The sequence below is a fragment of the Chaetodon auriga genome, chromosome 19 (genome assembly GCF_051107435.1).
Source record: "Chaetodon auriga isolate fChaAug3 chromosome 19, fChaAug3.hap1, whole genome shotgun sequence".
Taxonomy (NCBI): domain Eukaryota; kingdom Metazoa; phylum Chordata; class Actinopteri; order Chaetodontiformes; family Chaetodontidae; genus Chaetodon; species Chaetodon auriga.
The window spans coordinates 3,215,333-3,498,853 of NC_135092.1; the positions used below are offsets into that span (position 1 = coordinate 3,215,333).

The 283,521-nt window shown below is 40.4% G+C and overlaps 8 protein-coding genes across 14 annotated transcripts; 3 read left to right on the forward strand and 5 right to left on the reverse strand.

Moving 5' to 3' along the window:
• Positions 1 to 300: 300 nt before the first annotated feature.
• On the reverse strand, positions 301 to 19,533 carry mvb12ba (multivesicular body subunit 12Ba). The gene is made up of 10 exons (XM_076757983.1): positions 19,106 to 19,533; positions 12,062 to 12,184; positions 11,412 to 11,519; positions 11,136 to 11,232; positions 10,183 to 10,312; positions 9,691 to 9,834; positions 6,005 to 6,099; positions 3,721 to 3,776; positions 3,326 to 3,385; positions 301 to 2,951 (listed from the first exon to the last, which is right to left on the reverse strand). The coding sequence occupies exons 2-10, from the start codon at positions 12,170 to 12,172 to the stop codon at positions 2,865 to 2,867; spliced, it is 888 nt and encodes a 295-aa protein (XP_076614098.1). The 5' UTR covers positions 12,173 to 12,184; positions 19,106 to 19,533; the 3' UTR covers positions 301 to 2,864.
• Positions 19,534 to 40,956: 21,423 nt separating this feature from the next.
• On the reverse strand, positions 40,957 to 78,748 carry LOC143338460 (pre-B-cell leukemia transcription factor 1-like). 4 transcript variants are annotated; one of them, XM_076758853.1, is made up of 10 exons: positions 77,987 to 78,748; positions 76,270 to 76,343; positions 54,736 to 54,977; positions 53,166 to 53,356; positions 52,063 to 52,198; positions 50,538 to 50,567; positions 46,712 to 46,874; positions 46,241 to 46,318; positions 45,704 to 45,757; positions 40,957 to 43,564 (listed from the first exon to the last, which is right to left on the reverse strand). In XM_076758853.1, exons 1-9 carry the CDS (start codon positions 78,181 to 78,183, stop codon positions 45,714 to 45,716), a joined length of 1,155 nt encoding a protein of 384 aa, XP_076614968.1. In that variant the 5' UTR covers positions 78,184 to 78,748; the 3' UTR covers positions 40,957 to 43,564; positions 45,704 to 45,713. The 4 variants fall into 4 exon arrangements, with proteins under 4 accessions (XP_076614968.1, XP_076614969.1, XP_076614965.1 ...); XM_076758854.1 differs by lacking the exon at positions 50,538 to 50,567 and having other exon boundaries at positions 43,426 to 43,564; XM_076758850.1 differs by lacking the exons at positions 40,957 to 43,564; positions 45,704 to 45,757 and having other exon boundaries at positions 46,051 to 46,318.
• A 2,774-nt stretch (positions 78,749 to 81,522) lies between these two features.
• mapkap1 (MAPK associated protein 1) lies at positions 81,523 to 103,173 on the forward strand. Of its 2 annotated transcripts, XM_076758366.1 has the most exons (13): positions 81,542 to 81,697; positions 83,580 to 84,077; positions 87,193 to 87,231; positions 87,540 to 87,629; positions 88,284 to 88,432; positions 89,254 to 89,426; positions 89,529 to 89,705; positions 91,484 to 91,593; positions 96,136 to 96,243; positions 96,679 to 96,819; positions 99,339 to 99,476; positions 101,541 to 101,638; positions 102,533 to 103,173. In XM_076758366.1, the coding sequence occupies exons 2-13, from the start codon at positions 83,795 to 83,797 to the stop codon at positions 102,653 to 102,655; spliced, it is 1,629 nt and encodes a 542-aa protein (XP_076614481.1). In that variant the 5' UTR covers positions 81,542 to 81,697; positions 83,580 to 83,794; the 3' UTR covers positions 102,656 to 103,173. The 2 variants fall into 2 exon arrangements, with proteins under 2 accessions (XP_076614482.1, XP_076614481.1); XM_076758367.1 differs by lacking the exon at positions 87,193 to 87,231 and having other exon boundaries at positions 81,523 to 81,697.
• A 10,553-nt stretch (positions 103,174 to 113,726) lies between these two features.
• On the reverse strand, positions 113,727 to 136,344 carry ajm1 (apical junction component 1 homolog). 2 transcript variants are annotated; one of them, XM_076758479.1, is made up of 2 exons: positions 136,113 to 136,344; positions 113,727 to 119,127 (listed from the first exon to the last, which is right to left on the reverse strand). In XM_076758479.1, the coding sequence occupies exon 2, from the start codon at positions 119,071 to 119,073 to the stop codon at positions 115,795 to 115,797; it is 3,279 nt and encodes a 1,092-aa protein (XP_076614594.1). In that variant the 5' UTR covers positions 119,074 to 119,127; positions 136,113 to 136,344; the 3' UTR covers positions 113,727 to 115,794. The 2 variants fall into 2 exon arrangements, with proteins under 2 accessions (XP_076614594.1, XP_076614595.1); XM_076758480.1 differs by lacking the exon at positions 136,113 to 136,344 and adding an exon at positions 129,624 to 132,953.
• A 1,579-nt stretch (positions 136,345 to 137,923) lies between these two features.
• On the forward strand, positions 137,924 to 141,441 carry minar2 (membrane integral NOTCH2 associated receptor 2). Its single transcript, XM_076758481.1, has 3 exons — positions 137,924 to 138,067; positions 139,468 to 139,710; positions 141,250 to 141,441. Exons 1-3 carry the CDS (start codon positions 137,924 to 137,926, stop codon positions 141,439 to 141,441), a joined length of 579 nt encoding a protein of 192 aa, XP_076614596.1.
• A 1,051-nt stretch (positions 141,442 to 142,492) lies between these two features.
• On the reverse strand, positions 142,493 to 211,393 carry slc12a2 (solute carrier family 12 member 2). 2 transcript variants are annotated; one of them, XM_076757253.1, is made up of 27 exons: positions 210,321 to 211,393; positions 187,794 to 187,913; positions 186,034 to 186,109; positions 184,533 to 184,628; positions 180,040 to 180,179; positions 179,144 to 179,254; positions 178,898 to 179,006; positions 178,658 to 178,782; positions 178,256 to 178,340; positions 177,994 to 178,154; positions 177,763 to 177,870; positions 177,501 to 177,624; positions 176,908 to 177,009; positions 173,606 to 173,761; positions 172,869 to 172,968; positions 171,677 to 171,788; positions 168,453 to 168,593; positions 166,705 to 166,811; positions 164,913 to 164,992; positions 162,076 to 162,219; positions 158,233 to 158,280; positions 157,015 to 157,137; positions 155,828 to 155,939; positions 152,382 to 152,468; positions 150,383 to 150,518; positions 150,004 to 150,071; positions 142,493 to 147,515 (listed from the first exon to the last, which is right to left on the reverse strand). In XM_076757253.1, the coding sequence occupies exons 1-27, from the start codon at positions 210,903 to 210,905 to the stop codon at positions 147,380 to 147,382; spliced, it is 3,492 nt and encodes a 1,163-aa protein (XP_076613368.1). In that variant the 5' UTR covers positions 210,906 to 211,393; the 3' UTR covers positions 142,493 to 147,379. The 2 variants fall into 2 exon arrangements, with proteins under 2 accessions (XP_076613368.1, XP_076613369.1); XM_076757254.1 differs by lacking the exon at positions 158,233 to 158,280.
• Positions 211,394 to 233,671: 22,278 nt separating this feature from the next.
• slc27a6 (solute carrier family 27 member 6) lies at positions 233,672 to 259,763 on the reverse strand. Its single transcript, XM_076757837.1, has 10 exons — positions 259,183 to 259,763; positions 254,850 to 255,059; positions 253,446 to 253,604; positions 250,252 to 250,376; positions 248,367 to 248,561; positions 245,232 to 245,322; positions 244,906 to 245,104; positions 241,618 to 241,715; positions 241,286 to 241,416; positions 233,672 to 236,427 (listed from the first exon to the last, which is right to left on the reverse strand). Exons 1-10 carry the CDS (start codon positions 259,667 to 259,669, stop codon positions 236,251 to 236,253), a joined length of 1,872 nt encoding a protein of 623 aa, XP_076613952.1. The 5' UTR covers positions 259,670 to 259,763; the 3' UTR covers positions 233,672 to 236,250.
• A 16,377-nt stretch (positions 259,764 to 276,140) lies between these two features.
• Positions 276,141 to 280,510, forward strand: LOC143337594 (E3 ubiquitin-protein ligase MARCHF3-like). The gene is made up of 5 exons (XM_076757225.1): positions 276,141 to 276,291; positions 277,351 to 277,657; positions 277,949 to 278,153; positions 278,264 to 278,473; positions 279,609 to 280,510. Exons 2-5 carry the CDS (start codon positions 277,407 to 277,409, stop codon positions 279,765 to 279,767), a joined length of 825 nt encoding a protein of 274 aa, XP_076613340.1. The 5' UTR covers positions 276,141 to 276,291; positions 277,351 to 277,406; the 3' UTR covers positions 279,768 to 280,510.
• Positions 280,511 to 283,521: the final 3,011 nt, after the last annotated feature.

A 283,521-nucleotide genomic window follows, 5' to 3' on the forward strand; every position in this document is an offset into this window, starting at 1 on the left:
AGGCGATTACCCAGAAACTCCTCCTGGAGATTCATGTGAAAACAGCCTTCCACCATTAAACGCTGCAGAGTGAGGGTCAAACATCTACGTCAAGTTATAATAGACAAAACACATTTTTGACTGGAGGGGGGATTTAAGAACCATATCTAAGAGGTCTTTATCAAAAACATGTGTTTTAAAAATCTATGACAATATATGGATTTGTTAAATATCTTCATTTGCCTCAAACATCCAGTACTGATGAGGCTCAAATTTGAGTGACACCACCACCCTTACCAAAATAAAATCCACCTTTAGAACTTGAGTTCATCGCAGTTTAATGAAACTTCCTTATAATACAAATTCAACTGATGCCATTCTGTTCATTCTTTAGTGGATAAAATCTATTCATGAGACAAAATCTGTGACTTTTGATCAATAACAAACTACAAAAATAACTGTCCTATTGAAACCTCTGACGTCTCATGTCACCACGCATGCAAACTAACAGACATGTCAAAGCAGGATTGTTATTTGTTGTTAATGCAGACACCATATTATTTAGCTATTAAATGTTTCAGCAAAACTGTCTGGAAGTGAACACCACAGCTGAGAAATGATACATGTGTAGCTTATCACAGAGCAGGCTGATCCACTCAAATACACACAGCTTCACATGGAAATGAGCCATTTATCTTTTCACCCTCATCAAACATGTCAGCAGTGCAATTGACGATTCTATGTTACATTTCTGAAAACAACAGAGTCTTTAGAACAACAGGGTCACAATACTGAAACGAATAACAAATAAATTAGACAAACAAAAATAGAAAATGAAAGGAGTTAATCCATGCATTTATGAATTGGTAATATTGCAGACACTTGCAGGAAAAGATCCATCTTATGAAACAAATGGAGTGAAATAAGCAAAATAAAACAGGATCATTGTTCCTCATCAAGAGCTTTGGTGCTTTTTGAGACAATACTGATTTCGCAAAGGAAAAGTTGTATTGAGACGTCTTGCTGGACTGAACTTGAGAATAACATCTCCGTCAATGCAGGACTGGATTTCACAAGAGTCCTTCTACCAGGTATGGAACACATTATGCCCCCTGACTGCTCAAAAGGCATAATGTAGTTTTAATTTGAAACATTTGCAGCAAGTGTTGAATTTAATTGTCCGTAACTGTAAAGCAGAAGTGAGTGGAAATAAGTGAAAACATTATTTCTGTGAGAGGAGAGCAGCAGAGTGGTGAATGCAAATACACATGGAGGAAGTTTTGATTTTGCATGAACAGCAAATTAAAATAGGAGCAGATCTGAAAACAAGAATGATAAAATCTATTTCTAAAACAGAGGAAATGGGGCCCTGCATAGTATTTAAGAAATTCTGGTATATCTGTATCGAAATATATGCTTGTCCATAAGTAACAAGAAACATCACAGAAATGTCAACAAACTGTTTACTACACTGAAAAATGTCCCACTCACTACATATCTTGGACACAGTTCATTAAAAAACACATTTAAGTGATATTGTTTGATTGTGTCATGTGTTTCTGTTAAAAAAAAACAACAATGAGCCACTGTGGAACTGAACTGAGCTGAAGCTCTCTGAGTCGAGAGTGATCTTCACATGTCAAATAGGTAAAAAATAAAACAGCTACATGTTATTAGACGATGAAAATGGATTCAAGCTAAAAGAGGACAGATTTTAAGGGGAAAAAGCTGAATGAAACACCTACTTCAAATATGCACTGTAGGCACAAAGCTGTTTCACATGTAACTGCACCATCTGTCTGTGTCACCATTGTGCTTAGAAAAGTAACTTCAAGAGGGGGGTGCAACATACTGTACTGCACCATAGATCTTAAGAACATTTCTGAACATGTAATGGAGCATAAGCTAAGATGAGAGTTCCTCTTTTCATGAAGAACATTTTTAAAGAAAGATCATTATATCCATAGTTATTAAAAGTAAGGTATTGTTTTAGTACTGGTATCAAAACTCACCAACATGGAAAAATAATACTCAGCCCCCCAAAAAAAAGCAATGCACTGACATCACATTAACTATGGCTGACAAACATCCTAACAGTGATATGTGCAGTCCAGCAGTAACCTGTTGCCACGGTTTAGCAACCTGTCTACTGTAACAGTGGTTCCATAAGTAAGCAGAGCTGTTGGCTCACATATATAGACAGTAAAGGAGTGGTTAACAGGAAACATAATGAAATTCCCAAACACAAAGTGAACTCACTGTCACATCAGTACATTACAGAAACATTGAAAGAACAATGACAATCATCCCCCTTAAAGAAGACCAGTATAAGCTTGCAAACATAATCCCAAGACATGACTTTTTCCTTTTGCATTTCCAAGACAATAACTGGGATGATGTGCCCTCCCGGTGCCTTGATTCAGGCCAATGTCAGAGCAGCAGGTGTGTCATGAACGACAAAGGCAAATACAATGGCTGCTCTCAGACCCTCATTCTATTTCAGAGAGCAAAGGCCTAACAGGTACCCTCCTTCAGAGTAAAGTATCCTTTTAATCCTTTTATCTTGTTTGTAACAAGTCCTTCAGATGGGGAGTGGTTATTTCAATTACAGGGAACAACACTCACAACTGTTTGGGAAAAGAAATTCATTTTGAAATTTCCTTGAGCAAGAAAGGTCTGTTTTGTCCAACAATAGGCAATTCCCTCTCAAAGGTCAGCTCATCAATGTTGTACATAGTGGTTTCAGTCAGACCCACAGAGTCCTTGTTGGGGTTTTTTCTTCTCAGCACAGGTGTTTGGGACTGTTGTGGGGAAGTCCTCAGTAGTTGTGTACAGGCCTCTCCTTCTGGTGTCCACACAGGAGAGTGTTGTTAGGGAGGGGACGCTCAGGCCTCAGAGCTCAGGGAGGTCCGCGTTGGACTGGGAGGGAGGCGAGCTGCTGCACTGTGCTCCGTCCGGAAACTGTAATCATACTGACAGAGAGAGGGGGGGGGAGTCAGAAATGATACTCTGCCATGTGGTCTGACAGAAATCAGCCCATTCATTCATCTAATCAGCTGCAAAACATCTGGGACGTCCAATGATATAGTTCAAACTTAGGACCACACTGACCTCTGGTGGACACAGAGTGTAATTACAGGAACATTTCAATTTGTTGGGATCATAAATGGCAACATGGATTCAAGATAACCCCAGCTCTCATATTTCAAGTTTCTTCATTTGGTGAGTACGGTGTTATCGTAGCTGACAGCGATTGAAAGGCTACGAAAATAAGAATTTATTTGTAACAAACTGGAATTCACCTTCAACTATAAAAGTGTAGTAACTTGATTACATGTCTACTCACCTCTTTCTCGATCTCAGCCAGTGACTTGATTGTAATTCCCATCAGATCCACCTGCTGCAGCTGAACATGGAGAGTAGTGACATTAGTTTGTTATCCAGTGATGTAAACATGTTCAGCTTCAACAACTCTAGTGCTTCCTGTACACTTCTTTGCCTTCAACCTATTACTACTAGTCATATTTCAAATCCGTAGTACTTTTACAGAATATCTTCCAGTCAAACAGAAATATTCTGTTTCTAACAATGGTCATATTATACATGCAGTAAATGCTGAACTTGAGCAGAGGTATTAAAAGCACAAGACTGTACACCTCTGCTGGAGGAGGATAAAACCTATGACCCTCTGTCAGGTCAACCTGCCCCCAGCACTCTCTAGACTCAACTCAGGCAACTTACATCAGACGAGGCACAGGCAAACTTCTCAGAGATCATGAAAGGCACTCCATCCATTGCTGAAAGAGACAGTTCAAACAGATGCTATATACATGTGTCCTTTACAGTAGCAGTAAAGAAGTAACAGAAAAAAAAAAAAATTATTTGGGAAATTCACAAAAAAATAAAACACTAAGGCGGCCTGTTTAATCCACAAAAGTGTAACTACTGCAGTAAAGGGTACTGTGCACTGACTGTGTGACTTCTATTTTGGTTCATACAAGTACACCAGCACAAATTACAAAAGGGCTGAATGATGTGGAATATAGACTGATCAGATGGTGTGCTGGCAAATAATAATACTCCCAGCCACTCACATCAAAGGTTTCATCGCTCTGAGACATTCGAGCCAATCACAGTGAAGTACGACAACACGTGATTCTATTAACTCGAAATGGAAATCATATTGTTGTCCGGATGGAGCAGAGCGTTGTGACGTAAACACAAGGCACCACAGATCTGCAGCAAGAAGCAGATGGTGTTTTTTAACAGAAATCATTTTTAACTAGAAATAATACAAAAAGCCATTTATATGGTTAGATCAATCCAACTCCATTTCAGTCACAATCCACTTTTCAAATTGCAAACAGTGAAATTTGCCCTGTAAAGTATTTCAAGAATAAAACACAAATCACCATTTTTGCTGAGAAGAAAGATGAAAAGGAGGCAATGATGAACAGTGTAGCAGCCTGGTGTCATTAGCAGGTAATTCAAGGTAAATTCAGAGAACAGTGTGTGTAACAGCACAGTGGCCTGCTGCAGCACTTCTCCCATCAGAGGCGCCAGATTTATCAACATAGGCTTCCTGCTGCCTTCAAGACTAAACATACCCATATACCCAATATGATATATTTTAACAGTTTACAACCAAATTTGCATGTTCAAAGCCTTTCTTTATTCAGTGGGTATAGGTGATTCAATTTTGAGGTCTAATTTAGCAGTGTACCTACTAAAGCAGAGAGACATGGGTACTGTATAGGTAATATGCACACTTCAGTACTTGTTTGTATATCACAAGTCATATTGTTGTGGTAATATAACGTAGCAGATTTTCCTCATGTTGTGAAGGCCTAATCCAAACCCTTAACAGTCCTCTGAGGACATGAGCACTGACCACACTGACCTCACTTCATAAAAATGTCCTCACTGTAAGCTCTAACACTTGTCATTTTGACAACTGCATGTAATGTGTTCTGATGATGAGGCTACAGTTACAAACAGGCTACAAACTATAAATAATCCAAGTCTCAAAAAATAGAATCATCTGCTGCAGGAAAAACTCTAAGCAGCTACATTAGAACTTTGTGAGGCAGTGAGGTACAGCGGTGCTAATGATAAAACGCTCACAATCAAACAGTGTGCTGATGTTTACCAGGTAATATTTACCATGGTTTAGTCTGTTGGCACAGCAACATTTTGCCATAAAACAAAGTACTGAACAAACTCCAATTGTGATGTGGCCTGTGGAAAATCCAAAATTATTAGGATTCATCCTGAGGGAACATGAATGTCTGTACAAAAAGTTCCACTGCTCAATAACTATTTATGGGGCAGTTAAACCTCTTCCTAGCAAATGATAACATGAATGATAATGTGAGTTCAGTTTCAGGTTGGATCTGTTCAAATTTTGCTAGCACTGAACTGACCGCCCATGTTTGCTTACCAAATAACAAATGCACATAAAAGACCTGCATGAGAACAAAGAGGTAAATACTGTATCTGTGGTAAGTAGACACATACTTGTTAGCGTTTTAACACAAAAGATGAAAACAGTCACTTCAGGAAACTGGTTTCGGAAGTGATTTTCACAAAGCTGGTGGCTCCCCTGTGCACAAAAAAGAAGCTGTACTATTTTGTGCACAGAGACGTTAATGGTTATCATAACATGGGCGCAGAATACTGCGTTCTGAATGGCTGCACCGGGCTGCATTATATTCAGACTACTGCACAGCTCTGACATAATGTTATCATCAACACACTAATTACAGCTTGTAACAGGAAGGCTGTTGGTCTCACACTTTGTCTTTTGCTGGATGTGCTTATACTTTTTTATCTCCTGCTGTTCCCAGTTTATCTTGTTCAGCCTATGATTACATTGAAGCCAATGAGGGAAATTGTAGCTTCTGAAGTACATTTTTACACACACTAATGACACCATGAGCAGCATGACTTTGACTGGTACATTTCAAAAAGGCATTTGTGATGTTGTGAAGAGATGCTGAGAAGACCATCACAAAATGTTGCTGACCTGAGATAGCATACAGGTTGGAGTTCTGGTGTTCATAATCTGGCCTGGTAGTGTTCTTCCCTCTGAAGCTGGCCGGAAGAGTCATAGAAATATGCCTTGGGAGAAAAAGAAAAAGAAATACAGCATCTGGTTAGTTGAATGGAAATAAAACACTGAATCAATGCATGTACTGCTTGCAGCATGCCCATACTGTCCTAATGTTCAATGATGTGTCTGTCTCTGAAAGCCTTAGTTTTTCTGCTCCAATATAATTAACAATTAAATAAATAATTAGGAGTTAAGTCTTTACTGCTAATATCCACTCTGAGCTCTAAACCTGGAGGAGCAGGAGCAGAGTATTACATGAATTTGTCACCAACTGTGCTGTTACGTGGATTCAAGGATCACATAAAACCTACACCGTTCACCCACACTGGTGATTAACGTCACAAATCATTACTACTTTATAATACTACATTAAATACTCCTTCTCATAGTCCAAAGACATCATTATCTCTGGTGTCCATTGCAAATGGGTGGCACGGTGGCACGGTGGCAACACTGTCGCCTCACAGCAAGAAGGTCCCGGGTTCGAATCTCGCTGCGGGCACTGGGTGTGTCCTCCACCATGCCTTCGGTGCCTGCTGCTCGAGGAGGGCCTTTCTGTGTGGAGTTTGCATATACCCCCACTAAAAACATGCAAGAAGATCACCACCTGACCAATGGTGACGAAGATGGGTCCCCGGGCACCGGTCTGGCTGTCCACCGCTCCTGGTCTGCCGTGGAGGAAGGACGACCAGGATGGGTTAAAGGCGGAAGTTAAATTTCACCTCGTGTGCCGTGTGCCGTCGTGCTCGCATGTGTGTGACAAATAAAGGGGAATGTCTCCCCCCGATTCTTCTTCTTCTTCTAAATAACTGTCTATAAATCCATACAGAGTTAATAGGAAAAAAGGCAGAGTTGTCACAGTTTTGTCTGAGGGGGCCCCATGGAGTCAGACCTTGAAAACCAACGACACAAATGAGCAAATGAGCCAATGCTGCAGATCTGGAATGAAGTCATTTTAGGGGAGGTCTACTTTGGCCTTTGATTAAAACAAATATATTGGGGCATCATGGGCAAAATATAGGGCACCAAGTCCAAAACTAACAGTGTAGTAACAATTAGTGATAATTACACCCTGAATACAAAACCGTATACGATCTACAATTAGGAGTCAATGTTTTGAAAAACTGCTGAGTTTATTTAAGCTGTGACCTTAGTTTTTGACTACAAAATGCTGTTCGATTGAGTTTTTGTTAAATAACGTCTGGAAATGGGCTAAGGGTGATCAAAATGTATCTGTTTCAAAACCCATGCAAGTATTAGCATTTTACTCTGAGAACACAAGGGCAGTCACAAGAATAGCCGCCTCACCGTTATATACATCTGGCAACCAGTCAAGTTGCAATTCACATTCAAGCTTGTTCAGTCTAATATATGTAGTGAATTTAACAAAAGATATTAAGGCAATGACAATGTAGAGCTTTCAAATTTCATCAGCAGTCAGCAATAACACCATAAAACATATCATGTTACACGTATACAAAGCATAACCATTTGCTGCATTCTGCCATTACTGCCAACCCAGTACAATTAGCTGATAATTAGCCTGATCAGCCACCATCAGTAATTAATACAAACACACATTACTAAACTGTAAACCATTAATCAAACTAAGAACTAACCACAGTCAATGAACATCAACCTTATCATGCTTTACTAGTTAACTGTGAAGGAATGTTCTATCACAGGCCGTCTGTACAGTTAGGAGCCCAAAGGTCTCAAGGTTGGACAACACAGAGACCTCAGACAGAGACACATTAACATAATATTTAGCGACCATTCTAGCAGACAGCAGATAGAAAGTCTCTCTCTGTACTGTGGAGGTAGCATAGGTCTTATAGATAAAATGTACAGGCATAGACCGGACCAATTCAAGGAGGATTGCTCGAGTTCACATTTCAATAAGAAATTAGGTCAAAGTAGTAGAGGGTTGGAGGTCAGGGAATACACAAGTATGGTAGGAGCTATTGTTTGCTTTTGACTATCCAATAGAGTCCCACAAATGTAGAAGGTAGGTATAGAATATCCATAATAGGGAATAGTTCAAGGAGTAGAAAGGAGAAACATGTGACATTGGGGGTATTATTGGGGGGTATTAATACACCCCATTGGAAGGGACGTCTTCAGGATTTGGTGCGGCACTACCTTGGTTCACTTGTGGACATTGTGTTGCTCATCAACATCTCCTTGATGTGTCAAGCCTGCAATAAATACTTCTGCCTAAGACATCTGAAGTCTCCAGGTGAACTCCTTCCTTCAGCTCACAAGAATTTCCACCACATTAACTAGTGTTTCTGTGGTGCTGACAAAATGTTAAAAAACTATTCTTTTCATTCTTTACACGTCCCCAAAAACACATTAGAAACACAAGATTAAAAGCCATCTTATGTCAATAGTCTTCTCTTCAATTCGCCATCAATAGAAACCATAAAGATAAACTGTCTTTCCGTACAAACTTTGTGGAAACTTCGACTCAGTGGAAGAAGACTGTGGGAATGAGAGGCAAACCATTTCAAAAATTCTTCAGTAAAATAAACTAAAAATGCAGGTTGGTGGATCAGATACACACTAAATTAACACTGTTAATTCACTGTGTAGCATCAGGAAAAAATACAGACTGGGCTCACCCAACCTAGTGAAAAAGGCCACAACTTAACCACATTTACTCATAATTTTGTCTCTCTATTAAGTCTCTGTTCGTTCTTAGTTAGCTAACACTATGCAGTGACATACTTGCTAACTTTAAAACGTGTATTAATACTTACAAAGTACATGGTTTAGCTGCCTGTGCTTATCTCATAACGTTAATTTTTAGCTAGTGGGTTAGCTGTTAATCTTTATGGACTGGGAGAAATCATGCACTCTTGTACATGATCATGGCAGTACAAAGTTTGCGAGCAGTACAGTCACATTAATACTACTGCAACTCGCAGAACACCAGCACCTCCTGTCAGCTCAGGCAGGGGACCAAAACAAGACTGATGGACCTCTTTTCCCGTCTCAAGTCAACAATTTGCTCAGGTAAGTGATTTATTTGACACTTATAAGATACCCAACATTAGTTAAAGTCATCTGCATTTGATAATGGGCTAGAGATAGCCCCCAATCAACAAGGAAAGTTGTGTTAACAGTCTGAAACCTAGCATTAGCACTATCAACTTTCAAACAAATATTTTGGGGAACCAATGTTATGGGCCTAACATAGTTCAGTTTTTTGTGCCAGACTGGATGTAATTCAGTGGTTTATCAGTGAAGTGTATGAGTACTGCAGAGTGGTGTCTCTGCTGACAGTGATAAACCTGCCTTTGTTTTTCTAGTTATGTTATCAGTGGCCCATCAGAGCAGTAACATTTCTGTCTTACTTGCCTAGAGTGTGTGTGTGCGTGCGTGCGTGCGTGTTTTTTCCTACTGTAATCTAAAGATAGATCTGTTTCCCTGTCCTTGACAAAAGGATGTTCAAGGACAGTGTACATCCTCTTTCTTTGATTCAGGACTGAACAAAGAATTTCAGCCATGCGTTCATGTGCGCCAGCTAGATAAGCAAGGATAAATCAAACACATGCAACGACACATGTACCAACACATCACTGGGGTGTACATACTTGGGCAAAGGAGCTGCAGGGACTGGGGCTGAGCTGGAGGATGAGTTCACATTCTGGATGTTGTTGGTGGTTGGTGTGTGTGTGGAGTCCTGGGCCCGAGGTACGTTCCCCATGCGATACCAGATTCCCATGTTGTTGAGCTCTCTATTAAACAAGTTAAAAAGCATTAATGGGCAGAAAGAGCTGAAAAGACCTCAGATAATGCAGAAAAGCTTAATATAAAGTAAGTCCACTGACCCATTTAAAACATGAGCAAACGTTACATCTGTTTTTTCTGTTCTCACGAATGCTTTCTCTGATTTATTGAGGATGGAAATGCTTCTCTGGGATCCATTTAAAAAAACAAGGGCAGTTTTTAATGCCCCAGCAAACAGTAATTTGATTTCAACTACAGTATAAACAATTTCAGTCCAAACACCTGGATAATTGACAACCGTTTGTCATGTTTACAACCAAAATGAACGTCCCATCATGTGATCCAAAGCTGCTCACCCTATAAAGGTGTACTGAGGAGGGGCCTGCTTGGAGCGTCCCAAGATGCGGATGTCACAAATGGCTGCCTCTGTGGAGTCCCGTGGAATAAACTTGATGCAGAGTCGCCTCTTCCTGAAGGCCTGCTCTTCTGTGGGAGGCACAAGAGACAGACAGACAGTCACTCCACTGCAGACAGTCTGCTCATTTACTACACATTAATGTCAGAGAGGCTTTCTGAACATTAACATGGTGTTCACATTATTTGGGCCCAACATTTTTGTGGACAAGTTATCTGCATATGTTATCTGCACTACACTATTCACCATTAGTTTTATATTATGTTATTCAATTTTTCATCACTCATTCAGTAAGAATCACACTTTGCGTATTTCCCTTTCGGAATTTCACACAGAAACATCTATACAGCTGTTTGTAGGGCTGCCCCCCAAACGTTTTTCCTAGTTGACTAGTTGTTGTTAGTTCAAGCCATTACTCGACTAGTTTATGATATTAATTTCATTATTTAAATATATATTTTTGGTTAACAGCTAATATTGCCTGCAAATCTGAGAAAAGCTGAGACAGAATGGCATAACATTTTTAACACTGTGGTACATTACAGAGAAATACAAAACTGTAATAATGAGCCTCTAAAATCTAAATTCTAAATCTAAAATCTAAAAGCATATGCAGGGAGACAGCCTACTGTTAATGACGATGGTAAAGATTCTCAAAGTGTAGGAACAACCAGTATATTTACTTCAACACAGTATAACATCACAAAAGTCTCAAACATGGAATAAATAACTTCCAATTTCCCAAAAACAGATACTCACAGACTTTTCAACAGATCAACAACAGATCAAATTTAACATTTTAAGACATTTTTGTTTGACCTTGAAGATCAAAAACTAAATTAAAGATGTTTTAAGTCTTCTTAAGGACCCTTTCTACTTGACTTGGAAACTTACGAGTGTCGACAGTCTCCTGGATTGGAATGAAACCCACAGGCAGAGTGTCCTTTATATCAATCAGCTTCATGTCCACAAGAACATTGCCTAAATGGCTCTATCCAGAAAAGGATAGAGGACACGGAAGAGGGCAGAAAAATAATGGGAAGGAGAGAGAATATGGGTAAAAATATGCAAATGATGGAAAAAAAAGAAGAAAAACAGTTCATTCAAATGCTGTATGTGTGACATAAGATTGCAACATGCAGCCCTGGTTGGTGAGGTGAGTTGACTCACATTTTCTTTCGAGAAGACCCTGGTGAAGCAGAGGTAGCGGGTCACCTTGGATTTGAAAAGGCCATCTTTCCACAGGTCAGCATCCAGGCCGTCCGTTGTTGTAGAGACCTGGATACAGACAAGTCAAGGGTGGAGGGGTCATCAAACAACAGACAAAAATTATAATACACGGGTGTCACATGATCCTTTTAACCTGTCTTAGACCCTTGTCATCAAGCTTCCAAAGAACAATAACATGCTGATGACATCTGGCTCTTTCACATGCTCTCAGTGCCTGGCAAATATCACTACTACTTCACAATAGTTTTTAATTATGTTTGCAGTAAAGCATGATTATGGAAATACCAATAATATATAATAATAGTAATTAAAAGACATCCACGAGCAAGCGAACCAGCAGGATGACGTGGATATACATCTGGTAACATTACCGAATCAGCGGCAAAGTGTTAAAAATGAAAAAATCCTCCAAACGTATGATTTTGGCCTATCCTAAATGAAAAAGAAACTTCTGATTGTTCATCTACAACAGTGATTGTAGTACTCACTGTAAGACATGCCTATGACAATGATCTAACACGTCAGTGAACCATCAAATCATAATACAACAAGCAATTACCCACATTAAACGACTGAAATTGTTGACTTACCACATCATATCCGGTGGGAGCCCTGTTCCTGGAGGCTACTACTCCGACTCCAGTGATTGGGTCCATGGGCATCTCTGGCAAAGCTTCAGAAAGCTCCCGAACCTCAGGCATCTTTGTAATGTTCTGCAACCAAAAGCAGTATGACAGATGAACGTCTTGGAAACTGGTCTAAAGAAGCAGGAGGGTGGGATTTGCTTTAGCTGGTCAGTTTACCTGAAATAAAAGTGAGCAGAGGGAATTACCATGCAGGTAACGTAAAGATTTTTTGACAGTCTCTCAACAGATCAGTATGACAGGTGCAGGGCTTAAAGTTAAAAAAAATCCTGAGCCTGAACTTTTTTCTGGGGAGTGGGGGTGCAGTGGACCCGGCGCATACACACCATAGGCAATTTGGCAAACAACTTTTTGGCATTGTGTTTGGCAGGGTACAAGATGACCTACAGTTTGAATGTGAATTTTAGAAAGTAAAGGTAATAATGTTATAAGGACATGTGAAACAGTCCGGCTAATTAATTTTAATTATTCATTTAGCAACCATTTCATTCAGTAAGGGGAAACTTATAGAAAAAATGTATAAACAGTTACAGAGCAACAGTGAACTGTGGAGGTGAGGGTTTTCTTTCCTCGCTTGTGCCTCAAGTCCACCCTTCTTCCCTCTCATGACAGCACAATTGTCCAACAGAATACTGATTACTTGTTTCCACTCAAGATCATAGCACTGCAGGACATCTTTAAGTTCCATCATAAGTGATGAAGCATTGCTAATGTTAACTTTCCTGCTTGCAAGATGTTGTGTTATTACTCTAGCCGCATCATCATCAAAAAAGCGAACCATTACATTCAGTATTTTTTCCATGTTTTGGGTGGTTGCTTCATCAACATTCAGAGAAAACATACATCCTTTGAGCTTATCAGACAGACGTTTCTTGAACTCTGGTGCTATGCCATGCGTGTTCATATAACTGGCATGCTGATTGGAAACGGACAGTTTCGTCAAAGCATTTTTATCAAACGCTACTTTTTTACACAGATCTTCGAGCGGTTGTGCGATTGTAAATGATAAATCATGTTCCGCAATGAACGAGCACACACGTATTTTCAAGTCACAAATACGATCAGTCATCGGGGCCGCTACGTCAGCTGTGGCTGTTGCTCCCGGCAAACGACTTGTATGTTGGAGAGCGCGAACTGCTGCTTTATGGCCGGGGTCTCCTTCGTGGCGTCGTAGAACTTTTTTTTCCACTAGTTGCATACACTAGCTTCTTCGAGCACAGCACACAGAAACAAGTACCTGGCTCTCTTAGTTTCTGGCACCAGCTCCCAAAAGGCTTGCCGTCTCCACCCCTTTCTTCTACCCATGCCCAGCCCCATTTGTTCTTAAGGCCGTTGTCAATTAGCACGTCTTCCCCTGGCTTCATGAATTTACCTTCCATTTTCTGATCTGACTTCTTCGGTGAAACAATTGTCGGCTTGGATGCTGCGTTCAAGACCACTCGGAGATAACGGTCAGGCTACAGGTTAACTTGGCGGACAAAAACGAAGTGTGGCATATTGTCACTATTTGCTGAACACTGAAAACATATGAAGCAGCAATTTATGCTTATTTTCGAAGATGAATATATGTGTAATTTCCGACTTTGACGCTAATTGTAATTAATTGTTCAATTCATTTTCTACAATTCAGAGCCCGTTTTTTCCCCCCGAGTTATCTTGAACGCAGCATCAACTGTGGCTGGATCTCAACCACTATGTGTACCCATAGTTACCGTTGCTAACGTAGGATTGGACAGTAGCAGTTTGAGGGGCCTGGAAAGTTTTTTTTTTTTTGTCGGTTTTTTTTTTGTTTGTTTGTTTGTTTGTTTTTCTGAATCATAGTCAAACGCCGGAGATCCGGCACGGTGCCGGAATACTTAAAGCCCTGCAGGTGTTGAGTTCATCCACTTGACAGTGTCACAACAATTAAGTGTAGCAGGTCAGTATAGAAGCAGTATTAGGTTTCACTTTACATAAGAAATGTTGACTCTGTGGAACCAAAGTCTGTCTTATTTTGCGGGAAAGGGGATCTTCCAGGATAATGTGTGTGTGTGTGTGTGTGTGTGTGTGTGTGTGTGTGTGTGTGTGTGGGTGTGTGTGTGTGTGTGTGTGTGTTTGTGTGTGCGTGCGCACCTGTGCTTGCTATGCTCAATTTAGACTTTGGAATATATTTGCAGGACAAACTGTTAATTCAAAATTTAACTCACAGAAAACAAGTAACGATCCCAATTTCTTCTGGATCAATTCCTCTCCATTGTCACCCTCTGCCATATGTAAACTAAAGCTTGCATGTCTGTATCCCCCTGCAGCAGAGATGTTGTAGGCCTGAGCCCACGGACTGGTACATGATGTCAACGTCATATGGAAGTGCTTCTGCTGGCCACACATACACGTCTGTGTATAGCGGTGGCGTCATGTACTGATCCTCAGCTTTATTTCAGACTGCAGCAGAAAGCTCTGCTGCATTTAAGCTTCAGAAATGTTAGGGAAAATGTAGTTTGTGTGGATGTTACCACACTATTTCAGTCCAAGAGTTAAGATACTGAAAAGCTATTTGATTCAGAAAACAGCCACTCAGAAAAGTAGTTTTTAGTTCCATTGCAGACAGACACACATACAGACATACTATATTTTGGCAGAAAACCCAAGGTACATTACATAACTACAGCAGTCAGTGTACCACTGAGCATGCCTATGAAGTACATTTACATATGGCAGCAACAGACACACATACTGACACAACACACAGCAGAGGAAGTTTCCTGTAACAACAAAACCAGATGAGCCTGTGTTGCAATATGAAGCGTGGAGATGACGTTAGGTCTGGTTATGTGAGACGACACAAAAAGCAACGTGAAAAAAACTGTTTCCCATAACCAACCTACTCCTCTGATTATTTATATGGCTTCAGATGAGGCCTAATGTTCACACAGTTTCTCTTGACTGTTCCTCAGTATTAAATACTGCAACACTGATCCAGTGTGAGTCTACAATAGATGCTACAAGCTACATTTGCTGTGGAATGTACTAAAGCCAAATTCAACAGACTAACCAGCAAAATAAAGAGTAAAGCAACATAAAATTGGCAAAACTTCCAACTCCTAAATTTGAAGTCAGTATCTATCCATGCTTGAACTTCAGGTCTGAAGTGAATCCTGCTTTGTATAGGCCCTCAAAGCAGTCCAAACTAAAAATAGCGCACACACATGGCGAGAGACTGTTGTGTTGCTGTTGTTGGGACATTTCTATAAAGTTAATCCACTGGGTCTCGTTTTCTCATCTCCTGTGTCCCCTGCCGGCTGTCACTGAGCAGTGCGGGGACATGACAACGATGCAGAATGTGACTAGTCCTGTTGTCTGCATCCAAACTGCTCACAAAGTGAACCTGGTAGAACCAAGTTAGAATTTGACTTTAAAGAAAGAACTTTTTTGTTTTCGTAACAAAGAATAAGAATGTGAATACCTCAGTTTTAACAAATATGTCAGATAGAACCTTATAATTCCAAAGCGATAAAATACCAGGCAGCACAATTCTCAAACTAACAAAAATCAATATCAGCTCTCTCCTAGTTTTACGTCATCCCATGTAGCCAACAAACCCTCAACGGTTAGCATTCCCTTTGTATGACATCACATTAAAGAACAGCACTTCATGGCAACACCCCACGAACTAATACAACATATTACCACACCCACAACGACACACTCTCACATGTTTGACTGACAGGCCAACTACCCAGCCTTGTGGTACACTGCAACACAGCAGCATACTGACAAGACGTAGAGAAGTGTGGGATTTGCACAGAGCAGGAAGCCCTCTAAAAGCTGCCTGGACAACAGAGGCCTCCTGCATAGCATCTCCTTGACTACCACAGTCCTCTGGTTAGAGCTGTGACACAAAGAGAAAGAACTCTGTAGAAAAGGCCGACTGACTCAACAGTGATGTATCTCAGGTTAAAGAACAAAACTCATCCCTGGACCAACAGACCAACAATCTGACACACTGAACTCCTGATATAACTTCAATATCCAGACAACACATGTAAGCATCTATAGTTGAGAACATATTCACTTGCACATCAGTTATCTACTCTGATCAATCCCCACTTTTCTGCATTTAACATTTAGAAACATCTGTGTAACCAATAAACCTGGTTTCATTTGTCAGGCTGAAGGATTAATAACAGGATTCCTTTTCTTGGACACTGAGCTTATGCCTTTTTCAGGTCTCCTGTATGATCAAGACTGAGCAGAACAATAGAGGCAGTAATGTAGTGGCATGAAAGGAGAGACTAAGGCCTCAATGTTGCTGAATGAATTAATGTTGCGTCGTTATGGAATGTGTCAGTCGAAAGAACAAATCTTTTGGGTGAATGAACTGAACTGAATCACTTCCTGAAATGATCCATTCATCTGTCAGCTCAGCTGTGCTCTCAGTCAGTTGTGAGCGAACATGCAAGGATACACTCGCTCAGTGAGAGTGATTCATGTCATTCGATCGCAGGAGGAATGGAGCGTGTTCAAGACCGCAAACACACAGCTGATTCAGGTTGCTAACATTTAGCTGCAATGATCCAACAACGTTGGTCTGGGACTGCAATCCCGATATATGACAACATTTAATGTCATCGAGCAGGACTTACATGCGCATCACCAGTTGTAAAGGATTTTTTAACCAGCTAAGAGTCTTTAAGTTCTTGTTTGGAGGATTTTCACTCATTCTTTCTTGCAAAGGGCTTCTAGTTCTGTGAGATTCTTGGGCTGTCTGCACTCCTCTGAGATCTATCCACTGATTTTCAATGATTTTTAGCTCAGGGACTCTGTGAGGGCCATTGCAAAACCTTCAGCTTGGTCCTCCTGAGGCAGTCCACTGTGGATTTTGAGGTGTGTTTAGAATCACCATCCTGTTGTAGAAGCCATCCTCTCTTCATCTTCAGCTTTTTTACAAATTGTGTGATGTTGCTTCCAGAATTTGCTGGTATTTAACTGAATTGCATTCTTTCCTCTACCAGTGAAGTGTTCCCCGTGTCACTGGCTGCTACACAAGCTCAAAGCATGATCGATCCGCCCCAGTGCTTAACAGTTGGAGAGGTGTTCTTTGCATCAAATTCTGCAGCCTTTTTTCTCCAAAGTTCTATTTTAACTTCATCAGTCGACAGGACTTGTTTCCAAAATGCATCATGCTTTTTTAAATGTTCCTTTGCAAACTTTTAATGCTCATATTTGTGGTGAGGAAAGAAAAAAAACAGTGTGATTATTTTTTCATGAAGGTCAAATTTGTGATTAACTAATCACAGTAACAGATTTTGACCAGGGGTGTCCAAAATTTTCATGCTACTGTACCTCATCAACTTACAACATTTATATTTGTAAATATTTGCTTATTCTGAATTTGATGCAGCAACATATTTCAAACAAGTTGGGACAGGAGCAACTAAAGACTGGGAAAGTTGTGGAATGCTCCAAAAACACCTGTTTGGAACATTCCACAGGTAAACAGGTTGATTGGTAACAGGTGATTATCATGATTGGGTATGAAAGGGGCATCCTGGAAAGGCTCAGTCGTTCACAAGCAAGGATGGAGCGAGGTTCACCACTTTGTGAACACATGATTGTGTAAAGGATATTACCACATGGACTCACGAACACCTCGCAAAACCATCAGTAAACAGTCTGTTTGCAAATGTTTACATTCTGTTTTCATTTACGCTTTAAACAACATCCAAACTGTTTTGCAATCAGAATTGTAAAGACATTGAACATGTTTTGATGGATCTTTTTTATTGCTAATATGGAGGAAATAGTACCAGATTAACTATATTTGCACTAGTAGGTAGGTGAAAGTATCTGCAGCAAATTACACTTTATTTACACGTGTATGTTAAATCCTGTCTTTTGTTGTTGTTTTTTGTCATTTACAAGTTATTGAAACTGAAGTGGAGCATATGTATGTAAACCTATAAGGAATTAGTGATATGCATGATAAGACAGAACCTGGCTGTCACTGTATTTGACATTAATTGAAAATGATTCGTTTATGTTTCTATTTTGTTCGTAAATTTCTTAGTACAAATTACAGTTTGTACTGTGTGTGTTAGGAGTTGTATATTTTGTGTTTTATTTCGTCAAAGCCTAATCAAGGACAAGGTCTACAAATTAGCTATGGCTAGAAGTCCTACACATATCGCATTAGTTACATTTTATTTAAATGTAACAAAGCCTACTTGGATTGTCCCTGTTGAATCAATAAATGACTGATTTAAGGTATACTCATACTGCTGCACTTTGAATACAAAGGAATGAAGAGTACCATTTCACAAACAATTTGACTAAAACCATTGCTCTGTGTATTAACCAGCTACATACCGAATTCACCACAACACCATTTATATTAATGTCACATTATTTTGTATCAAGTATGCAAAGCATCTCTGTTGAACAGAAAAGTATCAGTAACTGAGCCAAGATCAACTGAATTCGGCATGCCCTCTTCACACTGAGCAAGATACCAAGGTGGTTTAGTGGTTTAACAGAACTGGCTAACCGTGTAGGTTAGATAGATAACCTCTTTAACACAAATGTTCATCCCTCTCCGTGTCATTAAAGGACAACCAGCTTGCGTTTGTCACTCACTCTAAATACGGACCGTGGTTTGTGAACTGTAACGCTAGTTGGAAGGTAACGTAGCTTATCTGTGACACAAATAACAAGCTAGTCAGCTAGCACGCTAGAAGCAACCAAACACCAGCTGCGACAAACGGGCAAGGCTGTCAGACGTTAATGTTGGCTAGGGTGTTCCCGGTTAGCTCAGTTGGCAAACGTTATCCGCCCGGTGATTAAACAGCTTACCACACTAATACCAATTTAGACAAACCACACTAAGTCACTGGAGTATTCCACTGTCCAAGACAAAGCAACGTTACACGCCTAGGTGTCTCTTGAACACATAGAATCTGCAGTAACATGAGCTGCTAATGTTAGCTAACTAGCTGAGTAGCACAGCCCACTTACCCAGCGAGGTTAACAGTCGTATCCGCTCGTCGTCGTGTATTTTCTTCTTCTCTCTTCTTCTCCTCTCTCACACCTTTTCACAGCTTTGCGGAAACTCGCATCTTTACGAAACTGGGAAACATAGAATCAATATAAAACATGAGCTGTTTTGCAAATGTTTGCATGGTGGCTCTGCAGCTAGCGGTTTCAGGAGGGAGCCATCAGTGGAGCCGTTCGAGGGGACTGGGGACGGGGGAGTAATCAGCGAGCCAACTGGAGGAGCCTTCCCCCCCACTCCCTCCCAGGTGCCCACATACTTAATACACATGTAAACACTAACATGTAAATACTAGCATTTTCTATAGATGCAGTATCTTCTGTGTTTGGACGCTTTCTCTGAAGTGCTTGAGAAGACTCCAATCTCTGTTCAATTCTCCAGTAAAACCTATGAATGTGGAGTTGCTGTAGCATGTTAAGCATGAAATGTTTTTTCTCCACCCTTTTGATGCACAAAACTGGTTTACCAAACTGCCCCGGGGCCCCACACTCTCAACGGGGCCAAAGACTCCAGGTTCACCACATTGCAATTCGTTTGTAATAATTGAATTGCTCGTAAAGTTGCTTGTTTGTACATTTTAATTAAATATTAATTTGATTTCCAATCGTAAAGTTGCTGCATGCAGATCTGAATCGCATTATAAACTGAAATATTAGAAGTGAGACAAAACTTGCATCATTACCTGATTGGATGATCTTATTGAGGGGCCCTATGTTAAAATCTAGTTTTATGGCCTCTGTTGTTTGAGTATGTATATATTGTTATTACATGGTGTATTTTATTAAATACAGTTGTGGTCAGTCCTATTACCACAAGTTTGTTGTTGATCACGAACACATACACAATACAAAAAGAGTGGTAGAAATGGGAGGGTAAGTAGGGCCCACAGGCCTTCAATCTGTCCCCAGGCCTCCAAGCTGGTTAAGATGCACATATCAAAGGTCAATTTTCTGTTAGATCTAACTGGCTTTTTCTCTTTTTCAGAGAAGTTGAGTGGGGCAGTGCGACTGGTATGTAAAACCCATGAGGAAGAATGAATCCATTGTCTGACTGCATCCAGAATGTATCTGTTTATGCACCAATTTCACTTAGAAATGCTTTTGTCCCAGGGCCAACACCTGAAATTATAGGGGCACCTGTCCTCTCACCTAGCATTGAAGCAATCAATTCTTCAAACAATATGATTAAAATAAATAATTACAATATATATATGTATATATATGTGTGTGTGTGTGTGTGTGTGTGTGTGTGTGTGTGTATGTATACACACACACACACACATATATATACACACACATATATACATATATATATAAATTGAATCTTCGAAGTGTTAGAAAAAAACTGATATTCAACAATTTTGACATCTAACCAAAACAAATGTTTGAAAATACCAGACAGATGTCATCTTCATTGAGTGAAATTAATGAATTTGATGGGCTAGTATGGTTCTAGGTCTCTACAGATCTGAAGTCTGTGTTTAAGAGTCAAAGGGAGTCTAGATATATCTAATAACCAGAAGACCAGTGTTATAAAATGTACCTTGATCTCCCATTACATTCATATAGGGAGAACGCAATATGTTTAGTGAATAACACTGCACATCTAGTTATTAGATACAATCAGTTACCACCATTGCACATAGTGTAGTTCATGCATGCAAATGAATAGTGTCACTTAAACATACAACTGCACCAGCTGTGGGTGATGATAGAACTGCAGCAAATGTTTGTTTTTAGTCAAGATGTAAGTTTTGGAGGAATCCTCGTTTAATGTGGTTTGATTATGTGTATTTTTTAGAGTGCTTATATTTAATTTTATTTTTACAATTTAAAATCTGACCTGGTGACCAAGTGAAATAATATATATTTCTTTTTCATCCATAATTACAATAATATGAATACACTTATAATAAAAATATATACTACAGTTATGTTAAGACCTGAACTCCTCCGTGTGCGCATAGACTGTATGCCTATGTTATGTCTGTTCAGAGTTTATCTAGTGAATACAGTGTTATGGTCAAATATGGACAGGTGTAGCAGGTCACAGTTAGTTGCATACAGTGAGGCAGTGCCCCTCACAGCCACAAGATGCTGCAGATGTGCTGTATACATTTTACAAGAGGCCTGCTCTCTGGTCACAAGAGGGTCGTGTTGATGCAAAACTACAAAGCCAAACACAAATTAAATGACATATGCCTGACTTTAACAGCCTCTAGGCTTTTCCAGTGTTAAATTCCTTTAAATTTCTTTGAAATAACCTTACACTTTATGCACAGCTTAGAGAAAATAAACTGAAGTTGTCATTTACTTGTAATGTGACATTAGCATACTTGGAGAATTCACTAGGAATTATCCATTTAAATATATACCAAAGTTTGGCCCTTAGATGCTCAGATATGTTAATCTGGAATGAAGTATAGCCCCCGACCTGCCAGAGGCCCCCCAAGTCCCAGGGTCACTGTGTGCCAACCAGTGTGTGCTAATTTGAGCAATGTGATTGTTGTTTGGATTATGCATCACTAAAACACAATTACCTGGCATGATAAGGCATACAGTTAGGTTCTTTTTATTACCTGATCTTGAAGCACTTCGTCAAAATCTGCTTTTAATTAATATTTCATTGTCGTGTTTACACGTTGCATGTTCCCAGATTAATTTGTTTCTAATCAATTTTCCAGACAGCAAATCTGCAAGGGACAATGTTCTATTCCAGTGTAGGAACATCATAGACAATGCTCAGAGATAGAGTGAGCCCATAATTTGGCGCCAAGCAGCTCATTTTTGACCTGGGGTCCCATATCAGGCTATTCTGGCCATGACTGACATATACATCCTAATGTTATGTTTCACTTACAAAATACACTGATCCTCGCAACAGTCCTTGTTCGTGATAGCTGATAACTAACTGGGTTTAGAGCAGGAGGGCAATAAGAAAAACAGAATTTGAGTGCAATTAAAATTTCTGAAGTTTGTTGGTGTTCACAGAAATAACATCACAGGAGAAGAGAAAATTTACCTCAGACTGATAAAATCTCATTCAAAAACATTTTCCAGAGTGGTGAGTCTGCTGGGAGGGGTGTTGATTTTTTGCCACCCATGTAACCTTGGCTGAACCTAACATTCACCACCCACAAATGTATTCCAGCTAGAGAAAATTGCTGTGTCGCAAAGAGAGATCCAATCTCTCAGTGCATGACACAGGACAAGAAAGGCTTCTTTCTGTCATTATGATGTGTCAGCTCATATTAAGAGCACAGGGAACTCGTTAGCCATTGGGGGAAAAGCGGGGGGGGGGGGGCTATGAGAAGCAGAAATGACCCTCAGTTACATCTGCTGCAACCACAACCATCCTCCTTCCCCTGTATTGGTATGATTACTGAGGGTTTTGACTGAGATAGAGCAGCTGGGGATGGAGATACGCACCAAGGGAGGGGCTTGGAGATATGAATGGGGAAGGGGGAGAGATGGGTTTAGATTCTAGTTGACATACTTGAAAAAAAAAAAAAAGAAAAAGAAAAAAAAAGGGCTAATACTCTTATCAGCCCACCAGGTCTTCTCTAGAATTGAGGATGTTAATATAATTTGCCATCATTATATATTGTGTCTCTAAATGTTCATGGTCACAATTTTTTATTTATTTTTTATTTTTTAACAATGTATGCAAGCATGATTCAATAATCTACCCAATTTCAAAATCTTGCAGTGCTTTGAAGAGGCCATGGGCTGATAGCTAGCAGAGAATGTGTGTGAGGTTGCCAGAGGGCATCTGAGAAGAAAGTCATGTGAACACATATTGCCATAAGACATTTGGTGACCTTTCAGTAAATGTTAAGAACAAAACTCCAAAGCTCTAATAATCAGATCGAGCTCAATGCTCTGTCCAATATTCCATATCCCCTCACCACTGATGAGACTAAGTCATGTAAAACCTAGCTACTCACTAGAACCTGTGGGTTGAGGGTTTTGTTACTGACAGCTGTCTCTGAAAATTGTGTCAAGGCATTACATATTGTCTTCCTAACCCCAAAGGAACTCTGACTTCACAAAGCTCCTGTACTAAATAGGTCTTTGTGCACATTTGTCATCTCAGCCATCATACTAGGAGTTGGAAAGGGTAGGGTGTGGAGGTTAGGTTGGTGGACAGACCATGGTGGCCATTTTCCTCTGATGTCATGCTTAGAGTAGGAATCTCAAATGCTGTACTCAAAAGTATAACATTTCTCTACTGTGTTCTGGCTTGTAAATGGTATAAATATAAGGAATCTGACAAAACATTATCATTTCACCACTTTCTGATTGATCAGCAACTAAAAAGACAATGGATAGTGAAAATCCAGAGGGACAATCAGCCATATTTCAAGGTAAAACAACATATTTGAATACTCATTAGCTACTATTAGACAATAGCTTACGTTACTATTCAGTAACTTCTTAATTGTTAAAAGTTAAAAGCAAATTAATCAGGTTACCATTTTATAGTGTTGCAAGATACAATAAGAAAAGCATAAATTAATTCTGATGTATCAACCTACATCTGAACTGTATATGAACAAAGATATATAGTATGTGATGCAGTGACCATGGTGTCACATAATGCTATTGACCTAACTAGAACGACAGCAGGTAAACAGCTTGGAAAATATGCTAATTTGATTTTTTTACCGGGAGTTAAATGACAAGGTTGATAGCATTCTCATATCTGTCAGTTGAGGGTGAGGCTAGAGTCAGGAAACCTTCAATTTAGATTAGTATACATTCTGGAGGGACTGGACTGGAAGAAGGGGAAAACAGCTAGCCTGGTTCCTTTAAGTGAGAGAAATCCTAGATCACTTCTAAAGCTCACTTATATAAATCTGTTTAATCTGTACACAAATAGAAATGCAGATTTCACTTTCAGTGCATCAGGTGCATTGACTGTGTGCACCTTCCAGGAGTCTTGGGAGGGTTCCTCCTCATTTGGTACCATAATGCCTTTATTAAACCCATACCAAAACTTATGCTCACTGACCACATCTAGCAACTGTAGCCATAGCCATTATAGCCATTTCTCATCCAGAGGGGTCTGAGGAATTTGTCCGAATTGAAGGAAAGATTGATGGAGCCAAATATAACTGAGGAGGTCTGCCAAAAGACTGAAAATGGGTCAGAAATTCATATTCCAACAGGACAATGACCCAAAGCACAAAGCTGAAGCTATTGTTGGCCAACAAACCTCTCTCAGCTTGAACAATTCAGCAAAGAGAAGTGGAGCAAGAAAAGGAGAAAGGAGTGGGAGAAAATAGGAAATTTCAGTTTTGTTCAGTTGCATTCTTTTTCAGATTAAAATGATTTCACTACATTCAAATGGTATGCTGTATACTTTAGGTCAAAGCAAAACAAGTCCTCCTTTAATATATGAAATTTACAGACCAACACATAAAGATGTAAAAGCCCTGAAGGGGAGTGTATTCATTTTCTATCCACTGTACATGTGCTTTGGTTTGTTTGACTATGTTTGTTTTTCTTTCTCGTTGCTGTACTAAGATCTCTCTTACAAAAGATCTCAATGAGATTATGTGATTAAATAAAGATAAAGTGGTGCAGGAGACTAATACTGATATTTTTTCTCTGGAAATATTGAACAGCTTCTTTAAACAGTTTGGTGAAGCATCAGATTGAGGGAACAGCAAAATATACACAATGCAAATAATTCATTATTTTAAATTGAAATATTTCATCATGTACACTATATTGTTTACAGTGCACAGAGGTTTGGAGTTTTGGTGCACCATCTCTTCATACATCTGGAGACAATTAATGTCTGGTAAATCAAATAGAAGTAAGGCCAACATAAAGGTCAATAATTATTAGCCCATTTTAATGGTAAACAGATTTACTAAATGCCATGACCTCAGGCATTATCTCCATGGAAACTACCCATGGTATGAACCTCCTTGAAAAAGGATCACAAACAAGAATCCTTGCATGCAAGATTTCAAGGAATTTGAAATAGAAATAGAAATGTAACACTTGTTTTCTCTCTCCCATTTTTCATGAGTCGAAATAAAACTATTATGCCTGCCTACACCCTAATCCAACTGCCACCATGCCACTCTGTTCACCAGGCTGACATTAGCAAACCCCTGTACAGCCTGGTACAGTGAATACTGGGACTCTGTGAAGAGAACATTTCTGCCAAGAGCCAGACACCATCACAGGTGAGCATTTGCCCACTTACGGTGACAAACTGCAGTGTGGTCAGTTTGTGAAGAATATCTTTAGTTGTGTAAACCAATTGTCGTCTGGATGGTTGATCTCAAATGACCTTACAGGTGAAGAAGCCAGATGTGGAGGTCCTGGTGTGGTTACATGCAGACTGCTGTTGTGAGGCCAGAATCTCAGAAAGGACATCAAAGATGACTTCTGATAGTGAAATCAACATTCAAATCATGAACAACAGCCCTGGTGGATATTCCTGCAGTCAGCATGCCAAGTGGCGTGCACTTGGCATGCTGACTGTAGGAGACTTAAGACATTTACAGCATTGTGTTATCGTGATAAAATGCACATTTTAGAGTGGCCTTTTATTGTGACAAGCCCATGGGACAGCTTTGTAGTGATCATGCTGTTTAATCAGCATCTTGATATGCCACATATGTCAGGTAGATGGATTATCTTGGCCAAGGAGAAGTACTTCCCTCAAATTTTGTGTGCACAGAAAAAGTCTTAAACTACTACTGAAAAATGGAACAAAAAACTCTTTATATTTGTTACAGGTGTTTATACTTCTCTTCAGCATAAAAACAAGCCTGTGTAATTGTAAGTTTCATATATTGTGAATGCTATGTGGCATCAATAAAATGGATAGAGTGTAGGGTTTAAGGTCAGTATACCATTCATTCAAAAATGTACATTTCTTCATTAAGATGGTGTCATGCTGCAGAGCAGCAATGGCTTGTAGAGAAGCAGGAGCATGAACCTTAAGAATTATATTTGTAGTAGCAGTTTCAGTCGTATGATGTTTTATTGCTCTCAATCTGAGGTGGCCAGATTTTTAGGGACTGTGTTGCACAAACAACCGTATATGTGTATGAGGCAGCCACAGCTCAGCATTGTTGACATGCCATTGAGGAGGTTATGGTGGATACATCTAGTTTGTTTATCTCCATTCAACCCCCTCACCACAAAACTATCATGCAAACACTGAACAGGGTGGAGGAGTTATCCACTTCCAGGAGAGACTACCTTTTAGCATGACAGAGAGCTAAATAACAGCCATGTGTTGCTCTTCTACAGTGGAAGAGCAATAAGACCTGACCTCTGATTGATATTGACGGTTTACCTCCCCAGAGAAAGCTACATCAAAAAGAACTGGAAGTATCACTATGGTGTGACCTCTTTCTCTCACCTAAGCACTCAAGCAGTTACAGCACAACATACACTTATAGCTAGAAGGACTCGGTAAATAGAAAAGACCAGAAATCTGCTTGCGTGCCAACAGTCAAAGATGCGTTAATTGTTTTATTCCTCTGCAACCAAGGTAATAATATCCAGCCAAGGATCCCATTAAAGAGAAATGATTCTCATCTTTATTACAAATACTAAGCCTGATTTGTAAACCTTTCTTTTATTGTGTCATCCTACCATATGACCATACTGCCATCTACATTCCTGTATAGTTAGTCCTTTGCAATACCAGCATATGTTAGTGACTATTTACAATGGTATTTTACCAGTACTAAAAAAAAAAAAATAACTGGGTAATTTCATTTAGTAATGCTAGAAGCATTCATTCCTTTTTGGTTAAGTAATTGTGTGTATTGTGCTGAAAGTTTTGAATAATGTACTGCCGTGTATTGTGTCTTTTTCTTTTATTAATAGTGGAACTAGTTTCATATAATTTTAGTATTTTAATGGGTCATGGCAGAGGACTGATATACAACTTTTGCACAGAAATTTCAGATTAAACTATTAAAACTTATCATTATATAATGACAAGTTTTATAAGAAAAAAAAATTCTCATTTTCCATTTGAGACAAAGAGAGGGGAGAGACAAACTCTTATGGGCTGTAACAACTATTACCCCACCCACGACACATCATACAACAGCTGACAGTTTCTCTTGATTACTCTTTTTCCTTAGTTCCGCTCTTTTTCCACATCTTGGGACAACAATGCCTTTGTTCTTTTTCTGTTGGCATGTGCTCCAGGGTAACTTTGCCTGTAACGTGCAAGTTTTGCTTTCTTTACTTTTACAAGCTAAGTAAGTTCAAGAGTGAACTAGAAGAGCACATTACAAGTACATTAGAACATCATTATAACATGTTGAATTTATTTTCATTTGCAGTTTTGCTTGAAGACTTTTGAAGGTTTTGTGTTGACTGACTAACGGCAAGTCTTTCAAAAGTTATCTTATCCAATCCATGCTGGCTGTATGTCTGCTTGTGACTGCCTACATGAACAACCAAGATGTCCATCTTCTGAAAAAGCCTGTTGTCAGACTTCACTACTTGATCAACTGAGAAGGAGAACAATGCGAGAGCCCATCACCAACACAGAAACCATATGTCACTCCAGGGAAGGATACCCCAGAGTCTGTTGTGAAGAGGTTCCTTGGTGCAGTCAAAAAGGTCTCCAGAATGAAGACAATTTCCCTACATTTACTGTTATGTTTGTCAAGTTTTGACAGTCCTTGTTCAATGAATTTCACTTCTTGCTAACTTAAAAAAGGCATGTGCCAATGTAATGGAAACATGTTCGGACCTCTTATTTAAAATTTGTAATGGGTACCAGAAAGACCCAAGTGCAGTCCCGACTGACAGGGACAGGTAACCAGAGGACCAAGACAACTTCTTCTTCTGGTACTTCAGCAGTATGATAACCACTCCCAGAGCTCAGAATGTAGCTTTGTGGTGTTGTGATGCACAACAACATCAACAGTTGTACAGTCTGACAGCTGTTGGAATTAAGGACCTGCAGTACCTTCCCCACTGTCCCATGTAGGTGGTGAGAGGGGCTGTCCTTGATTGATGTCAGCTTGGCTAACATCCTCCTCTCATCCATCTCCAGGTGTCCAGAGGGCAGTCCAGGACAAAACCAACCCTCATGAACAGTTCAGTCTTTTTTTTGTCCCTGTCAGAGCTCCCACAGTCCCAACAGACCACTGCATAGAAAATTGTAGATGCCACTGAAGTGTCATAAAATGTTCTTAACAGTGTCCTGCACACTCTGAAGGACGTCAGTCTTCTCAGCAAATGGAGATGACTTTGGCCCTTCTTGTACAGGACATCTGTGTTGTTAGTCCAGTTTGTTTTTGAGGTGAGCACCCAGGTATTGTCCAAACCCTGGATGTTCACCACTATCCAGGGGGAACCTGCGACTCCAGGGAAAAAGCTGTTAGTAACATGCTTTGGTGGGACATGTGTTATGCCCCGATTTAGGGGAACCCTTGACATAAGAGATGCGCTCCCTCCAGGCTTCCCACTCCAAAGATGGCCAGCAACTGGATAAACCGAATTCAAACAATGTGCAGTTTTATTTAGCTCCAGGGGAAGAACAGGCCAACATAACAAACAGAACAAACTAAAATCACCCTACACTTTCCTAATAAACAAAAGGAAAATAAATGACAAAGTTGTAACCTAAGCTCCTGACATAAAACACAGGAGAAAACGGGTGTAAAACAAAAGGCTTCTTCCCCCTACTTCACTGCCCTAACTATTTATACCTATTTACAATATTTACAAAAGTTCAGAACTTGATTTTAATACAAAAGTTCACGCTGGATTTTCACACTCTCAGAAGCTGCTAATTCAAACAATCCACACATCCTGCTGGTGTCCTTGTGGTGGAAATGCTGGAGAGAGGGGGGGGGAGTGCACGCTGCCGGTTCAAATAGACCGGGGATCCGCCCCCTGACCAATCGCGCTGCAGCAGCCATCATCATGCTCCATTCCTGCTGGAGAGAGAGAGAGAAAAGAGACACACACACACACAAACACCGGAGGAGGAGACACTGCAGCAAAGAGGAGGGTCATAACACATGAAAGCATGCAGGTGGACAGGGAGAGAAGAACAGAGAAGCTTGGTGTACCATTGGAAGTCCCCCAATAATCTAATCCTATAGCAGCACATTAAGGGCTAGTCCAAAGCAAGCCTGAGCCAGCCTTAATTATAAGCTTTATCAAAAAGGAAAGTTTTAAGCTTACTCTTAAATGTAAAGACCTTAAGAACCATTTTCAAGCCTGCATTTTGGAAACACAGTTTTCTAGTGGGGTAGTAAGGTACTCTAAGCTCTTTAAGATAAGATGGTGCCTGACCATTTAGGGTATTGTAAGTAAGGAGAAGGATTATAAATTCTATTCTGGATTTTACAGGGAGCCAGTGCAGAGTTGCTAATATTGAAGAAATATGATCTCTCCTTCTTGTTTTACTCAGAACACATGCTGCAGTGTTCTGGATCAACTAGATAGTGTTTAGCAATGAATTTGGGCAGCCTAATCCTACCTGGAAGTAACAAATGCATGGACTAGTTTTTCTGGATCGTTTTGAGACAGGTTGGATTGTGCCCAAGCTTGGAGTCTAGTTAACTGACTGGGTTGTTCTGGCTTCATTGTTAAATATAGCTGGGTATCATCTGCATAGCAATGAAAATGTTTGTGTTAATTTAAAACCAGGAAAGGACATAACATGGACTAATGTTCAAGTAAAGGTACTAATTGACAGACAGTATTAATATTACACAGCCCAAAAGCTGAATGAAGCTGACTAAAGTTGGAATTTAAAATAATAAAATATCATAAAAGATTATAATTTAAAAATCTGTCCTCTTATGGGAGCTAATGGATGTCAGACTATGGGACATCAAAGTGTTCCACCCTAACAGGAGCAACAGAGCTCACATCTCATGAGGGAGACATATGACTTTACATCTTGTTGGGGTTTTTTTTCCTGCTACATCAACATGCAAAAGTGAAGTTATTAACACAGCAGTGAGACTCACCAAACTCCACAAGGAATAGCCTCTGCCCCTGAAGTCCTGAGAGTGACGCTAATAAAATATATAAGTATTAACTCAGATATTAATATGTGCTCCAAAATTATCCATTATTAAATAAATTAGCATTTTTATAATGTAATTGGCATAATAATAATCCATATCGCTGATTAGAGACAAAACAGCTAAGAAAAAACTCCACCTCCAAAAATTCTGCATTAAAAAGTCTTTAATTAATTCATACATAGTTTCCATGACACAACAGTCTGACACAACGGCAAAACACAAAATGACCAAATGGAAGTTACCTGACATTACTTTTGAAGAAAATCACTTACTTTTAACAATTCAATTTTGACACCAGAAATGGTGAAAAAATAGTTGAAGCAATAAAAGGGTCTTGAGCGCTTTGTTGAATAAAATGTATGAATTGCAGGGTTAATAGTTTTTGGACAGCATCTATGTCACAGATAGACACAAAATATACATCATGAGCCTTTGATTAGACAAACACTACCTCTTAGTACGATACATTAATTTATGTGTTTTATGGGACAAAGCAGTCACATGGTTATGTTCGGATTTATTTTAGAGATGCTTTGGTGTTAGGGCCGGCTAGGATTTTCTTGTTGTATAAGGATGAGGAATTTGAAAACAGCCTGAGAAGCAGAGTTGCCTGAAAAGTTAATATCAGGGCAAAAATGTTACAGTTTTCACCCTGCCCATCCAAGCACAAGCTGAGCCCAACAGGCAGCCAGTAATGAGATTCATAGGGCAGCTCCACTGCACTGTGACTGATAGGCCCTTCACTTGGGGCCTTGCTGGTCACTCCTCTCAGACCCCCTCCCCTCAGTTACAACATCCTCACCACCACCCCTGGGACCTGGGCCAGGAATGCTGATCGAGTACAAATGATGCTGTGAAGAGGCCAGAGAGAGAAGACAGAGTGGAGAGCTGGTGATCACTGGGGCAAGAGCAGGAGGTAAAAGCTCAAAGTTACCATCTCACAAGGGTTGACAATCTCTTTTACTGAACAGCTGAACATCATGCATATTTGTACTGATATATCCCCGAGTTAACCTGTTGCCTTTGTATGAATTGTATTCAATCTCATATGAATTGTATTCATATGCAGCAATTTTGCATTTGTAATCCACATTTAGTGATTCAATGCCAAGGTTGCCTTGAACCCTCCCTCAACATTACCAAAAACACCCTTTTCTGGCCAAGGTCATATCTCATAAACATTTCATCAACATCTACAACTGCACCTCCTCCACCATTCCTCTGTCCCAAGGTATCCCCCAGGGTTCAGTGCTTGGTCCTTTACATGCTCCCTGTTGGTAACATCATATGTCTTTATGGTCTCCCCTTCCACTGCTATGCTGACAACATCCAGCATCTTCATCCTCCAGCATCCTGGACTCCGCAGGAACCTACGCCAGGATCCTGTTTGTGGATTTCAGCTCTGCCTTCAACACCATCGTCCCAACTCTGCTTCAGGAGAAGCTCTCCCAGCTGAGCGTGCCTGACTCCACCTGCAGGTGGATCACAGACTTCCTGTCTGACAGGAAACAGTGCGTGAAGCTGGGGAAACACTTCTCCGACGCTAAGACCATCAGCACCGGATCCCCCCAGGGCTGTGTTCTTTCTCCTCTGCTCTTCTCCCTGTACACGAACAGCTGCACCTCCAGTCACCAGTCTGTCAAGCTCCTGAAGTTTGCGGACGACACCACCCTCATCGGACTCATCTCTGATGGCGACGAGTCCGCCTACAGGTGGGAGGTTGACCATCTGGTGACCTGGTGCAATCAGAACAACCTGGAGCTCAATGCTCTAAAGACAGTGGAGATGGTTGTGGACTACAGGAAGAACTCAGCCTCACCAGCCCCCATCACCCTCTGTGACTCCACTATTGACACTATGGAGTCTTTCCGCTTCCTGGGAACTATCATCTCCCAGGACCTCAAGTGGGAGCCGAACATCAGCTCCCTCATCAGGAAAGCACAGCAGAGGATGTACTTCCTACGGCAGCTGAAGAAATTCAGCCTGCCAAAGACAATGATGGTGCACTTCTACACAGCCATCATTGAGTCCATCCTCACCTCCTCCATCACTGTCTGGTACGCTGCTGCCACCGCCAAGGACAAGGGCAGACTGCAGCGTGTCATTCGGTCTGCAGAGAAGGTGATTGGCTGCAATCTCCCATCTCTTCAGGACCTGTATGCCTCTAGGACCCTGAGGCGTGCAGAAAAGATTGTGGCTGATCCCTCTCACCCCGGACACAAACTCTTTGAGCCACTCCCCTCTGGCAGGTGGCTGCGGTCCATCAGGACCAAAACCTCACGCCACAAGAACAGTTTTTTCCCGTCTGCTGTCAGCCTTACCAACAAGGCCCGGAACCCCCCCTGACAATCTTCACATTCCACCTCGGACTCATTCTGTCACATTGACTGATATAAATATAACTCTATGCGTTACATTAACGCTCAACTTGGACTTCTTTCTGAAAAACAGAACTGTGTTTCCGGTAATAGCAACAACAAAAACAGACTTGTGTATATATATTTAAATTGTTATATTCTTATGCTCTTACTTTGATAGATGTGTCATGCACCAATTTCACCAGAAAAAATTCCTAGTATGTGTAAAAGCGTACATGGCAATAAAGCTTTTTCTGATTCTGATTCTGATTCTGATCCTGATTCTCTACATTTCCACTGAATCCATCACCACTACAAGTCACTCCACTCTGACCAACTGCCTCATTGAAATTAAATCATGGATGTCAACCAGTTTCCTCAAACTAAGTAACTGTGATAAATCAGACATGATCACCGTCACTCCCAAATCCCTCACCAAAACCACTCAGGACTTCTGCCACATCATCGACAACCCCACTCTGTCTCCCTCCCCACATATCCACAACCTATGAGTTATTTTAGACATAAACCTCTCCCTCAAACGCCACAACAATCAAATCACCAGAACTGCCTTTTACCACCTAAAAACATAGGTTGTCTCTGCCCATCACTCTCCTTCTCTGCTGCTGAAATATTTGATCCATGCCTTCATCACACCCAGAATTGGTTAGTGGAACAGCATTCTTTATGGCATATCATCCAAACTCCTAAATAAACTCCAATACATCCAGACATTTGCTGGTCATCTGCTCACCCACTTCTGCTCCCATGAACACATCACTGCTGTCCTCCAGAACTTCCACTGGCTCCTTGTCTCACAGAGCATCCAATTCAAAGTGCTTCTCTTCTCTCACAAAGCCCTTCATAACCAGGCTGCCTCCTACCTTACCAACCTGCTCCACAACCACTCTCCTTCTCATAGCCTCTGCTCCTCTATCACCAACCTAATGTCTCCACCAGTCAGGACCAAGAACCGGACCTGGGGTGACAGGTAGATACAATCTAAGGGTTGTACAGTGCAGTAAAAAGACTGTGAAGGATATGTGTACAGTGACTTGCCACCATGTTAACACCTCATCTAGAAATCAGTAGTGATATTATTTTTTATATTGTAATTATTTTTATTATTTATAAGAGTTCTCCATTAATGTAGTATCACAGTCCTTTAACATTAACATTGATTAAAGGATCAAAATATAGCAGCAGAACCATGGATGTTATCTTTTTTTATTCCATGCATTCTTTTTCCTTCTTGGTGCCTACACATTATCCTCAATGCAGCTCAACCACCAACAGTTCAGTTGGAGATGCAGGTGTGATATGATACCAGCTAATGTGGCTTGGAGCCTCCAACCTTAAGCAGAGATGAGGAGCAGGTTACAGAGGTCTATAAGCTTGCCTTTTTCCAACTAACAGGTAGTATTGCACATTGAACACAGGAGGTACTCATGGGTTAAGAGGGGCCCATCAGCTTATTTTTGCCCCAAGGCATCCTAGCTGTTATTTCAATAATTGCAACTGCCGTTGTCTTTAACTCCAAAGTCAAGAGCAAAACATGGATGTCTGTCATATACTCCATAACTGTCATGTATAAAATAATCAAAAAATAATAAAAATAAAAAAAAATCATCATTATTGACTTTGGACAATATACAATGTAAAGGCCTGGTTGGATTTTCAGATGGTTCTGATTCGGGATGGGAATATGTTTGACTTTGGGAAAATCTAAAATGTAAAAAATTACATGAACCAAACAGACAATTTATACTCATGGTGTGCTGTTATGCATGTGTATATATTGCAATTAAAAATTTAGCTACATTTTATAACAGGTATGCCATAGGAATTTAAAATTAAATTATTAAATTACATACAGAAAACCTGAAAAGATTTACTCCTCACTAATGTATTCACCACACTTGTTCAGATCTAAAACCATTTCCAAAATCTTCAGCAAATAGGTTTAATTTGTTTAGTAAGGCTTTTAAAATGTGAAAAACTCTCTACTTCCAATGCTGTGACAGCTGATATTAGGTATTGAAATTCCACACAAAAGCAGTAAGATATAGAAAATAGTTCAACATTTCATCAAAACAGACTTTTCTTTTAATAATAAAATAAATGAGACATCAGTATCACAAACAAAAACAAATCTTCATGTCAGTGACCCTTTCTTTCACTCTCCCTCGTTCAAACTCCAAAAACCTACTGATTTACTCATTTAGAAGAGTTTCATAAGATAAGAGAAGATAGACTTTATTTATCCCACAATGGGGGGAAATTCACAAATGGGGGGAAATTCACATTGCAAGTGTGAAATTCAAAGAAAAAAAGAGTACACAGACTTAGAATTTTGATGAATCAACACAAATGTCATCTAGCCTGACAATCCTGACATGGACATTTGAAATATTACTAATATCCCAGATTTATGGAGGCATTTCAGGTCCATGGAGATCCGTGGCAGATTTACCATCCTGCAGCTGGTATTATTAATGACTGTGCTTGTTCATGTGTTGTGGAGTCAGCAGTGGTATATGTGGCTTGAAGCTTAATCCGCAATTACTCCCTATAAATGTGATTTCTCATTTTTCCTGGTCACTATACAGACTCAGGTTCACATTCATTGTGAGATGATCGCAATACTTGTGTTTTTGGTTAAAATTTTCCTCCACAATGTGAGCGCTTCATTAACTGCACACCTTTAAGAAAATCCCTTAAAATGGAGATACAAGATTTTAATTTAATGATAATCCACTGTACTACAATTTGAGCCTTATTTTTGTAGGTTTACCCATCATTCCTGTCAGTAATTATAACGTTGTTCTTACAAAGTTAAATGCTGAGATCTGAGAGTATGGTGACATTGCTTACAAGATAAACAAGACTATGACACACGCAGTCGGACTATCAGTCTGGAAACAGGTTGGAAACAAACCTTTGGGTTGTCAGATTTGTTTGGAAGTGAGGGTGAATAGTTAAAATTACTAACGTTATTACACTGTTGTAACATCACAGTTTACAGACTCACTTCCTGCTTCTTTGACCTGCTGGACTCACTCTAGCTGTGTGCAGACAGCTGTGCTGTGTATGTATATCCAAAATCACACACCCACAGAAAATAAACCATAATTAGCAAAAACAGATTTCAGGGACATTGTAGTGGTGACTCTCACATACGGCTTATAATTGTTGAATCTTGACAAACATCTAATCCTCCTGCACCCTGACCATGGTCTCGTGTGTCCTCCCCTGGGACACAGTACCAAGCAACTCTGAAAATGAAACATGGGCTTCTTCACTTACATCAGCATAACCTGAGGCAGCTGGGGGTTTGTGACAGGTCAGCACTGCAATCCACTCTCTCCCTCTCAGCTCCTGCTGGTTGGAGGGCTGACTCACTGGAGAATTTACTTGACATGAAAGATCTTAGACAAATTGTTTACTGCTGGGCTCAGACAGACATGAACAGAGGTGGCACTTTGCCAGTTTGCGGCAGTGTCTCCCTGCAGACCTACATCGTTTTGATGCTGCAGCAGAGATATGCTCCTGCTGAGACTCATGCCATGTTTTGCCACAGGCTAGTTTTGTGAGTTTTTGACTGGGTAGTTGCAAACCATTTTCAGAGTAAATGTAACCCAGAATGCCTTGAGGGACTCTTAATTCAGAGCTTCAACACACTTCCGGGGAAAAGAGTTGTGTCTATTCCATGTAAAGTTATATGACAACTTCTTATCTCAGATCTTCTTGCAAAACACTCCCACATAGATGTACTAAAATATTGGCACTTTTCTCCTGATCTGTGTGATCAGACTTAAGGAATTTTTGTGTCACTCTTGTGTCCTGCTTGATTGGTTTCATTATGCTTGTTGGGAAAAAAAGTATTCAGGTTAGGTGATTTTGTATTATAAATACTTTATCAATAAAAGAGAACCCAAAGAGGCATTTTCCTATTTTGTTTTCTTAATACATTCTTCCATTGGGCATCATCAGTCATTATGTCAAATACCACTACATGCAGATGACAACACTGACTATATTTGGATGAATTAAACAGAAATTCTGCAATCAATATTGAGTTCTCTGGCCAATTTGGACAAATGTTGCAGATCTGGGAGTGAGTTAAAACCAGCATATGGCAAAGTAATGAAAGTATGAAAATATTTAGTTTGACTATTTCTGACACAAAATGATCCTGAAATGCCAATACATACTTTTATTTAAACAGAGTTAGATAAGTGTGTCCCCACTTTGTTTTTTGTTGTTGTTGTTGTTGTTGTTGTTGTTGTTGTTGTTGTTGTTGTTGTTTGGCAGATGTACCACCACAGCCCTATGGATACCAACCATATTCATCAACACCAACCATCTGTCATGTTTTTTCCAAGGTAGGACACTAAAGAGTCAAGGCTTGTACTCAAGACTAACAAATTTACACATAGCCAGCAAGGTTGGACATTAATCTGATGCAGGTGAGACACAAAGGGTCAGTAAGGCAGGTAAGCAGCTGAACACACACCAAATTCTGAGACTGTTACCACTTTTCACAAGGGATGAATCGACAAATACTGGGCGTAGAACACGGGTTTAAATACTGCTCAGGTGTGCTCAGGGGATGAGGAGTAGGCGTGACCTGTGACACATCCACCCACAGACAGGGAGAGACAGACAACACACAGGGAAAAAGGAAAACAGAAACACAAGGAGAGGGGAGGCAGACTGCCCACCCTAACAGCATCACATGCCAAATCAGAATCAGAATCAGAAGGTTTATTATTGCGAAGTTTCCACAAGAAAAACAAGGAATTTGACTTCGTAAAATGAAGGCTGGTCTTGTTAGGAACCGATAATAAATATCATAATGAATAAATAATTATGGATAGGGCATGCCTGATTACATCAAAGACAATAAAAAAGACATGCTACAGTAAAATAGACATGCCCCAACTTTAAAAAGTGCAAGTGTTTACATGGTGTGGGGGGGAGTTGAGGTAGATGGTGTGTGTGTGTGTGTGTGTGTGTGTGTGTGTGTGTGTGTGTGTGTGTGTGTGTCTGTCTGTCTGTCTGTCTGTCTGTCTGTCTGTCTGTCTGTCTGTTCAGGAGACTGACTATGCAGGGGAAGAAACTGTTCTTGTGGCGTGTGGTCCTGGTCCTGATGGACCGCAGCGTTCTGCAGGAGGGGAGTGTCTGGAAAAGACTGTGTCCGGCGTGGGAGGGATCAGCTGCAATTGTTCTTGCCCTCCTCAGGGTCCTAGAAGATTGTAAATAATAATAATAATAATGACAGTATTCTTTGTAGAGCACAGGGGTATGGAATAGGAGCACAGAGGGTCATAGGGCAAGCAGTAAGACCTTTAAGAAAAAATGGGGGTTGGACTCCGAGGGTGCAACAAAGATGAACTGGGAAAGATGGCATAATTCAGGATTCTGTATGGATGCAGCACATGTGAAAAATATCCCGAATGGAGGGCAGTGAGGTCTAACCTCACCTACAGATGTTGACTGTGAGCCATTATCAGCTGCTGTTTCAGAGCTCAGAATGGCCCACACATCAAACCAGCGCCATCCTACTGCACCTATGAGCACTATGTGTATAGTTAATATGGACTCTACATACGGGTGGTGGCCTAGCTGCTGTTTCCTTGAAGGAGGTGGGAGAAAAATGATTTGCTTGAGGGTACAACAGATCATTTAACAATCACATTAACCAGCAAATATTTGCAATATTTCAAGGAGGCACACACCAGGTCCCTCGGCTAGCAGCAGTTGTATAATTGGGATGGTTTGTGGGTATTTGTTTTGGGAAGATTGGTACAAGAACCATGGAGCAGACCCTAGGCGAGATGTCAGACTGGCTGTTCAGGCAAGAAATTTCATCCTGCTTTTTCTCCCTTTTTTTTTCATCTGCCTTTTCTTTCCTTTTACCACAATCAAAACAGAGTTGACAACACCAGTGGATAGAAGAACAAAGCTGTGATGACTGTAAGTGAGTGAAGCAGATAAGAATGACTCAAGACAGGCAGGTAAACTCAACGTACAGCGTCCAGAAGTTGAGAAAACAGGCAAGGATCAAAACCAGGCAATTGGGCAGAACGGGCAAACTTATCTGACAAGGGGTAGGCAGGGAATCTAAGCTCCACAGATCAGGTAGAGGTACAGTTTACAAATGGGCTGGATAGCAAGGACAAACGCAAACGAGACATTCAAATATACAGCTTGGTAGATTAGGGAAATGAGAACAAAAACGGACAAAACAAAATAAAAACATAACAGACAAACATAACACAACACTTTAAATTGACAGACTTGTGCCAGAGGACCTGAGAGGCCATACTGGTTCATACACGGTGACCATGTGAGACATAGTATATGTATAAATACATGAAGTACTTTAAAAACAAGTAAAGAAAATGTAAAATCAATATGAACCAATGCAAGGACTTTAAAATGGGTGTAATACATTCTCTCCTACTGGTCCTGGGAAGCACCCAATCCTTGGGGGCCCCCACAGGTTATTTTGGAGGTTTTGCAGAAGTCATTATCAGTTGCAACACAGAACTCTACCAGACAGATGAGATGGAAACCAGTGAAAGACAGTTCTCAGCAGCCCAATGTGATTCCTCAGTCTATTTAAAAGAAGTTTGTGATGAACTTTGTGAATGTATAATAAAATTAGCCTGAAAACCAGACTTATGTTAGAATTTATGAGGTTAGGAAAAACAGAATTGCCTAGCGGTCAGAATTGCTTTATTACAAATGTACACATTTTTCTGATCAAATTTCTTCATGCATATGTAACTCAGGTAAAGGATTAACCGTCAACTGAGGAGGGAGGACATGTAATCTGGTTTCTGGCCGTACATGCTTGGTGGTTCACCACTTTGTGAACACATGCTTGTCTAAAGGATATTACTACTAAGCTTGAGAACACAGTTCATTTGAAAATGATTGCATTCTGTTTTTATTTACGTTTTACACAGCGTCCCTACTGTTTTGGAATTAGGTTTATATCTGTATACCTTATAGAATACATTAAATCATCACTTAAAAAAATAAATATAAAATTTCCAAAAATAATTCAACCTCCCCTGGACCCCCTCCATCCTGAAATTCATTCCTGGCCACCACAAAGGGCCCCATCACTTTGTTACTGAGGGGTCAAACAATGTTCCCATACAAGTTTTTGAAAAGTCTTTCTCTTTTCAAGCTTTTCAAACAACTGAACTTTGCTGTGAGGACAGAAATGTCTTGATAGTACTTACACATAATTGTTGAGGTGTTTGAATTATGTATTTAATGGTAGAGCTTTAAAACATTTGCATGAATATGGCAAAACGTGTAAGAATGCAAGTAAGTCATTAATGTTTTTACCATTTTTACCCTTTTTGAGACATAATAAATGTAGGCAGAGCATTTAAGCAAAAGTTTATTTTATGTTTGAAAATACATACTGACTAACACAGAGGTCTCTGTTTGGTTATAAAGTTCTCCATATGATAGAATTTAAAAAGAGACAATATATTGACTTGAATACTTACTTGAATACAGCCACAAATATTTGTCAAATGATATACAATAAAAACCAAATTAAAGGAAAAAAAGACAGCATCACTCAAACAGGCTGAATATACATGTGTAGTTACAGGGTTCAGTTCATATATGCATGAAAGAGGTACAAAAACTAAAAAAAAAAAAAAAAAAAAAAAAAACGAGAAGAAAGAAAAAAAAGCAACATTCAAAATGTTTCTCAGTATTTACAACAGTTTAATAAACTAATGATATTAAACCACAGAAACAAAACATGATTGCACAATAAAAGCAGCCACTTCCACACGTATAAGCCTGAATGAAGTTCCATAATGAACACTCTGTATCTTAATTTGATGTTGCTGCATACCCAGATCTCAGCAACTAACTTGGTGAGTACAATATTATTATTACTGATAGGCAGGATTACCAAAATTTAAAAAGAAGACTAGTTTTAATAAACTAGAACTTCTCTTTAAGTTTCCTGAAGTGGCTGAATTTCAGCCCTCAGCCTGTGTCTTAGTTTAACATCACTTTTTGTCAGATTGCAGGAACTGACATTTTGTGAGACTGTGACATAGTGGGGATTTACAGTTGTTATTCAATACTTTTAGTATGGTCAAAAAATACATATAGAACGTCACAAAACAATAATGTATTTGCCCATCTCTAAATACCCCACTTGTCTGTGGTTCTTAGCTCCAACCCTATTGATGACTTAATTTCCCCGGTGTGGGATCAATAAAGTCTTATCTTATTGTTCCTAGAAAAAATGTAAATCTTTAAAAACACCTCAAAAATATACTGTTTTGTTTTTATTTTTAAAAAAGGCATGATAATGTCCCAAAACAGCTGGACACTTTTTTTTTCTTTTTTCTTTTTTTTTCAAGAATTATTCAAACAAAGGAAAACAGTAAAATATGTTGGTGTGATATTTAGTACAGCATTAAGTATTGGCGTATGGATAGTGTATGTAGGTTGACTTTAAGTAAACTACTGTGTGTGTGTGTGTGTGTGTGCGTGTGCGTGTGCGTGTGTGTGTGTGTGTCTAAAGGTTAAGGTTAAGGTAAGCTTATTGCATGGTCAGATCAGACTGTACATCAGTCATAAAAAAGAAACTCAGAACTATGGGGCAGCTTTAGCAGGAGAGAGAGAGAGAGAGAGAGAGAGAGAGAGAGAGAGAGAGAGAGAGATTATTAAACCATTAAGTGAGAAATTTAGGTCCATTTCAAGTTTCATAAATTCTTGTAAAGTTAGCCTAAAATGCCTATCCAACACAGACCCAAAGTACATTTAAAGCTGTTCTTGGACTATTTAGAGTACATGCATGGTTTTGGTCTCTTGTAAATTACTCACTGAAGCAGCATATCCCCGTTTTCTGGCTATTCAAAGTGCCAGTCATCTGCCAAATGAGTTGCGTTTGGCTCCATTTTTATACAAAAGAAGAGAACGAGGAAAACATTGGCTATTGTTGGCTGTGGACATGACATGGAAGATCCTGTTTGGTTATGTGAGGTGTCAATTAAAAAGTATGAGTGCAGCAGCCATTTTGAGACCAGCATATTGCCTTCATGTCAACTGGAGTTATAATGGAAAAGACACAGAAGATTAGCACATCACCAGCTAATTTGAGATGATAAAACAGCTTCTAATAGTGTTTAGGACTTAATATTTTACTGGACTGGATCATCTGGACTTTTGCCAATGTAACCAGACCGTTTTTGTCAGTTTGTTTGGCTGTTATCAATCAGAAGATTACTATGAGACTTCATCTTGAAATGGTTTACATCAATTGAATCACAATAATCTTTCCAACGTTTTCCACTGCTGTATGACATGAACACGGTTAAATGTAGCCTTTGTGTCGAGAGATGGGTCGAGCACTGGAGTCTAAACAGGATAACTAATTTCTTTCAAAGCAAATGAGTCATTGCATTGAAGAATAGCTGTAGGAGGGCGTTTCTTCCATCCATGACTGACCAAGGCAGAGCAGAAACACACATTTCAAATGACAAAGGACATTAGATTTTAATTTGATTTTATGTATTTCTTGTATCATTCAGTGCAGCATTAGATTGCTGCCATTCTAGTCAATGCTTGCAATTCCACCAGGTGCATTCTGTCTCAGTTTCAGAGGCATCCCAGAAGTGTACCTCTACTCTGCTCTCTGGAGAATGTGCGCTGAGTTTGTTTTTGATGGACAACGCATCAATCTGCACAGAGCAGATCAAGCGTGACAGGAAGTCAGACACAGGAACCTTGTAGAGAATTTAGTAAAATTTCAGAATGAAACAACAGAAATCAATAATAAATGCAATTAAAACAGACAAAAACATAAACCGTTTGACTACATAGCCTACTTACCCATGGTAGAAGCACAAATCAAGAAAACCAAATCAGGAAAAAACGCTCTGAAACGGCCCAGTGGGGTTTGCAGCCGCATGGAGGACAAAACATTACAAAAAAAACATTACAATGCATTGCAGACGTGACGTCACAGAGACGCGCCTGGTGAAATCTTTGGGTTAGAAATGCTAAAGTTATTCATCCATTCTTTGAGATTTCCCAAACTCAAAATTTTGTTACTAGGCTTTTTTTTTTTAATAGTACAACAATGGAGCTCTATGGCACAGAGAAATAAGATATATCAGGCTTTAGACACGCACACTTTTTAGTAGATACATTCATTGTTGGTTTGGATCTGCACATGGGATTTTCTGACAAGAAGAAAAATACAGAAATGGAATAGAAAAATATCTTCAGCTGTAAAAAAATGTAAATAGAGAGAGACTTGATGAAAATGTGTATAGAAGAGTAGTAATGAAGTAATGGAGTAATGAAGAGGCTTGATGGGGATGTTTCAAGCTGGAAAATAATTTTGTTCACTTTTATGTCATTGTAGATTGACAGATTTTTAGGCATCTTTTAGTGTTTTTTAGGGTGCAACACTATTAACATTTTGTAAAATGAATTTGGAGAATCTGCTAGCAAATTCCATCACATCAATTGTTTTGGAGTTAGGCATTTCACCAGAAAATCAAACAGAATCATGTATCCTGATTTGCTGTGCCATCTCAGTTCAGACAGAGTGGAGCAGCTCAATGCATCAAACAAAATGCAGAAGGACACACCAGAGGAGGTGAGGTAAGTGAGCTTCTCACTTGAGTACTTCATCCTAAATTAGAAAAATCAATGTTTTCTAGTCTGGGTACGCCCTCAGCTGAGTTTCATCAGTGTCCTCTGATCCATTCGGAGAACACTGGTTGTGAAATGTCCAACTTGTAAACGCTGTCATAGTTGAGCTTGTTGACTGGTTCAGCTGGGCATTTAGTTGGTGGAGTTTGATTGAGTTACAGTTAAAGGTTGTAGTCCATAATAACCCTGTGCTGAGGTTGGATAGGTCAGTTTGAGGTATCAGAATGTGTACTCGCTGGCCCCTCATTAGGGGAAGTCTCTGAAGAAAGCCTTGGGGCACCATGTCAGTCCCCATCAACCTGGCAGAGAGATAAAGCTCATATTATTAACTTGTCATGTTCAAAGTATTAGCTCTGTTTTGGTCTCCACCAACTCCTTCAAAAAATATCTGTCTCTTTAGCTGCAGTATGCATCAGCTGGTCTCTGGCTTTGTCTGTCTGCTGTTTGGTGCTGTGCAAGTAGTGTAGAGTGGCTTTATCAGAGTGCTGAGTGCTGCTGGAAACCAGGTTGATGAGAGCCCTGGAAAACCAAAATATTGAGCTAAATGAGACTAAAATGCTTCGTAGAGCTGAGAAGAACTGCAGCCTTCAATTTAGGATTGTTATTATGAACCATACTTTTCACATTATACAGAGTCATTTGATGTTCTTATCAAAAATGTCGATAGCCAATTGAATGTACTGACATTTACTTACTAAATTGATCAATCAGTCAATCAATCATTGATTAATGACCACATGAGTTTGCTTTTTGGCACAGCACGGTAGGCAGGTTGTTTAATTTTGTGTGTGATATAAAGGGCCTACAGCTTTCATGTCATTGTACAACCCTGTTTTGTAGAATGACATGAATTCCAGGATTGTAATGAACATTTTGTTCCACTGTTTCTGAAACATATTAAAAGCAGCAAGTTACTGTAGGCAGTTATTACCAACCAGGTCTAAAGCTGCTGTGGCTTCTTGTCGAGGCAGGCGCTTAATTGTGAACTGAGTGATTCTGGGATTTTAACAGACAGAATAGCTAAAATATAGACCAATGGTTGTTTAGGCCACAAGTGTGATATACATCAACTGAGGGAAGGTCTGCCAGTTCTGCCATAGTGTCATAGTCACAGGTCGTTATTTGTGTTTTGATTGGCTGCCAATCTCACAAAGTGAGTCTTACATAATATGAGTCATTCTGAGATGCCAGACGGGAGGGAGAAGGAGAGCTGCTAAAACCGCAACTCTTTTCATTGAGACAGTGAGACAGTCATCTCCGAGCTCTGTGATTCCTCTGAGTTCATCTGTGTGCAGGATCTAGTATAAGGTCCTACTTACACTTCTACTCCTGAGCACTCCTCTCTGACTTGGTCCCCAAATGTTGTGCTCCTGTGATCAACTAGACAAGCCCTGAGCTGTTCTCTTCTTTCCATCCCTCCCCTGCTTTAGCTACAAAATATGAATCGGTGTGTAGGCTGTGTTTCATTCCTGGCCTAAATCAGAAGTTGTTAGTGCCAATGGCAGGAAAAGAAAGCCAAACAACGAACTTGAAACTGCTAGAGGTTGGCATATTGTCTCTACTGCCCAAGGCAAGACAGGGCACTCAGTAAAACCAAAATGACACCATGCCGTCCGTGTGCATCAAATCATGTGATTTCACGCTTTTCTTAACGCTGTGTTATGTCTGCTGACATTTCAGCTTAGTTATTGGGTGATAAGAAATGAGGCAGAAATGAAAATAAAAGGAGCAGTTCTTGTCAGAGTGGAGGGTTGGGTGTCTTGTTGATTTATCTCTTTTTTATTATAGTAGCATCAATACTCTATGCCATTATTTCACTGTATACCACTTCACTGAGAATAGTGATTGAGTTAGTCTGAATGTGTACACAAATACTCCACTACTCTATAAACAATTTTTTCCATCATGTTCTCACTCTTAACTTGTCAAATATGGCAGTTTGGTAAGTGGCCGTAACCTTCAAACTATGATGCTCTACATACCCCTCTAGCATCAGTTTTGCATGTGCTCTGCAGCATCATTACAATTACAATGAGTCATTTGGCAGGGGCTTCTATCCAAAGCGACGTACATATGAATTCACACACTGATGGCACAGCATCAGGGGTTTTGGGGTTCAGTATCTTGGCCAAGGATACTTCAGCATGTGGACTGCCGAGGCCAGGGGCCAAACCACTGACTTCCTGCTCGGTGGATGACCGCTCTACCTCCTGAGCCACAGCCGCCCTCATAGCTTGAAGCATTGGCCCACTGACCAAGCTGCAGGTTTTCTTACATATTTGGACTGAGAACGGGCTGTTTTTTTCTTGCTTTTGACAACTACTTCAAGCACCCATCAGCATATGCCATTATCATCATCATCACCACTGTCATTGTCACATCATCATCGTATCAATTTTGCAGCACAGAAATGCGTTACTATGGTTACTTGTACTTACGCTGATGCCATCACTGTATCCTGTCTGACTGATAGCATGGTGTATGGTATCCACCTGGAGAAAGGACAGAGGAATAGTGTTTAAAGGCACCTTTGAAAGACAAATGCAAATATATTTTCAACATCCTGGATGGTCTTGTAGTGTGGTGAAAAATATGATGCTCACACATGGCACTGTGCCCTTTTGGGTATCCTCAAATTGACAGGTGGGCCAGAGGAAACACGGGAGAAAGTGAGAAGTGAGTACCGAAGCAGAAAGTGAAGAACCTTCCTGCTTGAGCGACTCACCTTGTGTTTGTTGTGTTAACAAATGTGTAAATATGCTTAAAATGTTATTTCTATACAAAGCAAATGAATGATGTACGCTAATATGATTGTACAGAAGTCCATATATAATATTTGCTGCCACCAATGGTGATTTCATTTTTTACAGCTTCTGTGCACATGCCCTGAATAACTCATGACCATGGACCAGGGGCACAGATTAGTGTTACACGAGCGGGACATGCATTATGTTCTCTTTGTAAAGGGACAGTACCAGTGAACATGCTGGTTAACAGGGAATTTTTGCTGTCATCAGCATCCAGCTGGAAATCCTCATCTTTCATTTGGAAGCCTTAGTAAAGAGAAGAGAAATCATGCCAGTTCCACATGCCATTAGTGAATATCATTTCACTAGTATACACAGAGAAGATAAAAACAGTAAACAAGTTAAGTGGTATTCAGTGGTTAAAGGAAAACTACAGCTAAGTACAACTTGGGTTTTAGTTTTGGAGCTCCTCCGTGGTTTTCCCCATGTAAATGTTAAATAAAATGTACACCCAACATTATCATCATGTGGGAGTTGACAAAACTGATGTTTCATGAAAGCTTACACATCTCAGTACCTTGCACCTCTGAGACTATGCATTTCAGAGCCCAATGAATAAAATGAAACTACTTTCAGACCAAAATCAATTAAGTCCAGTAATTCATTGGCTGTTTTTTCAACAATATTTTTAAGTCCTACCTGAGTTGGGTGTTGTAGGAGAGTTGTCTTGACTGTTGACAGCAGCAGCTGCTGCCTGGGTTGCTGTCACAGCTGTCTTTGCTGCATAAAGATTGGCCTCCTCCTGAAACTTGCCAATGTTCTTCTTATACCGGATCCTCTTGTTACCAAACCAGTTAGAAACCTGGTGTAGAAGAATCAAAGAGAAGAACAAAACAAAGCAATTTTCTTACATCTGTCAAATCCAACTTTGTCCCATTGTCTTCTTTGTCAACCGTGCACAAAATTGTATGTTGACAGAATACTCCTTGGTTTCAATTCAAAATCAAAACTGCATTAGAGTGTAGCAGTGTGGATAAAAGAGGGGCAGTGTTGAGGAGTAGGAGAATCCCTGGTCGTACACACACAGTTTGTAAAGAACAAACAAGCATAGACAATGACGACATTAATTGCTAATCAGCAAAGAGATCAGAACAATGTGTAATAATACCATAAAATCCAAACTTTACATTTTCAATACGCCATGTTCACAACCAGAAGTTAATTCAGGATGTATTTGTACCATCAACTCCTGTCTTATAACTGTAAGTAAACATGACACTTCTGGCAAAGACAGGTTAAATAAATGATGACTGGATTGTATTTATATAATGCTTTTCTAGTCTTAACGACCACTCATTGCACTTTTACAACACAAATCATCATTCACCCATTCACAGTGCTAGTGTCCTTTCAAACAGCATCAGGAACAATTTTGGTTCAGCATATTGCCCAAGAATACTTCGACATGTAGACTGCAGTCACCAGGGATCGAACCACCAACCTTCTGATAAGTGGACGATCACTCTACCGCCAGAGCCACAGCTGCGAGGATTGTGCAACACCAATAAGCCAATAAGCTGCAATAGCTTCTTCTGTTTTGTTCTTTCTGGTTCGCTATTGATCAACAGAGCAATTTCACCATAGTTGAACTTAGTAGTAGTACTTCACCATGTGAGTGAATCCACGGACGACAGCAAATGCCTTGAAATACTGTGTTGGTAAAATACTTGTTTTTTTCTTTTTTTCAGGAAATTGCATCTAAAAATTGGGGGTTGTCTTATATTTGAGGACTACACAATTTGTGTTCACAAAATAAACACATAGAAAAATAAACTATGTGCTGAATTTATTTGACCTTTTGTGTTTTCATTTATATAATGCAGCATTGTCAACCCAATTAACCCATTAACCCAATCCTTGTTGCTCTGATATTTTAAAGCAAGTAGTTGCCTTGTGGTGGTTTTAGGATTCACTGTGTCTAGCCTTGTCTAAATGTTAGGCGTAGACAGTGGTGGTAAAGGGTGGTAAGGTTGGTGGGACAGCCCACAATGAGGCACTGGAAAATTTCCCTTATTTTGAAATCCCACCATTAACAAGCATGGAGTTGTCATATATTCAGGCTAATACAATAAATTGATCTTTAAATGCTGATCGGCGACCATGCCTTCAGGCTGGAATTCTGACCTTTATTATAACTTATGTAGCTCTGTTACAACAGAGCATGCTCTTTTAGACCTTTCTGAAATGGTCTTTTTCTAGCTGATGCAGGTGAATCCCACGGACCTTATCCCTGTCTGTGACACATTTGGAAATCATAATCACCTGAAGAAATGGATTTGCATCAGAGACTCTGCCTTGGTGTGCTTATGCTCCTGTCAATAGTCTTTGTAAGTTGAAAAGGTTGAGATCATTTTTTCACGCACCCTGTGGTGTTCCCTTGGGTCAGTCCTTAGGCCTTTTCCCTTTTTTAATTTCTGTACTTCCTTAAGAGTTTTATAAGAAGAGCTATGTATAAAATCTTGTTTCATTGTTATGCAGATGATGGGCTGATTTACATCTGCAATACACCCAATAATAAAATAATAACAAAAACAATCCTATCCCACACATAATCTCAGAACATTGTCCAGCTCAATGACAAATAAATAAGCGATTATTTCATTTGATTCCATTTACACCAGTTACCTGTTATGAGCTTTTTGACTGTCATGTTAAATCTGTGGATATTATAGCGACCTGTATTGAGTGTTCTCTGGGCTACCAGGCCCCTTTGGTCCCTGTTAAGGAGTCAGCAGATCCCACTCCCAGCTATCAGGCAGGTTCAAGGGTATAGCTCCTCAGAGAATCTTCCATCAAAGACTACTTGTCAAAAACTCACACCCCAGTTTACTGGTCCTTCAAGATTCAAGAGTCTCTGATATTAACCCATCTGTTTTCTGACTCAAGCTCCCTTCCTCCATGCGCATCCATCCCACGTCCCACATCTTGCATTAGCCAGTCTCCACCAGTCCTCTGTGTCCTCCCCCTGCTACACCTCCAGCTCCCTGCATTAGTGACAACCACCTGGCCTATACCATCTGGTTGCTGGTGGACGTGTCTTGCCAAGGCTGAGGATACCAGTTGATCAGTTGGCTGGGATGAGAGTGGGAGTTGGATTCCAGCTCATCTCAATAGTTCACAACAAATTTGTAAACTTTTTATGATGCTAAACCTCACACTAAGACCCTCTGACAGGGTCTTTCTGGTTATTGCAGAGTGATGCAGAATTGCAGGCCAGCAAAGACAGTAACTTCAGCCAAATATACTATATACAGTATAACATGTAAGGTCTTTTCAGTCCCTTTTCTCTCACCTTGTACTTGGAGTTGATTCTGTTTTATCATATTTGTCTGTTTTATTCATCCTCGCTTATTTGTGTTTTTTACACCTGTATCCATTATTTCATAATATAATATAATGCAGTGTGTTGTTGATTGTACTTAACTGTCCCAGTAAAGCAATGTTTCACATTATTAGGCAAGATCCTATGTATTCTCATTCATTCATTCATCTTCTATACCCGCGTATCCCTTTCGGGGTTGCGGGGGGCTGGAGCCTATCCCAGCTAGCAATGGGCGAGAGGTACCCTGAACCAGTCGCCAGCCGATCGCAGGGCAACATAGACAGACACACAGACAGACAACCATTCACACTCACACCTACGGACAATTTAGAGTCACCAATTAACCTAATGAGCATGTTTTTGGTCTGTGGGAGGAAGCCGGAGTGCCCAGAGAAAACCCACGCATGCACGGGAAGAACATGCAAACTTCACTATGTATTTTCAAATTAGCAAATATTTGAAATTAATATAAACGATGCTGTTGAGCTTTTACATTGTATATACTGAAAACCACTGTATCAAAAGACCAGCATGAAAATACACAGAAACATGAACACGGTGGAAACAAATGACACAGAACTAGGGAGAAACTGGTTGAGGTGAGGGGATGCTAGATGTATTGTTTCAGACTGGGACCTGACAGCTGTAACCGCTCTACACCGCTCCAGGAGAGCAACCACACAGCAGCACTTAATAATTTACAGGTGCATAAACCTCTCCTTAATATGGTTCTGTCCTCTGTCAAACACCCTCCTCTGGGGATAAATATCTTTACTACCAGCAATTCAATTAGATTAATTTCTAAAATTGTGAGTGGAGGAAAGTGGTGTTCCATATTAGCCTAACGATGCAATTTCAAGACAAGTCTAAAAAAGAAAAAAAGGGGTTTTGATTAAGTTATTGCACTTGCATCTATTAAAGATTTTAGGAACAAATCCAATTGTATTAATGCCACATTTTTGGTCCTTGTTCTATGGACCATTACGTGGATACAACAATGACTGAACTGAATGAACTGTGTGTTTTTATGTGTTTTGTAAATTAGGGGCTGTTCAGTCATAAAACGGCTGAAAAGATATAAAGCTATTACACAAAATTATTAACATAATAATAGACAGACGAGGAGAGAGAATTGTGACATACCTGTGACACAGTGATGGTGCCTCCCCCACCCTGAGGGCAAAAAAGAATGGGCTTTTTTACAGTACTGGACTCTGCAGACCTAACCTTTCATTTCCCAACCCCAACACAACAGATACAACGTGTAACATTGAAACTACTGTAGCTCACAACTAAACAGGGATAGGCAGTGACACAGGATGTGAAAAATTCCTATTCGGATGCCAAGACATGCCCTGGCATCAACAGTAAGTCAGTATTTTAGCACTTGCCCAGTAAGGTACAGTAAATATGATACAGCAGCTGATGCTACAGTTGGTGTTTGACTGCTGTTTCAGAGTGTATTTAGCTGACACATCATACAAACTTTGGGCTGCTGATGTTTAGTTAGAGCTGGAGGTTGTGATTTTATCCTACAAACCAACAGATTGATTTGTTTCTGAATAAAAAAAATCTCTCTCTATTGCCTTGGGGATAAATCACAGTTTGGCATGTCTGCAGAATTTGTTAACATGTTAGGATCAGGCCCTAAATCCATTACACCACAATGGGATTCAAAAGGCAACAAATGAGGGCTAAATGGCTGTTGGGCAGTCTTTGGTAGACATCTGAGCATGAAGTGACTGTGTTGTCTTATTGTGTTTTCATTGTGTTTATGTTTTATGTGTTTTATGCTGCCTTGCTACAAAAAGAATTTCCTTTTGTGGGACAAAAAAGATCTGAAATTAACTAACTCAAACTTGGTTTGACAATTTTACAAAGTGTTCAAAATAGATGTGAAAGTGGCTGTGATAGCACTTGATGATTCAAGCTTCACTGCAATATTTCAGCAACTGCAATCATAGCATTGCTAATGTGAAACTTGTACTATTTAAACACTTCAACAGCTAGGGAGTGCCTGGGGTATCCACAGATTCCTCCTGGTAGCTATTGAACAGTTCCACATAAGCAACCAGGGAGGAGCATTTATCACCCTGTTGGTGTTGGAGATGCTCAGTGAGGCACCACACACACACACACACACACACACACGCACGCACGCACGCACACACTTACACACTTCTACCACCAGCCCATCTTACATACCAATAGCTTGCTGACTTAAGTTTCAATACATGGAAAAAAGACAGGCAGTATTTACTAATATTTATTTTTTTTAGATGGCAACTTATTATAATATATAAAAAACTGTGATTTTGTTTTTGCAAGGTATTAATCCATTATGAGCATTATACAGGAATATTCATTGTCCATCATGTTCACATATCAAATAACACTTGTTTTAATAATGTGTTACTGTGATGCCTCAATCACAATATCACAAGATGTTTGTGTGTAATCACAAAACACCTTGACCATGACAGGATGACAAAACAAAATTGCTATCATGGGATAATAATGTCTTGATACTTAATCTTGAGATAATTGGCCTAAAGTTTCATTCTGTAACATCATTATCTTGTTAGTTATCTTTTGCTGTGCTTGTTTCTTTTTCCAGTGGCTGTTATGATGGCCAAAAGGTGACTTTGCAGGTGTTTCTTTTACTCACCTGGGAAACAGTTATACTGCACTTTTTAGCGAGCTCCTCTTTGGCCTCCTCACTGGGGTACGGGTTGCTCAGGTGTGAATAAAAATATTCATTCAGGATTTCCGTGGCTTGTTTGCTAAAGTTCCGCCTTTTCCGTCTAAGAGGAGAAAAAGATATGTGATAATGATGAGATTCTAGATGAGACTCCTTCTTGTTAACACAAAAACAAGGTAGCATAATTGTCATTTTCATACCACCAGTGGGGGCACCAAAGATAGAAATTTTCAAATTCTACCTATAGTGGCTTTATCAAATATTGATTTTTATTTATTTTTAGGAGGTCATGAGCCTGCATGTTGGCGCTTAATTAGTCATTATAAAGCACTTATTAATGTTTATAATGCATGACCATATTCAACAACTGTTACAGCATTAGCTAAGTTTTCCCCCAATAGCCTCATAATAAATGCGTATTGATAGTAAGGAAGGTTTAATACATGATTTGTGATCTTAACCTAATCTTTACCCTTAATAACCCTAACCCCCAGAATAAGGCATTAATAAATGCTTTAATGACCACTAAAGAGCAATATGCTACTAATGTACATGCTGCTAAGCAACAACAAGTAACCACTATAATTATCTATTACAGGTCGTCTCAGGACTTTATTGTTAATACATTTCAGATAAGCTAAAGTTATGTTGATATCATGGATTCAGCCATCTTCAGGACATTAGAAAATAACATCTATATGGCAAGGTGTTTACTTATGAACTTCTGTGTTTACAGTATACACACACACACACACACACACACACACATATATATATATATATATATATATAAATTCTCTAAATACATACACTATCTATAATCTCATCCACTTCTCTGCCTTGCTCTTGACTCATTGAACTTGTACATACAGTATGCAAGTAGGTTATGCAAGGTATACAATCTTGCATAACCTACTTGCATACTGTATCTTGCACTCAGAGCTGCCTGCGACATATTTGTTTTGACAAGCCCTCTGTAAGTGCTTATATTGTCTTCATTCAATTAGAATTAACTCCCTTAACCTTTCCAGGTTAACTCATTATATACAAGATGTTGCTGTAGCACTCACCGGGCATCCAGGAACCTGGAGCGTAGGATCATGACAGCCTCACAGGTGCTCTGCTTCAGCTGCATTTGGATGGAACTGAACTTAAGGTGAATGATGTTCACCATGCGTCCAATCTCTTTTGGTGAGATGGGCCGTGTCCGTGACTGCTCTTTCAGCAGGTTCATTACATGGGTGGTGAATTCACTGCAGGCCTAATAAAATACCATGGAGACACAAAATCATAGAGAAGCCACTCCACCACACCCATCTTACACAAATAGCGTAAGAAGAGGTAAGTCTGTTGTATCTTCTACCATGAGAAAACAAATCATTGAATCATACAATCAATCAATCAGCTTGTCAGTCAAACCATCTAAAAACCAATAAAATCCTATTTGATTAAAGGACTGTCTCGAAACACATCATGTCCAGTATTTCACCATGCAAAGCCTAATAATGTTTGTTAATAGAACCTTTGGTTAATTGTAAGCTCTTGAACCTTACAATTTTTGTGAAGTATTCCCAGATTCTTGACTGTGTTAGTGAGAGAAATTTTGCAGCAACCGAAATTATGGAGCTAGTTTCCTGCCAAAACTTAACAAATAAAAAAGATGTTTTACAAGGACCCTACCATTCACTAACATTATACAAAATACAAAGTTTGTACCTATCATACACAACATATTTCTAAGAAATCATGCTTCAGAAACAAATACATCGTGTCTCACAAGTACAAAAAACATTGTGTCACTTTGGGCACAATCTTTCCACCAAGATTGTGCTCAGAATTTATTCACCAGTGTCCTGGGTAATTTGTCCTCCACAGCAGTGGGTGGTGCTATCAGTCAGTTTAAATGTGTTGAGGTTGGGCAGAGCAGATTGAACAGCCAAAACCACAGTTTGATTTTATTAGGGGATCTGATGCACTTAGAAGAGACAGGAAATCTGGAATATCATGCGTGATAAAACACAGGACAGTATCTAACTAACTCAAGTAACTGTGCTTGAATTAAGTCATAGCGCCACCTGTTGTTGTGGAGGACAAATTACTCATTTGTGAGACAATCTCAGGTTTATACTGCCCTTGTGTGTGTGTGTGTGTGTGTGTGTGTGTGTATGCATAATGTATTACAAACATGTTGTATATTTGTTTGATCGGTACATTTTGTACTTGCCATCCATATTGTGTTTGTAGTTAATTGTAAGCCATTTGCAAACCATGTTTTGCTTGTTAGGTTTTGGCAGGAAATTACCTCCATACTAAATCAATGGAAACATCAGTGAACACTATTCTATGTCTGGCTTAACTACATTTCAGTCTTCTCAGAATTCAGTTTTTACACACCCAACAATGAATTTCTGACAAGCATTTCACCAGTTTCAAAAGCTACGAGGGTCACTGGCTTCCACTGGATTTAACTTTGGATGAAGTTTGATGTTAAAATATTTTTGTATTCAACAGTAAAAGTGCATTAGCTCTGTTAGAGGTTTTTAATTCACTTAATACAAATATAAAAGTTGGAGAACAACATATTCGCAGCATAAATGAAGGGTTTACTTGGTCACACCAGCTACAGAGGCAGTGACTCACCTGTTCATATTTCTCTAGCTCTGTGTGATATATCTGTCTGATCTGTGTCAGCTTGGTCCTGTAATCAGAGTGTTCGATGGAATTATCATTCACTACACCCACTGCTGCTGCTGCGGCTGTAGCTACTGCTGCTCCACCCCCTTTCTCTGGTCCAGCCACGCCCTCTGCCAGCAGCATATTGTCCAGTCTCATCAGCTGGGCATCTGGAGGCTCTTCCTCCTGCGTGCCACGGATACTCAGACCTGACAAACAAAGACAAAAACACTGCTGACGCCATGATGTTACTATGTGTAACTAAATAAATACAAAGTCTAACAGACATCAGAGTGGAGTCACATAACACACAGGTTTTATGTCAAGGATTGGAGGGATAATACAATTCTTGCATATCATAAGAATATTATAATTGTCAATACTGTCACCTAAAAAAAACAACAAAGACAAAGAAACTGAGCCAAAGCAACTCAAAACAACTACTAGACCATGGTGAGGCCTTGTCAGTGGGACATTTGGTGAGCCATCAAGTGTGTGCTGAGGGCATGGTAATGATTGCCTACTGTGTGTGACTGTGTGTGTGTGTGTGTGTGTGTGTGTGTGTGTGTGTGTGTGTGTGTTTGTGAGAGAGAGAGAGAGAGAGGCAGAGAGACAGAGAGAATGTATCCAGGGCACCAGTTCATAGGATCTCATTACACTGGGTTTCTCTGCACCTTGCAAACTATATCAGTGAGAATCCACGGAGCAGCACTCTTCTGGCTGTAATCCCATCAAGATGAAACAAAATAACATTCACACCTGATCCCACATCCTGCTTGTCACCTCCTCTGCTCTGCACACTAACAGCTATCCAATGGCCATTTTCACAAATGACCTCTCGCTTCACAAGTTCTGGGCATGAGATGCTGCAATGTGAATTTCATGCCATAGTCCAGTAACAGTTTAGCATTAGTATAAGTTTTTTTTTTTTTATCTTTTTTTTTTAATTTCATTTCTTTTTGGATTTTTTTTCCCCTTTGTTTTTGTTTATTTGTTTAGTTAGTTGCCCTTCCTATGCCCTCCCTTAGATTTCTTTCATCCATCCACCCTATAGATCGACTGTTGAGAACACACACACCCACATACACCAGCATCAAATCAGCACAACGCATGACAGCTAACATAACCCTGATCTGTTATTCCCCAATGAAATTTTAACTGCTCTGTTTCTACTGTTCTTCTCTTCCTTGTGTTGTTGTCAGTGTTTTGTCTTTTGTCTTACAGTAAATTAAAAAAGTACAGCCAAGGTAGACTGCCATGTTGTCAGTTTTACAAGAATTTGATCATAAATTAATGTATTGCCTTTGGGGTGCCGGGGTAGCTCACCTGGTACATTGTGCACTCTATGTGCTGAGGCTGTGTACCACAGCAGCCTGGGTCTGAATCTGACCTGTGGTCCTTTGCTGCACGTCATCCCCTCTCTTCCCCCTTTCACTCTGTCACTCTCTACAGCCCCAGATGAAAATTAAAATCAATTTGAATAAATCAAATTAATCAAAGTTTTTACCGTTCATCCTGAGGTGAACAGTAATATGTGTACTACAGTAAGTTCAGTAGGTCAAAGTTGAAGCAGGAAACAGCTCATAGTGCACTCACTGCACCACTGACTGCTGCTAGTTAAAGCAAATTGCTGGGAATGAATGGTAATATCTGCAAACAGCATAGAGGAGCATTTTTATCAGTTCAGAGCTCTGATCTGGATTTTGGCATAAAAGAAAGGGGGCAAAAATAAGATTCTGAAAAGTGCCCATCCCCCATTCCCAGCGAGGTTTGAGTGCTCACAGGACTTGACACTCCCAACCTAACTATTCTCTCTCCTGCGGTTCACCTCCTTCTACCATGCAGCACTGCTGTGCTGCATCCAACCAGCCTCTGATTCTTATGTCAGGTATATTAACTGTAACAAGGAGCCCTGATGTGCTGTTCCCCCATCCAGCTGTCACTTTCACTCGTACTGCGAGCTGTTTGAGACATTTCACAGGAGGGGGAATTTTGATCGTGTCATTGGGGCTTGTGCAGCTCTTCATAGCCTCTCCGCTGCTAACATTAGGAAAGTAGGTCATCCTCGAGGTGCCACGTATGATAATGTATGTCCCATGAGCAGCGGAACCAGGTGTCACAAAAAAAAGGCAGAAGTTAGCAGTGACATTAAAGGAAGGCTTCACTGCTCCAAGTACTTTGTATTAGAACAGAAATGTGCATCTATTTAAATTGTAAGGTTATGCTGAAGTCATTCCTTGATATGTAAGTAGATTGACTGCCTTAATACTGGACCATTTCATCCTAGTGAGAATTCCACCCCTATCATGTTATCCATATTTTCTCCCCTCATCCTATCCTTTTCAGCTTATGTCTATGAGTTATGAGCAGTTTAACCAAATGCATTGTTTCCTTCTCAGATTGATTAGAAAAGCCAGAGGAGGTATAACTATGCAGATTATCACAATAAAAAATATCTTTTTCTTATTTCTCTACAAGTGTGGTGATATTTTTTTTCAACAAATCCCATATGCAGACTCAAACCAGCAATGAATAAATGAATAAAACAAGTATTGTGTTTGTATTCAGAGTCTGATGTCTTGTTGTTGTTTTCTTGAGACAACTTGGAGTTCTCAACCCCCAAGTTGGGAATCACAGCCGTAATGCAAGCCAATGGAAGATCTGCAGGAGCTGAATATCATGCACACCCTGCACTCTTATTGCTTTCAGTAAATGCAGCGTCCATCGATCCATCCACCGTCTTTTCCGCTTACGTCGCAGTGGCAGCAGGCTAAACAGGATATTCCAGATGTCCCTATCCTCAGCAACATTTTTCAGATCCTCCTCGGGGTTCCTCAGCCCAGATGAGATATGTAATCCTTCCAGCGAGTTCTGGATCTGCTCTGGGGTCTCCTCCCAAATACAGTGATGAGACATCAAGTCAAAAGTGCTTTAAAAAGCAATTCTCATGATTGTTTTTTTTTTTTTTTTTTTTTTTAAGAAAGATATGTTACTTGAGCAATGGTGACTGTAAAAACAAATCCTCTACTCATCTACCTGATTACAATTAACCAAAAAAGGTTTCTTTGCTATGTTTATGTGAGCTTTTGTCTCGAATAGCTGCTTAACCCATAAATGTCCACAGGGGAATTTTATAGCACTTGAAGTACGAGCTGAGCAAAGCACAAATCAGTCAAAGTATGAAGCTATAGCACAAGGTTTTCTTAGCATCTCTTTTTTAGTCATTTGTCACAAGGGGTAGCCTTTTTTTCCACAGAAACACCTCTAGAACACAAGGTTAGGAATTTCTGATACACATGTACTCTGTACTCATAGTACTGACATAGTGCAGACCTTAGAGATACTTTTATACAATATTAGTACACTGCCAAGAAGGCTCTCATTTCATTTGGAGATGCAGTGAGGTAAATAATAATTTACCTATGTGACCAGAGCATAATAATGGTTCTCACTCATCTCAGTTGCCTTTTCTGAGGCTCTATTCCATGCACATACACAGAGACACACGCCCACACAGACACATGCGTGTGCGTGCGTGCGCGCACACACACCCACACACACACACACACACAGTTGTGTTTCCAGCACTTCTGGGGACATTACATAGACTTACATTCATTTCCTGGGAAATTAGCCTAACCATAACCCAAGTCTTCACCCTAAAAATTTAAAATCTAGATTATGGGAACATTTCTGTCCCCATAAGGAAGGTGAGTACCCACAACGTTACTGTGTGAACAGATTTATGTCCCCACAAAGTGAGCAATACATGTTTATACACAGGCAGGCACACATACATGGTGTGGCAGGTGGTCTACGGCTTGTCTCATTCAATAAATTGTGGCTTGTGTGCAGAAAGGGCAGCTGTTTGTCGCTGTGTCCTGACTGCCTCATTGAAATGGACAGGATGATTCCACACATGGCAGCAGCAAATGAGCAGAATGCAGAGGTGTGTAAGTGCCTTTGAATAGTGCAAAACACAATCAATCTTTGCTCTTCTTTTGTCTGTGGAACATCTACGCAGCAGCTGCAGATACTTCGGAAACACCGAGGGGTTTGTCACTGCAGATTGCTGATTTGAATGTAGAATCTAGAATTCCATGGTGTTTGATTTGCACCTCATTCCTGAGCACACAATGGAACATTGTGAGCACAGGAAAATATTTTTTGTACACACAGAAATTATTTTGATGAGAAATTATGAGCATGCAAAAAAAACAATTTACTTTGAGCCAACATTGCTTGTTTGGTATTATCAACATAAACACACAAAAATAACATCTCACTCACAAATTCCTACTCTGTGCACTGGCAGACATCTGCACACTCACTCAACCTGACTATCTCCCTCTCAACATGTTTGCTCTGGGTCAGCTTTGCCTGCATGCCCCCTCTATGAAGCACGATGGGCCACAAAATCAGTTGGATTTTATTAAAAAGGGAAATGATGCAATTAATAGCAGTTAGTTTGTTTGTTAGTGTAGTATGTTTTATCACACTATATACTTACACCTGCTATCGCACGACATACAAATGTCAGGTCGAGTGCTACTCCTGTGTTTTCCTTCGCCATTATTAATACACACCAAACAGTGATCCCCTAAATTCTTCAACAGCTAAACCATTTGCATCAGTCCTATTCAATCTACCTTCATTTTACCTCAAAAGACCATTGAGGTATTTTCATTTATAATGCAGATGCTTGCAAACAAAACAGCTGACATTAAGAACAGCAGTGAACTACAGTCAAATTTAAAATACTAAATAAAAAGCATGCTATTGAGTAAATAAGAGAAATAAACAATTAAGTATAAAGTAGAATAAAATAAATAAATACAAGAGTAATTGAAAGATAAAATTACAGTATTGTTAAAAACATTTACAATCAATCAAAACAATGGAATGGCAGCAGAGAGTCAGATGTGTACTGTAAGAGGATGACATTTTTCCTAATTCATTCCTAATGGATGGAATGTGAAGCACAACCTGCTCTCAGAGCACATATCAAGATTATGTGAGCTAAGAGTGAAAAGGAAAGAAATATAGGGTAGAAACATCTGTACTGAAGCTTTATAGATGAATAAAAACCAATGCTGGTCCTGACTCACAGCCAAAGATGGCCAGTAGACCTTTGGTGAAGAGGTGGTGGGTGCTGTAAGGATCACCAGTTATAAACCTCAGGGCTGAGTGTCAGACAGCATCCAGTGATTTCAAAGCAGAGGCAGGAGTGTTTCCATATATAACATCCCCAATAATCCAAAGACAGAAAAGCTAATTCAACATTTTTTTTTTCTATTGTCAGTAGGAAGGTAAAGCCTAACAACTAATTGGGAACAGCATTGATTTTCGTTCACACAAGCTTAATTGTTGTTTATGTGGTAATAATCTCTCTACAAAATATCATTTATCTGTTCAAAAGGTGCTTCTCTGCACCCAGAAAGTCCCATTGTGTGCTAATGAGTTATCATAATGAGGCTAAACACCAGGAGCTGAATACACCCTTAATCAGCTGATACAAGTGACAAAATTGGGATCTCAAATGATATCCAGTTCAGCAGAGTAGGGAGTGGGGAGTGGCATTAATGACTTCAACCCTTAAGAGAACAGAGGCTACAAGTGGCTGGTGGGTGGAGATGGGTCTTGTGAAATGCTGTATGAACAGTCCTGATGATATAGTTGGGGTTATTTTTCTCAGACTTCACAAAGCTCCTGCAGAGCCACGGACGACAGTTTACAATTGCTTTCATACACTGAGTAGCTCTGAATATCATGGTTAACCAACTTCATCATGTATACAATGGGTGTCAATTGGTGTAAAATTCCTTATCTGCCAGTGGTGATTGGCCATGACAGGCATCCATACACAAAAGAGATTGCTGGACCAACAATGATTGCCCAAACATGCTAAGGGAGCAATTTGCATTTTCCCGAAGCTGACTATTTCTTCTGCTCTTTGTGCTGGGGACTGAGTCTGCTAAAGCTCAGTATGTTAAAATAACTTTATTACTAGAGATGAATTATTTTTGGTAGCCTGTTGATAATGCATACATTTTACCAACAGAGGGAAGGTGCTATTATTAAAATCTAGTATTCATTCACTGCCAGCCCTTTCAGTACATAAGTACACATAGTCCCAGACACACACATAAATACACACACATACACACGTGTTGATTAAGTGGGCTGCCTGAAGGACACCTATAGATGTCACCAGAAAGCTGAGGTGTATCCTGTCACTGGTGAGAAAAACAGATTGTTAGGGGGGGAAAGCAGGAAGAGTGAAGTACGTTAGGGTGGGGGAAAAAATAAATAGTGGAAAATTGACATTGCAGCAGCTTTTTTTTTTTTTTTTTTTTTTTTTTGCCTATTATTGGCACAGCGAGAAAGTAATACACAGCCATACAATCTCTAAATCACTGGCGCACCCATTTCCAAGTATAATTTAATCTTTTCACCGTGCCACTTGATGCTGACTTTGCCCCAGTGTAATGACATGGAGGGGAAATGAGAGGGAGTAGTAGTAGTAGTGGAATTATACAGCAAGTGAAAGATCATGGCAGGTGGGGCATTTCTACACTGAGTCGACCGAAGCAGAAACAACTTACCTAAATGCATATTTCATGTATTTCATGCCAATACAGCAACATGTTTTATTGCTCTACTGTTCCCATGCTGTGCTGTGTAGGCTTTTGTTTTTCATGCCTGCTGATATCCAGCATTAGCCTGCCTGCATGAGAAAATTAGTCATGTAATTGTTACAGACTCACTGAGTAATGCAGCGTGATGCAGTGATGATAGGTCAAAGCTGATTTTGTTCTTGAAATAAATTAGCGAGTAAACTGTAATTTTGCCTGAAAAGACAGAATTTGGGAAAAGGAGGTGTGCCATGCACATACTGGATTAGTATTTATTGAAGTGTGGTTGGTTTCCCCCTTGATACGATTCACTTGGGCAGATCAGAACACTGAAATCTTAGTCGATGCCGACCAAAACAACTGCATAGACACCCTTTTGAGGAAGTGGTCCCAGTCCAGTCCCAAATTCTGGAGTAGTTTGTTTGTGGTGGGAACGTGTGGTTGTGATCCTACCAACTGACAAGACCTAGTCTGTAAGTCTGAGCTAAGCTGCTCCCGCACCCAGGTGCCCTTTACATGATGGGATGCGGAAAAGTAAACTCAACAGTTGCTGTATCTTCACCAAGAGCTTCTTCTCATGTTTAGTTTTTTGCTTCTGCCTCAAACACATTCAACAAATTAGACAAGTGAATGTTACTTGAATGTTGATCTATGTGAAAATGAACCAAATCAACCTGAAAATGTAAAGTTTAACAACTCATCCACTGATTTGGTCTAGAGCAACAAGCTATAGGTTTGAAAATTCCTCCAGTCTTCTTTCATCCAAATTATATTTAACAGTATATTTAAGGACCCAGTAATACTTGGAAATTATTATTGTCTCCTTTTTTTTTTTTTTAAGTTTCTGGTATACGAGGAACTATCTGGTGCACTCCAGTGGAGGTACCATGGCAACCCCGCAGATTAATTTTTTTATTGTTTTCCTTGAAATGAATCTTCTATGAAATGTAAACCACTGAACTCTTCATATTTCCCTCAATTCTCCAGATGTTCACTTGTATGTATCAGTCCAACCACAGACAGAGATTTTTGCTACCATTGGTCAAGTGTGGCCTCTGACCCATGAAGTCATCAGGTCAACAAAATCCCAGAACCCCTTTGTTATCTGTCTTCTCTTTGCTCTGTTACCTGATGGCTCTCCGACATCTGTGTAGTCTACCTGGATGCAACAGCAATGAGAGCCTGCCTAAGATACCTGGTGAGCAAAGTAAACACTGCTAACAGAACTTAACCAAGTCGCAATTTTAGAGCTGGTAATCATGGCTGACCTCAACTTAAACTGGCTGACTACTGTGTCCGACCAACTAAAAAGATGTGTGGAACAACCTTAATTCAACACAGTTAAGCATTGATCCCACAAGGTCAAATCTCAGAGATCACAAAATCAGTTCAAGATCTGTCAAACATACAATAGCCAGTCATTTAAATAAAATGGTGTATTATTGTGCCTTGGTTACAGTGATTCATGATATTGTATGACAGAGTTTGCTCAGGCCTCACACAGGATGTGAAAAAGACAAAATAAATAACAAACAAGTAACAGAATACACTGTAAAACAAAAAAAATTGAGCAAAGTTGAGGAGGTGCTTGAGACACTGCACACTTTTGCTCCCGATGAACAAGAGTCACAATTACTTTGACCATGAGAGGGCTTTGTCACTTGAACATTTTGGTACACTTGTTGAAGCAACTGATGTCTTCACATATGAAGTGGTCAAATACTAAGACTGAAAAACAAGAAGAAAAATCTTGTTTTATCTCTGTTTTAACTTTTGGTGGTTTAGTTACTCTTCTGTTTAGAATGAAAATGTGCATAGAAAGAAAGTCAATGAAAAGATACTTGTAGACTAGTAGAGTAAAGTGGAGGCTGGGCCTTAAGTCTCCTACTATGCAAAAGGCCCAAAATTCTGCTATGCTGTAATGCTGTAACTTGTGACATCCTATGTTTTCATAAACTGGATGCTGAAGGGTACATTTATAGTCCTGCAAGTCCTTATAACACACGTCTGTTCAGTTTGGTCATGGTCTTCACTAAACCCGACTGGATTGGTCTTGGCTTTTGGGCTCAAACTTAGTAGTCTTGACAACACCTCAGCCTAGGTGAAACTCAAACCCACATGTAATCATCGAGCCACTCAGCCCTCCTGACAGTCTGACCTTGTTCTGCAGAGCTTTATGAAAGCTGCTGCTGAGGGCAACTATTACATCAAGGCAGTGAGCCTGAGCCCTCTCTGACCTAACTAACCAGCTATCAGAGAGCTGATATGCATGACTGGCTCTGTTAGCGCCCTGACAGTGATGTACCACCAAGTCATACTGACTGCCAGTGCCAAGTAAAGTGCACTGGGTCTAAATAGACCTAGTCAACACACCTACCCTCTATGATTGCCAGCGAAGCTGAATAAAATGGCTCTTCAGCTGTGCTTGGTCTCTTGTTCTTTTGCCTCATTGAAGTGAAGGTGTTGCTGTTTTGGTCTGTCTCAGTTGACTGTCTGTCTGCCCATCTGTGGGCCTCTACACTCACAGCTTCACAAGCTATTGTTTACAGCTGAGATCTCAGCCACCTCTCACTGAAATTTTTATTCTACTTCAACAAGAGTTCTGCCTTCATCATGAATCAGATGATCCATCTGTTAAAGGCTGCTTTTGAAATCCAGCGAATTCCTATCAGAGATCTTTCTATTGAACTGTTATATGCGAACAACATCTTACTAACACTACAACACCCTAAATCCTCACTTACTCATAATGTAGTTAATTAAAAGCTTAAGCCAGCTATCAGGCTTTAAGATCAACTGTGGGAAATCTGAAGCAATGCCACTGAACAGACACTGCTGCACAGAATGCAAACAGCTACCACCCTTCAAGTGCTCTCCAGATGGCATTAAATATTTGGATATGACTCTAAAAGCAGATCTCTAAAACATAGTATAAATATGACTAACATCTCGAGAAAGATTATTGGAGATAGAGAGATGGAAATGCCTGCCAATCTCGAGGCAATATAGACACTTCAAAAGTGAATGTCCTGCCACATCTAATCTACTGGATATTATTAGTGCTCTCCCACTCCATTTTGATAAAGTTTACTTTACAAGAATTAACAAATTGTTTTCTTCTTTTATTAGGAACAGAGTAGCTAAGACATTGTTTGTTCAAACACAAACAAAATTCAATTGACCTCCACGGTATTTGTGTCTCAGCATAAATCCCAAAACCTGTACAAAAAAATCAAGACCATCTTTATAACATGATATTTATCCCCTGTGGAGCTGAAATGTGTTCCAACTGATTTGAACTTGCAGCTTTGAACTGCAAACTTTACTTTTTTGTTTTGAGGATGGTGTTTTGAGGAAAGCTCATAGAGGGATGGAAGTGGAAAGGGTTCATCCTCTGATTAGCATGGATGTGCTATATCAATGTTATATGTATATTTCAGGGAAATCTGCACATTAAAAAAAAGAGAGAGAGAGACTTATTGAGAAAATGGGGCCCAAGGATTGTGATAGTGTAAAGGTTATGGGGTCTGCAAACACAAATCATGTATAATTGAGTCATTAGAGTTGTGGGGCTACTCAACAAGTGGAAAATTCGTAGTGTTGGACATTGGACAGACCAACTGATCTCACATTATTAAAACTATGATGTGACCAGGATTATAATGAAAAAATGAAGGTTAGTCACTGTACAGCAACAGTATTACATATTCCAAGTATCCATGTTCACACCAGGTCTCGAACTAGATGTTTCACAGACATGCATTTGAATTGGATTAGGGATTTAGCTTTGGGCTGGTGCACAACTTGCTTCCTATAAATATCCTGACATGAAAATAAGTCTTCCAACAATTTTTTGAAGGCCCACAGCAGCTTTACTTACAGACAGAAGTCCTTAGATCTTCTGTGAACAGATTTTACATGGCCATATACATTTGCCTTTTGACAGACTGCAGTGAGAAGTCATCTGAGCCCTTCATTCCAAGAGGACGGATGCTGTAATCAATTAAATATAAGAAAACATGGACCCATACACCAGTGAGAATCTACTCATTTTAAAATTGTTATTACTGTTGATAAAATGTTGTCACTGTGTATTTGATGCAGCTATCTCCCCCCTCAGTTTAGCACAGACACGTCACAAGTAATGATGAAACAATTCCAGAAATACAAGTTTCTGTGCCTTCTTAAAAGTGCTAAGATGTTCATGTTATAGACTTTAGAGAGCAACTTTTTACAAGAAAGATTTTACATTTTGACAAAGGAGGTGCTTGATCCAATCCAATAGGACCAATCCCAAGCTGGGGGGGTCCTGAATCCTGTTTCAGTAGGATCTGGCACAAATTAAGCCCTTGTACAGAGACTGGAGGGATGTGATTTTTTTTGCTTTGTTCTGAAATCAGTCAGAGGCTGAGTTGAACACAAACACACACAGACACACTCCCTCACATGCGGTTGATGTGTTTGTTGCTTGCTAGCTGACAGCTAACCTTGGTACATTGGCTGCTTGGGAAAAATAAGCACAATTGGTCCAAAGGTTAATTTCATGCAAATAATGTGAGGTGAAAATTTACTTTGCTTTCTGTCTGAGCATACCTTTCAGCTAACTAGTCATACTATTACACAAACTATCACACCACATTAAAAACAAGCACAGATTAGCAACATAAAGGCTGACGCCCCCTAACCATCAATATCTTATGCAATTTGTACCTTGTTCATATACATGGCACAAGCATCATTTTAGAAATAACTCAATCATAACTCAATAGGCGGGCGATGTTATCACAATGTACCTACTACAATAAATTAGCCGACACCACTGCACACATGGACAGTCAGCTAAAACAGACAACGTCTGCACATTGGCCATGGATGAATGAGAAGATGGTCCACCCATCAATCACCTGCACTGACCCCCGTGATCTGTTCCTCGAGCTGAGTCATTTGAAGTTCTTCAGTTGGAACAGTTAAAATTGTCATTTGGACCTGTCCTTTAGTTTTGTGGCTTTGTTAACTGAAAAGGGCTGCCTCCAAACAGTTTTGTTCACTAGCTAAATGCAAAATGTTAAACAAAATGGAGAAAGGCCACACATCTTTCAAAGCTTTCAGATGATTGTATTGCTTAGTCTATTGCTCATATTTTTAATCAGACTCTCCGGACTAATTCCATCCCCAAAATCTGGATAGCACGCTATGTTATCCCTATTGAAGGGTAGGAACCTTTGGACTGAAACAATTATAGCACTTTAGTCAAACTTTCAACACTTGCAAAGATTTTAGATTCTCAAATAAATTGTCAGTTGAAACAATTTTTTGATGACAACAATATTTGATGTCAAAATTGGTCTGTCTGATCAGCTCATAGTATCATAACAGCAGCTATGTTAGTAACAAACTGCATTATCAATACCTGGGACAGAAAGCAGCCAAGCAGCCTTGTGCTGCCCTGTTGGTTGATCTGTCTAAGGCATTTGATTCTGTCAACTATAAGGTGTTGGGAAGTGGTAGGGGCAGGTTTGGTTCTTAGCAAATATCAGAGATAGTTACTGATATAGGGTTAGGGTTACAACCTGCTGTTATCAACACACATGCAAAAATAATCACAGACAACTGCTTCTTAGAAGGACAACAGGGTCTATTTAATTTTAACAGCACTAATAAACAATCAAAAATACTTCAGTCAACATGCACTGTCTAACTACAACTGCAAATACAATAATAAGGAGTTATAGGCATGAGCAAGAAAGATAAGCAGAAACGCAGCAAGTGTGTGGCATCGGTGACTCTGTGTGTGTGCGTGCATGTAGGGGGAGAGGTAGAAGAGACAGCGAGAAGACAAGATGGTGGACGTGGGCACGAGAGTGGCTATGTCACAAGAATATTCAAGATGGTGGGCAGGTCCGCTAAGTTTAAAAGAGAAATGAGAAGCAAGATGGGGATGTGATTCATGCATCTCTGACAACAACATGCGATGGAGTAAAGATGAGTTATGCTACCACGCTATCTGTGTGTGGTGGGTGGCACAGAGTAGGAAAAGGGGAGGTGCACCAATTAGTCAGGCTGTAGATATAGGGCAACCTGCAGGAGGAATGCAGGTTGCAGCGATTGGTTCAGGCCAGTGGAGTGAGGCAGGTGCACACCTCATTCCACACTGGCGTGCAGGAAAAGCAGGCATGCAGGGATAACTGGTAGGCCTTTTCTGTGTTTAATGTGTTTATATTGTTTGAACATGTGTCACATTTATCGTTCTCATGTATTTCAGACCTGCTTCGATCCCTGCTGGGTTGAAGGCGGCTGGTAGTCAATGCTGAAATAGATCGACATACCAGGTATTTTAAAGTTTAGTCATGTAGTTTTTAACATTTATTTTAATTGCTTTAATAAATAGTTGATTGTCAATATTTGTTCCTCTGCAGAGCACCAGTGGTCCATTTGCTGCTCTTGTCATGGGACTATTTTGTTGTTTTCATTTGTTCGTTGGGGTTTCTTTTCCTGTCTAGTCCGCCCTGGCAAGAGTGCTGGTAGCGGGCAAAAAAGAGCTGGGTATTTCCTAGTTTTTCTTTTCTTTTGTTTCGTTTGTTTGTCTTGTTTTCGGTTTGGTTTGCTTCCCCCTATTTAATCATTTACCTTACTTACAGGTCGATCCTAGTCTGGTAGACAGAGCAGGCTTAAGGCGTTATTTCCTGTTTCCAGAGTAACTTTTTCACGAGTGTAAATCTTTGATTTAAGATGGGGTTTGCAGTGTATTTACTTCACATGCAAGCCATGTGTACAGAGTAAACTGGTGTTTGTTAATATAATCCAGCCCCTGCCCTGGTTAGTCCGACTGGAAGTTAACAGCAAGGAGGTTAATTGTGATAATGACTACTATAATATAATTATTGTCAAGTTGAGATTTTTGTGATAAAAAATATTCTTTTGTACCTCATGGCTGATTGTCATTCCTTGCTAGCGACCTGTAGTGGGTGTTACATGTGCATTTAAAGAGTGAGTTTGGATGCAAGTAAAGGCATGTGGATGTGTGTTTGTGGGTTAATTAAAGAGAGAGGGAAAGAAACTTGAAGTGAAACAGAGGGGATCCTAACTGCTGCAGAACAAGACACGACAACTGTTGCTTTATCATTCAGAAGTCTGGCATATGAACTCATCAGCTCATCAGCCATGGCACTGGTCTTTTAAGTGATAAAGTGCAGCTCACTGGCAAGCTGAGAATGCTGGTTACACAAAATTCTTTCTCAGGATCCAAACTTGTTCAGTGGACACATCAGAGTCAGGATGCTCTCAGTGGTTCCACGTTAGAAGGTGTGCATGATGGGGACTGGTGCTCAGGCTCTTTTCAGTCTGCAGAGATAGTAGAGGCACTGCTGAGCTTTCCTGGCCAGTGAAGAGGTGTTGCTGCTCCCAGAGAGGTCCGTGAGGTGCACGCCCTCTCCGCCATCCGCAAACTTAAAGTACTTTCTGTTGACCCCCACCTTCTACTGCTACTTTACAAAAGTATAGTTCAACCCATCCTCCTCTCCTGCTCGCCCTGCTTCTTTAATATGCTGTCAACCCCCTCCAAGAACAGACTTACACTAATTACACACAAGGCTGCCAAGATCATTGGTCTCCCAACCCCCAACCTCCCAGATCTCAATTGCACAGCCACTGCATGAAGAGCTCACACCATAGCACTTGACCCCAGTCACCCCCTCAACCCACACTTTGTGCTCCTCCGATCTGGTCACCATTACAGGCCGCTGGCATGGAAGAAAGTGAAGTTCAGCAGGATTTTTGTCCCCTCTGCCATAACAGTGCTGAACACAACATCCAAAATGTACTGCAATTGTGCCTGAGTTTGTGTGTTTGTGTATGTAAAGTTTGAGAATGGCCTGGTAGTGGGTGTATGGTGTGGGATTCATGTATGAATTTGCCAAATTTGATGTATTTATAAATGATTGACCCATTCATTTTTCCCATAGGCAATGTTACAGACAGACACAGTTGAAGCAAGGAAGAACCAGGATTTCTCAGGGAGAGATAAATACATATGCAAATGAACGCAGCCCAGACCAGACGGCGTTACTTCTCAACACCCCCCCTTCCCCTACAGAGCATCCATGGCACCAGCAGTACCCACCTTGCACCGCTCAAACCCCCTCCACTCCATGTCACAGACTACATTCCCCTCCCCCGACCTCACTCAACAGGAGCCACACCCAGTCCCCAACACTGGGAGCACTGTGAGAGTCATGTTCTTTGATTTCTCCAGTGCTTTCAACACAATCCAACCATCACTGCTCAGGGGGAAGCTGGAGTACACTGCCACTTGGCTGTGTGGACCATCAATTCCCTCACCAACAGACCACAGTATGTGAGGCTTTGCAACTGTCTGTCTGATGTGGTAGCTTGCAGTATGGGGGCTCCCATGCAAGACAAAGAAGACAGTTAAAACAATAGTAATAAACTTTATTTGTGTAGCACCTTTCATACAGGAATTGCAGCTCAAAGGGCTTTACATAGAAAAAAAAAACAGAATGGACATAAAAACAGATAAAAATGAATGTAAAATAAAATTGAGATAAAGATGAAAAATAAAGACAGTGCATGAAGCCAAACACGGAAATATTAAAATCCTGGGAAAAATAGAGTAAAATAAGGATACAAATCTGAAGAAGCCTATTAGGAAGAAGCTCTAAAAGAACTCTTCGTCTGGTGTCTCTGGTTTCTGTGGTTCTCAGACACAACAGAATCTTTTTCTTTCTCTACAGATACTGATTCACCACAGGTCTTGATTACACCGAAGCTGGCATTCCACAGCTGCCTCAAAACATCTTCTCATGGGAAGTAATCTCAATGCGGGTCTTTTCTGCCTATAGGGCACCACCCAGTGTTGCCCCAAAGACCAGCACATAACAATAACGTGAATGTTACAGGAAGCCAGTGCTTAAACTGGACTAATGTGCTCTCTCCTCTTGGTTCTGGTTAATAGCTGAGCTATGGACTGGACAAACAACCCAGATGTCAAAGTCATCTCATCTGCCAAGAAGACCTTTGGAGTAGGTCGGGCACTGTTAAAAACCTTTTATGAATATGTGGTGGCATCTGCAATTTTCTATGCAGTGGTCTGCTGGGGCTGTGCAAGCTCTGAGAGGGAAAGAAAAAGACTAACAAGCTGGTCAGGAGAGCCGGCTCTGTCCTGGACTACCCTCCAGACACTATCAAGGAGGTGGTTGAAAGGGGTATATTAACCAAGCTGACACCAATCATGGACAACCCCTCTCACTGCTTGCATGAGACAGGGGGCCTGAAGTACCTCCTTCAGCAACAGACTGCTGTATCCATTGAGTAAGAAGGAATGCTACCGCAGGTCCTTTATTCCAACAGCTGTCAAACTGTTCAACTCAAGCATTATGTAACAAAGCACTGTGTTGATGTTGTTTCCCATTACAAGCCCAACATCACAAACCTATTGTTTTGCACTACTGTTATTTGTGCTAACATACACTCATATCCATTACATCATGTGCAATATTATACATTTTTGACTGTGCTGTATATATTTTTCCTACTGTGCAATAGAACAAACATTAGTAGTGATTCCGTACTTTGAGAAACTTGATAAATACAGGCCCATTTCAAAGTCAGTGTATCTGTATCTAAGTCATCACATGAAACACAGGAGGTAACAGAACATACTCAGCTGCTTCACAAATAGGAGAGACAAGTCATCCAAAGCTTTAAGCAGCAACAGAAACTACATCAGGGATTTTTACCACTTACGTTAACATTTAATTTTCCAAACCGCTAAGCCATAAAGTTCATTGTAACAGGTATTGAAGAAGCAGCCAATGACTCTGAGTCCTGTGAAAGGATATGCTTTAAAAAGGATTGACAGCATGGCACCATGATGAAAATTTCAAATCTGTTTTTAACATGTGTTGCATACATTTTAAATGATGAACACATGGACAGATTTATTCATCCCATTAGATCTCTGTTTGATTGCCCTGAGACTGAATGCCCCCTCAGGCTTCAGAACTGCTTACCTCCTCAGTCCTGAGTCAGCTGGTAAATCAACTTAATGATTTCACATTTCACTTCCTTTTATTACAGTCTGGGCTCACAATTTATTTAGTCAAATGCAAACACAGATGAAATGCAGTTATTATTCTATGTGTCTGGTAAAATGCAAATTTTTGCTCTGCCAGCAGTGGGTTAAAAGATGTCAGTTCACAGGTCAGTCAATCTGTCCTTCCGTGAGCGTTATTAGCACTATTACCAGCATGACTGTCACAACAAGTGACATGCAGATTCGTGTTTCCAAGAGGAAGTTTCCTAATGGTTTGATGAGTATTTAGTATTTGTCGCCTCAGTCACAAATGTAACTAAATGTACTGTACAATTTCAATGGTGTTTCTGCAGACAGCTATGTCACAGGAAACTACTTTAATGTTAAAGGCTTTCTGTCATGCTGCATCGATGATGCATCTTCTTTTCAAAACAGAAAAGGCTTCCTTAAACATGCCCATGGAAATGGCAACCAAATGAGAGTGGTTTGGTTTGTTTGGTTGGCATATCTGTCTGCCCTATGCTGGACAACACTGAAATGCGGTACAGCTCCTTGCTGTCATGAATCGCTCCTGAGATGATAGTATTCATACATTCATTTCGTCTACTGCTTTTCCTGTTTTCTAATGCTTAGTCCACCCATACACAGGCATTTTTGAAAACTGGGTTTTTCCTCCTTTGGCGTGACAAAAAATCCCATCCACAGAAACATTGTTTAAAAAAAGGACATCCAGTTGAAAAAGCAAAAACCCAATTGAAGCACTGTCAAGAGCATGGCAAACCAAAAGGCAGCGATAGAACTCTAACCCTAAAGTTATTTTGGTCGATCAGAAGCCTGAAAAAAGCCGTCACCAGTACCACTACCTGTAACTGGAGGCCCGATCCTAGTATGGCGAAGGCCGGTCATGTCTTTGCGATAGTAGGATCTGACCTCATAAAATTTCAGCCAGGTCTTGTCCATAACTGGTGATGTTGGCAGCAGGATATGCGTCATGAGAGTTTTGGATTATGTAGCAGTAACCTCTGTGCCACATTCTGATGATTCTGATTCCGTTCCAGAAGTTGGTGTAATGTTTTGATGTTGGTAATCCCCTACAAACAAGGTAAAAGTCAGCAGTATTGAGGTGTAAAGCATGATGGAGAAATGAGCACGTTTATTATTTTCAAAAAGGTGTTAGAATTCAACATGAGTATCTAACCTATTATTCATGGCAATCCATCCAATAGTTGTTGTGATATCAGTTTGGACCAGAGAGATAGACCAACCATCTGACAAACCAACTCACTAAACTGATTGACGGACTGGCCATCCATTAACCATGCTGCTAGCATGGCTGAAAATTACAATAAGTAACATGTCCTACAAAGAATAAGACCAAGATCTGCAATGTCACTCTGACACAGAAAATGATTCCAACCACAGTACTACAGTCCTGTTCTCTGACCTGACCTGTAGGTCATTTGGTTGAGAAAAGCTGAAGAAACTTAATAGCAAATTAGTAACATTAATGAAAAAAAGCATTTATTCAATCTTCTTTTCAAAAAATTCACTTTCCTGCCAGTATCCACTGACATGTTCTTGATTTAACAGTGAACCTATGATAACACATAAACAGTTCAGTCATTTGTTCAGAGCTCAGTTTAAACCAAAAAGATCATAAATTAACTCCACTGTGAGAGTTTGTATATAGCACCGAGGAGGCAGGTCATTTTATTTGCTGTGAAGTGCTGTGAATATAAAAAACACTCCACTGCTTTATTGTTTCTTCTCACAGCTCGAGCCAGCTCTGTCTCTCTCTCTCTCTGTGTCTTTCTCTCTCTCTCACACACCCACACACACGCACACACACACACACACACACACACACACACACACAGAGAGAGAGTCATGTTTCCATCACTTCAGAGAACATTACATAAACTTAAATTTATTTCCTGGAGACTTACCCTAACCATAACCCAGGTCTTCACCCTAAATTTTACTGATAGTGACAGTATGGGGACTTGGATTTTGTACACACAAGGAAGACCGTTCCCCACACTGTAAACATATTTATGTGAATAATACATATCCAAACAAACACACACACACACACACACACACACACACACACACACACACACACACACACACTCACAATCTAACCTGCATTTGTGCTTATGCAAGTGAGTGCTCACTGATCACTTTTTCACATTTTTTTCTTTACATGGTTACCAGGTAAACACTTCACAACCAGTTTCAGCTGCTTACCCTAAGTCCTGCGTCAGACCTGGTGATGATGAGTGCACCTCTCTTGTCTGAAAGGCTCACACCACACACTGAACTGTAAACACTCTGGGCTGATTTAATCCACCGCTCTGAGTCTGTCTGTATTTTATTCTCTAATTTCTGTTTTTCACTGACTGATTGTAGTTCAGGCAGAAGAATTTACTTAGCACAGATAACACAACAAATGGTTATAACATCCAACCATGTATCCATCCATCCATTTTCTACCACTTACCCAGAGCCATCACGATGGCATCAGTCTAAGCAAGGTAGTCCAGATATCTGTCTCCTCAGCAATTTTTTTCAGTTCCTCCTGGGAGATCCCAAGATCAGATGAGATATATAATCTCCATGAATCAGCATGTTCTGGGTGTACTCTGAGGTCCCCTACCAGTTGGATGTGCCTGGAAAACCTCCTAAGGAAGGTACCCAGGAAGCATTCTGATCAAATACCTGAACCACCTCAACTGGCTTGTTTCAACATGAAATAGCAGCAGCTCTACTCTGAGTCCCTGCAGATTTCTAAACTCCTTATCCTCTCTTTAAGTCCAGCCACCCTAAAGAGAAAACTCATTTCAGCTGCTTTTATCCTCTCATTGTTTTGGTCATTCCCTAAAGCTTATTACCATAGAAGAGAGAAGAGAAGGCAGACCAATGGGAAAAATTAATGCTTTGCCTTTTAGGTCAGCTCCCTCTTCATGACCACCAACCAGTGCAACACCTGAACTACTGTTAACACTGCACCAATCTGCTGTTTGATCTCTCTCTCCATTTTACCCACAGATGCTCCGAGATAATTCAGCTCCTTCACTTGATGCACCTGTTCACACCCAACCTGGAGGGAGCAATCCACTGTTTTCCAGCAGAGACCCATGACCTCAGACTTGGAGGTGCTGACTCTCATCCGACCGGCCTCACACTCAACTGAAAACAGCTCCAGTGAGTGCTGAAGGTCACAGTCTAATGAAGCTGAAGGAACCACATTATCTGCCAAGAGCAAAGAAGCAATTCTGAGGTCCCAAAACCAGACACTGTCCAGCACAAAGCAACTCCCGCACTTACACCTCTAGATCCTATCCATAAAGGTTACAGACGAGGGACAACCATTGCAGAGTTTGACTTTGTTGAAAAGGCCAACCTTCTCATTCTATCCTTCATGTACATTGACATTTAGCAGTTTTCTATTGATTACGTGATCCCAGCTATTTCTAGTTGGCACCACTCCACCTCCCACACTATCTCTTAATCCTTCCCTGCCAAGGGCCAGCATGCCTAGTTCCCCACCTTTGTCTGTGTGTGGTGGGTCCACAAGGGGACAGCTCCATGTAGATGTTTCGGGCTGTGACTGACAGGGCCCATGGGTCATGGTTCAGCCACCAGACACTCACTAGAGAGCTTCCTTCCAAGCTACAGCTCTGGTTGGGATTCTGTCCATGTACTGGAGCTCTGTCATGACCCATTCATCTAGGGTCTATGAATTATTGTTAGGCTGGCCACTAACCTGGGATCAATTTGCCTTGGGAGACCTACCAGGAGCTACTGTCCCTGACAATACAGCTCCCAGATTCACAAGGCTGCACAAACCTCTCTATCACAATAGGCTGTTTGCAATCACGTGACTTTAAATTCAAAGGGAGGGCCAGGAGTGAAAACTGCTACTGATGAGATGAAGGAAAGTTCTTACTGGGCTAGTTTAGATGAAATTACAAGAACCTTTTAGGCTGCTAAAATACATTTTGCCGCTGACATTGTCCACAGGAGTGCATTGCTTGACTTCCTACACAATGCCCCTGCTGCTTCTCGGGGTGTGCCGACCACCATCTACTGTAGGTAATACAGAGATTAACGATACGAATCATACAATCCCATTTCAAAAAACCCAAACCCCAACCATCCCTTGAATGGCATGATTACTTCAAAGTTCACCTGAAGTCCTCAGCATCAGCACAAATACTTGGTTGGGTATGGACTATTTTTGTCCACGCAAAAGCAAGAGTAGAGTGCACCAGGTGCACCTTGACTGGGGAATGCCCCAGAGAGACTCTGATATTGTTTTAGATAGAAATAAATAGACTTTTAGTTCCAGGATTTTTCATTCTGGGACCCTAGATACATAGTTGCAGTGTTCTCATTATGCCTCTGGGAAGAGATTCAAGGTCCTCTAGATAAAGCTAGTAAGTGAGTCAAACCTTGCTTGTTGTATTTATGTTCACAATTGACCAAAGTATATGACACAACACACATCAACACATTTATGGTACTGTATATTGTATCAGCACAGATCATTATGACATATTTGAGGTAGAACAAAACTTTAGGTGCAATAAAAATGTTCCAGAAAGAAGAAAATTCAAGTCACAGCTGTTTTGGCTTTTCAAACATGTGCCAAGGAACCTGCATTGATGGAGGAAAGCGTACTGACACCGGAATGGTGTGTTTTGCTGCCTACTTTAATAGCCTGGAGTTGCGAATGAATCATTTTTGTGAGATGAACACATTTTGTGATAAATGGAGAGGTAAGAGGAAGTGAAACAATAAATCTCTCACCTGTTTTCTCTTTGATCTCACAGAGGACACTGAAGAGTGCAGGCTTCATCCTGTGACAGTTCAATCCATGTTTCCTACCAAAACACATAGAGAACATAGACCAAAGCACAATGATTTGACCATTTAACAGGACATAATAGAATTATTCAAGTGCAAATAATATAAAGGCCTGTAAAGGCAGAAGGAATGCATACAGTTAGTCAGTTTAAACATTTAAACAGACTAAAGTGAAGCCTATATTTTATTTCTGCTCCTCATTCTGCTCTCACACCCTCAACCTCATCTTTATACCTGTGGCTGATGTCACATCTACACTTGACAAGGCAATGGACCACAAAACTCCTCCAGGGACGCTGCACTGCAGGCAACCCTGCACATTGATTTCTCTGATGAAATGTATATATGTGGGCACTGTATGGATGTGTAACTAGGAGGAATCTATGAAAAGACAAATTTCAGTTGCCTTGTGTATATGCAGTATAACAGTATATGACATAGTAAGACATTACATAAGACCAGCGTGGCTGACTGGCCAAAAAGTGGGTATAGTGTCACCAAAATGTTTTCAGTGTGAGGAGCACAGGGTTTTTTCCACAACTTTCACAATTAAATATTCTCCATCATCATGTCTCAGCTGACATAAAAAGGCAACATTATAGTTATGGAGTTAGCACAGTTATTTAAAACATGTTTTCATTTTAAAGGATGCAAAGTTAATGCGATAATATTTCACTTTCAGAGCACATGCTAGGTTATTGAGCTTCTTGTAAATGAATAGTTTCCAGGACTTGGATTTGGGAAATGATGAGGAGGATACTGTGAGGACTGAGTTAGACATTAGGAAAGTATGTTCCACAAATGCTGTCAACTGACTTCAGTGAAAGAGAGAGACAGTTACATAAGCAGACAATGACATGCAAATAGAAGAGAGGAACATGAAGAACAGGGGCATGAATTCTTGCTGCTGTCAGAATTTGGTCTACCTGTTTATGGTTAAGACATGCATGGGTAGGAAGTATGAGAAAAGAATGTGTGAAATGATTAATGATTTAGGGACTTATTAACTTATTCTACTGCTTATTAAGCAGTCTGCCCCATATTTGCGTATATATCTTTATTTGGATATCTGTGTCAGTTATGGGAGAGTGAAGGCATTTGAAAACATTCTAAGCTATATTTGGCTCCTGGTGATTTAGTCTGGCACTCGTTTACCATCTAATCAAATTGTTTCTTCACTAAAGGACACATCCAGCTCTAATCCCCTTCATCGCTTTTCAGTGCTGTTGTAGTTGAGCACTCTGCACTTTGTTCCATTTACTTTCTTTGTCAAACAACATGTTGCAAAAATATCCCATAGCCCAAGTACAAAAAAAGAAAATAAAAAATGTAAGACGCAAGATTTTACGCACAGGTCTGATAGGAACTACTAATCTCTGCAGATTCCGCGCATTTAATCCACTATTAAGTACACTTTGAGTGGTTAATTTACAAAAAACGAAAGAAGGTAATTCTGTCAACCAGTACTTTTGACATTCAAACTTTAAAATAAGACTAATATTTCTCATGAATGCATGACAATCTAACACTATCATGTACCATTTCAATAGTTAAAGCGGGGATTGTAAAGCTCTGGTAAAAGTCTTATCTGTGTTTAAGTGAACACAAACAGACTTTTGCATCCAGTCATAAAAATCAACGTATGAAAAGCAGCACGAACTTTGCCTGCGCTTCGTCCAGACTCTGGTCAGTGATGGTCATGATCTGATGTAGAATACCCCCGATGTCCTGCTTCCTTCCGTCCCCGTCGGTAGCGTCGTGCATGTGAGGCAGCGGCAGTGCGACGGCTCCCTCCACCGAGTGTCCGACCAGAGTCATGCCGCTCAGAGCCTGCATCATCCGGCCGTGATCCTCCATGTCTGCCGCAGCACAATCGATGCGCGAGAAAAAGAAGCTACAGTTTAATCCAAGAGAGAGGGACCAGGTGGAAGCGGAGCTGAAGTGCCGAGGGCCCACGGATGATAGAATGGGGTTGAGGCTGACTCCACATGTGCAAAATATTCTCCCGGGAATGTGTTCCGCTATTCGCGCTAATCAACTTGCACACAACATCAGCCTGTTGGCAGTTTTCCTTGCTGTCCACTGTGCGCACAGCCCCGCTGCAGAGTGTCGCCTTGCTGCGTCTCATCCACGACCGACTGAAACACGGTTACCGATACTGTCCGATGAGCGCGGTGTACCCGTGCTTTGACCAGCTTCAAACTTCCAGTGTTCCAGCAGTGTTGGTGCTCAGCCTCCTGCCGCTTGCAAACTTGGAATACAGTTGATGATGATGTTGTACACGAACCAGTCCACTACTTTCCAAACTTTGGAAATGGAAACATCTTTATCCTGATGATTCCAGCGGAAAAAATGACTGTTGCCATGTTTTGCTTCGCGCTCCAGCCTGACAGTGTGAGCTGTCAGGAGAGCAGCTGCTTGCATGTGAGACTCGGAACAACAAAAGAAACGTGAAAGCTATGGCAATAAGCTCCACCTCTCCAAGGAAATGAAAACTTTGGCTGTTGAGAGATGGATACATCTTATGTGAACATCATTTCTGCTCTATGTATGTATGGATGACTGAGGGCCAATGAGTCAGGTGGCCCCATGCAGAGCCAGAGCCTCTCTTTGAAATCGGTTTGATGATTTCCTCTTGTTCCTTTGATGAATTGCCTTACATATCTGTGGCCAGAGGCCCGTTGTCTTATAATCCATCCATAACTGGCTTGTACACACACTCCAATAACACTGTTTCCCAGGTTTGCTGTATGCCTGGTGGGCATCTTAATGTGTAAGAAAGCTCATATAAATTAATACAGATCAGGTGTCACCTTGTAATTATTTTGTCTTTGTCTCACAAGAACCATGAGCAAATTGGCATGAAATATGGAATTAGGGGAATTTTGAAATAAATGACACATTTTCTTATTCATGTGAAATGCTATTTCATCCTGCTTCTTTTCTCAATAAATATTGCAGTCCTTTATATCTCATCCTTTTTAGTGGCCTGTGCTTGTTTGAGTGACAGACTGTCAGTCACATAGCTGCATCTGTTCTTTGGTGAAAAGTTTCATTGTAAGGAGAAAAAAAAAAGTTTAGAAAAAGGACATTTTCAAATAAAAGCTACTGGAATGAAAAGAAAAATCGCATAATTGTGAAAAGAAACGTAATGAAATAACATTTACTAATATTAAGATGAGTTTAAAAATGTGTTGGAACAGTTCACAATTTCATGATTAGATTATATATTCTATCTGTTTATCTGTATTTATTTTTATGTGTATTTATTTCAGAATGACTTATTTATTTATTTATTTATTTATTTATTTAATAGTCATCACTTTGGGTCTTCCTAATATGTAACATCACATTAGGTAGCTCAGTCTGTTGAGGATGCAAATAATTCACGGCACCAAATTTCTTTACATGCAGCATCTATGCAACAGTTGTAACAATGCTGTACAAGTAATGTCTAACTATGAGACTGTAAGATCTTGATTCCTCATTACCTTTAACTGGATAAGAAGTTTGAGGACAGCCGAACATTGCAGCCACAGTTGAACATGTGATTCTGACACTGTGGGCGTTGCTGCTGAAAGCCTCCATTCTTCTGGTTTCAGCCCTTCCATCAGATATTACAACCTGGCTGCAGGGATTTGCTTCCATTCAGCCCAAACAGCAGTAGTGATGTCCAACACCAATGCTGGATGATCAGGTCTGGCTCATAGTCTGTGTTCCTGTTCATCCCAAAGGTGTTGGATGGGGTTGAGGTCATGTTCTTCCATATCAAACTGGGAAACCCATTTCATTATTAAACTGGCTTTGTGCACTACAGGGGCACTGTCACGCTGAAAGAGGAAAGGGCCAAAAACAAATTGTTGAGACAAAGTTTGAAAGAACACTATTGTCAAGTTTCTGACTATGATAAAAGGTATAATTTTGTCAAATAAAACATGCCTTTCAAACCCACCGGCAGGTTGTTTTGTTCAGCAACTCTGAGTCCAAAAAGGTGAGACACTCTGTAAAACATAACTAAAACAGAATGTGATAATTTGTTCATCCTTTTTGACATAAACTCTATTGAAAACAGCACAAAGACAATACATTTAATGTCTGACCTCATCTACTTCATCAACGATTTTGTAAATATCTGCTTATTCTGAATTGCATGCTGCAGTACGTTTCAAACAAGTTGGGACAGAGTCAACTAAAGACTGGAAGAGATGTGCACCAAAAACACCTGTTTGGAACATGCCACAGGTAAACAGGTTCATTGGTAACAGGTGATCATCATGATTGGGTATGAAAGAGGCATCCTGGAAAGGCTCAGTTGTTCACAAGCCAGGATGGAGAGAGGTTCACCACTTTGTGAACACATGATTGCATGACTACAAGGGCTCAGGAACAGTTTGTAAAACTGCTGTCAGTAAACACAGTTTGTTTGCAATGATTGCATTCTGTTTTAATTTATGTTTTACAAAGTCTCCCAACTTTACTGAATCAGGGTTGCATCAAAGGATTTTTACCCGTGCAAACTGTTGTGACACCTTTTTGTGCATTGACAATCAAACATAATGTATACAGTGTTCATTTTAGTCTCAGCTGCACTGAATCGCCAACTTTGAGGACCTGCTGTGTGTGTTTTCAGACTACTGGATTTCTACATACTTCTACATATAAGATAAGATAGATTTTATTTATCCCACAATGGGGGAAATTCACATGTTACAGCAGCAACAAGACAGAGTGCAAGAAGTCAGAGGACAAGAAGTCAAAAAAATAAAATGAAATAAAAAATAAAAATGCAAAGCCACAATTAAAATGGAAATCATTGGGACATTAGAGTGACACCTGTATTATTACATTAGGTCCTATCTTGTAGAGGAACCTCAGTTAAACTTTTGATTTTATTGTTTGTTTATCTTTGATCATATGATGATTTCTTTGCAGGACCAGACTCTCAAAAATGAAGTAAAGACTCACACAGAATGGGAGCTATTAGATATGAGTTTTAAAAAAAATTGGTTTCACCTACATCTAGCAAAATACCAGCATTTCAGTTCTATACTTTCTATACAATCCTTTATTCTATCCTTGAATTAAACCCTTTTTATGTAGAACAATGCTTAGCATAAAAAGTTCATTAATTAGTAGCTATTTGACCAAAAGCTAAACCGTCTTTTATTCTGAAGAAATGGAACCGGAAGCGAAAATGGGCTTCTACCGCTAGGCTGAGCACAGCAGACTGGCTTGACTTGCAGTTGTATTATGAGATAGCTGTAGTGTATTATTACTTATGAAAAGAGATACTATCGCCACTGGGAATATGCCTGGATAAAATGGGACAATTGTGGACATTTCTTTGCTTCGCTGGACGTGATTTTTAAAGGTGGGACGCCGTCATGAACCAACTACTCTGACAAGCTCTGATAGCAGCTAACCACATTCAGCTGCCTAAAGAAAGCTGCAGTGGTGTTAGCCTAAACAAGCTTACCAGCTAAGTACAGTGAAGCAGTGCCACTTGCACTGACATTCGTGGTTAAATGTATTTATGGCCTATATACTAAGTACCCTTGTGACTACTTTTAGGTGAAGTCAGGCGAACGCTGACTTGGCTAAAAGTGGAGTTTTAAGTTAGCTAGTTTGCGAGGTTCATCTAGGAAACACAATAGCTACATTAGCTAACGTCAAAGCTACTGGGAGTCATCTCCAGTTATGTTTCAGTATTTCAAAGTATCACTAGGCATTAGTAGTAAATAAGTGCCACTTGCTTTAGATGAGCTAACTATGTAACTGTCAACATGTAGCGGTTTCTTTCAAGTGACAAAGCAAACTTAACAAACTTGACATCCTACTACAGCTTAGCTTTAGCTGCAGTTAGCATCAATTGGAGAAGCTCTTTACAGGAACTGACTGTTACAAATAACACGAAGCCTTTCACACGATGAGAACAGCTCTGTATAATTATAACAGCATGTTGCTGTGTCTCTGGTGTTTGTTTGCTAACGTTAGACCAAGTCATAGCGCTGCTGTGTGCCACAGCATCCTGTTCTTAGCATGCTAACAGTCAGGCTAATGTAAAGCCGTGGGGTGGGTTTGTTTTGCCCTTGCTCAAAGCTCCCATCTCCGTGTTGAAATTACCAACAGCTTTGTATTCACAGTGTAAATACTCAGGACAGGCAGGTTTATGTTACGTAAGAGACCATCTGTTTACTGGTCAATACAAGTGTCCAGTGATGACTAACACCAATTTAAGCAGTCAAAGACAAAACGTCAACATTCACACCTCAACATTATATCATTATTGAGCGGCTCCAGGCTAGTCCAAATAGCCTGTATGTCCCTGACCAGCGGCATTATTTAGCCAAATAATAGTGATTATCTAAAACATTAACAAAAACATGATGTAACATGAAGGGTAGATGATTCTATAAAGTGTCTGAATACATGAATAGTGGACTCCCTCCCTGTCATAAACTCACTGTACAGATTTACACTGTAATGTATAAAATGTCCATATTGTATATTCAGACTGTAGGCTGACTGTTCACAAGCCAGTGTTACCCACACTGGACAAATTGAAAATCTATGGAGCCTAAGTATTCATCAGACTCTGCTACTTGATTTAGACGGCTAGTAACATATATGCTCTTGATTTTTAGATATGTTGTTTACCACCAAAGTAATATTTATTCCTTGGTTGATTTTAGGTTGAGAGTAATTCAGTCTTCTGGTACTTTTGGAACTTGATCCATAGCAAGGACTAAAGGTCAGGTTATGCACCAACAGAACTATGTACAAGGCGTTGTTGGACCAGTTTGAAATCAAAAGCGTTGTATTTGATCATTCAAAGGCAGGATGAAAAGTCAGCTGTCATAGAGGGAGGGGGAAGTGGTACCATATTGTTTAAACATGGGGATAACGGTGCCAGAAGCAGTTGTGCCAAGAATAAAAAAAACAGACCGTGAGTGAGAGGTTCACATCCTGACTACTCTCTCGCCTCCACACACAGCTCGTCAATGATGGCATACAGTGGACATGAATGTCAGATTGTGAGAAATTACAATAGTGGTCCTTCTTTCAGCATTAAATCAATGTCATCACATGAACAGGTCCCAGTTGTGCCCTAACCCTATCTGAGCTTCAGAATAATTTTTAATCGTGAATGTTAATCATGTATTTCTATTTTTTTCAACAGATTTGCCTCTAACACTCAAGCCTAATTCACCATTTTCAGCCTGCTTAATGCACTAACTGTTGTCTCACTTCAGACAGGTACAGGCACCTGTCGTGCCTTGGGCGGAGAGAAAAAGCAAGATAAGGAGATGGACAAGATGACTGCTCTCCACTTGTCATCAGCCACTACTTTAACACTTTCAGAGAGAGACTGAAAGGAAGTGAAACTGATCATCTGACATACGGCCAAGAGAGTGAGACAAAGAGAAAATATCCAACACCATAAGCCACTCTTAATACAGCAGAGGAAATGGCTTTCTTGGACAATCCAGCCATTATTCTGGCCCACATCAGACAGTCTCATGTGACCAGTGATGATACAGGAATGTGTGAGATGGTACTAATAGACCAGGATGTGGATCTGGAGAAGTGCCAGCTGGCTCTGGTGCCTGGCAGCAGCTGTGGGTCAACTGGGTCGGGTTCCCTGAGCGAGGGAGGCAGCAGCGTGACAGACAATCATGCCTGTGACCTCTCCCAGTCCATGGACATCACCTCCAGCTGGGACTTTGGCATCCGTCGGCGCTCCAACACAGGTAGGCTCATCTCCAGGCTCTGGCTGGTTAGCAGGACAGGCTTTCTGTCAGGCACACCTCCTTCTTGTCATTATGGTGGGGGCAGTCAGAAAGCCTGTTCTGCTGTTTTTTGGAGGTGGTTTGTGTGTCTAATCTGGGCCAGTGGTTTAGTGAGGCAATTGTGTGCTGTTGAAGGTTGCTGCCGCACAAGTGAAAAGCATGGGGCTACATTGCAGTTTGTTGTGTAAATGTTAGAATTTCTAGGGGGTGAGTTTTCAAATACTTGCATTTTTTCTGCAAGAAATGGTCAAAGTGGAAGATGGCTTGCCTCTTCTGTCCAGGGTTCCACCCAGTGTTTTATAGTGGTAGCACTCTGCCTTGCCTGAAATAGAGAGCATCCCCACTAAGAAATGATTACATTTTATGACTCGTAATATCAGGTTTCTTAACATTTTGACAAAACAAGAACTGGAACTACATCAACAAGGCAAAAAAAAGGCACCTGAGAGAGACACCCATATAAACCAACATCTCATAAATTATTATGATACCGAAATGAAGTAAGTTAGGATCTGTCTGATTCAGCTCAGCAGGAGATAGATTGATGGATCAGGTCATACATTTACCTCTCAGTGATTAAACAGAGCAGTATGTTGCAATGTCAGCGAAAAAGAAAACCTTCTGAATTCTGAAAAAATGGGAAAACTTGAGACAAATGGCTCCATCAGTCAGTCAGTCAGTCAGTCAGTCAGTCAGTCAGTCAGGTGCTGATGTGAGACAAAAAAAAGTTACTGCAGTCATTAGACTGAAGTTTGAATCACAAGCTAGACAATGTAAATGTATTCAGAGTGGGACGCAGCACTGCAACCAAAGAACCTTTGTGCGGTTCAAAAAGAAGTTTCCCAGAGACCCATGTTATAGAAGTGACTGTTCACATAACATCTTCAACTGCAATCAGTGTCAGTTATGATGTTTCATGTCATGAATTTTTAATCCATGAACTTTTGAATTTCTAAAACTTTCCCAGAACTTAGGAAACATGGTTGAAAAGTTGATTTGCTGGTCCTGAAGCAAAGTGTGTGTGTTTTTTGTGCTGTTTTTATTTGGTCTGCGCTGTGCTGTACATTTTATCTGCTTCAGCTTCAAGCTTTGATTAGATTTCTACTTCTCTTTCATTTGAGACAGTTTTGGGACTGGTCTTATTAGTTCACCTCTGATGATGTTCGGCATTGTCACACGTTTTATTTAGTTTTAGTTTTGCTGTTTTTGATGTAAGTGTGGCCGCAGTACTCTCAACTGCCTAGACAGGTAAATTTACACCCATGGGAAGTGATGCAGTGTTTTTTTTCCAACACAGGAAAAGTGGCTCTCAACAGAGTCCACCAGATTAAATTAGATGTTTGACAACCATATGTTTCAGCCCTGGAATGAATTAGTGAGTCAGTTTTCTCCAGTACAGAGATGGAAAACATTTTGGATGAAAGATAGCAAATCAAGGTCCTTTGGTTTAGGGATGTCAGTTTCGGTTAATTATGCTTTCGATACTCAGACAGTTTTTAATTGGTAACTAACCGATTAATTTGAGCTGAGGAGCGTCTCTCAGTCAGTCGTATCCTGTGTTTATGGATCCTATTCTGCTATGTATTTGTGTCCAAGTGGCTAGTGGGGACAGCAGTTTTTGAAATTGCTCCAGCATGAACGAGAGCACTGCTGCCATTAAATGGGCTGCAATGTGGTCAGTGTTGGTCCACTAAGTGTTTGTTGTTTTTGCTACTGACAGGCTCAAGGAAAAGATCCTTACAGAAATTGATGTTTTTGTAAAATAGTAAGACCCTTTCTGTTGAACCAGAAACAGCCATGATATTGCTCTCTCCAAAGCCAACAGAGTACATTTACAGAAACGTCATTTTATCCTCATTCAAGCTTGACAGAATCAAAATAAAGCTCACCAAAACCTTCTTGGTCCATCCTCACACTGCTCAACAATCACAACCAACTCTGATTGGTCAAAATTAACCCTTAATTCACCAAATTGAAAGAAGGGCAAGAGAAGAGAAGCAATGGAGGAAAACAGCATGTAGATATTCTCACATCTAAATCGGGACAGGACATTATTAACAGAGAGACTTAATTATGACAGTGTTGAAGAGGCATTCCTGGTTAAAAACAATTGCAAGATAACAGATATCCTGTTCCTTGTCAGCACTGATGAAATGACAGGTAGTTGTGATGTAGCTTTCCTTTGTGAGAGCAGTCCAGCAGTCAGTGGTCAGAGCGAGCTTGTCAGCCCTGGCTAGCTTGACTTTTAGCTCATCCCTCTTCTCAAACCATTTTTCAGTGCATTTAGTCACAGTAGCTCTTGAAGGCATAATGTACACGGCCTTGAGGTAGCAAACTAGTGCTTCGAATCCCTCGCCCTCTACCACATTGATTGACAGCATATGGGTCTCAATCATACCACCGTTACACACTGGCACACCAACTGAGTGATGGCCTTGGCCTGGAGTGCATCACACTGTGTGTGTGTGTGTGTGTGTGTATGCAAATTAACCTACAGACCGACATGCGTAATTGCTCAATCAACAATTAAGCATTGGCATCCCTACTTTGGTTTTGATTTGTGTACTGAGAAAATATCCAGCACCTAATTGACAAATTAATGAGGCATTCTTTATACCAGGCAATAAGTATTAGTCTCTTTTCTTTGTCACCGATGTCTGAATTCAATCTTGGTCACCTGATGTTCTTGTGTTAGCCTCTTTAATCTCAAGGTTTGGTGCCCTAATCAACATCAAATCATCAAATCAGTCATCAAATGAGTGTACTGTGTTTAAGTTGGGATGTGGGTGTGTAATGGGATGTGTTGTAAAAATTGCACACAGTGAGTTTGAATCAAATGAAAAGAGTGTGAATCTAATTTAAGATACATTCCGCTGTTTTATTTGAAAGGTAAATGTGGTTTTGGTGATAGAGGGAGTCCAAAGGTAGACAGCATGTCTCCTTTTGGCTCCCTTGACTTTTGTGCTGAGTTTGGTGGAGTGCTGGTCATGGTTCTGGGTTGTGGCTACAAAGCTGCAATCCTCTGAGACTTTCAGACCTGACATTGAGTACTGACCTGTGGTGGCTGTTTCATCAGGACTCCGACAAGACAGCCGCGAGAAACCTGGGGCTGCTGGTAAGATCAGAGGGATGAACAAAAACCATTTTAGCAAAGTATGCAACTTCTCTTTGACAGTAGCTCTTCTTTGTGTGTGTACTGTACACATTTGTGTGTGTTACTGTAAGGGGTGTGTCATGTCCTTTTCTTCTCATACTGCTCTCACAGGCTCAATGAAAGATACACATTTGAACCAAAGTGTACAGTATAGTGTTATTTTCATGGTCTGGTTTATGTAATGATGAACTTCTCTATTCCACCATATTTTTAGTGACTTTGGCTTGTTTGCATGTGAATGAAATTTAAAAGTTGCTCTTTCTTTTCAGCCCAAAGACTTGAAAGGTTAAGGAAAGAACGACAGAACCAAATCAAGTGTAAAAACATTCAGTGGAAAGAGAGGACATCCTCTCAATCAGGTAATGTGTCTTACCATTTTTAAAATGCATATTAAATTAATCAAAATTGGTACTCTTTTTTTGTTTTGTTTTTTTTTGGCAAACTCTTATGTTTAACTTTTCAGTTATTACTGTCTGTGTAGTGTTAGTGTAAGTTTATTCTGAATGAAAAGTCTGCTGAGTAATCTGGATGTTTACATAATTTTCTATGACCACTGACTCATACTCGTACATAGGGGTAGTGTTTCCCAGCCTGGGGTCAGGACCTCCCCAAGGTGTGGCAAGACGGATCGCAGGTGTTAGAGGATGAGATTTTATGCATGCCCACTGAAATAGCAAAGCAGGAAAAAACGATTCAGCCATAGCAAATTTGTCTTTTTTGTGTTAATTACTGGATAATGTTATCTCTAACAATTCAAGTAAAACAAGGAATCAAATCACCTTTTCCTTGAACTGTTGACAACTGGTAAATGCCTGAAGGAGATGTTGCTTTCATGTCCAGATGTACAGATTTGTGTAATAACATATGCAGCAGATGACAGCCAGTTTTCCATCCAGACATGAAATCCTTCCATTTATCTGGATATGTTCCTGCAGTATGAAGAAACTAATTACTGAGTTCACTGTACTTGACAATAAACAAGTGTTTGCATGTTGTTTATATTGTCTGTCCAGTGGAGGATTTGGGGACCCTGTTTGAAAAACGGGACTTTAAAGACAGGCCACGGACAACAGGTACAAAATCCACCCTTTCACTGCGGCTGGAGCAGTGTCCTCAACAGCTCAACAACCCCTTCAATGAATACTCCAAATTTGATGGCAAGGTGAGTTATTCCACATTAAAGGATCCAACCACTTTAAAAATAAGTGTGTCATACTGTAGCAAATGAAAAATGCCATATTCTGGGTATTTTTCTCCATTTTTGTGCGTGGGAAGAAGTGGAGACTCATCGTCTATCTCAATATAATGTAAAACCTGTGAATTAATCTGGCACAGAAAACCTTCAGTCTCATGAGCACACAGGATTGTAGATTTATGAATGCAAAAACACTTACTGTGATTATTCATAGCTTTACGTCATACAGTGTGAAAACGTCAAATTAAAATGCCTTTTTTCCTAAACATATAATTAAGATAAATGTTGATGGTGATAATGATTACATTTTAGTGTAATTGGTGTACATTGTCTCTACTTTTGTCATTTGAAAAACAAGCATTTCATGGTAACTGACTCAAAAAAAAAAAGAAAAGAAAGGAAGCTATTGGAATGCACCAAAATAAACATCCACAATAAATCACATAAGATAAAAAAAACTGCTACTCCACAGCTCTCCAGGGGTCTAAACTTCCCCCCATTCCCCCTGTTTATTTCTATATTTGTTTGATTTAATTTGTATGGATGGATATGTGTATGTGTTTGTGTTTATGTGTGTATTGCATCATCAATTAAAAAAAATGGAACCAAACGGCAGTACAGCAGACAATGACTGCTGTCCGACTGTCGATTTGAGGAAGCTCCCTGTCAGAGTACCAGTACAGTACAGTACAGTTTTAGGTCTCTTATGCTGTCAGTGTTTGTCCTTGTGCTCTCTGTAATAAGGGTTTTTATGTGCATGATGTAATCACTGTCTCTTCACCTTTTAGGGCCACATTGGCACAACGGCTACAAAAAAGATAGACGTCTACCTCTCAATGCAGATTGCTCAGGAGAAAGTACATCCAATGACAGTGGTGACCATCGCCAACGCCCGCGTCCATGACCTCATCGGGCTCATCTGTTGGCAGTACACAAGCGAGGGACGAGAACCCAAACTCAAGTAAGCACAATAGATTTCAACACCAGTTTCACTGCATACCAATTTCTAATTAGTAACAAGCTCTTCTGTCTCTGCTCACCTGTCTGTCACGTCTCTCCGCAGCGAGAATGTGAACGCCTACTGCCTCCACATTGCTGAGGATGATGGCGAGGTCGACACTGACTTCCCTCCACTGGACTCTAATGAGCCTATCCATAAGTTTGGGTTCAGCACTCTGGCCTTGGTGGAGAAATACTCCTCACCTGGCCTCGCTTCCAGACAGTCTCTGTTTGTCAGAATGTAAGTATGCTTATAATCATCAGTAGGGCTGAATATGTGCATGTTGTGTTTATCCTGATTTCTTTTCGGGCATGTGGTGACATAACAGAGCATCATGCTGCACTGTTGTGTATTTTGGGTTTGTACTGTATGTACTAGTAGTGCAAAGATTAATACATGTTAGGGCTGAACAACATTATATTTTACAAGTTCTATATGGAATTTTTGCTATTCATTTGCCAGTAGGAGGTTCATATGTTGGTTCTTATGTCTAGAGAACACTTTGTGCACATTTGTGATTTTTGGCTCTTTGTGTTAAATGTAAAAATGTAAAGTAATGTTTTGTAAAAAAAAAAAAAAAAAAAAAACATTTATGCAATATGCAGTATTTCTCAATATGTATGTAAAATAAGTATTGTTTTGCTATTGGCTCTGAATCTCAGTTATTGAGTAGTATTACACAATTTTCAAATGATACCCAGTCCAAGTGGTCTGGTAATGTTATCCTGCAGGCTTTCATTGCAGACGAGCAAACATTTTCATGTCCTATTGTGGATTGTGTATACAGATACATAGAAATCCTAGCACTTTTGACAGGGTGCAGCTCAGGTCAGTCGTTTCTCTGTTGGGTTTTGATATTTAACAGAATTTCATGTGCTGCTTCCTGACACTCTCATCTGGTACTTATATAAATTATTTTAATTCCACATGAAATTGAAACATTTGTTAGACCTGGGGCCAAATGCATAAAACTGTAGGGTCACAACTAAAGGTACTGTATGTGTAAAAACAAAGACAGAAATATGCATGCATGCACATTGTTTTCATTAGATTTATAAAGCTGTGCATACACTTGATTCTGTTTTATAAATCTCAGTTATTGTGCACATGCTTCATTTCCACTGCCACAGCTAGCCCCAAGTGGACATAGAAACATACTAAAACATCTGTTTGCATATCGATACTTGTGCCTGTTCCACCACCCATTAGACCTGTCAATGAGAAGAACAGCAAAGAAGAAGTGCAAGTGCAACTGAACTCACTGTTTCATCAGCGAGGTTCCCCAAAAGCATCAGAACAGCTGTCATTACACGCAGCTGAGGTTATTTAAAGCACCCGTAACAGTAATCACATGTACCTGTAAACCATCATCGCAGTAATCTCTCAGTTATCATTATGAAAAGTCAGAAGAATGATCATTGATTCATTATAGAGCTCATAGTGAAAGAGATAGTGCTTTGTAATTCAGGATCAAATGAAAAGTCACTAAAAGGATGAAATTTGTTATATTTTGTCTACTGTGGGCGCCACCAATCAAATCACATGGTGGTATGTGTGGCAGTCATTTCTCACTTTGAGGTACATTTCCTAAACTCACAGCAAATAATATTATTTCAAACTACATTGTATAGGAACAAATGTTATGTTGAAGCTACTCAACAGTGTCTTTACCTATCTTTCATATCACACAATATAATTTTATAGTGACCGTTAGCCTGTGCATTGGCTCCCCAGATAACAGCAAAGAGATTTGCAGTAGTCAAAGCTAAACAGAGTAGAAGGAAAACTCATAACACACACATCAGGATCACACTCAGAGCTTGGCAGTGTGTGCAACACAAAGGGAGATTCTATTACTGCCAGTTTACTGCTCTGAAGCTCATGCCCCACATGAAGCATGCCTTCACTTGTACTGTTCCTGGGTCCAGTGGAGTGTTGTTTACCATTTTTTGTTTGTCTGGATGACTGAGATAAATCTACAGAGGCATCCTTAACCTTTTCCACCTTTTCCCTTTTAGAAATGCAGCTCATGGTTTCTCTCTAATCCCTGTGGACAGTCTGAAGGTAACCATGAAGGAAATTCTTCAGAAAGCACTCAAAAAGAGGAAAGGCTCACAGAAAGGCTCAGGTAATGCCACTTTTATCACCCTCTCCCTTTAATGTAACCATGGAAGCTATTGACTGACCAGATAGCAGCAATATCTTCTTCTGTATCAGTGAGTCAGTTTGTTTTGTCTTTGGATTGTTTGGCTCTCTCTCATCATGGACGTTGGTTCTTTTCTGAGATGACTCCAGCTGCTGTTTATTATCACTTTGCTTTTTCTAGAGGAGGATCCATATTTCAGATATGGTGATGAGGTTGTTGCCCACTGTCTGTGGCAAACTGCCCAGATGGTAACCTAATCCACCCAACCCTCCCACCCTCAACACACACACAGAGATGTGTGTACTTCCTCGCACACAAACAGTCGGAGGAGGGCTATTGACTCATTTACATTTAGACGAGTATTGATTGTTCACTGTATTTACGCGAAACAGTCAGATTCTTCCTGTTCTCTCTCACATACACACATTCCCGTTTGACAAGGACAATCCAAGGTCCTACAGTGTTGCTGTGTTGGATTAGTGATTTCTGTCTTCTCACTGGCATTATGGACAGCTGATTAATTGACAGAATATGATCACCAACCCTGAATCATATACTTGGTTATTGATGACACCATAACATACCAAGATGTCTTACTTCTCCAGAGTCAGTTTTGTTTTCAAATCTTTCTTTTGTTCTTCTGTAGATAAGACTTGAGCCCTAGGGGGAATGCACATTGCAGAAAGAAACTGTCTAAAGCAGGGGTTTTTCAAGTCACATTTCAAACACATTTGTATATATTCCCTACCGCTTTAGACCAGAGCTTTTCACACTGTTTCAAACTGCTCCTCTAACTGCTGAGCATGTTGATAAGTGGGCCAAATCAGTGAGTCAGACTACAATAACTAACTCTGTGTTGTTTTTAGAACACCAGCATGCATTAGTCCCTTTCAACTCCCACAGTGGCTTTGTCTCAACTCTCCTGCTTTCCCCTTGGGGTTTAAAGAGGCCATTTTATGCTCATTTTCAGGTTAATGCTTTTATTTTAGGTGTCTACTAGAATGCCTTAATATTAAAAAAATCACAAAGATTCCCTCATGTTATTCTCTGTGTGTGAAACTCTCTGTTGTAGCTCCAGTCTTCCTAAAGGCCCTGCGTGGTTTAGCAGGCATCTGATCCATAGCAGCCTTGGCCTCACTGCCCAGCAGACCACTAATGTTACGGCTTTAACAGCCTTTCTATGATCTAAGCAAGCTGGCTGCTGGGTTCCACAATGTCGCAAAACAAAACAAGCAAATGAATTCCTGCACATTCCTCCTTCTTTCACATGAAGCTATATCGTTTCTACTGTATGACCCAAATGGGGGTATAATCCAGTGGGTTTGTATTGTTTACATAGTGTGTATTTCAGTGTATAAAACTTATGCCTGCAGGAAAATATTGATCTGAAAGAAAAACAAAACAAAATGCACTTACATAACACTTGAAGTCATTGGAACAGGTGTGCTTGAAAATTCACAAAAATATCAGAGCATAATTCGGAAATTCTGAAGCCAACACCAAGAGGAAATAGTGTTAGTTTAGTGTCAGACCCTGGCAAAAACGGGGATGAAAGGAGCAGACATGGCTGACTGCAAGAGGCTGTGAAATATGATGTGCTGGAAGGCTGCAGAGGAATATAAAACGATGTTGCCTGTGCCAGTAGATAAGACGGTATTGAATGGTGCTTGTGCACATCATCAGGCAAACTGTGGTGACATTTGGATAGGAAGGCGATGGCTGGGGCTCAGATGATTGGCTGTGTTTGAACTGCAAATGAGCTGCCAGAGCTCTGGGGAAGTGAGTGGAAATGCCTGATCTTTGCACAGTATATTTCTACTAGATACTGTACAATATGGACTATGAGGATGTTTTAGCTCCTTAACTGTGTAGCAAGAATACCATATAAGATACCAAAATATGTAATGATAATTGATAAGCCTCGAAGTAAATAATGTAGTGCCTCACACCTAAATAATGTAGCAAGAATGACTTAAAGGATATCAGAATGTGTAATATGACTAGTTTACCTGAAGGAGGTACCAAATATACAGCGTTAATCGATACAAAAAGATGAAGTACAGTGATTGCACTCAAATATGGGTATGAGAAATAAATTTTATATGAAATAATAAAGTTGAACTTGCATTAAGTTCACATCAGGGCAACACCCTTAAACATGGGAAAACGATTGGTTAATTATTAATTAATGGATTCAGTCTCAATTCTGGAGCTTGCCACTAAATTCTTGTCTCATGTACAGTAACTACACACAAATTGCTAATAAATACACAAATTAGTAAATCAGTGCAACCATGAATAAATGCAATGAATACTGTGACCTCTTTTACATTGACACAGCGTTTCCCTGCTGTCATTTGATTAATTGCTATTATAATAATATTGACTGTAGCTACTTTAATAAATGTGAGTTTAATTGATATATTTATGATATACAGAAATCTAGTCAATTTTACTTTGAGGTTGGGTTTTCTCTGAACTCTGGGGGGACCTCAATAACAAGCAGCTGCATTATTTTATTTCAATATATTTCTATTGAAACAAGGTAAAGTTTTGATGATGCTTTGACAATGTACAAATATATCTTATTTAATAGTAGATAGACTACATGGACTTTAATTTGTAAATAAATGCACTTCAAGTTAAGTCAAAATTCAATCACAATATTGGTCAGGAAAACGAAATATTGAATGAGATAATGAGATATTTTCCTCAAATTGTTCAGCTGTACTCTGTTAAACTCTGGCACCATTATATATTGAGAGAAAAGGAAATTCCGTGTCACACTGAGGGAATAAAACCAGAGCTGATTGGTTTTCTCAGTCAGATAAAGAGCAGAGTCAGGGCTGCAGTCCCTCAGTCAAACAAACCTCAGCAGATTCTCTGTGCGATGTACCTTTTAGATGAGGTTCACCTGGTGGCATCAGAGGCATGGTCTTTTCTTACTCACCAGGATGACATTTTAGAAACCTGCAATATTTGTTTAAAGGGTAAATGTCATCTGAAGTCTTCCCTAATTGACCTGTTGCTTTCATTTCTATGTATTTCCTTGTCCTCGAAAGGACAGAATAGTTTCTGCCCTTCTTTGAACCCAACGGGTCCGCTTTCAGGGAATCATATGAAATTGCAACATTGCCGTTCATTGGAGAGCAAATAGTATGAGTCCTAGTGTGCCAGTATAGATAAAGTTCTTATGTATTCTCTTAGGCTGCACCCTCTTTCCCTGAGCTAGTAGCTTGTACAATAGTGTCAACAAAACCAAAGTAAAATAATGGCTACTGCTTTGGCTGACTCCTCAGACAGTCTATTTTCTACTTTTTTTTAATTTAATGTTTGTATTTTGTTATTATGCATAGGCAATTGTATCTTGCTCTTTCTGACCTGAAGAGGTAGGTCTGCATTACAGGCAAACAGATTTGCTGGGAATATAATAATGGAAAGGGAGAGAGAATACACACACACTAAATACAAGCCAGTGTTGGTACTGAGGTGGAGTAGAGCTGCAGTGACCCAGATGACATTGGTCTTTGATGAGTGTGACAGCAGCCAGAGGGCAGTGGTAACCCACAGACAGAGTAGAACGAGTTCAAACCTTGCACTTTTCATTCATCTAATCAAAGTTCAATTTGTAAGACATATTAACATGATTTCTGTGGTTGTCAGACAACAAAATGTATAATAAACATTGAAGGAAACAGTGATCTTCAACAAAAGTGCTTGCTGTGTCTTTGAACAGTGTTGAATAGTGACTACAAAGTTACACACAGGGAGGCAGTATGGTGCAGCCAGGGTATGATGGCAGGCATTTCACCCTGGTCATGAGTGTGGCTGTTTAGAACCAGCATAAACACTTTTGCCTTCAGGCGTGGTTGGACAACATATCAGACATACTAGTTGGTTTAAAGCATCCTAGATTCCCAACTTCCAAGTGTTGGTGGTTAATATGATAGAGATGGGACTTTTCCTTACTCAAACTGACATGGTAACAAACCGGTTGTGAAAAATTTGGTGCTGAAAAAGAGGACTCCAGGCCAAAAAAACATTTTCTGTCAGATAGAAACATCAGTTCATTTATCCAGTATGTGTGCTTGTTTATTTACATGGATATACATCATGTTTAATCTGTCCGTTCAGTTTAAATAAAATGGTTTATTAATACTTGGATGCTATTTTTGTACCCACTATACATAGTGGATGTCATAACCATTCCAAGCACCGTAGACACAGAGTAAGTGGAACATGGTGAAGTCAGATGGGTCAACAGTCATAAGCAGTCAGATGATTAGATAGGTTGGAAACAAACCAACAGTTAAGCCCAAGTTCAGGAGTATGGTCTTATCATTACTGATGGACTGATGGCCAAAAACTGAACTGAAAGTAAGATGTAATAAAAAAGAATTATCCCTTAAGATGAAGCTTGGCAGCATCAACAAGTATGAGAGTTGTCCCCGACCCACTTCTAAAACTTTGAAGAAGAAAAGTTAATGTGTGCTGCTGTTGTCTGGCTCCATAATTCTCCAACAGGGCCCATGTATCGTCTGGAGAAGCAGACAGAGCCAAACGTTGCAGTAGATGTGGACTCCACGCTGGAAAGCCAGAGCACACTGGAGTTTTGCCTAGTCAGAGAAAACAGTAAGTAATCCCAGTAGATTAATTGGCTTTCACTACCACTGCAACTGCCTTATCTTCTCAATGAACATCTCCTCAGCTGGTTATGCTCCACCAGCTTCACCTCACCTCGTGTGTCCAAACTTGCTTACTGTAGATGACCTGCCCCTTCTTCCTGTGTTTGGTTTGTCTCATTGAGTAAACACACCCCTGTCATTCGTCAATGCAGCTCAAGAAAAATTGGGTGTGTTTGTTTGTTTAATGCAATAGATCTCCCTGCTAATATAAACACAGCAGAATCATCATCATGTAAAGATTAAACTTCGTAGAGGACTGAATTGAGATTGTGACAGTATTTTGATTAATTATGCAGTTATAGATTATGGGTGGTGGTTAAAATCAGCACTTTAGATTGTTTATTCGTTTTTGTTTTCTAAGTGCTTTGCCTTCTGTCTCCAGGCTCCAGGGGCGAGGAGAGCTCAGAGGAAGACCCTCCTATCGACATCACCACAGTTCAAGACATGTTGAGCAGTCACCATTATAAGTCCTTCAAGATCAGTATGATCCACAAGCTGCGCTTCACCACAGATGTCCAGCTAGGTATGCACTGCTTACTTCAGACTGTAAAACTCATTTTTCTTCAGGTCCAAAAGTTAAAAAAATGTCTGCAAAGACTTTGCATAATTGATGTGCAATTTATAATGATATTGTTGGCAGATTTACCACTCCAAATTCATGGTCATTCTTTATCAATGGCTCCTTGATTCCAGACATAAAAAGACAAAAGTAGCATCTAATTTTTTAGCTCACTTTTCGGTGTTTGTGGCTGACTCATTTTAAAATGAAACCCTGCTAAAGGGTCATGAATATACACCTGATGGCTGTATACATGAGATCATGCTAACTTAGCACCATGTAAAGAATATATGCTCGGACAAGCATTATTTTCAAACAATAGGTTTCACTCTTACAAGAGGAAAAGCTTTGAGGAAGAGTACTAACCGGTGAGTTTGGCAAACTTAATTTCCCCAACTCAACACAGAGCAGGACAGAACCACAAATATTAGTGTGAGCAGACTGGCTGCTACGCAGTGGGTGTTACAGTCCTTTTGTGAAGCTTTTTCCAATATAACTTATAATGTTAGCTAATGATATGCTGATTCTTGGCCTTAGAAGTCTTGCGTTACTACTGTAGCTTACAAGCTAGCCAGGTATGCTAACATTAGCAGCATATGGGATCAGACAAATTAATGTTCACAGTCCAAGTTTTCATCATTTCCTAGACTTCTATGTGGATGAACAATCCAGTTTGACTCCCAGTCAACTGATGCTGCCTTTGATTGACACCTGGGTTTGTCTCATGTGTCTTTATTTGCAAGCCTCACATTCAAAGATGTGATTGGCAGCTGGCAAACCTTGTGTGTCTTTTGTGTTTGGTTCAATAGTCCATATCTCCTTAGTGAAGATCATGGAAGTGCACTCAACTCAAATGTGTAGTCTATAATCAGATGCAAACACAGAGTGATATTCTATAATTTAAACACACAGCTGTCACCACTGGTGGCTTTGATGGAGCTTGAGGTGTCCCCATTCTGTCAAGTTCCCCTTTTCAGGGACCTTCACATGCTGTTTATTACCATTTAAAATAACAAAACAGGAAACTAAACAGTGACGATCAAATGAAACTGGGCTTTTCAAAGAATTTCCAAGTGCATGTCAGTTCCACAAGGATGTACCATCAGCAGGGTGCACATACAATATTTAGCTAGAAATTGCTTTACTGTCTTCCTGTAAAACAATATTATGCCAAATTAAAACAGTCAACAAGAGTCTACAGCTATGCCAGCTAAACAACATTGTAATTCATCAACAACAACATAATGGAAAGCCAATACAAACAAATACAGACGGTGGGACAAATCTATAGAGTCAGTAGTGAAGGGAGTGACTGAGTTTAAGTTACAGGAGACTTGATTTAGAATTGTGTACATGTGATGTGTTACGCAAAGCATTTAAAGTTACAGAAAACATAGAATTCATGATTTTCCTCACAGAAGTCTAGGCTCCAGGACAGTGTGGCTGTTCAAATTAGATGCAAAAACAATCAACAACAGCCGTGGAGACAACAAAGCCTTGTGTTCTGGGTTGCTATGGCAACATAAACATGGCCCATAGTGTAAAGGTAACAGAGGGATCTCACTGTTATAAACTGTAAATCAGACCACTTTGAGCCCTCAACAACCAGAACTAAAAACAGAGCAGCTCCAACAAGTTCAGCCCAACAAGAAAACAAATGAAAGGTTTGTTTGTGCTGAACACTGATGGATTATCAATAACAATACACAGATCCCCTCAACAACCCCAAAATGAAACAAGCTCCACATTGCAATCTGTGTGTGCAGGTGCAACAGATAATCAGAAAGAAAGAGAAAGAGACAAGTTAACAATGCAGCAAGCTGTTGAACGTTACATGTGGTCCAACAGTTGCAACACTGAAACAAACTGCTGTTTCACTGTTATTTAGAAAAAGCCCTCACCCATCTGAGCTGCAAAAAATTCTGACAAGAGCTGCAGGACCTCCACCTGAACTAAACAGTTTACAGCTCAGTTTGTTTGGTGTCCGCATCTGGTTGCAATACATGCTGCACACAAATCTTCTCTTCCTGTGTCACTTGGAATACACTCAGTGGAAGCTTCATAGTGAAAAATCCACCCAATGTACATTTCACCTCATAGTGCTGCAGTGCTGCACAGTCCACCCACAGACAGGGGGACATCACCTCCTGTCAACTGGAATTAGACTAACAACTGTCAATTACACGTCAAGACGTCCCATGAAGCAGTGTTCCCTATTTCCACCTCTTATTACCTGTGATGAAACAGGCTTAAAACCCAGAATCTGAGCCAGGAAATACAGATGATAGAATTTTGGTTGAAAACGATAGAGCATAGAAGCAGTTTACAGCAATTAGACATTTCTTAAAATGCAGCAGTTAAGTCTGTCCATTATAAGATTTAAAACACAGGTTCAGGTGCTCTTTGTAGTCCCACAGTCAGTGAGTGATTATGTGTATGACATATGTTTCTGTTCATGAACTGATTCGCAACTTTTTCTGCAGGCATTTCAGGAGAGAAAGTGGAAATCGATCCTGTCACCAACCAGAAGGCCAGTACCAAGTTCTGGATTCGGCAGAAACCCATCTCTATCGACTCAGACCACCTCTGTGCCTGTGACCATGTGGAGGAGAGAAGCCCCAGTGAGTGGATCACGGAAACAGGAGCTTCATTTTCACTTTACACATTGTATTCACAGCAGAAGCCCCCTCCCTGACGGAGTCCCTTTTCTTCCTCAGTTCATGTTTGCACACATATACAAATGCAGGGCCTGCACACTGTAGAAGTGATTGGTTCTACGTGATCTGTGAACGTGATTGACCGCGATCTGTCCTTTAGAGATAAGGACCTCAACCTCAAGGTCCATTTAGTAGCTGCTCCATACTGTCCCGTCCCAGTCCTGGAATAGTGACTCCCATCCCGGATAATTCCTCTATTGTGATGAACTGAACTGATGACAATGAGTCCAACCCAAAAATCTTGTTCAGCATTGTGAGCCGTGTCACTGATCCTCCCCTGGGCCAGATATTAGAAGCCAACCCTCAGAAATACAAATGATTTCTTTCCTTCTTCTCTGTGAACATCTCAAATATAAGAAGTTGCATTTCTTTCCTGGATTCTCCAGCTACTGTTGAGGAGCCCTGAGCAGTTTCCCTCTGTTCATTTCATCTGATTTCTCCATCTATATTAACTGATTTGGTAAAGAAAAGAGAAGAAAATGGAAACCTCCACCTGCCCATTAGATATTCTCCCTTTAAAATATCTAAAGGAGGTTGTTAACAGCGTCTTCCTCTATTCTGCAAGTTTAAACTGCTCGACAGATTGCCTTCTTGTATCTTTAAAAACTGCTTTTGTACAACCGTTTTGAAAAAGGCCGTATCTTGATTCCTCTGATCCTCTTACCAATTTTAGGCCTATTCCTAAGCTCCCATTTTTAGCTAAGATTTTTGAAAAGGTTGTAGCAGATCAACTGCTTAGCTTTTAGTATTATTTTACAATTAGCACGCTGAGCAGTGGCTCAGGCCAGAACGTCCGTGCGTTGAATAGTAATAATAATAATCTGATAATAACTTCCTACAGAAGGCACAGTGTGCAGACTCAGTTGTGTTATTTAATGCATGACATTTCACAGAAGAAGAAGTGAGTTGAGCCCTGTTTTTGCATTTGCATTATTTCCCGAGTACCTTAAAGACTTCCTGTCCACTTGGTAGCTGTTCTGGAACTTTCCATGGTGTCTTCCAGTCTTCTTCAGCAGACAGAGTTTGTCAGTTATCAACTCTTACTGATGAACACCTTAAGATATGATTGAAAACTCCAGAACAGCCAAATGAAAAAGAACAGTTTGGGTTGTCTGGTCATACCGTGTTCGATTTGATATTCACGAGAGGGGAGAGAAAAGATTCATTGGCATTGGAGCAATAATAATCTGTGTATTTTGCTGACCGTTGTGTCAGAAGTCAGATTTATGCAGCAGTTCACCCAAATTTTTCACATTTATTCACTCTAATTTTCACTCTGTTATGCAGTGAAATGCTGCACTGAAGAGCCAACTGTGGTAAAGCCGAGCAGGAAACTGGTAAAGCTGCCTCTCCAGCAGGCTGAGGTGGACGAAACACAGTAAAGAAAGGATCAGTATTTAATCTGGTTTATTTTAGAGGATGCCAGCCCATTAAAATATGTGGGGATTGGCCCATAATCCGATCCTTTGGATCATCTTGGCCACCTCTAGTCCACAGGCTGTGTCTGAGGTAACTGGATTACATTTTTTCGTGGTAAAGCTGACAGCCAGTGAAGTCATGAATACATTCATATCCTGTGAATGTCCATTTTGCCTTTTTTGTCATGTCAACTTATTTTCATATTAAGTGTCAGGCCAGTCTTTTTCTTATTATAGGCCGTCCTCTTTCATGCCAAATTAAGTTGACAGTTTATTTAATCTTATTAACAAATGTGTGTTCCATGAAGAATCAGATGGCTTTTTTTGTGTTAATTTTCTTTCTTTTTTTTTAACATCCTGTTCACATCCTGCAGCCAGTCTTCTTCCTCAGCTCTGATGAGATCTAACTCTTCTGTATTTACATCTCAGAGTACACAAAGACATGACTTCCGATTTGCACACAGGGAGAGAGGGGGTGACAGGCGTGATCAGTGCATCATTTCTGTCAATTTGTGTCTCATTAAACATGCTTTTCCTCTGTGTCTTGCAGGTCATGCAATATTTAAGCTCACTTATCTCAGCAACCATGACTACAAGCCTCTCTACTTTGAGTCTGATGCTGCTACTGTCAATGAAATAGTGCTAAAGGTGAGTTCTGGCTCGATGTCTGTACTGTGTGCCCTGTGTCTGTTTTCTAAGGACAAAGATTCAACAGTTTAGACTTCTGCATAAATAACTAGTCAAGCTCATAATTCAAATTTTTGTCTTTGTCAGAGAGAGAGAGACAGAGAGAGCATAACTAGTAATGCCAGTGCTCATCCATGCTACAGTCTTTAATAATATAGCCCTGGGACAGATACTGGATTTCAGTACCCATCCCTAGTGTACTGTCCTCTGTGTGTCTGGAAGACTGGTCTGAAAAAATAATGTCAGCAACCTGGAGGTGTGGAGTTTGACAGACAAGTGTTCACCAGGCATGGAGGGACTTTTTATCATTTGCATTATGGGAAATTTCCACTGTTTCCACTGAAATTTCCACTGTTCGAGGAGCTATACCCATACTAGCTACTAAAAGTGAGCACCTAACAGCCTCTGATGATGTAATCTATTACAATTTATTAAACCATTCTTTTTTTCATCTATACCATATGAGTTCCTCAGATTCCAGCAGTTCCACTGTCCCCGCATGGCCAACAATTTATTACTGCTTTATCTTGTAAACAAAAAATATTCATTTACGAGCATGAGTTACTAATTTGTGCAAACAACTTATGAAGAATGTTACCCTGTAATCTTCAGTGATTGCCCAATAAAAATGAGATTGTGGTGTTATATTTTGTGAGGCAATATCTTATTTCAGTGCATCAGTAACAGCTTACTTTGACCCCCTGACAACCATTTAGAATGTTCACTTTTGCTAGTTTCTTTCATTTTATCCACGCTAAAAGTCTGTGAATGTCAGACATAAAGCTGTATATATTGAGGAGCATGTCAAATGAACATTTTCAGCCATATTGTGTTCTTTACCCTGTTTCTTTTCAGGTGAACTATATCCTAGAGTCCCGAGCCAGCACGTCTCGGGCTGATTACTTTGCCCAGAAGCAGCGGAAACTGAGCCGCCGGACCAGCTTCAGTTTCCAGAAAGAGAAGAAGACTGGCCAGTAGACAGAGTGAAGCTGCTCAGCCACCTGTCTGTCTGTGTGTATATGCACAGACAGATGCATAAACGAGGCCTGACAGTCTCATACACAGACAGCATCAGGCTAAACAGAAGCGGAGGCTCACAGGAAAGTCAAGTCGGAGGAGACGAGAGTGACAAGCAGAAAACGACTGGGAAGACATGTCTCTAGTTGGAAGCTTCCATGAGGGAGAGAGAGTCCACGAGCAAAAACAAACTCATTGTACTTTTTGTAGGACAAAGGAAAAGACTTTTGGGACAGAGTTTTGGCTGCCAAGTCACCATCAATTCTTGTTCATTCACTGCCTCTGAATTTACGATGGATTTGTATAGCTTCAACAGGTTGGTTATGTACAACCAACAAACAAATCAAAGCTACGTGTTACATCTTGGCTTCCTCCATCTTTAAGAGATTTAACGCAACAACATGAAATCTTCACATTTTTAATGTACTGTACATAAACATTTTACATTCAGGAAATTAAATAATGATGATGTAGAAATGAAATAGCCCAGTCTGGATTTTTAAAAACACATCAGTGCCCTTCTGCCTTGAATCCAGATAGCAAATCCTTAACATTATCTACACTCAGTTTCCAGTTTGTTAGGTGCACCTAGTTAAAACTAATGCCGTCTCACACAACAGTCCTGCAACAGATTCTGCTTTAATTAAGGTTCTAATAACCACAACGGACACCATAACCTTCATGAAGGGTTTAATGCAAGAATTTTGTACTGGACTGCATTAGCTTTAGCTAGGTTTCCCTAAAACTGGTGAGTGTGACAGTGTTGATGCAGGGTGCTTTGGAAGGGTGTGATTATGGCACATTCTTAGGATTTTAAACGATGCGTCATATGAAACCTTTTAAGGGAAATGGTCTATTTTGTCTCAGTGGATTAATCAACACAGCACACAGGGAGGTTACTCATAAGACGTTTGAATGCCTTGGCTATATGCTGTCTTCATCTTTTCTCATTCAGCAGTGAACCTGACAGTGACTGTAGAAAACATGGCTGTATCATCTGTGTCATCACTCACTGAAATGAGGCTCTGAATTGTGCTTCACACGTACCACCATTTTGAAGGTAGAAAATCCACATTAAGGCATTGCGGTGGTGCGTGAAATCAGCGGAGACGCCTGAGTCACCTCCGTCAAGCCAACAACCCACCAACAGAAGTCTCTTAAAACTTTAAGGTACCCTGTGGAGTTGTTTACCACTAGTAGTGCTATAAAGCAATGTTTAGAAGACAAAGCAGTCGACACAATATGGATTCAGGCTATTCCACTGAAAAATGCTGCCAGCAATTCAACATGTCAGGAAACAAACAACAGCGGAAAGACTCAAAAAAAATCTACTTTTTGAATGTTGAAACAGAGAAAATGCTTTCAGACTTTGTTTTGGTGCATTACAACCAACAGAAACGAAGAGACAGGCAGTTTGTTGTTGCTTCTTAGTCCAAAGCTCACAAATTTTTAGCATGGAGCAAATCTTTTTTTTTGATTGGCCAGTTATTTTCTGACATTGACACCATACTGGCACATGACAAAGTAATATTAGTGGTAGTATTTGCTGAGCAATGTGTTTTCACACACCAGTTTTATTATTAAAGTATTATTATTATTATTATTACTACTCGCTTGTTTCAGTGAAATCACAGAAAATTGGCAGAATAGAATTGAACGTGTCTCATGTCACTGGGTGGCAGAGCCGGCTTATTTTCCAAGATTTGGTTCACAACCAATGAGATCTTGTCACATCTATTGAGTCGCTCTGTGTTGTCTGGGTAGATGCAGTGCAAATTGTTGAGAAACACTAAATGTAGATACACTGTAACTGGTGATGAAAAAACAGGGTACTTTTAAAGTATAGTTTTACATATTTTCAAGTCCATCTTAATACAACACTCCCATGCCATATATATATATATATAATATATATGATGGTGTATGTGTACACCATGGTTACCATTATCATTCCTTCCGTCCATACTGCTGTGACCTGGCGTCCTTTCGAACAGTGACCATATTGTAAAAACGGGGGACAAAATCCACAGTCCTGTGCAGTTACACAAAACTGAAGCTACTGTGAGGTTCAGCTGACTTTAGGTCCTGATGTGCCACATGTGAACATGGTTCTGTTTATACTACATTGAGTGTCTGCATACACAGTCCATACAGTGATGATTTAAGGACAAGCAAAACCCTCGCAGTGATATGACGAGATAAGTATCATTTGAGCTTTAGCCAAATTAATTGGGTATCTTGTTCTGGGAGGAGGTTTGGAAACTTTGGGGAATATGAATGCTGGGTTTAGAAAGTCAGTTCCATTTTGTTTGTGGTTCTAAGTTTGTGAAATTCCTGGATGCAATGAGCTCTGCGGCCAACAAATCCCTTGTCAAATCTTTCATTCGTTTTCTCTGTTAGATCATACCTTTAGCCTCTTTTTGACCGTAGTGGCATCTGCAAAGAAAAAAAAACTGCTAACATATGCTAACATGCTAACACACAGCAGTTAACTAGACTGACCTAGACTTAAACGTTCCAAAGTGTGGATATTCTCAACCAAAGACAACCAAACAACTGCCAAATACAATATTTGCAGAAGTGCATTCACAACAAAGTCTCTGGCTTAAAAATGTATCTCATGTCCATCCTGTTAAAGTAAGACCTTGCTCCTCCTCAGTCTGCCTCCCGTGCTACTCTGTATTCTGTGACCGGTGGCTGTGCAACAACATTTCATTTTCAGGTAACCTAAGAACATTGTGATTGCTTAAAAACACTATTATTTCTGCTGTGTTGTTTGTACTTCTGCAGCTGCAGGAGAATGTCAGGGTGGGGCTGATGAATGTGTTGTGGTAAAAAAAAAAAAAAAAAAAAAAAGAAAGCCCTGCACCCTCTCAGCACAGTAGATTCTCTGTGGTTCACTTCCTCTTTTTAAACTAAGAGACATCATTCATAGAAAAAACCTACCCAATTGATTTGACTAATTCAGACCGCTGAAGCCATATTTTCCCACATTTGAACTTAAGAATGCGTTTCTGCACAGAATGAGATCTGTGGATTTTGTCCCTTGTCTCTTACAGCATAGTTGTGAGTATGGAGAGGATTCATGATTTCCTTTCTTCATGATTTTTCTTCAGTGTTCAGTCATAGTGGTTGCTGCATTTTTGTGAACCAAACCGATCAAAGCGACAGTTTCTTTCTAGCAAACAGGTTATTGATTGTTCACCTGTTTCACTGCTTTACACGCTGTGCCAATGTGTATGTTTCTCTGCTGCTTAGGCTGATGTAACTGGCCTAATGTTACTTGAATTTGAACTACGTATCCCCATGCATCCACACACAGCAGGTGAAGAACAAAGCAAAAACACAATCTGCTGTTGAAGTGACTGAACAAGGGTTAAACCCTGTAAAACTGCTCTATGGTGAATGTTTCACACAGCACTGCCATGATCCCGTACACTTAATAGCTTTACATACAGAGTGGCATATTTCAATGGAAGTGCAATGTCATCATCGAAAATTCAGATGAGCTTTCTTTCAGTTCTGACTTTCACATCTCCTAATTATGACTTAGCATCTTGCAACAATAAGAAAAGAATCTCATCTTTCGAGAATCTTACAGAGATATTTTGGGAACACTTGATGTCAACGTTTAAATAAGTCCCCATGTCCTAGAAACTAACTGAATTTTAATTTCAGTGTCTGCGGATGGTTTTTGTGTAAGGACTACAGCATGTAATATGGTTTTGAGAATGAAACTTTAAACTGAAGTAACAAAATAAAAAAGACATAAATAAAAAAATCTCAGCTCAGGGTCCACTTACTAGCTTTTTCCAGGGCTTTCAGTCAACACTTTGACAAGTGCTGGTGTCTTTGATCATCTATGCACTCATCTTATTCATCAATCGTCTGATGAAGACCGTGGGACGCAGTTGAAAACTTAGGAAAATGTAAGTGGACACTATATATAATATAAACTATACAACCTCTCTGTGCTATCTCAGAACATCTCAACATTCTATCTATTGTGGATATAATTAGTACTACATTACACAGTTCTGTCCAGGAACCATCTTCAGTGATTATTATTGAATCACAGGACCCTGAAGAACAAGTTTTTCCTCATAATGTACTGAGTAATTTTATCGTAATTGCAAGATGTCATAATTAAGATATATGAAATTCCTAATTATGTGGAAATTGTGTTGAAAACAATGTGCTTAAGTATGTTTCTATGTTAAATGTATATGTTTTATTTTGGCTTGTATACAGTCTCATAGGCAGGCACAAATGTAATTGTTTTGTCCTTTGTTAAGCAGCCAAAAGCTGAACTGCAGACACTGGTTTGTGCATACACCTCATGGGCTGTCCTGCTGACTCTGTGGCTAAAGGCTTCAGTATGCTTCAGATGAAGTAGTTCGTACATGTTGTCTTACCACGTCTTAAAGCAAAAGCTTTTCTACCTGTTGAGAATGTCCACACTTTAAAGCCTGGTGAGAAGCCTGCTGTCATGGCCTCCTCCTAGCTGCATCCTACCGCCTATCTGATCTCTGTCCAACAACTGTGTCTGAATCCAAATGTGCACCCTCCAGACATGCAGACTGAATCTTAACAGACTTTTGTTAAGTGTACCTGGTCATGTTCACTGTTTTCATTGCAAGTCTGCAATTGTGCTGGACCAAGAGAGGATAACATGCGCTATGAGATGATACCTGAAGTGATTCCATGGAGACTGTTTTGCATTGTCACATCCACACTGATATGGTATATGAGTTAAGTCTGGTCTGCACCTCCAGCAGACACTGGAAGTCTGCAGAATGTCTGCTTGAGGTCTCTTGTGGACTTGATGTGGGCACACGCCAATTAAGTCTGTGAGTCTGCAAGTGTCGTGAAGTCTGTACATCTGGATTCAGCATTCAGCTTTTTGTCTTTGTAGTCTTGACACTTTGTGAGGCTGAGATCCAGCCTTGAAGACCTCCAGTACAGTATGTCATACTTTTGTTCCAGTTTTCCACAGTCAACTGACAAATAAAGATTTGCGAAAAGATCATCGTAGAAAACATGTTTAAGAATAGTGTACAGATTGGAGTGAAGGCATGAAAAGCTTTAAAACACAGGACTGCCTTCAAGAAAAAATTTTCTTGTCTATACAAGTATATAAAAATCACATTAAAATCATAAGTGAAAACAACAAAAATTGCAAGCTAAATCCTGGTTTAAAATAATTTATCATATTTCTATTGATGTTGTTTCTATTTCTATTGATATATATATATATGTACACACACACACACACACACACACACACAATTTTTTTTTCCAACAGTGGAGCCCTGTGCTGATCATTGTCTTGGATTTTTTTTTCACAAGTAGTTACATCGCCATCTGGTGGTCAATTTCAGTAGGAACTCAACATGTGGGTTATACAGTGACAAAGTTCATGTCACACAGAAATAATACAATTACATTTTGTCATTGGCAGATGCTTTTATTCAAAGCGATGTACATATGAGATTTTCATACATCACAAGCAAGGTTCTAGACAGGAGAGAACAGCAAAAGTGCCTAAACACAACTTTCTGGTCCAACTGGTCAGAGGTGCTACGAAACAGTGCTACGAAATCATGCATAGAGTGAACAGAGAGGGTTTTTTTTCTTTTAGGAAAGAACGTGTTCAGTAAAGAGCTTGGTCTTTAGTCTTTTTCTAAAGGTCGTGAGGGACTCTGCAGAACAAATGGAGTTTGGTAACTTGTTCCACCACCGGGGAACCACAGATACTCTGCACAGTAACAGACAGAATACCTGTGAGCACTGCATTCAGTCAGACAACTGATCTGGGAGCTACAAGCCTGAAATCAAAACTTGTTTTTACAGTTGGACTAGAAATCTTACTTTCTCCATGACTTCTGTCTGGATATTTCACACATTGTTATCAAGACCTTTCCCAGTAAAACTATCATTGACTTTACCACACTTTTGAGGTATCCCAGGCAGCAACAGTAACAGTGTAAGTGGTGAGGTAAGCGCTACCTTCATACATCATGGTTCCTACACACTATGGAAAAGTATGGAATTTGATTTCTGTCATTTCCAGGTCTGGATAAGAATGGAAAACAGAAAAGAGTCTATGGAAAAATGTTTGTATTTCCAGATTATTGCCACTATTATTTGTTTCTAAAGTATAAAATTAAGAATTGTGTGTTTCACAGCGTCTGAAACAGGCAGCTAGCACAGCCGACATGTTGTGAGGGTCAGAGTGAGCTTCATGTCGTCAGAATCAAAGCAAGAAGTGACTGAATGCTCACTCCTACACAGAGCTGCCTCTCTCTGTACGTCACTGTCTGGAAAACAGCTCTGCTCCAAGTGCCTCATACCCACCAAATCAACACAGCCACGACCGAGTTAGTTTGATGGAAATGAGGCAATATGTACGAATGCATGTGTACGTGGCATCAGAGATCACCAAATATTGAGCTTGTCTGGACATTTCATGCAGTGATGTAGTTGTCAGAAAGGTAAATGGACTGTCTTTGCTGTGTAAGGAAACTAAACCTTCATGGATTGAGGTTAACTGATTTGTATGAGCTGCAGTACCTAGCTACAATCTCAGGGCATTCATTAGGTAACATAATAGCCTACATAGTCAGAACCATAATAGTAATAGTAACAGTCAGAATGGTTGGTTTTTAAGCAATTTATCAACATGATAAACTAGCTATTTTTACTCAGATGTCAAATGTGGTGTGAAGACTGTGCAGAGAAGTCTGGAATTTTGATTCTGGACAAATACGGAAATTTGAAAACATTTTGAAGAATGTTAAGGAACCCTGACATATGACAGTATTTTAGCTCAGTTGTTCTCAGTTAATTGCCAATTTTATAGCTGTTGAACAGTTCCAGTGTTCATCTCAGGGTTATATAAGGTTACAGCACAGGTAGTGATGCTGTATAATGAAAGAGGATTATACAAATGAAGGGCTTATAATGAGCCGGTGCTCAGGAACCACCAAGGTTTCTTGGCCCATCTTGATCATTACCTCATGAGCTGATTTCCCTTTTCAAGAGCTGTAGAACTTTGTCCTGGATTCAGCCTCGAAGATAATCCTCCAAGAGACACAATACTATACCAAGTGCAAGCGATGACCACCCTGGGTGTCCTTCAGCAGGGACATTCACAGGGAGCTGGCAGAAAAGGCAGTGATTCATACTGACAACAGTGTTTGGCAGCATTGTTAAATGAGGTTTTTTTGGGGGGAGGGTTAGAACTTGGGTCTTTCTATCATAGTTTTGTGTCCATTATTTCCATCCACTGTGAATGGTATTGGATATATTAGTGGGACATACAATATTCACAAAGTTTGATGGGACAAGAAAAAGGAGCTGACAGGTTCTAACAATCCCACATCCTCAGGAGTGATGTTCATATTCGATGATTCCACACCTCAAGATTTATGCATCGTAAAACCAACATTCAGTGTCAAAGCAGGAGGTAGTGTGTCCTTTGGAAGTCTGGGTGGTGGATGAGTGTGTAGCACGTCCAAACTTCATGTAGGAGACCAGAGTTTGTGTCCTGTCACAGACCTGCAATTAATGTTTGTTTTTTTAAAGCCATGACCATGATTTTACCCTAACCTTGACCAAACTGTGGTTGCCATGCATTGGTGTGTTTTGTAGAAACAAATCATTTTAAAAATAATGACATTGGTTGCAATGACATGTGCAGGGTTTTACATAATGCTCCATATCATGACAGTTTATCCAGATTATCTGACCACATTTTTAGACATCAAACTGAAAATAAACTCAGCTGTAATGTCAGTAATGATCCTTCATCGTCAGGAAAACTATGTTTTAAATCTCATTTCAAGACCTGTTGTGTCTCAGCAATCTTTTGAGTCTTTGATTTGATTGAATTTGGTTGAAATGTGTTCCAATGAGTGCTCTGCACTGGAGATGCCAAGATTCCACAGGCAGCGTGTTGCTCTGCTGCCTCATGAACGTGAGCCATATTGTGCGAGCATGTGCTGCACAATAAGACACAGTGGAATGGCCTCCATTTGCCCCTCAGACATTCGCTCACTGACCCCATTCCACATACTGTCATACTTTCCTTCCTGAGCTGTGGTTTATGTGGTTGTGATGCCTCTTCTGTGAAAACAGGTGAACTGCTAAAGAGAAAATTGGTGAAAAACATTTTTTAAAAAGGTGTCAAAAATAATCTTTTATAGATTTATTTAACTGTTTAATATTATGCACATGTATTTTTTTCTTTTCTCTTTTTTCCCTGGCTTAGCAATGTTTTGAAAAAACTGTAGATTGATGAGAAAGTGAAACTGTGTGTGTGTGTGTGTGTGTGTGTGTGTGTGTGTGTGTGTGTGTTTATTAAAAAAAATGGTTTCTTTCTGGTTACTCCTCTTTTTTGGATAAACAAAGCAAGATAAACATCTTGCCTTGTTCTGTTTTGGGGGGAGCTACGTGCTGGAACTATTTCTCATTTCATCTGCAGCTTCCTGAAATCTCGTCACAGCGAGGCTTCCAAGTTCAATAACATCGAGCCTTTTCAGGGGCCAACACGTAAACTTCTGGTAACTAGTGTATGTGGTAACCTGGTATGGGTCATAGTAAGGCTTTTGAACAAGCAACTATTCATATTTTTTGTTTTTTGTTTTTTTTTCTCAGAAGGACACTCTCCAACCAGAAGACCACTGGGCTGAGCAGAGGGGCAGTCAGAGTGTGGGTACCTCCTTGATGCTTTTCTTGGCAAAGCGTGCTGGCTAAGATAAAATTGTTGAAACATTTTGGTTTCAAACCATGAATCAAATAACACTGAAGCCCAGAGTCTACTTACCCCTTTTTGCCTTAGATTCTTTTTTGCTCACATGACCCACATTCCGTGTGAACACACACACACACACACACACACACACACACACATACTCATTGATGGGTTTTCAGAGCACTTTTATTGACTGTGCCCACAGTTGAGCTGGTCTCTTGAATGAGCCACAGTGCACTAATGTGCTGCACTTATTTGAGTCTCCATAGTCCTGCCAGACTGCCAGCAGTCACAAAAGATGCTGAGCTGAGTGGCTTGAAGCCCAGCCAGAGGAATGAGGCCTGCACTAATTTACCCTTACTGCTTTACATTCCTTCACTGTCACAGCCTACATTCAGCTTGAGCACACACACACACACACACAGGCTGAAGTTAAATGATTTATTGATTGTGAAATCGAAGGTGGAACATGCATTGAGGTCAGTGCTTGGAACAATCATGGAGTCGTCTCATCTTCACAGTCTGAGGCTCCATCAAGTCCCACACAGGTCCCTGAAGAAAGTGGAGTGGGGGGACACAATGAACATGAAAGGAGACAGAGGGGAGAGAGCCCAAAGCTGAATCAGACAAGGAGAAGAGAGGAATGGTACTGTAGGTGGGATAAACCCAGGTGAGGTCCTTCCCTTTAATCATACCACACCTTAAACAATGAGAGGGTTATTGGTCCTCATAATCAGCCTCCTTGTTTATACTGGTCTTGATGTAATACTTTCAAAAGAAACCACCAAACCAATTGAATAAAACTGAAATATTGAGCTGAAGGATGATGAGATTTCAACACTCTGACTTACACAAATGAAGTGGGGACCTTCGTGCTGTGTGTTGTTGCCAGGATTGCTTAAGGTCTATGTAAAATTTCGAGTAAGTTTTGGGAAATTTTTGCAGAGTTGAAAAACTGGTGCCAGTCCACGCAAATTTGAGGCTCTCTAAGTCTGGCACAGAGCCATAATGCATCAGTGTCTGACACCCCTGGAGAGAATACGGAGGCCAAAAATATTTTCTGGAGAGAAACCTTATTTTGATTTTTTCTGTCGACATATGACATGGCAAATACAACCTGAGCAAATAACCCCTATATTTCCATTTTATTCCTGTCATTTCCCAATAATTCCCATGAAAAGTTTCCATTTGCAAATTTCCTTCCGAGATAAAATATTAGCAATAAACATAAATACAGTACTAGGATGCCCTCCACAGTGGCTCAGCAAGGAAACACTGTCTGTGTCAGGCAGGCAGAGGCATAGTGCCAGTGTTCAGCTTTCAGTGAGACAGAGATCTCACTGCTTACACAAGCCCCTGCATTTCAATACCATTTGCATTGTGCAGTTGAAGTAGATTTAAAAAAATGTGGGGGAAACTCAATGTAGCTACCATATTTTACTGAGACTTAAAAAAACTCCAAACCTCTTGTTAAATATATGTTTGGTGTAGCACACCGATTCTGTTGCATGTTCAGTGCTATAAATGGGTAATTAGTAGGGAGCAAAATGAGTAATAAACTACCATGTTTGACACTCATAGAAAAGAACAGGAAATTCTTGAAAAGGGTGCTCACTAGTCTTTGAAGCCCTAAAACATGGTTGTAAAGTCATCTAGTAATTTTATTAGAGCTTTAAACAAGTTTGCACACTTGAAACTTTATTGGCCTTAATCAGTATTTCAGCATGTCTTTATCATTTGCTTCTAAAAAAAAAACCTTTACCAGGGTTTTCTGATCTCACATGCTATGTCAAGATTTGGATGACTTGAGACATCTAAATTGACTCGGTTGATGTCAATTCAGGCACAAAGATGATAGATATGTGTTGCAGGTTGCAACCACACTGCCCTGTCCACCATTTTTAACCCTCGTGTCTACCATGTGCTTGAATTTGATTGAAATTTGTAAACCAATGTCTGGTACAGTAACAATGATCAGAACATATCATGCATAGGTTTTACTCTTTATTAAGAAAATTAAATTGTGACAATTAAACCAACATTTCTTGATGTTTTTCCACTATATTTCATTTTCTTAAACGTAAGGTTATAGAAAAAAAAATTACATCATCAAGCTAAGTTCTTCATGTACAAACAGTGGATCTCTCACTCTTATGACTTCCTCTTACCCTCACTGCTTTGAAAAAAATATGAACGATTGAGACCTGACTGTCTGACATGCTTGGACAGATCCAGTGTTGTTGCACTTCACCTAAAGAACAGGCAGACAGCAGCACCCAGAGTTCCCATTCCATTTATTAGATATGGTTTATAAATAGACACACTCAGACACATGTTGAAAGTATAAAAAAATACAAGATTACTAGACATTTTAGTGAGGTCTCTTCTTCATTGCCTTTGACATGATATTTTAACTTGAATGACTGACAAAAATGGAAAATTTATTTATTTTTTTCTTACACATCAGGGTAGTTTTCACTTTCACAAGTCCATTCATCAAGCAAGTTACTATCATCAATGTTGTGTTAAAATGAGATCAGAGCATAGAAAAAGAGTCACATGCAGCCACTTTTCACTGAAACTGTACAGCACATCCTGTCAGTCAAGTATAACTCAGTGAAACAGATTTTCAAATATATATGTGCTTCGAGTTTCACTGTACTTCGTCTTATAAACTCTAAGGAAAGCTGATACCACAAGGGAAAAACTTGGTATGGAGAACAATGATTAATAATCGAAGAAAACAGCTTATTCAACCTTTACTGAGGATTGATTGAAAAATACTCCTTCACATCTTCCAGATATGTTGAGTCATTTGTCAAATGGGTCAGTCAAACCATTTGAAATAGTCTGGATATTAGCATAACATCCAATATGCTCCAGCTAGTCTGTTGATTTTTTTTTTAAAAAAACTTAACTGAAAATTTCAAATCATCAGTGTGCTGGCAGAAAGTTTGAGATTTAGGACACTACAAAAACAAAATCAAGAAATGTACTGTATTTAGAGAGGTGAGGCAACATGGCTCTAGTTGATAAATGTTGCTTAAACTTCTGCAACCAATGAGCAATGCAATGGTTCTGATTTACTAAAATTGAAAAAAGACAATATAAATCACACATGTAATAAATCTAGTGCAGCACAAATACACAACTAATGTCTTCTTCAAGCATTTATGTACCATATAGCTACTGTGCCAAATATGGCTCATCTTGTTCTAAGGACAATGACTCCTGCTGCTAATTCATATATTTTTATTTGTAAATATATCTAAAAATACAACTCATCAACTTCAACGTTATAGGAAATTGCATGATTTCTTGATATTTTACCAAGTTATGTTTTTGTAGTAGATAACTCACTATTCACAGTGTTTAATTCTGAACAGTACAGGCCAACACCTACTGTGTGGCGGGTAACTGGCACCATTTCAATATCCATTGTGGAGGCTGCTTTCAAGTCCAGTAGTGCTCCAGTAATTCTCCAGTGCAGAATTAAAGAACTACTGAATTTAGCCTTTCTCCAAAGTACATCATTAGACTCAAAGAGGAAAATGTTAACTTTCAGTATAGAACTCCTACCTATGCAACAATAAGATTTTGTGCCTGTTTTTTATTGATGTTTCAAGCAGTACAACTATCTCTTTTCTGTTTTCATTATTTTCTTATGATGAGGATTTACGTTGCAACCAAAACTTTCAACATTTTATCTCAACTTCAACAAAAACTGTCTTTACCAATATGTATAATATAATATAATATAATATAATATAATATAATATAATATGACAGAGACAACTCCTTCTACAGGAATGTGGTACTTAACTCATGAAGCAACTTTGCATAGAAAGTATTTACGTAGCTAAGAAAATAATGTTGAATATTTTCTGCCTGATATTCCATTAAAGTCACATATGAAAAATAGTCATGTTGTACTCACTTACAGAGAGTGACTGTCTCATTTAAAGAGGCTAAGTTTAGAAGAACATACAGTTGTTGCAAATAATTTGAAAAAATCTGAATACCAGAATGTCAGCTTAGGTCATCCCTACCAAAGGGAATGTGTTGTAAAACAGTAAATGACCAGGATACATATATAAATGACTTTGTGGTGGATAAAAAGTATGTAACTGCTAAAAAGACTAAAATAAATAATGCACTGTACTCATTCTGCACCTGACAGGAAATATTCTGAAAAAGAATAATACTGACCAAGCAGACATGAATATATATATAATTTTGATAACAAAATACTTATCTACAAATGTTTGTAATTGGATTGATATATAAATATGTGTAACAATATATATGTATTTCTATACATATATATTTACAACAAAAGGTGCACTTAAATAATGTCATCAAGGAGATGCGGGGTGCCTACCCAGTCCAAAGTCCTGGGCTCGGAGGCAGCCATAATCATGCACATAAACTGTTTACCGGTCCTCTTATCAATTGGATAAATAGTTGTGGGTGTGAACCTTCTGTTACTTTCCACAAACTCACAGAGCTGCTGATACACCTGTGGGTATTCATGACGCAGGAAAACACCCCGAATCCTTAACTCCCGTTGTATATTGATAAAACAGATTTCCCTGGCCTTCCTGCCTTCCTCTCCCTCTTTGTCAATATCTGCTGTTCCTGGGGGTGGAGTGAGGATCAGTGTTTCCATGTCACTCTCTTTCTTATGAACCTTTCTCTCAGGGCTGAAGGACGCCAGTGCCACCTTTGCATATTTTCTGACAGTTGGAGCTTGGTTCCTTGGTGATGGCCCATCAGGCAATTGGTCACCAACAGCAATAGAAACATTCAAGATGAAACATTCATTGGGGTCGTACTCTTTACCAGCTTCCTGCAGCTCCTTACAGTACTCCCCTAGGTTGTCCTTGAAGCTTTCAAGCTCTCGGAGGGACAGGTATGTAGGAGACATAAGTAGACTGTCCAGACCATACTGCAGAAAATTACTAGATGATGCAGGGTTTGGAAAACCAAGGAAGAGAACTCCTCTACCTCGAGAAAGGTAGCCAACTTTGGCAATACGGGAGAAGGCTTTGTGAACTTCAACAGTCTCCCGGCAGTGTTTGATGATGTGACGGCATGTGCTACCAATTCTTCCATACAGGCAGCTTTCTTTATGAATGTCCCAGTCCTCCCTGCGACAGTTACGAGAGCAGTAGTAGGTGTAGCAGCTGTGGCAGGATTTAAAATATAGACAAGCATTGAACAGGGTCTCTGTCCTCCGGCATTTGTTGTTAGAGCACATCATTGTATCATCCTCATCTGGGCTCTGATCTGGGGAGCACTCATCTGCACTCTTCATTGCATCACTGGCCCCATCCATGTCTCGAAAAGCATCAGGATTCATTCTTATTGAGGTTGGCTGCTTGTCAAGAGGAGCTGGTTCCTCTGTACCTGCCTTTGAGCTCTTTCTGGACAGAGATACTGCTTCTTCCTCATCAATTAACTTCTTTAGTTGATCCAGAATGTCCTCACTTGCCCTTCTACTGGGTGGCTTGTAATCAGTCACAAGGTCTGCCAGAAGCTCATCAAGCTGTTCAAGGCTTTGCTGTAGTGAGGCGTTGTCATGTGTCTTCTCTTTGGTTGAGCTTTGAAAGTCTGGCTGAGACAGTTCTGGACCCTCAGTGCTTCTGGAGTCAAGAATGTCCCAACTGGCAGACCGTCCTTCAGCCTTATTACGTTTCCCCGGTCGAATGTCATTATCAGTGATGGTTATCTCAGGAGTCACAAACCAGAGTTTACCAGTAGTGCTCTTTGATGTCTCTGTTGGGCTTTTGTCAATTAGTGAGTTATCAGACATTGATAAGGCTGCATAGCGTCTTGGTGAACTAGAAAGATTGACTACCACTGGTTGTGGTTTGTCACCTGTGGCTGCTGCAGGCTTCCTGGACTCAAGAAGATCATCATAGCTCTGACCCCGCTGTACAGGAAGAGGTTGTTCCCTCTCTACACGAGAGTTGAGAATATTGTCCCAGGACCTTGAGTAAGATTTAGAATCTGTGGCAATTCTTTGAGGTTCTACACATGGGTTGGCATACCAGGGTGTTAACACAGGTTCTTGGCGTACTCTTGTTGGAGTGACTTGAGATACATATGAGGCAGGATTGGTGGAATAACCAGATGCATCTGAGCCATACCAGTCATCTGTTTGTGCCTGAACAACTCTAGCATGTCTTCGGCCCTCTGTATAATACGCTCTTGCTGGAATATGATGCTCTGGTGGCATTGCATACATGTCGCGAGAATAATAAAACCTTGGTGGAGCAGTCTGGATTTGATAAGACCTTGGATCATCCCCATAAAATATTCTTGTTGGAGGTGTCTGTATGATGTATGGCCCTGGTTCATTTGCTGCATAGGGTTTGGGATACCCTGTCTGCACAGAGTATGGATAGGTCTCCATCTCAGAATAATAAGGCCTTGTAGCTACAGCATGCACCATTTGAGTCCTTGGATCTTGCACATATTGCACTTTTGGAGTATATGTTTGTCCTGGGGTGTAACGTTCATCATGAAAGTAAGTACTTGGTTGAGGAGGGGCAGTAGTAACATATCTCCCGGGGTCATCTGCATAAAAGAACTTGGTTGGCACATTAGGACTGGAATGAGCTCTACGTTCCCTACCATAGTAATCACCCGATGAAGGCATTCTTTGCAAAGGAATATCCATGGGTTGTAAGTAACTATTTGGCATGCTGCGGGAATATTGATAAGCTTGCCTGCTCTCTGTACCTAATGAATCAGTAGGAGTTGGTGTTCTAGAGTAGGAGAAATGGCGTGGCACAGTCAGACTCCTGCTCCCCCCACTGTATTGCCTTGGCCAGGGTATGTCCATTTGAGGTGTAGCTTGTTGGCGTCCTGAATGATGTAATGCTGCGTCATCAGGTTTGATGTCCACCCGACACCTGACATGAGGACTAGTTGCTGGTTTATCCAGCCCTCCATCCTCAGAATTATCAGCAGCATAATGAGGTGAATATTTACTGCTGTCACCCATTTGAGGCTGCAACTTAATAGGATGGACTTCATGCATATGAGCCCTGGTTGCTGCATAGGAGGACTCCCTACGTGGTGATACTTCTGGTCTCCAACGAGAGTCTCTTGGAGCCCTTTGGGACTCCCTGCCCTTCCTTCCCGAAGATGAGGACCCTTCAAAAGACACAGGGGTGAGACTGGTCTGGACCCGAGGGGCACTTCTTGACCTGGTCCTTCTTTTCTGTTCAGGGACAGCTACCTCACTGGCCATATCTGCAGCCATTGATTGAGGAGTTAACCTATGGCTGAAAATGTCCGGAGCAGAAAAACGATATCTCTGCTGGCGACCCAAGGCATTCCACGCAACATCTGGATTAGCTGCATGCCTATCAGCCTTCCTGTATGGGGACTCCATTGAGTATTTGTGTGATTTTGGGTACTCCAATGACTTATAGTCAAAGGTACGGCAGTGCCTTTTATTGACTTTGCTCTTACTGTCCTCCAGTGTGCTGTGATTTATGGAATCACATTGTTTGGAGGATTGCAAGGACTTGTAGTGTGAAGAAATGGGGACCACTTTTATATCTCGATGCACAGTTGATACCAGTATATCAGGCGGGTCTGTGCGTGTCATCTTAAAGGGACTCCTCTAGTTTTCTCCATCAAGTTGCTTTAATGTTGATGTTACCTGTAGAGGTAAAGAAAGAATTTCAGTCAGTGACAATTATCCATGAAGAAATGCAATTCAGTATTGCTTACTAGTTAAGAAGTTAGTTTCAAGACTTAACTATGGCAGAAGTGCTGAAAAGTTTGAATATGTTTTTTGATTTGTGCAGCACAATCAGCTTGACTGGTTTGGTTTTGAAAAAGAACATTATTGCAAACATAGCTTCTCTAACTTTATCCAGATTAGAAATCACTAAGGGCATGTGAGTCTTCTTGAATGACATCTATCAGTATAGATTTACTGAGATTGTGCAGAAACATTAATAAATTTTTACATAATCTTGTGACATTTTTTTTTTTTTTTTTTTTTGTGGCACAGCCCACAGTCAGTAATGTGATCTATGTTATGTGAAAAACCAACAGGCCCTCCCCCAATATCTAACCTTGACTTAGCAACCGTCAAGTACTAACAACACATAACTTTAATTAATCTGTCAAAGAAAAAATGGGGGATCCATAAGTAATCTGTTTTCACTTAAATCTGATCCACACTTCAAGCATTCACAGCTTTACAGCTTCTTCACTTCCAAAAACAGTGAATACTCCTTCAGTTACCAGGGATTGAAGGGTTTTTTGAAAAAATGAAACAAACTATTCTGGGATCCATCTCATACTTTTCTGTTATCTTTTGCCATAACAAGACATTCATTTGAAGTCTAAAATAAGTTCCTCTAATGAGTTTTGACTTCTTGCTGTCTTCAATGATAGCAATGTCATCAAAGTAAGGCCAAATATAAATATATGAATCTAAATCTGTGTGAAGGCATCCAGCACTGGTTATTCTAACCACATGCAATACAGCAGCTGTATTATCCAGTTTAAAACTTAGTAGTATTGAAGTTTGTATGTGGCTTTGTCTCTCAATATTGCAAAAATGTTGTCAACTTTACTTGTGTAATCCCCTTTTAATGTACTAATGGGCTTTACAGGCACAACACAAAATCAAGTCATGCAAGCTTCATGGGAACCTGTGGAGTTTTCAAACAGTATTAGCATTATAGAGCAATGTTTTTGAGAGTGGGTACACACAATGCATTTTGGTGAGAAACAGAATGTAAACAGAAACTTCATCTGTTTACAAGGGCTGCTCCATGCGCCACACAATATGTTCCTGTTCAGGTCTGAGGAGGGCATCAAGTCCATCAAAAAGTTTCTAGTGTTGAAGTCAAGAATCAGTTATGGTCCTTTTTCCCATTTTGTCAAGTCTTTAGTCTTCAATGCAAAAATGTCATCACTCCGAAGGTATAAAACTCAAATCGATCCTCACAAAGATAGACAAAAAACACACTCACTTGACCATTTATTTCCATTAAATTCCAGTTAAATTAAACTGTCTTGTCATATAGCAGAAGGTTTAAGTCAAGCTACTGCTTCAAAACTATGAAGCATTTTCCAGCATTTACTGACGTGGGACTGAGTTACCTAAGCCTTCAGGTGTTTTAGTCCTTCAAGTCAAGTCTAGTTTTAAGGTAGTCAAGGTTCAATGAGAGCCATGTCCAAGTAAAGTACAAATGCCTCATTTCTCAACACGAGTCAAACATAATTCTAGACTCCACACTAAACCAGCTGATTTCGACAGTATGTGAAAAATCCTCACCAGTGTTTTCAGGTCACTTCTATAAACATTTCTATCCACAAAAAACAACTGAACAATAGCAAAATGGTTAAATGACCAGCAAAAAACAAAACTGTACATCACAGTCAAAATTTGGTCAGCGGTAGACAGCCTGATGACTCTCTGCTCTCTGTCATCACCTATACTTTCAATACAACTAGATTCACAACGTTTATTTCTGTTGTCAGACAATGAAATAAGTGTAAAACAGTACTTTTATTGCTACCTGTTACAAAGGCGCTGTGCCAAGAAATCAATCAAATCATTATTTTATGTTCCTGTCAGCCCCCTGACAGTACAAGATACAGTAAATTACAAGTTAAAGACAATTTCTCAGCAGCTATACTGAAATTTAAAATGAGTGGTCACAGAGAGGGTTAAGGGAGACTGAAAGTTGTTAGTGTAATGACTGTGTCGGAGTGAGCAGGCTTACATAATCCTTTTCCAAAAGCTTTATTTCTCCTATCCAAACTAGAATATAAAGCTGAGGTTTCCAGATTTATCCACTCTGGACAGTTTGGAGTGAGAAAAACACAAGCTTATTGCCAAAGGCCACAATGGAGGGGAATAGATGTGCTATCACATTTAGCCAGCTTAATCTGGCAGTAGTATTCTTGTAGCAAGGCAAAGTTTCTACACATACTTACGTCACGCTGGGGAAAACAGTCACATTTGCTTGCACTGCTGATGCTGTTACTATAGTTAGGAAAGCAAACATTTATTAATTCTGCATTGTTTAAAATTCTTCTTGCCAGACGGGAGCAGATCTGGAGTGTTTGTACAGCTTGGGTTCCAGTTGGTAGAATTTCCTTATTTTGTAATGTTTTATCATTGTGCTTTGTGGCCATAAGGCAAAAAATATGTCAAGCTTTCTATACAATAAATGAGTTTATATTGAACTTGGGTCAGTATAAACTCACTTAGGACCTAACCCTAAAACTCTTTTGTCTTTGAGTAATCAAAATTTGGGCAGGAATATTTTCAACATTAATGTTTCACAAAGTTTAAGAGACAGACAAAATTCCTATCTGTGTATGTGACACTGAAACCACAAGCTACGAGAGACAAGTACACACTTTGACTGCTTTTCGCCCGAGCTGACAAGCCAGTCAGCACATTGCCCACTGACTATCCAATTAGAGGCAGTCAAACTGTCCACTTCTGTATGACAAAAGCAGCTCATGAGTAATACAGTATCTTGGAAAATGATATGGGGCACTGAACTTGATGCATTTACTGTTTATCAGACCACAAATGAGATAAGAATTAGGTTGGAAAAACGCTTAATAGTTCCAGAGCTTTTAATCTGGTGCCAGTCACTCATCGTAGCCCTGTGAATGATAAATTATGCCGTTTGGTGCCTCTGCTCACAGACTGCACATGCAATCTGCATGAATTACCATATGATTTTAAAAGGCGGCAGTTGAAAAGTGACAGGCACTGTGCATACTTAAAAGATGCAGCTGAGTGGTGGGATTTGTCTACGATCAGCCACATCAGAGAAGAAACTTCATGATACTGAACTCATTAACAGAGTAATGACATTTCAAGATATTAACACTGTAATAATTCAACAAAAGGTTTTTGGGTGTCTGTAACTCATAAAATCATAATCTGTATTCATAGAAATGTTTGTAAAACAAATGCAGGAAATGAAAAAGAGTAGTAGTACAAAGATGCAGAAATTAACAGAATGCTTACATAACAATAAAAATACAAGCTGCTGCAACCTGTATGAAACCACTGCAGGACAAGGAGCTGACCCAGATTGAGCAACTGGTCGAGCAGACGCTCAGACTTGAGCAGATGGAGGATGATTATGGTGTTGACATGGCTGACGTCTTCCTAAAATGTGGTGGTGACTGCAGCCAAGTGTATTTGTAAATATCATTTTAAAAGAGTGTAACCATCAGAGCGCACTAACAGTTCAGTGAAGGTCATGTTCAAATTTAATGACCACATAAGAATACAAGTCTTGTTCCGGTCAAACACACTATAAACACTGTCAGGATACATGTTCAGCATACATACTGTTTACAGTCTGGTGGACTGGACTGGAAATGGATCAATTCAAAACCATGAATTCAACTGAGCAATTTTCAAAATAACTGAAATAATTATGATGATAGTAGTCCCTGTGCTCTCCCTAATGATGGTGGTATAACAGAAACTACAAATGGGGTGTAAAACTCTGTGCTGTTAAGATTAGTGTATTTATAGATACCTTCATACTTTCCAATAGATGTGGCTATTTGCATCTTTACCAGAAAGAGATATGACCATTACTATATCATCTCTGATGTTGAATTCCAGGGTCTTTTTGGGAGGATATTAACTGTAAATTCCTGTGCATCAGTCATCAGTCCGTCAAGCTCCTGAAGTTTGGATGTTGTTCTGTCTCCATGTGAACAGCACAACCGGGTGCAGCTTTGGAAGCCTTTAGTCCTCTGTTGTATCTGCTGCTGTCTTTCTGCAGAGTTTGGAGAATGGAGTGTACATGTTTAAGCATTGCAAGCTGAAGCACTGCGCTGGAGCTCAGTAGAGTGCTTCTGAGGACTCTGCCCATGAGAATTTGTGCTGGAGAGTACACTATGACCATTACAGGCATGTTCCTTGGGATGAGAAGTGCAAGATGAGAGTATGTGTTTGTTTGTTGCTGCTTCTTCAGTATGTGTTTCACAATTTTCAGTGTTCTTTCAGCTAGTCCATTTGACTTGCCTGGACTGGAGTGAATAAGTTTTATGCACCATGATATTGCTTTCCTGATTTCCTGACTTGCAAATGGGACATGGTCATATACCAACTCTTTTGGGATTCCTATTCTGGAGAAGACCACTTTTATTTTGTGATTACAGTGTGTGAGTTAGTCGACCATCAACAGAAATGAGTGACCTTTTATTTGAAAGATGTCTGACCCCACTTTAAGCCAAGGAAGCTCAGGGATGTTGAGATCAATGGCTCCCTCTGGATTCTGGGCTGGAACCGCTGGCACGTCTCCACCATTTATTCTATGTCCCTCATCATTCCTGGCCACTACCAGTGCTTTCTGGCTAGTGCTTTGGTCTGCTGCATCCCTTGATGAGCCATATGTAGCTTTTGAAGCATGTCTTTTGTCACTGTGCATGGTAGGATTATATTGTCTCCTGTGAACATTCCTCAGTCTCTCGCCGCCACTGTGTGTCTGATGGTCCAATATTGTGTCTTGTGTCTACCTATTTTCTACGCCAACCATGTCTCTGAGTGTCTTGCAACAGCCATCTTTCAGTTTTTCTTTCTTGAGCAGATGTAGAGTCTCTGTTCTCATAGCATCTGTTCTGTTGCTCCAGTCATCGACTGTCATGTTTGTTCTTGTATGTCTGCTCATGAAAGTGTGTCAATGATCTGTAGGTCTTTACCCAATGTGTAGGTGATATTTAATTTCTTGTTATATTTCTTGAGAGATTTGTTGAGACATTCCAACACCAATCATTAAATCAAATTCTCTGAGGATTACAGGCTGTAATAAACCCATCCAATCATTTCATTTGGCCCAAATGGCCATTCATGCACTCATTGTGCATGACCACAGTCTTCCACAAGGTTAGGCAGATACGTTTCTGAAGCTATAGCGAGCATTAGCTATAGTAGCATGGAGGATGGATGTTTTCCAATGGTTTGTGGTCTGACTGAATATTAACCTTCACACCATATTCATACTGATGGAACCTTTTGACAGAGAAGACTATCGCTAAGAGCTCCTTCTATATTTGTATATTGTATATTTCTATATTGTCCATTGCTGCCAGTGGTATTGTTCTGCAGCCTGTATATCTGGTGTAGTTTGGGCTCTTTGTGGATGTGATGCTCTCCTTCTACCCTCACTCCATATGTCACCAGCAAAGTTCTTGTGGGCTGAGCCCAAAAGTGTCTTTCAAACACTTCACTTTTCTTGGGCTTGCAATATGCTCTGAAAGAAGCTACAATTTCATCCAAATTCCAATCTTCATCAGGGTCAATGTTAAGCATGTTATCCAAATTTTAAAGCTGCATCTCCTAGTGTGAATAGTAAGATGGCTATTCTGATCTTGCCCTCCTTGCCTTCTGCACAACTCACTGTCATATAGATTTGGAGGCACTGTTCTCACTGTTTCCAGTTTTCTCCCACGTTGCCTGTCAGCACCAGTGATGATAGTAATCTAAACTGATCAGTTTTCTTTGTGTGCCTCCCACTCTGAGGAACGCACCTGCTATCTTAATCTTCAGATGACAAAACTTCAGTGTCTATCAACTCAAATGACGAACCGGACCGACTTCTGAAACCATTTATAGCTTCATGCAACTGGAGGACTTGGTGTATCAGATGAATATCCAGAGACCTTAACTGCATGAACTCAACATTTATTGAAGAGCAATATTCCACATTACCTGTACTGTACTCTGTGTTAAGCTGGATGAAGCACATAGTGTTACTCTGCCTTCACATCGGTAACTTCACCACATAAGTGTAAGTGTGCGTCGCTATATACTATACAGCCCATCACCAGTGGAAATTATGTTCTTAGGTTCCCTCTAAATACAATAATACAGTCAATAAAATAAATGTATGATGTATTGATGCTATGGCTAAGGTTTGGTTAGGATTAAGCACAAAAACAACTTGCCTTTGTTTAGGGTCTGTATGATAATATACCACCAGACAAATTTTAACTCCCTCTAGCTTCTCCAAGTGGTATCACTTTTGGCGCAACTGTGGCAAAGGCAACCAGAGTGCTTTCTATGTTCCTTAGTGCACAGCAACTACCTGAAATATAGAATACAATTCATTTCTTTCCAAAATTTCATGAAGACATGATCAACACCACTTTGGAAATGAGAGAAGAAAGCATGTTCACTGAAAACCGAAATTGCTATAGTCCTATATGGTGTAGGGGTTGGCATCAGGGTGGAGGGTGGAGTAGAGGAAAACATTAGCAGAAAAAGCATGACTTTATTCATTAATTTAATTTATAATAAAGTCATGAATGCAAATGAAAAATGGTACCAGCCTGATTAGATTAGCCGTCAGCCTTCAGGAGATTGTACCTAGTGCAGACAGAACTGCAAAGTGAAAGCGAGTCTTGTAGGGAACCAATCTAAATGCTGACAGTGCCATCATTCTATCACCATTACATTGTACAATCAACTTCATAATGATACGTTAAAGCAACAAACTTGTCTACTGCCAGTGTAAATAATCTGTATAAACAGCCTTCATATATACTACTTGGAAGTGATTAATGTTAATATTACACAGACTGTAGCAGTTGTGTAGTGGTGTCTGGAGAAGTGGGTATGTTCTTAATTAAAATAAGCAGGTAATTCATGCAATTCACAGCAATTCATTAAATACATACTCCAAAGGCAATATTTTGTCGTGTTATTACATGAGGTAAGCCACAGGATGACAAAGGCGTGACCCATCCAACTCTCATTGGCTTACCTAACACTAACCAATCATCACTCCTCATACCTAAATCTAACCAACCCAACCAACAAAAGCAAAAAGTACTAGCCAATCAGAGGCAGAGTAGAGCAGGCCATACCTGCACCACACTACCGGATGGTGCACATCAGACGTGATTTAGAAGTGGCTACATACCTGCATATACCCTGCACTACACCACTGGACTGTAGCCAACAGTCTAGCTGATTAGCTATTGTGTCTGGTTGGACTAGACTGAACTCTCTGTCAGAGCTTTGGCTGAGGAGATGAGTGGGGATACGGGATGAACTGCTAGAAACTGATTCATGTCATGGCTTTTTAAAGAAAGAAGGAAAAGGTTGAGTACATTGTGGACCTCAGTGTTGCACAGTGACCAGGGTGATGTCCACCATGACATGACATCATTCACCACTGTATGACTGGCTTTGCTGTAGCTGAGTGATAATCACATAGAGCTAATTCTCTCTTTGGATTCCCATTCAAAATGTACTGGAAGATTCACTTTTTCATCTGTACATCTACTAGTACTCTACTGTCACTTCACTGACATGCAAATGAGGTTGAAGTGCAGCCGTTTTTCAAAAAGACAGATATCCAAACAAAAGCACCTCTTCTCAGAATGACAACTAATTAAAATCGCAACATCAAACACACACTCCTTTCAGTAATAGTATTTCCAGCATCTTTCACAGATGAACAACCTTAAATCCACTTTTAAAATCTGAGGAAAAAAAGATGGGAATGAAAAAAAGAAAAACAACAGAAGTGACAAAAACCACATGGGCAATACGGTACGGTTATGTCTCTGGAACACTGACTATTCCATAAAGCTATAAATAGAGTGAAAAAACAATAAAGAAACTTAGGGTTCAAAGGGTAAAATAACATTATTATATATTATTTGAGTATGACCTGACAGGCTGAAACCTTGCAGCCACAAATGCCTGCATGCAATGTGTTTCACTCTGCCTTTACACTGTCAGTTCTTCTGCAAGTGGCCAGTGGGCCAACACAGTATCACTGACAGTAGAGTGCTGATACTAATACAGGTTTTAAAAAATATACTAATACATATACTAATATAAGTAGTTTCCATATAAGGTCATACAAGGTGACCCATTCCTCTGATCAGCAACACCTGGAAAAGACACATTTAAGGGATGATTAATACCTCTAACTGGTCCCTTGTTCATGAAAGGATGTAGTGCACTGGTAGTCTCACTTCTCTAGTGGATGTAGCAGTATTACTTGTGGTCACTGAGCACAGGGAGCACTATTTTATGGTGCATAGTGAGTATGGAACTATTCTGTGGTACATCGCAACACTGCACCACTGGCACTGAACACCCTTCAAAATGTCTGATTCCTGTATGTTGCATTTTGCATTTTGACTCTCTGTGGTCTCCCCTTCTGCAAACCTTGCTGGACTAAAGCAGAAGGTAACCAGGGGGGTTTTAAGGAGGTGAGCAAAGCAGAGCTTGAACTTGAAGAGAGTATGGGGACACTGAAGTGATTGCAGGGGCAGGGAAAGTTATGCTAATAAACTCTTGTTGCCCGCTATGACAATTGAGCCTAATTTGAGACCTAAAGGGAGACTTGGAATCAAAACATTTACATTGTACATCTACAATAGCTGTTATTCATACGCTGTCAATTATAGGAGTTTAAGCATACACAAAATCACTGGTTTGGTTGTTCCCCCGATTTTGGGGTCATTTTCAGTACAATTTTGGCTAACTAATTATCAGCATCAGTCTGTCATCTGGCAACTCACATGGCCATGTGTACTTTGGAACAGGTTTTTTTTTCTTCTGCAGATCAAAACATTTAACTGCATGAATAAGTACACAAAGAATCCCACTCTTTTCGTAGTGTTTTGATTTCAAAGCATTTGTGATCTCCATATGACGTCAGTGTGTTCACAAGCGATTTCAAGACTGCTGTGCATCTGCTTCACATCTGGTTTGTACTCTCACTGTTAGCATTGACTGGATCATGAGAACCATGAAAGGAATTTTAGTTAATACTCAAATTTCACTAATTTTGCGAAGAGCTTTTACAAGAGCTTGTGGTAAAATGGTATGGATATGCTCCTTACTTTAATTTAGATTACAGAGATTACTTTGCCTTTTCTTAGATAAGAAAAAGTTTGCAGTAAAGTTTATTAAGGTGCACGTGTATCTAGATGACATAATGCTTGGAGTGTGGTGTATCATGACAATGCATTGTGTGCAGTAAGCTGTATCAAAATTATGTAAAACAGTAAGGTATAATATACTGTACTAAGGTATATCAAGGCTATCTAATAGAGAGGTAAACAAAGGTGATATAATCCAAGAGGGTGTACCAAGACAATGTAATGCTTGTTGGAGGATGGGTCATGCTTGCAGTATAGTGTATCAACAAGGTGTAATGTGTGCAGAAATTTGTATCAAAATTATTTAACATTTGCAGTCAGGTGCATCAAGGCCATGGGGATTTCATGGGAGCGATGATGGCTGCCGTGCCCCCTTGGCCCTGTGGCCTTATGCCTCTCAAAATATTACAAGGTCAGTGGCCACAGTGGTCCTGATACTCTGCCTGCACTGACACGACTGATTCAGCTGTTTTTACCTCTGCGTCTTTTCAGTCAATATATTGTCTTTTGTTGGGATTCTGATTTCTTATTGGGCAACATAAAATGAAAAGCTGTGCACATAACCACTGGAGGATTCAATTTCGACCCTGGTATAAACTGCTAGAAAACCAGGCTATTTATGACGACAGTTTGGCACAAACCTAGGACCGGCCAACCAGCAGGCTTAATGAAATTCATCCAGATGTGCCAATGCCACTAAACTGAGTGAGCTTGAGAAGGTCAACTGAGCTGAGGTAAGACAGCTTGATAAATGAACAGACAAGAGGCTCAACATATAATGTTACACATGGCTTGTATATCACTACAACAATGACTTACTAGACCCATTGGCCTAAGTAGTGCTACATGCCTAACAAATATTATAGCCTAATATTTGTAACAGTAATGTTAACAAATGTAACATTAGTCAACGCTTGCTAGCTAGCTGTCAAGTCAATGTCATGTTTTAATGCTAGGTCAGCTAACACTGATAGCTGGTTGCACTCCAACATTAATGTTACTTTCATCCCCCCCCCCCCCAGCAACTGTCATGCCATGCAAGATTCTGAAGATGCACTTTCAGGATGCAGCTAAAAATGGACTTTTTTTATATGGTGGATGGAAAATTATGATTGAAGAAGTAATATAGTTAGTTAGCTAGCTAGTAAGAAACTGACTGTGAGCTAGCTATTGTTCAGTGAATCAGTTTATTATGTAATGACAGCCATCTTTATCTAGTTGATGTATTACTGTATGTGTCAATACCTTTCAGGCAGAGCAAGGCAGAGCAGGGAGGCAGGACAGAACCTGGCAGAAAAGGAGAGCCAAAAAACAGAGATCGACTTAAAATAATTGGAAAAAATTAATTTTGTGTTTGTGCCCTCAAAAAAACCCTGACAACACCAAAGACCAAGTGGGACTATAAAATGATGAAATGAAATTCCAGGCCTGATCAAGATGATGGAATACTTGCAGTAAGGTATGTCTAAATTATGTAATGCTTGCACTAAGGTGTATAAAGATTGTGTAGGACTTGCAGCAAGGTGTATCAAGATGATGTAACATTCATAGTAAGGTGTACCAAGACAATGTAATGTTTGCAGTAATGGTCAAGATGATGTAACACTTGCAGTAAGGTGTATCAAGATGTTTTAACACTTGCAGTAAGGTGTATAAGGACGTTGTTACCTTTGCAGTAAGGTGTATCAAGACGATGTAACACTTGCAGTGAGGTGTATAAGGACGCTGTTACATTTGCAGTAAGGTGTATCAAGACGATGTAACACTTGCAGTGGTGTGTATCAGGATTATGGAAGGCTTGCACAAAGCTGTGTCAAGACAATGTAATGCATTGTGTAAAGAAGGTATCAAGAAGATATATTGTTTCCATTAAGGTTTGTATCAAGACCATGAAGCACTTGCAGAAAAGTGTATTAAGATGATGTATGCCCAAGAAGACTAAAGAGCGAGGTCAGAGAAGGGGAAAGAAAGACTGTCTTCCACTATGTTGCTCCTCGCAAAAATTAGGTTATATGTCACTCTCAAACTGTCCTGCTCATACAGCTAGGATGGTGAGTCAGGCAAGAAACGATACACACTGTGTCCAGAAGAAAGGCAGGGATACTTAGCAACATGCTGAGAATGGGTTGCAAGCTCCATTATAATCCAGTCAGTGAGCTGTGCTTTGTCAGTGTGTAGCGACCCATAGCACTGCAAATAAAGAAGCTGTTAGCTGAGGGTCAAATAAATGGGCCTTTCAAGCCTGAGATGACATGAAGTTGTCTTAGTCACGTCCCTTCAACACTGGGTCAATAGAGTGTTCGTGTGCTTCAATCTTGGGCTTAAATCTTACCCATTCTTACCCAAGTGGCATAAAATATCAGTATTACGCAGTTATTATTTATGGTGTGATAACTAATATTAATTTGTGCAATTATAGGTGTGTGTGTGTGTGTGTGTGTGTGTGTGTGTGTGTGTGTGTGCTTAACCCCAACCACAATGCCCCAAAAGCTGAAACCAATGTGAATGTGCCCCGTAATTCATTTTGTTTAAAAGCCAATAGATGTTGACCCTAAACTGTCGCAAAATTCCTTCCAATTCTAATCAATGTCACTTGTGCTCACTTATTCACAATGAAATGTAAGTTGACTGTCTTGATAGCTGTTGATCCATTAAGAAGATAGACAGGTGTGGGGTCAACCTGAGGCTCCCTATGAGTTCTGTTAACAACATGGCATTTTACCACAAGTTGCCATACCATGAATGATTATCTGGGGCCATTTCCCCAGCTTGAGTGGTTAGCAGTCAAGACTTGCTTTATATCGTTGCCCAACTGACAAAATCAAGATTTTGGTGAATGGCAAACCAACCACAGACTTCAAAAAGTTGCCGCAGTAACCTACAGGAGACACTGCCGGGAATATCTCAGACACCACGGTTTCATACGGTATTGTGTGCTCTTCATGGCATAGAAAAGTTAGAGCTACAAAATTCAACAGAAACATCTCTTTCCAGAGACTGCGTACTTGTTTCACTTAACAAACACGAAACAAACTGAAAACAGTTTTAATTTAGACTTTCTTCAGTAGAACATAGTTCCAGTAAAATCAGTTGACAGTGAGATCTGTGTTGGACTGAGGTTTCTGGAAAGTGATGTTGCTGTTATCTTTCAATGGTGTGAGCAGCACAAACTAAATTCCATTTACGCCGTTCAGTCCAGTCCATTAAAGCCAAGGGTTTATCATTCCTTTTCAGCATAGAAACCCCGTACATCAGTGGTACACCCATTTTTCTGTTTGCTTTTGGCTCATGATTGTACCTAAATCCACTGGAGTAGCCTCTTGCATCCCGTGCCCCAACCTCTTGACTGAAGTATGCCATTACATGTGAGCTAGCTGACTCTCCATAAATGCTGTTTCCTGCTCCATTTTCCCACATCAATCTGGAGTATTGTCTCATGAATCTCTTCAATGCTTCTGATGTTGTCGCCATATTGGGGATAAATCTCCCACTGCAGTTTAATAGCCCATCTAAATCTTTGGTTTTGTTGCTCCAATACTATTTCACACATAATGTATGTGGCCCCAAAACACAAGTTCAGTATGAAAGAGTCTACACTTCCTGCTATTGAGCGTCAGATGACATTTTTGGAATCATAGTGCTATCCCTGAACAATAATGTCAGTAGAGATGTTATCCTCAAATGCCCTGTAAAGACATCTCCAATCCATGACCTCTCCATTACCATTGAGACTGCTTTGGTGTCCCTGGCTCAGACCGTAAGAATTGTGGGTGCAACACTGGACAACCAGCTATCCTTCACAGCCAACAGTGCTGTGACAACCCACTCCTGCAGATTAATTCTCAACAACATCAGGAGGATATGTCCAGTCCCCCGCCCAGGTAGTGCCGCTAAGCTTCTGGTGTAGGCTCTTGTCATCTCTCACCCAGACTACTGCAACTCGCTCACATGCCATTCAAACCTCTCTCAAGACACTGGCACTTGTCAACTGTGCTGTGAATGGCTCAGGCCCATCCAATATCCCGGACATGGTCAACCCATACACCCCAGCCCGTCCACTAAGCTTGGGTACTGCCAATCAGCTTGCTGCTCCCTCACTATGAAAGAGGCCCAGCTACCACTCAACAAAATCAAGATTGTTTGCTGTCCTGGCTCCAGAATGGTGGAACAAGCTCCCCATTCACATCAAGACAACAGACATTCTACACACAGACTGAGAGCACATCTGTTGAGACTGCAGCTTGACCCATAAAATAAATGAATGAAAAATGAATACTATCCCTTACTGTTTCTAAATGTACCACTTGAACCAGCATATTTGATGAAGTTGATGTACATGCGTGATTCTTGCATTGTCTGGGTTGTATCTACATGGTTGAGAACACACTGTACATGGCTTTGGATAAAAGCATCCCCTAAGAAAAGTGTAATGTAATGTAATACATCAGTCACGTACTGCATGTAGGCCTGTGTGTCACAAATGTGGCTGAGGCTTCAGCTCTATCTACATGTGCAATGCATCACAAAAATGTTTCTATGACATTCATTGTTTTTGTAATTAGAACTTCAGTCTCACAATTATGACTTGGCATAATTACAAGATGTTGATCTTATCCAAATTATTTGTTACTAATATATCTGCTCATAGCAACTGAGTTATGGTTAAGTTATTGTTAAGGTTAGGCAACTGAATCACTTGATTAAGGTTAGGAAAAGATTGAAGTCATGATTTTAAAAATGTAATTGTTGGACTGTAGCAGGACACAAACTTCCACCCTCTGCATGAAAGGTATGCTCAAAGGAAGCACTACTCTGATTAAATTAACTTTATTGCCAGTCATAATATATTGATTTGAATATATAGATATTAGATATTGGACAATGTCAGTGACCATATTTTAAACAATATCTGTACAAATGATCTTTGTTACGGTACAGTAAAGGTCAGCTAAAACACTTGGTTAATAAAGGGAAGATTGGAACAGAATTGTGACAGGACCACTAGTTTCCCCAGTCAGACGTGCTCCAACCTCAACATCCTAACTCCACGGCTGTGTGGGTGTGGAGGGAGAAGGTTTCATGAAAGGTGGAGCAGCCAATTCACCAGTAACTAATGTCTGCGATCGTTCCTTATCCCACAGCTGCAACTAACTGCAGATATTCCTCTCCAAAAAGGTAGCTCTTCCTGGACTAAATTGCTGATTTCTTTCAGATGTTATACTTCACAGGATATGTTAAGTACAACAGCAGTGTAAAATATTCTTCAGTTTTCTGGTAAGAGGAACCTGGTAAGCCCTTTTCCTGTTTTTAAGAAAAGTAAAGGTGCATCAGTGGAGATATGTATGGATAAAAAACTTCAAATAATGTAGTGATTAGTCAGAAAAACATCATGATAGAAGCTATAATGAGCTATGAGTTGGTATAGTCTGAACAAAATATGAGTACGAATATGCTTCTTGTTCTCATTTTCCATTACTGCTGGTGAGACGAAGAAACCAAACCCAGCAGACAGGGTTTAAATGCAGCAGTGTCGAGACAGCTATAATCCTGGGCTGCTGAAACGACTGCAGAAATGATTGAAATGAGAATGGCAGGGATGTGGAAGAGTCAGCCACATCTGCACAGACTGCAGCCTGATAAGAAACCCAGAGATCCAAATCAAAGGTTCCACAGAGATATAAATACCAAGGTCACTGTATGTTCCCTGTAAACATCCTAAAATATGATCAAAGGCAAGACAATACTCAGAAGTAAGATACTGGTGTGCATATAAAATCCTCACAATGTGACAAAACAGATTATACTTACACTGCAGTTCAGTTCAATCACTCGTAGCTTTACTGGTTCAATCTATTTTTGCAACAGTGAATTATGGGTGGCTGTGAGTTTTATACTATCACCTATCTGACGGACACTAGTTGGGTTGTGGGTCCACCACAGTAGTCCAGACAGAAATGTCTCCACAATCATTGCATGGATTGCCATTCCAGACGTTCAGGTTCCCCTCACGATGAATTGTTACAACTTTGGTGATCCGGTGATCAGGTCAGCCTCAGATGCACTTTGTGTTTAGTGCTAATTAACAAATGTTGGAATGCTATCATGCTAAACTAAGATGTGAGCGCGGTAATCATTATACCTGCTAAATATCAGTACAGAAGCATTGTCATTGTGAGCACGGTAGCATGCTGATATTAGTATTTTGCTCAAACTACTGTTGTGCCAGAACGCCTCACAAAGTCTCTCAACGACTGCATGTGAACAAATCTTGTTGCTCTTTCAAGTGGCTGCGTCAGCATCACTAGTCACTGAGCCTGCTATCTCACTCATAGTTCAACTGATAATAAATAGGGCATTGCTCCACTTTCAGTGGGGCTTCATCAGTAGTTTAAAATATATTTGAAAAACATTAGAAAATGTCAAAAGCAAGCAAGAATGAAAGTAAACAGAATGGCCTCAAGTGACAAACCCACCACTTGATATATTTGTGCAGGCATTAGGTTTGTGTCGATTGTGGCCTCTGCAGCAGTTTCCTCACTCCATCACTATCTGTCTTCAGAGACACGGGTCTACCCACATATGACTACCGGGGCACTGCAGGCTGAAAGGCTCCACTCTATTGGCCTCACTGTATTCAATGGATAATCCAAAAATAGTGCTACAATGATTGTTTTTTAAACTGGTAAGTCACTGACCGACAATGAATTAACTGATGAGTAACCTTATCACCGACTGGGGTGAAAATTACATAGAAGCTGAACATGTGAGAGTTTGCTGCTTTTGTATACTTTATATTATTATAAATTGAACACTTGAGCTCTTATGTGGTCACTGTATGACAGTTTTTGACACCATGGGATCAGTAATTACAGATGAAAACCGCCATTGTGTTGCAGGCTGATGAATTTCTGAAGTTCTCTAAATTGTTCCAAAGTTAATCAATTTACCTACAAATATAAGGTTTGTATTTAAAAAAAAAAATACAATCCTTACATTTGTAGGTAAATGTAAATTTCTAAGACCGACTGCCTGACTATAACACACCTATCTGTCTGTGTGCACACATGCTGTGGCCTCTGTACAACTCTGCAGCATCTGGCTAGCTCACTGTGCCGGTCTTCTCATGAGGAAATCAGAACAACCCATGCAACCTCCGTCACACTGCAGCCGTGCAGGGCTCGGGGCCTGCCTTATTTGAAATATAATGAACTTGGGTCGCAGAGAAATGCATCAAGTCCGATCAAACGTCGCATTGACGCGCTGAGCTAGCAAACACTGCGGAGTATGTCCTGACTGCTGCTGCTGCTGCTGCATGAAGGGCTGCTGCCTGGAGCCAGAATCCCGATGAGGATGATGTCAGTGTTCAAGGATGGGAACATGTTAGTTCAGCATTAGCCAGCAGGGAAATGACTACACTGGACAGTAATGAGCAGGACACATAAGCCACTGTGCTCAGATCAAGCAGGCACGAACAAATCCACACGCTTTGCAAGCTGCGAATGGCTGAATGCAATTTGATGCGTGCACAGAGCCGAAAATGGGATGCACGATATTTCCCGAGCTCAATCTCTGTGACCGTCGCAGTGATGTCACATTAAACAGAAATAAAGGGCCGACGGGTTGCAGTTAATAGAGTTAAAATGCATAATCTGATCTTTGTCTTCCTCCACAGGCTATTAGCCGTGCACGCCGCACGACGACGCGGTGCTGCAAATCAAAAGCTCCATGTCTTACCGCATCAGTCCGGGCTCCCAGCCTGTGCTTATCCATTTTCTGTCAGGGATGCGATACGAGGCAGTGCGATAGTGGTTTCCCAATGACGACATCGGACATGTGCAAAAGGTAAAACTGCAATATCCGCCTCATTGGTCAGCCTCCCCGGATTTTTTCTCTCCTCCTCCCGAACGTTACATCGTTGGTGGATTGCTGCGCAACCCCGCTGCACCATCCACATCTACTGTACGTGATCGCAACCCCCCACCCTACTACCACCACCACCACCACCACCACCACCCCCCCTCTCTGCCTCCATCGCGCCTGCAGCACTGACAGGGCACGCTTCAAACCTCCGACTAGGAGGCTGATTTCCTGTTCCATCTGTTTGCCTGTGACGAACGTATTTTCCGAGAGGGAATCTGTGGTGCACATTTATGCTCCCATCAGGAGGGAATCTATCAGCGGTGGTGACCCACCATGACCTTGCCCTCAGTGCCGCCATCAGGATCACACACGTGTTCTGCATGTTGAAGCTGATTTCATCGAAGAGTCAATCATCAGACAATTAATCAGCAAGATTTGTGATAATTGGCTGATTTCTTAAGTTTTGTTAAGGTTTTTTTTAAAACCAGATGACTAAATATAAATATATATTTGCTGATTTTAGTCTTTATTATCATTATTATTATTATTATTATTATTATTATTGGGTGTAAATTTAAGCCCAAACCATTATTTGATTAATGACTAAAATATTGCAGACTGCATTGAAATCTGGCCTTTAGTCTTCATCACATTCAGCATGCTATGTGAGAGTGAAGTGAAAGTGCTGATGAACAGTAAGCTGTGGCTTGGTCACAGTGCTGGTGGAGGGTTCAGGGCTCACCAGGAGGTAGATGAGCTGTCAGAGTCATAGCAGCTGCCAGGTGTCTCTCTCTGGACTGAAGCACCAGCACAACAGACGTGACATCATGCAGCACTCACAGAGGGTGTCGTTCTTCTGAAGAGAGCTGCATGTTTCAGGGTGGATGAAGTCTTCAGATCCTTTACTTCAGTAAAAGTACCAATACCACTATGTGAACTACTCTGTCATAAGTAAAAATCCTGCATTTATTATGCTGCTTGAGTAAAAGTGTTTCGGAAATGTACTTGAGAATCTTATAAGTACTCAATCCAGAAAAATGGCCCCTTTTAGTGTTACACTATCATGTATTACACAGATTACTGTAACTGATGCATTCAACTGCATTTTACTGTCGTAGTTGGTTGAGGGTCTAATATGAGGCTGTAAGCAGTGATTATTTACATTACGTATTCATTTGCAGATTATATTTGTTCATTGAGAGCTCAGAGTGACACTATCACTGTTCTGTTTTGTCCAACCAACAGTCCAAACCTCAAAATGATTAAAAATGCATGAAATCATTTCAGCTCTTCTGTATAGTGTTGGGTGGTTTCATCTGTAAGAAAGCGTCATATTTTATAAGCTCTTCAAATGTTTTCTGTTTTGCTTGAGTAAATGGCACCGGCAGTTTTACGTAACAGAATACTCCGATGACTTCAGCATGAATGTAGCATGCGTAAAGTAAAGCACTGGGCCTCCACCTCTCTCTGCCTTCTATCTTTTCAGCCCTGCACTACACTGTTGGTTCTCAGCATCAGCCTCTTAATGGTCAGGTTGGGTTACACACACCTGCAAGTGATACAGGCTCATAAATATCTTGCTCTTCATTAATTATTACAGAGGTTGCAAGTTGTAGTGAGCATGTGCATCCAGCTAGGCTGCCGGCAGGTGATGAAGTCAGTGTGGATGGAGCAACAGAGCCAGGATGGACATCTCTGTTCTGCCCAACAACAACCCAGAGAAGTTCCTTCAGCTGGATGTTGGGATGTTGCCGGCCCCATATGGCATGTTTCAGGTCGGGGCGGTGATGTCCAGTCAGAGACACTGGCAGAACAGGCTCTACTCTCAGGTATGGACTGTGACAGTCACTCTCACTGTATGTTCATCTCTGTGTATGCTTTTGTGTCTGTGTGTCTCCCCTTTGACATGGATTGTATTTGGTTCATTAAATGTTATTCCACATTACAGATATGCCCAAATACATTATTTATGATGTGCATTTAGTCTGCATGAATGATCTTCTAGCAGAAATCATCATCACAGTCTTGAGCTGTGTGGAGATAGTGGCTTGAAACAGGAGAACATTTTAGTTAATTATTCATTAAGCAGTCATCATATCCAGGGGACAGGACATGGTCTAATATTTGATGGAGAATCCAGACATTTTGTGAAGAGGATAATAACAACAGGAGGGATGAGCTCAGTACTCTTAATCAAGTAGAATGAAGTCAAGTGAAGGGAAATGAAGTTTACGTTGTCCAAAAGCAAAGTTTGTCCCTGACAACATTACAATCTGTAGAATTTACCACACCATACAGACCCTTGTAATCTGAGCAAATTGGTTAAAGTACAATATTATCTAAGGTCACTTTCACACCTGGGGCCTCTATCACAAAGCTGAGCCGCAACCGAGCCACAACATCAGTGATCCTGGATAACCAGCACCTGAAGCTGACTGCTGACTGACTGCTCACTCTGGCTTTATCAGTCCAGCTGCCAGTGTGTTCATGTGAAGAAGTCAGAATTCTTAATGACAGCAACATCATCAGAACCGCAAATACCTATAACATACCTATACCATAACATCTACTATCTGATACGAGATCAAATGCTAATACCCGCTGGGAAATTTGAAAAGTGTGACAGCAAAAAGTGATAGTCAACAAGGTGAAATATAACAATATGATCACGCCACTAGAGTGAAATAAGAAGATGTTGAGACTAGAAATAATTTCCACATATTACAAGTAAGGCTATAAATAAGAGTGGGAATTATCACACGTGTCTTTTTAGATTTGTTTGGCATTTTCAACATGTTTAGCACCACAGAGTGAGTACTGCTGCTATATTTGTTTGATGATGAGCAAACAGTTGTTAATACTGTATGTGATACACTTAAAATGTAATGTAAGACTGTCTCTTCGGCCACAGTACACAGGAGAGGACAAAGAAGGAAATAAGTTAAAGAGGAATTTTAAGACAGAAAGGAGGGATTTTCTTTAAAACTAGGTCACCTGAGTAATAGAATGTGGAGTATTACTTAAAACCTGCTCTCTATGGCCAGAGGAAGCAGAGGAAAGGCTGTAGGATTGCCAGAACACACTCATTACAGCTAAATGATGTGCTGATGTTGTAAGGATGCTGGAGATATACCTTGTATATCTCCAGCATCCCCTCAGTTGTGTTGAAAGCCTAAAAGAGGACGTGGTGAGAATTCAAATCTGTGCCTCACTGTCTCCGCAGAGGAAGGGGAGGATAAGCACCGAAAGCAGGTCTCCTCCATCCCCAGAGGGCACCCCTGTGGTGTTTGTGGACAGATACCTGGAGAAGCACATCACTCCAGTCACTCTGACGTCCAACATTAAAAGCAACCCTCTGTTCATGGCCATAAGATCGATGGATGCAGTGGACAACAAGAAGTCCAAGCCGTCCTGGACTGTCAAGGAGTACGACACACAAACAATCCACGGCAACCTGGCAGATTTTTTAAAGGTAACTTGTGGACAGTAAGAGAGGCTGTGGATGACAAGCTGAATGGGTGTTCGGGGGATGGATCCTGTCTTAAGTACCTACCTTGTGGTAGTTTGTCTAATTAAAGTAACTGCCACACAGAAAACCTGGGACAAGGTATTCTAGCAAAGGAGTAGGAGAAGTGGTTGGTTTCAGGAGTCTATTCATTATTGTTGTGCTCTGTAACTGACGGGTGCTGCAAGGGGACAGGTTTTAGGGTGGGGGTTCAATAAGTACAACACAAACCAGATAATCCAACCCTGTGTGGACTAATGGTCTGCAACGCCATCCCACTCATCAGTACTTTTTACCAGGCAATATCAAATACATATCCACATATTCAGAAAAGCAAATACAATAGGCTATGTGATGTCACCTCATCCATCAGTTGATAAAATGAATACAATTATTGTTATTAAATTATTTGTTTACTTTATATTTGCATTTGTACTGGCTCTCTGAATTATTTCCTAACTTGTACCTCAATTTTCTCAATTTAATCATAATATCTATTTCCCATTCCCTTTTTTAATGTCACACTTATAAGGATGGGCACTAACTGATACATGGCAAAATACTGTGTCCAGCAAACGCTCAGTCTGGAATCAGTATTGAGCTGCTGTAAGAAGTCATTGTCTGCTTGTTGTGATTATATGCTTCAATCCAAAGTAATGCTGCAGCACTGCCACCCACTGTTCATTCTGAACTTAACTAAGATCTCTTACACTCCATCCCAACTAGGCTGCTTAAAGACCTTTTACTCTTAGTTTGCATTTCTTTGCCAGATACCAGTCAAGGCACATGGCCACCTGCACAGAGTCTGGTTCTGCTCAAGGTCTCTGTCTATTAAAAAACAGTTTTTCCTTGCCACTTTAGCCAAATCAGTGTTTCTGTAACTGGAATGTTTTCACAGGATGGGGTAGTTAACCCCACGCCTAACCCCCCAACCTGGAGGGCCAGTGAAATGGAGGATATTTGTGGTGAAATGGAGGATATTTGTCAGTGGCCTATACACCCAAGAGGAGCAAAGGGCTTATCTATAGCCAAGTCCTTGCTCATGGTGGGAACAGACCCTTTGCTAAGCCCCGTCCTCCTTAGTTACTGTTACCATGTCTGTCAAGCTGTGCATTCTTGCACTACACATATGGAGTTTACAGTGCTAACAGTGACAGATTGACCATCATCACAGTCATTTTTGAAACAGCAGGTCTTCTGTTCCTCACAGAAGTAAACAAAAACAAGCTTCTCATTTCTGACTGGTGATGATGGATTTCAAGAGCTAAAATGATGACTCTCGATAGCAGATTTCACAAGACCACATTCTGACAGAGACAGTGTTATGTAGGCAAGTTTTGAGGTGATTGAGCTAATAGCTAAGAAGCTGAAACCTCATTGGTAGTCACTGCCTGGATTATGTTCAGAGTCAATGTGCATTAACAACAACAGGAATCACAGGGCTTATTCATATCTGATGATGCTTCATAGTTAAGCCTGTTTTCATTTTCTTTGCAGGAGGAAGAGAAGACTGCTAAAGATCTGGACTTTTGGCTTGAGGATCTCTACACACCAGGATTTGACTCTTTACTGAAGAAGAAAGAAGCAGAACACAAGAGAAAAAGACTTTGTAAAATTCTTTCTTCCATCATTTTGTCCATTTGTGTGGTACTTATTGTCATCGTAGTACCAGTTGTGGTTCTACAGAGGAAAAACTGATCGATGAAGACATTGCCATTATATAATATAACTTTAAGGACCTCATCCCTCTGTAAGTGGTAGCCATATATGGTTTTGTTCTTATTTCACTTTGACAGAGAACTAGAACCAGAAGAGTCATAGTGAACATGTTATGGTAAGAAAACTGCTGCAGGCTCTCTGGAGATGATGAATATCCACAGCAAATTTTGTGGTAATGTGGCAAGTAGTTGCTTAAATATCTGGCTCTGCAGATGTTGGAAATACAGACAGATGACCAGTGAAGAAAAAGTTTGCAGTTGAGGACGAGTTAAACCTTAAATGAATATTTCTTTGCACCATGAAATTTGACACAGCATCCATGATGTCCCAGTGGGCTCCTGAAGGGATACCTTGGTTCTTGGTTTTATTAGACTTTAATCCTTGCAGAAAACCTACTTTTGAAGGGTGGAGCCTAGTTGCAACAACCACCATGGCTGGTGGTCAAAGTGAAGGGAAAACCCTCCTGAAAATAACGTGGAAGATGATGTAATCACACAGAAGATCAACTGGCTCTACAAGAGACTTCACCAACTGAAAGTCTGGTTTTTGCTGACCTCCAGTGGTTGAACTTCTCACCTTGCTGCAGTGATGGAAATGCGTACTGCAGGGGACACCGTGACATCACAGTTGGGTGTGGTTACAGGTGCAACAGAGCACACATCTGACCACACCCAAATGTATCCATCAGATATTGAAACTGACTTAAGAAAAGTGAAACCTTGCTTTTAAAGGGTCATCTTTAAGCCTTAAGTATGGAAGGCAAAAGCAGTCAAAGTTACAGTAAATTTTTTGTCACATTATCTCAAGATCATCACTTCATTAAACCTGTGATCTCAAAGAAATCTCAAAATGAATTTGTAAATCTGTGTAAATCAGTTCATTTTCATTGTTGAATTCTATGATTTCTTTGAATTGCTGAGGTGAACAAATGTTAAGTTTTAGCAGATGCATTATTTTATTTACGTTGTCTTCATTTCCTACCTATTCAGTGACAGTATGAACAATAAAGAACACAAAAGGAGACGTCAAATATAACGGATTTCATTTGATTTATTTATTGCAATAAAGATGTACAAAGTATTGGTAATCATAAATGTTAAAATGTTAGAAAAAGCATATCTGTGACTGTTAACAGTACAGTGTATCAAAACATTACTGCTTCAACCAGCTGGGTCGATTCCATCCACGTTTGTGTGAAAGCAGGAGAAAACAGGTTTGATCTGCTTTGTTGTCATGTCTTTTCTTCAAAAGGCATTAAAAAGATAGAAATACACAGACTCAAAAAGAGAAAAAAGACACAATTTGCTAAAATCAAAAGGCAACAAAACAATAAAAGAAAAAAAATCAACATGCAAATTAACTTACAACCAAATCCAAGATATTAAAGACAAAACCAAAAAAAGCGGAGAAAATTAAAAACTAAAATAAATATCTTTCTCCATATTGAAATTCGACATAATTATTCCTCTCCCTTAATTTATGCCATGAGACTACTGAGTTTATTTACAGGTTAGTTTATGTTTGCAGTGTGGATGACGTCAACCACCATGAGATATCAAGACCATTATGATTTTGTTACACTATCATCCATCATCATCACTTGACACATGATGGATGGGGGCTGGAGAGGAAGGTGGGCTTTGGCAAAAAATACGTACAATAATTAGGAGATGTGAAATGATGACATGGTGGCTGACTTGTGAGTACAGGTGACATTTGGTTTCTTCAGTAGAACACAGTAGTTTTGTCAGACAGGCTTTAGAATCTATCTATCTATCAGGACATAAATGAAGAAAACAACACACACATACACTATTATTTGGTTGTAAAATGTTGACAGGAGGTCTTTTTGTTTCACTTAATGTGACATATCAAAGACAAAGATCCCCTCCAGGTCGGACTGATACATTTATATATGTGTATATATAGGCATATATATATTCTTTATTATACAAATATAGAGTAACCCGTGGTCTTGTTTGTAATGTTGTTGCTCTGTAACAGCAAAGGAGAGTGAGTGCTTCACAGCAGAACAATGAACTAGTTTTAAGATACAGTCCTTGACTTTGTTATAGTGCACAATAGCGCCCCCAGATGTCAGAATGTCCCACTAGCTCACCGTTGTTTCGAAACCAGTGCTGCCCAAAAGGTATTCGACAAACAAATTTGATAAGAAGTACAGTCTGAACTGTAGAAGAACGGTCACAGTATATTCTATTAGCAGTTACTATGTAAAAAAAATTGATGTACAATTGATTTGTACTTTTTGCTGGAAATGATGCAATACTCGCACTGAGAGACATGAATCAAACTGTAGCTTTGAAACGCTGCAGGTGATTAAAGTGGCCCTGCAGTGATTCAGTGTTGCACTTGAATAAAGTCTGGTGAATATCAAGAAACAGCAAAATCAAAGCAACAAAAGCAGAGATATCTTGACTTTTAGTCCCTTGTTTGGGTCAAATATAAAGTATGCAGTCTTGTCATCTACAGTTTAAACACATAACACAGAGTATGTACATTTAAGGTTGCACTCGGTTCCTCAAAGTCAAAATTAAATTCGGTCGAATTAGATCTGGTCTGGTTGTCAACATGTCTACGATCCAATTGGATGCGAAAGGGACTCTGTCAGCTCTCGGTCTGTCTGGGATTGGGACTCTTCTTTTAAAAACAGGTTTATATACATGTGGTGTTTGGGAAGGTTTTCCACAGGTCTAAACCCCCGACCCAAAGACCTCTAACAATGAGCTGGGAAGATATCGTGGCATTTTGGGGGCCCTGTTGTGTGCTATAAATGAACCAGGCATAGTCTTTGACTGTGCTTTCAAAGATATAAAAAGGGTTACAGTTCCTGGCCCAGTACATGCTCTTCACATACTTGGAAAGTACTCAGGGTATATTTAATACACTGGTGACCGTGAGAGTGTATATAGTTAATGTGTACGTACTGAATGCTTATATACACCCATAACAACAGCACAGTGTTGAATGATGGGATACAGCTGTATGAATGCTAACAGCACAATGAAGCTGACAGTACAATGCACTGTGCTAACTGCAGTCCAAGCAAGAAACAATTCATATTCATGAGAATGGAAAAGAGAAGGAGACTATGTATGCTAGCTCCTCGCGGTAGTGTTCGTTATTATACAGTACATTCAACTAACCTAAGAATCGTGTCACATTCCTCCGTTGAAATTGCATACAGTAAAGGACATAAGTACATAAAAGTAACAAGCTAAATGCTAAACCTGTCCGTTTCGAGGGGAAACGCAGAGAAAAAGTACATAACAAATAAACAAAACCGTGTTTTATTACATTAGTTTTGTGGCAGTTTTTAAACAATATCCATAATCGTCATTAGCCATAATAGAGCTTTTTCTTTTGAATTGTGTTGTTTAGGTAGAGTTAGTTCACTTTGCTGTTAACTGCTGACATTAAACTGGAAGTATGGGACCATCCACAATGAGCTGTGCATTATCCTGCTTAAACCATGGCCTCATATTATTCATGAGCCAAATTGAATTATTCATTTTGCAGGGCAATCCACTCAAATAGAACATTTATGTGGGCGTTACTTCAGCCAATTTGATTATCCATGCAAATGTAACTGCTGAAATGTTACAATAGTCCATGTGTAAATGCCTTTAATTATTATACGGATGTTGGCTTGCAACTGACTTCAGAACTTACCGGTACCTTCCACTTCATACTTTATTTTGACTATTTGGACTTTTATTAAGACTCATCAGATTTCTTTTCTTGCCTTCCTATTTTCATGAATTGGAACTCTGTGTTTGGGATGCACACAATTTTTTCCTCATGTTGAGACATTTTCAACTCCTATGAGTTTTTACCTGAAATTGGGCTGCCCTGTGTGAACTTGCATCCCCCTGTGTCTTTACACTGTTTTTCTAAGCAAAGGCAGCGCTTCTAAAGTTCACTTTGCATTCAGTCTGAACACACCTTTAAAATAAATGGAGCTTAACCCACTCCAGAACGTAGCAGTAGCCAATTAGTAACAGCAGAAACCAGTTTTAATTTAGCACAATTATGTCAAAATTAATCTGGCCAATTCGACATTGTGTATGACGATGTTAGAACAGGGGAATACATTAACCTATTTAGAACCTCAGTGTTTAAAATGGTCTATACATGGATTTTCTAGGAGCCAGGGTACCCTTAAAAAGATTACAAGCAAGTGTTCTTGTAGAAAATAAAGGAACTTGCCTAAAGTGCTCCTTAAATGAACTGAGGCGAGTAGATCCTTTCACGTGAAGGAACAATGGACTTTTATTACAAGTACTTACGCAACACAAGCTCTTATGCATAGAGGTATATCTTCACTTAGCCTTGACACATTCTAATGTCACATTCTTCCTGCCAGCAAGTCTTCCAATGTGAAGCTTGTGTGTCGTTCATTCTCTCTGCTCTTCTAGGCTTTGTGGGAATGGGAGACCAGCAGTCCATCATACACCCAGACAAACGAGCAGCGAGACAGGTGTGCGAGACAGGAGTGCAAAACTCAAGACTACTGTGGCGCCAATGCTGGCAAAGTGGAATATGTTACGATCTGTCGATTAATCACTTCACCAGCAACACGCAGGCCTACATTAAGCACTGTAACAGACGAATGCAGGTGGACTAGGGGAGGAAAATTAAGATGCATATACAGTATAGAAGACAACTGTGCTGAAAGGCTTCTCCTAACATGTTACTAATGGATCGCTATCTGCATTTACCCACAAACCGTCCAGCCAGTATGGCTTATAAGAGTAAAGGACCACATGACAATCGTTAGTTCTAGCATTAAGGCAAAGTTTTAACTAGCTTGTTGGGCAGAGCCGTTTCTTTTCAGGGGAAGAACCATACACGTGGACAAAGAAACCGTTGTTGAAAGAAATCCTTAATTTAGGCTACTGGAAAACTACGTTCACATCTTTTCTGACGAACAACACGATCTTAAGTTTAAGACCCGTACGAACATTTTTTAGGCAACGTGCCTAAAAGATAAATTGTGTCTTGTGTTGAGTAGCTGAAGCTGTCGTAAATATTCAACAGCTTTAAAAAGGAAGACTCAAAAGTGAATAAAAAATAAAAACCCAAAATAAACACATTGATTAGGGTGAAAAAGAAATGACAGAGAAAGTCTTCATGCAATTAAGTGGACACCCTTCATTAAATTCATGCAATCCACTCGCATAAATACAATGCTCCAACTAAGAAAGAATCACATTTAAAACTCAATAAAACTAACTATTATAATCAATATATACCACTATAATAGGTAATATTGTCAATCTAGATAGAGATTATAATTATTTCATCTGATTCAACTGGAAGGCACATCCATAAGGCTTTAGACGGTGTTGCAAAGCTTTCTGCATGGTTCTCTCCCAATATTTAAGGAAACAAAAGGGTGATTATTGCTGCATCACAAACACAACAACTGGTCCAATTAACTTAACAAGTATGACATCAAGATATTCCATATCATGAGAAACAATGTGGACATTGTGCACGACTGCTTTGGAGCCTGAGAGAAATCAATTTTGACAAAACTTAATATTTCATGAGGAAATTAGAAGAAACTAGAGCTACAAGAGAAAAACCCAGACATTTTGGAATAAATAGAAAGAAAGGAGCAGAGTGGCCAACCTTCCAACCACCCCCTGCCCCAACCCTGACATTCCTCTATCACTTGTAGGGCTTTTACACATCTCAACCAATATCACTACCTTCATCTTTATTCATATTGCCAGCATTGTTCCATCAGTGGCTGTGTTTTCTACCGTCTCTGGAGTGTATGTGGTGCACCTCTAGGTTTGGACTGGAACTGGGATGTGTATGTGGGTCTGCTCCCAGAAGCAGAAGTGAATGTGAGACTTAAAAACTTGGATTTTCTTCTCCGTGCGTGTATTTAAGAGTAGAACGTGAGGACGCTCTGGTGGTTGCCACGCACCAGGAGGATGGGCGGCAGGTCCTTAGACAACACCTCCAGCCAGGCCATGTACAGAGCGCTGGACACCGCCCCCTTCCTGGCCAACGGCAGGCTCCTGCACAGAGGAGGAGGAGGCAAGAAAAAGAAAGGGCATGCATTAACAGGCTGCTTTCACTCAAGTTCACTGATAAAACAAGCGATACGATTGAAAACCGGAAATACCACACTTTAAATATTAGCTTTGTTTACAATTCCAAAGAAAACGTTGGAGGTCTGATTTATTCATTTGACTTCTCCTCGTCCTCCTGAATTCTGTATGTGAGGAAGTTGTGGGTGGAGGTGAACAGCCCACATGCTCCATTAGTCTCTACAGGTCTGTATTCTGCTGCATTCACTGAAGGCTCTGACAGCCTGATGCTGGAACGACACTTCACACAACCCTTTCAAGCTGTTGCAAGTTCTGAACGAAGGTTTCAGAGTTTCAGTCCTAATAATTAATGAGCGTCATCAGAGCAGCTCTGATGAACACCTCTGAAGCTGAAGCTCTGCGGCCAAATTTACAAATCCCCACAATGCTGCGGGGTAAAGGTAGCTGTGTCCCATTCAAAGGACACTGCTACACTACAATGACATGTCAACTAAAGGCTGAACCAGCATCTCTTCTCTCCATGATAAGGTCTACAGAGGTGTCATCAGACTGTCATCCCAAAACACCCAATCAGCCAGGAGTGAAAAGGATTTTGATGCTACCCCAGATGCTTAGGGCAGGACAACACCTCGAGTTTATTAAATTACTGATATGTGAATCTCTTATCAGATTAAATTTACTCTCATTGCAGCTCTACTAGACACATATATACTAAGTTTCTTCATCCCAAAGGTTTAGAGTCATGCCAATTCAAGTCCTATACTTTCCAGGTTACCAGGTGTTCAGACAGAAAACAGCCCTGTGTTAAAGAATGAAAGGGGATGCACTGAAGAACCACTAAAAGATGAAATAAGTTCAAGGAGTTCCAGTTTGCATCATAGGTTCATGACTTTGTGCAGTGTTTTGATGTCTGACAAGCCTTCAGAGGTTTATAACACTATGAAACAGGATTTTACTGCTTTGAAAAGTTATCATGGTCACAATCATTTCATCTCCATGCGTGACATACAGCAATCCAGCAGGAATGTGTGCTGAGGGCAACAGCTGAGCCAGGTTCAGCGTTCAGTCCATACATCCCTGTGTTTTGTTGTAAACGCTCTTTGTGCCAGGACTGCTGTGCCATCAGTGGCCTTGTTGAAATGAATGACAGGGCTGCGTTTCTTTTGTCTCCTCTCACAACTAATATTGGTCTGAACACTGAACACACCTTTAAGTTCAAACAACATGTCGTCTCATGAGTCATGAGCAGCCGCGCTGAAAAGCACAGTGGCAAGCCTCCACTGATACAGAGGGGCAACACACAACGATCATGACCGTGGGGATGATGGTGGAGGCTTTTAGAAAGTCTCTCCTGAAAGACATCCATGGTGTGGAACTCGCTTGATTGCAGAAAAACCGACACTTGTGTGAAGAAAGAAAAAACAATGCTTTGGAGAGACGTTCAAGCCCTGCCTACTTGATATTTGGTTTTGGAATTTACAAAAATAGTCCAACAAAGCTCCCCCAATTCTGACACTGGACAGGTGTGAGGGGAGGGGATTTAAGATGGTGCAAGAATAGCGATAACTATATGGTTACTTCCTAAGTCCTTGCAATCTTCGTTTAGTTTCATTTCCACATGCCCTTACATCTTGGGCAATGTGTTTTTTAGTCCATCTGTCTTTTCATTTATAGCCTTTGCCTATGCACAAACCAGGCCTGAAAGAGCCATACATCACTTCCCACACAGAAGTGGAGGGCCAGACTGTATAAGTAAACAATGAAAATGAGCTGATGAGCGGTAGAAAAGCATTATAGAAGTGCAGAAGAGAGTGTGAATAGTTTTTAATAATTAACGTCTTCTAATACTGTGCATAGGTATCACCAAGTACGATTTAGTTACAGAGTACTGGTGTGTACAATTGCTGCAGTAAACATGACTGTGCTGTTGCTACATTACCTGCAGCAGCAACTTCTTGTCACTCACTGCATTTCCTTTTGTTCGTGACTCCCGCTGCTTTCTGACCTCCACCTCACCCACAAACACCTCTATTTCTGTGTCTTCATCTTGCTCCTGGTTGTTGCCATGATTCACTGTAATGCTCCACTGATCAGCAGGCTCATTTATATGCAGCAACATGAACGGGCTGCTATGCATTGACCATTTATGGTTTGTGGTGTTGATATGAGGATGATCCACGTGTGCAGATATCCAGGTGGACTGTGACTTCGAAATGGAACAGGTGTGCATAGACAGTTTTATAAGTCAGGTTTTTTTTTGTTTTTTTTTTGAGCACATGTACACTTTTAGTATGGATCCTATGTATTGTGTTATGAATGAGACCCCAGGAGGGATGATATGGCCTCAGTGGCTATATAAGAATGATCTCTTAAACACTCCTACATTAGTTCAGTGGGATGAATCAACATCTTAAAATGAAAACACACACACACACACACACACACAGCAGCTTACATGACGATGAGGTTGGCTGTGCTTGAGTGCTCCTTCAGCAGTTCGTTGAGTCTGATCTGACGATTAGTCTGAAGAGCAAAACAAACAGGTTTAAACATTCAGCTATCAGCTTACCAGATAATCATCACAAGCTGCTGCAACAGCGACTGTGAGCCAGCAGCACAGCTCATCTATGCTCAACTGTTTCCACTCTGTTCACAGAACCAGTTCAACTGGGCTGCAGTGGATTACAAAAGTATTCACTCTCTGCCTTTTCATGTGCCAAAAGGCTCTGGAAGATATAATCATATGACACTGTATGACAACATATTTAAATTCCTGAAACTACACAGGACAGAACGACACAGCAGTGAATCATAGTGAGCAGCAGCGTGCTGACCTTGGCGCGGTACAGCTCCAGCTCATTGTCAGTGATCCTCCAGGGTTCGCTGTTTTTCAGCCTCTCAGCTGCCTCCTGCTCCATATCGTCTTCCTTCAGCCGATACGGCTCGATCAGCTCTTCAAAGGCGGCCGTGCTGCACAACAACAGCTTCATGGTTATACAAGCCAGGCAACAGTTCTGTTATTTTCTCTTGTAAATGATACGGTCAAATCAAGCAGAGGTTTAAAGCATAACTCCGGTTTATGAGAACTTCAGTCGTATTTTTGAAGTTCTGGCCATCGTTTCTATCAGCTTTGTCAGTGATATTGATACCATCAAGTAATCCATCAGGTAAAGAACCACGAGCAGAGCCACTTTATTTGGAGGGCAAACTGAAAAGGAGCACAGCTAAAATATTGCTAATAATCAATGATAAAAACTGTGTACAGCTATGGTTAGAGCAGTAGGACAAAGTAGAGGCAGGAAACTGATTTGTAAAACTGTGATGGATGTTTACAACTGGCAGTTCAGGCAATGACTTTACAGTTCTTTGTTTTTACTTCCAAACAAGTTGGACTAGCCTTTCCAACCTGTCTGATCATCTGTGTCTGACTTTTTAGTGATGTAGTGATGTTACTGTGCTCCCAGATCTCAGATATTTACTTAGTGGGTACAATTTTATTATTAATATCAATGATTGACTAACCTACAAAAGTAAAACCCACATGTTGGATTGATCCTTTAAGTTACAGGAGAAAGACATGCTCCAAAAACACCTGATTTTTGTATTTAGAAGGACCCTTGAAGGATGTTATAAAAACTGAATTGGGCCTTGGTGGGGAAAAGTTTCCCCCGCCTTGCTTAATGTCGTCAAGTTCCTTCTAAAATCATATGAATAAAAGGATTTTTCTAATTATTATTTGTTCAAAGTGAAATATAATCATAATATTGCACCGACGTCATGTCTTTACACAAACAAACCACATGAGGGTGGCAATGATCCACTCCTCCAGTGGCCCTCTGGTCATAGACTGGTCCATATATATATTTAATTATTTATTTATGCAGGCTTATGACAGATGGGAAACACTGTACTTTAAATATTCATACAGGAAAGATAAACAAACAAATAAGACCAACGTTCTCTTGTAGACATCCGTGAAATCTTAAAGTGCTACTTCCAGGTTCAACTTTGACCTACTAGACTTGAGTAGATGTGCATGCACTTAATTTCACAATGTGATGGAAAATGATGATCGACATTTACTTACTGAGCTTGAGTTGAGTTGAGCAAGTCGAGTCAAGTGGCAAATACAATTAACTGATTTGTTCAAAAATCTCTGACTGTCTAAAACCATGATTGCATGTTCTTGAGCCCGGGGTGTGGTTTAAACTCAGCGGCAGAGAGAAACAGGCCTTTATTAAGTTTTCTTTCCTCTTTTCCTCCTGTACCCAAATTTCTACAAACCCTTCCTCCATGCTTACCTGTTGTCTTGATACACTTAGTAATGCCCACGTCTACAGCATTAATTCCTTCTGCACAACACATCCACATCCGGTCCCTTCTACTTTGCAGCTTTTTTGAAATTGGTTAAATGACCGTGAATAGAACACAAAACTTCCAACAGTTTTGTTTCAAGTCAAATGACTTCCAGTGGCTCAGTGGACATAATCCTTGTAATCTTAATGGGCTTTTAATGAAACATCTGCAGGAAGTGATGACTTCACTGACAACTAGCTTAACATCAGTTCGAGCAAATGAGGTGAAAAGCATGGCGAGTATGACCCAACCTGTTGAACTAATATAATCAGTGCTGTGAAAATGGATTTTACATTGAATTTACTATCTTAGGTCATTTCACCCCCCTCAACATTTTTACAAGGCCTTTATTAAGGACTGGTCTTTATTGGGCTGGCTGTTTCCTGTGAATTTCTGATCTATGTCCAGTAGAACGTACATGGTGAGTAAAAAATTATTTTAACATAGAAATGACGGTCAAGTGTGACTCAGACTTACTGCTCCTTCTTGGGCTTGGTGTTTATGTCTCCCAGCACGGTGATGTCTGAGAAGTCTATCCTGAACTTGCTCAGCAGAGTGGCCATCCTGCACAGAAAAAGCAAAAACAAAGAGCTTTGGGACAGGTACTAAAAGTAGCTGCTAGATGTTTTCAGTTCAAGGAGCTGTGGACAAAGATAACAGCACGGAGTCATCCTGAATTCCAGGGGAAGCTGCTTTAAATAGATCTCTTTGAACTTGGAGTTTCTGGGAAGGTGGAGGCAGGTTGGACTGGCTTTACTGGGAGCACTGTGGCATTCTGTGTGTCAGAGTAATTTCCTTTAGCTTCAACTTCAAAGACGTAGGGAGCTTGAGAGCACTGTCAGAAATGGAGGGCTTCTTTTTTGTACTTCTGTCATCTTCCTGGTATGAAATGTGAATCCCAGTACAAATGAAACATTATGCTGCTCTGACCAATACTTTTAACAGTGGGTCAACCCACAGAACCCACAGATAAGAAAGTTTCCTCAGCTCTATTAAGCTTCATAGGGATTTGCAGCTCAATGTTTTGGTTTTATGGTTCACAACTTTGGTTCGGCCTCAGCGCTCTCATCAACCTGGTTTCTGACAGCGGCAGCAGGAAGTGAAAAAAGCCTTGATGAAGCCACTTTACAAGACCTGCTCAGCACCAAACAACATGGCTAGAGACCAGCTGGTGAGCTTAGTGCAGCATTTAGCAGCTAAAGAGCCAGATTTGTGTCTCAGGAGTTGGTGGGCGCAGAACCAGAGCTCAAAGGACAGTCATCAGGTGGACACAAACATGACTCCAAACGAATGCAAATGCTAATGTTCTTAGGTGATATGTCAAATGTGTGTGATTTTCAGCTTAAAACATAAGACAGAAACATTCTCATGAACATGCAAACAATGAAATTGAGTTCCGTGAGGGTATGATTTATTTACTTTGGTGGACTGACCCCCTTCAACCGAATCAATTAAAAGACAGAAGGAATCAGTTAAACGTTTAACACACATGCACACACCTATACAACCAAGAAGTATGGAAGTAAAAAAATAAACCAAGAACCAAAACAAAACAAACAAAAAAAACTATTTTAACTAATAGATACTGCCATCTATTTGCCTGTTGGTAAAAAATAGTGTAGCATGAATCCACACAAGTTGGACGGGGACAGACTGAGGCGTCAGGTATCTGTTGAGATGGCCAGTTTGTAGTTTCGCAGTAAACAAACACAAAGGGGATTTCAAAGTGCACGGAGAGCTGTGCGCTTGCACACAGAGATAAAAGGCTCGGCTGCTAGCACCAAGCTAATTTTATCCAACAAAAGGAGGTGGGAGGCAGCTGTAGGGGACAATGAGACAGAGAGATGGGGTGGGGGTGTGGGTGGGGGTAGTAAGAGGAGCAGAGGGTGAGAGACGGGTTTGTACTGAACACTGATTTCTGTCATGGAGGTTTAGGTTTACGCAGATATAGATAATGCTGGAGATATGGTTCTTTCAGAAAGTCGGGTGAAAATATGGATATCGATCTATCAAACAGACACAATACAGCATGTTAATCAGTGAGCTTTACAGCTGGTGGGATGTGTATTTTTAAGCTCAGCTAAACATGTCCGGACTCCAACACAGATATGAGATTGGTATCAATATTTTTATCTCACTCTAGGGAAGAAAGCAACTTCTAAAAATGATTAACGTTTCCTTTAATATTAATAAATAACACAAAAAAATCAATGTCTGAAAATGCTGAAAGAGAGTTCAAGTTTAAGTGAACGATGGAAGTCCAAGTATTTGTCCACGCTATATGCCTTCATATCAGCAAGTAATGAGAGGTGATGACAAAAGCTTCTCCCCACAAAAACAAGGAAATGACCACTTCTGGCCACACACTAATGGTTCTGAGAGACACAGTCCAGGAGGAACACACACACGCACACACGCACACACAAAGCAGACAGGATGTTCACATGATGTGCTGTTGTTCCAAGCGCTGACAGCTTTCAACCTCCATAAGGATTACACTGGTGGTTTTTGGTGTTTTCACTAACTACAAAGTGCAATTTACATTCCTGACAACTCCTTTCCACAATTAGTCAAAATATGTTCGATTCACTTTAATGCTTTCTAGCAGACAGAGCCTCAGTTCACTTCATTACACTACATAAATGTGTTTGTCAAAATTTAAACCTTACTGGTGACTATGCTCTCACAGTAAACACTTAGTTGGCTTTACTTCTTGCGTAACTGAAGTTTCTAGTTAGAGTGTCCCTGAATGCAACACAGTAGACTGATTAAAGCAGACTTTGCACTCAACTGCATAACCGTAGGACAACGACAGAGCTTTAACAAAAATTGAGGCGACAAAACATTCACTCGGGTGGATTAACTGTCTGCAGCTGGTTCTGAGTCTCCAGCAAGTCCATTTTAATGGTACACTGATTCTCTGACTCAAGAGTCAGTTAAGACTTGTATCAAAGCTTCTGCAGAGTTTGAACATTTATCACACCGGCTAAATCAGTTCTTTTATGATGTGTCCCGAATTGGCAAGACATCAACCAAACTTGTGGCCAATTTCAAATTGTAAAACTTCATAAGTAAAGGATGTAATTTTTTATGATGATTTTCAACTGAATTGTGTGTTATCTGAGTTGTACATCAGCACCACATTTAAAATTTGAGGGCTCTTAGTATGCATACTGCCATTTTTCCTGTGAAACAATACATAACATAATATACACTTGTGCAAACGCTATCTGGATCTGTAGCTGTGGAAAAATGCAGTTTCGGTGTGTCATGTTGTCAGCAGCAGCTGAGCAGACGAGTGGTGCTGAAAGGAAAGCAGATGGCTGCGCTGCGTTCACTGCTAACAAGCTGCACGCCTGCTTTTATAAGACAGTGTCTGGTCCACCTCCATTTAAGTATGCAGAAGTACTGTAAAGTATAGCAGTCATCTATACACATAATGCAAACTAATGCAAGAGCACTAGGGCTGTCATAGCCATTGGATCATTGGATTTTGTTCGCAACCAATACCATGAGCCCCAAAAAAAGCTTTTTATCCTTTATCGATATCCCAGAGAGGATATTTGGGAGTTACAGCCACACAAGGACAGAACAAAGTACAGATAAATAATTTAAAAGTATATAAAATAGAAATAAGAACAGATAAGGATAGAAAAAATAATGATAACAATAATTACCATCTTTAATTATTAGCATTGTTATTATTATTATCATTATAAGTAGTAGCAGTATTTTTTTCATTTTTCATATTTTCAACAATGTCCAGAGAATTCATATTGGCCAGCAGGTGTGGTACACTTGGGAAAAGCAAGCAAACAGTCAAAGCTATTAGTACATGTACTCATAATAATGAATGTCATATTATCTACTTGTGTTAACCTTCAGACTTGACAGAGCAGAGAGGAAGAACGCTCAGCACTTACGCTCGGCGGTCGTGGTCGATCCTGTTGATCTTGCCTCCAATGAAGACGCGGATCTTGCAGTCCTTCCACCTCTTCTTGTTGGTCAGGAGGTAGGGGATCAGCAGGGTCAGACCTGGACAGGAGACATGAAACAGACAGTCCTCATAGAGCCGCTGGGATGTAAACATTAAACATCTGCTGTGTCTCAGTTGTTGGAAGTTAAAGTCAAAATGTCAGATCTTTTTTTTTTCTCTCTCTTTTCATACAGATTTTCATCCTAATTTTCTCCCAATTAGGAAGGTGGTTATTTGTCATCTCAGGCCAACTTGATGGATATATTACTGAAGAAGGAGGTGGAGATCCCACTGATTCTCGCCTCCTCTGTACAGGCTCCCCGACCAACCAGCAGGAGTCACTGCTGCAGCTACAGAGACACAATCCCTCACCAGCTTCCCACCCACAAACACAGCACTTCAGTCACCTCAAGAAATGGTGTCAGTGTTGATAGACTGACAGCCAGAGGACTTGTTTACACATCTGCATATTTGTTAAAATATTTCAAGACTTTCACTGTAGGATGTATCAATTGCCGTCCAAAAAAAAAAAGGTCAGGTCACTGTACCCCAAACTACAGCTTTGCCTGAACCAAAGAGGCCTCTGCTGTTATGATGAGCCTGATTTGAAGTGTCACATGTCACAGTGTCTCTGCCCTTGTTCACTTCTTTAAACCCTGCTGGGCTGACAGGCACCCAAAATCATCCCTCCAAATGAAGAACTGGGCATATTAACATATTGCCTTTGTCAGCTGCACTGATCAACACGTCACTGACAGAGCTGATCTTCCTAACAGCTGTGGATTCACTGTCACTTTCATTTCTCTGGAATTTTGATGGTGAATTCAGTCCTGTTGTCCTGTTGACAGCAGTCTGCTGAAATCAGTTTGCTTGATATTACTTATACTGTGCACACATATGTCTGCGCCCATATCTTCTTAATATATTTATGCGAAAAATGCTTACATGCAATGCTCCTGTACATTTAAGAGAACAAGTTGTTTTACAACACTATTTTTGGGACAACATTAAGTAGGAGCATGTGTACGACCACTCAGTTGGACTATGATCTACTGCGTATTGTGGATAACTTTGTAATGTTGACCACTGGACTAATCTCCAAAAGCTGGTCCTATTTCTTTCTCTCAAACTCACCTCCGTCATCAAACAGCCACCAGACGTCTACTGTGCCCTTTCCTTGTTTCTTCTGGAACTGCTGGCTGGCCTCCAGCAGCCTCTGGTCAGACACATTCAGTGGTACAGTCGGGCTCTTCTTGTCTGCAGGGATGGTTGCCAAACACAGACACATACACACACACACCACCACACGCAAACAACACCAACACAGCAGATGCTCATTTAGATGGCAGCATAAAACTGTAATTACTATGATTTTCTGGCCTGTTAAGAGTCCTGAGAGTGGAACTCAGGTTTGACAGTAACCAAACATCCCAGGTGAATAAACTGTGCATAGGTTGGATTTGTCAGACCTATGTGGTGTTTGGCTCTGTGGCCTGTTCAGTACAACTACTGTGGTTGTGATAAAGGTGTGACAGTGAGCACTTAAAACATTACACAATTCTAATAAAAACTAAAAAGACAAGCTATCAAATCTCAACACTACAGCTGCGATCAGTGTTTCCCCTGTAGACTGTTTTGTAGTTTGGGCTTTTTTCTTTGTGGAAGTTACATATTGGTTCACTATTTTGCACGTGTCTGGGTGATTTCTTTAATCTTGGCTGAAAGAACACAGGGGAAACACCATCAATACTAAGAACAGCAAACAAACAGGGAGAGAAGCTGTGAGAGGCTCAGGAGTTAGCTGGAAACATGAAAACAGGAGAGCAGTTGTCATCCTGGAAAAGAAAGCTACAGACAAACTGTCACCTCCAGAGAGACAAGAAGCAGCAGGCAAGAGAGACTGAGGACGCTTTTGGAGGAAATTGAAATGTTGGCACACACTCACAACATTAAATACTCAAGACTTGGATTAAGTTAAAGGCACTATCACATACAGTATAACTTCAGAGACTGGGCTTGAGCTATAAGCTGGAGACTGTTAACAGGAGGGCAGGAGAAAGAGAGGAAAAGACAAAATGTTATTCCCCAAAGCCAAGTAGCTAGCTGGCCTGAAACACTGGACAGACGGGGAGAGACACAAGACAGAGACAGCGGGGTGTGCAAGACGGTGTGTTAATACAAGAGCAATTCAAAGTACACTGTGAAGAATGAGGAGCTAGAAAGACACGAGAGCAAGAGGAAAGGAGCACACAAAAGATAAAAGACACTGTATATACTGAAGAGTGAGATAAAAACAAAGCAGAGAAAGCGAGAGAAAGGTTTTAAGGCAACCCAATAAAGTGGATGTCCTGCCTTTTTTCAACAGGGGCTGAGTTGTAGCTTTGCCATCATCGTCGTCATCTGGGGAATGCGAGACAAAAGGAGAGAAAAAAAATTGATTTGATGTGCCATCAACTTACAACTGAGGTTTCTTGGTCATGAATCAGGATAAAGTACAATAGAAAATGTACAGTTACAAAGAATATCAGAAGTACGAAAAAGCACACACACACACACACACATACACACACACACGGTCCTGAGGAAAACAGTTAGCAGTGAGCGTCATGCGAACTGGCTGGCAATCAGGTTCATGGAAAAACAAGATCCTGTTCTTTCCTCCACTGGCAGGAGAACTTTTTCTCCCCAATTTCTGGAAATGTCTGAGGCCTGATCCGAACAATAAAAGCGGCAGCTCTGAGCCAGGGCTCTCTAGTTAAACCAATCTGGCTTCCACTGGCCATTTGTTAAGCAGCATTCATGGACATGTGAGAGTATTAAACACGCATGAATCAGTTCTAATTCTCAAAGCTGAACTAGTCCACTGAGACTATGCTTGGATTAAACTGAAAATCTTACACAGTGAGGAGGGTGACTCAGAGAGGAAATTAACTCCATGGAGAGGAGGGGAGCTGGGCAGAGATCGTGCCTTAATGACGGCTCAGGTACGAGCTTTGGCTGGGACTCAGATGTTTACTCAAAGCAAGACATTCATCTTCACTTTGCTACTTTTTGTACCTTCATCAGGCCAACACATTCGCAATGTGTGCGGAATCCTCCATCAGGGCACACATTAATTACCACTAACAACATTATTCTGAAAGGACATTCATAAATACATGCCTACTTCTACATTACAGTTTGGTGACTCATGATCATACTTCTACCATCTTTATAACGGCTCACATGGTAAACCCAACATGCTATTCATTACCATCAGTACAACAACAGTCATGTCATACTTCTCTGATTTTCTTATTCTGGCACAAACACTCTTTTCTTTCACTAATTAGTTCCATTTGCTTCTACTTTCCCTTTTTGCGATTGCTGTTAAGCTACTGTCAATGAAACTCAACACTTCCTGTATGTGTTTCAAGTTAAAGCCTACCAGGTGATGGATTGTGCCCGCTGAGCCACTACAAGGTTGAAGCAATTACAATTAAAAAGTGAATTAGAATGTCATTAGACCATATCTCTGTTAAAACATCTCAAAAGTGACGAAGCACAGATTAAGATCGTTGGTCAGTAGCAACCAAGATGGGAAACACAACAAATCTTTACCATCACCTGAGAAGGTACCTCCAAAAAATATGGCTCAGCAGTTATTTTGGTGAGTACAGAGACAGAAATGATGGTTACAACTACAAAAATAAAACCCAAGCTGTAAGAAATGGAAATCATCTCTTCATGGGTCCGCAGATTCAGGTGACATAGGCACAGAGCGGTATTTCTTTGGGGGGATTTGTCCTGTGTGATTTAATACTGTCGTTGGACTTTGACCAAATATATCATGATTTCATTTTGTGTCAATGTAGCTCATCCTGTTTTCAACATTTCAGACAATATACCCAGCATGCTTTGTTCTTTCTATATGAAAAGCTTGACCAAATTTAACAACAACAAATATCAACAGCATTCATGATTCCAGTTGGAAACTGGAGTTCCCACAATCTGGGAACAGTTTGTGCATGTTTGGTCAGAGTTGTGTGGGTGACACTAATACATGATACTGACATACACTGACAAACACATATACAGTGTAACCAAAGACATCTGTGGACTAACAAACTGGGCCCAGTGGGAATGCTGGGGTCAAGGGTCATTGAGGCGACTTCCTGACAGGGCAGTGTGTGTCTGTGTGTGTGCGCGCGTGTGTAGAGGCAGAATAAGGGATGCTGTTGTTGGATTAAGAGGGGTCTCTGAGTTTCTGGATGCAAAGCCTTCCTCTGTCACAACCTCCACTGGTGCCTGAGCAACAGAAATCAGGGTTGCCACTCATTCATAATAATATATTTCAAGGACTTTTCAAGCACTTTTCAAGGACATATCATTTAAAAATTAAGAGCCAATAATTCACATATTTAAGGCCGTGCACCACTTGCAAACCATTTTTAGGCCCAACAAATACAGTCATTTGTTTTTTCTTGCGTTACTGTGATCAGTAGCTACATAGCCAGTACTGGTGGTTTGGAAAACATGTCATATGTGCTGAAAACACAATTTTTGACCATGTTTCCCACATAAAATGCCTTGTAAAATAGAAAATGATATATGATAAAGTGAAGAAAGATATCACAAAAAGCCATACTGGTAGTTTAACTAAAAAAAGGGTATTTTATGGCCAGTTTCTGTGAAAAACAGTCAAAATGTTATGAGTCACCTTTATGACCACCCATTACTCTATAACGAATGCAAGGCAAGTTAACGTTCACCTGAATGCGTCATGTGGGGACCTCAGAATGGGAAAAATGTCCTGGTTTGTCTGTCTAATTTGCTAATAACTTGTTCACAATGTAAAGTGAAACTTTCAGTGTTACCTACTCTTGTAAAAACACTGTGTTGTGCTTTTGCTGCATCCAACGTGTGTCTGCAGACTCTATTTGCACACGTTAACGTGTTGCGTAATTTAGTACCCGACCAATATATTTTGTTGTTTGAAAATCTGGCAGTCACTGAATTGGTTGTAAAAATGTTCCAACAGGAGAAACACTACCTACTCCTATAAAAGGCTCTGGATTTATGTCAATTATTGGCTCACTGCAGTTGCAATCACTGTCAACGTTTGTGACAGGGCAAGTGTCAACACCATAGAATCACACAGTTATTTCTATGGCAAAAACATAGCAAACTGGTGAATATTAAAAGGAAAGGGCACCAGCTGTGGGCGATGCAACATTGGGGACTTGATGCAGCAGTGGTTGAAGGGATGGCTACGTCGTTCCTGATGCTGTAGCCCAACTGTCCGCTGTAGCAGAACACCTGCTTTGCTGTAACTAGCGATGCATCAAAAGGTCATTTAGGAGTAGCCATTGTTAGAGCTGCTTAGTGACATTTGATTTCCATTACAATGGAAACCCATAGGAATGCATTGCGGACGCTGTAGCTGTCCCTCTAACGTCACTGCTTGAAAGTCCCTTTTATCTGGCGTGATGCAAAACGAAGTATCAATTTTGTGGTGGGAACATAAACACATTGCATAATTAATTATTTCAACAGTGAGCACACACACACACATTCATTCATTATTTTCTCACTAGCTTGCACCACAATGCACTGGGTGTGGTGGGTGGGGGGGACCTAAACAAAGCGGGTGACCAGCCACATATTTGAGCTGGGAACACCAATGACAGCATAACAGCGAATGATACAGCACAGAGATTAGCAAATTGCTGTATGCTTGTAGCCTATGTGGAGAGTGATGGATAGAAAGAAAGTGGATGTGTTGGCCCAGTGCTCCAGACACACAAAAATGGAATCATAGGTGGATTCTGAGTTGGTATAGCACAAACTCAGAAATCCCAGTTGGTTATATCCAAGCACTTTGAAGGACCTCTTTATTGCTTCAGTAATCCAACCACTTTCAAGGTCAAGGCAACCCTGATAAAAAAAAAAAACACACACACACTAAACAATCATAGAGATGCTGTGAATAATGCATGCATTAGATTTTTAAGGTATGGAAATTCTGTAATGCCTTGAACATACGAAAATAAATTCATCCTAACTTCACAAATGATTATTTTTCTATTTCCTTACTGGCAGGTCACCTGGGTGTCACTGTAACAACCTCCTTCTAAAGTCTGCTTGGTAGACTCTGTGGGAATATATAAAGTCATCAAGATGAATGTGGAGACAGTCGTGCTGTGGCTGGCTGACCTTTCTGTATAGCTGGACTGTTCTGGAGGCTGGTGGCCTTGGAGGACGGCTTGGATGAATCGGCGTCAGAGTCTTTGCTGGTGTCTATGGACACGATCACATCTTTCATGCCTGAGGACTTCTCCTGGGAGGACAGCAAGTCATCTGGGAGGAAATGGAATGAGTGCACAGATGGAGGGGGAGGTGCAGGAAATGAGAGAGAAAATAAGACGAGAGGAAAAGGTTTTTAAAGCCTGTGAGGCTGACACAATGAAATCAACTATAGGCTTATGCAGCCTTCACACACAAATACAGAAGTTAGAGAGAAAAACAGCATCTCTTTGGGATTAAAGGGATAGTCTGGTGTCCAGTAACAGCTTAATCTGACACACCTTATATCTAAAGTGCTACTTGATCCAAATATTTCTCAAAGTTTAACTGGGAGACTGCAATTCATGACACTGACAGGAGAGGGACGACGTCTCACTATGTCAGAGGCACCGGAATAGTGTAGTCTGATTGTACAGTGTTGTTAAAGAGCAGAGCTTGCTCCCTTACAATAATCTGTGGGTAAATGCATACACCAGCTGCAAAGAGCACACAAACCTGCCAGCAAACAAGTTTCATTTTGGCCTCTTATCACGTAACTCACAAAATGAATACTGATTATCGATAACTGATATGATCTGCTGTTAAAAAACAGGAAGCTGCCAGCCTACATCTATGTTTTTAGCACTGCTCTTTACTAATGGTAATTAGTGTCGTAGCAGAGCAAATCCATATATTTTTGCCAAACTCAGTGTGAGTCACTCAGTTGTACACCCAAATCATGCACTATACAGGCTGGCTGTGGTAAAGCAGATCTGCATTGCTTACACCAGCAGGCTGAGATAGTATAAAACACAGGATTGGTATTTTCACAGGATATACTTTAGCTGATACCAATCCATTAAAATATGGCCAGATCAGCACCGATCCAGATCCTCAGAATCTGCTCATGGACATCTCTAAACTCCCTGCCTGGTAAACATGTCTTTTAACTTAACAACCCAGAAAAGAGGCAGAACACATTTGCCGAAATGCAATCTCTGAACCCATCAGCTATCTTCGAATGACGATTTAGCTTTTTATCAGCTTTCACATTTATCTACAGCCATATGCAGATATCCGTTTATAGAGATTAGCTGTCATGTCGAGCTGCTGAGTTTGAAAGTCAAGTTGCTAATCAAACTGCAAACACTGACTGGTGCATGGAAGAGGAAGTCTTGGCCTACACATCCACTGGCTACGCCAGAAACGTTGGCCCCAGACCAGATCCGGGGATTGAGATAAGCCTGATAAAATCAACAAAAGATGCTATCAAGTTGCATTATGGGAAATGTAAGGTCCAGTGTTTTTGGAGCTTGCCCCTTAGTGACCGTTACTAATTCTATTTTGGGCCATTCTTTTTTAACCTGTCTCTCACGAGTGTCCCCACTTTATCTAAGTGTAATAGTAGCAGTTCTAGATGAATGAACTGTGGCTCCTCACCAGAGCAAACACAGGCTTTTGAAGATCTGCTGTCCTTAGCTTTACTGTAACCTGGTTTGGTGAGCACATCTCAGACACAACACTGCATCTACTGGACAAGGGGACCATGTAACAGAGCTATCAAGGGAAAATGAGGGAAGCCGGAATCTGCTTCTACATAAACGACGGTTGGTGTATAGATGTCACCGTGTTAAAGAATGTGCTCCTCACTTAGACACGACTTCCATTGACTTCAAGCCACGTTATTCATCATAGGAGTTCTTGTTAATTCTGGTCAGTGCAATGGAAGCACTTAGAAAAACTATCTCAGGATTAAATGACTACAGGCCCGTCACCCTGACATCTGTGGTTATTAAATCCTCCGAGAGACTGTTGTTGACCCGCTTGAAGGACATCACAGGCCCCCCGATGGACCCCCTGCAGTTTGCCTACCAGGCCAACAGGTCAGTGGATGATGCAGTCAACATGGAACTGCACTACAGTCTTCATAACTTCAACTCCTCCGGGACATACGCAAGAATCCTGTTTGTGGACTTCAGCTAAGCATTCCAACACCATCATCCCTGAAGTTCTCTGCTCCAAACGTACCAGCTCATTGTGCCAGCCTCCACCTGTCAGTGGATCACAAACTTCCAGAGCATCAGAGCAACATGAAGCTGAGCACGCTCAAAACTGTGGAGATGAAAGCAGACTTCAGTCTGCCAACACTGCTTCTGCATCTTAAGATTTCAGATGACCTCCAAGGACCTAAAGTGGGCGTCCAATATAGACTCTGTCATCAAAAAAGCCCAGCAGAGGATGTACTTCCTGCTCCAGCTCAGGAAGTTCAACCTGCCTCAGGAGCTGCTGATCCAGCTCTACACTGCAATCATCAGTCTGCTCTGTGTTCATCCACCACTGTCTGGTTTGGATCAGCCACCAAACACCAACACCAAAATATCCACTTACTTCCATTATAGATCAGATTATATCTTTTTAAAGGTTTAAATGCACATTCATATCATCCTGCACTGCAATGTCAAATCAAATCTGCACACAGTATTTATTCTTTCCACTGTACTGTTCACAACTTAGAATACTTGACTATGTATTGACTTATGATTTGTGTTGTTAGTGATTTTATTTCCCAGATTCCAAAAAAGTTGTGAATCTGTAAAACATAAACAAAAACAATTTTGTGATTATTTGTTAATTTGTTAACATACACAGTGTCTAAACTTGGAATCATGGTTGTAGATATGAATATTGGAAGAACGATATTGATTTTTAACCATGTTGCTAAACATATCTCTAGAACCAAGTTATGTGTGTACTCATGTGTTTGGTACCTTGTCCTTGGATATGGGACACATCCAGACCCTCTTTCAGTCGCAGAATAACAGCACCAAACTGGAAGTCAAAGGCATCACTGAGGGGGAATCACATGAAAAAAAAAAAAAAAGAGTCAAAATCAGCAGTGGACAGAATGAGGTGTGACATGAAACAGAGACTCCAGTCACAAAGACATGGACCACAAATGCCAGCTTCCAACATATTTCTCTGCAGGCTGAACCTTGTGGTGTGTACACTACCACAGCTACTCAGTGGATGGAAAGTAAAGGGCACATTGCTGAGCGCATTAGCTGTGATTTTAATATTGTAGGGCTGAACCATCTCTGACCTTCAGCTCAAATGCCATAATCCCCACACTTTACAATGAGGAACTCATTCAGCTTAAGTCCTTCACGCAAAGTCTCACATGACTGATTTAGGGTTCAGCAGGCAGACAAGATTTCACATGGACAAACGCTGTACTCCTGTGTTAATACCAGACCTGCAAAATCTACAGTAGTGAAAAAGATGGCAAGCCGCAAAACTGTAATCGGGTAGGGGAGTCCAGGGAAACAAATAAGGTTTCCTCCCTTATCACAATGGCTAACAACAGGCAAGATGGGCCACAGCATAAGCTGATACACTGGTGTACACACACACACACACACACACACACACACACACACACACACACACACACAAAGGAGAGAGTGCTGAGTCTCAGAAGCAGAGACAGAGGGAGGAAGAGAGTGAGGTACGCTGGGGGGTGAGAGAGCACCTCACCTCATGCACTACTTTCTTCTTATTTCTTAACTCTCCTAAGTACCTAAGTATTAGCATCATAATATACTTAAAGTACCAAAAGTAAAAGTACATACTCATTAGGGTATGCAGAATGGCCCATTTCAGAATATAATATAAAAATAAAATATAAAAGAAAATCTGTATTATTAAATTCTAATTATTGATGCAGTCATGTGTTCATCTGTTTAATGTTGAGTCTGGTAAATGTGGAGCTAATTAAAATTTATTCAAATATAACATATATTACTTTACTTACTGCTGAGATGTAGTGTAGTAGAAGTATAAAGTAGCAGAAAATAGAAATACAAGGTTCTTGAAGTACAAGAACCACAAATGTATACCCAAGTACAGTAAATGAGTAAATGCACTTAGTTACTTTCCACCAGCGGTAACTGAGTTGAAAATCCCCATGAAATTAGCTAATGCTTGCTAGTTTGGCATTACACATCGGGAAGGTGGCTTTAAAGAGTGTGCAACATTATTTAGTTTGCGTTGTTCTGTAGGTTAGTGGTTATTGTGCCGGCACTTTATTTGATCAGGCTGCAGGCGATCAAGATTGACTAACAGCGAACTCTCACATGCCATGGACAATCATTTTCATTTAATTCACTTTAGCCTAAGCAAACAAAGTGCCATACTGCAGCCTCCAAACATGGCAAGAGTAACAATGCAATATTTTCAGACTATCAGTATTCAATAGTGGATTAGTGTATTAGCCATCCACCGTTAGCACAGCGCTGCTGAAAGCAGCCAGTACAGTATTTCTTCTCACAACTATCATTATTCACCTTTAGAGAGTTTGTGTGAGTGTCTAATAACATTTATGTCTAGCTCACAAAAGTCAGATGACTCAGCATTTTCACATCTAATTTCCAACAAAAACTAAAAAGCTTTGCCTACATTTGGGTTATGTCAGTAAGAGACTGTTTCTGTGTCTCACAGAGAGAATAATGAGACTGATGACTCTCAGGTTTTAATGTGCCTCCATGAAGCAGATCAACTTACTGGATCATACTGATGTAAGTCTCCACATTCATCATGTCGCCATCCCTCCAGTCATTCTTGAAGCCCAGCACCAGCGTGTTCGGCTTGAGGCGACCCAGGCCAGCAGCCTCGAGAGAGAAAACAATTGAAATCACAAACTGATTCACACCTTGACTCATTTCTTGGCCACTCTGCTCAGCATCATCGAGTCTGTCATTCTGGAGAAGCAAATACTCACGACTAGAACTTGACCAGTTTTAACACTTGAGATGGAAACTCTGGCAGACTCACCTCTCTGAGCACTACCTCAGTTTCACAGGTGCATGCAAGTTTCACTTTTGTTTTGTTTGCATTAAAATTTAAACAAGGTCAATTTATTCAGCAATGAAAGAAAGTGTTGTTCCTCCACATGATCTGTGAGTCTGGAAACTAGTCCTCACTAAAAGCACAAGCACACCAGGACATCACAAAACGTGTTCTAAAAACTAGTTTAAATTTCAGTTGTTAAATATATTCATATATGATATTCTGTCAATTTCTTCTTGTCTACAAATCCAAAGCACATACTAAAAACAACTATTAATACATCCTAACAACCATTGTGTGTGTATTAAAGACATATATCTTACTCCTCCGTGAAGAACATCAATGAGACACTGTTGCACTGACATGTTCCTCATTACCATAAACACACATCCTGTAGTATATTTTGACTCAATCCCACATACTGCTGCCCCAAATACTCACTAAAATAACACATGTTGATTAATCTGCCACTTAAAATAGTCCCCAACAAATGCACTATTTTCTCCTGTTTGAGTAACATTTGTTGAAAAGTTTATGGTCCTTTTCAAAACTCCTTCCTCAGCAGGAACCAATGGGCTTGAAGCTTAGAGTGACAGACGAGGCTGAGAACACAGAGTCTACTGACAAACACATTGTTGGTGAAGGAAAAAATACAGGACAAGCGTTTTTGTTCCGTCCTACACAACGCCGCAAATATTAACGAGAGCTTTTCAGAGGCTGTGATTGTGTTGACTTGCTAAGATTTAGCTGATTTCGTCATTTTTCTTGATATTTGTGCTACCATCAGTAAGTAGGCTTTGTAATTAAACGGTTTCTTTTATTGTCTGTTACAATTGTGTTTATTGTTGATGTACGATCAGAAATCTGCACAGGGAGTCATATTTTGAAAATTTACCAGATTCTTCATACTGTTCCTGTGTCTGACTTCCTGTCCGGCTCGATCTGCTCTGTGTAGATTGACGTGTCGTCCATCAAAAATAGATCTGGCACATATTCTAGTGTGGCTCATGAAGTAGGCCCTTTCATGGTATAAAAGCTAATATATGTGACCCCCAGAGAAACGGTGTACAAAAGACACATTAAACGTGTTTTATCAGTTCATTGTTAACGTGAAATAATCGATTAATTTTCTTCTTCCTGTCCAGCCATCTTCTACATCATGTCTTTCCAGTGGTTGAAGCAGGCGAATGCAGAATTTCCATGTAGCCAAATGAGGCCTTGGATTTGATACTAAAATAGCATTACTTCGATTTGACTGCTGCAACCCTCCTCACTCATTGGCAACATTCTTGAATAATAGTGAAAAACAGGTCATTAGAATCACACACAAACAAATACAGACAAACAAATACAGAATACAGCCAACACTGCTGTCTGTTGCTCACTGATATCCTTCAGAGCAAGAGGCTGAATCCATTTGAGATATCATGCCTAACACCACTGTGGTGGTGCTGTCTTCCTACCTGGAGCAGGTACTGTGTGCCCTGCCTCATGTCCTCAGCAAACACTGGCGTGTAGAAGGCCTTGGTCTCATTCTTCAGCAGCCAGCGTTGGTACCGTGCCTGGTCTGTGGCCAGATCTTTGAAGTTTGGCCTTCTGTAGCCCTGTGGGGAGTCACGTCCACACAGACACACACGCATACACACACACACAGACATACACACAAACACATACATACACACACACACACACACACACACATAAAGTTGGAAGTTTGGAACAAGTGAAATTAGATGTTAAGTCCTGCTCGGAAGCTACTCATTAGGGACTTTGTTTATTTCTCAAGAAAAGAGCTCACAAAGACGCTCTGCAGACAGGAAACTGTAATGCCATTAGCTGGGAATGTTTACAAAACTTCACCTGCTCTCTCTCCTAACGTCCTAATGGAGGCAACAGAAACAGGCAGGAAGGCAGATCAGTGGCCACTCGGTGTGTTCCACAGAGCCAGAGAGCTGCTGGACTGCACAGAGCCTCATTCATCCAATCAAAATGGACTTTCCATTGTGAAGTAGTTACGCCTGGCAGGGGATTTGTAAAAGGCTTTTTACACTGTGTGGTGGAACAAACGCATCAACCATATCACCACTGTGGCTCACTGATGTGCTCGTTTCTGAGCTCTAAGCTGACTCAGAGAGAGCTTTACCCCGTCTGAGTGAAGACAGACAAGAGATCTATGATGATGTTTTAAAGGGAAAATTAGCTTCGCATGAATAAAACAATGAATTAACCTCAAGCAAGAGGAGAAAATATTGAGCTGTATGCAGCAGTTGTTTGTAAGTTTAAAGCTGGCCCATGGACAGCGGAGTCAATGTACGGACCAATATTAGCTTATATTCATTCATCCACTGATACAGTAAATACGTAAATAAATGTCAGCTGATCAGTAACAAGAAATGTCAGCAGAGAAATATCAAAGATATGTCTAAGATCATTCCATTCCATTAGAGCTTTTTCATCTCCCCACCCACCCGCCACCTGGACAAGCTAGCAAGCACTGTCAGGGTCATGTTTTTTGACTTCTCCAGTGCTTTCATCACCATCCAGCTGGCTCTACTGGGTGAGAAGCTGACAGCGATGCAGGTGGGTGGCCCCCTCGTGCCCGGGGTTGTCGACTACCTGACTGGCAGACCACTGTTTGTGCACCTGCAACACTGTGTGCCAGACAGAGTGGTGAGCAACACTGGAGCCCAGCAGGAGACCTGTCAACTTCAGAACTTCTCTGACACAGCCCAGTACAGGGCTGTGGTGGGAAACTTTGTCACATGGTGTGAGAAGAACCACCTGTAGCTCAACATGGCAAAGATGATGGAGCTGGTTGTGGATCTGTTTGCATCCAGGGGGTCAGTGTGGACATTATGGAGGACTACAAGTAACTGGGAGTGTAGAGTGGCAATAAACTGAGTGGGCTAAGAAAACTAAAGCACTCTACAGGAAAAGCCAGAGCCATCTCTACTTCCTGAGAGGGCTGAGGTCCTTCAACATCTGCCGGGCAATGTTGGTGGAGAGTGCTCTCCCGTTGCTGCTGTGAGCCGAAGCAGCTCGACAAACTGATGTGCAAGGTCGCTGACGCTGTGGGGGTGGATCTGGACTCTCTGGTGGCAGTGTCAGAGAAGAGGATGCTGTCCAACTTAAGCGTCATTCTGGACAGTGTTTCTCACCCGCATGACTTGATGGACAAGCAGAGGAGTTTATTCAGGGTGAGACTCATCCCCCCGAGATGCACTGCATAACGGCACAGGAAGTCATTCCCGCCTGCGGTCATCAAACTATTTAACTCACAGTGTCACTCACCCTGAGTCAATAGACTGGCCCCCTGGACTTATTGGACTCGATTTCGGCCCTGTCAGAGGCTGTATTACCTCATAATTCTAATTATCTCATCAACATGTGCAATAATTCAATTTTGCAATACAATGACATATATGCATATTAATATTTTACTACTACTATTATCATTATTATTTTTACTATCATTATTGCTGCTACTACTACCATATACTATTATGTAATACTATATACTATATTATTATTGTTAGCACTGTTATTATTGTTTATTGTACTAGTATTAGCAGTATTCTAGTATTCCGTTATTCTTGATACTTAATGTAGAATGTTGAACAACAGATACATTTCTATAGAAATGGTTGCTATGTATTGTAGCATAATACACAAACCTTACATACCTACATGTACAAATTTCATATTGTTTATTATTTATGGTTGATTTATATTGTAGTATAGTGTACGTATTTCTACATATTTTCACACATTTCCTGAGATATTACTCATATCTTATTTTGACTGTATTTACTTGGTGTACAATGGGGACAACTGCAACTGACCCAATTTCCCCTTGGAGGATCAATAAAGTATTCTGATTCTGTTTCATAAAAATAAAACAGCATGAAGAGTGATTTACATTATTATGTTTATTTAGATATTCCTACAAACATCTGGCAGGCAAAAAAAATCCACAACAGTCTTCAAACTAAGACTCGCTATTATGATAATAAGTAATTGACCCAATAAAGTTGGATCACTAGTATGTGTGTCATGTGTATATTATTTAGTGTTATTTGCTTTCACTCTACTACTTATTACTTCATACTGTATGTGCATCTTTACAAGGGCTTGGCAGGTAAGTTTGTTGCATCACTTGGCTTCATCAAACTGTTGGTTTTAGGAGTTTTGTTGCTGCTCATGATGATGATTAACACATTGCTAAGCTCTGTGCAAGCTAAGACAGAAATGATGTTTGGGTGGTGCAACTCAATTTGCTGAATCGCTAGTTTCACACTACCTAGTAGTTATGAAGAGCTGTCCCAGAATCACCAAATGAAGGATTTACACATAGTTAGAGTAGCCCAATCCAAAAGCCTCTATTTCACTTTGGTTGTTTACCAAAAACTGAAGCGTTTGTGATGAACGCAAATGTAGTAAGAGCATAATTTTACTTCCTATTAATGGCCATATGTGTGACATACAGTCAACATGGTGACATCATAAAGTTCGGTCTGAAAGCTTCTTTTGAGAAACATGTGCAGTACTGATTCAATTCTTTCGTTAATAACATCACATTTGTCTGACCTGGAAGCTTCACAAGATTTGAGGAGCCTTTGTGGGTTTATAGAGCATCTTTGTAATGATCACAAAAGGAAAGAGAACAACAGCAACAGTATCTGCTCACCGTGCGAATATGACCGCAGATCATCAGGCCCACATTCTTGGTGAAGGTGTGGACCAGGTCAAGGATAGCTGGACGAGAGTTGGGGTAACCAGTCATCACCAAACACTGAGGTCTACAGTCAAGAGAAAAAATCAACATGTCAGCGTTTGTGTCACCCTTCATCTTGTGCCATGATTATTACAGCATCACTAGCTTTTCCATCTGCAGCCACTTTCCTCTGACCTTCACAGTGGTCTCCTGTCTTCTTAGCACAGGACAAAAAAACTGGAGCAGAGTAGCGCACATCAAAGCAAATATGTTAAGCACCATGGGATTTAATGGAGGCGGTGAGAGGAGACAAGAGGGAGCTGGGAGGAACACACAAGTCATTCTGAAGACACCATCAGATGCCTTTTAATCTCCTGCTTGGTTTGCTGCCATGGGAACAGTCCAAAGGCACATTATCACTAATACCTCCTCAAAAACAAGACCGCACCATGTGCTACATGTGCAGGCCGTCAGAGAATGAACAACATGGTGGACACATAAATAATAATACCTGCTTTAGGTCCAACACTATGATGTTTTTCTACAAATCTGATTCACAATTTAATGATTTTTGATTAGTTAGTTTGTATTTTACCCAAATTGTCCATCACATGGTCTCATGAACACTACCCCAAAATTCATTCAGTTATTTGCTTAATCTTGGGCCTGTTTACTTATTCCATGATCAGACACTTACTGATCGAAAACGTCTCTAACTTTACTCTCTTTGATCAGGGTCAGGTTCTCTATTTAATATTGATGCACTGAGCAGCTGACATGTTTTGTTACACTGTTCACATATTAAAGAGTTTCATAAAAATTCAGGGAATAATGCGTAATGCCCTCTATGTGCATCTGAACATTAGTTGAAGCTTACAGTACAGTAGGTACAGTAGCTGTGATTTGTCACATAATAGCTACATTTCAGTTTCTGCCAATTAGTTTCTTTTATTATCACCGAACATGGAAAGTGGGTTTATTCTATTATTATTTCATATATATAGTAAAGTATGAGCATGCACGGTCATAACTCATGATCATCTACACTTTCAGTCTGATAAGATTGCTGGACTTTTTCATAAAAACACTGCATGCTTCAGTATTCATGGCAGTAACTGCAGACATGTTTAGTTAGTTAGTAGAGGCGCTTCTTCGTGTTTGGTACCTGAAGTTCTTGATGTGGTCTTCCACGCTGCTGAGCTGCAGAGTGTGGGTCAGGGCCTGGTGGTAGGTCAGAGCCTGGGTCGATGAGCCCCAGTTCACATCTGGAGGGGAGGACGCATGCAGGCAGAGACACACGGTGCAGTTAGCAAGTGTGTTTACAGGTCGTCCTGCTGGGCCAAAGGCCATCTGACCCATGTGGTGTTACAGACATTGAGAAGGCCTCGTATGTGTGTGTAGCTGCATGTCAAACTGAGCGTGCACACAGGTGTGTGTGCAGAGCTGCAAGGCCAGCCATGTGTTTGAAGACAGAAAGTGTGTTGGGATGTGGAACAACTTGACAGTTCAGAATCATGTAGCAATAGGCAATATAAACAAAACTGACTTGACTTGTTGGACAGTGTGTGCTTTTCGCTTCTGGTGAAGCTAAGCTAAGATTTTCAACCCTTTAACCCTGCTTCAAATCCTTTAAATTCTTCATTTTATTCAGACAGATTTTCTTTTTGTCTGTTGAAATGAGTGAAATGAAGCAAACTAACTGAAACATGATTTTAAGATGGAAGATAATTCAGTTCATTTTGTCAATCATCAATATTGTCATATTAAAGTCATTATGTGCATCATGTTTTAGAACAATTTTAGATATATTCTGGTGGTAAAAATGTTTGTCTGCACCTTTGTAACTTTGTAAACTGGGTAGGCCGTGGCCAAACTGTGCTGAGTGAATACTTCGTAGCTCACCTGGCTTCTTGTAGCTGACGTAGATAAAAAGACCCATAACAATGACGTTGGTCAGAAGAGCAGCCCACCAGTTGATGACAAACATCACCACACAGCATAGTACAGCTCCAGCAAGAGAAACCCACATGTTGTAGTATTTGAAGCTGGGACGCCACCCTACAGCACCAATGAAAACAAGTCACATCACTGCGACACAAGGCAAAGCACATTTAACAGCAAACAGAGGGCGACTCGCATACTGTGTGGATATCAGGAATTAAAAATTAATAGTTATGGTAAACTGAGGAAATGCACTTCATGTTAAGGTTGAGTAGAAGTCCAATTTGTCAAAGACTCTTTAATTGGGACCAAATTAAGTCAGACCTGCAATTCAAAAGACTAAAAATCAAGGGTAAGCGTGGTCATCACATGAGAGAAAACAACTTTGCCATAACCTTCATCATCAACATGGGCTGAAAATATTAAATGTTGCTGTTAAAGAGCATGGATAAAGTTAAAGTTGGATACGTGCCGGGGTTAAAGAATGGGAGTTAGCAGCCTGTTAGACTGGATACCAGAAGATTATATCAGCTATTAGGGGCCATATTTGTTTACAGAGTATCACAGAAACTAGACTAGTGGGATTTTAGTGATGGGATACAGTCAGAGTGTGTGTGGTTACACAATGACAGAGTCTAAAACAAACCACAGGACATAAAGGGTACATTGACGGTGCTGTTCCTCTCAGTCCCATGCAGGGGTTTTATGTGTCCCCCAGCGTGGGGAGAGATCGGCCCTGATGAGGTCAGAACACCGAATGGGGTTTATACACTTTGTGGTTGCAGAGGCAGTAAAATCCATTAGTCAATGTCTACATTACTGCTTACCTCTAATTGAGTCATGTACCATTTAAGTCCATGTAATTATATGACCTGCTCGTAGGAATTAGAAGCAGATAGAGAATCTGTACCTGGAGTTCTGCTAGAGCTTTGGTATTGAGGGGAAAAAGCACAATACTCAGTATAAAAAAAAAAAAAAATCAACTACATGCATTTCATTCAGCTGTTCACTACAGTCTAAAGGGTCAGTTCACCCAAAACTGCACACATTTTCTCACACACCTACAGTGGTTTTCATTCATACAGTTAGGTTGGATTTCATGTGTCCAGGTTTTGAGATGTCTGTGTCTGACATTTCTACTTCCACTCCAGTGCAAGGCGGGTGAGCGGGATCTCTTCTCTTTCCAGAAACAATGTTGCCATCACTCAACAGATAATTCAACAGTAAATCTGTCACTGAATCTCCTTACTGAATCTAATCCCTTCTAATCCCTTATCAAATCTATCTTTCAATATCTTGAACTAAATGTATGAATAATTCAAGTCAAGTTCAAGTTTCATTTCAGCCTTTTGTCAAGTAATTTATGGAACCAAAGCTGACATTTTCATCTGGTGATGTGGCAAAACATGAAAAGCCTGAAAACTGCTTATGGAAAGAAATAATTCTGTTGAAGTATTTATATGTCTTTTGTTTTTATTCTGTATTTGTCATAAACTAAATTCCATTGTATCGGATACCTCAAGACCTGGACAAATAATCTATCTGCATAGATGAATAGCACTGGAGGCAATTGAGAATGCTTTTCTATAATTTTGGTGAACTGACCCTTTAAAGAACAAAAAAAACAGCAAATATATAGGGTAGCATTTTTTTTGTATGCTGTACATCACCTCTGACAAGCTAATGACATATTCAGACATGTAGATCTACATGAGCAGAGATCTCTCCTCACTTTCATGTAAACTGACAATACCTCGTTTGTGTCAGGCAGGAACCTTACAGCTCCTGATGCATTTGTCAGTAAACAGCAAAGCCAAACAAAACAACACTGAAATAACGTACTGTTCATTTACAAGGGCTTCAACATGCTTTCAATTGAACACAACTGTCATTTCCAATTGCTACCCAGTGAATCATATAAAATGACTCAGTAGTCAGTAATGCAGACCTGCACACTTCTGTAGAAACATATTTCAATGCAACAACATAGTGATTGAGTGACTGAAGGAAAATGGGGGGTGACTTGGGGGAATTTGATTAATGTCCTTTCTAAGAACATTACATTATACAGTAATAAGGAAGTAGGGAGCAATTTGTATCAGTGAATTTTTTCTTTCGTTTTGACAGAAAATACATCATCATTCATTAAAAATCCACTATGTCACAAACTCTTTTAAGATTTCTTCCTCAAACTACTGAGTCTGATGCTTGACCAGGCTTATTAAACTATCAGAGGAAACACAGAGAATCTGAGAAATAAGCTTTGATTTTTGGTAGCATGTTAAAGCTGCTTGAAAAAGGTTTTTTTTATTTTTTTCTTTGTCCCTAAAAGTTCTCTGAATAACTGAAGTTTAATCCTACAGTTTCATAACAACTGAGAACTCCATGTGCTGATAAAGGCTTTGAAAGCTCAGGAACAAGTGAGTAAGCAAACTTTAAGTCACAACTGTTTGAGGAGCTTTTTACAAATTATAAAGATCATTGATTTACACGCCTTATATCTGCGTGTGTGTATGTGTGCAGTATGTTTTCATTGCTAGCAACTACGTATCAATGGATTCATTTGTCATACCTGAATACCGAACTTCATGTTAAGTGTGTTTTTGTTTAGATGACTCAATGAAGGAGTAATTTGTAATTTTCAGCAACGATAAATAGACATGGTATTTTGTAATTGTGTTGTTTTCAGTGTGAACTTTAATTGAAGCTAAAACTGTTCAACCCAAAGGCCACTTAATTGATATTACCAAGAGTCTCTGGATTATGGCACCCAAAAGTACAACCAAAAGTAAAGTAAATGTCAATCACATAGATTTTGAAACCAAAACACTTGATTTTAATCAATCAAACAATCAGTGGACCAGCTTGCTGCTAATTTTTCGCACTGAGATTAGCTTCAGCTTCTGTTGAAAAATAGCAAACTGTGTTCACGTCACATTTACACACATTCACTCGCCCACAGATTTTCTCTTAGCTTTTCCATGGACGGTCTGATAGAGCCAGTCTTGTGAGCCCTAAGCTCTTTGAGGCACTTTAGAGCTCAGGACATGTCTAAGTGCTTCAAGTAATTCCTTTTGAAAGCTCATCATTTCCCATCACAATCATTGTTAAACAGCATTTTACTCGTGACTCTGCTATCATGGCTGCTTGTTTTTACACTCAAACAAGGTGTGTCTCTCCTGATAAGTTTCTTTGCTGTCTTAACGTCTTGATCTAGCACATCTTACATCGTATTTTCTGCCATTTGTGGATCTCGATCTTACCTGGTGAGTTAGCCAGTGATGCATGGAACACAGAGAAGTTGATCAAGGCATAGGACGCCAAGAAAAAGTTGGAGATGATGGGCGCAATTATGTTCAACTCAGCTGTAAGAAGAGAACATCAGTTAACTTAAGATGGGCCAAAAGTCAAACCTGCAATTTCCTCTAACACCACCATCAGACCATGTTCTGTACTGACATACTACTGTCAAACTTATTACTTTCAGTCTGTCAAATAGTAAGGTCTCTGAAACAGCACATCTGACAAAACTTTGTTTTAGGGGTCCATAGTTTCTTATTAATTTTCAAATGTTTTAGTAGGACGTTTTCAGGAAAGAACTAGGAAATCTGCTGCTAATTATAGGCAAATGGGAATAATTACTACCAAATTACATTGTTCCTTCCAGGAAACATCTAGGAAATGATTCTGACATTACAGATAAAACAAAGCATTAAGTTAGTTTAGTCCCACGTCATCATATTGCAGTATACTGATTGTTATTATCTCTAAGCTTTTAGGCTTTTGTTCATTGTGATCTCATACAATAACAAAGCCTAATTGTCAGAATACAAATGAGCAGTGTACGCAGGCATACCGATGAGGATGAAGGCCAGAGCGATACCGAAGGTCAGGATGTAGCCTCGCAGGGGCTCGTTGTTCTTGCCGTAGCCTTTGGCGAACATGCTCAGGCCGGGGTAGATGTTGTCCTTACATAAAGCCTGTCGAAACAGAATGTTTGCGTTGAAGTTGTTCAGAATCAAAAATTACAAAATGTGCCACAATCAAAAAGTAAATTGCTCACTGGTTATCAGTGTAACTTGTTAAGATACCTTGATGCAGTTTGGGTCGAGTCTTACCTGAAAAACTTTCGGTGCACTGACCAAAGAGGCCAGAGCTGAGGACAGAGTGGCAGAGAAGATTCCAGCAGTGATGATGGGCCCAAAACCAGAAACCAAACTCATCACCTGAAAGGAAAGTTAAATGCAGGGTAAACTGTTTGACTTTGGCAGTGAGCAACAACACAGTTATTTTAACCTCTGTTTCTGAAATGTGCATAATAACCATCTTCTGATAGGGCAGCTTCATACCTGGAAGTCATTCTGGAGGCCATAGCGGCAGGGTTCTTTACTGGTCCTACAGGAAGAGAAGTCATAGCCAAAGTTGCAGGCAGCACTCGTGCAGTTGGCCAAAAACTGAGAACTGACTGTGTCATTCACATTTCCACTGGCATCTCTCACGATGCAGGAGCCTGGTGGGAGTATTATGCGCATATTAAAAGCCTGTTCAGAAACTGTGAAAAAGTGCAGATTCTTAAAGCTGGAGAATCTCACATTTACTATAATACTGCACCTGTTGAAACAGCAACACCCAGGTAGACTATTCCTGTGATCAATATGGCCAGAAGGGTTCCTCTGGGAATGGCCAGCTGTGGGTCCTGCAACAAACAACCACAACACAGACTTAAGATTACAAGCATTCTAGACCTGCACAAATGTTTTCATTCTTATCAACAAAGAGCTTTTAGATGATGTCATCAATCCTGCGATGATGTCATCAATTGTTGCGGTTTGACGAGGAGTAGGTGTACCAGCTAAAATTGAGGTCTGACAAAGATAAGTGCCCAAGAATCTGCAGACAATTAGTTTGCTTGGTTTGCCAGCTTTAGTCAAATGTATTCCATCGGGATAAACCCCTTGATGTCTATAATCTCTTTTTCAAAGGGTGTTTTGTTAATAGTTCCAGGTGACTTACAGCAAGGTCTCCTGAAATGTTGGCTCCTGCCAGAATACCAGTGGCTGCAGGGAAGAAGATGGCGAAGACAGAGAAGAACGTTTCTCCTCGAAATTCCGGACCCATGTTTTCCCACATGATTGAAGCTGACGACGAGACAGAGTTTTAAACACAGAAAAGGCGGCAGGGTTGTGAGGTGGTACAGATGTCATTCCTGTCTTAAAAGACCCTTTCACTTGAGAAATCAGTGCGTGGTCATACCGTCATATCCAAAGAAGCCCATAGATTCCTTCGACTCGACACGAATGAAGGTCCCGATGAAGTAGTTGATGATGGCTGTGATGAGGACAACTAGCAAGAAGATCTGGGCCTACAGAGAAGCACATTAACTAGTTCATTAATTATGCATCAATCATACTGTGTGTCCTGTAGTGGGAATTCTCAGACTTAGACTTAACCATTTCTAGTAACACGCAGTATCAGAGAGGGAGGGAACTTTGTTCATACCTTGGCCTCCCATTCCATTCCTGCCACAGAGATGCCCAGGAGAAGGATTACAGTGATGGTACCGATGATTCGAATATCATTGATGTTATCTGTCATGATGGCATCTACACCCTGAAAGGCAATACAAGGAGCTGTTAAATAGAATAAAAATGAACTCCCAAAGGGGGTACACTCAAGTTCTCTGATATATTTTTTACTTGATATTGCAAAAGACAATATAATAGTTTAAACAAAAATCCAATGATGGGAAGCTTACAAATGAAACTACAATTAACATGCAGACAGTAACAGAAAAAGGTAATTCTGCAGAAAAAAAGGCTAACTTGGTGGATATTCAGTTGAGTTGTCTAACTCAGATTTCTGATGCTCATATTTTCTTCAGATGTACTAGGATGGACTTGGATGGAATGTATGTTTGCACAGAAGAGGGAATGTAGCATGTAGCATGTCGTCCCCGTGCCTGTCATGGTTAACTCTGTGTTCTCCGGTTTCCACACACAGCGCAAGGACATGCTGGTTAGCTTAATTTGCAACTCTAAAATGCCTGTAGGTGTGAATGTGAGTGGTTGTCTGTGTCTGTGTGTCAGTCCTTGGACTGACTGACAAACCTGTCCTCTCTCTCAGTGTTAGTGTCAGCTGGGATTAGCTGGGATATTGCTAATGGATGAATGAATGGACAGCCAATAAACAACCTCAGTATAGTTAACTTAAGTTAGTTAACTTGCTATATAAAGGGTGTCATATTGCTAACGTTCTCTCTTGTGCTCCAAGCTGTCTATATGGCTTAAGAAAGGTCAGGTATCCAGTAGAGCCAAAGTAATGGAACTGCACCAACAACAAGAGACACAGCAGGAATCACTAGCTGCTTTAAAGCACTAGAAGACACAGAAACTTACATCAAGAAGTTCCACTACAGTTTCAGCAAAGCCCACGACATACATGGCAACAGCCACTGCATTGGCGAAGGCAAAGATCAGACCAATAGAGCCTCCAAACTCTGGGCCCAGACTCCTTGAAATCAAGTAATATGCTCCACCTGGAAAAGAGGGTAAAAGAAAAGATATTAGTAAAAGTTAACTTACTCTTGTGAAAAGCTAGAACACATTTCATTAAATTGATAACACCATTGTTACCATTCTTTCATTAACTGTGAATATATACTGTATATACAGTAGGATGATATTGCAATATTTGCATCTGAAAGTATTGCACTGGGAAATAACAGTCAATAGTCTGTCTCTGTGAACCATAAATGTGGTACAAACTGTCAGCTGTCCAAGTAGTTAAATGGAGTTAAATGGAAATGGTAATGGACTGCATTTTCACAGCACTTTTCTAGTTTTGTCGACCACTCAAAGTACTTCACAACACAAGTCAGCATTCACCTATTCACACATGCATTGCTACACTGGTGGCAGAGGCTGCCATTCATGGTCCAACCTGCTCACCAGGAGCAACAACCATTCAACCACAGTCACACAGTGATGGCACAACATCGGGAGTAATCTGGGGTTCAGTATCTTGCCCAAGGACACTCTGATTTATGGACAACTGCTCTACTCCAGCTAGATTCATCCTCAGATCTGTGTGTTGTCTGAGCCAAATAGGGCCATCAAAGGCTTCTAATAGCACAATTGTAAATGGTCAATTATGCACTATCCTCTCTGAGTGTGGACTGTTAAAAGAACACCACAGCCACACATAGCAACAGTTGGGAGAGGCCTCCACAGCAGCCCATGTTCCACATCAAAAGGTTATTTTAGTTCCAGGATCACATATCACACTGCCAATCAGCTGTTTGAAACAGCGTGACTGACTGGGCATGGTACTCCTAATACTTGGCTCTAATCTGTACTCATAAGTCATTTTCTCATACGAAATCAAGACATTATCCGAAGTTTTCCTTTCACATGTGGCGCACAGCAGGACAATGTCGGTGTCAGCCGTGTTCTGACCTACCGGATATACTCCATAAGTGAGGGGTGGTGTTTGGGTGGAGTGTCAGTAGAGCATGGGTAGGGTGTGCCAAGACATGACTGAAACATCATCAACATGCCTACACACTCACTTACAAGGTAAAATCTGTTTAATGTCCGGTCCAACTGAATCGGCCATTGGTGTTCTCACATATAGGTCCACCGGAAGTGGGTGTTACAAGTGAGAAACCCTTACCACAATCAACAAAAAAAACCTTATTAGGTAGAATTTAACTGTTAACTGTTGTTGTATGTCTTGTTTTTGCGTCAGAAATTCACCTTCACTGCTCCAAACCCCTTATACACCTTGTCTGCAAAGTGTAAGCAGCACAGCAGCTGTGGTTGTCTGTCACCCCACATTCACATTTACACGCTCAAACACCTGAGACGCATCAGGCTGCTATGCATTAGTCTCTTTCACATACTTCGCACTGCAACCCTTAACTTATGTAGACATTATCTGAAGGAGCTGTGTCCGCAAGTCTTAAATGAGAGCCTGAGGTAAAAGGGTGTTATATGCTGTATAGATTGTAAAGCCCCTTGAGGCAAATTTGTAATTTGAGCTATATAAATAAAATGACTTGGCATGTTTGTGCAACAGGTTTAAATAATGATTTACAATGATTAAAGACATATTCCTTCCTGGTGAAAGCCAGCCTTTATGATGTCACCAGTATGTTGCATAGCACAGCTAACTGCAGAAAGAAAATAACTCACGGCTCGCCCAGAGCCAGAGAAGAAGTACAATATACTGGCAAAGTACCATTTTATTTGTACTATTATGTATACTGGCAAAGATCTATTCTGTATTGGCAGTCACATCAGTCCCATATCTGTTATTAATCACATTCAAAGGTAAACCTTTGATAAAAACAGAGTGAAGTATCTGATGAGGTAAAAGGAGCAAACAATTGACAAAAACCTTGGAAAACTGATATGGTTTGATGTGGGTTTTGATATGGTTAGAAAACAAACAGTGCTCTGGCTGACTGTATTACAGTAAGTCCTACGGCATGTGATTAAATCCACTCACACTGTGTTGGGCAGTAAAGACTTTTGTTTCACCTCACTGCCAAAACTTTAATCTTGACTTTTAAGGCCTTGCATGCTATGGCACTAGGCTACCTGGCCGAGCTTCTCAATCATTACTCACCAGCCTGTAGCTTGACCTCCTCTGACATGGCCCTGTTAGCTATTCCCCAGTCAAGGCTTGAAGGACTTAGGGCTCCAACCCTTTGGGAAAGCTTGCCTGAGGAACTCACACTAGGAAATTCCCTCCCCTCTCAAGACTAACTTTTTCTCTAACTTTGACTTTTCTTAGTTATTTTATCTCTTAATTATTTTTACTGCTATTTTGTCTTTGACTTTCCTGTTACCGTTACTGTTTTCTTTCTACTCATTTGTCCTTGGCTGTGAAGCACTTGTAACACCAGTTTTGAAAGCTGTATATAAATGAAGTTGTTATCATAATTGAGCTTGTTGACAATGGAAGCTATCAAATTCCAAACCAAGGCTATTTAAAACAGATTCACTAATCCTTTTTTAGCACAGGCCAAACATTTAAGATGACCAAGTGTCTCGTTTTTGGAAACCTGTGTGTGTCTGTGAAGAGAACCAAAGGCCACTACGAGCAGGGATAAGGAATCAAAGAAAATCAAGAACATGAAACCTTTAAACAAAAGAGCTTAACAGTTAATGTGACTCAACGCCTACATTTCTAAGACAAAATGTAAATAAAATGTACAATGTAACCACGTCTAAAACAAACGCCACTGTAACTGAAAGCGACTCTGCATTAATTACCCTCAACGGCTCCGCTTTGACATTTCACTTACATCTTACATTTCAAACACTACTCTGCAGGCAGTGAATTGAGGCCACTGTGCAAGGCTTCCCTGAAAAGTTATGAGAATGGCAGGAAAGGGAGTTGAAAGCAGGGACTAAAAAGGCTGCTAATATGGTATTGAACAGGTGATTTAAAATTAGGGAGCATAATGTACAGACGTTTGGATCATAAAACCAAGTTCTGACTGACATCAGCAAAAAAAACAACGCTCCTTTATTCATTTTATTGCACTCACTGCCAAGCAAAAGTGAATGAGGCTCAACTTTTACTGCAAAGCAATGTGTCATCATCCAGCAAGACACTGTGCTGGCCAATCAAATACATGCAAGCTGAAATTCCTGGTAAACCACTTGGTGACGTGACAGGGTAATTCTGCTGCTTACGTTCATCTTGGAGATGAAGGATAAAATGGCACAGTTATGAAATCCTGTCTCATGGTATTGTAAACTGTTATGCAGTGTTTTGGTGCCTGGTAAACCTTCAAAGTCATTGATCTATTACTCAAACCAGCCTTCCTGGATTTGGATTTCATTTCATGTTTTCAGCAGCACCTGAGCACCTGGAACACTCTGCACTCTGATCCCCAGGGAGTTCATACATTTGAAGCAGGTGTTTAAGGAGTTTACTGCTTATGAAACAGTCTCTGTTTAACACTGACGCCTTTGGATGGCCGACATAAGCAAACAAGACCATCGGGGACAAGATTGGTTGTTTCCATGCAGTTCTAAATGCCTGTGCCTGGATTCCTCGCAGAATCAGACGAAACGATTTCCAACTCCCAGACCAGAAGAGTCTGTGTTTACATTTTCCCTGGCAAAGTTTCACAGTGAGTAGCAAGTTAGCCAGTTAAGAGGAACAGGGGGAGATTTTTCTTCACATCCATCCTCCACAGCCATATTTTGTGTTTATGGCTGATGCTGAGGCAGGATCAGCAAGGAGAAAAAGAACAGAACTGACCAAAGAACAAAAAAAAAACAACAGTGATCTTGCATGAGCAAAAATACTAGGTCTAGGTTCCATCCCATGAAGCAGAAAAAAACCCTGAGTCCGTAAAGAGTTAAGATATTTGACACTACTTCTGTCTGCCTAAAAGCAGCAAAGGAATCCAATTTACAACATCTTTTCTACTTCAATTTGATTTTTTTCTTCATCTCAATATGAAACATTGAACTAATTATGAGCCCATTTTGCCCGATGCAGTGACTGAGGAATGCCTTAATACCCATGTCAGACCACCCACTCAGATCGACTTTTGCTTCCATTCGCTTCAACACAAAGTGTGCGTTTCTCCTCTCACTGAGACAAGATGTGTGTTTAACCCTTCTTCCATCTGACTTCGAATAAAGCTGCACACATAATACTACACTGTGTCTGATGACTGATGGCTGCTCATGCTGGTTAAAATCACACACGAGGATCACCTCGTTTCACACCAAACAGCAGGAAGAGGCCAAAAGAACTCTGCTGCTCCAAATAAATCACTGATCACCATAGTTTTCTGCTTTTGTGACACATTGTCTCATGACTATAGCGAGCCTATCATTCTAGAAAAGAAGGTGATGCATACCTCCCCGTACAAATCCGTTGGTGGCAATGGCAGAGGTGGAGAGGCCGGTGATGGTTGTCACTACAGTAGCCATGACGACGATCAAACAGGCGAGAGCTGCGGAAGAAAACACATGACAACCTTTACATTACACTATCTACGCTTGAATGACAAGAATGTGCAACACTGTTAACAGTTTTCTAGCTGGCCATCCAATCACTCTGAGCGCTCTGTGAAAAGTAGCAGCGCGGCCACAAGGACGAGCCGCTGCAGTCAAGTCTGCCACGCGTCACTTCGTGGTGACATTTCACATCAAAGTGGAGAATTATCAAGAAGTGCTGGGGACGTCGGGGGCGGCGGGGAGTTGTGTTGTGTGTGAAATGAGAAAGTAGCTGACACAGAGTGTTGAACGCTGGGTCTGAAATGACCACCCAGTGAGCGCCGCAGTGCTAATAAACACGGGCTGTGCTCCACACTGCTTGGTGACTTTTCTGGACAGTGATATTTGAATTTGTCACTTATGTGCAGTCTTTGTCATATCAAAGTAAAACATTGGATGTGTATCAAACAGGCCCCTGGCGGTCTGACTCTGATTTTCTAACAACAGGAAAGAAAAAAAGGGGCATTAGGGGTCGCTTGAAGTATTTTGTCACCTGGTATCTCTCGATGCAGATAGTTTTGGTTTCATGAGTCCAGGTTTGAAAGTTCTGCATCCACCCAAACACGTTCACTGCCTGAGTGAGTGTAATTTTTTCATCACAGTAGCTTCGCACTCTTCACCCAAATTACTGCAAATCATGCATACTTCACATTACCGATAATTTTAGTTTTGCATTTTCAAGCTGACATCATCTCACACTATAATCGACTGAATACAACAGTTGCCTGGAAGATGAGCCTCAACATCAAAAAATTAAGGCATGCTTTGGAAGATCAGTATGCAAGTATTGATTATTTGTAGTAAGTTGTCTAAACTGTGTAACACAATTTGTTCCTGGTTGTTAGTAGCCCTCACATTCTGACTGATTCAAAAGAGTGTGTAAGGGGCAGCAGGGCACCAGCCATTGACCACACACTGGGGCTGTAATGGTGCGATGTGACAGCTGTTCAGAAACAGGAAGGGTGAATCTTTTTCTTGAACAACAGAACTGCACCACATTAATGTTGCCGTAAAAGGTAGAGGTTTAGCTTATTGAGTGCACATGTGATGCTTTAATTGGCTCTGCCACTGTTGTCTACTCTGTTGGTTCCTTAGCATGGCATTGCAATGCAGAAAACAAAATAATCCCATGTTTTTAAAATTAACATTGAGTCTTACACCATTTACTTTTTGTGAAGCAACAGTGTTCTCATGCCTTTAACCACAGGCACATTGCACACACAACTTCCCATGTCGACAGCACAAACTCACAATTTCCTTTAGGGGACAGGACACTGGAAATATACTGAGAGCTGAAAACTACATTCTAAACAGTTAATTGTATTTAAAATTGTCAGTTCTTCATGAGTGATGTCTCCTTACCAATTCCAGCCTGACCCACGATCCATGACATGCGGATGAAGAGCATCACACCCCAAATGTTCAACATGCAGCGGACCTGCAGAGAGGAGGGCCTGTTACTGTGGGTGCATGACGGGGGACAGGTTCACGTCAACCAGACATTAGGTTTTCTATTTTCTGGCGATGATACTGCCAGGCTTTACCAACGACGGCTTCTACCATTGTTTGATATTAATAACATTTGGCTGACCTTTTAATACTTCACTGCAACACATAGCAACATGGATTTTTAAGGAATAAGATTAAAATTAAAGCTGCACGTGGCTCATATCAGCAAGAGGTAGCTGCCTAAAACACAACAACTTCACCCCCCAGATGTGCTATAAGGTCACACGCCCATTCTCTGTTGAAAAGATGGAATGCTGTCGAGCATAGATTCGTCTAAATGCAGACACAGATAACAGCTTTCAGACTGGATTTGAATATTTCTGAAGACTTAATCAAAGCAACAATAGATGTTGTACCTATTTGACTCTTAATCCACCAAGTATATTATCAGAATGAAGTCAGAATAGTTTGAGAGAGTTGCAGAGAATAACCTTTTATTAACTCTTTATCTTTTGTAATCACTGACATCTCCTGTCTTCTGATCTTGAAGGGTAACTACTTATCTTCACTTTGATCCCATACAGTTAAGACTTCTTTCTAATACTTGTGAAGGTTAAAATGATTAACCACATTATATTAACTAAAATATTTCATTTCCACCCTCTGTTGAACAGTCTTGGCAACATGAAGAGCTCTAGGTGTACAGATCATCAGCTGACCCTGACCTAGCACCTGCTTCTCCCTGCAGAGACCAGCCGAGTATTACATTTTAAGATTACCTTCAGAAAATATCCTAGACCATGTGATAAAAGCTATCAGATTCTAAGACACACAAGAATTAGGGCAAGGTTTATATTAGAGAGGAAGTGCGGACATCTTGTGTCAAAATAAATGCAGGATGATAATCTCCAGACACATTCTAACGTGAAAAATTCATCCTCTGCTGACTATACTTTCAATAAAATTAAACATGTCTCAAGTGTTGTGAATTATTTCTTCCTCAGTGGTGTAACCACGACCAAGCAAAAAAAAATCTGATCCATCAGTTATTCACACTCATGGTCCAAAATCCTTAACAGGGTGTCTTCTACTTGCACATACAGTTCAAATTATATAGTGGCACACTTCTCGCCTGTAATCCACTTCACTGAGTTTAACTCACCACTTACAGTATACTTACTTACCAACATATAAACATGACCGAGAATATGACGACAAAACGTTAAGATCAATACAGCTGACACAGCTGTCGTATTTACAGTAATGTGTAGAATGGTTGATAAAATGGACAAACAGTAAAGCCATTTCTCTCTTTGAGCATGCAAGGTGCAAAATGTAAACTCACATTTACGTTGAGTTTTGCAGCTTGTGTATTGCTAATGTTTTGTCACTCTTTTAGGGTTTCTTTCCATTTTAGAACAGCCAGTGTTACCTCAGAGTAATAGAATATATGTTTGACTGTTATACATAGTATATATACTTGAACCTTGATCAAATTTTTAATTAGTTAGTTATTAGTTTCATCTTAACTATTCAAACTTTTACAAATCCCCTGACTTCACATTGTGATTTTAACAGTGTTTGTGGGTAATTTGACTTAAAGAATAAGAAACACCTTAAAATAACTGAAAAGCAGGGCTTTGAAAAAGCATTGCATTTTGAAAGGGACTCACCAGCACTCCCTTAATCCAGCCAAACTTGACCACTCCTTTGGAATCAGCTGATTCTTTAGCAGCAGCCTCCTCAGCTGGGGTCAGCTCATCGCCATTGGCAAATCCATCCTCAAATGGCTCCTAAAAAGCAAAAAATAAAATCATGTTTACTGTTGTCCCCCATAGCCTGTTTCAAAGACATTCCAAGTCCTGGATTGTAGAACTGCCAGTAATGGTAACCTTGGAGCCAGAACACTGGAATGTGGTCAAAGGGGATGAATCCTGGGTGTTAGCTGTGGTGGGACAAGGAAGCAATCCACATGGCAGAGTATGGTAAGCTGAGACAAACGTCAATCAAGATGTCCAAAAAAAATACCGCTCTTTTTTGACCATCATACCTCTTCAATAGAACAACCATTATCAAAATCAAGTAAAAGTAAAACTAAATTAAAAATTAAAAACTGCAACAGGAAATTGTAGGACACAAATGGTTCATTTTGACTGGAAGTCGACTCAAAGCACTTTTACAACACAAGTCTACATTCGCCCATTTATTCGACGGCAGCTAAGCAACCTGCTCACACACCGATGGCACAGCATCGGGATTAGTATCTTGCCAACGATACTCTGACATACAGACTGCCGAGGTCCTGAACCACCATAAATGACATAGTAATCATGGAATAGCAATGTGATGAAACCCTCCGGCTGACAGGTCACACTTTTCTAGACAACACCAGCTCTTTAAACCAGACAGACACACAGACAGAGTATGTGTTACTGCAGCAGATAAAACACAGGAAGCCTCCCTCCTGTGCGCAGACAATGTTGTGACGTTGGTGGCCTCACTGCCAGGACTCTTTGGGTATCCAGCAGATTGTCCGTCCTGCATTTTATAGCACTTGTAATGACCTTGGGATGAATACAGGATGTCTGTACACAACTCCTTTGTGCTTATTGTGAAGCTGTCACCACATTTCCTCCCTCCACTGGCCAGGAGAATTGTACAGAAGGGTGTCAAACTAAAAAAAACTTAACAGCATGACTTCAGAACAGCTCTGACATCAGAAAAAATGAGTCATTGGTATAATTTTCATAATAATGTTATATGGTATTTAGTTAGCCCATTATCTGCAATGCTTATTGCTCCTGCTCTCAGGAGTAAAAACATAATGACAAATTTGCTTGTTCTTGGAGCCTTGCTCCTTTGAAAGCTAAAAATGTTTCATCTCCATTTTTTTTCTCTGAGAGCCATGAATGTGTTTAGCAAATGTCAAGGCAATTCAGGGCTGCACGTTCACTTTGTCTGCATGTTGCGCTGGTGTTTGAGGTCGAAAGTTTTGTAGCAGAGGCCACGAAATTGTACGCACGAGTTAAAAATGTTTGTTACCATCTCTAAAAACAACCACAAGTAGTGCAGGTCATCGCTTAAACAGGCACGTGACAGGCAACTGACAAGGCACCATCAAAACCTTAACAAGTAATGCATTCACACAAATGATTTGTGATGAATGAACATTTTGGCGGCACGAGTCAACAAATCCCTCAGGAATATCAGTGACAAATACCGGCAGACATCACCATTCTTGGGCCCTGCCTCTAGCACCACAAACCCCTTCGGGTTCAGATGGAGAGTAACCATCGACTTGTACAAAAGTTCACTCTGGAGCCCATCAACATGCTGCTAATGTTCAATACAATTCCACTGCCAACAGACACGAGTACGCACAGAGTCTATACCTGCTGTATTTTTAGAATAATGCTGTCATAATGGACTGGACATGTCAAGGGCAGGTTACATAACTCCATTAAAAAGAATGTATGTGGCAAATTGCGCTATGAAATCAAATTCTTGGAAAATGCTCACCTATTAGTAATAATATGTTATTGCTGCACGAATATGTTTACATTCCAACGGAAAAGGTGTCTTTTTACAGCAGCGTGTCATATTCAGTCAGTTTCCTTTGGAAATGGATGACCTTGGGTTTATGGATCCTCTTCCACTGTGTCATTTTACAGCAGTGGAAAGGAAGTGTGGTGATACAGCTCCGGCCTCGTCCACATCCCAAGAGATAAACACTCACTGTGTAAATTAACAGCGCCCACCCCAACAAAGCCTTTATTTGAGGATAGTTCATCAGCAATTGTTGATGTAACAGAATGTCTTGAAGATGGAACAAAGTTTATGGTAAGATAGAGGAAACATGACAGACATGTAAATGAACATCTCTGAGCAGAGAGGCTCTGTTACGCTCTGCTGGACGTATAAATAGGTGTTATAAATTATCCAAGAGAGCCGGGCCTCTGGCATGTGCCGAGCTGACCTGTGGGGGGGAAGGCTTGGGCTTAACGCATCAGTCAGCATCACTTCACCTGGGCCATCTGTCAACATGAACACCCTGCATGTGTCCCCTCAATGACTCAGCAACCCTCTGGCAATGGCAGCTAGACAGGCTGTAGAGATCCCAATCCACAACAGGGTTAGCGTCTTTTCCAAATGGATTTTTACACTGTCAAGGATGACTTTTCTCATTAGGGGTTTTATTCAGTCATGGTTTTTTAGGGTATTCTGTTCAGCTAAAGGCACAATAGTAATTACTAATAAAATCAACAAAGATACTGTAATTATGTTTTAAACTTTTAAGTAACGGTGATGTTCTGATACAGCTGCATTATTACAACTTGACTTTTTTAGCATTAAGCATAAAGAATTGTAGGGCTGCAACTAACAACTATTTTTATAATTGATTAATCTGCCAATTCATATTTCAATGAATTATCAATTGGATAAAAGGGGAAAAAAGCTACATTTGTTTATTTCCCGTAATTCAAAAACCAAAGCTTACTCCTTGTCTTACTGTTAAATAAAGCTGAATAAATGGAAACTGGGAATGCAGCCACGCACTAAAAATATATTTATTGCAGCTAATTAGCGTTCAATAAATCTGTTGTCTCCAAAAGATTTGTGTCAGTTTTGCTGGGCAAACGCACAATGGCAAGTTAACTTAAAAACAAATGTAACAGACAAAAGTACCTTCCATCTGTTTTATCTCCATTTTGTGATGGATCAGCGGAGTTAGCTTTATCGAGCATTAGCATTTAAAATAGTCTTACCCAGGGCTGGAATGGAGAGAAAATGGATGGATGGGATTACGTTTCTTTTCAAGTTAGAACCTATAATCAGGCATTTCTGCACTGTACAGTTGATCTCTGCCTCCAACGTTTTTCAAGTGCTTATCCCAGAGCCAGAGCAGACGCCATTATTTCCTTAATTCATCGCGTGAGGCACACATGGCGTGGCAGTGGCACGCGAATAGTGGCAACTGATGATATAACGGATTTTAATTGATTGAATCGATTAGTTGTTGCAGCCCTAAAGAAAAATCAGAAGATCCAAAAAAAGCAAAAAAAAACCCCAAAAGAATTACTTTTCAGGATGAAAAAAGAAAAGACATTTTGGAAAGAAGCCAGGAGGCCAGAAGCGAGCGTGGAATAGTGTAGAGTTTGACTCTTTTTCGGAGAATACCCATCCTCTGGCAATATTGGTGGTGCAGATTCCAATTAGGGTCGTTTATCAAACTTCGATACTTATGGGGCATGGAATGAAATACGTCTGTATCACAGTGAGCAGTGGAAGCTGTCATTAAATGTTTAGTAAGATTCTTAGTCCTCATTGAATAATAATTTTTGTATTAAACTTCATTCTTGTATGACTGATTGGTGTGAAACAATGATAGATTTAGAAAGTATCATTAAAGGGTTTTTTACCAAAACATTTCAAATGTGCACTCCCATACTTCCAATTATTAGCAATGAGGCTTGAAAACCCCAGCGGGAGCAAAACTATGCGAGACATGCTCCAAACCCTTTTCCTTGTCTTGTCTGAGGTACCAGAACACTGAAACTTTGCATTCCCTGTAGCAGCTGCAAACACAAATAAGACATGGGACTGAATCACTTTGATGGGGTAATGTTGCCTCAGAGCACAGCATCACTGTTAACAGTAGCAAAAGCATACAAAATGAAAATAGAATTTGTCTTGACATACACATAGGAGAATGTATAACATTTATATTTAAGGTATAATATTTTTAGAGGTATAACATTTTTAGTAGGGGACTTATGAATTTATGTATTTGGAGGGATAGAGTATATCATACCGATTACCACATGGCTCCTGCATTACCATTACAGTTACCACCTCACCCTTCCCTTTAATGGAGACAGTAAGACAATAGGCGGATGTACACCATCAGCCAGCCCTAAGGTACACATGACTAGTTCATTCCACAAAGTAAACAGTGTAAACACTCTGTTGGGATCAAACTAAATGTCAGGTATCAAACAGAAATCAGTCAGGGTAAGAATAAAATTCTTGGCAGGGGCTGTGTTGGCATCAGCCCAAAAGATAGCTAGTGTACACAGACACACAGGACAAGGCAGGAAATTAAAGGGAGAATTCCTTTCTGAACAGCCAATCGGCCATGACACAGACAGTCTGCTCTTACTGTACGTCTCCAAGCACACATGAGTCATTCTCCCATCCTTTAATTTGAAGTATTTGCTGTCTCACCCATTGTTCTTTGTAAGAAACCCTGCAGTAGTCCAAAGCCTGGGGAGCAGTGACCCTCTGAAAGTAAGGTAATGATATCATCCAGCTCTGGGCAATGACGCAGAGCCTACATTAATGGCTTCCAGCAGATACAGAGGTAATGGCTAAGAAAAAATCTTCAAGTGTGCAGCAGCCATATGTTCATAGAGCAGATGAAGACTTAAGAATCATAGTTGACATAACCTTAGACTCATTTGACATGCCAGCTTCAATTAAATGTGGTCAACACAGGTCTCAACCATTTGAGTCCTGCCAAGGGAAACTGAAGCTCTACAGGTTGGTGCTAAACACTTCAGTATGCTTCAATTGAATTAGGTCACACAAAGTGTTGTCAAATAGCTTAAAAGGCCAAATCTCCCAATGATTTTAGGAGCTAACCAGCTAATGACAAATAGTGCTGTGTTTTTATCTGTATCTGAGAAAGCTTAAGTGAATGATGCAGAGTACCAGTTGCACAAACCCAAAATAAAACTGGAAAAAGTTGTGGCTTCAATCAGGGACTACCTGACCAAAGAATGAGTAAACAATGCTTTAAATTTGACCAGACTTTGTTAAGAGCTTTTGGTACTTAGCTGTTTTTTGTAGTTTGGTACATCAATTCCAAAAGAGTACTGAGCTTTGACACCAAACCCTAAATGACAACCAGGTTTGGTTCGACATGGCTGTGGCTTTTCGAACCATTTGGAAAGCAAACTGAGTGACTTCCATGTGGCCTGAGGTTGGTTTAACAATTCAAAGATAATTTAATCTGCTTCTGGCACAAATTATTGAAACAGCTGGGCATTGGGACATTACATTCGTAGTTTCAGAGCGATGTCAGGTCATGCTGCTGATGTCATTATGCAACACTGACAGTAAGGTCTGCTGCCCTTGTGTGGCATTAGGGACACTGTTAACCAGGGAGCATCTGTTTGGCTGATCTGTAGAAGCAGGTCAAACTTGCTGTCAACTCCAGCTCTGTCGCTTTAGGGTTCCTCATATTATGAGCATTATGACCTATTAAGGTATACTTCTTCAGATGGTTGCAAGAATGCTTTGGCCTGTTTGCTTGGACTCATTCATCTTATTGGCACTAATGATGCTGAAGCTACGGAATGTAGAAAAACTGGATTCTCAGCATCGTTCTTATGATCTGTAGACATTCTGTTAACAAAAACCTTGTGTCGTTGTCTTTACAATCAACTAATGATAAATCCTAAAAACAGTATGGAGTACATCATAGGGTAAACAGTCATTTTCAAATAACTTATTTGCACAACATAAATACAAATACAAATACTACAAAATACAAATATTTGATTGTTTTTAATGAAAGGTTACCTATACTTCAAGGTTTAGGGAGCAAAATCTTTAAACTGTGGAAAAACCCTGCCCATGGAACTCTCTGATTTTTTATTTAGGGAGTTTTACAGATTAATGCTGAATCATTCAAGAAAGAATCCTAGATTTTCTGATCTATATGTAACATTTTGTTTTTCCATCCCTTAAAGCCAATCACAGAGCAGCAGGGTAAAATATAAAGGGACCCACTGTTTACGAGACTGACAGAAAAACCTGGGAAAGGTCACTTGGCTTCTGCTTCATGTTGCATGTCTGTCTTGCATGTGTGAGGTGGAAACAGTTCAGAAGTCCTGATGCTGGTTTAAATCTGTATTTGATACACTGCATTTTGTTTATGTTGGGGATCAAGAGAGGATGTCCAAATCTCCCTGCCACAGTAGTTCCACTTAAAAAGGCACATAATACAAAACACCATCCGATTAGGAAGTAGATGGGAGCAACAAAATCAGTGGGGAAGGCTGACACACATGTCAGATATTCCAACATAAACTCAAGAACTGGATTGACGTGGCTGAGACTCACTCTCACTGCTGAATGCACAGCACAGAGAACAGAGCAGACGACACAGGATGAGTTAGTGAACATTATCTACATCGCTGAAGCAACACAAAGGCTGGCTTTGCACAACAATGACAGAGCATCGGGAGCTTAGCACGGCAGTGCAAACTGCACCATCACTTGCCATGAAGGGCATCATTACAAAAAAGAAATCCTAATGTTGCAATTAGATTTTAGTTATTAGATTAGAAATTAACCTTGGGACTTACATTAATCAAGGTTTTAAGGAACTTTTCAAGACCTATTACAAATCCTGAGGGACCTGACAACAAAGAATGACAGCACTTCATTTCCAGAGAACACTGGTATGTCCTGCTGACTACATATTAATGAATAATTCTCCTGCTAGAAATTATCAGGACTGACGCAAAACACCTAATCAAAAACAAATAAGGCTCCTGTTTATGTCAGTGAGGCTGCAACTGCCAGTTTCCCTCTGAACTACATGGAAAAACAGACATCACTACAGGCAATTAGTTTTACTGAAGAGAGAGTTGTGCTGGGTTGCGTAAGAGGAGAGCACTGATGAATTAAAAGGCACATACTGAAGGTAACTTGGCATCATTTAAAGCAAGGAGCTGGGAGAGTCTTATTTTGTTCCTGAACTGGAAAGCTCACACTGCCTGACAACTTAAAAGGCAATACAGCCAACAGGGACTGGTAGAAATAGAGGGAAAGGTCCATTCAGACGTGGCTCTATACATTGGAGATAGTCTTTTGTTAAGGTGGATGGTAGGTGGTTGACACATAGCATTGCGAGATGAAGGCGGGATTTTCACTACCATATTCAGAAATACAAGAAGACCAAATCTAATTGTTCCTAAATGTAAATCCTCATGTTAACTTAAAAGGTCCCAATGGCAGAAAAATGTAGCAACCATAATCTGATTATTGTATCCACGTCCAACCACAACTTTCAAAGCTATAAAGAGTCTCCAATACTAATCTCCAATACTTTTCAATGCTGATTTCTTCACTGGTGTCTAAACAACGTATGCAGAACAGTAAGCCTACTGTTGTCAAATGTGCGCCAAATTAGTGCAAAATATCATGAAGATATGAAAACAAAATAGCCTATTCACTGGAATGCTTTTTCAAAGTATCGCGGTAACATGCATCATCATCATCCATCACATGAGCTGACACTTCATGTAAACAACATTTTCTCCTTCAAAAACCTGGTGACCAGGTTACGTCTGTGAGTCCATCTTCCCTCTGCTGCGTGTGTCATGAGCTGCAGGTCTGTGGGTGTTTAACCAAGGCAGGGCTCACGCACACGGAGAAGGGAGGCAAACAGCAGACAGGAAGAAGCGTGCACTTCATCTAAATTCACCCAAAATCCAGCAGTGCAGCACCTTGGGTGTGTTTATTTGTGCTTTAGAGCATAACCACAGTGGAACAATCCAAAAATCAGGTTTTCTTTCTCTGATTCCCGGCTTTGTTCTGGCCAACACGGCTCCCTCTCTTCATTCACTCTCTGGCTCGCCTGACCGCTGCTGCTCTCTTATTCTCATTGAGCCGGGGAGGAGGGGCCAACTTTGAATGGTTTGTTTTCAGACTGCAACCAACAAATCCGGCACAGTATACCTTTAAGCAAAAATACCAAACATTCTTTGGTTGCAGCTTCTCTGATGTTATTTATTACAGTACAGTGAATATTTTCAGGGTTATGATCGTTGGGAGAGTAATAGGAGTTGCCTCTATGGCTGTTAAACTTTTACTATTTGTGAATAATATCTGAGTAACATTGTCCACAGGTACACTGTGTCCCATATACGTATTAGTTTACATTGCTGTGGCAAGCATCTTTTGAGCCTGGCTGATGGATTCTCAGATACCCATTTCAGGCAGAGCCCCCCACCCTCCCTGCATCACTCTATCAGTGATTGAGAGGAACGATCAGATGTCCACTGTATCAGACATCTCACCATTGTTTGGAAAAACCTCCCACCACTCAGTTCATTATTCTTTTACTGCACTGAAACTCTCCCAGAGTTGGATTCCCTGCTGCCCACTGAGGCCTGTTGATGGAACCAAAATGGCCTGGCCTCACACTGCAGAGATTTTTGTTTTGGAATTGTGTCGAATTACTGTTTGACTCTGGCATGACCGTCAAAGATGTGATGAATGAGGCACCTGAAAACAGTGAGGAGCTTTGTTGCTCGGTGAGGTAACAGCATCTGTGAATGCACTCAGACAGAGGCAGTTTTGGGAACACCGATAAGTTTAAAGTTTTAGGCAATGGAAGCAGGGATGTGCCCTTAATTGGTTTCAATTTTTACAAACCTATTGTAAGCTGGTGAATCCGAAATGGAGACTTGCCCTGTGATGAATGTAGGAATGTGACAGTACCACATTTTCAGGCTACACTGGGGCCAAAAGTATCAGCGTGAAGAAAAAATATATCATGATATCGTATCAAACTTTCCAGGAAAATAATGACATCACTCCATGCCTTGGATTTGATCAAACTTCATAAACTGCTCGTGAAGGCAAAAACCTGCAACACCATTGGACAAGAATATAAAATACCCTCAAAAAAACCACAGACAGGAGGGGGTTGGTTTTTAAAAGATTAGGGCAGCTGACTAGAAAGCTCTGTGTCTTCTATAGATTAATCTATGGAACAGTTAGTAGGGCTCTTACAAACCAGTCTGCTCTCCTTCACTGGTCAGGTGACGGTCCTTGTGCAAAATGGTCAGTGTTTTGGGCCTCCAGCGCAACAGCAAATATCTGAATGACGTACAACAGATATCAGGGCCATGATGTCCTCTTTCGTGGGTCATTCAGTGTTTATTGTCCAATTAGCAATTTGCCTTTCAAACTAAATAATTCAGCAGTTCAGATAATCTGTCTAGACAGAAATCACAAACAGAAAAGTCTGACTCTTCTGTAGGCTCTTTTTGTCCGAATTGGTGTGTGCATTGTGCCTCGCCATTCACAATGTTCTTAGTTCTGTGTATTTATTGGAGTGCTCTCTCTGCTTCAATCCCGACTATAAGCAAAATTTGGTGTCCCAAACAGACAGGAATATTTGCCAACAATAAACACAATTTTCAGCTAAGCGAATACGGTGTTCTGTAACATTCCCCAGTAATTCTGCTCCGATGGTCTGTTAACGTCTAATTTTCCATCACATGTGCTTGGCAGACAAGTGTTTATAGAAATGGGCCACCAAGAACGATTTAATTTTGCAATTGAACGCAAATTGACCAGATTGTTGACGCTTCCTGCCATACGGCTTGCATGTGTACACACAAGCACACATGTGGCAGCTTGTAAACATGTATATCAAAGGATGTCTGCCAATTTTCCATGATGCTAACCACAAGCTCACAGGAAGTTGATTTGAGCTCGCTCCTCGTGAAACGGGCTGCTTCAGTAAGCGGAGGGAGAGGCTACTGTCATCACATCAAAATGACCTCCAAAAATCTTTGACTTGTTCATCAAACACTTTCCTTCTAAACAACATATCACATGTCAGCTCTGCAGACATAGGTTATATGATGTGTGCAGACAAAAGCTCTCATTGTCAAAGTGTCCTCAGTTCAAGGTGAATGATTAAGCACTGGAAACCTTGACTTACTTCTTAGAACGTTATTGAAAGGAAAAAGAGACAGCACTAAATTCCTGACAAGAGGCTAATTTGAACAAAAGGAAGAACGCTCCTAAAATTGTTTAACTGTCTTTTACTGTGGGTTTTAGTTATTTGGCTTTGTAAAAATTTCTGTATTAGTGCCAGCACAGGACCCAATACCAAAGTATGGGGAAAACATTTTTGTTTTGTTTTTTGCACTGTTTTTCATTGTTTTCCCAAGGTTTTCAAAGTGCAGCCATACAAGAACCTTGCTTAAATAAAACACAGTTTTAAATCAGCCAAATGATGATATAATATCAGCAACTTTGGCCTAAAAGGGGGAAGACAAGTTATAGCAAGCCTTTGCTCCTTTCAGCATGACTCAAAGGGGGTGTTCTGGGACACTTGATCAATACAAACGCACCATTATTTGTCAGAAAGCTCTTGGACATGTTTTTAATATCAGCATTTACTGTTTGTTCCAGTATGCTGTGTTGATTGCAGTCAATTCTGGTGTTGTTGTTTAATCTTCCGGTATCAATCCTACCCATTCATAGCAGCAGCCGTTTGTTGCTACATGCTGCAGGGGTGGGAGGGGGGATATCACGTGAGACGATGATGTCATCATTCACCCCTCATACTGTGACTGAGCCCCTAGGTGAAAATAGTGCATGTGCTTTGAGAAGTGCTGAGCTTTGCAGTGCTGGGAGAGGACAGTCGATCTGTCGTGCAGTGCCGAATGCTGCAAGAGCGAGGACTGCAGGCAACAGGAAATGTGATTATGAAGGTCATCACTGTTGTGTTCCTTGAAGGGGACTAAATTCCACTGCTCTGAGAAAGGAAAGGGGGGAATATTGTGTGGGCTGTTTGAAAATATTATTGTAACCCACATTTTTTCTCTTCTACTTTCAATGTGTCTCATCAGTTTGTAAAAGTTCCTGAAAAATTAAATGGGTAACTTTGATAGTGCATGTCATTGTTCAGTGTTTTCATAGACTCTTTTTCAAGAGTCCTGTCCAAGACAGGCAGCAGTAAAATTGCACAGGCCGCAAACATAAAACAAGCATATAGCATAGCAAATTAAAATGAAAACAACGAAGAAATTACAGAATCATAAAGCAACATTCATCAACATTGAAAACATCTGCAGCCAGATGTCCTTGCTTCCAGTTCATATAGATTCAGGTAATCTTGCCACTGATTACAAACAGAGGGAGCAGCACACTTGAAGGCCCCTTTTCCCAGCTCAGTACGGACTCTTGGGACACTTGGGATGAATTGGTCCTCGGAGCAAAGACAATAACTTTCCGTATTTGCAACAGGTAAGACTATTCAACTCTGACAACGGTACACCATCTATGCAGTCCATGTATGGATTAAGTAAACAGACATGCAGATCCATTATATCTCAAGTCTCTAACAACAATATCCTGCAGCTCTGTGTAAGAAACGGAGTCAGTGACAGCTTCAGGACACACTGTAGTAATGTTGCTAGGAACAGCTAGTCGTGAGTTGAGAGTGAGAGTATGGCCGGCCCTGTGAAGTGTAAGAAGTAACGTTATATCTTATCGATTGTTTTGCTAGTCAGCTGGCTATTAAGGATCAAAAAATGTACTTGTTGACACTCACTATCTTGTTCAAGTTAGTTCTATGAGGCTCAACATTAGCTAACATGATTATGACCATCACCTACCAAACGCTAACAAGTTAACACCAGCTAATTAGGGCAAGTGAGGTTACATTCACAATATGGTAGCTAAAATAAGTTCCTTGATACCAGTAGTAGTTACACTGCCTGGCCAAAAAAAAAGTCGCCACCTGGATTTAACTAAGAAAAATAGGTAAGAGCCTCCTATTGGATAATTACTGCATGGGCAATTATCTTTCAGCAGGCAACAAGTTATTTAACACCAACTGATGCAATGAGTAGCTTCTCATTTCTTAAACAACCATGTCGAAAGACATATCCCATGGTCGTGGAAAAGATGTTAGTCTGTTTGAGAAGGGTCAAATCATTGGCATGCATCAAGCAGAGAAAACATATACAGAGATTGCAGAAACTACTAAATTGGGTTAAGAACTATCCAATGCATTATGAAAAACTGGAATGATAGTGGGGAATCATTGTCTTCGAGGAAGAAATGTGGTCGAAAAAAATTCCTGATTGATCGTGATCGGCGATCACTTAAACGTTTGGTGAAATCAAATTGTAGAAAAACAACAGTAGAACTCAGGGCTATGTTTAATAGTGAAAGTAAAAGCATTTCCACACGCACAATGTGAAGGAAACTCAAGGGATTGGGACTGAACAGCTGTGTAGCCTTAAGAAAACCACTAATCAGTGAGGTTAATCAGAAAAAAGGCTTCAATTTGCTAGGGAGCATAAAGATTGGAGCAATGGAAGACGGTCATGTGGTGGCACATCAGAGTAAGAAAAGAGGCAGATGAAGGGATGCAGCCATCATGCCTTGTGCCTGCTGTACAAGCCTGTGGGAGCAGTGCTATGATCTGGGAAATCCTGCAGCTGGTCAGGTCTAGGTTCAGCAACATTATGTGCCCAAAGAATGAGGTCAGCTGACTACCTGAATATACTGAATGACCAGGTTATTTCATCAATGGATTTTTTCTTTCCTGATGGCCAACCATATTCCAAGATGACAATGCCAAGATTCATCAGGCTCACACTGTGAAAGAGTGGTTCAGGGAGCATGAGACATCATTTTCACACATGGATTGGCCACCAGACCTTAACCCCATTGAGAATCTTTGGGATGTGCTGGAGAAGGCTTTACGCAGTGGTCCGACTCTCCCATCATCAATGCAAGATCTTGATGAAAAATTAATGCAATACTGGACGGAAATAAATCTTGTGACATTTCAGAAGCTTATCGAAACAATGCCACATCAAATGTGTGCCGTAATCAAAGCTAAAGCCGGTCCAACAAAATATTAGAGCGTGCAACCTTTTTTTTGGTGGCGACTTTTTTTTTTTTTGGCCAGGCAGTGTATAAAGTTAGCTATTGTGACATAAATAAAGTCTATTATAGTTAACTCTATACCACTAAAACAAAATGCATTACTGGTGCATTTTCACTGGTGTAACTGAGAAACTGGGCATTCTCGTCATCAAAGAAACAGATCCTAAGGTTGTTGTGTTTTTGAGCCTCAGTGTAGAGGATCATGATGTTTGTAACTTCTGAAATATCTGTTGCCTCACCATGGAAACACAGCTGCGCTCACTCACTGAAGCTGCTTAAGTCTGCAAATGTGTTCCTCTGTGTCCATCTGTGGCACTGCAGGGCTTCAGTGGCAATAGGCTATGACTCGTGATGTGTAACCAATCTGTGTTGACTACAGACAGTCAGAGGTGGCTGCATCAGAGCCAAAGTAGCACATTTACAAATTCATGTATTTTATCAGCAATCAAAAAAAAATTGCGATTCGTACAATTAGAAAAATGCTGAGCATCAGATCAGATTACTGGCCAGGCCAATGATCAGTCAGCTCCTGATCATGACAGTAAGCTCTTGAGTGTCCTGTCCCTGAGTGTCTTTCTACTGGCCTTAGGCCAGCAGGCAACCATTATTGTTAAACCCTGGCATGTCTAGTTTAGTCAATACAACCACAGTGTTTGCAAACTGGAGTACATCTGGCAGTAGCTAATCTGTTCTCACTGCTGCAACTATTACCAACTGCTCCATTTGAAGCACCAATCCAAACTACATTCTTAAATACAGTACTATCAGTACAAACTAACTGATGATCTACCAGTCTACCAGATGTATTACTGGTTTCCACCCAAATATATTGCACATTTTAAAAGCAAAAGAAAATGCTAGAGCGCTTGTTTCCAGCCACTACTGTTATGTCAATTCTCCAGTTGGGTGCCATTATACCACTGCAGAAGAAAAGTGTGCAACAAGATGATGGAAAAACAGTGAAGAAAAAGGCAGAAAACATGATGGAAATACAGCATTTCTATTTGTTTCATGTATGCCAAATTATGACTGGGGTGTGAACCAAACCATGACTTGTGTGCTATTACACCTCTAGCTTCAAGAAATTTAGGAACAGTGTCACCATTACATAATGAGTCCATCAGATAGTACTGTCAAATGATTTTTTACACTGCAAAATGTCCCGCTTAGTATGTATCTGGGTCACAGCTAAAGAAAAAATAAAAACAACCAACCAAACCAATAGAAATGATGGATAAAAGTTGTGATAAAGGACAATTGCCATTTATTCTCCAGCATGTACTAAGTCGGTGAAACCAACCACTGGAATGTGTTTTTGAAGGATTATTTTATAGATGGACTGAAGACTGAAGCACATTCCCACGGACAACAGTCATGTCTGAATAATTCTGCTTGCTTTACACTGAATCTGTATGACTGCTGCAAACACCTCACCTTATTGTAAGGTAAGGGGGGGAAAAACAAACTCCCATATGCTCCCACTTTAATTACTGTACAAGTAAGCTGGTACAAATGGTCTCGGGGGGTGGGGGGGTGTTGTGCTATTTTTGACATCGGGCTGCATATGACGCACTTGGATGTGGGGATAAGAAAGAAGCCAGGTCCTCAGCAGACAAAAAGCACACATTCCCTCCCTCTCACACACAGACACACACACACGCACACAGTTGGCAACAGCTCGTAAACCTCTGTGTGTGTGTGTGTGTGTGTGTGTGTGTGTGTTACAACAGCTGTAAGGCCATCAGCCTGATGCTGAGACAAAAGGACTCCCTCTCCTGTCAAAGGCCACACCAGAAGCCCAGGGCGTCCTTCGCTTCCTGTTTCTGCGTATTCTGTGTACAATCTGTGCAGCAAACAAAGAGAGGGGGGGGCAGCGTAGAAACAGGGGGAGGGAGACATTTGCTCAAAAAAAAAAAAAGCTCTCATAACACTCAAACAGAGGTTCCATTGTGCAACTTCACAACATCTCCTGTAAAGAGCAGCAAACTCAACATCTGTACATTCGCTGTTTGTCAGGCAGCGTGTACGGAGCAGAGTGGAATCCTGTTTTTCTCCTTTTTTATATAAAAAAAATTTTATAATTTCACAATCACAAAGATTCATGGGGGTAATGAAGATGTGAGCCTAAACTCCAATTTTATGAGTGTCCTGATTGATTCAGTACGCTGGAGGGTGTTTCCCATTAATTACCTTGACTGTCACAGTTTCATAATGAGCTGAAAGGGTCTTTGCACTTCTTGTAATAATATAAAAGAAAACATTGTGTTTTTGAGGACAGAACATCGTTTGCTGAAAGTCACATTAACTAACCTCCCAGTTTCCACTGACGTTAACCACTTGTCCAAACACAAGCTTATCATTATCAATGTATGATGGCAAACAGATAAACTTCCTGTAAAAGTTATCACTGATATCAGGGAATTCCCAGTGAGTGTGGGTCATAACCTGGCATTGATTAAGACACTGCCCTTTGTACACACCTGTGGCTACCACCGATTGGATGGTAATGAAACACTTTTGCTTTGCTTCTTTGATGGCTCAAATGCATGCTCTCATCAATTTTGTGTGGTGACCATTTGTAAACTGCGTTAACTGCTTTGTGGATGTGACCTCTTGCCACATCATTACCATTCATATCTATACAACCAGTGTGTTCATGATTTAATTGTTTACCAGAGAACAGAACAAGAGCACAAAGCTGTTCATAGATCTAGCCTCTTCACTGGGTGTGCAACGGACTGACGGATTTAACTTACTACTAGAAGTACAAACTTTTCTTTTGAGACAGCATGCCCCAGGCCCCCCCACAGGGTGCAAGGTCCACCCACCAAAGTCTCACTAAATCCTGTGGGAAACACTGCTGGACAAATGTCAGGACATGTTCAACTGCTCAGCCGTAAGCCTCTGAGGACTATAAGACAACACTCCGAGACTTTGTATTTCATCATCATATTTTATGCAACAAAAGAAGCTGAGAATGTCTGAGAATCTCTCTGTGATTTTAGGACTACATCCAGGTAACAGGAGTTGAAATTAGAGGTGTATCTATACTATGTTATAACCATCTGAGAATCAGGCACTTGCTGGTTATTTAAAGTCATGTATCACTCACAGTATTACAAAGAAATTGATGCATACACTGACTGATTACTGATGTAAGTAAGAGGAAAACATATCTACCAGATGCCCCTCCAGTTCACACCATCTCCACCATGTTCACCATAACTTTTTGTTTTGTGTGAAGGAGGGGAACACAAATGTAAATGTGACCCAAATGCTCCAAATGTAAACTGCTGGAGGCTGACTGCAGGGAAAACTGAGTACATACTGTGTAAACAACAACAATGTGGGTCAGTGACGAAAAGCATTAATTCATTCAGCCAGTCCAGCTGTGGAATGTGAACATAATGTGAAGCTTGACTTAATTACATTATTCAGATTCATGCAGTGTGTGTGATCTCCAACCAATCAGTGTCATAACTGCATGAGCAATGGGAAGGAATGTAAGATGTCTTGAATTCTCTTCACACCCACAGCTCTGTTTCACACCATTGCAGATATGTAGTCAAATATATTTGTGTTTTGGGTTATTGGTTGGACAGAAATAGCAGTCTGAAATGTCCTTGCCTGTGAGGCTGTGCCGGCCATTTCCCCTATTTTCTGACATATTATAGACTAAACAATAAATTGATTAAATAGAAAGCGATTGTTGGTTACCAGTGCGACCTTACATTACATTTTAGCTTTTACCACTATCCCATAATTGTCGCTTCTGGCCACTGGTCAGCAAGATAGTACAACTGCAACAAACGGCACAAAACGTTAAGGGCATGCTATGCATGATATCCCAGCCCTTTTTCAGACAGCATGGACTGCTACACTGGAGCAACACAGAGGGTGACATCAATATTTAAGCACAACATATTTATGCTTGGCTGCTTTGGACTGAATAAATCTGCCCTGTCACCAACAGCACACTGCTGTGGTGGCTACTGCGGCCTGATCAAGGGCCAAATACACCAGGACAGTGGGACATTCCTGTCTGTCCCAGCTGGTGATGTCCGATTTTCACCCAAATCTCTTCTTCTTAAGCTCCCCATCACTGCCCTTCTCAGGTTACATGAAGAACCTGAAGTGTTCAGTGGTAATGCAGGAAATGCGGCGGCATTTCTTTAGCTGCCCTGGGAGTACACCGAGTGACTCATTGATTGCTGTGAAAAGTCCATTGGCAACAGTCAATTGGCACAGTGGAATTTCCATCCCACATTTCGATCTGGTACAGAGAGGGGAAAACTCTTCACTGTTAGACATGATACAGTGGAAACACCACGGTCACCATGACCTTCAAAGCGCCACAAACCCCCTGAATTTTGAAGTCCAAAAGCTATTTCCTACATTTGAGCCAAAGACTGCTGCTTCTATGAATGTGAGCCAACCACAGCAGCTAATTAAATCCTGTCAGTGATCAGTTGATCATACATATCTGCTAGCAGCAGTAATTTTGTGGTGATGAAACAGACTCGACTCCTGATTCTGTACTGCATACTTGCCATTAAGACCCAATATATAATGACTAAAGAGGACAATGGGAGCCCTCTTCCAGCTACACAACCTTGAGAAAATATGAGAGCAGCTTTTCATCACAAACTACTTGATGGCTAGATATGGGAACAGCTCATCAGCTGCTTCAGAGATTACAAGGAGGGAGATTGCTTTTCACCCTTTTTCATTAACTATACAACTGAGCGCAGGAAGTGAATTTGGCAAAGGCATCGTGCTTGTTGTCTTATAGGCACGGTAGACAAACTACCGGACCTCAACAATCTAACCTGTCCCAGGAGGCTAACCCAGCAGGTTACCTGATGATAAATTCACTGAGTAAAACCCAGAAAACATTTGCAGTTCTTGATAACTGTATAAAAGTTTCAACAGGCCCAGCACAGGAACAACTTACCCATAAGTGCTGGCTGTGTTTTACTAATCTCAATACAGCGACGACCTGCACAATCCATTGGGTGTTGCATCACATCCTGTGTATTGATAGGCTTAATGGTCATTTCCAGTAGTAACAGTATGGCTCAGGGCAGTAAAAGTCTTTCTAGAATTGCATGCAAGTCAGAATGTATGGCACCACTGGGGCCAATTAGAGCCCAACCCATACTGGGTTTCTCAGGCAGCATGAAATTGGTGAAAAAATGTGATGTTATGCATTTAAATGTCGTTCCTAAAGAGATTCAAATTGATCACAGATTTTGTAATATTCTATGTCAATTATTCACAGATTTTTATTATGTAGTATTTTTACAATTATATAATATTTCTATGTTGTTTTCCTTGCTAATGATGAATGGTACACACAATTAATGGCAGGTCTTGTGCACCTTGCTGTTGTCAGCGCAGCAATGATGGATAATGATGTTTTTTAACATCTGGCGACCTGATGGACCGTTCATTTCTTCTCCCTACAGTTTGAAATGTTACTTCACATGGCTCTGTCTCTGTCCGTGACTGCTGCTGGCACTGGAATGTGTCCACATAGACTCAACCATCATGTGACCACTGGGGCAGCATAATGGTCTATATTGGGCCAAACTGGGCCTTTAACACAAGTACCAAATTATACTACACTACTACTTTTAAAGCAACCACTGTTTTTTAAATCACTATTCATGATATTTACTCAACATCACATATACTTGCATTACTTTCCAAACCATATTGGAGTGTTTCAGTGTGTTAATATGTATTTCTCAGAATCAGCCTGCAGAGACACGAACCTTGTCTATGTTACGTAATCCATCACACTGAACATCAAACCTGTTTGTTCTGTTATATGGTAACACGGTGCAGAATGTTCAAATCTATGTGCCAACAATAAAAAAAAATAACCACAGGAAGTTATGTGGTTAACTGATAGATTACCTAAACTGTGACAATTTCAAACCCGTACAACATTCAGATGCTATTGCTTTGCGAACTGCTTTAAGTTCCTCTGTCCTCTCACACATTAGGATACATGCAGTGCTGGCATTGGAAAGTATTAGGGGTTACACTGTATACAAATGTAAACAGTGCAGTGAGCGAAATAATAATAATAGTTCTTCTTTTTATTGACAATACTTGATATTAATAATAATAATATTTGCAATAGTAATAATAAAACTTGCTTTTTGTGTTGCAATCATGTAACTAGTGATGGCATGACGAAACGCCACGAGGAAGTAACTTAACACCAGCACTGAACTTTTGCAACAGACATTCTGCACCAAAACAGCAGATTATAAACATGACAAACCAACGTGCTGAATTTTCACAAGTTGCAGAGAAACATAAGACAAAGAAAAATCGGATGAGCACTGGCTCCAACGGTCGACCAATCAGCTGATGAAAAACAGACAAAAGCTGTTGACTTTAAAGGAACACACGATGCTCTTGCTTGCAGCCTTGATGGAGGCTAGATAAGATGATTGATATGAGTTCTGTACACTCAGGGCAGAGACAGCTCTGTGATTCTTTTATTTATTTCATTTTATTTTCATAGCTCAGATGAATATGTTCACTGGAGGAAGATGATTTTCTCATCTTTTCCTCTTATGTCTCTCATCAGTTGGGCTCTCTCAAAACTTCTGAGACAAAGATTAGAGTTCTGTGCTGACTTAATTACTCAACACTTAACAGAACACAGTCAAGCAGCTCCATCCACATTGCTCCACTGATTCATGCTGTCATCCACATTTCTCAGTCTGGATAATCATCTGCCTGAGCTGCATCAAAGAACTGTATTTCTAATTTAGAAAAAAACTCTTTGGACGTCAAGTTAAAAAGGGGGCTGCCACAGATTACGTACTGCATTTCATGAATGTCTTCTATTCATAGCCAACATGTTTACAGAATGAGCCTTTGGAATGGCTCTCTATTCCAGAGTGAGTAACCAGTGCAGATTTATCAGGGCTATGATGTACTACTCAGGCTACTGTAGCCAACAGTCACTCTGAAGTTTATCAAAATTTAACCTTGACAATTAAAGGCTGTTCAGGCTCAGATAAACATACTCCAGTTCACCGCGTTCCAGTAGAAATCACTTTTTAGAATCATCTCCTAGAGCCGTCATCAGTCACATGCAGTTATGACCCAAGTGTCCTTCCAACCAAACACAGCAGCTGATTTCACTGAAAGTAACATCCACAGAGGAGAAACTAATCAGTCCGGTCGGCCGCTGCTGAGCACGCCTGTGGGGAACTCTAACATGATGGGACATGATTGACGCTCATCAATGCCAAACTGAGCTCATGTCACTGGCACGCTGACAGATGAGGTGAAAAAAAATCATGTGTGTAGGTTCTTTTGCTGTGTAACCACAATTTTTATTTAGCCACTTACATTGTTTGACCACTTTCAAAATTACTACTCCTCCTCCTGGGTTTGAGGCGCCTTGGTCAAAGACAAAGAATGCATACTTTTGTTCTGGGCCTGTCAACACGGCAGCCATATTGGCTGGGCAATATGTCGGTATATACCATGCAAAGGTAGAAACGTGTCCACCAGTGAAGTTCGGGCAATACTGTTTTCACTCTGAGAACTTTCCCTGAAGCCGTATTTATGCGCTGTCATTCACAGTGTCTCCCTTACTGCTCTGCTACACCGCGAGTGAGTGGACATGCAGATGACATGTAGTGGAGCTGCTTCATACTCTTTTCTCTTTGCCTGTATATTGCTTTTCACTCTTTTGTTCACATTGCAGATACCCCCAAATAGTATTGATATCAACACATACACAGCCATCATTGCAGATGAGTCCTCCTCCTGCACGCTCTACCCAGGAACCACCCCTCACCTTAAGTATTTCCAGTAAGTGAGCGTGCCTCTGACACAGACAAATGTGCTACATGTGTGACAAGACATCTCTGGACAATGTCTGGGCCCGATTCAGCGGACATTTTCCAGAGTTCATACAAGGACGGCTTTAGTGTCTCTGCTATATGTTTGAGGTGGGCAGCACGATGTAACAATCCAACTGTCTCACAAGGTCACATGATTTCTTCAGCAGGCACTGCTCGCCAGGTTCTCTCATGACCTGACAGGAACAGTTGGTGGTGATAATGCAGCCCTACTGCATCTGTTGTTCTCATATGGAACCTTAAATCCTCCCTTATGAAAGAAGGTTTTGGCCAGATCTTCCACTCATACCCCAGGGAAGCCCCGTCGCCTAATGCAGGTATGGACATCAAGCCATGACGTAAAATAACATGTTTTAACGTATTCCATCATTTTCAACTTGTTTTGTTACAAATACCACTTGTATTTATTATACAGAATAATTGTTTAAATTAAAAATGCGGGTTTTCATTGTATCTTGAGTAGTAGGCCAATGACTTGAATCTGTTGCATTCTGTTTAGTTATTATTTTTAGTTGTTACACTCTGGTGTAAATCAGTAACAAGAGAACAAAACCACTTTATAGAGACCTACTGTACGATCAATGTGAATTTAATATAAATGATATTGTATGGGTGACTATATAAATTTACTTAGGTCGTACACCGCTCATTTGAACGGAATATAAGCATGTTTTGTATAGCAGATGTTTTATGTCCCTGTAATTGACCGTCAAGGGCAAACAAAGAAAATGTCTGCAAGCATTTCTCGCTGAGCTTTGGACGGTGCCCTCCTCAACATTAATGTCATTTGCCAGTCACATGCCAGTGATGAACTGCACTACTTGTGGCTGTTTTTAAAGATGGGAAAAAAAACATTTTACACTACAATTTTGTTGCCTGGGCTCCAAAACTTTAAACCCTTGTGGCACCAGTGTCATGTCAGAAAACTGTAATGTACAGCTCTACCATGAACACAAAGGCAGCTCCATGAAGAAGATGTTGGCCTGCACAAGCCCTGACCTCAATCCCACCAAACACCTTTAGAATGAACTGGAACACAGACCTGACGCCCAGCATCATTGATGGACCTCACTAATGCTGTTGGCTGACTGAGAGCAGCCAGGTTCCCTTTCTGAAGAAAAGCCTTCTGATCAGAGTGAGGCTGTTATCATTTTAGAAAATGACAGAGAACCATAAAACATCTGCTGTGCACCTGTAACCAGCCCCAGTCGTTCTGATAACACACGAACTCGACTCTATCAGACATGGCTTCTATCTTACGACCTAATCTGTCAATGCCAAAAAACCAAGCAGTCGTGTAGGCTTGCTGTGACCTAGAAGTAGCGAGGAAAAGCACATGTTGTTTCTGTCTGCACATGTGCACAAAATCTATGCACAACACATGACCTGAAATGAAACGACGGGGTCTGTAACGTAGTATTAAAGGATGAATTGAGACTTGATCGTCCTCTGCAGACACAGTGTGCATTCCTTGTTATTACCACATGTATTATCGTTCTAAGCTGGATTCTATTCTATGAGACAGTATCAGCGGCGTCGTGCCTGTCTCACTCAGCGTCCGCACAGCCATGTGTGGCGGCTTACCTTGTCGAGCTCGTCGTGCAGCTCCGACAGGGTGGGTCTGATGAGCTTCTCCCCCAGCGGGGCAGCTGTCTGCCGGTAGAAATCGATGTTGGGCACGGCATCGATGGTGTTATGGCCAAAAGTCCTCAGGTAATAGGTGTTGGTGTGGGTGTCATAGTGATAGTGATGCTGGCCCCCCGTGGATGAATGCAAGCTGGTCTCGCTCATCACCGTGTCGCCGTTCTGTAGCCCCTCAACCGGCGCTGCCTCCGAAGAGGCCGCGCTCCCCGCTCCGCTCGGATCCGCGAAGTTTACCACCCGAAACCGGCCCTTGGCTTCCTCTCCGCCTACCCCTGGATCAGCACCCGGACCATCAAGAGGAGCGGTGGGAGTTGCCTTGTCGCTGGATGGGACAGTGGTGGATGCGTCGGAGCTAGGGGACTTATCGTCGGCGGCGCCCGCTGCCTCAGCCACAAGGTCCACCTGGAAGCGGCTCTGGCTCGGCGTCGGACCGGCCGGCCTCAGCGCCGGATCCGGTGCCAGAAGATCAGTTTCCGTCGCGGCGCTCTCTGCCGGGGCGGAAGGCGCGGAGGATGGCGCTGACATGGCACAAAAAACACAAATGAACGTGAAACCGTGTGGGGGAAAAAAGCCACGCTACGGCTCGCCAAACTAACCGGAGGGAGCGTGAAAGCCCGGGAGGTGCTCCGTGACACACGCACAGCTAGCTTCCAATTTACAGGGAAGAACACGCTGCTCCGCCTGGTCCGAAACGGCACAGGACAGACGTGAGGAGAGCGGCAACTTAGGAGTAAAGGATAGCTCGTTAGCAGCCTCGGAACATGAGGCTATCGTACAGGCTCGAAACTTTCAGCCACTCTCTTCCTCCTTCTCACGCGGCAGTAAATCCAAAAGTCCACCGGTGACTTCCACGCGCTATACGCCGGACTTAATCCCGTCCACCTCTGGTCTTTCTGTTGTTCAGGGCAGGATGCTGTTTTCAACCTTGCCGCAGCTCCTCCTAGACTCTCAGAGCTTCCCTCACTGCTATTATACACACTGCAGTCGGCATCACTGAAGGGTGGGCTTCCTCTGAGGGGGGGGCGGCTCGCGAGATGTCCTCGAGCTCGGCTCCGTTTTGTGGGGGAGAGGGAGGGAAATGTCGCGAGAAGATATCACAATACCCAAATAGTAGGCGTGACGTTATTAAGCTGAGAGGAAGAGATGAGGACGAGGAGGGGCGGGTTTGAAACTGCACCAACAGGCTAACCAATACTCATTGTGTGCGCGCTTCTGCCTGTCTGTCTGTCTGTCTGTATTCACGTGGGTAGGCTGTGACACCTTTAGGGTGTTTGCGGCCATGTGGCCTAGCAGTGAGTATCACGGTGTTCTTCACTGTCAGAATGTAGTGTGTGGATGGGTTAACATTTCTCTTGAATTAGTGTATTGGAGCCAAGGTGGTCCAAGTCTTTGTAGGGCCCAAAACAGAATTTTTCAGTATTTCAGTTGCTAACTCACTTGTTCAAAACTTCACACTCTGCACGGCATAAATCAGTGGGAATAAACTGTGGGTCATTTTTTATTTCCACATCTTTCAAGTTAGTTTTCTTACTCAAACTCACCCACCAACAAAACTCATGCATGCAAGCACATGTTTACATTTGACAGTGAAACCATGAGATTCACTCTCAAAACCTAACATGGCACAAAATTATCGTACAATGTAAATTAGACTGCAATTTTCTATGTTCCGCTGCATCTGCATCTGACATCTAAAAACACATAAACTCGTAATAGACATATAACATGGCATTTCACTGTTCTCCTCCAGGCACTTACTGGTTTATAGCTCATTAAAGGATGGTGTCATTTGTGCTACAACTTTATTCTCCATTCCTGAGGTATGATGTGGAGGAGAGCTTGTGGCCAAAAGCAGCCAACAGGTTGACTAGCAGTAGTAATCCTGCACAAGGGAATACTTACAACTGGGAATTCCATTACTGGAATCTTGGTTTATGGTAAATGAATAAACAAAAGACAGTTTTACATAGACAATAGTGACATTCATTTTAAAGTGTCCTATAATCATTATTATTGTGTTAAAATTGACTGTGAAAACAATGTGACATTGTGAACAGGTTTGCTCACAGTGATGAGCCTTCAGAGAATTGTCACCAGGCCTCTGCAGCTCCCCTCAGCTTTGTGGAGTTTTTTTTGTGAGTTTCAGCTCATTGTTTAGCAGTCTGACCACCAACTTCACTTTTGGATCCCTTCTCACTGCTCACATAGTGTTGGTTTCGGCCACAGCGGGAAGCTGTTTTCAGAGAAAAAGCTCGGAAAACCCACTCTACACAACCTGCTCAGCAGCAGCACCACACAGTTAGGGACTAGCTGGTGAACAGCTGAGCATTTAGCAACTAAACAGCCAGATTTTTACCTAAGGAGTTAGTGGTGTTAAAAGAGACCCAGTGTCACGCCAAAGCATGTAATAGACCCCCTGGTCTACTGAGTCAGTGTCAAGTTTTGCCTCTCCTAAGCGTGGAAGGAACATATTCCTATTCTGTGGTCAGATATTCAATGTCTGGTTACAATTTCAAAGTAAGGCTTGTTGAGAAACGTTTCAGGTTACAGTTGCAAGTTTGTTAGGTGTAGCCACCTACAGCTACTTTGTTAGGTTTCAGAAAAGAACCTGGTTTGGGTTGAAATAAGTATATATCTTCCATAAGTTGATGTATGTTACGTAAATACATGATGATACATACTGATCTTATACATGTGACTGAGGTTAAAATAGTCAGCGTTGACTTTTGGTTTCACACAGGACATAAATCCTGGTCTCCTTGGTGAAAGTCCTGTGTTTGACCCATGAACCCTCCATAGGCACACTTTGTTGCTATTTATACTATGTCCGTCCTTTGTTCCTGTCACTATCGCCCCCTGCTGGTGCTGCACCTTCGCACATGCTTCATCGCACACTTTTCAGGCCTAGGCAAGGCAAAACGGGACACTGACACACTATCCTCTCATGGATCAATGGGTCTATTACACACTTTGGTGTGATACTGGGCTAAAAAGGGAGTGAGTATTAGAGTTACATTCATCAGGTGGGTAGAAACAAGACTCCAAATGAGTGGTCATGTTAAACTAATGCGTTATTGCAGGTTTAAGAAAGGTAGACACTTGGTTGTTTTCCCAGTGGTGGAAGAATTACTCCAATCCTTTACTCTGTAAACTAACTTACTTTAAAAGTAATGCTGTAATTTAAATTCTGTTACAAAGTCCTGTATTACATTTTTTGTAAATTTACAGAAGTATTATCAGCAAAATATAAGCAAAATCACTTGAGGCAATTTATCAGACTTCACACAGCTCACTCTAGAGCCAGGCTCCATACAACTTTTGTCCCATTTGTCCCATGCAGTAGAACTCCCCAACACCTCTAAGCACACTTTGATGTGTAAAATCAGTCCAGATCCCCTTTAATCCGTCCCTGCCCATTAGTTCCGAGGCAGGTACATGTTAATGCATCAGGATACAATAAAATTTCAGATAATCATGTTCTTCCAACTTTGTGTCAGCACTTTGTCTCTTTCCTGTTTCGAATGACACCGGGCCTGTCTACAAAGACAGCTCCATAAAGAAATGAGTTTCCCAGTTTGTTGTGGAAGAACTTGACTGAACCCCACCCAACACCTTTGGGATGAACTGGAAGTCAGTGTTGAGCCTCACTAAACCCTGTTGGCTGAATGGGTGTTGTTTATGCTTTGGGACTCCCAGCTTATCAGAATATAACTTAATTCTTCATCATCAGCTTGGTATTGCAAGCTGTATCACTCAGAACTGAGGCTAAATGTAATCTTAATTTTTACCTTAATACCACAGAACAAAGAACTTTAAGGAACCTTTAGGACCAGTGCATTGACATATTGATCACTCTGACCTTATAATAATAATTGCTTGACTTTGTCCCCACAAATTGAATCACAGTAATCAGGTTTGGCTGGTTTGGTGGTAAATGAAATTAGACCAGGGGTAGCTCAGTGACTTGATTCACATGGATCACCATGGTACTGCAACAAAGGCCTTTGATGTGAATGACAATGTTTTCACAGCTTTAATTATTTGTACATACAAAGTACCTGAATCCTCTGTCACCCCTATCATTATCTTACAGCATACCTCGAATAGTAAAGGTGGATGGTGAAAGCTGGGCTGAGAGCAGCTGAAAACCAAAACAGCTTTTCTGTGCCAAGGACCAACTTTAAGGCTGAACAAGCTCAGAATTACAGGTTTATTCCAAACTCAGTAAGTTTACTTTTGATTGAGTTTTGCTTTTGTCAAAATAAAACATGTTACGGGTGGAATGACTGGAAAGGACGTATTTTGTGATCTGTGATCTTTACCTTTAAGACAGTGCTTGTTGCTCTTTAAACAGTGTAGACTTGTTTACACAGCTGATCATGCCCATTGAATATTTGTGGCTCACAACTATTGTGTCAACATGTTAGTTATGATGTCATATAGCCTACATTCATGGTTACTGCCAACATTGACCAAGGGCAGAAGGAGTACGTGGTATCAGAATGAATAGTGTGTTTTTATGCATGGACATCTAACAATATGGACACAGTGTCACAGTGATGATAGCTCATGAAACCAGTCTTTTGCTGAGGTTCAGCAGAAAACTACGCTGAGCACTGAAAAGGCAACAATGTCTTTACACATATGCAGGCTGCCAAAATGTAATCAATAAACAGGCAATTAAAGGGCATCCAAGTCAGACAAAAGCATAACAAACAAAATTAAGATGCCTGCTGGCTTACTGTTTAAAAATTAGATATTACACATTGAACATGTACAACAGACAAGCCCAGTGTAAAGAACATATCTTTCATGGAAAACAAAAAATACAAAGAACATAGATTTAAACAAAGCCAAGAATGTCAGACGAAAATGTTCCACTGTGGATGAAGAATCAACACAGACGGATTCAAGTGGATTCATAGAACAAACAACTGGTATCAATTGTTTTTTTTCCAATCATACGATCTCAGTATGACATCAACCTTTTTCCATGCTTTTGTGCCCAGTTTCCAAGTGACTCTAGTCTTTATGCTAGGCTCAGCTAAGCCAGCTTTAGACACACACTCTACCTCCCTGCTCATTTCCAGAGTGATCCATCAGGGGGCCCCAGACAAAATTGGTTACCAATGATCCAACCTTCTGTACATATGTAGCCCATCTACTCCATGCTGCATCAGGTACACAGATAGATGCACACAGAGACCCAGACACCCACCAGTACTTTCAGGCTGACCCCAGCTTTTCTCTGTGTTGGCTGCTTTGTGGTAATTTGATCAAGCATAAATTTATGTAGAAATATCTGTAATGTACAAGCAAATCCTCAAATGATTAAATTCTTACAAATAGATTTTCACCTGGCCCGTCTACAGGCCAGGCGACAACATCAAGTATAAACTCATTTTAGCTGATATTGCATTTCAGTCCAGTGAGCTTTTGGTGTTTGGGGCCTCAGGGCAGCTGTTCACTTTACCTGGCTATTAATCCAGTCCTGTCTCAACTGGACAAATGGAGATTAAATTTACTATGATCTTTTCATTTGACACTAGAAAGCTGCAAAGCTTTTCCTTCGATCACTTTGTGTTGAATCTTGCTGTTAGAGATGTTAACTGAAGTGCTGTCAAAGTATGAAACTACTACTACAAACTGCTCCCTCCACGAGACGTCACAGTGGGAGCAAATGATGTTATTTAATGTGTAAATAAATCTTAACCAGTTTTGTTTGTATACTGATGAGCATCTTTTCTCTGGCAAAGCAGCTATTGTTTCTGTCAAAGGAGGGCGTGTGGGTCAAAGCTGCTGCCAGCCAATCAGAGTAAGGACTCATGAATAATGGTATTATTACAGTAACAACCCACAAACAGCCTGGTCCATTAGAGGTGGGTGTGGACATGTGGAAACAACTTTGGGTGAAACTGAGCAACCTTTGAGTGACACAAATGTGTTTCACGCATCAGGAGTCTGTTTGCTTTTCAGCAAACGTCAAAACAAATATATTGCTGATTAGTTTGTGGTATTTCACGCATACAAGTGGAAGCTGTGGAATGTTGGTGGCACAAAAGAAAGCTCAGAGGGTCACCAAAAACATTTTGGATTCATTCAGTCTGGTGAGCATGAGAATGAGCAGCCAAGTTCATGGTAATGTGCCTATCACTGACTGATTCTGAGATATGTTGTCACTTCATTCAACAGAGAGAGAGAGACTGAAACGTGGACAAATACACACACACACACACACACACACACACACACACACACAAACATATCAATTTATTTATTAGTATATAGTACATCTGAAAGGAATTATATGTCTGTAGGAGGGAAAATGTGTAATTGCACAAATAGCTCACAAGTAGCATTTAAGAAGACAGAAATGGAGCTCCTGCTGCTCCATGACATCCTCCAGCAGGTTTAAAGTTTCCTCGCCTCGTCTAGCTGGCTGCCTGCACTGCAGCAGGCTGTCATGCTGATAATCACACTGTGCAGGCTCTGCTGTATCTTTTCACGGCAGCGTGGAAGGTCAGACCCCCCAGATAGTTTCTCCTGCTCATTAGCCAGTAGGACTGCTAATCCAGTTAATGCTGCTCTCTACAGCAGGAGGTCATTACTGTGACACATGCTCAGTCCTGTGCTGCTCTAACTGCCTCTGCACTAATAGTCCATTTCTGCTCTGAATGATTACTCTATTTTTGACTTGGACCCTTTTCTGACAATAAGCATTCTATTTTATTTAGATAGTACAAGGCGTCCAACATGCAGTACTGCAAACTAATTACCCTCAATCCCAAATGACTTGCAAAGTGTTAATTGGTCTGTTGAGAATATGAGTTGCCATCATCACCACCATTTTACTGCCCACTGGTTTTACACATCACGCTCAACCAGGATGGACAGGTTCCAGGTGGTGGTCAAAACTTGAGTGCACTTACAAAACAAGTAAAACACAGAGACAAAATTCATATGAAGTTGGTTCATCTAATGAAAAATAGACATTTTTTTTTGGTTCAACAGGTAATTTTTTACTGTTTGGTTTGGCTGTGCCTAACACCAATATAGAGGTAAACAGTAGGAACTCTGCACATTTCAGGGTATAACGCTAGGTGTATAATTACCCAGCTATTTACTCATTTCTATCAGTAAAAAACTGATCCAAGTGAATAAATCTGAAATAATTTTTTGTATTACGAGTTGTCTAAAAATGTTAACTTCAACACAAATGTGTGTAAATTAGAACATATTTAATTTGTTGACATATGACAGTCAAATACAGCAGCAATGCTGCTCAAAGTACTTTACAACATAGAAATCACATGTACCAAGTTCTTCACGTAAAAAGACATCGATTATTAAACAGCATTTTCTTTTTGTTTTAGGGTTGGCTGGTAGGATTTCAGTTTTGTCCTCATTTAACTTCAAGAAATTATTGCTCTTTCATTAATTTATTGCCAAAAGACAGTTAGTTATGTAGTCTGTAGCTGCAGCATCGTTTGATTAAGTACAGTTGTACATTTGTGTGTCATCTGCGTAACTATGGAAACATACGTTTATATGTACGTCGCTTTGGATAAAAGCATCTGCCAAATGACTAATTGTAATTGTAATTGTACATACACTGTGCTCTCTAATGATGTCACTCAGTGGCAGCATGTAAAATGAAAACAGTAATGGACCGAGGCAGCTCCCTTGTGCAACCCCAAAAGAGATGTCATGCGTCTCAGACACTTGATATGCCAGACATATGTGCTTTGTTCTCCCTTCAATCTATGATTTAAATCAGTTTAACACACAGACGCTCTTTGGCAAGAGCAATGTATCAGCTGTTTCTGGTGAAACAATAACGATCGTACTCTTGAACAAAAAGGTCTATTTCTGTAGGGATCCTTTCCATAACGTTGCCAGACACTTACAATATCAATCTGAGCCCATCAGTACCAAAAACAAAAGCTTTTAGTGGACGTACATTGAAGGAAGGATTACACTGCAGACTGTTTTGTGGCTGATGGCTGATGACTGCAGCACTCTTGCTCAATAATGGAGCAATTTCAAAAATTGCTGCCCACATTAGTCACTTAGACACAAAAACATGGACAAACACAGATAATATTTGATTGGAATTTTCCCCATTTGTCTGTGACGCTGAAATCTTCCAGGATATGACTGACTGGGAGGTGCAGTCCAGCAGGCTCCTCAGTGCAAAATAACTGCTTAGTTATGGGTTCATCCTGTTAGGATATCAAAAGCAAAATTAACTAAAACTGAGTCCCACTAGTCTCTCATTGGCCCAGTGAGACCACTATTCACCATGCAGGTGTTCTGACTAACTTTAAGGTCTGATTCTATATAATACTAAAAACTACTAAATAATTCAAGAGTTAGTGCTGGACTGCAGACCAACTGCATGAACTGTATCTGCTTGCAATATGTCACAAAAATATCTGCATTCAGTTTGTACTAGAAACTGCCACAGTTTATGTCAGAAATGATTTCCATCTCTATTTAAATTGTTTTCTACTGCCATTTATACTCCTCCAACATAGACAGTATCTAAACTAATATTTCAATCATGTACATAAAATAATCAAGAAGCATGATTTGTATTGTAACCCACCTTCACAATAAGAATGATTGTAACGTTGATCTAAAATGTCTATGATAAAAAAAAAATGAGATAGCAGTTGTCAAAACAGGCAGTAACAGCTCATGGGTCCCTACTGCTCATTATTGTCTTTTAAACGAGGTTGTGGGGGACAGAGTTCACATCCTCTCTTCTGACAGTGTCAGTATATTATGGGGTAAAAATAACAGTTGGAGAACATCAGTCAGACTTCATTTGGCACTGCACAGCTAAATTGGGGAAGACATGATAAAACATTACCGAGGATGGCTGAATGTCTGTGTATTGAACTTAAACCCAAATTGTTGAAATGTAGAAACTCATGGATAATGTAATAAGTGTGCATAATAAGATTTAAAAAAGTACTAAAGACTGATCATTTGATATATATATATATATATGTGTGTGTGTGTGTGTGTGTGTGTGTGTGTGTGTTTGTGTGTGTATCTATAACAAATTGTTACACAATGAGTTTAGTGGCCTCTGGAAATGGAATAACATATAAAATAATAACAAATTCAGTCTGTATTTGATCTATAGCACCAACCCAACCATCATATTATGCTCTGCATGACCCCTGTTCCAACTGCGCCCTGTGTATTTACATGTATGTGGTTGCCATTCAAATGCAAACTGCATACTATGATCACAGATTGTTCCTATTGTTCCTGTAAGTGCATGTGAAGTGTTTCATATACTGAAATAAGGCACACCTTCAGAATCCACCTCAGAAAAAGTATGAGCAAACCTGATTCAGACTATGAATAAGTAGGTATAATGTATCTGTGATGTATACAGTACAACTGAATAGTGCATCAGAAAGTGAAAACCTTTACCCCTCTTTCCTTCAATGGCTGCACAGAGACAGTATCAAGACACAATGTGTGTTTGTCCTTCAGGTGTGTGATGATTAAAGATCAGAATCAGAATCAGAAAAAGCTTTATTGCCAAGTACGCTTTTACACATACGAGGATTTTTTTCTGGTGAAATTGGTGCATGACACATCTACTAAAATATGACACATCTACTAAAATAAGAGCATAAAATATAACAATTTAAATATATATACACAAGTCTGTTTTTGTTGTTGCTATTTACCGGAAGCACAGTACTGTTTTTGTAAGATGAAAAATGTAAGGTGGCTCAGTGGTTAGAATTGACATCCTCCAGGGTGAAACTGTCTGTGTGGCTTTTGCATCTTCTCTGACAACTCCCTCCTCACAGTCCAAAGACATACAAGTGAATTGGTAACTCTGAATTGCTTGTATAGGTGTGAATGGTATTAGAGTGTCGTTTAGTCCTACACTGGGGACTTTCCCTGGCTGTACCTTGCCTTTGTCTCTTTCCTAAAGCACACAGGGACATCGTCCAACTCCCTGCCACTGAACAGGATAAGTGTTTTAACTGATGGATGGATGTGTGAATGGATAAAAATGGGGAGAACCAAATTCCAGTTATATCTGTTACATTTTTCACACCTTTCTTTTACTTTGTCTCAGCATTGGGATTGTCTGTTGACGGATGCTGATTCTATGATAAGACGTTTCTGACAGACACCTTCTCATCTTTCCTCCCTCTCTTTCCTCACATCTCCCTTGTGCACGGTGACACTTCACACTTCCCTCCTCATCATTTTAGATTGCCCTCTTAATTAGTCCCTGTCATCTCTTAATTAGTACTAATTCATGATTTGATTCAAGTTGAACATCTCAAGCTGTCATGCAGACACTTGAATTCCTTAAGGCAAGTTGTCAAAGCGCGTTCCTGCTTCTTCTCGTGTCAAATTTCTCCTCAATCCCAATACACAATGCAGCACAGTGACATTAAACACAGTGCTGTGTCTTTATCCCTCTTCACCTGATGCAACAACATCAATTTACACCCCCAGCGGTTGTACCAAAAAAGACTATGTGCTCTTCCTCGAGTGGGCGTACAGAGTTTCTGAGCATTATAGCCCCCTCCACATGTCAGTGTGACGCAGGTAAAAAACAAAGTTTGTCTTTCTGAGTCAGTGCATGTCAGTCGACCCACTTCTTCACATCCCACCTCCTGACAAAGACTGGACATGGATCGATTTCCGCAATAATCGGTGATGTGGGTTGCCATCCAGGTACCTGACAGGTTGCAACGTGAGGCCCAGGAGTACGAGGACACACTTTCCTTCATGTGTACAGCAGCAGGATCATCAGTAATGGATAGTGCACAAGACTTGTAATAAGCTGAATAGAGTAATAATAATAAAGATATAAAGTGGAAAATAAAATAAGAAAGAATTTTATTCATCAAAATGCATTTTTTTATCTCCAGTCCTCAAAATAGTCACTGTTTGCCTTGATGACAGCTTTGCACTTCATCGATAACATGGCAAGAACTGCTCAACTAACAGAGCAGTAATACAATACATGAATGGAAAAGTGAGTGAAAACAGCGAGTGAACTGTATGAACAACAATTTAGTCTTTTAATATGATTCACCTGTGCAGCTGCCTGTCTGATTTATAGAAGGTGGAAATGATAAAAGAGGCACAAGCAATCATGATGTTATCTGCCAAACAGAAAAAAACTATATTAGGATGGATTCACATTCATCACAGGCTAAAACATGACACTGAAATATTCCACCTGCCAGTGTCATTTCACCAGCTCATCACACACTCACTAAACCTAAATACTCTACAGCAAGTGGCTTCGTAAGTGTGTGAACATAATTGTATGTAAACATGTGATGATGGGAGTGACATTTTCACAGAGAGACAGTTGTTCAGTGCTTCAGCTTTGGCAGGCGTCACTGGAGCAGGGAGCTGAGGAAATGGCTGGCAGCTCCTTTGGGGCGCAGGTAAGTGGCAGCATTTATAAAGAGCTTTTACTGGGACTTTGAATAACAGCTCAATTCCTGTTTTTCTCACGATAACTGTGCTTATTCTGGAGCTACACAAAATCAGCAAGATTATCAGTCCTGTTCTTGGACTACAGAAAAATAGGCGCACAGAGTGGTACTTTCAAAGCTGTCCTCATAGCAAAAGATCAGAAACACCACAGAACACTAAGAAAAAATCGAAATGTTTACAAAAATATGTTTTGATGCTGATTTCTAATTTCCAGGGGAAATATCACATTCATTTTACAGTATGCACTACATACTGCAGTATGCACTAGGTCCATGAGGACAGTATACTACCTTCCTCTATAGTATGGAGGAGGCGGTTTGGAATGCAGCCCATAGGTGCGATTGAGTCAAAATAAACTACAGTGTGTGTTCATGGCAAGGAAGGAACATGGCATCCAGTGCAACAGTGTGACTCACTGACATGTTTTTAACAGCTTTTGGCTCGATGGCACAGAGGAATAAGGCACATCAAGCTGTGATACACACACAATACTTGTTAGTGGGATACATTTGCTGTTGGTTTGGAATATCAGAATATCACCAGGCTTTCCTGTTCTACATCCCTTCATATAATATTTTTATTTTCATGAATTAAATGTAAGTATTGTATTTATTTAGTTGGATGTGCTACATCAATTTATTACAGAAACAAGAAGGTTTATGACAAAAATCAATATAGATACACAAAAACCTGTGTTCTGAAGTTCCTTTGGTTAAATAGTGTTATGTCTGATTTGCATAGAGGCAAAGCACTCATCAGAAAACTGTGGGTGACACCTCACCCACAACTGAGCTGTTTGTGGTTAGAATCCTCTAAAGGAACGTTTTCATTGTAAACAGATTTTCAACATCGACCACAACACCTTGGAGCTGTTGTCATTGGCAGCACAGTCACACCCAACAGTGAGGCCTTGGTGAAGCTATAGGCCCTCATTCATTTTCTATGAGCTGTGACCTGGAAGGGGAAGGACAATCACTGCACAGTAACCAATCACACCTGACATCCATGGTTTCTTTATTGATAGTTATTGTCTATTGCCTTTTTTATGGCTGAAACAAAGTCACAGTCACTGTCATGCAGCTAATGTCATACACAGTGAAAGACTGTTCATTAGCAACGAAATTCTGAATTCTCAGGTTCACTCCACAACAATACACACAGCACAACAAAATATGTATAAAAAGTAAAAATGAGAATCTAGGATGTAAGAAATAATATAATCTGTACGTTACTAGGAATGGGAATAGAATATAATAAGTAATAGTAACAGTAGTATGAAGGTAAAGTGAATCAATAAGTGCATCAGTAAGTAACAGTGTCATGGTGATGACCTTGAGTTTGCATGTATGGTGACTGAGATATGAACCAAGCTGACCGCACATACACATAAAGAAATAGGACAACACAATGGAAGATTCCAGAGGACACTAAAAGCTGACGAACAGGCCCAGACGACTGATTACATCTCAGCAAGCATTGTTTTTTTCCCACCTATATTCTGTGACGACCTGCCCCTACTCTGCCACTGATTGGCTCTGACCCTGACATTTTTTCTAACCTTAACCATCCAATCAACCATATGACGCTGTCCCTTGCAAAGCAACAAACACTTAGCCGGAGGCAGAGCAGTGTGGCCTTTATAGAATGTGGATGGGGGGAAAAAATCAATCGTTCAGTGACTATATCCAACGGTCCTTATGCAGAGTCCTGTATTTGTATAATATTGTGAAAGCAGCCATGCCCCACATAGCTCAGTACTACAGCTGTCCTTCTACCCACAATTATCTCTAACCTAATTCCAGACCTGACCCATAACATCTGCAAACTGATGTGTACCTGTGATCAAACATGCTCAGACCTGGCTGATGCTATCAGCCATGTAGGCAAACATGGCACTAGGCAAGCCGGGGTACTATAGGGGCACACAGCAGCCAGGGCTCATACAATAAATGATGAACATACATTTAACTCTGGTACTTCTGGTCAAAACACAGTGGAAGTTTCTATGTTCCCAAAATCATTCCTGGGCTCCTGGAAAAGTATTTGTGGTGGAACAGGCTGATTAATGGACAAAAGAAGTAATAGGACACTCCCCTGAGGCACACCACAGCTACTCCACAGCTGACTGGTTCTCAGCTCTGATGATGGGCTACTTAATCTCATTGTTAGTCTTCAACCTGATAAACAGGATTTAAAGCACTTGGGAGCATTATTACAAAATGAAAATGGCTAAAAGAAGGTCACGATCCGTTATCTTAAAGGTCCTCTATGTTATGTGATAACTATTCCACACTGAGCAAGGTCCCCCCCCACAACAAGGCTCACTGCATAGACTTCCTGTTGGGCTTCGCAGACTTAAGAACACATCTGCAAACCTCCACCGTAACATGACTGCGACTGCTGCTCGAACTCAGTAAATGCTTTGAAATATGACACATCACAGTCTGCAGCTGCACCGACGGGCGGGTTGGTCTCAACCCACTTCCTCTTTTGCCTCCTTCAAAAGCATACCATCAATCTTACAGCCAATGTATTTTTAATGAGTAGAAGGAAGAAGCAAAGAGAAAACAACTGAACGATTGCAGGCACTGTAAGCGTGTTAACACAGACAGACCTTCCCATGTCATTGTCCTTCGCTGCATGTCATCATTCTCTCTCTACATGTCACCTGTCCCCAAAATGATCTTGAAGAGTGGCCCTCCTGTGTGCTTGCTGCTTTTTGTGTCCACAGCGCCCACCACAGTGTGGGAAAGCAATGGCAATCAACAAGTGTGTGACTCTTACGGGTTATCCAGTAACTGTTGTCACTGAGGACATCGTGTGGGGTTGGCATGGGGACCATACTAAACCCTCAACTCCCAGATGTCAAGTAGAGCTGCTGCCACGGCAACACACAGCTACTACTATCTACAACAGCAGCACATGATTCACAGCTTTAAACTGAATGAGTGCGACATGGGGGCGTAGTGAATGGCCCATTTCACTGGACTTCCTACTGGATTTACTGCATTTGTACTGGCCTCATAATAATCCTATTGCTGGATTATGCAGTCACTCCACTGGCAGAGATTGGATTTCTACTAAATGTCACAGCTATGCAAGGTTTTTTTTCAAAGTGACCACTTTTCATTGCCCTGCAGTTTTTCAATTATCATATACACTTTATGTTGGCTCATTTATTTTCATTTCTTCATATGCAATTTATCTTTGGTTGCTGCTTGACCTGTTGCATTCTGTTCACCAGTGTTCCTGCATAAGTTTTTTTTTTTTTTTTTAATGTAAAAAATAAGACGTTTTATCTGCAATGCATCTTTTATGAGCAGGCGTTCATGTCTCTAGTCCAATAATGAGAGAGGTTCCACCCTCTTCCTCATCCTGCTCTCTAACCGCTCTGTCCTCTCAGTTCACTGTAAGATGAGAAGTGTGCCACAGGTTTTGACCCCGGGGGTTATTTCTGCTGTGACCACGTCTAAATCCACAGGTCTACAGATGAACCTCTGCACTGACATCCATACCAATCAGATGGTATTCTTGCTGAGCTTTGTGACCCTCAGTGTCAGTCTGCAGACACATGTTAAATTACCACATACCTTGGGAATGTCAGCAGTGTGTTTTAAGCGAGGTTTAAGCAAATAGAGTATACAGTCACTGGTTATTTCATCCGTCTGTCATTTCTGAAATACACTGTAGAATTGAATTGTGAGAAGAAAACATGGATGGTGCCAACAAGCTGGGGGGAGGGGGGTGATGTGTCACTTCTGCCCACCATGTTCAGTGTGAAGTAATATTACTTCTTGCACTTCCAATCAAAAGAGGAGAACACAGAGAGATAAGGTGGCTGGTTCAGTTCGTTTATTCAACTATCACTGTGCATTTTAGACACATTACCAACTTTAGAATGTTTTTTAAATTTTCTTTTGACATTAATAAAGTACTTGACTGCTCTGTCCTCATGGCTCATGACAGACAAACTGTCCAAACAGTACAAAACAATGACTCTGTAATTTTGTTAGAATTTTGAGTCTCTGTTGTCATTTCGTGTCTCTTTGTTGTCATTTTGCATTTCTTTGTACTTTTTTTCTTTGTCTGTGTTTTTGTGGTCATTTTGTGTCTGCTTGCAATCATTTTGTGTCTTTCTGTAGTTATTTTGCATCTCTTTGTAGTCATTTTGAGTCTGTTTGTGGTAATTTGCATCTGTAGTCATTGTGTGTCTCTTTGTAGTTGTTGTAGATGTATTTGTGGTTGTGTTGTGGCTCTTTGTGGCTGTTTTGCATCTGTTTGTGAGCGATTTGTGAGTAATTTTAATTGTGCAAATAATTCACCTCTGATGACAAAGGCATCTCTGCCAAGTTGTTGCAAACAGTCACACAGCTTGGTGTTAAAAAAAATAGGATTTGTGATGAAATACCCTGATTTGTGAACTTCAGGTAACACTTTTTCCTCAAACAGAACACGGCATATCCAGAGATGAATGTATTCTTTTCAGCGCTGCAGCTGGATGAATGACAAATGTTATTCTGATTCCCCAGCAGAGCACGACGTTGCATGGTGGTGTGGTGGAGTTTATGTGTCATCAGACTTTCGTTTGTTTTGACCATATCTGTGGCATTTCAGTTAACAGGGTGCTGTGACTTTCACTGAGTACGACTCTACCTGCTACCAACATCTGAGCACAGCTCAGTCTCTGCAAGGTGACTGTTACGCTGCCGTGAGACAGATGAGTGAAGATGAATGATTTCCATGTACCCTCCATGGAGCAAAATAAGTCAAGAAATGCAAAAAGAAACAAAACACATTGGGTTTTAGATATTAATATGAGCAAGAATCTAATGTTGTTTAAGATTCTGACCTATTCAAGTTTGACAATTACATAGGTTGGGTTGTATTATCTAAAATTTGATTTTTTTTTAAGTTAGGTGCCGTTTGCTTGTGAATAATTTACCACATGCAAGTGTATAAACCGTGTTTTGATAAGTGTGTCATGAAAACCATTGTATGTCTGCAACAGCTGCTGAATGCTGTGAGTCTTATGTGCACATACAGTGTTAACTTGTCAGCTTCTATGTAGTCTTAGCCCTTTATCAAAGTCCTTGTTTGTTTCTGTCTAATTTAGCCAACCTCTAACCAAAGGCAATAATTGTGTCATTTTATTCTAACTTATTTCAGATAAGATTTTATCCTCTCATTATCTGATGAAAAACACGAGTTGGATGATTCAGAATGCCGCTTTGCAGAGTGTGTCTGGTTTAGCGGTCTGATTACAATGAATGCAACAGAGCTTGGGAGAAAGAAAGAAGCTGATATTTGGGCCCATTTTCTTACAATGAGGCTGGAAAAAAAACTAATGTATTGCTTTATCAGAAGGAAAGCAATGAGGCCATACAATCCTGGTATGGATGCCGCAATGCTGAAGAGACACTTTCTGTAAAACAGTTGATGTAAATTACTCCCAGTCCTGACTGTGCTCCTTGTGTGCTGCTGGTGTAGCACTCATGCTGCACACAGCACAGGAAATGGAACAGCAGCAGAAAAAAATGGTTCCCTTTTTCGTCAATACAAAAATAAAGAGAAAACTGAAAGTATGCTTTAGTCTCATCTTTTTCATCATCAATATTGCATGTTGTCAAAGTCACAGTGTTGAATGACGTCAGTCATGGAAAAAAAAAAGCTTATTGGAGAACATATTTGGTCGTAGCTTTCGTTAAGAAAATTAACACTGCTGCCAAACACAAAACAAGTGGGTTGCCATCACAAAAAAACATGCAGGTGAAAATATTTTTATACACACTCAGAGCAGATGCAAGACCCAGTATAGTACACAGTAGTGTACTATACTGTACTGTGATAAGATGCCAGACTGCACTGAATTATGCTGATGGGATTCAATAGAAAATGTGCAGGTTAAACAGATATGTCAGTTTTTGACTGTAGCAAGAATTCATCCTCTGAGGCCCATAAAGTTTCAGAGGGAATTGAAATATCTGAAATATATTTCTTGTTTTAAATATATGTATTTGCAAATTTCATCAAAAATATATTTGGATACATACAACCATAACTTTTTATATGTGGATTTGTTTTACATTTATAGGCTATATTTGTGTGCAAAAATATTATGTGGAAAGACATTTATATATATATATATATATATATATATATATATCCTTTTTCAATGGAAAAAAACAGTACAGCAGACCTAACAGTGTACATAGACATTAGAGGAGTGCTTTTCTATTTCTGGGCGGAGGAGCAGAGAAGCTCTAGCCTCAAGTGTCACTACGACCTCTCAGAGCAGTGTAAGACCATTAGCACATAGCTGACCCAGGGAGGCTGCTCACATCACAGCAACAACCACGCTCAGGTCTATGAGGCGTGGAATTCAAAAAGAACTGATACAGTTCAAAGAGAGGTGAAGAACATCGAACAAAATGACACATTTGTTCTTCCATTTGAGCTGGTTTTGATCAAGAAGTGGATGATTTGAGAATAACTGACTTGATGTGAACTGGAAGGAGCCTTGCTCTGATAAAGCTTTTTTATCATTAATCAAAACTCCATTACTCATTCAGCAAAGCTTTGGGATGAAAATGTGCTTTGGTCACCTCCCTGTTTGTGGTAATTTGGTTAAAAGTACTGTGTGAAGTTTTCATAGTAAACAAAGTTATTTTACAAACAAAGTTTCTCACTGAAATAAATTGGGCATCATGCAAGAACATTTTAGCATTCTTATCTCAAACCTCCAAATTAACTGCATGTGCTTGTCAGAAATTGTTTATTGAAAACCAGATGAATGCCACATGCTCTTAAGGAGCCGCATGAGATTTAATAATTAGCATAAATTATGCCCCTAAATTCTCATACAAGGTGACATTTTCAGCTCCATTTGTCATTTCTTGTGGCAAGACAAATTTCACATCATGAAGCTTCAGGTCCCTCAACAGACCACAGCATTGCATATACAGTCTCAGTATTTGTATTAGGGGACCCTAAACAGCAACATTAATAAGCTGCCCATGAGCTAACATCAGTGTAGCAACATACTGTGAGACAAATAAAGAGGAAATGATTTGACTTGAAGTTAAATGCTAAAGAACATCTTGCTAAAGCCATTGGGTCTATGACTGTGATGAGAGGCGGACAAGTCGAGGTGACAATCACAGAGATGGACAAGAGATTATATACAGTTAATGATGTTATACTGTTGGGTGTGACAGTGGATTATTCTGGAACAGTCTCTTGTATGCAATGTATGTAATGCAGCAATGGTGGCACGGTGGGACAGTGGCAACACTGTGGCAACACTGTCGCCTCACAGCTAGAAGGTCCCGGGTTCGATTCCTGCCTGGGGGGGCTTCTCCTCCACCATGACCTCGGTGCCTGCTGCCCTTTAGGAAAAAAGGGGCGTTTCTGTGTGGAGTTTGCATGTTCTCCACGTGCTCACCTGGGGTATCCTCCACAAAAAAAACCCTAAAAACTAAAGCACTAAAAAAAACTCTTGCACTAAAAAGATGCAAGAAGATCGCCACCTGACCACCCCCACCGCTCCTGGTCTGCCGCAGAGGAAGGACTTACCAGGATGGGTCAAATGTGGAGGAACAATTTCACTAAATTTCACCATGGCATGTGTATGTTGTTGTGTGTTGCTGTTGTGTTCACCAAAAAGCATGTGCATGTTGTGTGGTGATTAATAAAGTAAAGATCTTATCTTATCTCTTATCTTATTATATAATGTGATGTCACAATATGCCAGTGCAGTAATAAAACCTATTGAAAGGACTTAATGTTCCAGCAAATTGACAGGCCATGATGATGATGATGGTCTGGTGAACAGAATATTAATTTCACATCATATTTTGTTTTTTTGTGTTTTCTGTTTGTACCCTACAGAGGAAATGAATAATTGCAATATGTTCTCAGATCAGTCATGGATGTTTCACTTCCTGTGTGAATCCTTGAGGCCTAACGAAAGTGTTCCAGCCAAAGTTCAGAACAAGCACTATAGCAGTGTTTCAGGCTAACAAGATATGGCTTTTTGCTCAGTGTGGACAGGGGGAATGATTACAGTGTCTTTCACCAAACATATGGAAAATGACTGTAGTAAGAAACATTAACTGATCCTATGATTTACCCTGTAGAAAAAGCAAAGTAACCTGAACATTTGGAAGATAATTTAAACTCCTGATTCCAGTATTTCTAGAATATGGAGGAAATGCATAAAAACAACATCTGTTTATGTTCCAGAGACTGAGCCATCTATCCTCCTGGTTCAGTGGTCTGGTCGGCACCTGCTCCTGGTTTCCAGTAAGTGGTCCGGGTGACAGTCACACCTGAGATGCAGTTGTCTCCAGTTCCTGCTGACTGAGCTGCAACTGTCTCCACATCCTGTACTGCTGCAGCAGCCGCCTGTGGTTGTGTGTCAGCACACTTCTGTTTTCCTGGCTCCACCGATTCACCTGCCATTCTCCCAGCAGCTGGCCTCCTTTCCTGCAGGCCTGTAACCTCTAGAACAGCTCCATCTACATCGCCAGCATCCAGGTCTTCATCCAGACCTGCTCCTTCCTTCGGCTCTCATCTACCTCCTAGTCACCCTCCAGATGTGCTCTGCTCTTTGGCCCTGCCTCCTGATCACCCTCCTGAGTAACTCTGTCCATCTGCCTGACCTCCTGGCCACCATCTGGGTCGAGAACAGCCATCTCTCCTGTCTCCTTGTTGCCCTCCCAAGCAGCTTCACCTGTCTGCCTCTTCATAGGCCTGTCCACCGGAGTTTCACGACTCATGAGCTTTCCAGCCCCCGGGCCTTCTGTTCAAGGTTCATCTGCTGTCCAGCCTCCAGGCCATCCACCTGAAGCCTGTGGTTTCTCTGCTCTCCAGCCCCCGGGCCATCTACAGAGACCTCTGACTCTTTTGCCTGGTTTTGGAGTACCACTGCATATGTGAAAAAGTTGCGTGAAGCCTTTGGTATCTCCAGAGGGAGCTGTCTGAAGTCTGAGAAATGTCTTCAAGTGTTGTCACTTGAGTCAGCATAACCAAACCTTAACCGCTGTGTTGTCACATGATAGATTTATGGGGTCCATACAAAACAAGAACAGTCAAAGGACAACAATCAAAGTCATAGTAAATTTGGAGGACTTGAAAATCCTGGTTGAGGTACTGACTCGGGATAATCCACAGATCATCACTTAATTCACCTCGTGTTGGGATGTAGGCAAATCCCCAGCGACAGATATCTCAGAACCATGACAAATAAAACCAAAACAAAATGGACATACTGTACATCTGGCAAGCCAAGACAAGTAAGAAAATATGCTTTCATTGTAATTTGGCTTTGGCCTTTAACTCTCAGCACGCCATACACAGTGTCCTTGTTGTTGTCCAGTGTCCTTATGAGTTTCACAAAAAAATCAGAATAACTGAAAGGAAAAAAAAAAATCATTTTCCAGCACACAGTGTTCAAACAGAGCTGTGACCCTTCGCAAAATGCTGCAGTGAAAGCTCTCTGGCTGGCTTTGCTTGTCATTAACAAACAGGACATTACTGACACCAGCTCAGCACACAAAGGGTCACTCCCACTGTCAGGACTGGAAAGTTTTCTCTGGATATCTTGTACACACTGCTGCTTGTTGTCAGCTTACACACGCGGCAGCACGACCAGCATTTATCCTTCCAGCTGGAGCATGGAGCGTCAAGATCAGTGGCTGAACTTTGAATCACAGTAAACATTATGGATGTCAATATTGATGGTGCTCTATAGATGGTAAAATGTCAAGAAAGGTTCCTGAAGGCAGACTCAATTCCAGCAGGAGTTCAGTGTGAGGAGGAGCTGCAGGACATCCTCACACACACATCTGTAAAGTGTGCTCCACACACTGCTCTCAGCCCAGTCTAATGCTGCTTACACAGTCTGACAGAAACAAAGACGGACACATGTTAAGCTTTCAGGGTTAGTGACCCTGTCCCCATCTGTGAATTAAGAGCTAGACACTATGCTTCAGCAATCAACATCCACCCTGCTCCCTGGCTCTCACTCAACTATCACCCCTTTAATTTTCCTTCAAATTACATGTAATAAGTTACTAGAAGGACTTTTGTTGTTTCAGGAAATTCTCTAGGAAACATGTATTTGTCCTGTTATGTAAAACATCTTTAGTCTGTTCAAATGTGTTCCAAGGACAGTGTTGTAATTACATGTTGCAGTGGTTGGAATTCTTGCTTAGCGGCGAGACAGCAGTCCTGCATCTTCTTTCTTTTGACGTGGTTTGAATTAACTTTAAGGGACTTTTCTAAATTGAAGAAGTGGTATGTTTCTGCTTGTACTTACAGCTTTTAGGTCTCTAAGAAGATTTGTTACCATCCCATGTATGAGCAGATCTATGACTGAAGCTCTAGCTCTTGTTTTGTGTTACCAACCTTCTTAAGGGCAAGTGCTTGAAAAAAAAAAAAAGGTTCTGACATGTCAGAGCAGGAAAGGAACAGGTGGAATTAATAACATGAATCATGGCCGCATTCCTTTTTGATGAGCCACTTCCAGGGACAGCTGGAATGGAGCCATTGCTAATGTGATTATTTACACCTGTACTTCACCTGCTTTAGAGTGCACCTGTGCTTTGTCATGCAAGTACACAGGGGAAATGCAGTTCTTAATTGTAGTTTCTTAAATCCATACGAAACACCACAGATATGGCATGAATCAATATAGAAAACAACCAGAAGCAAAGATAAAGATGTCTATCAGTCATCAGCACTTCATCCAAAGAGACATTTCCCCACTAAAAGTCTCACATGGTTTCATTTTAATAAGCCTTTGAGGTCCAAAGAAGTGAAATTAACCCACATTTCTCATTCAAGAAAATTACAAAAAACAAACTTAAGGACTTTGTTCTTTCCTCTCCATCAGTCATCTGACAGCCTCTCAGATTTTCTGACAGCCTCTCAGATTTATCTTGTGATGCTTTGGAGGAGCCTGACCCTGAGGTCTGGACTAAACTACCAAATGAAGAATTTAACTGGCTCCACCCTGAGCAGCAACAGCTACAACAGTAAAATGCCACTTCTACACTCATGCATCACTATTAACAATATAATAATGTCATATATACGTTATCATAGCTGATAGGTAAAAGCATTAAGTACCTTTCTCTTGTCATGGAGTATTTTCACATTGAGGTATTTACTGTTACTGTTGCTGAAGTGAGAAATCTGACAAAGTCCACCATTGGTAACCATTCAATTCAAAAGATTTTGGCTCCATCTGCTGTTTGAAATCAGTATGACAACTGGAATCAGGAGAGAAGGGGACAGAGGTCTATCAATCAGCTGGACACATAACAAGGTGCTGTTCACCTCTGAGACACACTTTAGCTTCATTTTTAATGTATTGGTTAGCTGTGTTTTCCCAGACATTTGACTTTTTGAGTGTGTAATAGTGGCTTCTTGTTAGTTTCAAATGTCATTGAGATTGAGGTGTTAGCAGTTCCACCCAAGAGACATTTCACTTCAAAAAATCTCATATGGTTTAATCTCAATATTTCAATAACTGTTCAAATGATCCAGTGTTATATGTGTGTGTGTGTGTGTGTGTGTGTGTGTGTGTGTGTAGCAACCACAAAGCTACTTTTTGCTTTACTCCACTATTTATGTCATCATGTGCTTTTATCATTGCTGTGCAACTTATCCTGTGTTATATATACACATATACACACTCACACACACACACACACACACACACACACACACACACACACACACACACACACACATCCTGTGCAATAATCCAAAGACACTGTATTTTTGGTAATATTTTTATTTTTAGACTCTTTGCATGTACATGGCCTTCCATAGTTAATTTTATTTTGTATCTTCTTTATTCTCTATTTGTTTTACTTGTTCTGCTTTCTACCTCTCATGTAGACATGTAGACATGTCCAAAGAAGACACTGTGGTTTGTAGGGATGATTAGCATTGGAGCTAACATCATGTCAAGTGCTCTGTTCACTGTTCTGCCGCCACACTGCTCACATGAAAGCCATGCTGTCACTTCTGCTGCTGCTGTTCATATAGCATTTCAAAGCCCCTCCTCCACCAGCATTAGCACCTGTAGGCTCTGAGTCTACATCCCTCCTTGGAAGCTATTATGCTGAACTTGGTGTTTCCTTGTGAGGAGTGATGAGGCTTGAGTCTGTTTCTAAACCTGTCAGACAAATTTTTCTTGAATCCCGAGAAATCAACTTGAGTTTAATGTTGTTATTGCTGACAGGAATGATGACTACAGCTACAGCATAACAGCCAAATTTTAATAAACTACAATCATCCTTTAACTTGCAATCATTTTTTATGCATCTGTATAGCCCAATCACAAGTAAAAGTGAATTGAAACTTCTGTATATTATCACTGAATATTTACAACTTGTTCACACCACAAACAGTAAACAGTATGATCTAATGAGCTGATGCTCTCATAGCTCAGATCTCTGGATAACAAAAGCTCTCTACAACTTTTAAGTATGTTTACTTTCTAAAATATGACAAATGGTGGTTCTCATCTCAGTCGCAGTCATTTAACTGGGCAATATAATGAAATAAGCTGCTGTTCAAATAAATCATGTGAATATATCAGCAGAACATTGCAGACACACTGAGGTTGGGAGGAAAATGCAGGCTTATTGGTTCAAATCTCAGATTTGCCCTGATTGTGCCTCTACTGTGCAGCTCAGACCTGTCAGGTTAATGGACACAACGGGAAACACACTAACTTGCATGGAAGTTCCCAGGTATGAATGTCTGTAAATATATTTAGTTCACATTGAAGTCTCGGGTAAGCAAAAGCAAAGTAAAAGAAACAAAGAAAAACAAAAATTAATAAATAAATGATGGAATGAGAATTTTCACAGCATTAAAAAAAATGTTCATAGCTAAATATGCGGGCACTTTGGGGCTTTTCATATTCAAAATCTCTCACAATCAAGACAATATACAGTTTTTCTTCTTTCATACATACACAATATGAAGAGAACAAATACGTAGAGAGTGTGCTGTTATTGGTCAGCTTATCCTGCGAATCTGCACAATGATGGCTTTAAATCTTACTGGACAGAGTAAAATCACCGAAAACAAAATATCTGTGGATAAAAATATCTGGATAAATGTGTTCATCTTGTTGATAAAAATCATGTGACAAAATGTCAGCAAAGGTGCAAAAAACACATCTGTGAACCATTTATTTTGTTTGTAAGTTACAAACCACGACAAACCTTTAGTTTCATAAACTATGAAACTGAATCCCTTGATTTTGTACCTTAAAATCCCACTAACTTCATCAATTTCCTCACCAATCCTTGAGTATTGGTGTAATTAAGGCACACTGATGGGATTTTAAGGGAGCTATGGGTGGAAATTTTAATGGATTGTAATATATTAAGATATTTCTAATGGCTTCTCTGCAGTTTAAGGGTTTTCAAAATGGCAAAAATAAATCCCTTAAAACTGACCAAATAACATGAAAACCACCTCTTCTCTTATACGTTGAAGGGGTCTTAATTTTTCTTTTTAAGTGTATATTCAATGATGGCTTCCATGGTATTTGGTCATTTCCCAAACCCCTCGATAACCAATGAAATCCCCTTAATACACTGTGATCCATTCATTTCTCTGTTAATTAAGCCCAGACTTGAGGCAAACTCACACCTGAGCTGAAACAATTAAGGCCCTTTAAATCAAAAGATGGCTTTCATGTTATTTGGTCAATTTTAAGGGTTTATAGCACAATTCATCATTTGTGCATTAATTAACATCAATGTGTGGGAAAACTCCTGAATTTGCACCTTTTAGTTCAGTTGTTTTACCCTATAAAACCCCCTTTATCCATGAAGAAAGACCAAAAAATACTTCTTTATATATTACAGTTCATTCACTTATTATAATTATGAATCTATTCATTAATTAAGTCCAAAAACTGATTATTCATGCTTTTGTCAAATATTTTCATCTTTGCAAATGATTGGCCAAATGAAAGGATTTCTGTTCACCATGACAAACACCACGATCCAGCTGAAGGTGCTTTGCTGTGTTTTGAGGGATAAATTGAAGATTAAACCAGCTTCATTTGAGGAGTTGCTGCTTCATAATGATACATTCAGGTTCATGTTATTTTTCTTGGTTCACAAAAACATCTCACAGGATCATTACTGTGCACATGTACTGTACAGTCAACTCATCATGATCCTCAATTCACGAACAAGACAACGGCTTTTCATTCAGACCTCAACACATCGCTCAACTAGATTGTAGGCTCACTGGTTTCCATTCAAAATAAAAGTGGAGCTTATTTCTATCCTTTGTGCACCGTGCCACTCCGTGTCGTAACACCTACAATCTATAGCTTACGTTCTCTTGCGAGGATGCTCTGGTAGATACTATCCGTAAGAGGAATGTAGCTCTTCTGCTGGTAGTCCACCACATAGAGAGGATCAGAGATTGTTGAGGGATTGAAGCCACTCTGCACCAGCTGGAACTTCTGCTGCTTGAAGGTACTCGTCATTTCCATGACCTCCTGTGGGAAAAAAACAACAGTGTAATTTCAGGGTATCAATAGGTTTGAGACTGAATTAAAGTTCAAGTTCAGTATGAAACATTAAACTGTTAAATGATTTGAATTTTGGTTATTTAATTAGAAGCTAAAGCGGTACAATGTATGGTAATACTTCAGATGATTTATCATTGCTGACTGTCTTACATTTGTGTGGGACAATAGAGCACGCTGGTAAAACAGGCTCGAATACTGTGCACACACTGACTGCAATAGAGCTGAAACGCTTAGTTGATTGATCAGCCAATCAAAAAATATTCATCAGCAACAATTCTGATAACTGGCCAGTTGTTTCAAAATAGTTTTCAAACAGAGGTGCAAAATAATCACTACATCTTATCACTTGTCAGGATTTGCTATTTTTCTGCAGGACTGTCAACAAAACAAATTAAAGCTGCAATGACTTTTTTTCCCACTAGGGGGAGACGCAACATTATCATCACATCATATTTGTGTCTGTGTCCACCTGATAACAACAACAACAACTACAAAAATAAAAATGTATTTGTATAGCACCTTTCAAGCAGGAATTGCAGCTCAAAGTGCTTTACAAGAAAGAAATCACATGCACGTGAATGTTTTACATAAAGACAGAGGGGGCAAAAAAATTAGTTGTTTTTTTTTAAAAGGAGAATAAAACCCACGTGATAATGATAATAAGGATGAAAATAAAAATAAGAGTAAAGATTCAAATAACAGTCAAAAATAATATAATAATATAATTTTAAAAGTAGCAGCAGCAGTGCAAAAGCACAAGGCAAAGCACAGGTGAAGAGATAGTTTTTAGCTTTCTTTTGAAAATATTCAGTGAGCTGGCTTCCTGATATCTGTAGGTAGTGTGTTCCAGAGCTTTGGGTGTAATGGACAAAGCCCAGTTTTCCTCCATTTTCTTTCAGCTGCTGAACAAATTCTCTTCCTCTCATTAACACTGCTGTTGTTTAACCCTGGAGAGATTCTGTCAGTCGGCCTGTTTTTAACCTTCAGTGGAGCAACAGCATTTGAAGCAGACAACATGGTTTTGTTGAAATTGTCATCCATGTCATTCAAAGAGCAGTCATAGCTGTATGACTCAAATGATCTCATAATATTACAAATATTTTCTTCAGCCTTGCCATCAAGGAATCGTCTCTGAACCAAAAATTCCCTTTTAGTCCTTGTTAAGACTAGTTTGGCATCAAAAAAACACCCAATGATGGTCAGAAATAGGTAATTCTAATGCTGAAATATTGCTGATTTTTAACCCTGCTGTTATTACCAAGACCAGAATGTTACTGTGCTGATGAGTGGCTTCATTTACATGTTGTGTCAGTTCAGAGCTGTCCAGTAAGTTCTCAAGCTCCATAGCTTTGGAGTCATTGTTTTTGTTGATACAGATACTCAGGTCTCCATTCAGGATAATTTGTCAGATTTAGTGCAATCAGCTCTGATAATTCCTGCATAAACACACATAAATATTTTGGTGGTTGATATGATGTAACGATGAGCACTGATAGCAAGAGTGCTCATCAAGAGCAAGATATTCAAATGATGTAAATTCACCAAGGTCAAGGTCATTACACACTAACCTTTTTTCTTGTTTTGTCTGACTGACTGATAAAAAGCATAATTTGGAGGACAAGCTTCTATCAGGGCAGCTACACCAGTAGTGCTGCTTAGCCAGGTCTCAATTAAAACATAAAATGCATAAAATATAAAAACATAAAATGAAAGTTTTTTTTACTTATCAGATCATTAACAAAAAAAGATTTGTTAGCCAACGGTCTGACATTAAAAAGAGCTGATTTCAGCTGTAGGGATTCTGTGATAGGAGACGAGACTGACTTGGCTGAACACTGACAAATTTCAGATTATTGAGACAGATACCAGATGTCTGTGATTGCTACGATGTGTTTGACCATTCCACAGGCTGTTTAAGATCACCGGTATGTTCAAGGAAGCAGCATGGCATCTGTCTCATTTCTGATGGACATCCCAGTGATGATGTACGTGGCTACTGTTATTTAATAGTTCACCAATTTAACTGAGCTTCAGTTTGGCAGCTTTAAGTAACTCCTTGATGGGTGATTGTTCTGAAGGCTGGGTCCCTGGAGAGCGACTTGGAGCGATGGACGAGGGGTGTTGCATCCCTGACTGGGACAGAGACATCCTCTGAATGCCCTGGGTGATGTGAAGCAGAGGGTCTGGTGAGGCTTTCCTGCCTGTGCAGGCTGACCTTGGCACTTATCAGTGTATTCTTGTTTTGCTACAGCATACAGTAAGGGCATGACGCAGGTTGGTGCCGAGCAATCTGCAACCTGTGATATTTGGGTGTACTCCGTCAGGGCTAAAGCGTCCTTTACAGTTCCAAAAGATACTGAAGTTGTTAATAAACCTTATCCCGTGATTGAAGCATTCCTATGTCAGCCATGTATTCAGGGCAAGGAGTCGACTGACAGATTCGATGCCTTTCCCCAAGGTTGGAATGGTGACGATGTGAATACGTGTTTGAACAGCGACTGATCAGTTTCTCCATTAGCAGGGAAAATTGTTTTTCAGGACCTCAGAGCCAGTTTTCCTTCTCAGACTGTCAAAGGATCCAACATGAATAATAATGTTTGAATCACTTGGATGTGCAAAGAGGATGCCTGGCAGCAGCTCACTGACAGATGTGTCATTCATGGTGAGATTTTCAGTCTTTGCCATTCCTATATGCCTGTTTATAGAGTCCCCAATCAGAATGGTGTCTGGCTTATGAGGTGTGGATTCACCAGTATTATTTCTGGCCCTTTGCTTGTCAGATGGGGAGTGAGCAATATTTCCCCTGGCCTTGGGCATCGTACTGGTCTTGGGGTTATTTCTTGGGTTTTAGCCAGCGTTACTGCTCGTGGTGTGATTAGTTTGCCTGGCCTCAACATAGTTAGTATTATCATACCTTTCATCATTCAGAGTGAGTGGTTCATACCTGTTTTGCAGTGAGAATTCAACTGGTGGAGTGGGTGCTGGTGCCCTCTTATTTAATTTCTTGTTAGCCTTGCCTTTGCGGCGGATGATGTCAGACCATGTCCTGGCTAGAGTGGATGTTCTCGGTCTGGCACCAGTGCTGTGCTACTAAGAAGCGGCATTAGGGGAGGCTAGTTTGCCTCAACAGCTGACCCAGAGGTGTTGGGACACATCCAGGGCAGTGTGTCAGCCAAATCTGCGGCAGGACGCTCCACAGCTGAGGTAATCCCGTGTATAGAAGTCTGTCCGTTTTCAGCAACATGACTGCTATTTGATGCAGCGTGTCAATCTTCTTTTCAAGCGGCTCAATTCTCTGCGACAGTCCTGTCAGTCGCTCACAGTCTGTGCAGCTCACAGATTTTGCATATTCTCCCTGGTTTCTAGTCATAGACACAGCAGAAAGGCTTGCGCTGTTTGGAGGTCACGCTCAGTGCCGAGAAATAAAAGAAGTGATACAAATATGACGGCAGCTTTCTGTTTCTTCTATTAAGTCTCTGTCATGTATAACTATCCACGATCCACTTTCTAAAACTTTTGGCAGAGAAAAGCAAGGATATCAACAAAAGAACTTAAGCAAAGCAGGGAGCAAGCAGGAGAAGCATCTGCTCTGTAGGAGAGCAAGAAGTAACCAAAGTCCAATATTCACTCTCCTTTTAGCCTGGAGGAAAATATCTGGCTCTTTAGTTGCTAATAGCTGCACTATGTTCACCAGCTAGGGCTCTATTTTCCTGTCAAATTCACTGTAAAAGTAGCAACAGGTGAAACAGGAGGAGAGAGGCAGAGTCTCTCTGTGAGCATCTGAACGTCTAAAACACAAATACACAACATCCCAAATGTGAATAGAAATATTCCCAAATATGCTGTAAGTAGAATAAAAGACAGCAGGTGCATGCTGGTTCTGCAGAATACTGGCATAATTAATAAATTATCCAATGTAAAACTAGAATTTCCACCTAAAATGTTCACTGTCATTGTTTTCCATTATATCCAATTGTTTTGGATTTAATACGACTGTTGCATTAATGTGTATGTTGTATTATTACTGTTGTAGATGTTTAAGATTGTGCCAATTTGAACTACTTTATATACTGTTGGCTTGTTTAAATCTACAGTAATGCATCATATTCTATAAGATCATCATATGTTTATAGAGTCACTGTCCTGTGAGAAGAACATATTTCTCAAAAGTTAACTTTTCATCAGCCTGTTTTCAGCTTTGTCATGATCCATTGTCCAGCTAATCCAAGAGACTCTTTAAATAGTTTATTTAAGAAGGAGGGGACTTTTCTCAACCCACACAGGAACACTTCATCCTTCAATTTATCAGAATAATTAAAAATCACCAGATCTGGAGATACATGCTTTTCACTGGACAAGAAGAGTCTGAAAAATTGTTATCTGAAAGGTAACTAGTAAATAAAGCTGTCAGACAAGTGGAGTAGAAGTATAAAGTTGCATAAAATGGAAAATAATTTGTACTTTAGTACAATTCTTGAGTAAATATCTTAGTCCCATTCCAACACTGCTTTTAACACATTATTTTCCCAGCAGCATGTGTTGTGTTAGGGAACAATGAAACGAAGCTGTGCTACCTACCTCACCTTCTGTCACCCAGTTTCACTTATGCTTAGACAAACAGTGGGCCACTGGGAATGAGGAGGAGATGATAATGATAAAATCACCACCAGCAGCAGTCAGTGGTGCCACAGTGAGCCTGACTTTCAACAGTTCTCTTAAAAGTGCTGAATTAATGTAAACTCCACTACAGTCCTCCTCATAAAGAACACGCATCAACAAATTGAAGATGCAGACAACAGTATGCAAGCGTGTCTCCGATCATTACCTGAAGCCGTATGAAGAGTGGATAAGCGTATCCTGGTAGATCTCTCGTCACATGCTCAAACAGTTTCTTCCCATTGAACGTGAAGCCTGGTCTTACAATCATGGCAGCCATTCCTGCCCTGCCCTCATGCCCTGTGGATGATATGGTTCATTGTAATCTCTGTCACCACTCTCCAGTGTCATTCATTGCTGGGCTGTTAGTATATGTGGCATATCATTAGGAAATGATTATTCTGGAAACATCTATGGTGGAAGTTTTCAAAGGCTTTGTAATTTTGTTGCCAAGTGATATTGGGATAGCAGAGCACACATACAAACACATCTTAAACATACCTGGTATTTCCACTCCATACACATTGACCTCTTGGATAAAATCCAGCTGCCCAAGAGCCTCTGCTACCTCTGTGGTTGCTACATTTTCACCCTTCCACCTGAAATCAGGGGAAAATGAAGATTTCAATCAACATGATTAAGGTAAGATAATCCTTTGCTGATCCCGCTGATGGGCAATTTGGGAATTAACAATGCAAGTGTAGTAAACTGCATAAAATACAGTAAATATAACCTCAGGACAATGCCGGCTGGTTCACACTAGTCTCTAACCTGTTAGGGTAATGCCGAGCCTTATTCTTTTTTTTTTTTTTTGAACATTGTCAGGTCTGTATATTTCAATTTTTGTTTCTGTTTTTAGTTACAATCCTGTAGATTCCAGCCATGGTAGATGGGCCAACACCAGTGGTAACTGGTGGATTAAAAAGACAAACAATAAGGTCATGTGACACACTAACACTGAACACTGAAGTACTTCTGACTTCTAGATCACACCTAGTTCATGCTGCATCATCTCCTGTGAATCTATTGTGTGCAGGTGCACAATGTGAATCCCTGGTGGGAAGTCTAAACTCCAAAAGTCAAAATTACATTAATTACATGGTGTGGAAAAAAAACAACAACTTTCCAACATCAGATTCCCAACGTCTTTATGTCTGTCTTATTTATGAGAACGTTTGAGCTTCTCTCCCATGTTCTCTTTTATCATTCTTTATACAACTACTGAGCTCTTTAAGCCAACTTAATAGTGACAGTGTGGTCCCATATATCATATACAATATTTGATACGTAGACCAGTTATTATGCGTAACTTCAATGAAAGTTATCTCAGTACTGTGGATGAAATCTGAATGTAATTCCTCTTCCTGACATTGTTTTCAAACCAAGAATGCTTTCGAATTATAAGAGAGAAGAGAAGATGGCAATTTAGAAAAAGGTGTGTAATTATTCAGAAATCTGTGATTAATTCCTGGCTCCTTATAAACTTCAGTAATTTAGTATTGCACGTCCATAGGTTGTGCGGTTCACCAGTGACAGATTTAAAAAACAGAATGGTCATAATTGAGGCAGCAGAGTCTAGTAAGAGTAAAAAACACTGGATCCTACATTTCCCACATTGCAACTAAATAGAGAGCTGTAGTGAAACCAGAGCTTCTCAGTTATGCCTGTCTCAAGAGGATGATATGAGAGACGGCTGTTTGTCTGAAGGTCGGTTATCTGATCTCTGGCTCCTCCATGTGCAAGTGTATGAATCAGTGTATGAATGTGTGTGAATGGGCGAATGTTTACATGTAATTAAAAGTACTTTGACGTGTCAGTAGACTAGAATAGCATTATATCCATTTTCCATCTTCCAGTAGTAGAAAACCTCTCTCAGTTTTGGAACAATGCAAATAACTAAAAGTCCAGCTTTGGAGCGCAGCCTTCCTCAATAGTATTTTGTGCTGTTCCCTCCATATGTTTAGATAAGTCTGGCCATTCTTAACTTCATTTCCCATAAGCCTTGGACTGTTGCAGGCTAAATGTCATGGCTTGACAGAAGAGATAAGTCCATTAGCGACTTGAGAGGCTGTGGCGAGTTCAGAGAGGTCTGTGATAGCAGCAGAGCAGAGAGGACTAAACATTGCATAACACAAAACAAAAGATCACGCAGTTTTAATATCTTGGGTTTGAGATTCAGGGCTGACTGTAATCCAAGAATACAAACAAAAGCTTAATGTCTAGATTGTTACCAGACAATCCACAATTTTCTTCATAAACCTGTCCCCACATTTTCTTTCTAAAGGGACAATCAAAAATACAATGGAAGTATGACCCCTCAGAAACCTTGCATTTATTACGATATTTGGAAAATATAGGATCACCTGAAACGGTTAGGCCCAAGTCAGCCTCCTAAAGCGAGTTAAGTTGACTGATACCCTCTACTGGGGGGAAGCAGAGCATTGTAAAACCTGCTTTCATGGGCTCAGGATCTTGGAAGACCTTTTCTCCAGACAACCTCAACAGCAAAGCCAGACCAGAAAAGAAACATACAGTCTCCCAGGCAAGACAGTCTTATTGAAAAGGCACAACTCACCAGAAAACAAAAGCCAGCAATGCACTATACACAACTACCCCAGTTCCAAACATGAAGTGCACAGTTTTCCACATCAAGCCAACAGCCAACCGGGTAAATGTACCTTAGGTGGAGAAACGGAGGGAACCATTGCAGAGTTATTTAAGTGAAGCTTCAACCTCCGTGAGACAAGAGACAAATGCATCAATGATGGACTGCCCATGAAAGTTTCATTCTGCAAGGATTCAGCAAGCCTGACCATAGATGAGAGGGAAGGTTCTTCTTCTTCACCAATGGCATCTCCATTTTGAAGTCACGGATTGGCCTTGTCAATGTTGAGTGCCGGTCGCCTTTTATGTGCTTGTTCCTGATACGACCCACCCAGTCACTCGGTCTTTCTTGATGAATACGCGAGGGAACGAATAAGTAGTTTGCTAACATATTTCAATAAAATATGCAGGAGCTGGTCAGGATGCATCTACTGCTTACCCACGCTCCACAGCGGCTCACGTCAGATCTGAAGCCGAGTTTCAATACAAAAGTACCTGCACTTAAATCTTCACAGGAGTTGTAGTTTTTGTACACTAGCAAGGTAATTGTTGGTTGTTCAAATCATGAAGGTTTCAGCTTCAAGTAGCAAGTCCTGTTGTGAATGCTAATTTGCCAGACAATACACAAAGTAAAGCCCAGAACATACTTTATCAAGATCACCAGACAAAGAACAATCACCAACATGTTTCGCTGTTTATCCAACGATGGAGGAGGGTACTATCATAAGCTGCTGGGACTACCATCTCCTCTGGTAAGCACACTTTAGTGACATTTTAGTAGTCGTGTGACTTTTGCATCTCAGGTCATGTGATGATCATGTGACTTCTTTGTGGGCATTTGCATCTTTGTGATTGTTCCTTTAATCGAAAAACCTTGTTAACAGCTGATTGAGAGACTGCACTGAGTAAAAGAAGCTTGTGGATCACAGGCTGGCCCGGACGTGATGGCATGACTTCGGCCCTCTACTGTATATCATCTCTTTGTTTTGCCTTCCCTGCGTGGTAAATGCCCCCATCTCTTAACTCCACACCTCTAGCTAATCTCAAAGGCTTTGTGTTATTGTTGTCTTCAAGCCTGATGACATCATCAGACTGAACATCATCTAAGTGACAGATGCTTTCAAGGTCCTGGTGTATGGTTTGTACCTGACGTTGAGACATCTCAAACATCTTATCCCAGCGTACCTGAAGGTGTCACCCACTCGGTCTCTGAAACAGATGAAGCCCTCCTGGTCTTCAGCCATGAGGTCGCCGGTGTTGAAATATGCGTCTCCCTTCACGAAAACATTCCTCATCAACTTCTTCTCAGTCAGCTGCTTGCTTCCAGCATAACCAAAGAACGGGCTAATGGCGCTCACCTTGGACAGTAAAAGTCCTGTCTCACCTGAGAATAAGAATCATACAAACAGTCAAAAGTCGCTGCAGATAATTTTAAGATGAGGTTAATTTTTGAAGAAAAAAAATTCTACAGAGAAAATGAATTTGCGTAAATGTTTCGAAGTTGCAGTTACCTTTTTTCACCCGCTGACAGAAACCATACTGATCTCTCACTGGTTCATCTTTCACCATGTCATACTTTGCCAGATCATACTTGAACAGGAGCTACAAAAAAGTTCAAAGACAATCATTACAGTGGGTAGTGCAAAAACAGGTTAGCCTGGTTAATGGAACAATCATTTTGAATGAAATAAGAATGCAGCCTTAATCACAATGTCTGCTGTGAAAACTGATTGAGCAATTGTAAAATTTTAATTAGGAGATATCTGAAGTACATTCTGCAGACAATGTTAATGCACATCTTTTACTTGTAATGGAGTATCTTTACACTGCAGTGTTGCTACTGTCAGAATCTGAATACTTCCTCCAGCACCACCAACCTCAACCGAAGATGATTAACTTTTTACTACATGTTACAGAACTATAAATCCTGTTAACTAAATCAGGATATGTGTCCTGACATAATTATGTTGTACAACTTCACTTCCATAACTATCTCTTGTAACAGTTAGTGGGCCAGCAGGAAAAGCACTGGGGCAGATCTAAGAATAGCTCGGGTCAGAGATTAGAACTAAATACATGTAGCCACTCTTCTGTAACTCCTCTGATTAACAGCAGCTCCGCAGATAAGCATTAGAGAGGCTAATACCTACAACAGGCACAGGAAAGCCACCTCCCTGCTCATCCTTTGTAACTGTCTCAACAGACTTACAGATTAATCACTAAAACTAATGATCAAACATGACATTACGCAGCCTCTTTCTAAGTTTTAGCAGCATAATGACATTAGTGCCATGATACATTATTTTCACACCAGAGGCCATTATTTTATCAATCACGAACACTTTACTATCATATTACAATTTATTGGATTTCTAATAAATGATATTATCATCTTATTATTGTATTTCTTGTAATTGTGCGATATTGTGTTGTATTAGATTATATTGAATTAAATTATATTTCAAGACCTGTGTGTTGTGTTGCTTTTGTCTTGTAGTACATCCTATTGCAAAATGTTTGTTGTTTTTAAAATATTAAGTATGCTAGTATAATAACAGAAACATTGTATTCTTATTGTACTACAATCCAGTTGCATAATATTGTTACATTGACCACCAAGAGGACAAAATAGACAAGACTATTGTGTTGTAGTACATTATATAGTATTAAATCTATATTCTATCACATTTGTATTGTATTGTTGTCTTCTGACTACTTCATACTGTAATGTTTGCTATTACAATATAACAAACAAAATGTAACTGTATCTACAGGAGTAATGTATGTTGTAATGTTAACACCATGAAAAGCCAGCTTACAGCCATTTTCAAAGAAAAATGGTCTGAAAATATCATGTTGAAACCCAAATTAATAATTATTAATCACACTTATCCAATGGACAAAAATCTTTTGTTGCGTAATTAAGAATGGTGTTCTTTCTCCAGAGGTCAGCTGATTCAAAAGTAGGAAAAGGAGGAAATAAATTGTGCGAGCTGTGTGATTGTGTTGGAAGTGGAAAGTTAATCACATTTCTTCTGCATTCCAAACACTGTACCAGGCGGATAAAAAATAGGATATTGTTGAAAATGTCTGTGTTTTTAAATTTGCTAACTTTATCTCAAAAGCTGAGAAAACAAGATATGATGGACAATTGAGCTAGTTTTCACTTGGATTTCTCCTCTAGGCCACAGTTATATATGTTGCTTTATTGGTAATTGATGGATTATGTTGTAGATGTGAAGGTCTGAAAATCTGTGGTAAGATATGTGACTCGTCTTTTGTTTGTTTTTTTGTTTTTTCCCTTGTGTAGTATCATTTGAAAATGTATGTGTTTTATTCTGGAACAGGTTTCTATTCATTTGTGCTGTAAGCCCACTGTCAGCCCACTGCTGTAAGACACAATAATAAATTCATCATCCTCTAGAATAAAGCACAGAAATATAATAAAATAGTTATATTCCACAGGTGTTTGTGACACTGTGTTGATGACCAGTACAGTAACTACATAGAGTCTGCTAAGTGAACCCTCAAGCACCCCTCTGATGAGGACACTTGCTACTTCCTAGATAATACATGACCTGACAGATCTCCTCTAAGCTGTTTACCCCTCCCCCACCCCTCACCAGAGTTCAACAGCTAACCATGTGCACTTTAGTTGTCAATTTCAAGTCTTGCACTCTGCTTCTGTAACAGGATGTGCCTGATGGTTGGGGAGTGAACCTGGGTTGTATGTATGACGTATATACCTCAAAACCTTACACCTGGATTGCCATCATGTTTAAAAATAGATTTACATCACGTATATATGCACTGGCATACGTATGCATGTCTACTGTGAGCTGTGCTGCTCACATAGTCGGGTGCAAGTCAAAAGTATGTCTGCATCAACTTACAGTTCATGAGCTGTATATTGTATCCTAATGAGTTCAGGCAGCTGCACAGTTTCAGCATGCATAACATTATTATTATTATTATTAGTTACAATAGTTAGAAGTTATTTAGGCTAAATAACTTCTGTTGGCCTTATGCCATGACGTTAACGAGCCACTCCTTGGAGTATTTGTTGGACAGTGCAATGCAGATGTGTGCATGCAGCGCCATGCTTTCTGTGCACACTGATCCTCTACTCCAGCAAAACTCCCATTCTACATAAATATACAGCAGAACACCCACTTTATTTCCTTTTATGTGTTCTTTCATCATTGCCATGACAGATATCTACAACTCAGCATCCTCCACTTAATTCAGAATGAGTCCCTGAATTCTCAGGCAAAATACAACACTTGTATATGAAAGGTATAATACTATAAGAGGCGGATTATTATTACATTTATAGACCACATTCATGCTCCTGATGGGTGAACCCCTGTGCTTTTAATTTGTCTGTGGACTCTCTGTGTGCATAATGTGCCATAAAGGTGTATTCAAGAAATCAGTTTTCACCTGTCTTTATGTGATCTCATGTTGGTATTGTGCTTAAAATTACTACTGCTTATGTGATGCATTTTCTTTATTTTCAGCCTTATTCAAGTTTTGTATGAAAGATGCTATACAAATTAAGTTTATCATTATCGATATCATTGTTGTTATTGCTACTACTCCTTGTATGGATTTCACCCCCTCCTCACGTCTTACCGAGCACTCACCCTGTAGATGAAGTTGGAGCGGCCCACGGTTCCGATCTTGCCGATGTGGTTCATGAAACACAGGTTTCCCTCAGTGGAACCGTACACCTCACACATTTTAATGTTTCCAAAGCGACTCTGGAACTCCCGCCAGACGTCCTGCCGCAACCCGTTCCCAACACCCATCCGCACTTTGTGAACTTTATCCAACTCTGTCTGTACAAAAACAAACACACACACACAAAAAAGTCATATTTCCATCATTTTTGCAGACATTATATTGACTTCCATTAATTTCCTGGAGACATACCTGAATCATAACCTTAGCACTACCTGGCTAACCCTAATCCTTACCCTTTGTATTTCAGTGTAGCGCTTGGTCACCTCATTGCGTGGTATTAAGAATAAAAAATGAGAAAATGTAGGCTAATCAAAAGGTTACAACAAAACCCTTGAATGTTTGGATGCTTACTTCAGAAGACAAATGGTCTTTGGAAAAGTAATATAGTGGTTAAATTTAGTCTATGCTTTACTGTTTGTATTTTCAAACGTGCTTCAATTTTACAAAACAGAAAGATCTGACGATATGAGGACGAAGCCATGAGTTTGGCAAATGTAATGGTAGTGTGAACATCCCCAAAACAAACAGAGAGCAGGACTGAGCTCCAGTCATTACTCTGAATCCTGATAAAAAAGCATCTTGGCTCATAACATAACATGTTTATGCAAACAGTGGATGTGTCGGTCCTGAACAGATATTTTTCTTATGTAACCTGATGCATGTAAAATAATGGACACATTTTCAGCTTGACTTAGAGCAAAGAAAAAGACAAAGTTTAATCCACTCCTCACATGTTTGTTCTTGCATTGAAAGACGTCAAAAAAGACACCACCCTCCAAACTCTTGAGATACTCATGCAGACCACGTCAACGTGTAGAGAAATGCAAAGCTCGACAGGCCTGCCGGAGCCTATTACACAAACTGAACTATGGTTGGACAGATGCTGCTCGGAGGAGGGGTTGAGCGAAGGTCAAACAGTATACTAGACACAGTTCATTGTTGGTTAACTCCTGATCAAGTAACCTTGCTAGGTATATTTGTGTCCTATTGATGAGTTCTATGGTACTTGCCATGTTTGCACATTGATCACACTGTTTGCATAACGAGAGCATACAAGCAGTAATTAGCACTCATGCTTGTGTGCACACATTGACCAAGTAAAAAGGTGCTTAATGTGTCGGCATCTTTAATTTGCCAATGATGAGGACAGTCATGGCCGGCCTTCCACCCACACAGCCACATAACAAAGAGTGGACAAAGAGCACTTTGAGTTCAGCCTCAAGAAGGAATGAGTTCTGCCCTCACACTGTGTGTGTGTGTGTGTCCTCATGTCTATGTGTCCAGTATGGGAGGACGCAAACATTAAAACAAAGACCCAGCTTGTCTTTCTGCCATAGTTGTGCACAATGTTACTTGACTGATTCACAAGTAGCAGTGACTGCAAGGTCTGCCTACTGTACAGAGCACTGACTGCTCTCGCTCACTTGCTCCGTCATTCATTAGGTGGTAATGTATGTTGACTCTGTGGACCTGTTTTGTAGACTCGTGTGTGGATAATAAGATTCATGTCAAGCCAACATGATGTTAAGTCATGCTGACTACAGGACCGAAAAAACATTAAGATACTTAAAGATAGATTAAGACAGAATGAAGCCATCCTGCAAACAAGGGAATTACTGAGAAGACATGTTACAAGAAGAGTGGAACACTAGTAAAATGACTATATTAAAGTATCCAGAGGGTCGATTCTCCTATTTTTATACCCAGTGAACCAGAAATAAACTGTTCCTTCAGTTTGATCTTATTTTTGAAACACTCACAGCTGAATGCCAAACAGAAGATTACCTTCGGCTGGTTGCAGAGGTATCGGCAGAGCTCACCAATATACTGGAAAACAGTCACGTCGTGTTTTCTACAGTCATTCCAGAACTGAGAGGCTGAGAACTTTTTCTTCAAGACGCAGGTCGCACCTGTGACACAACACACAACAGTGTCTTCAAATTCATCAGATCACCACATTCAAAACTCAATGCAGGAGGGCCAACTATGCCGACACATTCTGAACGTCTCAGCATGTTTCAAACCAACTTCATGTGGTAAGTGTCATCTGAACACATTTAAAGGTAACAGCATTCATACCTGTGGTCACACTAGAAGGCACTGACTTCAAATGTTACGTGCACTGTAGTAACCTGGTTACTGTGAATCTGTGTATACTTGCTGCAGGTCAGAGACTTCCTTATTTTGAAGCACTGTGTGCTTATATCATGTTGTGACAGACGTCCTGCTTCCTGATTTGATCTTTTCATTTTTTTGGTGTGTTTGTATCTGTGTTGGAGCAGACTGATAGACCAGAGAGGACGGACAGACAGACGGACGGACAGACAGACAGACAGAAATGTACCTTACAGCACAAAACTGCGTGAATATAATATCTGTCAATCAAAAAATGACTTATTTCGACTTCTGGAGGTGACTGTGTTCATTTCAATTAACTTAAGTAACTTTTTTAAATAACTGTACTTGTTGGAGTAGTTTCGAGTTGTTTTCCAGGATAGCCAGGGCATTCAGTCTCTCTGCCATGGAGCAAGCTGTATTATGCTTTACCTTTAAGAAGGATCGCTCTGCTGACAGTGACAGGTGACATGAAGAATAAGAGCAGGGCAGTGCTAACGTCACTGAATGTCCATATGACTGAATAATAACGTTCGCATTTACAGTAATGCATTAAGTTAAATGTTTGATTCCTTCAATTAAAATGTGTGTGGATAATTTAAAATCTTTATTACATTTGTAATATTTGGTGTATATGGAGTTTGTGACTTTTTGGCCTTGTTGCTTCCAATTTTCTTCTTCATACTCCCACAAGGAAGGAGTTTTGGGTTTTGGAAAATTTGACACTTACACATCCTGTACCAACTTTTGTTGAATTAAACAGTTCAACTTGACCGAGTGGTCCTGTGGATTGTCAAGCTATGGCTTCATTCACTGGAAACCTACACCCTGCATTTAACAGACTAAACAAAAAATGTCCACAAATGATCTAACTGCATAGCTTGCATTGTTCATTTGAAAATAACATAGCTCTATAGTACAAACATATGACATATAGACATCAGAGAATGTGACTGCAGTCATTACAGACATGAGTTACTATACTTGAAGGTGTACAAATTGCTATGATTATTATTGATTGATTGTAGTGATGTTACAACTCGTGGTGCTCCTTGGGTGCAATTCAACCGCTGTCTCACTCATTTGCAGAGGGCAGAGCCTGCACAAGCCTAGCTAGTGCACTGGCTGCACTGCCAATATCACTTACATTAACTGCTACAAAAATATATTCAAATGAGTGGATATGGAGTGAACTGTTCGCTGTTTTCTGCTGAAACATGTTTTTCTATTTAGAATCTCTTAGGTGGAAAATAACACACAAAGTCAAATGGTTTCAGCTCACCTGAGGCAGAACCCAGCTACTGACCTGAATGGATAAACACTCCACAAAGAGACGTTCAAACATTAATCTATGTCCTCACAGGACAAACAGATATATCTCAAACAGAACACAGGGTGCTTTACTGACGTATTTCAAATACTGAGGTACAAAGTATAAAGGGTGCCATATTTTTCGGTACACTAATCGATTGCAAAAGACACCATGGTTTCAGTGTTATTTGGTGTAAAGGTTAAAAGACAGCTGGATGTTATTCTGGTTACTTTCAGGCATACAAGCTCATCTCAGTCCTGTGAGGATTTTCTTCATCTCCAACATTATAAGATAACACTGCAGACTGTGTCCTGACTGCAACCTACCGTACGCCTCTTCAAAGGTCAGGCCTTGGTTATTCCATGCCATATGTATGTAAATTTGCTGCCTTTCAAAAACCATTACGTAATACTAAAACTACTTTTAAGCTCATGCTAAATCAGCTGCTTAAACAGGCAGTGGTGACTATTAAAATGTGATGGAAACTCAAATATGAATTTGATCTCTGAACTTTCTATGCAGGCTGGAAGCACAGCAACAATGACTTAAAAACAATAATAATGTTCTCACAATCGTCCCCAGTGTCCACTTCCTGCTCTGAAGCCTCTAATTAAGCTGCCAGTTGAAGTGAAACAGTGGGTCCTCACAGGGGTCACATAGTTTGGCAGGCAAACTCAGTGCTCAGTGGACACTGTCTGCAATTCTGAATACCAGTTCGCCGAGAGAATCGGTGCTCTGTATCTGGCATGGAACTCAAATCATTTGTTGGATAAAAATGGGCATGTAATGAGCAAACATGTCTTCATATTATCATATCAGTGTCAGTCTTAAAACACTCCATCAAAGTCCATTTTGTGTACAAGTTTAGAATAGATCCCTTTAAGTCCAAATGATATGAGCCTATAAGTGTTTTTCCTGATGATGGGTCTCTGCATAGCTGTTCAAAAATGAAGAAATCTACGTCCCACTGCTTGGGTCATTAACTGGATGGCCAATTGAGGCAGATTTTGAGGGGAAAACTTCCACATCTTGTACTCAACTGTTGACTATGTGACCAATTTTGCTGTATTCTATGTGTGATAACTAATAAATAGAACTATGCTACTAAAAACAGTCAAAGCTGAACACACAGACATGATGCACATACGTTTAGATTCAGTCTGACTTGTATTCCATCGCATACAAACATCCATGAATGGTCCATGTACTCCAGGACTTACCTCAGAATCACCGGGTTTTTAACTTTTCTTCAGTTTCACAGTAACCCAGTGATAGTGTCTGTGCATGCATGTGTACATTGCAAAAAAAGGGAACAGCTAATAGCTTATTCAGCATACTTTTAGTGGTGTCACTTCGACAACATGTAAGGAAACATAGGCTAAAAAAACCTCAATTATGTCTCAATTATGACTGAGGGTGGGCCAACAGAAAATCCCCGATCTAGATCGTTGTTTTTTGAATGTTGAGATTTCATCTGACAAGATAGGAGAAAAGCTTACAGCACACAGTGAATACAAAGGAATTAGCCTTATAGAGATATTTTGAGGCCTACCCAGCTCTATGACTCCTCCTATACCGACCAAGGAAGCTGCACTGTGGTAGAGGGGCAGAGGGGTGTACATCACATCATCTTCAGTTGCCCCAAATGCCCAAAAACCCGCTGCTGCCTTCAAGCTCTGGAGGTGAGTGATCACTGCAGCCTTAGGGAGCCCTGCAAAATTTCAAAGACACGACACTGCAAAATAAACATTTGATATTTGATCCAATGTTAGGCCGAGGAGGGGGGACATAACCGTGTGCTACCTCTGTGACAATGCAACACAATGTCATGCAAGGCTGCATTTCAACTGAATGCTAATAGTTTTTTGGCACTAATAGGTTTCTGACTCCAATAATGAAAAAGAAAACTAAACAGGAATGCAAGTCATGTGCAATGGGTCAGTCATCCTTCCTGTCCTCTCAAGATGCCAACGACCACCAGATGCTCACTTTCCCTGCTTAAAAAGCTCTCGCCCTGTTTTCAAACTGCTCTTCAGGTCAGTGTGATGTTCATGTGATGGAGATGAAAGTCAAGAAACAAGCATTTAGTGTCTTTCTGCAATCCTCTGCGTCACGCTAGATTCAGACTTTATGCACTTTTAAATTGAGATATAAACTAGTTCCACAACATATGGTAGGCCTAAGGTTAAAAACATTTACTGAATACCGTTATCTGTTCAGGGTCACAAAGTCTACCCCAGCATGCACTGGGAAAAGGCAGGGAAATCCGACTTGAACCGAACCTGCTTGTCTTTGTACAGTGCAGCATTTGTTCTTGTGGTATTTTAGATACTTAATGGGTGATCAAAAATTAGTTGATTCATCAGTGCCAGAAAAACCATCCGTTCTCCTGGAAGGAGACTGGAAGGATTATAAAGGGGAGAGGTCTCAGAATCCCCAAGAGAGGCTGGAAGGAGTCTTCTGAGAGCTACTGTGTTTACCCTGTCACCAACACAACCATGACACACACAGCTGGCTCTAAAACAGAGAGCCAAAGATTAGTTAAAAAATACATCCTGAATTATAGAGCACTTGTTATCTAGCAGAAACTCACAACATTATGGCCCAGTAAAGATGTGCGCAGAAGATTATGATGTTGTCAGTGTCCATCAGATGCATACTCACACATCCAGCAGGCAAAAAGCAACTGTACCATCCACTGTGTTTGTGTTTGTGCCACGATTCACTCATTCACCATGAAAAGTGACAGCCATCGGTTAAATGCAGCTGAAAAAAAGTCTATTTATCTCTCAGCTCTTTTGCAGTGCAGAACACCTGACGAACTACCAACTAAACAGTATGTAGCGCTGCATTTTTAGCTATTTATGATGACTAGAAGAAAGAAAACGGACTACATGTGTAATATTAGTATGAACTGTCCGAACTGAAACTGAGCTGCAGAGACGCAAACGCTCACCAGTTGTTCCAGAGGTGAAGATGTAGAGGGTGGGGGTTTTGAGGGAGGTGCAGGCGCGTAACACGGCCGGCACAGGCCGGTCAGAGGCAGCATCAAGCTCATCCAGCAGAGTGTTCACCTGGGTGTGCTCACTCTGGCTCTTCATGGCCCACACCTGAGTGTTGTCCTCCAGCAGGCTGGTCAGGATGCCGTTCAGACATTGCACTAAATCTGGGAGATGGAGACAGCAAAGCCGTATTTCAGGAACAGGATACTTTGAATTATAGTGTGAATTGTACTTACCCTTCTAAGCCAGCTGCGTCCCACTTCCTCTACTTACTAGCTACTTTGTTTAAATAGTGAAAGTGTGCGTAAACAATGTGCTTTCTAAGTGTGTAATGTAGAGACATGAGAGCAAATAGGAAGCTAATAATGTAATATGATATATGACATCTACTGTTATCATATCATGCTCATATTATCCATTTCATCTGGTGCAATTTCTAAGTTGTATATATTTCTCTCAAATGTGCAATAACACTTTTTATTATCCATACTGGCAGCAGTACTTAGCATATACATAGTCCTAGTATTTCTCAAGTGCAATACAACACGTCAGTAGTTAGTTTTATCATAAGAATCTTAGCAATAGTACTTTTTTATGGCAATAGGATTTTTATGCCATTCAGTATTTTTAGAATCTGTACAGATGTACATATACAAAGTTGCTTTTCTATTCTTTATCCTGTAGACTTTTTATTTTGACCTCTTTATGCCACTGTGCTTGCTCTTTGTAACACTTGCTGGCCGTAACGACTACATTTCCCCAGTGTGGGATCAATAAAGTCTTATGTTATCTCACTCACGTTAGCACCACTGGGCTGTCGCTCAGGCATGATCATAACCATTACCCAAGCAATCTACTATGCGTATATCTATGAATCCCAATCCGTAAAAGCTCCCAGAGGAACAGCTGCTATTATGACCCTGAAGGCATTACAATGCAGAACAATAAGGATAAATTACTTGGAGAAAAGAAGCAGAGCACGCTTTGCCTTTACAGTTAGAAAGATGTTTGTGCTACAGAGACTAAAGTGCATGCTTTGGTCCAGTGGTGGCTCAGAGAGAGGAAGCAGATGAGCTTTTTGGCCAATACAGCCTGAACTATAAACTCTTCAATTAGATGTTCGTCAATAGCTCCTGACCCATAAGCGCTAGAGCAGTGCTTCCCAAAGTGGGCGCTGCCTTGGGCGTCTTCAAGTTTGGCCCAAGATTTGTTTCTTTCTACTATATATTGTACATTTTAACAAGGAGACTTTTTTAAACATGTTGAAATCCAAGGAATAATGAGCAATCAGTGAAATCACCTCAATAAACCTTGTTAAATATGCAGCCATGCCACAGCCACTGTCACCTCAGCCTCGTCTGAGACTATGGGTTATTATTACTATCCTGAGTGAGCCCCGAAAAACTGCATCAGGCTGAAGGGTGAGAGCTACTTGGAGTACTACTTTTTGTGGAGAGGGGGATAGGCCTCATCACTGCCAAGTATGCATGATGTCCGACGTGCCTGGTTCTCTGCAGAAGAAATACATTCAGCCAATCAGCAGATTTTCATTCATTGTTTATGATGAGAATGATCCAGCATAGCATAACAGTGCTGAGTGATTAAGAATATGTCTATACTATTTCACTTCTATGGACGTTTAATTATGTTCTGTAGTATATTAGTTCATATATGTTCAATCATATACTGTATGTTACATATTTTACATCAGTATTGTTTGTTTTGCTGCTTTGTTCAAATAAATTCTAATAACAGATCAGATCTCTGTTGTCATTTTCAGCTGAAAGGAGGACAGTGTACACGTGTTGACCTCATTCAGATTCAGTGTGTCATCTTTTTTCTGCCCAAATACAAATATGCCTTACAAAGTCAACATGAGCTCAAACTTTCTTATGAAACCTATGCTTGGAGCCCAGCAGCTGGAAAGAGCACCAATCAGAGAGCTATGAAGAGAGAGCTTCCACTGTGGTGCGAATCTTCATCCCTACTGATAAAAGACAGTTCAGTTTGCAAGATCCTCTGTGCTGTTAAGTTCCCACTACATCTCCACAACCGTCACAAACAGGAAGAGGCCTTCATCTCAACTGCAATATTGTCTTGATACTTCTAATGGAAGTACTGCACATCTCCTCTCATTAGTGTTCCAGCTATTCCATGAATCCGTCTCCTGTTGCACTAGGGTTGTAGTCAGGACAGTGCCCCTGACTAGCATCATGCTTGTTTGGTTGAGCAATGACCTCCCAATGTGGATCCTGTCACATGGCTGCAGCATGATGAATCCTATTAACTGTGGAAACAGGATTCTTCCAGTGAAAGATGTGTAGAGGCTGAACATGGTTCAACTAAATTTCATATTGTTGTGTCATATAAAAGGAAAGCAAATACCACACGTTAAAGCACGATACAGCAGGAAGCACCCAGCTTTTTTTGGACAGTATCAAATTTAGAAGTTTTCAGGATTGACTCCCATATTGAGCAATCACTCAGATCCTCACTGAAACTGGAAACAACAACAACATGAATCCGACAGAACATTTTGAAGAGTGAAAGTCATTACTTCCAATTTATATTGCGTATCGCAAAATCTCACAAATACACTCTGACATGACTATTGACACAATTACAATGTTGCAGTGATAGAGAGCCAAGTGGTCGATGGCCATCGGGCATCCCCTTGGCATCATCCATCAGCCCGACCTTATTATGTACTGATGTTTGTGAGTATTGTCAGTCATCCAGGTGTTAGTCACCTGAGGAAGGCTGTATGTAGGGCAACTGGACGTGAACATGTGTCAAGTTATGTCTTATTATTAAGCATTTTTGCTGCTATCTAGAAAAAAAAATCAAACAATGAAATCAAATCACACTGATGTGATTTTAATGTCCCAATGAAAAACAATTCATTCAGTTATTAAAGACAAATATCTAAATAATTGTCCTTCCAACGTGTTTTTGTTAGGAATGACACTGTGAATGCATGTATGCCATGGAAATACATGTGACACTGTGTCTGTATTTCACCTTCCTCCTTTCATTCATTTTAATTTAGGCAGTTTAAATCTTCCATACAGCAATTAAGTAAATAAGGATACCGCCAGCTGGAGGGGCACCAAAAAGAAGGAGACATCTTTTGAAATCAATTTCAGACACCCAGTCTACTTTCAAAAGTCTGCTCCACTGATGTCCAATCCACATTACATTGTTAACTAAACCCACTGCTCACTCTGCACAACACCTGATACTAGAACAAGTCTCCAGACTGACTCTGCAGGGAGACACTCACTGCCATGTCGTTAATGATGATCTTAATAATTAATAATGAACAACAAACAGGGGTGCCCAAACTTTTCCCTTGGAGGACCAAAACTGAAACTTTACAGAGGGCCAAAAACGATCACCTTGTACCTTTAATTGTTAAACATGCAGTTGATTTTCTTTTTTTTTTTTCTTTTAAATCTGGTGTCTGTGGTGACATTCCCATGCTGGTGCACTGACAGTGAGGGCAGGAGCAACCGTACCCACTTGGTAGACGTCCACAACTAGGAGTAAAGTGCGCTGATGGTGTCACAGGCACACGGACAGTGTTTGTGTAATCACTCTCACTACCAGAAGGGACAAACGTTCCATTTGGCAGGTTTAAGATGTAAAACTTCCCTTAATTGACTGACTCTGTGTACAACGTGTCGCCCTGCCCAGACTATGAAGAGTAATCCTACACACTAAAGTAATCCTACATACTACATACTACATCCCACATACCACAAAAATATAACTGCATACACAGGGATTAATGTGTTACATTTTGCTGAAATTCATTTTTTATTTTCTTTTGCTACAAACATCTGACGGGCCAAATCAAATCTTTTTGTGGGCCAACTTCGGCCCACGGGTCCCACTTTGGGCAGCCCTCAGAATGAATCTCATCAGAATGATGGAAATATAAATAAGCAGGTTTGTGAGTTTCATATTCTTTTCTGAGCAGGATTAAAACCAGCAGGGGGCAATGATGTAAAGTTATCTTTCAAGTTACTCATGTTAATGATGGCCAGTTAATTTAAAAACAAAATATTAGCCTGTAATTGTTATTATTATTATTATTATTATTATTAGTAGTAGTAGTAGTAGTAGTATTATAATCATTATCATTATGATCATTATTAGTGTCGTTGTTGTTGTTGTCATTATTATCTCCTATCAAATACTCGAATGAAAAGATCAGTCCCCTCAGGGACGCTGTGGACATGTGCCTGTCCTGAAGCTCAGTGGACAGACAGGTGAGAGCTTTACCTGAACCAACAATGAGAGTTTTGGCTCCGCAGCAGTTCAGGCAGTGCAGCAGAGACTTGGCCTTGATGTTCGTGTTGAGGAAAGCCACCGAGCATCCGACCCTCGTCAACCCGAACCAAACGCACAAGAAGTCGGGCTCGTTGCTCATCAGCAAGGCGACGCAGTCTCCTTTCTTCAACTTCACTTTTTCCAGGAAAACATTGGCCAGTCTGTTGCTGCGTGTGTCGATGTCCCGGTAGGTGTGGGCGACTCCTTCGTAGATGACGAACGGCTTATTGGGGATGCGCTGCGCCTGCTGGATGAACCTGTCCTGGACCGTACGTACGCTGGACGTCAGCTTGAACCACTCCAGCTTCAAGCCGTACCCGACTACCTTCAGCAGAAACAGCAGGTCCCTCCAAAAGTACGGGAAGCAGAGTTTCTGCAAGACGTGAGCGGAGAAAAGCCCCGCGACCAAAGCGGAGAGCCATCCCAGGGACAGAATCATACCCGCGGCTGTGAGACAGGGACAGGACACGCTGGAGAGCTGGAGACAGTGCGAGAGACGAGCGCGCTGCTCACTACAAACACTGTTACATGTTTCATGTGACAAACACGGGCTGTCATCGTGATGTAAGCCAACGACGAGCCCACAGACGTTAAGTTTCACATATAATACCGGAACATGAGAGATTCTGCCTTCAAAATAAAAGAAGCAATTTCACGTTTGAGGATCCGGCAGCCGAGAGAACAATGGTCTTTCTTATAGGCTGACTGACATGCTGTGCCTCACCGTGTACTAGTCCTGGATGGATTGTGAGACAATATCTACATGTGTAAGGATGAGCAGAAACTCTGCATTAAAGGACTCTGATTACATGCCAAACATGTGATTACAACGTCCCAATCTTTGACTGAGCCTTTCGACTTTCCAACAAGAGCAGTCACTTCAAATTTTGGCTCAGGGGTCCCCTTGACCACTTGGGCCCCCGTGCCTGTTCCCAGTTCGATGGCTCAGTAATCCATCATCATAATTAAACACATGAAACAATATGTGTGATTGAAAGCAGTTACAGACACAGTAATGAGACCATTGTACTGAAATGATTTCGGACACATTTTGACTGAAATGTGTCACAACAACATGACTACAAATTCTAATTACTGTATTCATTTGTTAAAGACATTGTTGAATATATGCCACAATAAAGCACATTTTGACAACAGAAGATGCCTCTGAACACAGGAGCTTCTCCTCTCTCACAGAAATGCAAAACAATGGCCTGCTCTCTCCCGAGCTGTAGAACATTAGCATTTTATTTTGAAGGCTAAATTCACTTCCTGTTTGGCTGATTTCTCGTGGCAACTTGTCTACGTATCTCTGGGAGTGAAATCATGTGACCGTTACTGTGGAGACGAGTGGGAGGACCTGCCGCGGCGCTTTCCTCAACTTGGTTTAAAAGTCAGATAACAGCGTGAGCTGTAGCAGTTGAAGGGAGGAGACACCCTCCCGCCGCGGAGCAGACCGCTGTCTGTCCGCTCAGGGTCGTCCCTGAAGGACAGTCTCTGCTTCTGTGACTGAGATGTTTCTTCTGCAGAAGCTGAAATGAAAACTCCTCCTGAGCTCCACCTGTTCTGCTCTCCCTGTGAGAGGCTCAGCTCGGCTCCATATTTGCAAGTTTCAAATGAAAGCAGCATTTGCAACTTGCAAAAGACAGATTTGAAAAAAAAAAATGAAATGGGAATTTTGCCAGCGTTCCTTCCTTGTGAGGATCTCATTTCTGGCATGAAGGATGACTGAAGGATTAAGTGTTTAACTGTTAACTGTTTCTTGACAGGTTGAGAAAAGTCTGTCCAACTAACTAAGACATTCAAAAACCCATTGAAGTATCAGGAAAAACACTGTGACAAAGCTATTTATTCATTCATTCATTCATTCATTCATTTTTACGATGGACTATTCTCCAAAGCATTTTATAGTCTTACAGACCTGCTGGTTGCTGTGGTGGATTGTCCATCTCAAACGTCAATGTTTATGGTCCAATTTTTTATTTATTTTTTTAATAAAATGAAATGGAATAGAAATTAATGGAAAACAGTGGGAAATAGTCAATGGGCTGTAAAATTATGTCTTTCCTTCTTTTCCTTTCAGCTTTAAACACTGCACACAAAATGAAATCAAACTCACGCAGCAGAACGTTACAAGTGCGATACAATGAAGTATGATGACATGTTATTTTGCTTTTGTTATTTCGCTTATTGTTTCATTGGAAATGTAGTGGAGAGAACTCTATTTTGTCTGGTAGGGGCTGGCTCAGGGTTTTATCGCCAGGTTCACCCAGGGAGTGCCAGCCAGAGCACGACTTAAGGCCGTTCAGAGTATGTACAGATAAAGAACTGAGAGTTGGATGTGGTATTCCCTTCTTCTCTTTACTTTTCTTGTGGGGCATCACATACAGGTACAAACCTTGGGTAGGCAGGTGTGTGTGTGTGTGGTTTTTTCATCATTCACGCACACACAACTCACACTGAAGTCAAGGTCCTGCACAACTGTAGCTCACACACTCACTTTTTCTGTTGTGTGACATCACTCACAACCAACCCGTGAGCTGGCTCGCATATAAAATTAGGACTGAATTGAACACTAACAAATATGTAATTAAAGGCACATCAACAATAGTCAATACAATAAACTGGCGACTTTGGGGCCTTTTCTACAGGAAATAAAACCCTCTTGCAAAGATTCAGTTGCATTCAAGACTGACTGCCCCATCCCTGGAAAAGCAGCTGAGAGCATCATCATCATCATCATCATCATCATCATCATCATCATCATCATCACCTGTCATCAGACGGCTCTCCAAACAGAAGCCGTTCCAGTCAATGCTCAGTTAGTTGGGTTAGTGTGATAACCCGAGTGAGCCCTCTCCACCGCCCAGACCTAGCTGACCAACATCATTATTATATTCATCTTCAGCTGACAGGAAATGCCTTTTTAGAAACTTGGTAACTATTATTAGTGTCTTCTTATTTAATTGTAAGTGCATCATTTGGGAGAATATTTTACTTCAGCTGCATTAATTCCCATAAACCTCCATTGTATTCAATTTTAAGCAGTGCAAACAAAAGACATCACACTCACCAGCAGAGCCAAGAGTCCAGGGGTCGAAGTGCTGATTATGAACCTCATGGTCCTGGGTTTAAGACTGGGGTCTTGAAACCGGTTGTGAAGGAGACAGTAGAGTATACTGAAAGGTCGAAGCATAAGAGGTTGTGACCTACTGATCCCCATTGACTTATTACCCCATTGACGTGTTACCATTGACTTATTCACTCTCAGTACTTGCATAATTGTATGCACAACAAAATGCATTTTAGTGCTATCCTGATAGTCTAGTGGTCCAATCAGCTGCGTAACAGTACAAAATCCAGCCGGGCACCAAGGTTTGTACCGTATGCACAAGCAAACGTCATCAAAGTAACACACTCAAAACCAGCACGGATGTGTGATTTTGTTCAGAATTTTATCACCAACAATTTTACTGTTTTAAGTTCATGAATTGGACAAAAAATACCATAGTTTTACACGTCATGTCATTGCCTCAAGTTTTGAGAGGGTGAGTGGAAACCATGTCTCCAAACCGGTAAACTCAGTAAATCAGCATCTCTGATATACGAAGATTTGGAGGTCAAAGTTGGCCAAGTCCAACTTGCCAACAATGTGGTAATTCATGTATGTTTTAAAAGGCTTATTGAGGTCAGTCGAGGGTTGCCTTTTGTGATCCTTGGAAGATTTCTTTTTATCATTATTTTTCTGCAGCAAAAATGTTTGTACAGCAAAAACCATAACCCTGTAGGAAACACCAAAAATTGGCTGATGGATTGTAAATTGCACCCACTACAGCGGGACTCAGTGACCTCATGGCGGTGCTATGATAATCAAGTTTATGTTCTTGAAATTAGCCCTTTCATCAGTTTAATCTCTCAAAATCATTTGCATCTGGTCTTTTACTCTAAAAATTTTGATATTTGCAATGTTTTGCAATCTAGTTAGACCACGATTCTGCAGCTATGTTTCAAAATTTGAGTTCACTCACAGTCGCAGACAGCCAGGATAACTCAGCTCAACTCCCTTGTAGAGAGTAGTTCCTCGTTATCATCCATCCTCATTCACATTAAGGCTCCACTTCCTTGTTAGAAACTGTCACTTTGTATTTACCAAACGGGCTTGTACAAGAGTATGTTTCCTGCATTCAGGTTTGAACTCTTTAGAAAATGTTAGCATAGTCAGTTTGACCATATGGTGTTGGTTGGCAACTGCCTGGGGCCTGGTTTGCTAAAGGGCCTTGTGAATGTGTGCTTCTTTCTTTCTTATTTATAAAACATCTTTCCTCTCTTGTCACTTCAAATGAATTGTGATCTCTCATTAATAGGTAAAAATGAGTCTGTCTATATGTAAATGTAGGGCTACCTAGTCTATATTTGCCAATATTTACTATCAAGCAGACTTCACATTTAAAGGAGGATTCCACCTTGACCTTTGGCCCCTGTATGCTGCATTTGAACCAAATCAAATGACAGTTTGAGCTACCATCAGAGACTGTCGTTACGGCTATGAAGCATTTCCAAAATGGATTTGAGAAGATAAAGCGGAAGGATAATGAACAGTTTAAGGAGAGTTTGCCTAAACTGACAACAGCCAGAGACTCCATGATGGAGGACATTACAGCAGTTGAAGAAGCTGAATTAGCTAGCGTTAGTAGCCCTGCTACCTCGGCCTGTTCATTACTTGGTTAAATGTTATTTCATTATTGCAATGGTTCTGGGTGTTTGACCTTTCATAAAAATCAGATGCAGATCTTGCAGAAATTGGATCTTCTGTGATGACATGTATGATGAAATGTGCACCTTTTAGGACAAGCACAGAAAGAATGATGAACCGGACCAAACCTGTGTTTCCACACACCTAATGTGTGTCACACTGGTACCACAATGAAGTGAGTCATGGCCTCTGAAACACAAAGAAAAGCAGTCAGACGAGAAGGACTGGCTCTTTGACTTGTTCACTTTCCCTCCATTGACCCACCCAAGGTGTCTCCAACGGCAGGTGTGTATGAGGGAACTGGATTGAGGACCCAGATGCAGACACTGAGACAGAAAGCGTTACTCAGAAGACGTTGGTTTACAATGTTCAAATTAACAGGCTTAAAGTCACAAAAGGCACAAGACAAAACCAGTCCAAAGGAGGAAGGCAGGCAGCCAGGTCCAAACACGGGTTTCAAATAGCAAGCAGAAAATCAGACACAGGTGCATATGTACCTGCTGCAATGCAAGAGCACAAAGGAAAGGGCTGGTGAAGGGGTTCTATACACTGAAGGACTGGCGAGATCATGCAGGTGTGTCAGCGGGCAGGGATGATTTGGGAATGTGAACAGGTGGGAGTCAAAAAACAGGACATTTCACATTACAGAAAAGATGAGACAATACTTGTTTGTGATTGGACAGAAGTCCCTGGCGACAGTTCAGTGCTGTTTCTCACTTCTCTTGTGTACTCATGGCAGTGTCCTTGCATGGACTGTAAAGTTTGCAAGGATAGAAAAGGAGGTTGAAATCATTAGGGAATATTTCAATTAAGGGCATTCATATGGTGTCATTCTTGATATGCTTTCAACATATCAGGACATTAAAATATCCCGTGGAACCCTGAAAACAAACTTGAGAGAATTGGGACTGACGACACGAGGCAGCTACTCTTCAACAAGTGACATCAGAAGAGCCGTCTTATCAGAGCTGTGCAGACCTGGACAGATGTTTGGACACAGAAGTATGTGTTTGGCTTTAAAGCAGAAACATGGCCTCTGTGTTAAATGAGTGACAGTAATGAGAGTGAGAAATTTAGGACATGACTGAGCTGCTGGAGCTTAGAGACAGTGGGAAACTGTGCAAGGTGACTTTCTAAACTTTCATTAAGCTTCATTAGACATACGTGCTGTTCTATGGGTAGATGGCTGCTTGATGTTGTGATATCTGCCTGTATAGACAGGTTCTCATGCAGAATGTGGCTCAAATGTGGACCAACAAAGAACAACCCCAAAGCAATAGGAAACAACTTTATTAGCTGTATTCGTGTTGACATTATTCCCATGACACTGCGTACAGACTGGAACAGAAGAATGGGCTAACAGCCTCCTTCACCATCCCCACTGCAGTTAGTATGCAGGTGCCAGAAGCTGTTTGTCTTCTATCAGTAACCAGTGCATAGAATCCATACAAAGGTATGGAAGTAAGTAGTATTTATTTCATCTTTAACATTTTCTCTTAACATACTTTGCTTGTAGCATTTCAAAAAAGGACTGAATGCTTTTTTACCTTCCCTGTTTGAATGGACATTATTTGCTATGTGCTCAACAATGCCAAATAATTTGCATTTTTGTTGCTATTCTGAGCCAATCAAGGTGAAAAAGTATCAGAAGTTATAAAAGTAACATAAGTATTATACATAAGCAAACTGCGTATCAAAGTGTTCTGGTGTGTGAGTGTAAAGCAAAGTGCTGACTCCAGCATTCTCCTAGAAAACATATCCAGAAAAAAACGCAAAAAAAAAATTGTCCCTGGTTGGACAGTTTGGCTTCCTCTGATTGGATGATGAGTGGGCAATGCTGATTGGCCAGTCGGTAGGAAACATGCTTTTCAGCTCAGGTGTAAAAACAAGCTCAAAGTTTGTGCTTGCAACTGGCAGCTTGTAGCTTGTAGACTTCAGTGTCACATACACAGATAGGACGTTTGCGTGTCCTCTCAAAATATTCCTGCACAATTTCTAATTCCACATTCACAAAATATTTTTACAAAAATTGTTTGTACATGTGCAAATTATATATTATATTTTGTGTACACAAAACCTTTTCACATATGCACAAGCTAATTCAACAGCTGCAAAGCTTCATTCAGACTTTTTTTTTTTTTTTTTTTTTTACAAATTCATATATTCAGTCCTGTGATCTAAGGACCATCAAATGTTTGGCATTTTGCTTGAAAAATAAGACTGCCTGATTGTCGAAAGGGTGGCCAAGTAATTTTCTTTCAATCTACCAAGAGAAAAATGGTTGCAGCTCTATTATCAAAGACTGTTCTGAATCGCAATGCTCAGACACAGTGATTTCATCTACATACATTTCTTCCACATTGGTGCTGCCCTAAATGACAGAAACAGAGGCGCAGTGTCACTTTTCATTTGTATAAAAAGGGTAAACTGAATGATTTTTGTTAACTACACTGTCAGCTGCAGTTCACCACAACCCAGAACACTTCATCTGTTGTTGACCAGCTTGTCAATTGTAACTGTGATATACTTGTGAAAATAACTTAGCTTATTGGTGTCTGGCTTTCTGTTCAAACATGTTCTATATTTGTATTTATTTAAGTCAAATATAATTACCAGAAAGATCAGTATGAATTTCTTTTTTTCTTGTTTTTTTTTACCTGTAAGAGGCCATAGCAGAAGTTCCCAAATGTATTACTCAGATGTCTAGGTTTGACTTTTATTCCACATTACAGGTCCATAAGGCTTGGCAAAGACAAAATAAAATCTATTCAATAAATAAACGTCACATCTTGTGACTGGGACAGGATGAAACCGGAGCAGACAATATTCTTACAACTACACTGGAGAAATTGTGCTGTAGAGAATATTGGACACATTCTGTATGTGAGATTTAGGCTATGGCTAATTCTCTGGTGCACTACCAATGTGTCAGTTCCAGCCAACTTTAAGTGAATAATGATATACAACTTTATGTAAATTTCTGAATTTCTGAAATGGAGATGAGACTGCTTGAAAACATGTTGTAAAATCTTATGACACAGTTAATAAAAGTCAAGAAAGTTAGGTGAAAGACAACGTTTCTGTCTCGGATCAAAGAAACTTGTGGTCACCAGTGGACTTCCAGCTCAGAAAAAGAAAGCCAGACTAAGCAGAATTTGTTCTACCTCTCACTCATCTCTGTACTTTTCACATGAAAAACCTGATGAGTTATATTTGCATTGAAAGGAGCTCATGTTGGAGGAGTGACAGTTTGATGGTGTTTGCATACATGTTTGCCACAAGGCTGGATTACTACCCCCAGGGGCCCCTGGCCACTGAAGCTCATAAAAACTGATCCTGAATCTACAACCAGAGAATACAAACTGAATCATGTAATGGAAAACACTGTGTATTTTATATATATAATATATATACGCCACAGGACGGGTGTGGCTCAGGAGGAAGAGTGGTCATCCACCTATCAGAAGGCCGGTGGTACACAGTGGACTTACATACATACAAGAATAAATTATTTTAAATGTCATCAGTGTTTTTCTATGTTTTATCAAACCATGTATCCGTAAAATTTAAACTCTTCCATTTTCCAAAAAACAAAAAAGTTTCTAGATTTTTTTTAGTTATGTTTTTCTAACATCAGAGCAAATGGTGGTGACTGTGGATGCTTACTCAACTCATGCAGGTGCATTTCTGCAATGTGCAGAAAAGAATGAAAACAACCAGTTTTCTCATAGAGCAAAAAAAACCATTCCATTATAGTAAAGACTGTAGAGCGCTTCAGAGAACAGCCAGAAGTTAGTTAGAACAGAATAAAAAAATGATCAGTCAGTCATTGGCAACTAATTGGCAGCTATTTTGATCTTTTTTAAGGAAGAAAGCAAAACATTTTACTGTCGCAGGCTGTTAAATGTAATGATTTGAAAGCTTTTATGTGTCCAACATGATAGTAAACTAAAAGTGTTTGGATTCGGGACTATTGATCACACAAAAAACAAGGCATTTGAAGAAATCATAACGGCCAATTTTCTGACATATTCTCGACAAAATAATTGATTATCCAAGGAGATAATTGTCAGATTAATCGGTTATTACAGCAGCCTGAATTCCCTTAGAATAATCATTTGTGTCTTTTCCCATTGTGTCAAACAGCGATCGCCGTCTGTTCTAAAGATTTCCACAGATACAGTCTAGTTTGCAAATACAGGCCCATCCAAGGGCATTATTCATATTGAACACCTATGAACATCGGAAGCAATAAAATAATATTGCCTATAACCACATGAGTGTCTTGCCTGATTACATTACAAATGCAAACACTTCTTGGAGAACAACTGGAGTTAATCAGTTACAGAAACATTCACGTTTCACAAAGACATACTTTTATATTAACACTGACATGAAGTTCTGTATATTTGCATGTTAGGACCAGATAAAAGCAGCTGTAGACGTATAAACCGGCCAAAGTCCAGACCCCAAACAGGAAGTCAAGTCAAGATCCTGCTCACAACTCAGTGATCTTGAACTGGCGGCCCACAGGCCACATCTGTCCTGCAGAGTGTTAATGACTGGCAACGAGCCAAAAAGTCTGTAATTCATAAAGTGATAATTCTCCAACTCCATGGACCCACCATCAGACTGCTTGGCTCAGAGGCTGGGCATTCCCTGGAGCTGACAGCTGAGCTTGTCTATTAGACACAAGAGGCATCACTTGGGTTTATTTTCATTGGCCAACTGTGGTATTGAGTTCCCAGCTGAGTATTTTTGTTTACTTCCTGGGATCCCAAAGAGGAGTTTCTTGTTGAGATAAGGACTCACTCATTGGCAGGTGAACTGTGGGTTTTGTATTGAGAACTGACTGCCTCCTTGGCGCAGGCCTAAGAACATTTTCCAGTTAAATATCTGATTATCATTATTGATTGTATCGATTCATTTTTGGCTAATGAAAATAACATTATTTCAGTAAGAAAGTGAAAATATTGACAGTAGCAGTAAGCTATTTAGGCCGAAATAATTTTCTTTTATTCGAAAGTCCAGCCTCCACAGTGTCTGCTTAGAAATATTCTGTCCCTTACACAAATATAATTGAAATGTTTCCTTTTTTTAAACACATTTCTGTCGATCAATAAATTGTTAATGATGTTGAATATACAGTGTCACTGGAGACACATTAATATTCACAAATTGATGTTACACAAGACATTTTGCTATCAGCTCCTAAATCACAGATACAGAATGTGTCTCCTTTTCTCTCGGACACAATTTCTACTTCTTCTTCTTGTGTAAATTAATTGGTTCAGTGTTATTTTCTTGTTGACAATTGTTCCAGACCTCTGACCTTAAATAACAATCAGATGTGGATCTTTGAGTAATAAGTGTGAGAACTCCTGGACACCTTTAGCACAGGAGCTACACTTGTTGCTTCATAAATATCTGGTCGTGTCATTGATGAGCAGCTCATCATGTCAAAAGGAAACTCTGTAGTGTGTTCCTTCTGCCCACTGAAGAAACTGACACCTAGAGATTGATAATATTCATTAGCTTGCAATGTGACGATACCAGTTGGGGAATCACTGGTGATTGGGCAGCACCTGAGAAGCTTATTATGCTTATGCAATGGGAGGGAGGAGGGGGCTCATTTTGAGGGGCCTGCAATTGTATCCAGGTGCCTGGTTTGGTCAGTCGCTCTTGAGCAAAACTGAGTCTTTGCAAGAGTCAGTTTTGAAAAGAGCCAGATCCACATTAGATGGTGTAACAAATATGTTCAGGGCCTTTTATTTACTCTTCATATCATGAATCCTCTTGCCAAATGCCTGAAGGAGTTCTGTGCAATCAACAGCATATTCAGATGTCAAGAAATAAGAAAAATACACAGTGCTACCCCTTTCCTGGTGCACTTACCACATCTTTGATTTCACTTCAGAGCTTTCACATTTGAAAGCAGCAAGCTGAGAAGCTGGCTGGACCTGGTGGTTCAGCTTGGAGTGTTTCTTGGTAATGTCCACCATGAAGGCCAGATCACACAGACACTCGCTGTGACTGATATTTGCCATAATTTTTTGGTTTCATCTCTGTGAATTATTCAAGATGAATTGAACCCTGTGTTAGGTGTACATCTGGTGGAATATGGCACTACAGACAAAGCATGTGGATATTTTAAACGTATCGTCTGCAAAATTTTGATTAGTTTCCCTAAATTGCATCATTTTTTCTTTCCACCTGTCCTGAGCTCTGGGGATAATCAGGAACCTGCAACTTCTGATCTATCCCCAATACTTTTCTCAGTTGCTGGGTGATTTTTACAAGTGAAATGAGGCTGCATACCACTATTAATTCCCTGTGGAAGGACAAATTTGTTTCTTTTATTAGATATTTCACCATGATTGTGGCATCTTCTTTTCTTGCTGGGACAGCTTCAGCCTTCTTTGAGAATATGTCTATGATAACAAGATATTTCTATTCCTGACTGGGAAGCCTATGTAAAACATCTATTTGCATATTTACAAATGGCTGCTGTACAGAAATAGTAAATGGACTGTATTTAGTCTAGTTACACTGACCACTCCAAGTGCTTTACAACACAAACCAACATTTACCAATTCACACAGGTGGTGACAAGGTGCCAGCTGCTCATAACAAACAATACCAATTCATAAATGGATGACTGCTGTACATCCTGAGCCAAAGCAACCCTAAATCCAAAACTATGTACACTTTGAATCATGAGACCAAATTAAAATTCAAATCAGTCAAAACTGGAAACTCTCCAGGTTTGTTAGCTTCAGGGATATTAATGTAGGTCTATTGCTGACTAGGCAGGTATCAGAGCATCTTGTTCTAGAAGTTAACCCTTCCAGATACAACAATCATAGAAATGGGGATAAATTACACAAGGGCAGTCAGAAGACAAAACAGGCAAATGTACAGAACTTGCCATGAATCGTATATAAAACAAAGCAAACAAAGATGAAATGATGGTCAAAATAATTAGAATAAGGATAAACAAAGGAATCAGTGGGATTTAGAAGAGTGTAAGAGTCATCTGTTAAATATGGCACACGTGTTTATATGCAGAGAGGGAAATAATGATGAGAATAATCAATGTATTAAAAATGTATAAATAAATAATCTTTAGGAAATAATAATGGAAGAATTCAAATAACTACTTAAATTAACAGTTTGTAATTGATATTCTGCTGTTTCTACTTAAACAAAACGGATCTTCCTCTTTAACAAAAGGTATCTCTGCAGGGATCATTTCCATAATTCTTAGACACTTATTCTAACAACTGGAGCCCGTCAGCGGCAAAAACAAACACTTCTAGTGGACGTTCATTGACAGTGCGCAAACATCCAGAGGAATTCAACCGCAGCGCACCTCCTGACTGCTGGCTGCTGCGCTCCATTCATCATGGAAAAAGTGCAAAAATCAATATCTCTTTCACTAACTTGCACACAAAAACATGGTACTAAAGGGTCCATAATCAGATAATATTTGACCCAAATTCCTCCCGTTTTTCCGGGACACTGAAGTCTCTCAGGAGACGTGGACCGGCACCAACTGGAAACTGCTCAAACAGCGTCACTTGCATTGATTGAAGGTATAATGTACTATATATGCTACACATACATATGTATATTGCATATAACCTCAAATACGTATAATGTTATTTAACTATTGTTATATTATTATGATAATTTTGCAGGTCTTTATTCATATTTTTACTACATACAAAATACTTTATATAGACACACTTCTGAACTTCAGCACAAGTGTTGAACAATTCACTAGATGAAACAAACAGGAGGAAACACACATGGAAACGTCCATGAAGTCAGAAAGAGCATGCAAACTCCACACAGACAGAAGCAGGACTGCAGGACAGTCTTCTACAAATTGTGCATATTGAGGAATACTGGCCTCAGAAGCACGTGTTGACTTTCAACATTCAGATGAATAAATGTTTCAAATTCCTGTGGTGGTAAAGTTGGCCATTGTGAAGATGAATGCTTTGCCGAATAGACAATTGCCATGTATGTTTTCAAGATCTTGTGCTATAGCTGCACCTTGTGTTAAACTGAAGAACAACCACAACCTGGGTGTAGCATGGGAGTGGAACCAGCAGCAGAAAGGCCAAGAAACATTTTAGATCCAACATCAGTTTGTTTTTTTTTTTTAAAGTCAAAGTTCAAATTCTAAAGTTGCTATCTTCATCCTACTCTCAGACTATGGGGACTTGTTTGACTTCCTCATAGGCCTGTCATGTTAGCATAACACTCTCACACACACTAAAACAAATGTTTCTTGGGTACTGAGAAAAAATTCAAAGTCGGGTCATTAAAACTGTACACACTGTCCATCATCTGTCTTTCAATCAAGCCAAACTTGATGAAGAAAAATCTCTGTTTTCTCCTTTGCTCGTGGGTGCAGGTGAAACTGCATCGTTGACATTTACTTGTGCTAAATCTTGCAGGCATTATGAAAAATATGCCATTGTCGATACCATAGGCACAGGCATCAAACTAGAAGGAACTAAGTCAGCAAACTTTAGCAGACTAACATGCTTTTATCAAGCTAAAATAATTCTGTTTATTCTCATTCAGCTAATTAGTTTTTTTAAGCAGTTTTGAAGATTGATTTGTTAATCCTGGAGGGATTTATCTCAAATAGCATTTTGAAAATAAAGGCCAAATGAGTTGAGAGTTGAAACCTCGCACATGGTTCATATGATTACTTGAGTGCTGATAATGTGATTGGGGTGTGTTGGGAATCTTCCTTGAATGCACTGGGCAATAGATTCAAGAACACGAGTTTCGTTTTCTGACTTTTCGTGTTACTCCTGTTTCCACACTTTCATCACTGCTTAGCTTGGCATACACTGTGCCGCCTTACTAATGTTGTGGTTAAATTCCATCTCCTACCCTATGAATACATTGCCATGTAAAGTCAAAGTGGTGCCTCAGACCTTCAGCCAGTAGAGGGCAGAACTTTCCTCCTGCTGGTTGGTGTGACTTCCACCAGCAAGGCTTCTTCACAAAAACAGTGTAGTACAGCATCAATACAGTACGAAACAAAGTCACAATACATCCAATTCACTTGCCTCCGTTGCCTCCTGCAGCTTTAGCTTCATTTTCTGCTCGAGCTACTCTCTTATGGCAAGTATAGAGATGTTTCAGGAAAAGTTGCAGTGCCTTGCAGTTCTTAGCCACTGCAATTATTGCTGTAAACAGATTTTAAAAATCTAAAAGGCCAACTTAATGTCGCTGGCTATTTCAACAGGACTTTAAATGTGAAACAAAAGGAAAAAATACCAAGGCACTCATCTTGATTTTAGAAAAAGTATTAAAAAGCCTTTATTAAATTACATGGCTAAAGAGGTTAAAAGTGCTCCAACGCGTTTCGGCTGGGAGCCTTTGTCAGGGAGTGTGGCCTGAATGGTAAAGAAGCAAACAATTAAAAGGAACCTGTGAGACTGGCACCAGGTGCTGGCACTCAGCTCATCAATGCACAAGAAAAAACAAACAAAGGTGGCTATATCTGAAGTACAACAGGAGGGGGCCTCGCAGCCAAAAAAAACTTCAGGATGGAAAACAAAAATTATCATGACCAAATAGTCACCAAAGGGTCACAAGCATATACATCAGCACATCTATCATAAACACAAAGTTATCAACGGGTTACAAGCCTATACACCAGCACCTCTAATTCCAACAATTCTTACAGAAAATGATGATATTCCAAATCTTCATTGAGTCCTGGATATTGTGTTGCTTTTAGCTTAAATATCCAAAAACTCTCCCGTTGGTTGAGTTGTTTTTGCCTATCACCTCCCCTTAAGGTGTAAGGTATATGATCAATACCTACAGCCCTAAGGATGGAGGGATCGCTGTTGTGTTTTTCTCTGAAGTGGCGAGCCATTGGGTAGTTATCACTTTCTGTTCTGATTGCATATTTATGTTCAGAGATTCTGTCTTGTAATCGTCGTTTGGTTCTGCCAACATAAAACACATCACACAGAGGGCATTCCAGTTTGTGTATTACAAAAGTGGTTTTACAATTGATGAAATGTTTGATTTCATAGGTTTTGTTACTATGTATATCTTGAAAATTTTTGCATTTGATCACAGTGGAACAGTGGTTACACTGACCACACTGGAAACTGCCTTGAGGTTTAACTGATAACCATGTAGATTTAGGAGGTGCTGGTAAATAGCTATGGACAAGTTTGTCACTCAGAGTAGGTGAACGTTTAAAGCTGAAAACAGGAGGTTCTGAAAAAATCTTTCTTAGAGAGACATCACATTGTAGTAGATTCCAGTTTTTCTTAATTATATTTTTAATGTGATTAGCCTCTTTACTGAATCTTGTAGAGAAGAAAACTCTTTCTGAGCACCGCCTAGTAACTCCATTTTTCAGGAGGGGCTGGCGTTCAAGATTTCTTGCTTTCTTTTTGGCAGTTTGGACAACACTTTTACTGTAGCCTCTCTGTGTAAACCGATCTTCCATCTTCATGGCTTTTTCATCAAAATCATCAATTTGATCACAAATTCTTCTAAGTCTCTGAAATTGTCCAAAGGGAATGTTTTCTTTAAGATGTTTTGGATGACAGCTTGTGGCATGCAGTATAGTATTGTGAGAGGTAGATTTCCTATACATAGTAGAATGTAGAAAGCCTTCTTTGTCTTTAAAAATTTCCAGATCCAAAAAACAAATCCTGTGCTTATCAAATTCCAGAGACAATTTGATGTTTTCATTTGTCTTATTAAGAAATTCATGAAAAGCTAATAGTTCAGACTCTGATCCAGACCACAATAATAGAACATCATCAATGTACCTGCCCCAGTAGATGATTTTGTTACAGAAGGGGTTCTTAGCGGAGTCAAATACAAAATCTTGTTCCCATTTTCCCATATACAATCCTGCATAAGAAGGACTGAAGCATGCTCCCATAGCACAGCCTTTAGCCTGTTGGAATAGGCGATCCTGAAAGATAAAGGTATTATTATTCAGAGTCCATCTTGTAAGTTTAATCAGGAAATTTGCAGGAGGAAAATGTGGTTGGGATTTTTCATTTAAGAAATATTCCAGGGCTGCTAGACTTTAAATGTTAGGAAAAAATACTGTATTCAAGCAGGAAAATAGAGGAATAGATAAAGCAGACAGTACATCTGCTTTTCAGAGACATTGCCAGTCAGATGAAATTTCTACTGCCGCAATGGTCATTTAGCAGTAATAGATGGTAGTGTGGCTATTTAAGCATACAGGGCCCTCATGTGGGGGGGGGGCACAAAAATGATAAACCTCATCGTTATGGGTTTGGAGAAAGGCCAATAGAGAATGCCTATGTATAAAGTCAGAATTTTGTGCTATGCCACTGATAGGATATGATGGGAATACCTACATGTTGCACTAAATGGCAATTTTTGGAAATGCCACTTTTCTTCCATTTTACTGACACAAAATCTCAGTGTGGCCCTGAGTAAAAGTAGACACAGTTTGACTGATCCATACTACATATTGCCATTGACCTCAATTCGTCTATAAGCAAATGTCCATTTGCTTATTAAAAATGATAATGCAAGTGGTGCTTGGAACATGGCAGGCTGAATAAAACAAAATGGATTCTATATACATATTTTTAATGCAGTGCCATCATTTTCTTCCCTAAGAGAGGGGGTTAGATTGAAAGACCTGCACAATCCAATGAAATACAGCAGAAAAAAAAATAATTCTACCTTTGCAAAGTGTATCATAATCAATTTTGTTGAATCTGTGTCAGAGACATGTTGTAGTGTTGTACTGAAATAGATTACACGAGAGTGTGTAGCCTGTATGCTGCCTTTATCTGACACAGTATATGCAAAGGAGTGTGGACAACACGTAATGCGATTGGCCAGGAGAAACCAGTAGACTGCTAAAAAGGACATTTGTGAACCCTGAGTATTGTCTGACAGGCAAAGATCCCCTCCCAACCTTGTCTGCCTCCATCTCGCTCTACCATTAAAATACTAAAGCTCACCCATCAATGGGGCGAACTGGTTGATGTTTTAAGAGAGCTAAGCATTAAAAGTTCTCAGAATCCAACCATAGCCCAAATATGTACAGAGCCTAAACACAAGGTCTGCCTATAAGCCACGATGAGGGAAAAGCTCTCTCCGGGTCAGACAGCTGAACCGTTTATCTCATAGCGGAAGTTCAGACTGACTTGATGGCGGAGTTGGGTACATACGAGGGGTGAAGGAGAAATTGCTACTCACAATCATTGTTAGCCATTCAAGCTGGCGGCACTGAGAATTCAGGACGCCGTCTAAAGGTACGTCTGAGATGTCTGACTGAGATATAGAGAGGGTGAGGCTCGTTAGCTCACGTTAGGCCTCCTGTATGTGAACTTCCTCTGTATGTTATCATGAAAACAGTGCGCGTGCATGTCTCGACAGGAACACATTCCGCGTGCCTCGTGATTCCAGGCAACTAAACGTCAAGCTAGGTCGACATAGCATTAACAATAATTGTTGTCATTATAATAGTTGTTTTTCTGTGTTGGTTTACTGTTGATGTTACATTCTGTAGCGTCACCAATGTTACACATTGTCTGGTATTGTGCTAATACTGTTTACAGTACGCATCGGTTGGTAACGTTAGCTAACCTAGCTAAATGTGTGGACAGTCGTTCTTCGTGCAGAAACCGTAGCATGAAGTTGTCATTGCTCTACATACAGAGCTCCACAACTTGTTGATAAGTCAGTACATTCCTCAGCTGTTGTAGTGCTACATACCATGCTAACCAGACTGGCTGCCATTCTGACAGGGCATGGGATGTCTTTGTGAGGACGTTTTAGTCCTCACGATACGTCTACATTTGTTCTGACCCAGCCTCGTTCACTGCGACGCTTCACATATTAATCACTTGAAATGAGACGGAACACAAATGAATGAAGAGATGAGAACATTGGTTTGAAAACTGAGAACAGTGAGTTAAACGGCAATGAAACATGAATATGTGAAATAAATGGCGAACACACTGCCATCCGCTTTGCCTTTCCGAATGTAACCCTGTGTGTACTTTAATGATATGTGTGCTGTGAGTTAGCCCTCACGTGTTTGCTAGATATTAAAGATGCACCACTCAATATATTTATACAGACAATGGATCAAATGACTGTCATGTGAAATGTGTTGCAGATCGTGACACTATATTAGAGATAATCACCAACTCTGCAGCCTGCAAGTTCCTTTTAGCTCAGTGTTTTTGTTTAATAGCTTGTAAACTGTGAACAGCAGCAAGCACTGGTTTCCACTGTTTTTTTCAGATTGTCACAGACTTCCTCTTTGTAATCTGTTTGTCCGAATCACCTCTCTCTTGTTCCTGCAGATGGGAGATGCCCAGTAAGGCCTTGGTCTGGTCCCAGCGTTTTACTGTCTGTCATCATGATGACCAATCGCTGCACGTTGTTGCCTGAAGTTTTGCCAAACCAGTGTCTGTCAGCCCATGTGAGCTGCCGGCCCGAGCTCGACTCTGAGCCCATGTGTGGGTTCTCTGATGAGCCACCTCTCCCAGGAAAAACCATGGAGGAGTGCAGCGTGTCGACCAGCGAGCAGCCTCAGTATTACACACAGGCGTCAGCCAGGCTGGAGGGTCAGCTGATGTCTCCAGGGTTGGACACATATGCCAAACAGTGGTAGGTCATGGATGGATTGTAATTTGGTTTTAGATCATGTTTGTGATTTTTCACAGATACGGTCTCCTTACAGTTGAGCTACCTTTTTGATGTATGAAATCAGTGTTAGTTTGAGATGGAAGGCATGACTTCTCCCAGTGGATAGACATCCTTATGAAAGTGCACTTGGACAGATCTGCACAGGCATTTGGACAAAAGATGATTAGATGGTATATAAGTCATAAATGACATATTCATACTATAATGAATGCAAAACAAACAAATCAAAGTATCTTTCCCTCCTCTCTCCAGTGCCGTGCCAGAGAACCCCATGTGTCGTATCTGTCATGACAGTGCAGCCCAGGAGGAGCTGCTGTCCCCCTGTGAATGCTCTGGGACCCTGGCCACCATCCACCGCAGCTGTCTGGAACATTGGCTGTCTGCCTCAGGAACCAGTTTCTGTGAGCTCTGCCACTACCAGTTCACTGTGCAGAGGAAGTCCAGGTCGCTGCTTGAGGTACAGGATAGTCAGGAAAACCACAACATGAGAAGGATTCAGTTCAGTGATTCATTGCATCACTTTTGATCTCAAACCTGACTGTGCTTTCATTCTTTTTGGTGGTGTAGTGGCTCCGGAACCCGAGTCTTCGTCAGGAGAAGCGCACTCTGTTTGGTGACATGGTGTGTTTCCTGCTCATCACCCCGCTGGCCACCATCTCCGGCTGGCTCTGCCTTCGTGGTGCCATAGATCACCTGCACTTCTCCAGCCGGCTGGAGGCTGTGGGGCTCATCGCGCTTACTGTTGCCCTCTTCACCATTTACCTCTTCTGGACCCTGGTTAGTAGACTGAGGCATGTGGGTGTGGATGTGGATGTTATGCAATCTTTATTACACATGAGCTATACTTCCATCAGCCTGCCCAGGTATTACTTGACCCATTTTTATAATGCACAGATTTTGATGCTAAGCCTCCAATTGGTTTTACAAATGTCTCGTGGTTGAACCATTGCACAGCATTTTGTTTTGTATGTGCAAAATGTTTTGCAAACCCCTCATACAAAATAACTTTTTGTAAAGAAGACTTTTTACAACCTTAACCCATGAAAGACCATTCAAAAACATGGAGTAGTCCTCTGAGTCATCTGACTATTGAATCAAGCTTTTGTGGCAGGAAGTTCTAAACTTAAGAACAGTATGTCTCTTCTTTTCAGCGAGTTTTGAAAGCCATTGAATGAGGATGCACCTGCATGTCATATACCTATGCAGGCTGACAGGGCAAGTCACACACACACACACACACACCTGTACGTGATGCTGGGGTCATCCAGCTCTTGTCAACATGTCGAATGTCAAGACTGAACTGTAAGTTGCTCCAGATCGTCAGGTCAACACATGACTCAGAATACACTTAGTGGTCAGTGTGTGTTACACTTGCAGAGGTGCACAGCTAAGCAGCCACAACACGGCTGTGAACTCCCTGTGCAGGACAGAAGAAGTGATGCACTGAAGAATGCAGCTTAACCGAATCAGTCTATGTCTGCTCAGCAGGGAGGACGGGTTGGCACACGTTAGCTGTACTGCTGGCTTGTTTTTTTTGTTTTTTGTTTTTTCCATTACCCATAGCAGCTTTCATTTCGTTTCATTTCCAGGAGCTCAGTTTGGAAACTGTTTTTCATCCCACTTGAGGTTGCATGCCTGGCTGCGATATGTCTGTTCACATGTCGGACGCTTGTGCTTCATTTTCTTCCTGTTTCTTAGCTGCCTGTTTTGTCCAATATGGGCCAACTTTGAGGGCCCCTGTCTCCTGAGTGGTTGGTCATTCTGGTTAATCAAACTTCATTCTAACAGCATCGCATATAAAGGGGGTGAGATCAGAAAGTGATTGGTCTCTGACGGAATGCCCTTTTAGTTGAATAGTTCAGTGAAAATGCTTTTTTAGGTGAAACTCTGACGTCCATTCTGTCTCCCCCAGGTGTCTCTCAGGTATCACTGTCGGCTGTACAATGAGTGGCGGCAGTCCAATCAGAGAGTCGTCCTCCTCCTCCCCAGGTCACACAGTGAAGCATCAGCTCTGCACTCCTCCCTCGGGGCACAGCGAGGGAAGCAGCCTTCCAAAGAGTCGATTGTCTGAGCGCAGAGCAAGCTCAGAGACAGGCTCTCATCGGGGGATGGACTCTGTTCATCCTCTGGTCTCTTTGCACTTTAAAGCACCGCTCTGAGATGTTCTGGTAGAGCTGATGTCACCTGTGTGAACGACCACAGGTCCAAGCAGCACTTTATTCTCAAACTCATTGTGAACACAGTAAAGGACTGCCCCACCTGGACAGCTGTGAAGCAGCCATCTTGGCTCCCGATGGAGGATGTACTGCAGTTTTTTTGGTGGGCCGGATGACTTCAGGCTAAACACTGTGATCTTTGCAGTAACAGAACCACAATGAGATGAAAAGTCTCAGACATTTTTATGCCACGATGAAGACATTATGGCTCTAGTGTTGCTTCAAGAAACAGTTTAATGTCCGTGTCCTAAAACATCAGACTGTTCCTTTAAGAATGACTGTTGTACTGTCGGCCCCTGCTTCAACAAAGAAGTTGTTCTTTCAGCAGCAGAGACAAACACACGTTCTGTGTGGATGAAAGAAGGTGAACGTGTTTGCTATGAAGTTGGTCCCTGGTGTTAAACCAGTGTGCCTCAACTGAAGTCAAGCACAGCCTTAAGGTCCTCTGCTGTCACAGGTTCATCACACTGACACAGTCATTGTGATGAAGATCAAAGTGGACACGCTTAAACCAAAGGCTATTTTTTTATTTGAAACATTTTGTTGTCAGTCTGTTTCGTGTGTGTTGATGTAGAAAAATAAAATTCAGTGTTCAATACAATCAAGTTCATGTGGTTCATTTGGCTGGGGTTTTTTTTTAGTGGTCTCTTGTTTTATGTTTATAAATCCGTCATTTTCATGCGTTCGCTCTCCAGCACAGAATAGATTTTCCAGTCTTTATAAGGTAAATACTAGAGAGCCTGGTATGTCTAATGTAGAGGAGAAAATGTGTTCCTGAATGAATGACATGCAGACAAGTGAGAAAGACCTAACCTAATATAAAATCCAAAGAACATCCACATATCGCTAATTTGAAAGCACAATGACATGATGACACCTGTCCTCTTCAATAAAATGTGTTTTCTGTGGGTACAGTAGAATATATGATACATTTGTGCAAATAGGACATCTTAATTATAGAGCAATACTTAAAGACGCCTTATCCAAGCAGCTGAATTTAAGAGATCTAAGAGAACAGTCTTCCATGAAGTGTCATTTAGATTTGAAGAATGGAATTACACGGTCATGGACCAAATCACCTGTAACTTGAACCACCCATTGAACTTAAAGTGAGACTAAAATGTTTTTGTTTTGTTTTTTTTAACAAAGATGTAGCACATTTCAATTGAAAATTTGAATTCATAAGCAATAAAACTGGCTAATGGTCGTTGATGTTGGTGAACTAAAGGTATGTTCTGCTGTGCAAATTATGTTACTTGAGTCAGTTTTTTTCTACTCGTGCTAGTTGATGCTACATTGTGCTACGTTGCTCTGTTGTCACTTGTGGCCACAGCTGCCACAAATGGTCCAAAGTGTGCATCTCTCAGACCGCATTGTTAATATTCTCTCAAACTTGAATGAATGACACATGAATTATACCCAAGAGTGGCCTAAAGAGGAAGTGGAGACCCTGAAACTTACTCATCCTTACATTGAAGTGTAGGAGCAACCTTTAAGATCATTGAGTAATCACATGATTAATCATGTGTGCAGTACATCAGCATCAGCATCGCCACCTTCAAGAGCAAAGCTTCTTACAATTTCCTGTATAAACAGATACATTCTTAACATTTTACCTAATGAAACATGGTGAAGTCATGAGTCATGTGGCACCATTGTTCAATCGCTTCGTGTTTTCTGTAATAAACTACTTATACAAGGGTCACTTGTTTAATTACTACATTTTCTATAGTTCTGTAAGTTTGAACAGAGCATTGCTTTAAACACATTCAGTCCTTCGATATTAAGATCTACTCTATTGTTACGCTCTCTTCTGTCAGGTCCTCATTTAAGAACGGATCCAGTTCTCCTTGTCTGCTCACTGCCATACATGTTGTGCAATCATCTGCTTACACTGCGTTTCAAAATGAGCACATCACTTGTAAAAGTGGAAAACCAAAGTTCTAAACACACGCACATCGCCGCTCTTACCAGTAACTCAGAATACACTGTATGTTTCCTATTGGCTCAAAGCCCAAACAATTTAACTGAACTAAATGACAACAATACAGCTCAAGCCATCGTTTATTCCTCCGTGTCTTTCCTCTGAGTGATCGGGGAGAGTCCCTCTCTGTATGTTTCATTTACTTTTAATGAATTTGCTCTGAATTTGCTAAAATGCTGCTCTTCATAATCTCACTCAAAGGATGCAATTGACTCACTGGGAAACTGTTTTCACCTCTACTGGACAGACTGTGCTCAGCATAGACGTCCTCCTTCAGTCTGTTTGCTGTGCGTATCCTGCTCAAGGTGATGGCTTACACTTATACATGTGCTATGCATCAAGAACCATACACTGCTCCTGTTGTGTTTATATGGTGGAAAATATTTTGGATCTAAACTGCCTGTGAGTGTGTCAAACATCAGGATTTCAGATGAAGTTTGGGATTTTTTCCATGAAAAAATCCCTTCATGCCTTACATCGGCTTAGATGTATCTCTACACCTTTGCCCTCATGTAGTATGGACTGATGTAAGTGATCTCCGCCTCTATCTCCACCCACCCCTCCACCGCTCGCCTACAGCCTCCATTAAAGGTCCTGCATTCTAAATCCTAAGTACAGATCTACTATCAACACGGCATATTATTATGTAATGTGTTCCTATTCTGAATACTGATGCATCAGTGTGAAAGCAGCATTTTACATTTACATTTTAGTTTTAATTACTTTGAATACATTTAGGTCCAGTGTTCCCACATGAGGGGTCAGGGCCCCTCCAAAGGGTCACCAGATAGATCTGAGAGGTCGTGAGAAAATTGATGACCTCTGACTGACCTTTGACTGTGAAATATTGCATCATTTGAGCAGTTCTTGAAATGAAGGCATGTGAGAAGTTTAGAGGGGAAATGTCTCATTGGAGGAACTGCTAACCACTCAGACATCAAGGAGCTATGGCTGCACGCTGGGTTTGTGTGAGACTACCAGTCAAAAAGGTTGGAAGTTAACAATGTGGAAAAGCAATGTAACTGTGTTAGAATGAGCAGGCTTCCAAATGTGCTTTCGTTTGTCAGGCTTCTATACAACACGTCTCCTACAATACAAACTTCTACTTACGACCTGCCGTAGGAAAACAGCATTAAACCTGGTGACCACATATTCACCTGTTAATGGCTCAGAACTAACTCGGTCATGGCTGTGTGGATTTGGTGGGTATGAGGCACTTGGAGCAGAGCTGTTTTCCAGGCGGTGACGTACAGAGAGAGGCAGCTCTGTGTAGGAGTGAGCGTTCAGTCACTTCTTGCTTTGCTTGTGGCGACATGAAGCTCACTCTGACCCTCACTCTCTCACACTGCGGTCAACATGTCGGCTGCGCTGGCTGCCTGCTCCGAACTCCATGAAACACATAATTCTGACTTTCATATTTTCATAAAAGAATAGCAGCAATAATCTGAAAAGACAAATACTTTTCTGTACTTATCCACACCGAGAAATGACTGAAATCAAATTGTATACTTTTCCAAACTGCATAGGAACCCAGTTTCTGCTATGTGCTCGTCTGAGGTCAGCGGTTGTAATTCAGTAAACAAATGGCAAATATGGGGCTATATACATTTATTTTTATCTGAAAT

What these genes read in the sequence shown, in the direction of transcription:
- mvb12ba (XM_076757983.1), bottom strand. Translation starts at nt 12,172, where the DNA reads ATGCCTGAGGTTCGGGAGCTTTCTGAAGCTTTGCCAGAGATGCCCATG. An exon ending in GGGTCTTCTCGAAAGAAAAT is followed by an intron (nt 11,233 to 11,411) that starts GTGAGTCAACTC and finishes TTTTCTGGATAG; the next exon opens with AGCCATTTAGGCAATGTTCT. An exon ending in CCAGGAGACTGTCGACACTC is followed by an intron (nt 10,313 to 11,135) that starts GTAAGTTTCCAA and finishes TGCCTCCCACAG; the next exon opens with AAGAGCAGGCCTTCAGGAAG.
- LOC143338460 (XM_076758850.1), bottom strand. Translation starts at nt 78,183, where the DNA reads ATGGAGGATCACGGCCGGATGATGCAGGCTCTGAGCGGCATGACTCTG. An exon ending in CTGGACGAAGCGCAGGCAAA is followed by an intron (nt 76,344 to 77,986) that starts GTTCGTGCTGCT and finishes GTGTTTTGGTAG; the next exon opens with GAAACATGGATTGAACTGTC. An exon ending in AGCTAGAGAAATATGAACAG is followed by an intron (nt 53,357 to 54,735) that starts GTGAGTCACTGC and finishes GTATTTTATTAG; the next exon opens with GCCTGCAGTGAATTCACCAC.
- mapkap1 (XM_076758366.1), top strand. Translation starts at nt 83,795, where the DNA reads ATGGCTTTCTTGGACAATCCAGCCATTATTCTGGCCCACATCAGACAG. An exon ending in CGAGAAACCTGGGGCTGCTG is followed by an intron (nt 87,232 to 87,539) that starts GTAAGATCAGAG and finishes CTTTCTTTTCAG; the next exon opens with CCCAAAGACTTGAAAGGTTA. An exon ending in TGTGGAGGAGAGAAGCCCCA is followed by an intron (nt 99,477 to 101,540) that starts GTGAGTGGATCA and finishes TGTGTCTTGCAG; the next exon opens with GTCATGCAATATTTAAGCTC.
- ajm1 (XM_076758479.1), bottom strand. Translation starts at nt 119,073, where the DNA reads ATGACACGCACAGACCCGCCTGATATACTGGTATCAACTGTGCATCGA.
- minar2 (XM_076758481.1), top strand. Translation starts at nt 137,924, where the DNA reads ATGGACATCTCTGTTCTGCCCAACAACAACCCAGAGAAGTTCCTTCAG. An exon ending in AGAACAGGCTCTACTCTCAG is followed by an intron (nt 138,068 to 139,467) that starts GTATGGACTGTG and finishes CCGCAGAGGAAG; the next exon opens with GGGAGGATAAGCACCGAAAG. An exon ending in ACCTGGCAGATTTTTTAAAG is followed by an intron (nt 139,711 to 141,249) that starts GTAACTTGTGGA and finishes CAGGAGGAAGAG; the next exon opens with AAGACTGCTAAAGATCTGGA.
- slc12a2 (XM_076757253.1), bottom strand. Translation starts at nt 210,905, where the DNA reads ATGTCAGCGCCATCCTCCGCGCCTTCCGCCCCGGCAGAGAGCGCCGCG. An exon ending in CGTCAGCTACAAGAAGCCAG is followed by an intron (nt 172,969 to 173,605) that starts GTGAGCTACGAA and finishes CCTCCCCTCCAG; the next exon opens with ATGTGAACTGGGGCTCATCG. An exon ending in ATCGACCACGACCGCCGAGC is followed by an intron (nt 152,469 to 155,827) that starts GTAAGTGCTGAG and finishes TTTTCTGTGCAG; the next exon opens with GATGGCCACTCTGCTGAGCA.
- slc27a6 (XM_076757837.1), bottom strand. Translation starts at nt 259,669, where the DNA reads ATGATTCTGTCCCTGGGATGGCTCTCCGCTTTGGTCGCGGGGCTTTTC. An exon ending in GCTCCAACTTCATCTACAGG is followed by an intron (nt 245,323 to 248,366) that starts GTGAGTGCTCGG and finishes ACTTTTTTGTAG; the next exon opens with CTCCTGTTCAAGTATGATCT. An exon ending in CTGTCAGCGGGTGAAAAAAG is followed by an intron (nt 245,105 to 245,231) that starts GTAACTGCAACT and finishes TCTTATTCTCAG; the next exon opens with GTGAGACAGGACTTTTACTG.
- LOC143337594 (XM_076757225.1), top strand. Translation starts at nt 277,407, where the DNA reads ATGATGACCAATCGCTGCACGTTGTTGCCTGAAGTTTTGCCAAACCAG. An exon ending in GACACATATGCCAAACAGTG is followed by an intron (nt 277,658 to 277,948) that starts GTAGGTCATGGA and finishes TCCTCTCTCCAG; the next exon opens with TGCCGTGCCAGAGAACCCCA. An exon ending in AGTCCAGGTCGCTGCTTGAG is followed by an intron (nt 278,154 to 278,263) that starts GTACAGGATAGT and finishes TTGGTGGTGTAG; the next exon opens with TGGCTCCGGAACCCGAGTCT.